Source organism: Acartia tonsa, chromosome 8 (assembly GCF_053477335.1).
Source record: "Acartia tonsa isolate MP-2025a chromosome 8, ASM5347733v1, whole genome shotgun sequence".
Taxonomy (NCBI): domain Eukaryota; kingdom Metazoa; phylum Arthropoda; class Copepoda; order Calanoida; family Acartiidae; genus Acartia; species Acartia tonsa.
The window spans coordinates 46,271,453-46,559,810 of NC_137267.1; the positions used below are offsets into that span (position 1 = coordinate 46,271,453).

General features: G+C 33.9%; 8 protein-coding genes, 1 long non-coding RNA gene and 1 other non-coding gene across 21 annotated transcripts in view; 6 read left to right on the top strand and 4 right to left on the bottom strand.

Moving 5' to 3' along the window:
• Nucleotides 1-5,159: 5,159 nt before the first annotated feature.
• On the bottom strand, nucleotides 5,160-61,316 carry LOC145327109 (uncharacterized). 7 transcript variants are annotated; one of them, XR_013882058.1, is made up of 56 exons: nucleotides 61,167-61,316; nucleotides 60,829-60,873; nucleotides 60,155-60,253; nucleotides 59,590-59,680; nucleotides 59,010-59,155; nucleotides 58,589-58,727; nucleotides 57,983-58,083; nucleotides 55,154-55,269; nucleotides 54,677-54,862; nucleotides 54,137-54,285; nucleotides 53,699-53,895; nucleotides 51,395-51,507; nucleotides 50,424-50,483; nucleotides 49,819-50,026; nucleotides 49,421-49,510; nucleotides 49,112-49,245; nucleotides 48,201-48,354; nucleotides 47,764-47,886; nucleotides 46,705-46,804; nucleotides 46,083-46,254; nucleotides 45,665-45,783; nucleotides 41,943-42,058; nucleotides 37,718-37,822; nucleotides 37,080-37,299; nucleotides 36,560-36,686; nucleotides 34,490-34,881; nucleotides 34,112-34,191; nucleotides 31,707-33,597; nucleotides 31,171-31,290; nucleotides 30,403-30,596; nucleotides 29,581-29,976; nucleotides 27,781-28,093; nucleotides 25,459-25,514; nucleotides 24,918-25,218; nucleotides 23,466-23,528; nucleotides 22,948-23,027; nucleotides 22,165-22,429; nucleotides 21,685-21,809; nucleotides 20,905-21,573; nucleotides 20,440-20,628; nucleotides 18,868-19,992; nucleotides 18,298-18,430; nucleotides 17,713-17,878; nucleotides 17,233-17,463; nucleotides 16,274-17,012; nucleotides 15,574-15,993; nucleotides 13,404-14,874; nucleotides 12,581-12,667; nucleotides 11,988-12,110; nucleotides 11,514-11,588; nucleotides 11,079-11,159; nucleotides 10,106-10,800; nucleotides 7,375-9,698; nucleotides 7,067-7,175; nucleotides 5,541-5,906; nucleotides 5,160-5,434 (listed from the first exon to the last, which is right to left on the bottom strand). XR_013882058.1 is itself a non-coding variant. In XM_080170640.1 (55 exons), exons 1-55 carry the CDS (start codon nucleotides 61,200-61,202, stop codon nucleotides 5,835-5,837), a joined length of 16,083 nt encoding a protein of 5,360 aa, XP_080026766.1. In that variant the 5' UTR covers nucleotides 61,203-61,316; the 3' UTR covers nucleotides 5,160-5,834. The 7 variants fall into 7 exon arrangements, 6 of the variants coding, with proteins under 6 accessions (XP_080026766.1, XP_080026765.1, XP_080026768.1 ...); XM_080170640.1 differs by having other exon boundaries at nucleotides 5,160-5,906; nucleotides 13,452-14,874; XM_080170639.1 differs by having other exon boundaries at nucleotides 5,160-5,906.
• On the top strand, nucleotides 52,180-53,255 carry LOC145327119 (uncharacterized). The gene is made up of 5 exons (XR_013882060.1): nucleotides 52,180-52,251; nucleotides 52,391-52,515; nucleotides 52,624-52,685; nucleotides 52,826-52,937; nucleotides 53,135-53,255. It is a non-coding gene; the product is annotated as an uncharacterized LOC145327119 (long non-coding RNA).
• Nucleotides 61,317-61,652: 336 nt separating the features above from the next.
• Nucleotides 61,653-78,858, bottom strand: Cdc50 (cell cycle control protein 50A). The gene is made up of 9 exons (XM_080170652.1): nucleotides 78,632-78,858; nucleotides 78,181-78,312; nucleotides 77,216-77,369; nucleotides 76,586-76,701; nucleotides 76,085-76,181; nucleotides 67,532-67,711; nucleotides 67,188-67,311; nucleotides 64,859-65,004; nucleotides 61,653-63,880 (listed from the first exon to the last, which is right to left on the bottom strand). The coding sequence occupies exons 1-9, from the start codon at nucleotides 78,792-78,794 to the stop codon at nucleotides 63,823-63,825; spliced, it is 1,170 nt and encodes a 389-aa protein (XP_080026778.1). The 5' UTR covers nucleotides 78,795-78,858; the 3' UTR covers nucleotides 61,653-63,822.
• On the bottom strand, nucleotides 78,831-81,272 carry LOC145327116 (mitochondrial import inner membrane translocase subunit Tim22). The gene is made up of 4 exons (XM_080170653.1): nucleotides 80,563-81,272; nucleotides 80,023-80,083; nucleotides 79,700-79,920; nucleotides 78,831-79,453 (listed from the first exon to the last, which is right to left on the bottom strand). The coding sequence occupies exons 1-4, from the start codon at nucleotides 80,624-80,626 to the stop codon at nucleotides 79,239-79,241; spliced, it is 561 nt and encodes a 186-aa protein (XP_080026779.1). The 5' UTR covers nucleotides 80,627-81,272; the 3' UTR covers nucleotides 78,831-79,238.
• Nucleotides 81,273-82,015: 743 nt separating this feature from the next.
• KLHL18 (Kelch like family member 18) lies at nucleotides 82,016-94,003 on the top strand. Of its 2 annotated transcripts, XM_080170648.1 has the most exons (20): nucleotides 82,016-82,096; nucleotides 82,697-82,745; nucleotides 82,867-82,933; nucleotides 83,290-83,368; nucleotides 83,664-83,699; nucleotides 83,926-83,986; nucleotides 84,261-84,325; nucleotides 85,081-85,150; nucleotides 85,574-85,659; nucleotides 86,915-86,966; nucleotides 87,363-87,537; nucleotides 88,422-88,486; nucleotides 88,842-88,950; nucleotides 89,805-89,929; nucleotides 90,138-90,304; nucleotides 90,757-90,871; nucleotides 91,826-91,910; nucleotides 92,593-92,756; nucleotides 93,295-93,406; nucleotides 93,864-94,003. In XM_080170648.1, exons 1-20 carry the CDS (start codon nucleotides 82,036-82,038, stop codon nucleotides 93,960-93,962), a joined length of 1,842 nt encoding a protein of 613 aa, XP_080026774.1. In that variant the 5' UTR covers nucleotides 82,016-82,035; the 3' UTR covers nucleotides 93,963-94,003. The 2 variants fall into 2 exon arrangements, with proteins under 2 accessions (XP_080026774.1, XP_080026775.1); XM_080170649.1 differs by lacking the exons at nucleotides 91,826-91,910; nucleotides 92,593-92,756; nucleotides 93,295-93,406; nucleotides 93,864-94,003 and adding an exon at nucleotides 91,613-91,722.
• Nucleotides 94,004-96,715: 2,712 nt separating this feature from the next.
• Zyx (lipoma-preferred partner zyxin) lies at nucleotides 96,716-110,830 on the top strand. The gene is made up of 19 exons (XM_080170647.1): nucleotides 96,716-96,816; nucleotides 97,266-97,311; nucleotides 97,597-97,666; nucleotides 98,196-98,292; nucleotides 100,983-101,010; nucleotides 101,376-101,435; nucleotides 101,818-102,519; nucleotides 102,915-103,031; nucleotides 104,519-104,632; nucleotides 104,992-105,084; nucleotides 105,555-105,665; nucleotides 106,078-106,140; nucleotides 106,716-106,818; nucleotides 107,669-107,751; nucleotides 108,338-108,455; nucleotides 108,793-108,846; nucleotides 109,207-109,298; nucleotides 109,587-109,669; nucleotides 110,351-110,830. Exons 1-19 carry the CDS (start codon nucleotides 96,746-96,748, stop codon nucleotides 110,484-110,486), a joined length of 2,241 nt encoding a protein of 746 aa, XP_080026773.1. The 5' UTR covers nucleotides 96,716-96,745; the 3' UTR covers nucleotides 110,487-110,830.
• A 1,525-nt stretch (nucleotides 110,831-112,355) lies between these two features.
• Sbp2 (SECIS-binding protein 2) lies at nucleotides 112,356-172,363 on the top strand. Of its 2 annotated transcripts, none has more exons than XM_080170645.1 (35): nucleotides 112,356-112,474; nucleotides 114,137-114,410; nucleotides 114,639-114,710; nucleotides 115,625-115,749; nucleotides 116,156-116,238; nucleotides 116,378-116,420; nucleotides 119,078-119,135; nucleotides 119,529-119,640; nucleotides 120,780-120,850; nucleotides 121,695-121,747; nucleotides 122,306-122,400; nucleotides 126,323-126,423; nucleotides 129,430-129,564; nucleotides 130,490-130,542; nucleotides 136,290-136,391; nucleotides 138,741-138,842; nucleotides 140,944-141,096; nucleotides 141,890-141,952; nucleotides 142,594-142,745; nucleotides 149,304-149,365; nucleotides 151,011-151,087; nucleotides 151,311-151,447; nucleotides 152,544-152,612; nucleotides 156,964-157,057; nucleotides 159,016-159,106; nucleotides 159,540-159,585; nucleotides 159,721-159,802; nucleotides 160,275-160,367; nucleotides 160,838-160,907; nucleotides 165,299-165,419; nucleotides 169,362-169,448; nucleotides 169,947-170,014; nucleotides 170,789-170,847; nucleotides 171,533-171,584; nucleotides 171,924-172,363. In XM_080170645.1, the coding sequence occupies exons 1-35, from the start codon at nucleotides 112,424-112,426 to the stop codon at nucleotides 172,097-172,099; spliced, it is 3,282 nt and encodes a 1,093-aa protein (XP_080026771.1). In that variant the 5' UTR covers nucleotides 112,356-112,423; the 3' UTR covers nucleotides 172,100-172,363. The 2 variants fall into 2 exon arrangements, with proteins under 2 accessions (XP_080026771.1, XP_080026772.1); XM_080170646.1 differs by having other exon boundaries at nucleotides 151,020-151,087.
• LOC145327326 (U5 spliceosomal RNA) lies at nucleotides 144,999-145,114 on the top strand. Its single transcript, XR_013882154.1, has one exon. It is a non-coding gene; the product is annotated as a U5 spliceosomal RNA (small nuclear RNA).
• A 29,603-nt stretch (nucleotides 172,364-201,966) lies between the features above and the next one.
• Nucleotides 201,967-288,358, top strand: part of LOC145327120 (juvenile hormone esterase-like) — a 100,228-nt gene continuing 13,836 nt past the window's right edge. The window contains exons 1-21 of one of the 2 annotated variants that reach the window (XM_080170655.1): nucleotides 201,967-202,102; nucleotides 203,370-203,424; nucleotides 219,415-219,451; nucleotides 220,288-220,389; nucleotides 228,882-228,933; nucleotides 229,312-229,358; nucleotides 230,807-230,884; nucleotides 236,433-236,473; nucleotides 237,676-237,718; nucleotides 242,255-242,325; nucleotides 257,035-257,089; nucleotides 257,721-257,798; nucleotides 267,655-267,718; nucleotides 271,229-271,303; nucleotides 272,532-272,601; nucleotides 273,495-273,556; nucleotides 274,230-274,312; nucleotides 274,481-274,574; nucleotides 275,130-275,247; nucleotides 280,211-280,310; nucleotides 282,741-282,831. In XM_080170655.1, coding sequence (XP_080026781.1) covers nucleotides 201,971-202,102; nucleotides 203,370-203,424; nucleotides 219,415-219,451; nucleotides 220,288-220,389; nucleotides 228,882-228,933; nucleotides 229,312-229,358; nucleotides 230,807-230,884; nucleotides 236,433-236,473; nucleotides 237,676-237,718; nucleotides 242,255-242,325; nucleotides 257,035-257,089; nucleotides 257,721-257,798; nucleotides 267,655-267,718; nucleotides 271,229-271,303; nucleotides 272,532-272,601; nucleotides 273,495-273,556; nucleotides 274,230-274,312; nucleotides 274,481-274,574; nucleotides 275,130-275,247; nucleotides 280,211-280,310; nucleotides 282,741-282,831 — 1,548 coding nt within the window. In that variant the 5' untranslated portion in view covers nucleotides 201,967-201,970. Of the gene's footprint in view, nucleotides 202,103-203,369; nucleotides 203,425-219,414; nucleotides 219,452-220,287; nucleotides 220,390-228,881; nucleotides 228,934-229,311; nucleotides 229,359-230,806; nucleotides 230,885-236,432; nucleotides 236,474-237,675; nucleotides 237,719-242,254; nucleotides 242,326-257,034; nucleotides 257,090-257,720; nucleotides 257,799-258,101; nucleotides 258,180-267,654; nucleotides 267,719-271,228; nucleotides 271,304-272,531; nucleotides 272,602-273,494; nucleotides 273,557-274,229; nucleotides 274,313-274,480; nucleotides 274,575-275,129; nucleotides 275,248-280,210; nucleotides 280,311-282,740; nucleotides 282,832-288,358 lie in introns of both variants that reach the window. The other variant, XM_080170656.1, reaches the window with a different exon arrangement.
• On the bottom strand, nucleotides 251,594-254,665 carry LOC145327103 (uncharacterized). Of its 3 annotated transcripts, none has more exons than XM_080170630.1 (2): nucleotides 253,142-254,665; nucleotides 251,594-253,092 (listed from the first exon to the last, which is right to left on the bottom strand). In XM_080170630.1, the coding sequence occupies exon 2, from the start codon at nucleotides 252,600-252,602 to the stop codon at nucleotides 251,748-251,750; it is 855 nt and encodes a 284-aa protein (XP_080026756.1). In that variant the 5' UTR covers nucleotides 252,603-253,092; nucleotides 253,142-254,665; the 3' UTR covers nucleotides 251,594-251,747. The 3 variants fall into 3 exon arrangements, with proteins under 3 accessions (XP_080026756.1, XP_080026755.1, XP_080026757.1); XM_080170629.1 differs by having other exon boundaries at nucleotides 251,594-253,103; XM_080170631.1 differs by having other exon boundaries at nucleotides 253,123-254,665.

The following is a 288,358-nucleotide window of genomic DNA, read 5'->3' on the forward strand; positions in this document are numbered from 1 at the left end:
ACGTCCAAGCCTTTAATTGATATCATATTTAAATATATCCTATAATAATAATCCCATTAATCTGCCTATTCTAACCAGTTTAATTGCTTAATAAATATTGTATTTTTTAGAAATACCTTTGTTATATTATTGATATTTAATTGTGTCGAAGCTACTCTATACTCGTATTCCGGTCTGTCTGTACATCCCCTCATACGTCAACTTGATGAACCGTGCAGATTTTTTGGACTTAAGCTTTTATGGGTATGAACATCTTATGGTTTCAATATCAACCCCCTACCCCCTAGCCCCCCCGGGGCTCTAAACCCCCCTAAAAATGAACCTAACCTTAATTTTCTCAGAAACCATTTGACCAATAAAGATGATTTCTTATATTTAAGCTTTTATGCTCATAAACTAACATTTAGATTAGAAGTCACCTCCCTGCCAACAACCCCTAGCCCTCCGGGGCTCAAAAAAAAACCTAGAAATGAACCTAACCTTAATTATCTCTTAAACTATTTGATCAATAGAGATGATTCCTTGAACTTAAGTTTTTATGCTTATAAACTGACTTTTAGTTTAGAAGTTACCCTCCTGCTGCCAACTCTTAGCCTTCCAGGGCTCAAATTAACCCCAAAAATGAACCTAACCTTAATTTCCTCAGAAACGATTTGACCAATAGAGATGATTTCTTAAACTTAAGCTTTTATACTTATAAACTAACATTTAGTTTAGAAGTCACCCCCCTGCCGTCAACCCCTAGCCCTCCGGGGCTAAAAAAAAACCTAAAAATAAACCTAACCTTAATTTTCTCAGAAACCATTTGATCAATAGAGATGATTTCTTAAACTTGGGCTTTTATGCTTATAAACTAACTTCTAGTTTAGAAGTAACCCCCCTATCACCAACCGCTAGCCCTCCGGGGCTTTAATCAACCCCAAAATGAACTTAACCTTAATTTTCTCAGAAACCATTTGATCAATAGAGATGATTTCTTAAACTTAAGCTATCATGCTTATAAACTAATTTTTAGTTAAGAAGTCACCTACCTGCCGCCAACCCCTAGCCCTCCGGGGCTCAAAAAAACCCTAAAAATGAACCTAACCTTAATTTTCTCTGAAACCATTTGATCAATAGAGATGATTTCTTAGACTTGAGCTTTTATGCTTATAAACTAACTTCTAGTTTAGAAGTCAACCCCCCCCCCCCCATATCACCAATTGCTAGCCCTCCGGGGCTCAAATCAACCCCAAAAATGAACCTAACCTTAATTTTCTCAGAAACCATTTGATCAATAGAGATGATTTCTTAAACTTAAGCTACCATGCTTATAAACTAATTTTTAGTTTAGAAGTTACCCCCCTGCTGCTAACACCTAGCCCCCCGGGGCTCAAATTAACCCCAAAAATGAACCTTACCTTAATTTTCTCAGAAACGATTTGATCAATAGAGATGATTTCTTAAACTTATGGTTTTATGCTTATTAAATAACTTTAAGTTCAGAAGTCACTCCCCTGCCCCCAACCCCTAGCCCTCCGGGGCTCAAAAAAAGACTAAAAATGAACCTAACCTTAATTTTCTCAGAAACCATTTAATTAACAGAGATAATTTTTCAAACTTAAGCTTTTCTGCTTATAAACTAACTTTTATTTTATAAGTTACCACATTATTAAAAGTTCAGATATTTTGGACTTAAGCTTTTATGTGTATAAGCTATTTTTTTGTTTGGCAGATATATGGTTATAAACTAACTTTTAGTTCATAGGACACCGACCCCATAGCCCCCCTGGGCTCAAAACCCCCCTAAAAAATGTACCTACTTAAACTCAAATTTCTAGTAATTTTTTTTAAATATGCAGATATGGTCTGTGAGGTTTAGCCTTTTTTTTGTTAGTTTTGACATATTATAATTGTCCTATTGATTTTAAACTTTGCATGATGATTTCTATAGCATTTAGGTATGATTTTCAAAGTGTAGCTACTCTACAATCATTAACAAAAAGTCCAGATGTCCATTTAAAACATGCTGACTTTTAACTTAATGTCACTATTTGTTGATCCTTTTTTATCATTTAAAAGCTTTTCTGGACGTTGTCATCCGTTATTTAATATTTATTTTACAACCATAGAAGCTATAGTCAAATAAATCTGCACTATTGATCAAATTGTATCTATGAAGGTTAGTCTAATTTTTAGGGGGCTTTTGAGCCACGGGGAGCTAGGGGTTTGGGGCAGGGGGGTGACTCCTAAACCATTAAAGTCTAAGTCCTAGAAATCATCTCTATTGATCAAATGGTTTCTGAGAAAATTAAGGTTAGGTTCATTTTTAGGGTTTTTGAGCCCCGGAGGGCTAGAGGTTGGCGGCAAATGGGTGACTTCTAAACTAAAAAATAGTTTATACGCATAATAGCTTAATTTTAAAAATCATCTCTATTGATCAAATGGTTTCTGAGATAATCAAGGTTCGGTTCATTTCTAGGTTTTTTTTTCAGTCCCGAAGGGCTAGGGGTTGTTGACAGGGGGGTGACTTCTAAACTAAAAGTTAGTTTATAAGCATAAAAGCTTAAGTTTAAGAAATCTCTATTGATGCAATGGTTTCTGAGAAAATTAAGGTTAGGTTCATTTTTGGGGTTAATTTGAGCCCCAGAGGGCTAGGGGTTGGGGGCAAGGGGGTAACTTCTAAACTAAAAGTCAGTTTATAAGCATATAAACTTAAGTTTAAGAAATTATCTCTATTGATCAAATGGTTTATGAGATAATTAAAGTTAGGTTCATTTTTGGGGTTAATATGAGCCCCAGAGGGTTAGGGGCAAGGGGGTAACTTCTAAACTAAAAGTCATTATATAAGCATATAAACTTAAGTTTAAGAAATCATCTCTATTGATCCAATGGTTTCTGAGAAAATTAAGGTTAGGTTCATTTTTGGGGTTAATTTGAGCCCCAGAGGGCTAGGGGTTGGTGGCAAGGAGGTAACTTCTAAACTAAATGTCAGTTTATGTTATAAGCATATAAACTTAAGTTTAAGAAATCACCTCTATTGATTAAATGGTTTCTGAGATAATTAAGGTTAGGTTCATTTCTAGGGTTTTTGAGCCGCAGAGGGCTAGGGGTTGGCAGCAGGGGGTGACTTCTAATCTAAAAGTTTGTTAATAAGAATAAAAGCTTAAGTTTGAGAAATCATCTCTATTGATCCAATGGTTTCTGAGAAAATTAAGGTTAGGTTTATTTTTAGGGTTAATTTGAGCCCCGGAGGGCTAGGGGTTGGCGGCAGGGGGGTGACTTCTAAATTAAAAGTCAGTTTATTAGCATAAAAGCTTAAGTTTAAGAAATCATCTCTATTGATCAAATGGTTTCTGACAAAATTAAGGTTAGGTTCATTTTTATGGTTAATTTGAGCCCCGGAGGGCTGGGGGTTGGCGGCAGGAGGGTAACTTCTAAACTAAAAGTCAGTTTATAAGCATAAAAGCTTAAGTTTAAGAAATCATCATTATTGATCAAATGGTTTAAGAGATAATTAAGGTTAGGTTCATTTCTAGGGTTTTTTTGAGCCCCGGAGGGCTAGGGGTTGGCAGCAGGAGGGTAACTTCTAGTCTAAAAGGTAATTTATAAGCATAAAAGCCTAAGTTTAAGAAATCATCTCCATTGGTCAAATGGTTTCTGAGAAAATTAAGATTAGGTTCATTTTTAGGGGGGTTTAGAGCCCCGGGGGGCTAGGGGGTGGGGGTTGATATTGAAACCATAAGATGTTCATACCCATAAAAGCTTAAGTCCAAAAAGTCTGCACGGTTCATCAAGTGGTTCCGGAGAAACCCCCCTCCCCCTGCATCAAAAAGTCTTCAGTTACGTCCCCCTTTGTAGGAAATTATAAAGGGATTGTTAATTGAATAATAGATTTCCATAGCGTCATGTAAAGTGAAATCACAACTTGTTTTTGATGAAATATATTGAGGTTTTTTTGTGTGATTTTAATATTACAAGATTTTTGGACCCGGCCATCTGCTAGTAAGAATATGACTGCCCCTTTTTATTCTGTTTATTTCCCTTGCCCCCACCTCCCTTCTCCCCGTCTGCTACATTCCAAACTAACATAACGAGTGTTTATTTCCCTTGCCCCCACTTCCCTTATCCCCGTCTGCAATATTCAAAACATACATAACGAGTAGCGGCATTTCATGCGCAAGTACCCAAACTCAGTCAGAAACTGCTAAATTCTTGCACATTCCCTTTAAGCCAGTACCCAAAGTCTGAGACTCCTAAAAATTGAATATTCGATCCATTGTCCCCTCCCTTACTCCCTGAAAAAGTGCCCACCCCCTTAAAAAACCTCTTTCAAGTTTCACAGGGTTTTATATTGGCCCAGTAACCCTTGCCAATGTCTACTAATGTGAAATTCCATAATCGACCCACCCTAATGGACAAACGGACATTAACACTTGTATAGTGTCTAAACTAAATAATCAGAATATAAATGTATATATAGAGTCGAGGCAAAATTGTAAGTAAATTTGTTGAAAAACTGCTTGATACAGGATAATGTTTATGGACATACTTACATTTTTAGGACTTGATTATAGAGTTGCTTTGCTTATAATATTGTACTTTGTTGTCCCAGGAATCAGTATACCAAAAATCAGATCAATCGGATTATTAGATCGCATAAAAATTTGTTGTTAAAAAAGTAAAATAATCAACATGTTTAAAACGGACGTACGGACATTCTGGTAATGATTATAGAGTTGCTACGCTTTCTAAATCGTACCTAACTACTAAAGTAATCACAATGCAAAGTTTGAAATCGATAGGACAATTCTAACCTGACTAAATTAACGAAAAAAGCTATCCGTTACAGACGTACGGACGGACCCTAATTACAGAAAAGCTTCGCTTTTAAAAAGGATATGCAAAAACTTTAAGTAAATCATGAAACCGTGAAAAATTACCGTTTACATCGGTTTAACAATAACCCACAGACATATGCACAAATCAAAGATGAACAAACGTCAAAGATATCTTCCCTAAAAATATCAGCTGTTCATCTTTAATAGCACCCGAAAAAATCACATTTTGCCATGGCGTCACGGACTGCCGAACGGACAGACTTAGTGAATAAGAGAGTAGCTTTGCTACTATGAAGAATAATGCTACGAAAAAGTAGCTTCCATCAAAAAAATTGCTAATAAAATTTTGAACAATTTATTACATTTAAAGGACAGGTAAATAAAGAATAATAATAATACTGTACAAACCATATAACAAAAACTTATTACAAATACACTATTCAATTATTCACAGATTGTAGTAATATATAATATTATTATTAGCTTACTAGAGGTAAAATACAAAACAATAACGTTAGAAAAATTAAGATTTTTTGTATAAAAATTGAATATATTGCATACTTTGTAGTTTTGGAGTTAGAATTTGTAGTAACAATTTATAATTTCTGTATATTCTGTACAAATTTAAATTATGTAGATTATTTTTCTCATATTCTTTTAAGACTAATAAATCACTATCAATATATAAAGGTAAGGCTAATATTCTATACAAAATTCTACATAATTCAAATGAATAGAAAAGACTAATTTTATCTGATTGGGAATTTCAATAAAAAAGAACAATAAAATTGATAAAATGCTAGATAATATAAACCAAGACAATGTAAAAATGTAAATAAATATTCTTATAACTATTCATGGACCAAAAAATTTAGAAATTTTTGTTCGCTTGATTTAGGTAAGGGTAAGGTTTAGAGCTCCCCCCAAAGGGCTAGAAACTAGTTAAGGTTAAGAGGAGTTTTGTGATCCACTAAGCTATGAGAGGGAAAGTACCAGGAGTACCAAAATAAATGTTTAATTCATCCATTTTCTGCAATTTTTAGCTCCGCAGTTGCAAGGAATTCTATTCGTGTCCTCGTAATCAAACTGAAAACAAAGTTTAATTAAATTTTTTACTGGCAATATTTGCCAGGGAGGGAGGAGACAATAGGCTATTTATTACAATAGTCCCCAAAGTTTTACAATAGTGTTTTCTTATTTGTTGGTGTAATAACGTTGTGTACTTTTATTGAATTAGGATTATTTGGTTTATTAAAATGAGTGTCTTAATGTTTCAACTACATTGTTATGTACATAAGGAGTAAATTTATCCATCATAATATTTGATGTACATCAATTTATCAGAAATTTATCGGAAATGACACTTTTTGAAACCAAAACTAAAAGTCAAAGGAACTCAAATAAATAAAGAGTTACAGCTCTAAGATTTAACATGGCAGTTGCTTAAAGGGGTACAATATGTAACTGTGAAGAAACGGCGGCGGAACCGCCGCTCCCGCCGAAAATGGTCGTTTACCACGTGACACATACATATAATGTATATATTTCAATACTTCAAACATGTCAATATTTTTAAAAAGTTGTAAGTGTAGGTAAAATCTTACAAGTGTCAAGTGAAAACAATAGGAAAATTTTCATTAAAATAAAGTTTATCTCAGATGATTGAAAATTGTCCAATATTGTAAGAAAAGGCGAAAAAAATTTCGGCGGGAAACGTTATTTTTCGGCGGGAGCAGCGGTTCCGCCGCCGTTTTTTCACAGTTCCATATAGTACCTCTTTAAAACAACTGCCATGCCAAATCTCAGAGCTGTAACTCTTTATTTAGTTGCAACTGCCATGCCAAATCTCAGAGCTGTAACTCTTTATTTAATTGCAACTACCATGCCAAATCTCAGAGCTGTAACTCTTTATTTAGTTGAGTTCCTTTGACTTTTAGTTTTGGTTTCAAAAAGTGTCACTTCTGCCCCCTCCCTTTAGAAACATTCTAGAAAGCTAAGAATTCATAGCTAGCTTCCTTTATTATGAAGCTCAATTGTATACTGTATAGTTATTTAAACCAACTAAAATGCTTAGGTAGTGCCTTTTAATTTTATTTTTTGTTTCTTTTCAAAATTGTGTTATTTTCTCAAAAAATAAAAATATAGACAAACTATTATATAGACAAATGGGCGTACAATAATGAGTAAGCGATAAAATATTTTTAATTAGTGGAAAAAGTAAAAAATCAGATATAACAAGTGATTACCTTATAATCATAGCTCAGTTCTTCGCCTCTATTAATTCTTCTGTTGGCAAAAATAATGATATGAGTATCAGCAAGCTCTACAGTCTCTGTTACACAATTCGGATCACAACTATAAAAATAATCATATTAGTTTTCTTCAAATTGACTCATTTGAAGGTTGTTGTGAATAGCAGAATTTTGTTTAATTGGGGAGGGGGAAATTGTCCCATAGTTTAAAACCCTGTTTTCTCCTTTACACTGATAATCTAACTGTGTAATAACATTTATGATTGTTGAACTGAAATTGCACAACCAACAAATAACTATACCTGTGGTTAATATATCTAGCAACACCACCGCTGAGCGTGGCGTCCACAACCCTGTCGTCATCAAGCCTGAACATATAGATCCCCCGGTTCTGTGCCTCGTACTTCTTCTCGCGAATGTCGGTCAGCTCGTTTCTCACCACCTCTCCAATATACTCAATCACCATCTGACCCTTCTCCAGGTCGCGAGCAGCATACAGGCCAAGACCCTGGATTCTTGACCTAGCCAGGACTACGTTTGATCGCCATTCCTGCTTTAGTTTTCTGTACTGGGATGACTTGGATTGTACAAAATTTTTGCTGTATGGCCCGACAGATTCAAGACCGATGAGGAAATCGCCGAAATCTTTGGCAATGCGCGCGTTGGGTTCTTTGGTAGCTCCGGTACTGCGCTGGAAGTTGTGAAGGCGCTTGACGTGCGTGCGTAGTTTTGGTTCAGATCTAGCACAGCCGGTAGGATTTACCGCCAGCGGCAATTCCAACAACGGGTTGCGCCCGTATTTAAAGTTATAATCAGTCAATGTCTCAACACCAGGTAGACTTTCAAGAACCTTAATAATATTAGGTTCTGTAAAGCCAAATAAATCTTCACCACTAACTTCAGCTGGGAATAGTTTAATAGTATCTTCTTTCTTGCGCAGTTCATCAATTTTCTCAATAATAGGCGCCCAAACCTTATGACACGAGGAATCTTTAAAGGTGGTGTTCTCAAATCCAGGCTCTTCAACTTCTACAACAAACTCTGGTTTATTATCATTATCAGCTATGCTACAGAAATATTTGCAACGTTTGTTAACTCGTCGCATTGACCAATAGAATCTCATGATCTTATACCCAATAGGATAGATGTTGGTTTCTGTATGAAAGCTTGGAAGTTGGTGGGGCAACAATTGTCCAACTTGAATAAAAGTCATGGCGCCAACTCGCAGCACGTTGGTCTCCATGCCTGTTGACATCACATTGGCAACTTGCCGGGGCTCGTCACGCTCAATAAACACACGGCGATACACAGCCAAAGTTGTCAGCTCATTATCCTTCTCTCCTTTGGGCTGGTGCTGGTTACAATACAATGTTTTGTTCTTGTAGAAAGTACAGCGCTCCTTAACAGCACATTGTAAGTGGTATATGTTTGTACACCGTACTTTGAAACATTTAATTGTAGCTCCATTTTGTTCGCACAGCTTACAAAATGAATTTGAGCCCTTTTTAAGTTCAGTCTCAACATTAACTAAGCCACCAGAAACGGTTTCATAAACCTCTTCCGACCACAGAGTACAATTTAAATGCACCCATTTGTCAACTTCATAGTTGAGCAGACGGGCGGGTCCGTCCGCCGCCGCATCACCACGCATGTGGCAGAACAAGCATTCACGAATGTCATCCGCTTCTCTGGGTGGCATCAGGGTTATTCCCAGCTGGAACATCATTTGGGTCAGATCTTTCTCATTCATAATCTTTGTCTTGCGCTGGTTACCCATACTCAGGGTCCAGTTTTTATAATGGGTGCCCTTGAATTGGGGACCCTTCTTTTCCTCCTTTTTGGGAGTGTCAAATGGGTCACCCTCTTCCTTATATTTGATTTGATATTCTTCAAGCTCTTTGAGGTTTGTAACCTTGTCTGGTACTTTACAGCCGGTTTTCTTTACAGAATATTTGAGATAACAGTTTTCATCACAGAAAATAAGAAATTCACTATATTCATCTCTCTCTGCTTTGGATAGGAAGGGAAGGTCTTCTGTTCGTTTCTTCACCATATCATGTTGTATCACCATCTCACACTGTCTGCAAATTTTGGAGCCTCTGTTGAGGACTGATTGTAGGTCTAGGGGCACCCCATCCTTCCCCATATCACGTTTAACACGAAACAATGCTTTCTTTGAACTTTTATCCTCCTGGATCCAATGTTTTGGTGTTTCTATTTCAAGAATTTTTGCCAGGCCTTTCAGGGCTTTGAAAATTGATTTATTTGAGCCGGCCCCAGCTAGGTTGATGGTAACTTCTTTCGTATTTTCTTGCTTTTCTTTTAAAGGTGTGGGTAGAACTCCTAAAGATCCCATCATACTTAGGAAACCCTTCTTTAACGGCTTCTCATCAATTTCGCCATTCTTCTTAATATTTTCCTTGTCAATGTTATCAAGATCACTAATGGTTATGGACTGGCTTGGCTTAGGTTTGATAGGTATGGGCCGGACAATGTCCCAGGTGGGGCTGGGCGACCTGGCCATGATGTTGGGCGGCCCAGTCAGGTTCTCCAGCTCCTCGTCCGTGTCGTCGGGGTCCAGATCGTACCAGGTCATCATCTGGTCACCCTCAGGCTCGGTTTTTACCTGGGAAAATACAAATATTAACATGTAGGAAATATCACTTATTTCACGTGTTTTATAATAGCATTAAGATATAAGAGATATTGAATGATGTATTAAAGCATTAGAAACATTTATATTAAAAGTAAGATATCCCCCAATCCCCTCCCCCTTTACTGGATGAACGAAATGACCAGTAGATTTGTCTTTCCCCTGTATTCAAGTATATTCTATATTCATCCATCAGTTTTATAGCCAGATTTTACGGTGAGAACATACAAAGGCAACAAGTAAAAAATAATTAAATATTGTCTAAATAAACCTTATTTCTATCATTTAACAACAAAGATATTAAAATCATGTTATTTGTGCGCTACTTATAGACACAATTATACTTGTTTATCTCAAAATAAATCCGTTAAAAATATTACCTTAACTTGACCATTAGTCATAGAGGAGTCTTTTTCTTGCTTAATATGAGTCTGACTTTCCTCCATTTCTTTCTTTATCCCATCATCAGTATTATTATTCTCCACACGACCAATGGCAATTTGTTTAAGATAACTTTTAGTTCTGGCACAGGTATCCGGTTCTGGGCTGGAGGAATAAAATAAATCCGGGGAAATGTACCCCTCGTGTCGGGGGTAATCCGAACGTTTTTCTGTTGTTGAAAATTCTTGGTTGTAAAATCCGCGTTGGTTTACGCTCAAAGGTGATATATAGGGCACTGGGGGTTCTACACCAAAAGGCATGGTGCAGTAGTAATCACCCTCGGATACTATACCAGAATTACCAAAAGATCCTTCAAGGGTACATTTCTGTTCCTCATTTTCTTTGCTTAAAACTTTGGCAATATCCCCGGTTCCAAAAGCAGAACAGGCATTGAAGCAATGAGATAATTTTGGTTCCACGGTAGGAATGGGCGGTAAATTTTTCATTTGATGCATAACACTGTCAATGTAATTGTCATAATCGCCCTCGTCAAGGCGGGAGCCTTTCCGCGGCTTGGCTGGCTTTTTGGCGGGTGGTCCACCCCCAGGCGGAGGTACTGTGCTTCCGCACGGCGCGTCTTGGACTGATATACGCCGCTTTTGCTGTTGTGCGGATGGTCGTCGTTTCACTGTTCCTAAAAAGTAAAATATTAAATTAAAACTTCTAACATAAATCATAATGTTAAGTAGGAGAAAAGTATATACCTATAAAGGTGGACTGATATATTTAAAGGGGATAGTGTATCCAAATAAAATTGGCAAGCATAATCATATGCATTTAGTATATATCTAATAGTAGAAATTCCGGTTTAAAAATGGATGTATAATTACATATAACTTACGTCAGATTATCAAGTACTTTAAGTAAAACTTTTTAGCTGGCTACAAATGAAACATATAATTTAGATATTACCTTTTTCACCCATAAGATCTGGTGTACAAGCGCCTCCAGTGTCCATCCTGTCACTGCCAGGTGTTGGTCCCCGACTAGAACCTATAATACAGGTAGAACTTTTAATAAATTGTGTCAAAGAACAATAGTTGTTCCTCGCATCTTATTTAAAACAGCTTTCCACGAATATTAAAATGTAAATTTAAAAGATTTTCTAGCTTTGTGGGGCCCACTAACAAAACTGTTATTTATCTTATGTTTTTTATTTTATTATAATTAATGTTTGAAACGTTTATTTACTTAACCTAAGGAACCAAACAATCAAAAGTCCTTAAAGTTGTTAAGCCAACGAACAAGAAAACGTTATTATAAAACTTTGGGGAATGTGCAGTGTAATAAACAGCCCAATGTCCCCTACCTCTCTGGGAGGAGTCAATGGACCAGTTAAAACCTTACCTGTATCCATGTCTTCTGTTTCACTGCGAGGTGTGAGGGATGGAGATGGCAGGGCTGAACTAGGTGTACAAGGGCCTGCAAATAAGTTAATACATTTATTTTATGATATTATTCAGTAAATTATAAAAGGTATATGGGTATGGAAAGTAAATCAGAAATAAGACAATGGCCGATAAATTGATGTATATCCCTAATTATGATACACAAAGTTTTCCCTTCTGTAGATTACAATTAGTGGTTGATACGTTTAGACATTCAACTTATTGAACCAACCAATTAAAATTAAAAGTCACCAATATTGTTAAGCCAATGAAAAGGCAAGTGTAAAACTTTGGGGACTAGCGTAATAAACAGCCCAATGTTTCCTCCCTCCCTAATAATCATGACCAAGTTTTGTTTGAAACATGGTAAATTGCGTTGAATTGGATGGAAAAAGGGTTGTATATTTTTTAAAGGCCAATAGAAATATAATACCTGATCCCATATTCATCTGTTGTTGAGGGGGAATGTTGAGGCGGAGTCCTCCCGTCACAGAATGTGGAGTGCTCATCCTGGTGGCTCCGGGCGGCATTCCCCCGACCATGTGCGGACGCATACCTGGGTAATAATCGTATTATAGACAGCTTTCCGCGGATATTAAAATGAAAAACTGGGATTAAATTTAAGATTTTTTGTTATAATAATCGTAGAAAATATTCTGAAATACGATGCTATATAATGGCTGAGATCCGTTTCTAATTCAGCGGATATTGATAAGTTTTGAAGCCATACCTACTAGAAATAATTTTCATAGCTATTCCTTTTGTCAATTATCAACACTTAATTATATGCTACTAAAAATTTTAATAGATCAATCATACAAATCAAGACAGGTACAAATAAAACTGATAGAGAAGTAATGGAAATAATATAAAGTAATCATGAAATATGTCTCATGAAGGATTAATGAAGTTTACCTGTTTCAGAAATCAAGCCTTTTACAATGTCTTATTTTATGCATATTGGGTTTAAAATTCATTAAGTGTCTAATTTAAAATATAAAGATTATGACTATGGTGTAATCTTACCGACTGAATTGGGAACCACTTGATTGACCATCTGCTGCATCTGTCCCATGGGACGAGTCATACCGCCAAACTGACCAACTGTGCTTGCTAAAATACAATAATATTTTTAGATTTTCTAGTACTACAGGCAGATTTTAAAGGAAATTTTACAGAACCTTCTTACATTTAGTGAAAATATGACAAAAATTCAGATTTTTAGAAGAAAATTAAGAAACTAAGTAATTAAAAACTATCATAGTTACTTATAGCATAGTACAATAAACAGCTTTTCACGGATATTGAAATGAAAATCTAAGTATTGTTAGCTCTGAGGGTCCAGGCTAACAAAACTGGAATTAATTTTATGATTTTTTTAATATTTGTGTAAAATTATCTGTAATACGATGTTACACATTTTCCGTATGGCTGAAAAACGGTTGTAATCCAGCGGATATAAATATGTTTCGAAGCCATACTGGAAAAAAAAAATTAAACTCCTAAAACTTGAAATCTGCTAGGTATAAAAGGCTAATGACCAATAAACAATATAAGTTTCTGATAGAATAAAATAATTTGTTTATAAATAGTGGAATCAAAATCAAAATAATTTCTTTTAAAAACTAGTGATGTTTTGAGCATCCGTAAAAAAGACATTTGAGTTATGGTGATTTTGTTTCCAGTTAAGGGATTGTTCTATAAAAAATATCATATACCTTTCCTATTTGATAAATAAATCGCAAGATAAATGAAGATTAACATTAAATTTTCGATATTTTTCGCAGAACAATCGGTATAAATGTTTAATTTTCAAGTTTGACTAACTTATATTCCTTACTGATCATACCTGGATGCGGGGCCCGGCCCACAATCTGTTGAGGAGGATCATAATTACCTCCCACCCCACCAACACTCGAGTTTACTCCGAGCTGTTGCATGCGTATCTGTTGTTGCTGTTGCTGCATCTGCATATGATGTTGCATACGCATTTGTTGTTGTTGATCCGCGCTGGGATGTTGCATTCTGAACTGCTGTTGGTCAGGCTGTTGGGGTCTGCCACCGCGGATGTTGCCGTGATGCTGCATTCTAAACTGCTGCTGCTGTTGGAAGACTGTCTGGCCATGTTGCTGTGGACCATTGGGCTGTTGGTTATTGCCAACTTTGTTGCCAAGTTCCCCAGGTGGGACGGGAACTTGTGCCTGTAAAAGATTTTGAATGCCACCAGGACGCATAACCTGACCTGGACCCTGTTGCATTGTGCCCGGCGGTCCTGATCCTGGAGTTGGAGCTCTTGGAGGCATTCCAGGCCTTTGTTGGTGCAACATTTGGCCGGGAGGAGGGCCTCCAGTTGTCATACCTAGGCTGCCAACTGAATTTGGCTGAACCTGGATGACACCTGCCAGTGATGTGGGTGGGACAGGCTGGTTCGGCAGCTTGGCCAGTGACAGCTTGTGAGAATTTTCTGCGATCATACCAGCCAGACCCTCAGGTGGCTGTTCTATTTGCTTATTACCCATTGAGGCACCAAGGGAAGTATTAGACATTGAACCAACAGACATAGATTTGGGTCCTGTTGACATGGACATAGATGGAGGTCCTGTTGACATGGACATAGATGGAGGTCCTGTTGACATGGACATAGATGGAGGTCCTGTCGACATTGACATGGAATGTGGCAGCTGTGATGTATTTTTGTTGATATTTTGCGGTGGACCAACATTTGTTGTTGTGCTAAATTGTGCACTTGGATTTGGCATACTCGAGGCTGTACTCTCTGTTGTGGTAGTAGACGGCTTGCTTGTGTCTGAGGAGACTTTGGGTAACTGTGAGGCTAATGTTGATAGAGTTGGCTTGTTGGATCCTTCTTTGGTTGCCGTTTCATCGCTTGGTTTATTATTACCAGGAAAAGATTCGGATTTGGGTGGCACAGATGAAGAGCTTAGCAACTGTTTAAGCAGCGCATTTTGGGTCATATTTCCTTCTGCTTTCATGTCGCCAGGATTTGATACCTGACCTTGTAAAGTAGTAGGGGAGGCAGATTTATTGCTCGCATTATTAACAGGCATTGAGATCATTCTAAGGCCGCTCAACGTGCTGGTGGTCATAAGGCTTGACGGTGTTGACGACTTTGTGTTGGATGGATTATTTGGCGCCATGGCATTTCCCCCGCCACTGTTGTTGGGTAGGTTACTAGAGATTATATTGGTTGTGTTTAGATTTACTGTTGGTAGAGATATATTAGATGATGACAGGGTTGAACTTTGGAATGGCTGTGAGCTTGTTATAGATGATCCCACCATAGATTTGCTTCCTGTCACCTAAACAAAACAAGGTTTAGTATAAACATTAGAGTAAAACACTGGAGGGGGAAGGGGTTAAAAAACTGTATTTTCCTATCCCTATGACCTTGTGCCGACTCTCAATTGGGTCTTTGACAATCAACCAATGGTGTCGGAAATATTAACACAGCCAAGAAGCAGAAAACAATTTGCTAGCAGATGAAAAAGGTCATAGGAAAAGGGGGGTGAGGTAGTTATCTGTATATACGTAAATCTATACTATAGATCTGTTGTATAACAACGCCATATTGGATTGTTTGCCTATAGCTGAAATTTAAAGAAAATTATTATGCTGAGACTAGTTCATACTAATGTTAAATGAACAAATACATAAGACTTTTCAAGAAATCTAAAGGCATTGGCTGATAAATTTTTGTACATCCCAATGATAAAACACAAAATAACCCCTTTTGTAGATTACAATTAATGGTTTAACGTCAGGACAGTCAACTTAATAAAGAAACCAATCAAAATTTAAAATTGATGAGCCAACGAACAAGAAACGTTATTATAAAACTTTGAGAACTAACGTAAAAAACGGCCCAAAGTTCCCTCCCTCCCAGGACATATCCAATTAAAAAATGGCAGATATTAAGAAATATTTTAAATTGTAGTAGCTTTCTTAGTTACTAGGTAGGATGAGTCAAACGGAAAAGATTTAAAATTTATTTTTTTTACCTGAACTTGGGTTGAGGTTGGATAGGTGGCAGGCGAGGAAACAACCTGGTTGTTGGAATCAATCTTAAAGGTATTATTTGATACAGGCGGCATTGGCGGTGGACCAGTTTTGGAAACAACTGTTGATGCATTCAGCCCCTGCAGGTGCTGAGTATTGGCCGGCTGTTGGCCTGGATAACTGGCGTTGTTAATATCCCGCGGCGGGTTGGGAAGACGCGGCAGGTTGTTCTGATTTCCGCCGCGGACGTTAAATCCGCCAGGTATGCCGATGTTGGCTTGATGTACTGAGCTTGGTGGCATTTTCTGCGGGTCCAGCGTGGCACCCACCATGGTAACGGAAGCATCGCCGCCGACTGGCGGTTTCAAGGTGGCATTACTGTTGGAAGATATTGATACACTGGTTTTTGTATTGTTAGATGCCTTAAAAAAGGATGAAATATTTACAACAAAAACTACAAATTCATTAATAAAATTACAAAATGTACAACATGACATACGTAGAAGTTGTTCATTTAGAAGCCAAAAAACTAAAATTAATGTCAATTGAATAAATTCTTAAATGGGTTTTTAATAGGTCTCACTTTAAAAATGCATTAATAGAGCTAATTCAAAACATGAACGTTAACTTTATAAGAATACATAAATATTGTAGATACCTAGCTACTACAAAATTTCTTATTTACAATAGAAAGTTTTTTACCTGAGCGACAATGTTTGGACCTCCATTGGCGGAAGATATAGAAGTTGCGCTACATGTTGACAGCGTTGAGTTGCCAGAAGCCACGGTCACCATAGCTGAGCTACTTGATGAAGTTGCACCACTCACTCCTGACGTAACAATCGGACTACCTCCTTTCAGGCCAACAAAATATCCCCAGCCGCCAAGAACACGTCCGTAGCCAGGACGTCCTATTACAGGTCCAATTGCACCACCTTTGAGGCCAAAAATATTATTGCCCCAACCATGTAATTCCTGTGGGGGTCCTGGAACACCTGGATGGTTAGGATTACCTCCTCCACCTCCCCCGGGGGGTCCTCCCTGGTGTGGTCCCATCATTCTCTGTTGATGTTGCATTTGCATCTGCTGCTGGGGATTATACCCATGCGGGGGCTGTTGTTGTTGTTGGGACATTGGATCTGGACTTGGAGAGGGATTAGGATGACCCGGTGTACCAGGCGTCATTCGACCCGGAGTTACCCGTCCAGCCGAGCCAGGCGTTAGCGGTCCTGGCCCCGGGGTGCGTGGCGTTATCGGCCGGTCGGATGTTGCAGGACTTGCCACCCCACTACCGCTTGGCCGGCGCATTTGCCCGACATTACCAGTTGATTGGGGCTGAGGACTGGGGCTACCAACATTGCCAGCGTAGGATGGTGACATTCCGCCGGTCAACGGGCGGATTGCAGAGGCTGGCATTCCGGGACGAGTCATCATCATAGGCCTAAAACAAAATTACATAAATAGGAATATGTTTAAAACTAGAACTATTATCTACCCACTCGAAATAAAAATTGAATAGGTAGATAGAACATTGAACAAAAATTGTCGAAAGAATCTGAGTAAAATAATTTGTCCTTAACTTAAAAGAAAATAAGCAGAAAACAAATGAAGATAAGAACAGGACAGAAAATGTATTTTTCTATCTAAACATGGATAAATACCTTTGTTGCATTTGTTGTTGACCAGGAATTTGATTGGGATGTGGGGGTCTCATCATTGGACCACCAGGGCCCATTCCGCCTTGCATAGGGCCTCCAGGGCCCATGCCACCTTGCATTGGGCCCCCGGGACCCATACCCGCCTGCATAGGACCTCCAGGGCCCATACCGCCTTGCATTGGACCTCCAGGGCCCATACTTCCGGGCGGCATAGACATTGTAGGTCGCATAAACCTAAAGCAAATTTAGTTTCATAAATTTTAGTAGAGAAATGAAGAAGGGCAACAAATTGAAATTATGACTTTACAAAAAAGGCTAATTGCTTTCATGGAAATTAATTCTTGATAATGCAATTAACTTATCCAACAAGAAGATCTCCATGGTTAAGTTTTAATATAGATTTTCCATAGGAAAAATCACATTTAACAAAAATGTTTTATTTGTGCAATTAAGAATAGTTATATGGGACTTGAGTTTTCTTACCTGTTGCCCATCATCATAGCCCCAGGGGGTGGGCCACCTCCTGGTCCTCCATGGTGGGGCTGACGCACTCCTCCTGGCATTCCTGGTGGGCCTCCCGTCATGCCTGGACCTCCGGGCTGTTGCTGGCCCATGGACATGTGTCCAGGAGACATGTGTGGAGTTCCACCTAAATTAAATTCTTTTGAAAAACCTTTGAATTGCAAAATAGTAAGTACATATTATATTATTTACCTAAAATCGTAAAATTCGTGTAAAAAACAAGTCCCCTTAACAAATGGTATAGGTAGGTATTTTTCAATATTACCACAAAATTATATTAATCAATTATTAATTATATTAACCCCCTGATCTTGATAATAAATGATGGTTTATTATATTACAAAAAATTCCTCATAAAATATATGTAATAACATTCATAAAAGTATGAATTTTTTATGCTGCCATTGTAGAGTTAGGGGAGGAGGTCAATGTATATTGATTATTGATGCTTCTGATAGCTATAACTAGTTATTTTAATTGGGAACTTGGCAAAATTAGATATTTCTCTAATCTTCTTAGTTTCTTCAATTTAACATAAATGTGTACCTGCTGAGCCCGGAGACATGCTATGGTGGGGTGAACTCATGTGTTGAGGTGTTGAGCCCGCAGGGGAGGACAGGCGGGGAGACATGGTGTTCACTGGCGGACGCTGCATGCCATACATACCACCACTATCATCCTGGTAAAAAGACATATTAATCTATTTGAATATAAATGGATCGTATGGCCTATTGGATAAGACAATGAATGATAAATAGATATACAATATACATTCCCAATTATGATAAAACAAAGTTACCCAGTATGAAAAAAAAAATTTTGGTTTTAAAGTATTGACACGCTCAACTAGTTTTTTTTTTAAAGTCAACCAATGAAAATGCAAGAAAAGTACCCAAAGTTTTTGATCCAACAAATAAAACAGCGTGGTTATAAATTTCTTAATTTTTATTACCAGTGCTAATTAAAGTCAAATGTACTCTCCATCCCTGTTATTATTTTAGCATGCAGTATAATGAATACATAAAAAAAATTCAGATAAATATTATTTAAAATATTGAAAAGTTACATCTCGTAGGTAGTACCTAAACAGATTAAAAATTGTCACAAAAATCTTACCATGCCATGAGTTTTTGGTGATGGAGCATGTGGATGTGGAGAGCTTGAGCTGTACTGATTACCCCCCATCATGGGGCTAGACGGCATACTTGGCTGCGGGGATTGACTGTGGTGCGGCGACATACTCGGATGCGGCGACATGTTGGGGTGCGGTGACATGTTTGGATGTGGTGACATGCTGGGATGCGGCGATTGCTGTTGAGGGTTGCTGTTGCTGCCTTGAGAGTGTAGCGGTGATGCACCTGGACCCGGAGATGGTAATGGGCTTGTGGTCGGCATCATTGGGGATGTCATACTTGGTGGCCGTTGTTGACTTCCTATACTTGGGTTAGGCGATGTTACGGAGAAGCCTTGAGGCGAAGTTACGCTAAATTGTCCACTGGGTGATGTTATGCTGTAGCTTCCAGGACTAGGCTGTGAAGAACCATGGCTCATGGGGCTGTTTTGCGGCCCGGACATATAATGTGGCGACTGGCCAGGACTAGTCATCTGTCCTGTTGGGCCTGGTGACATCATCCGACTTCCAACAGGAGGCATGCCTCCAGGTCGCTGCAGGATTACCTGCCCGCCTTGAACCATCATTGGCCGCATTTGTTGTTGCACCATAGTGCCTGGCGGCCCCGTCATTCGCATCATCATTTGTTGCGGCATTCTCTGTTGTGGATAGCCGCCTGGAACAGTCATCATGGGCCGCATACCTGGAGGGGTGGGGCCACGCTGGACCTGCACCATACCTGGTGGTCCTCCATGCCAGTGTTGTTGCACAGTACCACTAGGTCCAGGTGATAGACCGACCATACTTTGTGCCTGTTCTGTTGGTATACCCTGGGCCTCCAGAGCTTTCACCTTTCTCTGTTTATGTTCATTCATTGTCATTGTGTGCTGGCGTGATTGTTTCCGGAAATTTTCTAATGATTTTTGTAGGCCATTGGCTTCGCTTGAAACTCGATCCAATTCTGTGGCATCTTGGGGCGTCAACTCGTTGCCATTTTTGCGCAGTGTCCGTTGTTTGCTGTTCAAGGATTTGCGAAGTTTTCTAAGCTTGCTGATTTCAGTTTCATAATATTTTAGCTGCTGATTTATTTCGTTATCTTGATTGTTCAGCCAAGTCTCGTACTGCAATACCTAAACAAGATAAATTTTTACACTTAGTGTTAAAGAAGAAATATGATTCTGCAAAAAAATGGTCTAGTTAAGCAAAATTTCATACAGATAGACTAGACACACATGCATCAAACTGGCATTCTGGTAGTACCTCTATTAACTGCATTGATTATAGAACCACTGCAGAATATCTTATCAAATGATTTTGTCGAGAAATAAAGATGAAAATCAGCTAAGACATGGCAATTTGGCAAAGAAGCAATTCAATTAAAAAAATGTGGTTAAGAGACAAATTTTTTTGAGATCATTATTCTTGACTATTAAACTTTTAAGATGCTTAAAATCTCTTGAAAACAATAACTTTGTTTAAATATTAAACCAACTAGCTGAGTTAAAGTTTATAGTATTACATGAAAAATGAGCTGGATAAGCTTTCATATAGATTTTTTTTTATCAAAGTACACATACCTGTCTTTTTTCTTCATCTGTCTGCGGATTATTGGGACAGGTTGGGGCTGGGGTAGAGTTAAATGGTGGTGGAGGGGGGCGCTCTGGTATACTTGAGGTTGGGCTACCCATGTCTCCACCAATAGGGCTTGGAGCCCCGGGGGGACCGGGCTGCATCATTTGTGGGTTGCGCTGTTGTAATGTAACCTCCTATAAAATTGTACAATATTTACACATACTTAAACATAACACAAGCGTACAAGTACAATTTAGAATCAAAATAACAGTAAACTTGTATACATACAGTTATAAAAGTAAAAGCTTTAGCTAAAAAAAACATTGTGGACAAGTAATATTAAATAGCGTATTTCTAATTCTATAGGAGTTGTGCAATGCAAAAAAAGAGAATCAGAATTACATACTAACGTTTCCTGCCATTTAAGTTCAGTTTTTATGTATGAAAAAAATGAATGCTTCAAGACTAACCTGAGTGTGGCCCCATGTAGGACCCGGCATTCTCGGCCGCATAATCTGCTGTCCACCCATGGTCACCATACCTCCTTGTGCCCCGACCATCTGCATAGTTGGTTGTCCGCCCGGGCCAATAACCTGCTGCATTTGACCCGGCATCATCATACCAACCGGACGCGCTTGATAGGGACGCATTCCGCCCGGACCCATTGTCATGGCACCGATGGGACGCTGCTGCATCTGACCCGCCACCATTTGAGGCCTCATTTGTTGTTGCATGGCAATGCTACCTGGCGGCATTGGTCCTCCTGGTTGCATCATAACTCCTGGTCGCACCTGGCTAGCGCCCCCCACAGTCATCATCGGACCGGACATCTGAACAGGACCACCGGCAGTCATCATTGGACCTGTCACCTGGACGCCAGGTCCACCAGCAGTCATCATAGGACCTGTAGGTCCACCGGGTGGCCCAGCTGTCATCATAGGACCTGTAGGTCCGCCAACAGTCATCATAGGACCGCTCATTTGACCTCCAGACATCATTGGACCTGTGACAGCAACCCCACCTGGGGGCATTGAGGATGGTTGGGAACCTGGTGGACCCTGTGGGGGTCCTTGTTGATGCTGCGCCTGTTGTTCACGCTTTTCCTGCTCCAACAGGTCTTGAATAAGCAGAGGCTGATCCTATCAAAAAAATTAAATTAATAAAACGTGTTTATATATTATTCAAAATATCAATAGGTATTAAAAAAGGAGGTTAGGTATAATTTTTGTAAACTGAGAAAATAAATTTACCTTTGAAGTTTGTCCAGGGCCAGGATAGGGTGGTGGAGGGCCCCGCAGTGGACCTGGAGCGCCTGGACCACTGGGCTGTGGGCCAGTGACTCCTCCTGGATACAATGGGGGTTGCTGGGCTTGTCCTGAGTTAAAATAAATGATTAACCAAGAGATTTGTTAAACAAAAGAAAGTATTATTAGCGTTTGTCTTGTTATATTTTAAAGTTAAATATTTGTATATAATTTTGCTATACTACATGTGTTAGGTAATTCAATAATAGTTTTTTATAGCATCGTATTATAGACAGCATTTCGCGGATATTAAAATAAAAATATACCTACCTAAGATTAAAATGGTATTAATTTTTTATGATAATATTCATGGAAATTTGTCTTTCATACGATGCTATACATTTTTTTCAGTATGGTTGATAACCGGTTGTAATCCAGCATATATTTATCGGTTTCGAAGCCATACTGGAAATTTTGTTACTTTACCTTGGCTTGTGGCAGGCGGTGTTGGGGCAGACGGCGGCTGTGCCTGGCCTGAATCAGCCGCTGTAGCAGCTTCAGCCGCTTCTTTAGCATCCCCATTCTCCTCTGACTCTAAATCGTCAAGAATATTTGTCTTGGCTGTGTCATTACCATCCAAGGCATCCGCAAACTCAAGAATGTTGAAGTTATCACCAAAATCTCCGAACAGATCATCATCACCCATGCCAAGGTTTGCGTCAAGAAGGTCGTCAGATTTCTCGTCACCGCCCTGAAAATATAAAAATATTAGGAAATGTACTCAAAATAAAGTTTAGGTACAAGGTTAAGGAGACAAAAGTAAGAAAGTATCCCCCCAAGTGCCTGTGAAAATTGTATTCAAACATTTTACATTCTTTTTCTATACTTATGTAATCAAAACATTTTACTTTTTTTATAGTAGCGAAGTTACTCTATAATTTGCTTTACCTGCCCGTCGGTCAGTCCGTATCGCTATGGGGGAAAATTTGATTTTCTCTGCTGCTATTAAAGATAAAAAGCCGAAGTCTTTTGTGACATTCGCACATCTAATCTGTAAGTTAATTTGTCCGTATGTCTTTCTGTCATGCTACAAAAGATATTTTAAGTTTTTTTTTGCTTATTCTCTCTTTTTTTATTGTCATGAGGACTGAACATCTGCTCTATAACTCAGTGGACATTCAACTATTTTTTTTTGGTGCTTTGCTACTTATTGATATTGTCACCCTTGTTTTATATTGCAACTATACACAAACAAACTTCATGATCTACCTGACTTTGTGTTGTTTGTTGTTGTGCAGAATCCTGGCTTGGCGGTCTTTGTGGCCCTGCGGGGGGCGTTCCTGAGGGTCCTAAACAAAATATTAAAGTAAAAGAATGCAGGGGGCATGGGTTAAATAACTGTATGTTTTTATATTGCTGAATTTCAATTAGGTCTTTGAATGTCAGCCAATAGCATAAGTCGCTGATAAAGAGCAAAAAAGCAATTTGCCAACAGACGAAAAACGTCCCCACCATTAGAACCAGGTAATTGTCTGGGTTATACATTTATTAACAAAATTGATAGATGCAAAACTATTGTTAAAATGATGATATGTAGAGAGGGGGACGCTAATGCTAAACTAATCTACCCCATCCTATCACCACCCACCTCCCCCCCCCCCCACCCATTTTTCAAATCTATCATAGACAGAATTTAATACACAAAAATTGGAAGAGGATGAAATTTTTTCCCATTATACCACCCCTTAAAAAATAAATTTCAAAGAAATTCTTCCAGAAAATGTTACCTGGACCAACAGGCAGAGGTGACCGAAACTGATCCTGACCTTGTCCTGCCAACCCTCCAGCTTCTAATTAAAATTACAGGTTAGACTTCAAAGTAATCATTTTATAAAAGTAACAGGATCTTTCTTTGTGTATGACTCCTTCTGTAACGAAGGATCTTCATAACCGCTGAACCGATATGGTTCTCCTTTACATGAAGCTTCTCACAGGTCCTGGGAAGATTTATAACTTTTTTGGGGTAGAGAACCACCATTCCCTTAAGACAAATTTTCTCAAAAAAAATTACCCCCCCCCACAAAAAAAATATGAACCTTCTCCTAAAAAATTGTTTTTACTTTTACTTTTCTTTTTGAAACTTGAATAAAAATGGGGGGTGTAATACTTTATAATATTTCTAATTGTCTAAATAACTTTCATTAATTTAAGAAGTAAATAGGAATATTTGAAAACTTAGTATTATAAACTCTAGATTTATTTTTGAATTGTTAATCCAACAAATAAATGATATATGACAAAACAATGATATAGGATTTGTTATTACCTCAAATAAAAATCGTTATTATGGAAAAGTATATTTCCAAGTGTGTCTTAAAAGTGGTATTAGTTCAAAAGTTTAAGAATTGATAATATTGTATAAACAGGGTTAACTGTATATTACTAATCTTAAAAACCATTAGGTACTTAATCAATAGAATGAAAGTTAGTTGTGGTTAATGTTTCATTTCTTTTTCTCAGTCAATCAAAGAGAAAAGATATTTATTACATAATAAACCTTAGTTGATAAAAAAATAACAAGGATGGCAACATCCATAAGGGCGAAGCTCTGGAATAAAACGGTAGAACATACGAACAAGAATATTTGTAAAGCTTCGAAACGTAACAAAAATTCTATATAAACATGCTGCAAAATTGCGTATATGCAGGTTTTTGTTTAAGGGGATACTTACAATTTTTTGGACTTGATAAATATAATAGATGATTCGCTTAAAATATTGTACCTTGTCTTCCTAGGAATCTATATTCCTAAATTCAGAGGAATATAACGATTATATCATATAAATAGGTAAAAATCAGCAAGTTTTAAATGAACGTTTGGGTTTTCTATTACAGAGTTATGGGATTTACAAATTATAATGGACTAAAATATTACAGGAATATCCAAACTTTAAAAGGGATAGGACAATTCTAACATGCCTAAATTAACGAAAAGAGCTAGCCATTACTACGTAAGGACGGACATACACCCCATAATTGTGAAAAAGCTTTACTTAAAAAATTAGTTTGAAAAATACCAGGTAAATGAAATTATTTTGTTATAATAATTTGAGGTTATATCAGTTCACATATTCCTGTCAGTTGGAATACATGACACATTCAAGGGATAAAACACAGAATTCCGGGAGAAAAAAAAACATGTTAACAAAACAGGACAAAGCAACCGCAAAAAGAACAACCTGGAACCCAAACTTTAGTTGTAGACACCGGAGTACCCATAATACACCCTCCTCCAACACCCCCCATGACACCAGAAGTCGTTGATAGTAGTGTTCCGCCTCCAATTAAACCTCCAGACACAACAATACCCTCCATAGAAGTTGGAGGACCACCTCCAGTCAGCTCCATCCCTGCCATGCCAGGTATGGACATGCCAGCGGTACCATCTGTCAGTCCTTCACCTCCAGGCAAGGAGGATATGGGACGTTGTAGGAGGTTGCGCAGATGATTGGAGGTATCAGATTTGGAGGAAACAAGTGGCTATAAGTTTATACATGATGCATCAACAATAATATTATTATTATCTTATTTCAGCAAATCAAACAAGTAAAGTGAAAATAAAGACCCCTCTTATTTTGCTTCTGAAAGGTAAACTTTAACATGGATATTGCAAAATAAGAGATATTTATTATTACTTGGATATTACACCAGATTATCATGTACTCTAATAAAGTGAAATTCATTTGCAAAATTTTTAGATTGTTGGTATGTATCTTTTTCCTGTGATAATCTTGCTGCTAGTTGGGACACATTTGCACCACTTCCTCCAACCTCATCTAATCAGCAATCAATCAATATACATATATTTATTTGCCGCCATTTTTTCCCGCCAAACCAAATACATTCCAGCTGATGAGCAGTGTGTGCAAGTGCATGAAAAGCCGCCGCTACTACAAGTGTGATATTCGCCAAACCAGGTGAAAACAAAACGCCACAACCAAATGTGAAAAAAATGAATTTCTTATGATCAAATGGAGAAAACAAGATATTCAGAGAAGCAAAGCCTACCAAGCCATTGCATGTGAAGTGCTACTTTTACCATATGTGCAAGCCAGTTCGTCTCCAAAATCTACATTTCATTTTGTGCAGTTTCAAATAAATGAAATGAGTAAGTGTGAATCAACCATCCCTTCCAGTAGCCTCTAAGAAAAGCTTCATAAAACCTTCTAATGATCAATGTAGCCGTAAAATACCAGTGATTTGTAAGCGAAAGCAAGTTCCAAAAATTTGGTAGCAACTTAACAGTGTTCAAATCACCAGAAGTGCAAGCAAGCATCCAAGTTCCGGATCTCCATATCTGTAAGTGTGTGTGTAAGCAAAATATCACCAGATTTACCTATGCAAAGCGTTTTAAGTGCCAGAGCACCTTAAGTTTTAATTGCTAAGATCCAACGCAGATTCTTTGTTGAATACATTAACATTTGAAACATGAAAAGACGATCTGAGTTATTTATTTATCAAGACTTTTTAAACCATCCTTAATTTCATCTATTGCATTTTGTGCTAGTTTATTTTTTTGTATATGGTTGATTAAGGGCCAAGTTGACAATGAGCAAATTTACCCGCGGAAAACTGACATATTTTCGCCAACTACTTAAAAAGCATAAGACTATAAATAGATTAATGTAAGACTTTTTAAGAAGGCAAAAGTACGCCTCAACTTGTCTGCAACTAAATTTACTCATTGGTGACTGAAGTTGCACCCATCTACCTCTAAAAAATAATGAATGATGTGCCTTTCACCAAGCCTAAACCATACAAGCAGTAACAAATACATTATTATATAAAGGAATCAATATGTTTATTTGACATTTTTTAAAATTTATCAACAATGCGCTTTTATGGTTCCATAAGAGAATAGTTATTTCTCGCATCGTATTATATCCAGCTTTCTACGAATATAATACTTTGCTCACATAGTTTTTTTCGTATGGATGAGAACCGGTTCTTATCCACCGGATTCGAATGAATACGAGAAAAAATATTAAATTTCTCATTTTTCTAACTTTTATAATGATTGTCAACATGCAAATCTAACTTTTTTTTGAAGTTCATATTCTTATAATCTAATATTATAGCTTGATTAACATAATAATAATGTAATATATGTATATGTGCAAACTTTTTTTTTTTGTGTGTACATGTTCTCAGTTTAATTTGTACAAAACCATTAATTTAAAAACCTAGGTGTATATTCGTTCTTTAATTACAAAGGGAGAGGTCATTTTCTAGTAAATCCCGTAAAGGTGTGTGTTTTAAGGCCTAAAAATAGTAGTAGAACGATAAGGTGCTCTATATATTTGTATTTCCTATTGAATAGAACAATAGGGAAGAAATTTTTTTTTTTTTTTTTGATAACCGTACCTGGAATATCTGAAATTTCTATCAAACGCTTTGTTTGGCTCAAACTGACACAAATAAAAAAAAATATAATTATAATAAATCAACCTGTAAAGAATGACTTCTTCCTTTGTTTAATGGTATAGATTGTTCTTAACTTTTACCTTGTACCTATAGAAAACATTATTATTATAATTATATTTTTTTTAAATTTTTGTCAGTTTGAGCCAAACAAAGCGTTTGATAGAAATTTCGTATTTTTTTTAGATAATCCAGGTACGGTTATCAAAAAAAAAAAAAAAAATTTCCCTATTGTTCTATTCAATAGGGAATACATATATCTAGAGCACCTTATCGTTCTACTACTATTTTTAGGCCTTATAACACACACCTTTACGGGATTTACTAGAAAATGACCTCTCCCTTTGTTATGAAACTTTAAAAACGTAAGTATTACTGACAATGGTTTTGTATAAGAAAACTAATAGAGCATTTAACTTTATTGCTGTATACATGCGTTACAAGGCAGGTGCAAGTTTTGTTTTTAAACCTAAGCCACTGCTCATCTTATTTTTGTTTTAAAGTTTAGAACATTTTGAATCCTTTTTTAAAACACTGTCCCTTTTATAAAATTCATTGATCCCTAACCCCTTCATTATATTTTTTTATGCATTATATGTATAAAATGAAGAAAAAATTTACCTTTGATTTGATTTTGTCCTTGTTGTTGTGGCGATACTTGTTGCTGCATTTGCTGTTGCATATTGCTAATATTGGACTGTTGTGGCATCTGGGTGACAGCTTGTGGCATTTGTTGTGGCCTTATAGCGCCCGGAGGTAACTGTAGTGGCTGTTGCATGGGTTGGCTACCAGGCGGCGGTTGGGACTGGATCATGCTGCCAGGTTGTTGTTGTAGAGTGATGTTGCCAGATGGTCTGATTATTGTTGTTGTGCTGCCAGGCTGTTGGGATGCATTACCTGGACTTGTCGTACTGCTAGTACTCATCATATCTCCCTAGAAGCAAATTATAACATAAAAATATTGCAACACTTTCCCTAACAAAGTAAATCTTAATTATGCCAAAATAGGCAAGGGGTTAAAATCTAATTGTCAAAAAATATTTTTCATATTTCTACAATATTTAAAAGCAAGCCATTAAAATATAGCAAAACACCTTTTTTATTTGAATCAAAACCGGTTTAACAATAGCAATTTAGACTAAAAGTGATGTTTAGTTTCCTAAATTTTTCATTCTTGATATACTAAATGATATTTTCATGTTTCAAATATACTTTAATGTGCATAACTTATTTTAATTATTCATGGTGCAAAGTTAATCCAAAGCATTTATATCATTAAGTACTATGTACAATACATAAAACTAAACCAAAAAGAAAACAAAGCATTTAAAAAGCAATCCAATCTTTGAAACCACACACTCTTTAGGGGGCGTGCGCGAGGATTTGTTTCTTCTGCAAAATATTATAAGTAAAAAACACAAAATTAAGGAAGTGTTAACCCTTACAGATCGGGGGGGGGGGGGGGGGGCTCAAAGAGCCCCCCCCCTCTAGTTTTTTCAATCTCATTTTTTTTGTAGGTAAGATGGAGAGCTGTAACTTCATGACTTTTTAAGTTTAGTAATTATACGTCGACAAGAGTTGATTTTATTAGGATATCTGGTCTGTGTCGGTCGTGGTGTCCGGTCAAAGTCGGTTGGGTAGCAAAATAAATTATAAAAAATTCTAAATAAATCTTAATTTCTACATTATGACTTTTGTGTATAAGGTAGAAACCAAAAATTTTTTTGGTGAATACTTAGATATCAATGACCTTCTGAGAAAAGTGGTGTTATGACCGTTTGACCGCTCCCTGACCGACTTTATGACCGATTTTTGTCCGGCTTTTACTACAGATATAAATCATCAATATCGTGGCTTCTATCACAGCTAGAGACCTATAATTTTTTTTGGTAAATCCTTGAGCAATAATAAACAGATAAAAATATTAATTTGCGCCGCCAACCGCCGTTTTACCGCCGTAACCGCCGAAAATGGCGGTTTCCGTTATTTGCCGTTTTTCGGCGATGATCAGAAAAAGTAATTTTTTTGTTATGAAAAATAAAAGTTCGTCCTAAAATTTGGTCATCCTAGCTACAAAATTGGCCGCTCTACAGCTGTTTTAAAATTTAGCGGCTGGCCGCTAAAAAGCGGCTAAGGAGCGGTCTGACTGCTATGACTAGAAAAAGTAATTTTCTCTAAAAATACACATGAACCACCAGAAAAAATTTTACGTCTTTATCTGTACTAGGAGCCGAGATAGAGGGGGGGGCTCTGTGAGCCCCCCCCCCCCCCCCCGATCTATTAAGGTGGGAATTGGGGCCCGATCTGTAAGGGTTAAGGTACAATTTCTTCATTTCATCATGTTGCTTCCCATTGCTTGATATTTAACTAATAATCCTGCGCACGCCCTTGATTAGCACTCAATTTATTTTATTGACTAACCATCATCGATAGTGACGGCGGTGTTATGGCGCCAGCCAGAGGCGGAGGAAAGGCGGGGGATGAGGTAAATGCAGCCGGCGGCGAGAATGGATGGTGGTGAGGAGTTTTGGGAGATAAAAGGGCAACTGAATTCTCCCCCGGAGAATCGGGGATGGGCATCATAGGGTCATAATGCCCCATCATACCATCCATAGCGGGGCCTGAATGGGAAGGAGACACCCCCGCGGTATTAGGGTACATCTCGGCCGTTGTTAGCCCAATATTAAGCCCGCTCCCAAAATGTGACGGGGAAAGGGATGGCAGGGGGTAAGAGTTGGAGGAGGGAGAGGGGGACATGGAGGAAGGTGTGTGTGGGGAGGATGGGGTGCTGCAGGACCGAACGGTCAACGACTTTGACTGCAAGAACAATCATTGCCATTTAATGTTTTTAAACTAATCAGTCATCAGGGATAATCGGGGAAAGTTAGTCTACCACAGGAGTCTAATTATGGCAAAGACAAAAATACTTAAAAAGATCATATTTTTCAAATACATAGGTATAAAACAGGCTTTAATTTCAGTTTTGACCAAAGTGACCGAACTTACCCCGATCTACCCTAAGCCATAATCTGATGCAAACTAAAGAAAAAGGCATTCCAAAAAGAGAAAATTGTAAAAGTAGAAAGACTTTTTGACATTGAAGATGCACATTTTTAAGACATAAAAAGGAAATAAATAAACTTTAGGTAAGTATATAGATCCCAATTTATAATTTTTCAACATAGAATAAGAAAGAACATCCAAATAAGAAAAATTTTTAAAATTAAAAGTAAGATATCCTACCGTTGGTCTGTTGATCCTATTCGCGGTCCTGTTCTCTCTGGCCTTGGTTACATAAGGCGACCTTCGTTCATTTGGAAGGGTTTTCCAAATCTTTGTAATTTGTTTGATTCTGTCAGGCCAGTTAGGATACTCGTTCCGTAGATTTGGATGGTTGACATTGGCGTATAAAACCATAGCAATGGTGGCTTGATCACCTAAATTAAATTCAATCATGAAAAAAGTTAAAAAAAAGTTATTGAAAAAATATTAGTTTCATTTATTTTTCAGTTGGTAATCATATCTTATTCAAAGAACAAGTAAAATAAACAATTTTATTTTACTCAAATTCTCATATTCGCCTTTCTTCGTTCATCATGTAAATCTTTTCAGCAGTTTCAAGACATTAGATATTTGATAACAACGTTGAGCTAGTTCAAGTTGGTTCCTTACCCAGAGAGGGAGGGAGGGTACATTAGTTTGTTATTCTAGTCACCAAAGTTTTACATTATTATTAACGTTTTCTTATTCGTTGGCTAAACAACTTTGGGGACTTTCATTGAATTTTGATTTGTTGGCTCATTAAGTCGAATGCCCAAACGTTTCAACCAATTGTTACTATCTTCAAAAGGGATAATTTTGTATTGTCATTGGGGATGAACATGAATTTATCGGTCATTGTCTTATCCCTTAGGATCCCTGTCCCTTACCACTAACATCCCAGCTTTAGCAGACAACAAACCCTTTGATTGCAAGTTAAGAACTTGGTTTAATGTTCATAAAAAATGTTACCTAGAGGTTCATCTGCCTCCCACTTTGCAAGATGTTGTGCCTGCGCACTCTCCCGTGTAATTCCTATTCCGCCTGTCATTCTTGGTCCTGACACGCCCATCTGCACACCTCCAGGTGGACCTAACATAGCATTTAACAATAAGTTCATTCTAAAGTTTTATTTTCTATGGGTATTTTAAAATAATATTAAAACAACTTTAAGTGTCGAAACACAAAAAGTCATGGAATCGACAATCGGACACGAAACCTTTAAAAAAGAAGGTTAATGTCTTTTGAAGCATGATCGACAGAGAGACGAACAAAACAGTCATGGGAATCTTCACTTAAAATTTCAGCCATCTATCTTCTATAATAGCTGAGAAAATCACATTTCCCCCATTCCGTTACGGACTGACTGACGGTCGGACAGACAGACAATGTGAATTATAGAGTAGCCTTGCTACTAAAGACAGGATTCTTTTCAAATCAAATTTTGAATTTAACATTGATCAACTTTAAAGAATTTAAACGCAGAAAATTACAATCGTTAATATTACCTGTCACGACCATACCCCCACCGGGCTGGGGCTGTCCAACAACTGTCCTAACCACACTCCCGCCCATAGGATTCATCATCATTGGCGGCCGTTGTTGCATCATGGGCTGCTGCATGCCGCCAGTAACAGTCATAATTTGACCGCCGCTAACGGTTGCACCTGGCGGAAGTCCAGTGTACATCGGCCGTGGTCCCTGGCTCATCATCATACGAGGGCCGCCGGCCGCAGACATTGGCATTGAGCTAGACACCACCATAGGGCCGCCAGATTGGGTTAAAGACATTCTAGGGCCCATAATTACGGCGCCGGGTGGCGGATTATTCGGCGACATCATTCCGCTCATTGGCGGTTGGCCAACAATCATTCCCCCGCTGCTGACAACAGTATTCATGTGTTGTTGCATAGATACAGGTTGCATACTGCTGGACATAACACCCATAGGGCCACCGGGGCTCTGCTGTTGCACTGTCATCATTTGGCCAGAAGACACTGCATAACTTTGGGGCGGCATTCCACCCATTGGCCCTCCTCCACCCATAACAGGCGATGTCATTTGTTGTTGTATTGGACTTTGCTGTTGAACCGGTGACATCATTGGGGACTGGGACATTGGGGACATCATCGGGGATTGTGACATGGGCGACATCGCGTTGGATCCCATTTGTTGTTGGTAATGCTGCGACACAACTGGAGACATCTGTTGTGGTTGCTGTTGACCCATCATACTGTTCTGTTGTGTATTTATAGTTGGCTGTTGCGACATCATGGAGCAACTGCTAGTTATTTCAGTTTTTATATTAGCAGTGGTAGTGATTATTTGGCTTGCGCATACAGCCGCATTGTTAATTTCTTCAGCGGATGACATCAACTCCTGTTTAATCTGCAATGATCCTTGATCAGACGTTGGTATTGAATTGTCCGCATTAGGATTCTGGGATTCAAGATTTTTGAGAGTTTCATTCACATCACCAGGAAGTTCATCTCCAGGTTCATCCTTTACTTCTGTTTTAACTTTGCTTTCATCATCAGCAAATCCTTTGAAAATATCCTCCATGTCTTTAGTATCAAAGCCATCCCCCAGCATGTCTCTGAGGCCAGCAGCAAGTTCGGATTGGGTGGTGCCATCTCCGTCAGCCTCAGCATTCGCTTCCTCATCACCAACATTGTCAAGAGCACTTTCATCAATATCAATGTCGCCACCGGACATAAGATTCTTAAATAGATCATCACCAAAGAGATCAGTGGGCAGCATAAGGTCTTCACCAGTCATTTCTTCATCCTTAACATTTTTGCTGTCGGGATCATCTTTAACTTGTTGCAAGCCACTAAGTTTAAGTGCATCTAGTTCTTCTTTAGCAATTCTTGCTTTGTCCGCTGCTTCTTTGGCGGCCGCTTCAGCAGCTAGTCTTTTCTCTTCCAATTCCTGTTCTTTCTCTTTCTTTTCAGCCTCTTCTTTAGCTTTCATTTTCTCAAGCGCATCAAGGGCAGAACTGCTTAGCATAATACTTGTGCCGGAATCTTGTTTGGCAACCTTATTTACATCAGCATGCACTAGATGTTGTTCTTCATCCAACTTATCAGGACACAGGCCCATAAAATCCTTGCCAAAGAAAGAATCCTGAATATATTCTGGGTATTGCATCAGGATCTTGTTCTTTTTGGGCTTCCATACGACACGCTTTTTCTTGTCATCCTCTGGGTTTTCGCCCTTTTTGTTGGAACCTTTGGGTGTTCGTGTCTTGGCAAGGAAACCGCCAATGCCGACCTTTTTCAGGTCACGATAACGCTTCTTACGCAGGACCATAAGGCCGTTGTCTTTGACTACAATTGTAAAGCCTTCAGGAGGTTCAGGGGCACTGCCATCGGCTAATGGTCGCACTACATCACCATCCTAAATAATAAATTAAGTTCTACTGTATTGCATATTAAATTTTTTATTTTATGAAAGAAAACAATAGATTTTGAATAGGTATGAAATTGAATTATAATCTCATAAAGTTTAGCAAAAAAGCATAAGGTCTAAAGAACTATATGCTATAATCTATTGTTACTATTTACTTCGTCCCTAGCCTTTAGGGGAAGACGAAGAAGGTCAGGAAAATATAACAAAAACACCTTAGGATATTTATTAAGCCTCCCTGAAAACTAAAAATACAATCAATTCGGACCAAAAGTTTCAGAAATATTAAGCTTCAGGGAAAAAAACTTACTACTTTAATTTTAATTTAGCTTGCTAACATAGTTAGTTCATTGGTCAGTTCGTTCGTCCAGAAGGAGAAAAGTATATTGTAGGAGGGAATTGTTATTTTAGCCAACTGCAAGTTGTACTTTATTAGAGAACATGAAAATCCAAGTAATAATATATCCAACCAGTGGCATTTGTCCTGTTGATGATAAATTGTTACCTTATGATTGTGATGAATCATTGGAGGTTTATCATCTTCTTCATCTGAACCATCTCCTTCCATACTATTATCTCCAGTACCTGAATAATAAACAGTTTTACATTTTTAAACAAGGATGACTTTATATTTAAAAGCAAAGCTCTAAAACGATCGGACAAACGAACATTAACACTTTTGAAGTGTCAGTACTGAATAAGCAGAATATAAAAGTCTAAACACTCCAAAAGTGTTAATGTTCGTTTGTCCGATCGTTTTAGAGCTTCCCAATTTTTTCCTATTAGTTATAGGAATAACCATGCTAAGTTTGAAATCGATAGGAAAATTCTAACATGTTTAAATTAACGAAAATTCTTGAATTATTTAGCGGTTTTTTCTTACCTGAACCATGAGGATCCAGAGGATTCAGCGGGTTGAACATATCCGGACCCAGCCGCCGCTTACGCTTCACACGATCCTTCTCAATCGTCAACGCCTTTAAATGCTGCATGCCCCGTTCGCTCAACATAGTCCCATCCATCATATAGCTGGCGTTGTTGTAGAACCCACTGTACACCGGATGATATTCCGGGCTTTTGGGCGGCGGAGTTGGTGCCTTGGAGGCCAGGGCAGCTGCGGCGGCCGCAGCCGCTTCCCGCTCGAGTTTTGATTGCAAGGCAAGATGGGGTGGTAGTACGTCGGCGGGTCGGCAAAGCAGGCAGGAATAGCCGGCTTCGAGGCAGTGTTCCGCGTCTTCTTCGCACATTATGCTGTCGCATTCACCATGGCACCATCTAAAAACAAAAAAAGGATAAAAGCACTTTTTTAATCCTTAATAATTCTCTTTCTAGTATAGATTAAGACTTATGATTCAGATATTTCCATTTAAGTTTCAATTTTTGATTCTTATAACCAGTCCAGTGTTGCGGATCCGCATTGATGATATGCAGATCCGGATCCTCCAATTTGGTCAGTGCGGATCCGGATCCTTGACAATAAAAATAAACCAAATTTTTCAAAAAATATTTATTCTTTAATCTCGAAGTCAATGTGAGAGAGAAGAGTGTGGGAGTGAATCAGCTGATATTAACAAGGTTACCAGATATTTCAAAATTTGTAAGTGACTATTTTATATAAAGGGATAGTTCTACGAAGTGTATTTAAAGAGTTAAGGTACTTAGAGTAGTGAACTTTTATATGTCTTAGTAGAATATATTAGGCATTGGATAGATATGATTATATGTTGAAAGAAATTTTAACATTGACCAGACCAAACTTTTTTTATTTGACAATATCTAAAAAAAGTTAAAGTGATTTGCCACATAAATTACATGAGAATGGTCTATTTTTTCCCAAATATGTATAGCCAAAACACCAATATCAGAGAATCTTTTTACACATATTTCACAAGAGTTATAAAAAAATTGAACAGGGGTTCCCCTTGGGACAAGTTACTTAAAAAACATAAAAAATTACGTCCGGTTCATTATAGGACAGGTTTTCTATAGATTCTTTTTAAAAAATAAAGAAAACCGTCCAGTTTACTTACAATATACCTACACATTATCTCACGCGGAAATACCAACTAACCATACATCATATATATATATATATAAAAAGACCATTCTCATGTAATTTATGTTGCAAATCACTAACTTTTTTAGATATTGTAAAATAAAAAAAGTTCGGTCAGGTCAATGTTAAAATCTTTATCACAATCATATCTATCCAATGCCTAATATATTCTACAAAGACATATAAAAAGATCACTACTCTAAGTACTATATTAAATATTTTATTGGTCATTCTTTGTTGTATAAAAAGCTTAAAGTCCTTTTAACTAGTAAATGCTATCTAAAGTTGTATTTATGACAAAAAAGTTTTTGCCATATATAACATGCAACGAAGTTGAAAATAAAAATGAAAAACTCATTTTTTTAGGAAAATCCCTGGTCAAATCTTTTAATTTTAATCAATAACTTTATATTATGCACTACTACGTTATTTAAAATAGAAAAAACTTACAGTTCACTATTTTTTTTTAAATGCACTTCGTGAAACTATCCCTTTAGGTAGATTTTTCCATAAATTTATACCCTAGGATCCGGATCCGCATTTTTTTGCGGATCCGGATCCTTGGACTCAAAAAAATCCGGATCCGCAACCACTATTTTTGATTAAAAACAGTACATTCCCCCTACGCCATACTAGAAGAATCAACTTATTAAATAGTTATCTGAATAAAATAGAACACCTTCCTTTCTCCGGATAGATTTAGAATATAATGGGTGTTTGATATGTGATATTGAATGTCAAACAATTGCAATACGTGGAGCTTACACAAAATATATTTGTTTATTTCATATGGTTGTGTCTTATCCACAGTATTTGATAAACTTTAGTCAACATAAAAACATATTCATTTAAAAGTTCAATTTTAACTAATTTTTTACTTTCTAGCAAAGAACTTACCGTACGCATGTTGTACATTGCACAATGAGTTCATTTTCTTCATACCCCTCTTCACACAGGGGACATTGTTGTAAGGAGTGACAGAGGCCACATGTCGAATAGTTGTCATACCACTCGGAGTTAACACCTAGATTAGAAGATTTTTTCTTTTTATTTTAGAAGATTTTTTAATAGATGCAACAGATTAAAACGATCTACTACAGTGATTTTAAGTTACAATTAAACATTTAAATTCTTTAGTTGTAAAGGTTACTAGAGCAGGGATCTTAAGGGATAAGACAATGGCCGATTTATGTAGAACATCAATGATGATACATAACATTATCCCTTTAGTGGATTACAATTAGTGGTTGAAACGTTTGAACACTCAATTTAATAAACTAACCAACTAAAATTTAATGAAAGTCCCTAAAGTTGTTATGCCAACGTAAAGAAAAAAATTATTGACATTGAATTGTCCCCTATCTCCATGATTCCACACTTACAGTCTTAATAGAAAATAATTCTAAAATGATTATACCTGGCGAGTTGGACCCGCAGTACTGGCACACGCTGCACCATTTGCACTTCCATGCCCCGGCGGGCACACAATCCAGAGGCGGGTTTGTACAGTAAATATGGTAGGAGATATCACACTCGTCGCACAGGACAATATTGGCCTCGTCGCTCTTGGTACCGCACCCCTCGCAGACGGTGCAGTCCAGGCAGCGCCAACCCTTCTGAAGGATCACTTTTGTTACCTAAAAACAAAAAAGGTTTAAAAACTGGTTAATTGTTTTAAAAATTGAACTGTAGCATAAACAATACATAAGAATCTTCCAATCAATCATAAAATCAGGGATCTAAAGGGATAAGACAATGAACAATGATGTTTGTACCCAATGGTGATAGACAAAATTACCCCCTTTTGATCACTTGAATTATTTGTTGAAAAGTTGCAAGTTTAAACCAAGCCTTCAATCAAGAATTGGCAGTATTAAAAGTTTTGGATACCAGTTTAATTCAAAGTCCATTGCCCCGCCTCTACCTAGTTAAATTGCAAAGAAAATTGGAATAGTAAGGGTTTTAAACTACGTTATAATTTTTAACTTTTACTTTATTTAAACCTAATGAATACAGACTAGGTACAGAACAAAGGTACTGCAATAATTTTCCTACCTTAACATTAACACAGTGAGGATGGTAGCACTGGCCACATTGACCACAACAAATAAGACGACCTTCCAGATCATTTCCCAGGGAACCGCACATCACACAAATGTCCTGAAAAGAAAAAATTAATTTTTGAATTTGAAAATCTTTGCAGTTTGTCACAACATACCTAATTAAAAGATTTTTAAATTTTTCCTTAATGGATTTTAAAACTGTCTTGAAAAACGAAAAAATAAGCTATTAATCATTAAATTCTGATAACAATAAGAGGGGTAAAATTGCTTTTAAAAGATTCTCATAACAAAAATCATACTGTTTATTTTAGGGTTGGCAATCCGTCTAATTTTTGGACCGGATTCGAATTCTTACAGAATCCGTCCAAATATAAAACGTATTCTCCGCGGATTCCGGATTCTAGCAATATTTTAAAAGGCTTTTTAAAAAAATAAATCAAAGGATTAAATTTTACTGGGTACTGGGAAGAATCTAAAACTGCGATCTTTCATATTTTCACAGAAGTGCGATGGCTGTATTTCACCACACCATTATGAGAGTGTAGTTTAAAATGATAAATTGTAAATTAAACATGTTGAAATATAAAAATACATCTGCTATAATAAAACATAAGCAAAACATTAAACCGTTGATTTTAAATCCTAATTTTACGGAAAGGACGATTTTATACAGCTGAAGGCCCGTACTGACAAAACTGGTATTAAGGGGGGGGGGGGGGCGTAATGACATTTATTCGTAATCCGTGAGCAAAATGGTCTTAAAATTTAGCTAGACCCTTCAAACTTGGTATATAAGCCTAGTCCTATAGGTATTACATCTAAATGGCAAAAAAATCTAAAAATTTTTATTTTAAGGTTAGGTTAGGTAAGAAAAACCCTGCGGAAATGGGGTTTTTAGGCTTTTTTTGGTCTATTTTGATGCGGACACTTAACTTAAATTGTTTTTTCTTAGGGTTTTAACTTAAATACACTGTATCTATTCATATGGACTTTATTTAAGATGATTCAGCAAGTCGAGGACCGACCCCAGGGGGCTAGGTGGGTGGCCCGCAGGGGTTAAGGGCCTTTTTCCCAATACATATGTTGTAATACATCTAATTATAGGTTTTTTAGGTCAAGGAACTCAAATTTAGAGCTAAAATAAGCATTAGACTAATCTGAAGCTAGCCCCAGCGGGCTAGGTTGGTGGCCCGCAGGGGTTAAGTGCATTTTTTCCAATATATATCATGTTATATATCAAAATATAGGTTTTTTAGGTTAATAAACTCAAATTCTAAGCGAAAATTAGCATTAGACTAACCTGAGGCTAACCCCCCCGGGCTAGGTTGGTTTTATGCAGGGCTTAAGAGCATTTACCTAACCTAAACTAGAAACTTACTTATATTTTAACATGTTTTTTTATAAACTTTGTCTATTATTGAGGACTTTATTTAAGATAATCCAGCAAGTCGGGAACCGACCCCAGAGGGCTAGGTTGGTGGCCCGCGGGGGTTAAGTGCATTTTTTCCAATATATATCTTGTTATATATCAAAATATAGGTTTTTTAGGTCAAGAAACTTAAATTCGGAGCGAAAATTACCATTAGACTAACCTGAAGCTAACCCCCCCGGGCTAGGTTGGTTTTTTGCAGGGCTTAAGAGCATTTACCTAACCTAACCTAGAAACTTACTTATAATTTTACAGGTTTTTTTCTTGAATAAACTGTGTCTATTAATGAGGACTTTATTTAAAATGATCCAGCAAGTCGAGGACCGACTAATCTGAAGTTAGCCCCAGCGGGCTAGGTCGGTGGCCTGCAGGGGTTAAGTGCATTATTTTCCAAAATACATCTTGTGATATATCAAAATATAGGTTTTTAAGGTCAAGAACTCAAATTCAGAGCTAAAATAAGCATTAGAATAATCTGAAGCTAACCCCAGCAGGCTAGGTGGGTGGCCTGCAGGGGTTAAGTGCATTTTCCCTATATATATGTTGAGATACAACCAATTATAGGTTTTTTTAGGTCAAAGAACTCAAATTCAGAGCTGAAATAAGCATTAGACTAATCTGAAGCTGACACCAGCGGGCTAGGTGGGTTGCCAACAGGGCTTAAGTACATTTTACCTAACCTAACCTAAAAACTTACATCTAATATTATTTTTTTTAGGTTTTGTTTCTCAAATAAACTGTCCATTCATGTGGATCTTATTTCAGATGATCAAGCAAGTCGAAGACTGACCCCAGCGGGCTAGGTGGGTGGCCCGTAGGGGTTAAATGCATTTTTTAGAAAAAGTATGTGTTATCATACATCAAATTATAGGTTTTTTAGGTCAAGAAACTCAAATTTACAGCTAATAAAAGGATCAGACTAATCTGAAGCTAGCCCCAGCGGGCTAGGTGGATTGCCTGCAAGTCCTAAGTGCATTTTACCTAACCTAACCTGGAACCTTACTTTTTTTTAGGGTTTTTTCTGGAATAAACTGTGTCTATTTATGAGAACATTATTTAAGATGATCAAGCAAGTTGGGGACCGACCCCAGTAGGCTAGGTGGGTGGCCCGCAGGGGTTAAGTGCATTTTTAAAAAGTATGTGCTGTCATACATAAAATTATAGTTTTTTTAGGTCCAGAAATTCAAATTGAGAGCTAATAATTGAATCAGACTAATCTGAAGCTAGCCCTTGCGGGCTAGGTGGGTTGCCTGCAAGGCTTAAATGCATTTTACCAAACCTAACCTAGAATCTTACTTTTTTGAAGTTTTTTTAATTGAATAAACTGTTCATGAGAACATTATTTAAGATGATCTAGCAAGTCGGGGACTGACCCAGGCGGGCTAGGTTTTACTTAGATACAATTACACAGTGTTCAGTCCTAATCATTTAAAAGATTCTTCATACAGGAGGCTGACCCAAGGAGGTCCCCAACTTGCTGGATCATCTAAAAAAATTTCCTCATTCATAGACACAGTTCATTCAGGGAAAAAACCAAAAAAATAAGTTTCTAGGTTAGGTTAGGTAAAATGCACTTAAGCCCTGCAGAAGATCTACCTAGCCCGCGGGGGTTAGCTTCAGGTAACACTTATGCTTATTTTAGCTCTGAATTTGAGTTTCTTGACCTTAAAAACCTATATTTTGATATAAGATATATATTGGAAAATAATGCATTTAACCCCAACGGGCCACCGACCTAGCCCGCTGGGGCTAGCTTCAGATTAGTCTTATGCTAATTCTAGCTCTAAATTTGAGTTAACTGACCTAAAAAAACTTATAATTAGATGCATAACAACATATACATTGGGAAAAATGCACTTAACCCCTGCGGGCCACCAACCTAACCTGCTGGGGTCGGTTCCCGACTAGCTGGATTATCTTAAATAAAGTCCTCATTAATAGACAAAGTTTATTCAAGAAAAAACATGTAAAAATTTAAGTAAGTTTATAGGTTAGGTTATGTAAATGCTCTTAAGCCCTGCAGAAAACCAACCTAGCCCGGGGGGGTTAGCTTCAGGTTAGTCTAATGTTAATTTTTGCTCAGAATTTGAGTTTCTTGACCTAAAAAACCTATATTTTGATATATAACAAGATATATATTGGAAAAAATGAACTTAACCCCTGCGGGCCACCAACCTAGCCCGCTGGGGCTAGCTTCAGATTAGTCTAATGCTTATTTTAGCTCTGAATTTGAGTTCCTTGACCTAAAAAACCTATAATTAGATGTATCACAACATATGTATTGGGAAAAAGGCACTAACCCCTGCGGGCCACCCACCTAGCCCCCTGGGGTCGGTCCCCGACTTGCTGAATCATCTTAAATAATGTCCATATGAATATATACAGTGTATTTAAGTTAAAACCCTAAAAAAAAACAATTTAGGGTAAGTTTCCACATCAAAATCGACCAAAAAAGCCTAAAAACCCCATTTCCGCAGGGTTTTTCTTACCTAACCTAACCTTAAAATAAAATTTTTTGGATTTTTTTGCCATTTAGATGTAATACCTATAGGACTAGGCTTATATACCAAGTTTGAAGGGTCTAGCTAAATTTTAAGACCATTTTGCTCACGGATTACGAATAAATGTCATTACGCCCCCCCCCCCTTTTATCATTTTTATTTTAATGATCATGAAAATTTGTCTGCAATACGATGCTATAAATGATTTTTAGTATGGCTGATGACCGATTGTAATCCATCGGATATTAATCGGTTTCGAAGGCTTACTGGAAACTATCTTAACTGACCTGTGTTAAGATGAAGTCATCCTTGTTAGAGAAGCAGATCATCTTGTTATCCTCCTCATTATTATCTTCAGACTTTATACCTGGATCACCCTGCGGCCGCTGGAGGCCTACCATACCTGAAATTTTTTTAAAAATAATAATATGTAGGATTATATTTAAAATCCGCGAATCGAATAATACATTTAGCATATTTATATATTTAAAAACAGTTTATGAAACATCTATACATAAAACCATTTGTAATGCAAATAAACTTGGTAATATTCTTGGAAAACTGGCTAAATTTAGATTATGTAGGGGAAGGTAAAGGGGTAGTTTCACGAAATGCATTTGAACTTAATTTAGTGAACCGCATATTTTATCCTGGTTAAATGGTGAAACTACATTTATATGGCATATATTTGAAAAAATTTCAATTTTCTACCACATAGTTTTTGAAATATCAAGACTTGAAAATCGTCTTTTTAAATTGCATATATCACAAAAAGACAATTTTCAGGTCTTGATATTTTAAAAACTACGTGGTAGAAAATTGAATTCATTTTAAATATATGCTATTTAAATGTAGTTTACCTCATTAACTAAGAAAAAATATGCGGTTCACTGAATTAAGTTCAAATGCATTTCGTGAAACTACCCCTTTTCATTTATTGCTCTGGGTCAGGTTAGGTAACTTAGCGTAGGTTGAATAGTTCCGAGGCGTTTAAGACCCCGCAAATAGGAAAACCTAATACACGAGTTAATGAGCTTTGGTTAGCTACAGAAATACAGTTATAAAAATTTTGGGTTCTTTCACGTTCCATGCAAACCATGCATGTTATCAAGTATGTGAATTCTATATATGTTAAATGTAAGAAAAATGTTTTATAATCATTCGATAACTTTATAATATATTGGTTTTACTGAGTCATTTTAGTCTACTGATAATTTAAAAATTAAGTTTTTTCGTTTGATAAACTAATTTATTAAATGTAATTTTTAAATTAAAACTTTAAAAAAGAGAAGTCTAGCGGGATAATAATAAACTACATATAATTGATTTTATCAGTATTATCGTTGAAATAGCCAATCTTTGTGATAAAATCTACTCTATAAATAAGATACGTCAGTCAAACTAATTAATTGAGATAATCTGTAATTCCTTTTTTATTGACAGATTTTATTGTATATTTGTGAGTTGGTAATTAAATATGCTTATATCTAAAAAATCATAATGGAATTTTAAACTTTATGTTATTTTGAAGAAAAATAAGTAGAGACTCTACTCTATAGTCAGAGTTGATCTGTAAGCCACCACGTTTACAAGGAAAACAATACTGCCTTTGAACAGTTTTCTTTTATACTAAAAATATAGAGACAATATCTACGTACATACAGATTGCTGTTTCTGCACCTAATAGTTGATATTTAAACACAAAATTTACTAAACTTGCCATTAAGGGGGGGGGGGGGGGGGAGAAATGTGGTGAATCGTCACACGACATACCAGCAATTTTATTTTGGGTGCTACTCCCTTAGTTTTAGAGATAATTGGATGAAATCTTTTGGGCTGGGTCACTAATTACCCAAACTATTGGTATCTTTAAAAAAAACGGCGGCGAGACCGCCGCTCCCGCAGCCCGCCGCCGTTTTCCGCCGCCACCAAAAAAATTTTTTTATTGCATTTCTCGCCGAATTAGGCAATTTGGAATCATTTGAGACCATGTTATTTTTTTTCAAAAATTTTTCTCCTTACAAGCAACCCTTAGTCATTTTTTTCAAATTCTCGTTTATGAAGGTATATCTTAAATACAGTATGCTATTCCTTTAGTTTTAGAGATAATTGGATGAAATCTTTTTGATTGTGTCACTAATTACCCCAAGTTTTGGTATCTTTCAAAAAAAACGGCAGCAGCACCGCCACTCCCGCCGTTTTCCCTCCCTTAGTTTTAGAGATAATTGGATGAAATCTTTTGGGCTGGGTCACTAATTACCCCAACTATTGGTATCTATAAAAAAAACGGCGGCGGGACCGCCGCTCCCGCTGCCCGCCGCCGTTTTCAACCGCCACCGAAAAATTTTTTTTTATTGCATTTCTCGCCGATTTAGGGGGGTCATTTTTTTCAAATTCTCGTTTATCAAGGTATATCTTAAATTCAGTGCTACTCCTGTGCTTTTAAAGATATTGAAACAAAATCTTTTTAGGTAGGTCAGTAAAAAAATATTTGAAAATATTTGAATAAAAAATGGCGGCGGGACCGCCGATCCCGCCGTCCGCCGCCGCTACCAAAAAAAAAACAATTTATTGCATTTCTCGCCGAATTAGGCAATTTGGAATAATATGAGACCAAGTTATTTTTTTCAAAAATTTCCCCTTACAAGCAACCTTGCTCCCGCCATCCGCCGCCGCCGTTTTCCGCCACCGCCCAAAAAAAATTTGAAAAAATAACATGGTCTCATATGATTCAAAATTGCCTAATTCGGCGAGAAATGCAATAAAAAAAAATTTTCGTGGCGGCGGAAAACGACGGCGGGAGCGGCGGTGCTGCTGCCGTTTTTTTGAAAGATACCAAAACTTGGGGTAATTAGTGACACAATCAAAAAGATTTCATCCAATTATCTCTAAAACTAAAGGAATAGCATACTGTATTTAAGATATACCTTCCCCCCGCAGGGTTGCTTGTAAGGGGAAAAATTTTTGAAAAAAATAACATGGTCTCAAATGATTCCAAATTGCCTAATTCGGCGAGAAATGCAATAAAAAAATTTTTATGGTGGCGGCGGAAAACGGCGGCGGCCGGCGGGAGCGGCGGTCCCGCCGCTGTTTTTTTTGAAAGATACCAAAACTTGGGGTAATTAGTGACCCAGCCCAAAAGATTTCATCCAATTATCTCTAAAACTAAAGGAATAGCATACTGTATTTAAGATATACCTTCCCCCCGCAGGGTTGCTTGTAAGGGGAAAAATTTTTGAAAAAAATAACATGGTCTCAAATGATTCCAAATTGCCTAATTCGGCGAGAAATGCAATAAAATTTTTTTTTTTTTGTGGCGGCGGAAAACGGCGGCGGGCGGCGGGAGCGGCGGTCTCGCCGCCGTTTTTTTAAAGATACCAATAGTTGGGGTAATTAGTGACCCAGCCCAAAAGATTTCATCCAATTATCTCTAAAACTAAGGGAGTAGCACCCAAAATAAAATTGCTGGTATGTCGTGTGACGAGTCACCACATTTCCTCCCCCCCCTTTATATTGTTATACTTTAATGAATATCTACATCAATATTTGTATGTCTTGATTCCAGTGTTCTGGAGCCGGAGCCGGGAGCAGCAACATTTTTGGTGGAGCCAGAGCCGGATCCGGAGCCGTATTTTTCGTTAAAAACGGCTCCGGCTCCGAACTAGCTAAAAATGATTTTTTAAAGTAATATTATAATTTGGCAACAGTCTATTTCCATATAATAAACTAAAAAACTATTGTTACTTAACAAATAGACACACATCCTTCTACTTTTATATAGCTTTAATCAAATTAAAGCAAAATATTTTATATTATTTATTTTATTTTATCAAATTCAATAATGAAAAAAAATTGATATATTAGTTTTAAGGTAGGAGCCGGAGCCGGAGCTGGAGCCGGAGCCGCATCAAAATTATACGGCTCCGGCACCCTGCTTGATTCTAAACTCTTCAAGTTCTTTCAAAAATTAATAAAAATTCATAAATCAAACTTTAAAAAAGAAACTGACCTTTAAATTTTTGTGCTCTGCCACGTTTTGCTCTGACCTCAGCTAATCTTTTCTTCTTTTCAGCCACAGATGTATAAGACATACCGTCATGACAACTTGACGAAAGTTGCGCATTTTTCCTAAATGAAATTAAATATTGAATAAATGATGAAAATGTCCTTTTTTAGAATCCATCTCCTTTTATTAAAGTAGCTGGATGCCAGTCTAGTATGTAGCTTAGAATCTCGCTAACCAATAGATTGGATGATTCTCCATTACAGTCAAGCATCATTTAGGTTCCTGGAAGGTTTAAATTTTATTTCCCAAATAAAATCGCCCTTAACTAAAATTGAGTGTAGATGGTTCATCATACAACCCCTACCCCCTCGCTAAAGTGTCCCTACAGGCCTCAAGGCGTGGAAAATTAAAAAAAACTTACTTTGCCAAATTCATTGCCAGCCGTTTCTTCTTTTCCACAGCCGCCTGGTAGGCCGCTGAGCCGATATGAATGGATGGACTTGTCTTGACAGGTGTTAGGGGGGTGCTGTCCATGCTATCGTCGTCTATTGGCGTCGGGTCATCGTAGGCACGTGATATAGGTGTTGCAAAACCTAAGATTATTGTTAGATTAATACATCAAATATCAGGGAGGGAGGGGACATCGGGATTTTTATTACACTTGTCCCCAACGTTTTATGGTAATGTTTTCTTAATCGTTGGCTTAACAACTTTTGGGACTTTCATTGAATTTTGATCGGTTGGTTAATTTAGTTGTATGTCCTAACGTTTTAAATACTAGTTGTAATCTACAGAAGGGGTAATTTTATGTATAATCATTGGAGATTTACATAAACTTATATGCCACTGTCTTATCCCTTTAGATCCCTGGCTAATTAGGCTAATTAAAAGAACTATGCTATTGCTAAACTGTGACATAGTAACAGACGTTAAAAAATAAACCTATTATCAATAAATTAGAAGGTTTAATTTTAAACAAAGACAAATACATGCCCCTTCCCCCCCCCCCCCCCCCACCCACCATGATTTAAAACAAGGCATACCTGAGTTATGAACTAAACTTGGTGATTTGAGCGCTTGTGTTCCTTTACATATTTTACAAATGTAAGAAAACGAGGAATGTTCCTTTTTTCTCTCATTTATCTAAAAACAAAGTGGAATGTTAAAACGGATAAATCATAATATGTCAGGATATGTAGATTCGAATGACGACAAGCTTTTAATAACGAATTGACTGAAAAATATAATGTTATAGAAAGATACAGCCGATTAGTGTCAAAAGAATCCAAAAAAAACGTGAATGAACAAACAGCCAAAGTGAGTTTTAGAACAGAGGCAAATCCTTAAAAAACTTTTGCTCCACTAAAATCAGTGAGGCAAACTAAAAATTCAGAGGGGATAATTTTGCCTCACTAAATTTTAGTGGGGCAAAGTTTTTTTTAAGAATTCACCTCAGATGTTTAGATGTCATAAAAACATTGACCGACGGACCAGGTAAAATATATACTAGATGCTTATCATTGTTACAAGTAGGGATGGCAATCAGGATCCGGAATCCGCCCAATTTTTGGGCAAATTTTAGAATCCGAATCCAGATCCGGAATCTGTTTTTTAATAGCGGATTCCGGATTCTTAATTAGTAAGCTAAAATTACAAATACAAATAACAGTTTTTTTCAGACAAAACTTATTTAAAATGAAGCAGACATATACCTAAAAAGTATTTTATTGTTCCTTCTTAACTACAGGTATAATGGTAGCTAGCATCCAAAGTTGCGTTTTTTTGTAAGTATTTATTTTCATTTCACAGCTTTTCATGCTTCATTTTTTTTAAAAAGCCTTTTAAAATACTGCTAGAATCCGGAATCCGAATCCGGAATCCGCCACTTTTTTGACGGATTCTTTTAAGAATCCGGAATCCGAATCCGGCCCAAAAATTCGACGGATTGCCATCACTAGTTACAAGGAATCTTTACCTATCATAAATAGCATAGCAGCCGAGAAAATCACATATAGCGTTACGGACAGACTGACAAAGTTAATTATAGAAAATATTCTCAACTAAAAAGAAGCAATACTACTTTACAAAAATGGTACACTTACCCTGTCTTCCGAAGCATCAGGATCACAACTTCTGTGCACGCACTTCTTACAGCTGGAACATTGTACCATCTCAACAGAGGCGGAGTGGCGGTACGCCTTGCCACAACAAGGACATGCCAATCCCTAAACAAAAAATAATTAAAATCTATTTGTTGTGTGTGTGGTATTAAATGGATTGATTGTTAATTGGATCTTACACCAGATTTTCAAATACTCTAATAAAGTAAAACTTATAGCTTGATAAAATAACGATTCCTCCCCCATCCACCAACTTTACCCCATCCCCTCCCCTCCTATTTAACTAAATAACTAATAAATAATGTCCATTTTAGCAACCTAAAATGACAGCAAATTATTTTTCCCTTGGCAGCAATAATAGATTAAATCTTCTGAGCCACTAAAAATAAGGGTGAAGAATAAAGATATAATGAAAATACCTTATTTCTTTGTTGATAACAGCTGTCACAGACTGAATAGTTAGCATGCCACCTGCTAGACTGACCGGAACCTGGCGTCTTGCTGCCGCAGTCCGAGCAGCGGCGACACCGTTTACACTTCCAGCCGTTCTTGGGTACCGTGGCCATTTGAGGCCTAAAATAGAACAAAACATTGAAAGCACCGCCGTATTAGGTAACTATTTGAAACAAAATGACTGTCTGTTTATCTATGTATTTGTACCCCCAAAGAGTATACTAACCGCTTTCCATATTGGTTAAACTTAATAAAGGTCCTAAAAAGGTAAAGGGATAGTTGCACGAAATGCATTTGAACTTAATTTAGTGAACTGCATATTTTTTCCTGGTTAATTGGTTAAACTACATTTATATGGCATATATTTGAAAGAATTTCAATTTTTCACCACGTAGTTTTTAAATATCAAGACTTGAAAGTCGTCTTTTTGTAATATATGCAATTTAAAAAAAAACTATTTTCAAGTCTTGATACTTTAAAAACTACGTGGTAGAAAATTGAATTTCTTTCAAATATATGCCATATAAATGTAGTTTAACCCATTAACTAGGAAAAAATATGCGGTTCACTAAATTAAGTTAAAATGCATTTCGTGCAACTACCCCTTTGATCTACTTTAAATGAGAAATTTATGCACATCAACAATGATGATATACAAAATAACCCTGTATTTAATTTAAATTAAATTAAAGGTAAATAAGTTTACACACTTAATAGTTTGAAAAAAATCAAATTTCAAGAAGGTACCAAAAGTTTTTGAGCCAAAAATAATATAGTGTTCATTAAACTTTGGGTACCGGTGTAATTTACAGTCTAATGTCATCTCTGCTTGGAAATTTAAGAGCAGAGCATCGGGAAACTTATATATTATGTTTACCTGAGGCAGTAAGAATGGTAAGCCCCGTCGCAGACATCACAAAGCAGGTATCTGTCCTCGTTACCGCTGATCCGACAATTCTGGCAGGTCTTACATTTCTGGCATTGCCACCCGCCTCGAATACGCTCTGTGATCTAAAGAATGAATATATTAAAAACTTCAACATGATGTTTTGAATCTATTTTTCCTAAGGAAAATCTAAAGAAACAAAAATCCCTTAGAAATAGAATAGGAGTAAATTTAATTTTAACTAGGAGGGTAGGGGGTGGGGGCCGGGGGGAGGGAGGTAATTATTTTTTTTTGCCAAACCTTGATATGAGCTCCAGAATAGAGGTAATGTTGGCCACAGGTTGTACAGAATAACAGGTTCTCCAATTTGTTAGCTGGAATCTCAGATACCTAAATAAGCGCAATATTGTCATAAAAGTTTAACAGGAATTTTGTCCGTAAATAGATCAATATGAACTACCTAAAATCAAGTAAAAACACGAATTTGATCATTTTAAACAATAAACGTGACTAGACTGTAGGGGAGTGCAAGTTAGATGCCAGCTTATGAAGATTACCACCCTGGCGATTTTCGAGTTTTTACACAAAAACTTTCTTTATATTTAGGGTAAGATTTGGCATTCCAGACACTTATAAAACTCATTATAGAGAACCTTATTAAGAGAAAATAATCAACTCAAATTAAAATTCCACAATACCTTGCCAATTTTCCACTGATCTCCAGTATAATACAGATAGACAGCGTTGGTTGCTAGGGCCGCCACCTTCTCGTAATTCTCCACGCTCACCATCAACAAGGACGACTTCTCCATGAAAGCGCCGGATGCGACAGCGCAGGGCCAATGGAAGAACTTGTCTGAGGCTTTACATGGCACACTTGCACCGTAGTGCTTACACTGCTCACATCTTAAAAAAGTTTTTGTGAAAAAAAATGTTTAGTTATTTCTCGCATCGTATTATAAACAGCTTTCCGCGGATATAGAATGTACAATTAAGAGATTAAAACCAGTTTTTTTAGCCCCGAGAGGTGCCGAAGGCACCGGCAAAAACTGGTTTTAATCTTATGATTGTACATTTTTAAATTCGTAGAAAGCTGGATATAATACGATGCTAGACATAGTTTTTTTTCGTGTGGATGAGAACTGGTTCCTATCCACCGGATTCGAATGAATACGAGAAAGAATTTTAATTTCCTTCAATAATGATTTTAAGAAAGCATATGATAAACACTTTTTGATTTATTTGTCGTTTAAAACATTGAGTAAATAAAAATATATTTTAATTTAATTTAAAAACAACTTACTTGGTTGATAAGGCATTTAGAACAGCTTGGGAAACACATTTGAGCAATGGAGTGGCTTTGTCCTGTTTCAATCCATCAATGAGTTTTTATAAGAAAAACAAGGATTACAAAATCCAAAAAAAGCCAAGTAAAAAACTTTTTGAAACCAAAACTAAAAGTCAAAGGAACTCAACTAAAAAAAGAGTTACAGGTCTGACATTTTGCATGGCAGTTGCTTTATAGGGGTACAATATGGAAATGTGAAGAAACGGCGGCGCAACCGCCGAAAACCGCCGAGAAAAGGCAACAAAAATTACGGCGGGAAACGGCGGTTTTCGGCGGTTGCGCCGCCGTTTCTTCACAGTTCCATATTGTACCCCTATAAAGCAACTGCCATGCAAAATCTCAGACCTGTAACCCTTTTTTTAGTTGAGTTCCTTTGTTGACTCTTAGTTTTGGTTTCAAAAAGTGTCACTTTCGCCCCCCCCCCTTTATACATGTACAAACAGACAAATGGATTTATAGGACTAATTTTTATTAATCATAAAACTTAGGCATAATTTAGCATGACCAAAAGACCAGGAAGTTGTATACTGGATTCTTCTAGTTGAGGAGAATCTTTACAAATATCCTCCTATAGCTTTACTTACTTACTGACAAAGTAAACTACAGAGTAGCCTTGCAACCAAAATTATCGAATGGTTAAAGTAAAAGTTTTAATTCATATCATAAAACAATCCTTGATAAGAAAATACTCATCTAAAACACATTATAATGGATATATTATTACTTTGATCTAATAAAATGAAACTTGCAGCGAGCTAAAAATAACTATACCCTCCCTCCCGGCCCCTCTTAGTGGGTGAACGAACTGACCGATTAATGAGTTCAATTTCAGCTACCAAACTAACGACAATTTTCGACTGTCATAATATCAACGTATATTTAATATCTATTCGTATACCACATTTTATATGAACTCATTAATGCTTTCCTTTTCTGAATCTAATTTAGTTTTGCTGACACCTCCACTCCAGAGGGCACAATTAAAATGAGCATAGAACACACTGTTGTTCTCAAATACAAGGCTAACATCTACTTCCTCCTAAAATATATAAAAATAAATAAATTAAAGTGATAGTTGCATGAAGTGCATTTTAGAAAAATGATTTTAAGCATAACTTACAAATATACCATCAAAAAATAATAATTTTGTGTTACAATAAATAACAAACAATTAGACATCACTAAATTAGTCATCATGCTGTTTTTGTAAAAATAAGCCAGTTATATAAATTTAATAGGTATGTCAAAAAAAAATAAGATTTTTAAGTCTAAATATTTTTATAACTAGGTACGTGGTTGTAGTATTTATCTGTTTAGAGGCTCAGAAACTCCTCCCTATCTACGCCTATGGATTCCCCCCTCTGGCTAGAGGCGAAGACTCGAACCTGCTACTTTCTTCAACGAGAAACAAAGAAACCTAGTTGTAGTTTATATAATTAAATTGGCTTAATTTTCCTTTGAAATTTGTTTCTTCTTAAATTTAAAAGACCAATTTATTTAAGTATCAGACTAGAAAATTGTTATTTATGTATTTGGCCACGTTAAAAATTAATTTAAGATAATTAAAGCAAAACTCCATCTTTTTACACTGCGTGGTCAATCCTTAAAAAAGGTAGATTCAATAAAAAGATTTGTTTGTTAACAATTTATATGTAAGAATCTTGTAATGTTAAATTGTAAATCCATTTGAATTTTAACAGTGAAAATGAAAGGCATATTATAATTTCAGAAGTCAAGCAAACCTATTAAAATGAAACTCCAAGTACTATGAGCTTATTGCAAGGTAAAAACATTTAAAATTCTGCAATTAGATGAGAGAAAGACAGCCCATAAAATAATGAAAAGAAAACGGGGAGAGGTATAAATAGAAATTTGAAATTCAGATGTTAACAAATTTCCAATCTCATGTGAGTTAATTTAAGGATTGACGGGAAACGGTTCTGTTGATATTGCAACCTGGGACGGCCGGGAAGCTGGACTTGTGGACTTGGACCTTCGTGGGCCTCAACTAGCCATTGAGGAGCTGCTTTAACCCACAGAATACTAGGTAACTAATTTGTTGTTGGAACAAATAAGAAAAATTAATAATCATGAAGAAAAGAAACTTGTACAAGGCATATTTCTCCTCCATGCTAATGATACTTTCTTTTTTAAGGATTGGACCCAGTATTCAAGACAAACTGGTGTAGCTAGAAACGGCTCCTGCTACAATTAAAGGTACGGTTCTTCAATATAACAACATATAAGTCTAAACAAAATTGCTCCAAGAAAGATTTGAAATTCATTTATGCCCAATCCTTAAATAATTTTCCATTAAATTATTATCTGCTAGTCATCTTATGAAAGCCAATTTTTAGAACACTCTGTGGTGAAGAAAACTTGAACGCCGGCTTTGTTTGAAGAGGCTGGTTGAGGATCTCTGGTGTAACATCTGGGCCAAGTTGAACGTGGAGATAAAAACCTTGCGAAGTAAGTTATATTTAAATAAGCTCAATTCTTAAAAAGTACTTGTTGACAATTCAAAATGACTCTTATATTCAAGTGATAAATGCCTAAGAATTTCAAAGTAGAAAGCCCAAACCTTAAGAAATTAAACATATTTATTGTAACTTTTAAAAATAAAGAAACTGTTGTGTTTTTTACTTATTGGTTTATTTTTCTTTCAGGTTTGTTTTAAACCGTTGTAAACGTGTATCAACAACTTCAGACTAAATCTAAAATGGGTCTGCCAGTTTTGGGCCAACAGAACAGACCCCACTGCCTACAATAACCTGGGTAGGACAGTGGTAGAAAATTAAAATTCATTAAATATACGCCCTATAAATGTACCTAGTTTAAACAGATGAATCCGAAAAAATATGCAGTTTACGTTTAAATGCATTTTTTTGTATTTCGAATGAGAATCAGTATAAAGTTAGAGTCTTTGCCCTAATACATCTAAATTTAAAATTGTTAGACAAGAGTATTCCAATCAAGTATTTGTAGTCTAATGCATCATCCTTTAATTTATAATAGATTTGATTTACCAGTATGGCCTGGATTATATCCGCTGGATAAGAGCCAGTTCTAAGCTATACTAAAAAATCATGTACAGCATCATATTACAGACGATTTCCCAAGAATATTAGTAAATATTTTAAGATAAAAAACTGTTTTGATAGACCCGAAAAGCCAATGTTCTAGACAAAAAAATCTGTCTATAATACGATGCGATAAATAACTATTTTTACCTGATATCCAATCATTTCTAATTCATCTAGAGCGTCGCCGCCTTCTCCCGTTGTTTTCCTAATTTTCCGCTTGGCACCCGGTGAGCCGCTCCGACTGCTGGACGGGCTGCCAGACCGCTCCTTCTCCTTGGCGGCTTTACGGGCGGCGGCGAATTCTTCCAGATTAATTTCACTAGCGGTGTATCGGACCATTTCACCTGATTTAAAAAGATCATATTGGTTTTAAATATCAAAAATCTTAATTTGAATTAGCTTATTCAATTCATTCAAAGGTTGCATAAATCATCACAAGGGCCTATTATTTAAGTTATTCAACAAATATACGAAAGAACGATTAAAAAAACTATTTTGGTAGGAAAGTAGATATATATTCTTCAATACTTTCATGAAACTACCTACCTACCCAAATATTACAAAAATCAATGATTAAAACCATACCTTGTCCAAGAAAACTCTTCTCGCTAAGATTACAGAAAGCACACAGTTTGTTGGGGTAGGCCTCGGTGTAAAGTTGTTCGTCTAAACTGGCGAGGCTCGAACTGTCATCCTCGTTGTTACCAGAACTCCCACTAGAAGTTCCCGTATACCTAAATAAAATTGTAGTTAGTATCAATATCAAGTTTCCTACTTTAGTACCTAGACAAAAAACGTAGGTACTTTAGTATGTGTTAATTTCTTATGTAATGGAGATCTAAATCGGTTCAGTTTGGTTATTAAAAACTTAACTGTCAGAAAAAAAATTATACTGTTTTATGTTAGGTAAAGGATATCTTATAAAGTTTTTTCATAATTAGTAACTAAATGACAAATAAAATGTATCATCAATAACATGACTGTAAAATTAATATCACAAAAAAAACATCGATTCATTTCCATTTCAGTGATATTATATAAACTGCTTTTTATGCCAGGCTATGAGACCCCTTCAATAAAAATGGCACATTATTTCTATTAGACAGCATAAGCTAAAAAAATTACCTAGAAGCCAATTCTGAAGCTTGCTGTTGCTGCAAATAATAGAGGTAGTCTGTGCTGAAACTGCTCTTCCGGCCGCGAGAGCCGGGTCCGCCACGGGAGCCCCTGCCGCTTGTCGGCAGAACACCGCCGCCGCGGCTAAACTCACCGCTGTCCAGCCGTTTTAACTTGACTCCCATTTTACGGCCCCTGAAATTTAACAGAGTTAAGTTATTTTCAAATAAAAACATAAAGAAAATCTTATTTTGTCCTATGGTAAAAAAGAAAAGTTGTGTAGGTAAGTATCAACAAATTAACAAAATTATTCTGAATTAAAATCCAAACTTTATTCTAACAATATTAATTAACATGGAATTACTTCAATTTAAAACTAGTTATTAAATGTTAGGTAATAAGGGTAAAATCCTTTACAAAAAAAAACTCCAATAGGGTCAATACTAATCTTTCTAGTGCTCCGTGTAACAATAAAAATCTACCAACCTCGGAGAGCCAGTACTACCACCTCTACTGCCGCGACCTCGTCCCCTGCCGGATGAAGAGGCAGTGGCGGACATGGCGGCCATCATTGCCTGCGCCTGAGCATAACCACCGGCAGCCTAAATCAATCACGTTTATAAAATAATTTCATAGTCATTTGGATAAAGTTAGTTATGTATTTCATTGACTTTGGTCAACTGTACGTTAATTTAAATATCTTAGTGACTTAAAAACGATGAAAGCGAGTATCAAATATGAAGAAAAACAAAAATTAGTCTTCCATTGTCTTATTATACACTAGTAATAACGATCCTAGCCTCTAGTGAAGGACGTTTAAGGTCATAAATAGCCTAAATCTACCGCAAGGCATCAATGAAACTTCCCTGAAAAGTACAACCAATTCGGACCGCCAATTTGTGAGATATTTTGCTTTTCACAAAAACCTGTACTTCTCTAAAGAGCTAAGAGAAAACGTAACAAATCGACAATTTTGGTTAATAGTATTATTTCCAAACTTAAAACCTTAACTAGGTAAATAATCAAAATATAGAAAAAAGATTGTAAAAATCTAAAAATAAACTAAAATGTCCAATTTAAATAGATACCTGTGTCATTGTATTTGTGTATAATATTATAAATTTTCTTTATTTAACACTTTCATTAATATTTTCTCATATTTGCACATTGACTAGTATTATATTATAACCATTATTAAATCACCAGTATTTTGTATAAATGCTATTGATTTTATTATTTGTACTATAACATGTTATATTTATGTTTATTTCACATTTGCATTTGTTTATACTAACCAAGCTTGGTTTCATTCAGCTGCTTGCGATGCGACAGCTTGGCATCAAAATAAGCTGCCGTAATTTTTTCATATTTCTTAAAGCTATCTGAGATTTATACAAGAATGATAAATCTAACAATTTTAATCTAGAATTGAAAGCTTAAGTTTTGTTTATATGAAAGTTTTTCATTTATGAACTAAGATAATATTGTAATAAAAGCTGGCTTTCAGAAAAAGGCGGGAAAAAATTGTGTGGATGCACCTGTTCTATGCACAGCTGATGTGCGCAGCATGAGCGGTCAACCAATCATAGACTAATTATTGCATAGATTTTTAAACAGAAATATAATTGAAATTTTAAAATTCAAAGTAAATTAATTTTTATTAGGATATTTTAATTACCTAATCAAAATAAGATTTTAATAAATAATTCACTCTATTTGTCTGGGAAACATATGATTTTCTCGGCTGATATTTTAGTTAGACGGCAGATTTTTTAAAAGATACCTCTTACTTGAAAGCATCAAGTATACAACTAACTTTGTCTGTAAGTCTTTTGGCCAGGCTACAAAAAGACATTTCATATTTACTCTATATTTACAACTCACTCTGACCGTTTGTCCAACTATAATTTTTTTGCGCTTCTTTGTTTATAAAAAAAAACTATTTTATAATAAAATCACGCAATCTACCATGATAAAGTAAAACTTTATCGCGAAAGTAATAAAACAATAAAAAATCTTGAGTCTAAAACAAATATGATGAATACATACTTTAACACTTGGGTTCGTGATTTAACACTAAAGTACATACCAGGGATGCAGGTCACGGAACAATGGTTATTAAAATTCATTATTTATGTTGTTATGTAAATGGGTACCAGAACCAACGCAACTTTTCCAATTTAGGTAAAAAATGCCCTTTAAAAATTATAAATCTGCTACGACGACCATTAAGCTATAACTCTAAAATTAAATTAACAAACCATTTTCCTTTCATTATTTTCCTTCGTACACGCACAAAAAATTTCTTGTATGTTTAACTATGAATCATGTTATTTGTCAAAGGAGTTTTCTTATATTTATTTGGCAGGTTTTGTCAGTAAATCAAAAAATATTTTTTGTTTTGTTTAAAGTAGGGTTGGGCCGGATATCCGGTGTGGCCGGATATCCGGCCATTTTCAATATCCGGCCGGATACCGGATATTGAAACTATCCGGCCGGATATCCGGCTATAACTTTTTTTATATTTTACACCAAAAATCTCTGCTTTTTAAAATTTTATATGGCTATAATTTTCTTATTATTGAAGCTAGAAGAACATTTTTTGAATATGTTTATCTTTATGTAAATTTTATTTATGAAATCTCAAAAGTTTATTAATAAATTTTTTTTGCTACTTTAATATCTGGTAATTTAGCCGGGTATCCGGCCGGATATCCGGTAATTTGGCCGGATAACCGGATATTTGCCGGATATCCGGCATTTGAAATCAGCCGGATATCCGGTATCCGGCCAAAAAAGTATCCGGCCCAACCCTAGTTTAAAGCAATAGGTATGTCCTTTTCTTCTAATATTTGAATCAATCATAAATAAGCATGACCGAAGTCGGCCTGACGCACAAATAGAGAGATAAGCCAAAGAATGAAAAATCATCCAAACATTTTTGGGTAGAAAAGTAATTCTCCATTTAATAACTTGTATTTTTTTTGTAGAAAGAAAGGTATTGAAATTAAATTAAGCACAAAACACGGACAAGAGCTGCATTGATAGGGTTAAAGTTCTTATTTATTCACACATTGTTTTCATACAGGCCACATTAGTAAGACATAAAATAGAATAAAATAAGATGAAACGATAGATAAAAATAATGTGTCAAAATTCTTACTTGTAGCATCGCCATATTGCAGTATGCATAAATGTGTATTCACACATTGTTTTCATACAGGCCATATAAGACAAAAAATATAATAACATAAGATTAGATAAAGATAAAAAATCATAATGGAGAGGAAGGTAATAAAAAATTAAAATTCTTACTTGCAGCATGGCCATATTGCTGAGCATACTGGTGAGCGGCTGTTTACTAGAGGCTCCACTGGCTGCTGCCCAGCTGCTACTTGAACTGCTACTAGTAGCTCCTTAAAAAATAGATTTAGTTTTCAACACTTAGATTGCATATAGTGTACATTTTAATTTATAGTTATGCCGGAAGGAAAGGGGCAATGGACTGTTAATTACAATAGTCCCCTATTATTCGTTGGCTTAATAACCTTGGGGACTTTCATTGATTATTGATTGATTGGTTCATGAAGTTGAGTGTCAGGGCGTTTTATCCAATAATTGTGATCTACAGAAGGGGTAATTATGTGCATCATTTGGGATGTACATCTATTTATCGGCCATTGTTTATCCCTTTAGATACCTGGATAAATTAACACTTTTAGAAAGACTGTATTGTTGTAATTTGCATGGTATATGGAAGGATTTATTGTCTTAAATAAAAGCTTACACTTATCTTATCAACCAAAAATATTCGTTTTCTCAACTTATCAAAAAGTCTTTAAACGTACCTATTTGGTATACAATCCTCCATTATAAATCTCTTCTTAATTTTCACAGATACACACACACAAAAGCTTATACCTGAGGATGACCAAGTACTTGTGGAGCTGGATCCTGTTGGCCAGGATGATCCTGCAGTTCCTCCAGCCTGACATGTGATACTCTGGATCTTCTTCACATACTGGGCGAGGGCTAAGGCTTGACTTGTTGCTCCGGCAGCCTATAAAAGGTTAGTTTTAAATTGTGAGCTTTAAGATTTTATTTACCTACTTGATGAGTAAACCGTTCCAATCTAGATTTATTAGGTAAAAGTCTTCAAAGGTTTATGCCAATGAATAAATGTGTAGAACTATAAACTAAACAACTTTGGGTACAATTATAAACCAGGCCTGTGTTGTATTTTGGTGTCCTATTTCAAATCATCCTAACGAATTGAACCTACACAATTTTCATATTACCATCGAACTAAATATTTTCGAATATTAAATTCTAAAATAGGTACCTGTAATTGTTGAGTTAAGGCTAGCGCTTGATAGGCAGTGGTGTACTGTTCAGACAACTGGCCAAAGTACTCCTCCATCCTGGACTGGAGGTCGCTGGAGCCAGAACTCTTGCCTCCAGGACTCGAGCTTGTAGAGCTTGAAGTGCCTTGAGATAAAAGTTAATGTATTACTGTATTACTGACCCACATTTGGGAATAAACGATTTATATTTGTATGCAGGGATCTAAAGGAATAAGCCAATGGCTGATAAATTAGTGTTCATCTCCAATGATGATACACAAAATTACCCCTTCTTTAGATTACAATTACTGGTTGAAACATTTCGACACTTAATTTAATGAACCAACCAATCAAATTTCAATAAAAGTCCCCAAAGTTGTTAAGTTAACGAAAAAGAAAACATTTGGGGACTAATGTAATAAATAGCCCATTGTCCCCTCTCCCTCCCTGATTTGAATGACAATTAAATACCACCTCAATTGAACTGCTAATGTGTAATTTTGCTAAAATAAAACATTTTACGAAAAAAAAAACGGTAGTAATGGCACACCTAAAATTACTAAATATAAATTATTGTACCTTTTTCTTTATCTCCACTGCTACTAGCCCCCTCCTTTTTGATTTGAGTTGTCGAGGATGAACCACTTTCCTTTTCCTTAGAGGAACTTTCCTGAACATGAAAAAAATAAGATTAAATTTATTTCTATTTAGTACCTAATGCATTTTTAATTGTGATTTTTTTTGCATTTTTTAACAAAAGAACGTTTATAATTATCGAAAGTTCGCTGTCGAACTGCACTTATATTATTTTTATTTTGTCTTTAATATGCTTAGACATCTTCTGTATTTTTTGTAGCGAAGCTATTCTATAACTCAATTTGTCTGTAAAACAGCCTGTCCGTCCGTAACGCTATGGGAGGAAATGGAATTTACAAAGAATTTGCTTTTGAATTTTTTTAACGTCGATTCCTTTGATTAATGACCATCTGTTCTATAAGTAACTTTGTTTAATTCTTTTGATAATTTTGCGCTTCACTACTTATGGAGGATGTCGTTTATATTTGTTAAACATATATCTTAGGTATTTTTTAAAATTTCTACGTATAAGTGTTTAGATTACAATTCAAATGAAAAAAAAACTTACTTTAGTTGGTAGCGGAGGTTCCATCTCAGCAATTTCATCGATGACCTCCTCCCTAGCCTCGGTGTTCGGTTCAGGCTTCTCCTTCTCCGGATCCTCAATCTATATCAAGATGCTTATTTGTAGCGAAGCTACTCTACAATTTCAAATGTCCGTCCGTCTGTCCGTAAGACGCGAAATGGGGGAAACGTGATTTTCTCGGCTCCTATTTGATTTTTTGGTGCTTCGTTATTTTTGGATGTTATCATCCTTGTTTAATTATCAACTCACAAGTAATTACATATAAAGTTTAATTTGCATTAGAAATTGTTCCATGTACAGATATCTAAAAATCTTAGCAAGTAATGTACACATATTAGAGAATATAACTGGTAAATTGAAAAATTACAGTGGCGTGTACAGGGTTTAGCCAGGTGTGTGTGTGTACATTTAAATAGGTGAAAAAAGGAAAGGCAGGCGCACCCAATTTCAATTTACAGGGAGGTATTGCCACCCCCTTGTACACCTTCAATTCAATGGATGAAAAAGATTTAAAATCTTATTCATTTCAAGCCCTAAAATCATGAAAATCAGATGATGAACGGTTAAAATACAACATTCTTTGAGAATGTAACAGACAGGCGCAAGCTTCCTCTTGATTTTTGCCAAAAAAAAACAAGTTAAAAATAAAAACTTACCTCCATTATAGAAGGCTCAGATGAGGCAGTGGACGCGACCTCCGCCTACAAAATAAATTATGTTATTATTCAGACTTTATGTTTTTTTCCCTCAGTTTTCTACATTTTGTAGTCGCCCCCCCCCCCTTTTTAATTTAAGTTTTAAAAAGACAAAGTAAATTTTTTTGGTGGTTGGGGATCATTTTCTTTTATGGGCGATTTATCTTTCGAAGGTGGTGGTACTCTCTCCAAAAACTTTCTCTTATCTTTCCAGTAGTTAGCGAGATCCTGCGGTACACACTCACAGACAGACACAGATCCTGTTACTTTATTATAAGGCTAAAAATAAAATTATGTACCTTATCCGAATCCTTCTTATCTTTATCGTCGTCCATTTTTGCGTAGTTTTTGGTTTTGTTTTATTATTATTTTTCAAATTTTAAAGTTTTAATTTAACAAATATTCTTCTAAAGATGACCATTGTTGTTTAGTCTGAAATTAAAATCACAGATAGGAGTGAAATATATTTATCATCTTTGTCAAACTAGGTTAGATTTTTTTTTTTGGGGGGGGAGGGGGGGAATTCTTTTTTGTCAGCTGACACCCTATTACCATCTAATCCTCCCACAAAATATTATGGCTTTTGTTTATACTTTATAGTATGGCTTCGTAACCGCTGAATATCTGCTGGATAAGACCCTGTTCTTCTCAGCCATACTGAAAAATTATGTATAGCATCGTACTACAGATAATTTTCCACGAATATTAAAAATTTTCATTTTAATATCCAAAGAAAGCTGTCTATAATACGATGCGATAAATAACTATTCTCGCACCACTCCTACATTTTAAAGGGTAGATTGGGGGTTTGGGAACGGGAGGTCAGCTGACTAAATGAGAAATCTTATTTTACCTTTACAGAAAATAAGACTGGATAATAGGTAGGTAAAAAGTTAAATACAAGAACTTTAAAAAAAGCATAAAATATTTTTGGCTACTTGTTGCCGGCCATTAATTAAATATTTTTAGGTTCTATTAGAAAAATGTCATAAAATTGTTGTTTTAAAAAAAAGACAAAGCGATAAATATAATAAATCAGTGCATAAAATATAAATCTAAGATAATACATAATCAATATTTATATACATGTTAAGTCAAAACATAAAAGTCAAGTCTGGGGGAAGTCTTAAGTAAATCAAACTGTTATGCTCAGAAAGAATTTCATTTACATTTCTTTTTCATTTTTTTCTTAATTAAGCCAAATTCTAAAGCTCAAAATTGTTTAAAGATATCTAAATATAAGCAGAATATGTTATAAAAATTTATCTTGTGCAGAATATAAACCCCTGCAATAAGATTAATCCCATTATTTGTAATTTAACTATTTTCTTCTATTGAAGTAAAAAATATGAACGTATGATGTAATTTTGTCAACAATATAATATCATGCAATAGATGGGTATATTTCATCTAAAGAAATACTTGAATTTTTTGTGTTTCCAAAATCATGCTTTGTCTCGCATGAGAAAAACAAAGGTTTTAGGGCGAGCTAGTTTTTCTTTAGATAAAATATACACCTATAACATTTTGTAATATAATAAATACATTGTACACCGGTTAAAAATACTTGATAAATTAAGAGAAAAGATATTTTATATAATGGATGGATAATAAGTTCCATCACTATTATGTATCAAAGAATCTGACAAGCTAAAAACTAATTTTATAACTAGGATCATGTAAAGAAAACGAAGTTGCGGGTTTCGTCGTATTTTCACCGTAGCTTTTCTCCTATTTCTAGCCCCTTTGGGAAGCTCTAACATCGCCTAAAATAACCTACAAAAAGCTACTGTGAAAAACTTTGTTTTCTTTCCATGAACCTATAACTCTGCATATGACTAGTAGATAATAAAAAATCAAGAAAAAAAACATGCATTAAAATTAAATACTTTACAAATATTATATAGCATAGTGGACGGAGTAACTAGCTAACTTATCATTAACATTTTGATAAACAAATATCAAAAAGCGTCAAACGTAGGCCATTCTAATGTTGCCAATACAAATATGGCACAAAAGCTTAAAAAATATTCTAAATGGATTTTATCTAGAACACAGAATATGACACCCGAAAAATTATAAGATTAAAACTAGTGTTGTTAGTCTTGAGGAGCCGAAGGCCTAAGCTAACAAAAACTGGTGGGTAAATGTTTATGATTTTGCTTATAATATGTGTGGAATATACGATGCTATACATGATTTTTTAGTATGTCTAAGAACCGGTTTTAATTAAGCGGATATTAATCGGTTTCGAAGCCATACTGGAAAGCTTATCAAATGTCTAAATTTGGAGACAAACTGAGTTGTTTTGCAGCATTTATATTTTATAAGCGAAAATGGTTTTCTTCAAGTGTCTTATCACTTGTCCATGACAAAAATAGATAGGTATTTTATGAATTCAACAAGTTTTTCATTTTTGACACAAAATAACGTAATTTGGAACAATTTTCAAAAAGTTTACCTCTGCAAGTAGACTTCTTTATACAGTCATAAAATAATTCTAATATACATTATAAAATGCAATGTAGAGTTAGGTTTTTAATAGTTTTTTTTTCAAAAATAATATTAAAACATTTTTAAGATATGTTCTAAAAAAGTTTAAAATAAGCTTAACTAAGCAATTGACCATATTTTGTTTGTGCTACATATATTAGAAGAAAAAATAACCACTTTGTTTATATCCAAGTAGCATAATTATAGGTAATATTTTACAAATAAAATTGCAATGACTCGAGGGAAGTGCAGCCACTAATTTCAACCAGAAAAATATTTGATAAAATTGTGATGTTTAATCTACAATGGAATTTAGAAACAAGTTTAATTAAAAAATAATACTTATTCAATACCATTAATGGAGCAAACCCTTTGAATTTATTTTGCTCCTTTAGGATAATCATAAGTTCTTATAAGGCTGCAGTTCCCTTCTACCTGACTTTAAAATTTTTTTCGGTGGATTTATTCGTATGGTGTTCTCGGGTTGATGTTCAACATCTCTTGGGTACTTTTGCCATACCTTAAATATATTATTATCATAATAGATGTATTATATAGATACAGGATAATGGCGGATAAAATGATTTTATTGGCCCTACGACAAACGCAGGAGTCCCAAATGTCGGAGTGGACAAACGTTGGAGTGGAAACTTAACCTAACCCAACCTATTTTAGACCATCTTATAGGTTTTTTAAATGCCTAACCCCTGCGGGGGGCTTATTTGTTCAATATCTTAACCTAACCTAATCTGTAAAGAAACACTTAGAAAAATTAATATTTTAACACTCCTGCGTTTGTCTACTCCGACGTTTGGGACTCCTGCGTTTGTCCTGGAACCATTTTATTCAATGAGTTAAAAATTCATTTTGGGAACAGTTTATTATAGTAATGCATTAATTCAATGATTTATCCCCCACTATTGATTCAATGAATAAACAAACAATTCATATCATTCAGAGAGTAAGGGGACATATTAGACTTTAAATTATACTGGTACCCAAAGTTAAATAATGTTTTAAATATTGTTTGGTTGGAACAAACGAACAGTATCCAAACTAAAGAATTTCAATCTGCAGACAGGGTATTTTTTTTATCATAATTGGGGATGTACCACTGTAAACTGTACTGTACTGTACATCATGTTATTTCCCATTGTCCCATCTCTCCCTTAAGATCCCTGATAACTTTCAAGCATTGGTGTTTCACTGGCCTAACAATTATCAATTAAACGAAGGAGGGAGGGGACATTGAGCTGTTTATTACACTGGTTTCCAATGATTTATAATAACGTTTTCTTATTTGTTGGCTTAACAAATTTGAGACTTAGAATTTTTATTGGATGGGTCATTAAGTTAAGTGTGCAGTGCAGACCTTTCAATCACTAAATGTAATCTAAAGAAGGGGTAATTTTGTGTAAATTTATCGGGGAAGTACTGTACAATTACATATATTCAATGGCCATTGTCTTATCCCTTTAGATCCTTGAATTGAACATACCTAAGATGAATGAAGAGAAAGATGATACCCAACAGGAAACAAATACATCCCACAACAACATATGCAATGCCAAGGAATGGATTTCTTCCTCCCAACAGACTTGTAGTTGATATGATAACACTCTTGGTTCCTTTGAATTTCTGCACCTAAAAAAAGTAAACTTTAGAAAATCAAACCAAGAAATTTAAATAGCAAAAACTTTCATTCCTGTGAGTTTGTTAAAGTATAAAATATTTATTACGAGTAATCAGTAGATTAAAGTAAAACAATAGAGGGGGAAGGAGTTAAATTAACTGCATGTCCTCTTCCTGTGCATACTTTTGTTTTCTGGTTATACATCTACATATAAACTGCGAACCAAAAAAATAGGCAAGTCTGAATTTTCAGAATATCAGCTTTATTATTCATTTAGGATGCTTTTACTGTAAATATGAAATGTAGTGTAGATGCATCTTTTGGTTACAAGTTTACACTGTTACTTTTTTATTTATCAGCACCAATGAAGCACAAGATCTCAAAAACAGCATTTTGGGGTGAACCAAAAAAAAATGCAAATATAAAAGAAAATCAATGGGATAACTGTTTATTTTTGCACTTTCTTCACTTTTTTCATGAGCCAAATGTTATCTAGGTACATGCCCATCACAACAACTTGTCTATTAACCTATGTACCATTTTTTGTAGTCATAGCAATCTCCAATGGAGCCTACCGACAAGAAATATAACCATCTTCTAAAAACTACAGAATTTACTTTATAAATTGGAGTAATTAAAATTGCAATTTTTTTTCTTTTTTAATACTGCTTGGCTGGAAGCTGCTATGAACACAAAAATTGGACCATAGTTCAGTATATGGATTGTCATCATGGGCATGCACTTTGATAACATTTGGCTCACCATCACCCCCAGTAGGAGCATCTTAAAGGCCACCATCCTCCAAATCAAGATTTTAAAATGGATTTTTTTAGCACATCAAAAAATATTTTTGTATACTTTTAAGGGTAATTTTTATCTTTAACATGTGTTTAGCTTCATCCATAAGACTGGAGGTCAGCAGCTGTCCTCTAAAGTGATAGGGATCGAATTTCTTTTTTTTAAATATTTCTTATTTAGAAAATTCATTAATTTCTACCTTATACTATATTTCATAATAATTAATACATAAATTCCTTTAAAAATTGTTAATTTATCAGAATCAATCTTTAAAAAGAGGAGAAAAGTGCCAAAAAATCGTTTTTCCATTGCTTTGTTTTGGATTTGCATATCTTTTTGGTTCACCAGTATTTCCCCCAAATGCTGTTTTTGAGATCTTGTGCTTCATTGGTGCTGATTAATAAAAAAATAACAGTGGAAACTTGTAACCAAAAGATGGATCTACATTTCATATTTAGAGTAAATTCATCCTAAATGACTAATAAAGCTGATATTCTGAAAATTCAGACCTGCCTATTTTTTTGGTTCGCAGTTTATTTATAAAATGATTTTCAGTAATACTAGTAATAATTCCAAATGCCTGTCTTTTAAAAGGTTGACTACCTAATGGTTTTTAAAATGCAGATTTGCAGATTTCCCTTATTCATTATCATCTACTCTATAGCAGACTTTGTCCACCCAACCAGTTATTATTCTATTTATTTTTACATTTCTATGCTTAGCTTGTAGTAAATGTTAATTTTTTTCATACAAAAATAAAGTCTACTCTACTTAAATGTTTAAAATGGAGTTATCTTGACATTGCTGTGCTATTAAGAAAATAATTGTGTATGTTTCTATTGAAACAAGGATGACAACATCCATAAAAGCGAAGCACTTAAACAGTAGGACAAACGGACATTAACACTTATATAGTGTCAGAACTGAATAATCATAATATAAATGTATAAGAGTCAAAGCAAAATTGTAAGTAAAATGTGTTGAAAAACTGCTTGATTCAGGATAATGTTTATGGACATACTTACATTTCTAGGACTTGATTATAGAGTTGCTTCGCTTATTACATTATACTTTGTTGTCCCAGGAATCAATATACCAAAAATCAGATCAATCGGATGATTAGATCACATAAAAATTTGTTGTTAAAAAAGTAAAAAAATCAACATGTTCAAAATGGACGTACGGACATTTTGGTGATGATTATAGAGTTGCTACGCTTTCTAAATCGTACCTAACTATTAAAGGAATCACCATGCAAAATTTGAAATCGATAGGACAATTCTAACATGCCTAAATTAACGAAAAAAGCTATCCGTTACGGACGTACGGACGGACGGACGGACGTACGGACGGACCGACCCTAATTATAGAAAAGCTTCGCTTTTAATAAACTCACCCTAAATCTGTAGTTGATGTTAAGTCTATAGTTGATTCCGTCCACAGGGAGACCGTTCTTGAAGTTTTCATCAAACTTTGGGTGTTTCAATTCATTGTCGTGGTCTACTCTTCTGTACAGCTTTCTAAAATCAAAAGTATGTTATTCATCGCAGCGGATAGTAAAAACTTATAAGAATAACTCTAATTAAGTTGGCACCGATAGGCTAAAGGCACGGGCCAACAAAAATGGTGTTTTTATTGTTCATAAAATTGGAAACTATACATGATTTTTCATTAGGTCTCAAAATCCAGCGGAAATTAATCAGATTGAAAGTCATACAGAAAAAAATATCTTTTTCCTACCTAAAGTTTGGGAGTGCAGCTGCGCGCATCCACACAATCAGATCCTCGTTCTGGAATCCATTGTTCTCCGGCTTGACTGTGTCTAGTTCCCATGGGGCCAGGTGCCAGTCACGTGGTTTCACAGCTCCGTTGGATTCAAATACTTGCTGGAGAGTTGAACCCTCGGGAATATCTGGGTTTCTAAATATTTTATGACTTGTAAAAACATTTCTCGCCAAATTTGGCGGTTTGGAATCATCTAATACTATGTTGTTATTTTCCCCAAAACGTTTTACCTCTAAGGTCACGCATAACTCGTGTTTAAATGTTTTTTTTTGAAAAACCTTTAATTAAATCACGGAAAAGTGTATACTTCTAGGGAATGGAATTTGAACGTTTAATTTCTTTGGATTTTCTGGTTGCCAGATATGAAATCTGCGCATTTTGTATAATAAACTGTGAGAGAGCCTAAATATAGATAAACTTCAATATCAATAACAAACACCAACCTGAACTTGTTAGATTTGTCACTATCCCAAGCAATATTATATCTAGCTCACGGTTGGTTTTTTATTAAATGAAAAAGTTAGGGTACAATGTTTGGCACTTTCGATATAAGTAAATGATAATAAAAAACCCATAGAATGCGATAATAACTTCAGAAAAATCGAAGAAAATAGTTTAAATACTTAATTAACGTTTTTAAGTTTTTCTTCAAAAAGTTTAGATAAGATGCCTTTAAAAGTCGTCTATGATTTTGTCAGGGATAAAAATGTAACTTTAAAATAAGAATTACAACATATTTTTTCAATTAGTACAAAGTAAAATTTTGAACATTTTATTGATCAGTATATTTTTTAAAATGTGAAGTAGAAACCTGAATATTTTATCATGAAAATTGTGTTATGATTTGATTGTCTGCTAGATTACAAGAAAAAAGATACTGACAGTACTTGTTGGTTCTTTAAAAAAAATTAGGTAGATTACTTTCAGAACCCCTCTTTTTGCAACGTTATTTCAATAGAACAGAGCCGTAGTCTTAGTGTACTCAATATCTAGACAGCCAACCATTGTTTTAGAATTGTTCAATTTTTTTAACTTCTGATAAAAACAGAATTAATGGTATTTTTGTAAATATTATACCTCCAAGAAATGGCTATACTTCCCAATCATATGTTGTGTGATATTTAAGAGGAATTATTTTGATATAATGTCATTAAAATATTCGTTGAAAAAAGTGCTATTCTAGCTTATACTTTACATTTTAATGTGTATGATAATTCAAATAAAAGATAATGAAGATTTATATTATATTTAATTGTTATAATTATAAAGAAAAACCTGGAAACAGTAAAAAACTGACTTTATTTTATTGACGTAGGGAAAATTTTGTCAAATATTTGAATAAAAAAACAATATTAAACAAAATAAATTATTTTTAATATAGTCACAAAAAGGCTTAATGAGTTTAGGAAATATTTCATTCACTAATCATGTCATTTAAACTCTATTACACAGAATACAATGTAAAAAGATGTTCTCGTTTTAATTTTAAGTAATTTTAAATGCATTTTAATAATTTATTTTTTGAAACATCTTTTTATAAAATGTTATTGATTTTTGAAGTTATATGTTAAAATATTTTTAAATTTTGTTAACATTTTGTTTTAAATGTAGAAAATTGGTAATTCTAAACATTCAAAAAATGATTTTATTAAATTTTCATCACTTAAATTGCATGTTTGATGAAATTTTCAACTGATAATTCAAGAAAAATCGTTTAAGTTTTATTATATTTTACTTTGAAATGTTAAAAAAAATATAATTATTGTCAAAAATGTGGAAGTTATACTTTCCTCAAAAAAAGACCTAAAACATGCAAATTAACACGTGTAATGAGATTTTTTTTCTTTCAGGTTTAATTTTAAGTAATTATTGATATTTTTTGTAAAAAGGATTTTATATAAAAAGTTTTAAAACTCGAGTTATGTAGTGGTTCTAAAAAAGGTTGCGAATTTATGCAATTTTCTTGCAAAAAAAATTTTCTAGGATTTTAAAAATAGCAAAGGGTGTTATTAGACGTACTTACAGATACAATTGCAAAGTCATTTTGGCCAAACACTAAAATAAAGTTTTGACATCTGAGGGTCCAACCGTGAGCTATTAATAAGCAACACCCACTTGTTAGATTTGTCACTGTCCCAAGCAATATTATATCTAGCTATTAATAAGCAACACTCACCTGAACTTGTTAGATTTGTCACTATCCCAAGTAATATTATATCTAGCTATTAATAAGCAACACTCACCTGAACTTGTTAGATTTGTCACAGTCCAAAGAAATATCATATCTAGCTATTAATAAGCAACACTCACCTGAACTTGTTAGATTTGTCTCTATTTAAAGCAATATATCTAGCTTTTAATAAGCAACACTCACCTGAACTTGTTGTATTTGTCACTATCCAAAGCAATATTATATCTAGCTATAAAAAAAGCAACACTCACCTGAACTTGTTAGATTTGTCTCTATCCCAAGCAATATTATATCTAGCTATTAATAAGCAACACTCACCTGAACTTGTTAGATTTGTCTCTATCCCAAGCAATATTATACCTAGCTATTAATAAGCATCACTCACCTGAACTTGTTAGATTTGTCACTGTCCCAAGCAATATTATATCTAGCTATTAATAAGCAACACTCACCTGAACTTGTTAGATTTGTCACTGTCCCAAGCATACATGCAGTACTTTTCAGCTCCTCAGTTCCACTAGGTGGCCCCTCTCCTCCTTATAGGCATATATTCTCTTATAGGTCTGCTTTTATGTGTTGCAAAAAATTTTTTGGCGCTACGCGCCAAAAATCGAAAACAAAACTTTTTGGCGCTCCGCGCCAAATTAAACACTTACTAATTTTTTCCCTCTTCGCGCATTATAAATTCAGTATCAAATTTGGCCCTGGATTTTTGTGCTTGTTTTTATAGTTATCAACTTAATTCTTTTAACTCTAATAATTCTAACTCTCCCCTCCAAACACTAAATTTTAAAGTTATGAGCTTATTTTTTAAGATATCGAGCTGATTTTTTAAAGGAACCTTTTATTACATAAATGAGTTGATTAGCCAACCCATATTTCATTTTTGCACTTTACTTCTAGGGGCTTGTAAGCTCAAAACTTTGTGTCTGGGGGGTTCTTTTACCCCAAAAGCCACTAGAAGGATAGTGCGTAAATGAAATCTGTATTTACTACTTATTTCACTTATGTCAAAATAGTTTCCAATAAAAGAGGGGTCTTTTGCCCCACTAGCCCCTAGAAGGAAAGTACCAAAATTCAATTTTCAATGTTTTACAGGTAGATCCAATCATATAAGAGAGCTTACATTTATATATTTTAATCTTTAGTGAAGATTCTTATCATATATGTCCATCTACTCTATACATTATTTTGTCCGTCTGTCAGTCGGCCATACTTTAAAGACAAAAACTTTAGTGATGTGGTAATGTGATTTTCTCAACATCTTTTTTAGATAGGCACCTGAAATTTTTAGTAAATATTCCTACAATTTATGCCCATCTGTTCTATACATTTTTGGCCTATCGGTAATGCTTTAAAAGCGAAAACCTTATTATTTCAGTCAAAAAGGCATCAGTTTTCATAAAAAATATTCAAGTTTTGTTTTTGTTTTATTAGCATAGATACTCTTTAACTCACATTTATGTCTGTCCGTCCATCTGTCTGTCTGTACCTATAAGATGAAACTTGAATTTCTTGACAATTATTAAGATAGAAAAGCAATAATTTTTGTCCGTTGGTCTGTCAGTAGCGCTTTCAGATTCAATTATTGTTTTCGGGGGAAACTTTATAATCTTGGCTTTTATTCAAGCTACAAAGCTGAAATTTATATTTTGTTTGTGCATTTGTTCTACTTATGTTTTGTCCGTGTGTCACTGGTAGTGTAATTAAAGTCATGTTATCTTTACAGGGGAAATATGATTAAACTTTTAAAGATATATGGCGGATTTTTTTAAAGAAGACTCGTATGAAAAACTGGAATTAGATATTTCATTAAAATTAAGGAGGGGGGGGGGGGAGTTTGTACACTTATAGGAAATGAAAGTCAGTATAAACTCTCTTATATGAATAGATCTACATAAAAAAATTGAATTTTGGGACTTTTTAATGAAAACTTTTTCACGTAACTGAACTAAGTAGGGTAAAGCGGGGCGAACTCAGGTGTTTTTTTGGTTTTTAAAAAAAAGGGGAATAAATATCATTTTTTATTTTTCCGAACTAAAAGAAATTTGACTTTTTTAGCAAAAAAAAATTTATTTTTATCGGAAAAATTCCAGTTGAAAAAAAAGGGAAGTTTGGCAAAATTGGTGGTCGATTTTCAAACTTCTAAAAAGCTATGACATATTGATTTAATTACAGCATGCCCAAATGGTTAAAGTTGCTAAATTGCTAAATATAATAAAGAACATGCACAAAATTTTTATAAAGATCAGTCAATTTTTTCTACAAAAATATGAATTTTTCTAAAGTATGAGAAATTTTACTTTTTTGTATAGAATTTGTATAAAATTGAAAAACTGACTTCCCCCCGCTTCAGAAGAGATCGCCCCGCTTATCCCTATTTAGTTTAGTTATGTAAAAAAGTTTATATTATAAAAAACAGCTTGATACCTTTAAAAATAAGCTCAGAACTCATAATTTTATTTATTTTTTTTTTTTGGGGGGGGGGGGGGTTCCCCACTGGCTCCTAAAAGGAAAGTGCCAAATCGAAATCTTAAATAGTTACTTAGATCAATTTTGTAAAATAGTTTACATTAAATAAATCACCTTGATATTGTTAAATATCAGAACTAATATTTTCCGTTTGAAATTGCCAAAAATTAAATATTTTGTTTAAAAGTAAAGTTTGAGTAAAACTTGTTTTTGGGTAACATGAAGGGAAGTGGGTAAGAAGGGAGACAAAAAAAGGGAAGGGGGTTAAGGGGAAAGTTTTACTTAGAATTGTTTGTCATAATCACATTCCCTTTTCCCTTATGTGAAACATGTTTTCATTATAAAAATAAGCTTAATAATTTTAAAATAAGCTCAGATCTCATATTTTTAGTTTTTTTTTTTTTTTTTTTGGGGGGGGGGGGTCTTTTGCCTCACTAGCCCCTAGAAGGAAAGTCCCAAAATGGAATATGTAATGGTTACTTAGTTTAGTTATCTGAAAAAAGTTTTCATTAAAAAAATCAGCTTGATATTGTTAAAAATAAGCTCAGGAACTTATAATTTTAGTGCTTTGGTGGGTCTTTTGCCCCACTAGCCCCTGGAAGGAAAGTACCAAAATTCAATTTTTAAAGTTTTACAGGTAGATCAATCATATAAGAGAGTTTACAAAAATATTTAGGTTGATAACAATAAAAACAAGCCAAACCATCCAGAGCAAAATTTGATACTAAATTTCATTTCCTATAAGTGTACAAACTCCCGACCTCCCCTAGTTTTTATCATGGCATCAAGAATTTGAATTTTATGCTATTATAGCTATCTCATAAAGAGTTATTACAATTATAAAATAACACAATAAATACAAGGATGACAACAATTCATAAAAGCGAAGCTCTCAAATCAGAAGAAAGGACAAACAAACAATAAGTCTTGTAGAGTTAAAGAACTCTAAGTTTCAGTCTAAACAAAATTGTAAATAAATTTGTTGCAAAATTGTGCAAATATTGGATACAGTAAAAGAACATACTTTTATATTTAGGATTTGATTATAGAGTTGCCTGGCTTATACTACTTTAACCTGTTGTCCTAAGAATCATTGTTCCAATAATCATATGAATAGGATACCTAATCTTATCATACAAAAAAGTTGTTAAAATGATAAAAAAAATCAGCATGTTTTAAATGGACGTACGGACTTTCTGGTAACGATTATATAGTTCCTATGCTTTCAAAATTGTGCCCAACTTGTTATAGGAATTATCATGCAAAGTTTAAAATCGATATGAAAATTCAAACATGTCTATTTTGATAATTATATTATACAAAAAATGTTGTTAAAAAGGTAAAAAATATTTTAAATGGACGTATGGACTTTCTGGTAAAAATTTCTACGCTTTCTAAATTATACCTGACTGTTGTAAGAATCATCATACAAAGTTTGAAATCTATAGGAAAATTTTAACATGCCTAAAAGAGCTAATCGTCACGGAAGGACTGACCCTACCATAATTATAGAAAAACTTTGCTTTTAAAAACATTGAAAAAATATTACTCAAGGTGCAAATTTAGGAACAATTGTTCTTTCTAGAAAGATTGTATTTATTAAGTCTCTCAAATCAAAAGCGTAGGGGGAGGGGGGGAATCCGCTGGACATCATAAGATAAAAAAAATACTCATATTCTGATTAGAAACTTTAGATTTCGTGTATTCAAATGCAGTGTTTCGGAGCCGGAGCCGGGAGCAGCAACATTTTTGGTGGAGCCGGATCCGGAGCCGTATTTTTCGTTAAAAACGGCTCCGGCTCCGGACTAGCTAAAAATGATTTTTTAAAGTAATATTATAATTTGGTAACGGTCTATTTCCATATAATACACTGAAAAACTATTGTTACTTAACAAATAGACACACATCCTTCTACTTTTATATAGCTTTAATCAAATAAAAGCAAAATATTTTATATTATTTATTTTATTTTATCAAATTCAATAATGAACAAAAATTGATATATTAATTTTAAGTTAGGAGCCGGGGCCGCATCAAAATTATACGGCTCCGACACCCTGTTCAAATGTATGACTTTATTATATTTTGTATGAAGTGCCCTTATTTTTTTTCCCACATAGGAGTTACGTTATAAATTACCATCTGTAGTACTATCAATAGTTTTCCTTAAAATTACATTGCAAAAAGTTTAAAAATTTGAATGTTATATCTAGGGTTTGCAATCCCTCTAATTCCGGATTTTCGTATTCCAGATTGTGGATTCTAGCAATATTTTAAAATATAAATATAAAGGGCCTTTTTAAAAATAAATTAAGGGATTAAATTTTATCCGGTTTTATATATTTTAAAAGTAGCTTTTCTCCTATTTCTAGACCCTACAACGGCCATTTTATAACCCTTACTCAACCTAACCTAACTTTGTTAAAAATTAAAATATAAATTTAGATAAAAAAAAACTAAAGACGCTAATTTTAGCCTAACAATTAACATTCCGAAACCGCTTTTAAAATAACGGATTGCGGATTTGGATTCTGCATTCAAAAGTTGTCCAAAAATTAGACGGGATTCCGGATTGTCAACCCTAGTTTTGTAAATGTTACGCTGTTTTTTTCTTTGCAAAATATTAGTTTATAGAATTTGAAATAAGTTCTGTTGGCACCAAAAATGATTTACAGCTTAGATTTGTGCGCGAAGCGCGAAATTTTTTTTGCTCTTCATAATTGATTAAATTCAAGAGGATATATGACCATAAGGAGGAGAGGGGCCACCTAACGGTACTAAGGAGCTGAAAATTAAAAAAGAATCATTCATAGTATAAATGACTAAAATTAAAGAGGTTGCTCCTCTTTATTAGACGTTTGCCCCTCCTTTATAGGAGGGTAACACAAAATAGAACATAATTTTGATCATGTAATTAAGAATCATAGTGAAAAGAACTAAAATTAAAGATGTTGCTCCTCTTTTTTAGAGGTTGGCCCCTTACTTTTAGGGGGTTGCCCCCCCTTTTTAGGAAGGTAACACAATAAAAGAACATAATTTTGATTGTTTCATAAAGAATCATAGGATGAAGAACTAAAATAAGAGGTTGGCCTCTCCTTTTTAGGGTGGTATCACCAATAAAGAGAAAATAACTTCGATTGTTTATAAAGAATCATAGGTTAAAGAACTAAAATTAAAGAGGTTGCTCCTCTTTTTTAGAGGTTGGCCCCTCCTTTTTTAGGGATGGCCCCTTTTTTTAGGGGGGTGGCCCCTCCTTTTTAGAGGGGTGGCCCCTCCTTTTTGGGGTTGGCCCCTCCTTGTGAGGAGGATGGCCCCTCCTTTTACTAGGGTGGCCCTTCATAAGGAGGAAAAAAGTTGAGTTCCAGTTGGGTTCCAAGAACCCAACTACTGCATGTATGGTCCCAAGCAATATCATATCTAGCTATTATATAAGCAACACCCACCTGAACTTGTTAGATTTGTCTCTATCCCAAGCAATATTATATCTAGCTATTAATAAGCAACACTCACCTCAACTTGTTAGATTTGTCACTATCCCAAGCAATATTATATCTAGCTATTAATAAGCAACACTCACTTTTATTTGTTAGATTTGTCACTGTCCCAAGCAATATTATATCTAGCTATTAATAAGCAACACTCACCTGAACTTGTTAGATTTGTCTCTATCCCAAGCAATATTATATCTAGCTATTAATAAGCAACACTCACCTGAACTTGTTAGATTTGTCTCTATCCCAAGCAATATTATATCTAGCTATTAATAAGCAACACTCACCTGAACTTGTTAGATTTGTCTCTATCCCAAGCAATATTATATCTAGCTATTAATAAGCAACACTCACCTGAACTTGTTAGATTTGTCACTGTCCCAAGCAATATTATATCTAGACACAGGAACTGGTTTATATTCGCTTTCTGCCTCGTTGTTATGCTTGTACTCTTTATTATCAATTACAAATAAGTTTTTAAGAATAATCATTAGGTAATAGTAATCAAGATGAGCCACTTCTTTCATGAAAAGTGAATGACAAAACAAGAAATAAAAGCATGAAAAATATATAATTCTGGCGCAACATACAAGTAATAATATATCAAGGGGGGGGGGGGGGAGTTCTGACACATTTGCGTAAACCTGGTATATAGGCTTTATCTTTTATAACCTATCCTCTCAGTCCAAAGATAAAGCCTATTTACCAGGTTTACGCCCCCTTGTATTAACTGACAATTTATTTTTCTAAGTGATATTTTTTATTATAAATCAACAACTACAATAAAAGACAAAAATATTTTCTTCTATGTATTTCATATGTCGGTATTACTCTAAAATTATTATTTGTAATTTCCTAGATAAATATCATCGCTAAAAAGACTGTTAGCTATGGCTCCACAGGGTGCATAGATTTTTCCGGCATCAGTTTCATTTGGCCGCAAAAAGGGAGAACAGTCACTTCCCGCATTTCTGAATAAAAAAAGCATTTTTAATATTTTGCATATTTTTTTTATATATGTATTAGTAATCAATGCTACTATTTGATTTTATCTTAACTTAATTTAAAACTTTTACATTGCATTGTACATAATAAGCACCTATCTTAAACCTGCAATCCTATATTATAAAGCCTTTTTTTTTGTCTGTAGCAAAGGATCTCGCTATACGCTAAGCAAATATGGTTTTTCTATACATATAAGCTTCTTATAGGTCCAGGGAAGGTTTACAACTATTTTGGGAGAGGGTATCTTCAACCTCCCAAGAGAAATTGCACCTATAAAAAAATTCTCCACATTTTTTACTTTTTTAGATTTAAATTGAAAATGGGAGGGGGTCGACTCTCTCTCCAAAAGTGCTCTTATAGGCTTCTAGGGGACGTAACCGTTAGTTGTTTAATAATGAGCTAATCTTTTCAAGTGAATACCAAGATTTTTTCTATTATTTTTTGAGATCTCATGGGCACACATAAATAAGCTAAGCTTACTTGATATCTCCAAGTAGTTGAGCATCTGATCTTGACTTGACATAACGTCTGTGGTTCTGATAGAAGTTTGTTAGTCCGTAGTAAATAAACACTTTCCCCGCCCAATTATCATCTCCAAAATCGGTTGTATTCAGGTTGATAATACAATTGCAATCTAAATAAAATGGCACACATATGAAAATAAGATATTTCTATTTTATTTAAAGAGGTACTTTCTAAGTATAATATTTTCAAAATGCAGGACTAATAAGTCAGACAGATTAATTTTTTGAAGAACGTTGTTTAAGAGGTTTGAAAGTGGACAGAGTAAAAAGTATAGGTATTCCTTTATGAAAATCTAGCGGCTTCGCCCCTAGCCTCTAGGGGCTTTGCCTTAAGAGGTGATAAAAAAAATTTGGGCGAAATACGTAAAAGGACCAAGGAAATCCCCTACAAAAAAAAGGACCAAGGAAATCCCCTACAAAAAAAAATGGGGGGGATTTTTTGTTTTGGGGGGGTTGGGGATGTCCCACCCCCAAGAAAATGGCCTAAATCCACCACAGGACTAGTAGGTATATTCCCTGAAGAGTAGAATCCGATCGGTTCAGTGGTTACCGAGATCTTAAGGGAGGGACGGACGGACAGACAGACAGACGGTCGGACAGGCATCGTTCTACTTTGTATTATAGATACCTTAGATTTAACCCTGCATAGCAAAAAAATACAGAGAACTACAGAGAACGAGGGGACAATGAGCTGTTTATTACGCTAGTTCCCAAAGTTTTATAATAACGCTTTTTTATTTGTTGGCTTAACAAGTTTTGGAGACTTTAGGAAATTTGATTAGTTGATCATTAAGTTGAATGCTCGAGCGTTTTAACCACTAATTGTAATCTACAGAAGGGGTAAATCTGTGTATCATCATTGGTTCTGTACATAAATTTATTGGCTATTGTCTTATCCCTTTAGATCTCTGGAAAACTTGCCTGTCGATGGATTATTTTCAAGAATATTTCCACAAGTTTCATCAGTCGCTTGTCCATTCACCACCTTATTACAGTCAGTATAGTCGTATGAAACTTCTTTTACTACGTTAGAAAAATAAATCAAGCCAGCTCCTAAATAAATACAGAATATTTAATATACTTTGTTCAAATTATAAAACTCATACCTACTTTAATGAATATTACATTGATTGCTTTTAACTTTCTTATATTTTTAGCAAGGATAATTATGTCCATAAAAGGCACAGGAAATGAATAAGAACAGCAAACAACTAGAAGTTTTGTACAAGCAGACTAGTAAAGCTAGTAATACCATATTTTATTTTTCAAATATTGTGCAATTTTAAATAGATAAGACTCAATTTGATGAACGAAAATGCTGTATTAAATAATGGTAGGTAAAGCATTAAAAAATAATATGCATCATAATTACCAATAGGTATGAAGGCCACGCCAATGACAAAGAAAGTTGGTAGAACAGTACCAGCTGTCAGAATGGGTTGCCAGGCGGGCAGAGCCTGCTGTTTAAATTTACTCTCTTTGGGTTTTCTGCTCCTGACCTCTGTCTCATCCCCACCAGCGGCTAAGGTCGCCATTTTTCAATAATTGGTAGATTTTTAAATACAAAAAAATCTGAAATCAAATAATCACAGCTGATTGAATTTTCTACATTAAGAGGAAGTGAAAGGTCAACTAAAGAAAACCAAGTTTACTCCAACATTTAATTTTCTTTGTCAATTCATTAATGCAAATATGACTATCTAATATATTATTTCATTTTTTCTTAAAATATGCTGACGTCTAAAAAGTTGGAGCAAAACTGTTTTACTCAGCTGAAAAACCCCTCCTCTGATAAAAGACATACTTGTCAAAATTTGAATCTATAAATTTGACATCTTAAAAACATGGTAACAGATAAAATATGATACATCACTAACTAATCTGTATTGAATATTCACTTTTTCACTCATTTATTCCATATTGTGTCACCTGTATCAATTCAACTTTGTTTCACATAAAAAAAAAACACCAAATTCATTTTAATTCTGAGGATTGAACAACGAGCTTGTATGCATGAAATAATCAATGGCATAGGAAAATGCGGCAAAACCGGCGGCGCCAAACCCAGCTGCCTTAATACCCGCTCTGTAGCCAAGCATGGCGCCTGTTACACCGCCAGCGTAAACAGAATTTTTCCAATCAGATTTAGCTCTATAAGATTCAATACAACACTCGACACCCGCAAACATAAAACCTGAAAATTAAAATATAATAAGTATAGAAGTGAGGATAATCAATAAATATATATCTATATGTCCGTCCGTACACGAAAAATGTCCAAATTATATTTTGGAATTATTCCAACGATTAACTATATTATTACTGTTTGCAGTTCACTGATCTTCTTTAATACTCAAAGATAGCCTATCATTGATAGGAAAAGTGTTTATTTTTTTTCCGTTAAAATATTGGCGAATATATATACAAAGAAAAAACATACCGATTGTTGCAAATTGCTTTGCATTGCTTCCGATAGTCTGTCTCATATCTCTTAATGTTTCTCTTGTATTCATTTGAACCGCCGCCTGTGTGGGGGCTATAGAACTGTTGAAAAGACCAATGAAACCTCCAAGAGCTCCACCCACTACAAAGCTCATACAGGCACGAAATGGACAGCTCTCGGCAACTGTGGTCATAATTATCTCTTCTCGAGGCACAACTCTAATAATAATTACAATTCATAAAAATAGTAGCTATTTTTTTTCTCTAAAATAATAGGTATATTATGTTTAAATAAATTGTAAAACAAATAGAATCACTTACCCAACCCTACCCGCTGACTGTGGAACAATTAAATTTGGGTATAGTCTTTTGCTGGGACTCACTGAAAAAAAAATAAATTGAAATTATGGGTGGGTTGTTTTTTAAGCCTGCGTGACATTTAACTGCAATATAGCCTATATAACCTGAAGTATTGAAAAAAAAAATGAAAAACTACCCCCCCCCCCCCTTATGTTTTCATATGACACTGAGTGGGGAGGGTAACAGTGCTCAACAAGGTACTTTGTGCGTAAGTACCTAGCTAAATAAAAAAAATATTTGTACACAGAAAATAGTATGATAAAATATTGATAAGAAGTTTAATTTTAATAATCTGTTATCGCAAAATAAATTAAAGTTATGGCTCCTACCTTAGCGCGCTTTAACATGCGAATGTCAGAAGAATAGAAGAATTTAATGATGATTTAATAAAAATTTAGACTTATAATAAGACAGATAGATATTTTATAAAATTAGGACAATATATATATTTATTAGACAAACGGAAGGCCGGTCATTCATCCTGTAAATACAAATTGTTACCTAAGTAATTTAGAACTGCATCAAACTCTTCATTTGTAAATTTTGGTCTTTCACTTGATTCCATTTTGATTATATTTATATCCGTCTTAAAATTTCACCTTAATAATAAATTATAATAATATACACTTGTGTACTTATACAATAGCGACTTCCGCCCCCTAGCTATGGGGGCTATACGAAGGGCTGGGAAAACAGCAAAATATGCCTCAACCCATCTAAATGCTAGGTTAAATATAAACACAAATGGCATAAAACCATAAAAAGACTCAATTAAATATGAAATTCGATGGCCTAAAACCATCACTTGCCGGACTAGTGTGTGAAGCTTGCATAAAATTGGGAGAAATCGGTTGGTGTTTTAGAAATGTCAAAATTTTTAGACAAAAAAAAACAAATTACTCTATATAATCGGAAGGAATAGAATATTTAAAGAAGGCTAATAAAATTGTAGAGGGGGTGGGGGGGGGGGGGTGGAGATTTGAATGAATAAATATCTACAACTTTTCTATAAAAATGGGCGGAGATTTGAAACTCCACCCCTTTTCGAAAAACAATCTTAATCCTCCATAGTGTATATTTTCCATAAAAAGACATTCGGTAATTCACTGCAATCACAAATTTCATTTTTATTCACAATTAGTCATAAAATACACTAATTTTTTTTGATAAGAGGTCATGGTCATAGCTTTTGCCGAATTTACCAAAGTTGTTGTGTTTAGACCCCTGTTCGTTTTAGCTTTCATAGGGACAACAAACTTTTTTCAATAGCATTTCTATTTTAAAATTTTGGAACTTTCCCACAACATTAAAGCATAATTCTTTTCATAAATTTAAAAAGTACATTATTTTAGCCATATCTGTTATCAAGTTGTTAATTTATAAATTTTGTCTTAACAAAATAAAATATAACATAAAACGTTGACAACCTCTTGTGTATATTTGAAATTTATGGCTAGTGAAATATTTCTTTTAAGACAAAACTTCCCTAATTACAAGAATTGCTGTACCCAAACAAATGTAGGAACAAGATTAGGAAAAAATAATTTTAATTTCTGATCTGATTCGTTTGTTAGTATTCATAATAGAAAATAGGCCTAAATCCCGTTTTAGTTATCCTCTGTATAATTATACTTAGGGAAATTTTGTTGAGAGAAAATACGTCTATCTACTACTTGTCATAATAAAAAAGACGACATATACTTCCTTAGTAAAAATCAGCGGCATTTTGTTTTCTCATGCGCGTGACGATGTTTTCTTTTTTATTCAAAGAATCAAAACAAATAATATCAATTGGATAATGGAGACTAGTGTATCTACAACAGCCATTTAAATGATATGTTTCCATTTTTTTAATGGTTTCAACATGTTTAAGCTTTTCTAAAATAAATTCATAAGTAAACTAATATAGAATTAAAAATACTTTTAATAAAAACATTGTTAATTTCTTCAGAGGTGAACAAAAATAAAATTAAAATGGACAGCGACGACGAAAACCTCCGAATATCTGATCCCTTGCCTAGCACTAGTCATTCCCAGGAAAATATATAATTTGTACTCTACAAACTAACATTTCATTAAGACATTTTCTATGATCGATATTTAAATTCTTCAGCATCCTAGGGTTTTTTGTCGAAGGAGTCATACAGAGGATCCTAAATACAAATTTGGTAATGAGATAGCTAAAAACCATTGTAACCGTGAAAAAAGCTTTACTAAAATAGAGAACTCAGTCTGTGTAGTTGTTGTTGAGTTCTAGCTTGATGGACAAGCAAACTGAAAATCCTACGTACTTTGTATATGATATACCTATATGATTTTTAATTATAGTTCTATTGCGTAACCTATCAGTAAGTCACGTGAAAAGGATTTAAGGTTGAAAGTATAATTTCAGCTTGTAGATGGTGATGATCAAATACGACCTAGAAAAAGTTTATTTAGAAAATTTCTAATATTACCTAAGAACATACACTTTCTAGCATGATTGACACTTTTAGAAGCACATTGGTCAGCTAAATTATTAATTTTTATTAGAAATGTATCTTATAACGAACAATTCAACATAAACAAGATATTACATTGCATAAAACTGCCCTATAAGGATCATAAAAGTTTAAACTATAAATTTTGTTTCTAAAGAATGACCCGCTTGATCAATGGGATGACTTTCAAAACTCAATTTCAAGGTAAATTACTCATAACCAAGAAATATATTCGTTAAATATGTTGTATGAACAAAAAAGGAATAAAGAAAATAGGTATTTACGTCGCTAAATAAAATAGGTTAATTGTTTTTTACAATTTTAGCCCCATTGGAGAGCCAGATTTGCTGGACTTGTCTGATAGCCCAGAGTCAACAATATTCCACCACAAGGTAATGAGAAAATTGATAGATTAGATTATTGAATCTTCAATCTTCCCTCCCAGACCCAGCCAGCGGCGTGTCCATGGAGATGTTTAAGGAAAAGGAATAAAGGTGTATGATGGTCTACAAAATGGGAAGGTTATTCCAAATATTACTTGCAATTCGTATTCTCGTAATACGTAAATAAAATTAAAGAAAATTTATCCATGAGAATTTTTTCCGATTAAAAATTTAGCATCCTACAAATATTATATATCTTAAATGAAAAATAAATGAGCCACATTTTGTTGCTAAGATGTGAAGACAATTTATTTGATTTTTTTCTACATCGCCCTATCCTTGACCTATGGTATATCATGTTTTAGGAGCATCCAGCAAATGCATTTCCTGCCATGGAAGATATCAGAAGACAGGGAAAGCTTTGTGATATAAATCTTACTGTAGGTGAGTAAAAATACCCAGCTTCTACCAATAATGAAATCAATTCAGAAAAAAATCCCGAAAACTATACGTGTTTTTCAGCTGTCGTTGGGGGGCAACCCATCGTAAAAGTGACGACTTCTTTATTTGCCCCCCAAATATTATTTTAGATTTATTTCGCTTGTTGGTCATACCTTATTCCTGAAAAATACCTATCAATTAAAACAATACTTTTTATTCATACAGAAATTGTCAATAGGTAATAAAATATCATTTGTTAATTAAGGCAAAATGATACAAATCAATCGTTTTTTTTCAGGTACTCACACCTTTCAGGCTCACAGGATTGTTCTTGGTAAGTTTATTTTAAGTTCTATACTATTACAAACATGGTATCCCAAGTATAATACTTGTTTTTTTGAAATTCCTTTTACTCTCCTTAATATTTAACCTACAAATCCATTTTTATTTTACTAAGATTTTAAACTAAATTAGGTATACGTTTAACAACACTGTATGTGTATAATATATACAATAAGTATGAAAATGAAGGTCATATAGTATTTTTTTATTTTGTTTAGCTGCTACTGTTCCCTATTTTCGAGCTATGTTCACTAACGACATGAGAGAAGCTAACCAAAGGTAAAGGCTTAATTAAGTATTTAATTCGATTATCTTTCCTTTGTAAATTGATCTAAATCCACCTAACACCCTAGCATTATTATGAAACAACAAACACCATTCTACAGATGATTCTTCACAAAGGAAAAACTTTATTTATTTTGAAGAGGCCTTTTAATATTTTCTAAAAAAAAGTTTATTCCATTATGATAATTTTCATTAACCAGATGATGCAATGGAAAGTTTAATGTTTTGAATAATGATAAATATAATAATCATAATAATTTATTTATAGCGAAATTGAGATTCTAACCGTAGAGCCGTCAGCTATGGAAAGTCTCATCAACTATGCTTATACAGGTCATCAATGTTTTTTTTTTAGTCAGGGATCTCAAGGGATAAGACACGGGCCAATAAATTTATGTACGTTGTACATCAATAATGATGATACACAAAATTACTTGTTCTGTAGATTACAAAGTTGTTAAGTAAACGTACAGGGGTGTATATTCTGCACAAGATTTATTTTTTTTCCCGGCTAAAATTTTTTAAAATTTTTTTCCCCCCTAGTTTTTTCTCATTTCCCCCCCGGAAATGGAAAAATATTTAAAGAACTCTATTTTATTTATTTTATCCCTCCTACCACACATTTTTTTAGTTTTTTTCTCATCAAGGAGGGGGGGAAATGGAAATTTTTTTTTTAGTTTTCTTAATTTTTACATTTTTTTTCCCCCTCCAACCACATATTTTTTATTTCCCCCCCCCCCCCTGAGCCGGGGATCCCATGTAGAATATACAACCCTGTAAACGTATAAGCAAACACTATTTTAAAACTATAGGGACTAGTATATTAAACTGCCCAATGTCCCCTTCCTGGTTTTAGCACAACTGATCTACCATTACCGTATGTCGGTCACTGAATAAACCTTGAAAATACATATACTTTCATACTTTACAGATGAACACAAGTAAATACAATTGCAGTAGAGATGATCTATATGTTTTTTATGTTAAAAGCTTGACTATTTGCCTTGAAACTGCAACATTTCATGTATAAAATACACAAGAATTTTCTGTAGGATTTTAAGTGTTGAATTACAAAAAAACTATTTAAGGAAAAATTGTGATATCGACCAACAATGTACAGAATCTAATGATGGGAGCTTCTTTCCTACAGCTTACAAGGTATAATTTTAGTTCCGTAATTAAGGATTGTCTTTGTGTGTTTCTGTGTCTGTCTGTAGCTTAAGATCTCGCAGACTGCTGGACCGATATGGTTCTCCAATTCAGTAAAAATTCTTTTAGGTCCACCCACAGAGGGTTTATAACTGTTTTGGGGAGGGTACCTAAACCCTCCCAAAAGAATCGCTCCTGTAAGAAATATCCCTCCCGCACACCAAAAAAAGTTTCTTTTGAAAACTAAATTGAAACTGGATGGTTGACTTGCCTCCCCACTTCCCTCCATTTCCCCTAAATAGATAAAGGCCTCTAAAGGCGAACCCGCAACTTGCAAGTTTATGTATCTTATAATGAAATAACTAACGCCCTCATATGTTTTAAATCCTCAAAACTGCTTAACATTATATAAAAGGATTCATCCTTTTTTAGGGTTAGAGACGCCTGTGCTGAATTTTTACAGATGCGACTGACCCCTCAAAATGTTTTGGGCATCAGACACTTTGCTGAATCTCTGGGTAAGTTTGTTATTTTAATTTTTTCTCTACTCAGTTTCTAAATGCTTATTTTCAATTAACATATACCATACACTCTTTAATCTTTGTAAACTTTACTTACTGTTACTTACTTATTACAATTACTAAATATTTTGTGGTTTTTTCTATTAATACTGTATTGTATTTTACTCTTCTTGATAGCTGTTCCTGTTGCTAAAGGATTTAAACTGTTTTTAACCTATTTTTTAATCATATATCAAAAATATACTATGACACCAGTAGAATCAGACTGCAGAGCCCAAATTTGAATTAAGTCCCCAATAAACTTTTTTGGGGGGATTTAAAAATTAATTTTATATGTTGCTGTGATCATTTTGACGGGAGCAAAAGCAACTTTTAGTTTGGGGTTAAATTGTTTCTTACATAACAATTTTATATGATTCAGTTTATATCAATAAAATAATAAAAAAAACTCTACTCAGTTCGATGGAAATAATTTTTTTTCTAAAACAACCAATTTCAGTAAAAAATTTAACATAATACAGTAAAACACATAATGCTAAAGTTAAACCAATAAGATTTCTTGTTTCATTTCAATTATTTATAATTTCCGAAAGAGTGTTTTCACAAAGTGACTTAATTACAATGTACCTAGTTAAATAATTTTTATTTAATTAAAATGAAAAGAATGAAAACTATACACGTAAAAGATACATACTTTTCAAAAATATTTAAAAAAAATAAGTTTGAATAATCTTATTTTATATCATATTTGTATATGTGTCAAAAATAATTTTGTTGTATTGCATAAACATTTGTTGACATCATGTCATCTTGTCATCAAATTTAACCCTTTACAGCCAATTTTTATGTGTTCAAAATAGGTGAACTAACACAAACATGTTAATGTTAATTCATTGGTATATTGTAAAGATTTAACTTTTTAGTGAATTTTTATAGTAAAATCATAAGGCCTAATTTTACTCTATACCAGAATACAATATTTATGAAGCAAAACACTCTAAAAGCTACGAATTTTACCCAAATAAAAAAAAGACCTTTTGCTTTGGTCAAAATGACCACGGCAACAGTAAAAATTAATATTTAAATCCCCCCAAAAAAGTTTATTGGGGACTTAATTCAAATTTAGGCTCTGCAGTCTGATTTTACTGGTGTCATAGTATATTTTTTATATACGTTTTAAAAATAGGTTAAAAACAGTTTAAACTCACTGATAATTTTTTATGAAAGTATGTATGACAATTTTTTTCTTCAGGTTGCTTGAATCTTGTAACCGCATCAGAAAAGTACATACAGAAAAGCTTTAAGGTATTTATCTTTGATGTTTACTTATTATGTTCACATACATTTTTGTTCTAATGAAGAGAACTATAGGTTAAAAGAGAAATAACTGAAGCGGCGTCATAAAAATAACAATTGAAATATTCTCAAAACAAAAACACTCCTAAAACAGCTAATTCTATCCATTTATAGGCGTCTTGAATTTGCTTTGATTGGTCAATTCGTACACCCAGTAGGAGGGGAGGTGATGGAGTAAAGGGGATTGATGGGGAAATTTTTATTTTAGCCAGTTACAAGTTTCAATTTATCATAGTTCATGAAAAACCAGTGTAAGATCCAAGTACCTATATATAAGTCCATTTATTAATTGATGTACAGAATTTAAGATATATAACACTAAATATGTTACATTGGTTTGTTATGGCCGTAGCTGAATCTGAAGAATTTATGGGCATCAGCTTCGAGCACATAAGCGAGCTGATCAGCAGGGACGAGCTCAACATCGACACGGAGGAGATTGTGTTCACCGCTGTCATGAGGTGGATCAAATATGATGTGCTTACAAGATCTGTCTATCTTCCAAAGCTTCTAGTCAGGGTAGGTTACTATTACCTATTAATTTATTGCTATGACTGATTGGCCGCGGTGACTTCAATATTTTTCATTCTAATTTAATTTACCATACCAGCTTTAAATTATACAATCTTAGTCTTATAATCTACTTTAATTATTTTTGTTTCACTTGACATTACGGCAGAAGTATAAACTATTAACGACCTTTTATTTTTGCTCTATTGAGACTTCTCCATCGCGATTGGTAAAAGATTGCCTGCTTTTATATGGTTTTCCATCCTCTTTTACATGAGAAATAATAGTCTACATGACAACATCGCAGTCTAGAAAAAATGGATATAGGATATCCTTATACTAAAGTAACAGGATGTTTGTCTGTCTGTGTGTACCGAAGGATCTCGCTAACCGCTGAACCGATCGGGTTCTCCTTAACAGGGTAGCTTCTCATAAGTCCCGGGAAGGTTTATAACTATTTTGGGGGAGGGTACCACCACCCTCCCAAGAGATATGACAAAAAAATCGAAATTTTTTAAATTTAGGGGAGACTTCAACTTCAAATAAGGTGGTATCGTACATAAAAAATTAACTTTAACAAACAAAAACATTTAAAGTGCCACTAGAGGCCTCTAGGGGCGTAGCCGCTAGTATATGGATATATTGACAGGGGAAAATTCTTCGTCAATTTACCTTGATGATATGGACTTCATTTGTTGATCAGGTCGTTCATCAAGTGGGATAAGAGGTGATGGGGTAAAGGGATTGATGGGGGGTATAGTTATTTTAGCCATCTGCGAGCATCACTATCAGAGTACATGAAAATATGGAGCAACATCCACGTAATAATATTTCAATTGTAGTAAAATCCATGTCTTTATTTTGTGAGAACTTTTAGAAACTTACTTTTGCAGGTTCGACTTCCCTTACTGACTCCGCAGTTTCTGGCTGATAAAGTTTCTTCAGAAGAAATGATTAGGTAATTTATCTGATTTTTTAATTCTCTAAAAGTGTATTATTTTTATCTAAAAGCAAAGCTACTCTATAATAAAAATTGTCATATTTTTGGGGGGGTATTAAGGTACTTTGATAATTGAATATCTTCAAACATCATAAATCTCTTTTTTTTTCTGCTAAATGTTGTCAAAATGAGAATTAAATTTATTATAATTTAGTAATTTCTGTACATTCAATACAAATTTTTTACATGCAATTCGTGTTATATAAAGCTTAGGTATTATAATTATAATTTCATTTTATGTAATTTTCACGTGTTTTGACCGTTTTCAGTCTTGTTTCTGTAAAAAAAAATATTTCATGATATTTTTTGGTAGGTCAAGTCACCAATGCCGAGATCTATTGGATGAGGCTCGTGACTACCATCTGATGCCAGAAAGACGACCTCTACTTAACTCTTTCAAGTCAAAACCTAGAAAGTGTAAGGTAAGGAATTTACTGAATTATCAGCCTTTTTTTAAAGCGAAGCGTTTCTTTAATTAGGGTCGGTTTGTCCTTCCGTAACGTTTAGCTCTCATAGTTAATTTAGGCATGTTAGAACGATTTCAAACTTGTCATGGTGATTCCTGTGGTAGTTAAAAGAATGTTCGTACGTACATTCAAAACATGCAGATTTTTTTACTTTTTTAAAACAACTTTTTCATGATGTAATTATTGTACTCATTTGATTTTGATTCCCCATAAAGGGGGGGGGGAGTTAATGCAACCATCTCGTAATCAGTGAGCAAATGGCACTTAGAATTCGAATTTCGATCTGAACTTTTGCATGAGTAATCCCTGGTAGGTCTATTTTCCCTAAATCGAACAAAAAGTTGGAAAAGTAACGGCTGGCGGCTGAGCCGTTTAGCCGTTTTTTGCCTATTTTCAGGGCAAATCCATCATCAATTACGTAGGAATCAACTTTTTAAAACATATTTTTGGTTTAATTCATGTTAACTGATAGCAATAACCATTTTTATAACTTCTAGTATCAACAGCTAGCGTCTATAACCGTTTAAAAGCGTTTTGGAGTGGAAAAGAATATTATGTGGAGAAAGGTTTCGTGACTAATTTGCAATATAGATATCCAAAAAATGACAAAACGGCTGAGCCGCCAGCCGTTAGCCGTTACTTTTCCAACTTTTTGTTCGATTTAGGGATAATAGACCTACCAAGGATTACTCGTGCAAAATTTTAGATGGAAATTCGAATTCTAAGTGCCATTTGCTCACTGATTACGAGATGGTTGCATTAAACCCCCCCCCCCTTAATGAATTTTAAACTCCCCCTTAACTTTGTAGGACCTTGTCGGTGTTATTTACGCTGTGGGCGGACAAACAAAATCTGGAAACAGTTTGAGCACAGTGGAGGTGTATGATCCTATCACAAGAAGATGGAGGGATGCAGAGGCCATGTCTATGCACAGGTAAACATTAAATGGAGAGTGTTATTTCCCACATATTTTTAAGTACACAAATAGGTAAAAAAACATTCAATAAAAAAATCTTCAACCAGTGTTCTTCCCAAATATTTCCAATCCACTAAAACCAGATTTATGAATTAGGTGGAAAATTAACATATTGTCCATTGTCCTATCCCAGAGTTTATCCCCTAATCATGTCACAATTTTAAAGGTCTCGGGTTGGTGTGGCAGTCATGCAGAACCGCCTGTACGCCATTGGCGGCTACAACGGGCAGGAGCGGCTCAACACCGTCGAGGTGTTTGACGCGGAGTCCAAGAAGTGGAGCAAGGTGGCCTCTATGAATTGTAAACGCAGTGCTGTCGGAGCTGTAGCCCTAGGTTAGTGTTTATTCCAGCAGTTTTAGTAGCGCAGCTACTTTATAACTATTGCCAGTCAGATAGCATGAATGACCGATCATTATTGACAATATATACCTTAAGTTATATGCCTGTTTTCAACATTTAAGCAAATCAGACAAGTTTAATAAACGATAGAAATTATTTTCTTCTGAAATTTGTTGTGTCCACTTAAAATTGTTATTTCAGTGGATTTATTATTACTCAGATCTTAAACCAGATTATCATAAAGTGAAACTTGTAGCTGGCTAAAATAAAGATCATCCCCATCCGGCATCCACCCCCTTTACCCCATTCTCTCTCTTCCTACTAGATGAACAAACTGACTAATAAATGATGTTCATGTTAGCAACCTAATTTGACGAAATTTTTTTCCCTCATAATATCCACGTATTATATTGTATAGGTATCCATTGCTATTTCTAATTTTGTAGGTGATCATCTGTATGTGTGCGGCGGGTTTGATGGTATCTCTAGTCTTGACACTGTTGAACGGTACAACCCCGAGGAAAATAACTGGACCATGATGCCCACAATGACAAAACACAGGTTAATGTAATTTATTACTATCCTATTATATAAAATACCTACCTACCCAGTTTTTTTCTGTAGTTTAAGATTTCGATAATTTGTGGACCGATTGAGATCCCTATTGCATTTTATGAAGCTGCACATTAAGATAGATTAGTTACTTAGGATGGTTTTAGGCTATTTTCTTGCATTTTTTACCCCTTTGGAGCAGAGCCCCTAGATGCTAGGGGAGCAGCCGCTAGTTTGATATAGAATGACACACAAGAAGGCACCACTAGAATGGCGGTCATGCATATTAGGTGAATAAAATTGAAAAATTGCATGAATCACAAATGCAATTCTTTATAGTTTAAATAGTTAGTGTTATAATTGGAATATAAAACAAGGATGACAACGACCATAAGTAGCGAAGCTCAAAAATTATGTGTGGATATCATAAAAAAAGGAATTTGGGCAATTTAATAAAAAAAAACATTAAACAAAAAAAATCAAAATCTTGAATAGGAGTAAAGAAAGTCATGAAAACTTAAAAATCTAGGAATCGAACTAGCACCCCAATCATTAAGCAAATCTTAACAAAACTTATAAGTATGCAGAATAGGTAATATTGTGTTATCATCATTATGGATGTACGTACATCCATTTATCGGCTATTGTCTTATCCCTGCATAACTTTCTTTATATTTAGGTCAGTCGCAGGTGTTGTACAGCCGAATAGAAAGATCTATGCTCTAGGTGGACATAATTGTTTATATTTAGATCAGCTGCAGGTGTTGTCCAGCTGAAGAGAAAGATCTATGCTCTAGGTGGACATAATTGTTTATATTTAGATCAGCTGCAGGTGTTGTCCAGCTGAATATAAAGATCTATGCTCTAGGTGGACATAATTGTTTATATTTAGATCAGCTGCAGGTGTTGTCCAGCTGAATAGAAAGATCTATGCTCTAGGTGGACAAAATTGTTTATATTTAGATCAGCTGCAGGTGTTGTCCAACTGAATGGAAAGATCTATGCTCTAGGTGGACATAATGGTCTTTCCATCTTTGACAGCGTTGAGGTAACCGATATATTATTACTCCATTCCCTCCCCACCTACTGGATAAACGAACTAACCAATAAATGAGGTCCGTGTTAGTAACCTAAATTGACGACAAATTTTCTCCTGTTCACGTTTATTCTATACCTATCCATTATTAAGGTAAAAAATGTAGAATTTATTTGATATGTTTGTTTATATTTCTTTGATAGTTTTTCCCATGGCGTTCTGTAATAAAACTGTATAATACATAACTGCTCTATAATTTATTCATTTAATTAAGATACAAGTATACAGCTATTTAGTTAGTCAGGGAAATATATTGAGTAAAAAGTTTAAAAAGATATTATAAATGGTAATAACATCCCCTGAAAAGAGGGAGAGGGATTACTGGGAACAACTAAGCTATAAATCAATGCTCAGATGATCTCATTTAATTTAACCAGGAAGGAAGGGGACAAAGGGCTAATTAACACACTAATCCCCAAGTTTTTGATAACGTTTTCTTATTCGTTGATTTAACAACTTTGAGGACTTTAAGTAAATTTTGATTGGTTGATTCATTAAGTTAAGTGTTAAAACGTTACAACAAATAATTGTAATTTACACAAGAGAGAATTTTGTGTATCAATATTGAGGATGTACATAAATTTGTTGAACATAGTCTTATCCCTTTAGATCCCTGCATATTTACCCTATATAGGTATATGACACCCGTACAGAATCCTGGACAGAAACAGTGCCCATGCTGTCAAAGAGATGTAGGCTGGGTGTGGCCACGCTGAATGGAAAGATCTTTGCCTGCGGGGGCTATGACGGGTCCTCTTTCCTCAGATCTGTTGAGTGCTTCGATCCTGATACCAACAAGTAAGTCAGCTACTGGCAACTCAAGCGTACAAAAGCATGTGTGCTAGTTGTTTAGGATCTATCCGCGACTCTAGCGCATCCGAGAACGTCGTTGGGGGGAGATGATGGGTTCGAATCTCATTCTCGGCCCAAACTGCATTTTAACTAAAGACGTTACAAACTGTACCAAATGCTGCTATGTCAGATGCGGAACATAAATAGTAAGATTAGGGGTAATGCCTTGGCCTAAAACTGTAACTCATTAAAATGCACAGTTAGGACTCCATACGAATGTCTTGCAATCACAGAGTTGGTTGTCTGCAATAGTTGAAATGTTTATTGACTTCGGACCTACATTTTCACCACATGTATTATCATGTAGGTGTCATAAGTAATTCTCAGACTAATTAACTACATAATAAAGAAGCTAAAATGGTTCCTTACGTTTATAGCATTTGGGTTCATGAGCATATTTAACACATTTAGGACTTCAAAATAAGGTCGTGGAAATATAAATTCATCTTTGACCAGGCAGTTATTTAAACTAATTTTTGATTAGATGGTCTTATGTGCAAAGCATGAATGTGACCCGCAGCCGCGTTGCTTTGGTCGCCGATATGGACAAACTATGGGCCATTGGCGGCTATGATGGAATGAAGAATTTGAAAACCGTAAGTTTTATTATTTTTGTTTATAAGAATAAAATTCTTGGGCTCGGCCGCCAATCGTCAGCCGTGTGTAAGCCCCATTAAAATTGTCATATTATAACTTAAAAATTAAGCCAGATGTATAAATCTGTTTCTAAACAGACAATACATCTTTGCAAAAAATATTAGCCATACAAGTGGGTTTAAATTTGAGTCTGAGGCGCTTCTGCCGAGCCCTGGAAAAAATATTAGAAATGAAAACACATTAGGCAGGTACTTGGTTTCTGACTAAACAAATATCAATATTAAAGTAAAAATATTCATAACCTTAAAAATAAAGAGAATTCTTAGGTTAACAGAAAAGAGTCTCATTTAACGATAGTTTTTTTTTGAAGACAAACAGCTTTGCCTTTAACTTTTCCTTTAGTCATAATAATTGAGACAAATATACTGATTATCTTACATAAAATAAAATGTTTAGGTTGAGATGTATTGTCCAGAAACTGATATCTGGACCTTTGTGGCCAGCATGGAGTCTCACGAAGGCGGGGTGGGGGTTGGAGTAATCCCAATGATATAAAATTACATACAATTCAGTCACAAACGCAGAAAAAAAGAAAATGTACCCAAAGAAAGAAAAAAAAGAAATGCGAAGAATGAAAAATAAAAAATAACTGATAATACGGGCTTAAGGTATTGTAGTTAAGTTTTTTTCCCTCTTAAACCAATGTTAGTTGACTCTTTCTAATTAATATGGTAGATTTGTGATTTTCATAGTTATATGAATGTTGAACATTGTTTTTTAACCTTCATCTTCAGAAATTTAGCAAATTCATAATCATATTATTATAGTTAATATAGAAAATACTTAAGAACTTGCAAAAATTTAGATTAGTTGTATCTTAGATTAAATTGTATTAGCTTTTAAGAATAAGGATACTGATAGTTGCTTCTGATAGTCTATGGAAATAATTGAGTGTCAATTTTTTGCGTAATTCCGTAAAGTTGGGTGTTGTGTTGTAGTCTAATGCTCTTACTAAGTCAAAGTGTTCTTAATTATAACCAAATGTTTATATATGAAATGGTTCATAATCAAGAACAGTTTGACTTAATAAGAGCATTTGACTACAACTTAACACCCAACTTTACAAAATTACGCAAAAATAACCCTCTTTATTAAAAGTTAGTGAATATTTGGTTTTCTTTTTGAGATTTAAATGTAATATATAGCTATATAAGTTTTATGAAATTTATAAACTTGCAAAGTTAAAAACTCTTATGAAACTAACTTTTATGAATGCTTATGAAGATATTATATAGTTAATTATTTGAATGAATTTGTGCTATCATTAAAAATGATAACATTTTAAGTTCTAAAAAATAATGGCTGTTTGAAAACTTCAATATGAAACGAGTAGATTGTATGTCTGTAGTTCTTTCTGTCTCTTGAAATCATGGTAACAGCTTAGCCAATAAGGTTTTAGTTAATCTAGGAAGCTTAATTCTGAGAATTTTGAAATAGGGGATACCTCACCCTTGGAAAACTTACAATATTGGGGGCTTGGTTACACTTACCTCTCATTATATAAAATTAGCAGCTTCGCCCATAGCATCTAGGTGCTTTGTATTTGAAGTGCTAGGAGTTGGTAAAAATAGCCTATCACCTTCTGGGACATACATATGTGAAGCTACTTTAAATGGAGAAATCAATCAGAACAGTAGTTATCCAAATTATAAGCTACTAAAGACATAAAAACCTTACTACTTTATTTAATACTAGCGGCTACGCCCCTAGAAGCATCTAGGGGCACTTTACTTAAGGTAGGAGGAGGAAAAGTCGACCTCATCCCATTTAAAATTTGAGTTTCAAAAAGATAGAAAAAATTTTTGGGGGGGGGGAATGGGGTGAGGACACCCTCCCCCAAAATAGTTTAAAACCTTCCCAGGACCTATAAGAAGCTTCACTGTGAAGGAGAACAAAATCGGTTCAGCAGTTAGCGAGATCCTTCAGTACAGACAAAAAACGCTTACTACTTTATATAAAAGGAGCCACTAGATAATTGAGAATATACTAGATTTAAGTATGTATGTATGATCAAAATGCTTACAATTTTCAGTAGAAACCAAATTAAAATGCTTCCAGAAAAAAATTAAATTGTGTGTTATTTTTTGTAATTTTGTTGTGTATGTGTTAAAATACTTTTCTAGTATGGCTTCGAAACCGATTAATATCCGCTGGATTAGAACCGGTTCTCAGCCACAATGAAAAATCTTGTATAAAATCGTATTGCAGACAATATTCCACAAATATTAAAACAATTGAACTTCATAAAAGAAATACAGGTTTTGAGTTTATAGCCCAGGCCTCCGGTCCCTCGGGTCTAACAAAACTGGTTTTAATCTCTCAATTTTTCCTTTCAATATCCGCGGAAAGCTTTCTATAATAAGATGCGATAAATAACTATTCTAAAGATTTTGCTGTCAGATATTTAGATCTTTGAAATCTTTTTAAAAATACAAATAGATCGGTAAAAGCTTTTTAAAATGCTCAAGAAATTTTTTATTGTTTTCTCTTTGCTTTGCCTTTCTGTATAATTTAATAAAATGTGTTATGAAATTAAATTGTGTTTTTAGATTAAATGTTTTATTTTTAAAAAAACTACTTTTGCTTTTTAAAAACTCCTATTTTTATTAATTTTTGTAACAAGAATTTAATTCAACAGTTATTTTTGTACCTAACATTTATTTTTGTATTAATCGCTTTTGTTAGTTTTATTTGTATAACAAATATTAAGTTGCTACATATGTATTAAACCACCAGGGAAAAAGGATTACCTAAACATTAAATTTATCAAAAATAATATTTTCATTAACTTTAATTTCAAATTAAAGTAGTTTTTGTCTAATCCTTATTTCCTTGTCAAAAAAGTCTCAAAAAATTTGCATTTAATCCATTATAGAAATATAGATATGAAATATTAAAAAAAAAGACACAAGAATTGTCCATTTAACCTTGACATCTTTTAAAGTTTTTTTGTAGTACCCATTTACAATTAAAACATTCCATTTTCATTAAATTATCATCTTACTGTTAAAGTTTTATCAAACTATTATATTTACTGAAGATACAAGACATTAGTCTTTGAAGAAAATTTGAAATATGTTGATTGAAAATTTTTTAGGAAAAGGTACTAACTTCCTTAAACAAAGTTTTTATTTTATTAAGTTCTGACAAATGTATTATTATAAAATTTTAAATCTTTAATCTAAAAAAATCTTTGAATTTACAAACTTAGAAGTTAATGCTATTGTTAATATTTACTGGTTAATTTCAGTTGTTGATGTCTCATAAATTTTAGACAAATGGCAGGCATAGAAATAAATGCCAAAAATGTGCTCAGGAATGGTGGCCAGCTACAGAATACTATTAACAGGTTACCTTTTATATTAATTTTTTTTTTAAATCTAAGCTTTTTTTTGTAATTAGGTTAGGTCCGCCCGTCCGTAATGGATAGCTCTTTTCATTCATTTAGACATGCTAGAATAGTCATATCGATTTATACGATATAATTATCATATTCATAAGATTTTTTGGAATAATAATTTCTAGGACAACAATGTCCAATATTATAAGCGAAGCTTCTCTATAATCAAATCCTTAAAATTAAAGTATACTTTTTTTACATTATCATATATTTACCCAATTTTGCAACAAATTTATGTACAATTTTGTTTAGACTTACAAACTGATATTCTGGCTTATTAAGTTCTGACCCTCTACAAGAGTTATTTTTTGTTTTCCTTCCTTCTGATTTTGCAGATTAAAGTAATACCTAAGTAGTAAGTAGTAACCAAAGCTTAAGTTATTAAGTTATAATTTCAGAAATTTCAATTCCGTGAGCTCAAATCATATGAAGTCAAATATTCAGGTAATTTTTAATTTTCGAGATACTTTAAAGGAAGCCTGGAGGAAATAAACTGCTCTAACTACTGAAAGACTGCCACACGTAGACCAATTACCCCAAATTTGAAGCTTCAGTAACAAAAAGTTATAAGCATCTTAAAATGATATATTAGGGAGTTGAAAATCTTTAAAAATTTTCCAGCTCTCATATCAGAAATTTCCTGCAGACTTCCTTGAAATAAGTTATCTCCTTATTTTTATTTCCTATGTTATATTTGTGATTGATTGTTATTGATAAAATATATTCTAGAGCGGCAATATCGACAGTATGTCAGTAATATCACCTGGATTAAGAGGATACACACCAAGAACACAACAATGTAAGTTTTTTTTCTCATTTCAAACATAGTTGACAATATCCCTAAAATGTAGAGCTCGGCAGCTTCGCATTAGCCTCAGTGAAATCGTCTTGTTATAACTTTAGAATTATGCTGGATGTTTAAACTTGTTCCTAAACAAACAATCCATATTTTCAGAATATTTTTTGCACACAAGTTAGTTTAAATTTGAGGCTAGGCTGCTTAGCCCGACTTAAATATCTGGACAAATCCTACAAAGCAATATTAAAACTATTGAAATAGAAATATGCTTTTATTTACTTGAAATATTAACGAAAGGTCCAATAAAGATTGAAAGTGAAATTTTAAATCTACTATAGGTACTATACTTAAACTTATACATGTAAAAAAGCAAAATAATATTCTTAAACTGCTAGTAAGGTATATTTTAGGCATTTTTAATTTCCCCTTAATTTTTGTATGGTTACACGTTAACAACAACTATAAACCATCCGAATTAAGCTAAATCCATTTCAAGACACGTGACTTAACTTCCATATTGTTTTATAAGATATCCAAGGAGGAGGGGGAGGTGTTCAAACTTTACCACGGAATTCTGTGGATAATAATATGAATCATAACGTCATCTGTCAAACACTTCCATCCAGGTAAAAATTTTCAGTGTAATCACAGACAAACATATACAATGTATACACCGGTGTCCTGGATAGGAAACAGGTTTTTTTGACATACGTCTCACAAGACCTATGTAGTCATGACCGGGAGACAATGATGGTTCAGTACATGACTTTTGTTAAATCACAGCTGATCATTTTTGTGGCTTTTTTTTAAATTACTTTTATACCCAAATTTCATAGCTTTTCCTTCAAAAATCACAATTTTCTCACATTTGCAGCTTAGTTAACTTAAATTTACACAAGAAAAGTATAATAAATACAGCTGAACTAAGGACTGTGTTATCATTAATAACAAAATCTTTAAGAATCTTGAATAATCTAAGATTTGTAGTCTAGAAATGAAATAAGAGTTATTTGAAGTAAATATTTGAATTGATGTCTAAACAACTCTTGTAATTAACTTTTTTAAAAATATTTCATGTCCCTGTTGCATGCCTCATGACATATTATATTTATAAAAACAAGTTTTCTTGAAATATTAACAAGTTATCCTGCTCAATATTGGTTCCTGGCTGATTTGATGTCTTAACATCAAAGCAATATCTGCTTGGAGTATAATATATATATCCACAACCACAGTTGCCATGTTTAAAGTCCTATATTACCATATATACCAGGCTACAATTGAATATACAACCAGTCCTTGGTTCAAAAGAGCTTAGTAGAAGGTTAATATTTTTAACAAGTGGGATTATCACTTGTAAGTGTTTGACATGAACTTGGAATCCGTGTAAAGACCAGTCTATAGCTGGTCTTGATTGAGTCTCTGCCTTTTGTACACACTGCTTGTCTTTACTACTGATTAAATGTCATAGTGAGAACCATGGAAGGTTTTACATAGGTGAACCTACAGAATGATTATAGATACATATTGGATTCTAAGCTGGATGAATAATTTGCAAGATAGTGTATTCAAGATAGTGTAAGAGCAGCTAACTGACAGGAGAGAACTTGGCTCATAGCTTGAAGAAAATAATAGTAGCTTATTACTAGAGTGAATGTGAATGCTGGTTACATGATCATAACTGGATTTTATTCAAGTGTGATATTCAATGGCGACTTTAAAATCCAATTTGAAAATAAACACAGGCAAGATTTTTGTCCTAAGCAGATCAATACTACCCTTCCTAAAAGCTACCAGTAGTAAAGGGACCTAGGAAGGTGTTGAACAGGAAGACCAAAATGTAGGATTAGCAAAGCAAAAATAAAGGGCAGTTTGTCTATCAAGTGGTGTTAAATTTGGAATCATAGACCCACCTGACTTTCAATCAGCAGAGTAGGCGGAAACCATGGTGAATTTCTGAGTAATAGAGAATGAGAGGATATGAGCTCTTAGCTGAAGTAACTAAGGCAAGGGAGTCTTAAAGACCATGTAGCTAGATGCATGGCAGTCTTGGCTTTCATTCATGGAAAGATCTCTCATGACAGTAGTAAAAAGTAAGAATACTTGAAAGTTTATTCTGAATCTTGAGGTTATCCCTTTATATGGCAAAAGTCAAGCCACAAGTTCAATAGCAAACAAGTGCCATAAAGAAAGAGTCAAAAGTGTGTGAAATTGTTGATTAACAAACAAGGTCAGAATTCTAAACTGACTTCCATCAAGATTTATAGGCTGGGTGAAACATGTCAGCCGGCTAGAATAGAGGTCTGGCTATACCAGGGTGGAGAGAGGTACCCTGTTTAGTGGAAAGTATTATGAGGCATACTTGTTAAAGTTGAAGGAAAGGGACGGTAACTTTAACGTCTTTAAACAAGAAGTTTAACAAGTGGATTGATAGGAGATAATGTTTTAGTGAAAGAAATTTGAGGGCAATAACTTCATGTTGTGTAGTCAAAGGCAAAGTCAGATAGATTGAATCATGTTAAAGCCAGGTGAAAGCCTATGGAGGCTAGAAGCAGTTCTGATGTGCAAATTTATTGTTGAACATTAATTCAAAATAATTAACTCTTACTCAATTTCTAGACTACAAATCTTATTCCATTGATTCTAAAAGATCTTGTTATAGGTGATAGCACAATCTTCAGTACAGCTGTTACTTATTATACTTTTCTTGCGTAAATTTAGGCTAACTAAGCAGCAAATGTGAGAAAATTGAGATTTTTTTGGGAAAAACTATGAAATTTTGGATAAAAAAGTAATTTTCAAAAAAATCCACAAAAATGATCAGCTGTGATTTAACGAAAGTCATGTACTGAACCGTCATTGTCTCCCGGTCATGACTACATAGGTCTTGTGAGACGTATGTCAAAAAAAACCTGTTTTCTATCCAGGACACCAGTGTATATGATTATCTCGAAATATGAGTATTTATATTCAGGGAGGTAGGGGAAATTGGGTTACAGTAGTCCCCAAAGTTTTATAATAACTTTTTCTTATATGTTTGACTAAAAACTTTGGAAATTTTCAATTTTCATTAGATAGTTCTTTGAGTTCAGTGTCCAATTGTTTCTATTCCTCATTGTATTCTATAGATTGGGTAATTTTGTGTATCATCATTGGGGATGTATTATGTATATCAATTTATCGATTCTGGCATTATCTCGTATACCTGATATACAAAACCTACACATTATACATATGCTAGAAGTATTTTTATTAATAAACATTTTTTAAATATAGCTTAATTAGTTTGTTTAATTTATTAATCTATTTATTTCAGATCTTCCAGTCAGAAATTAGGAAATCAGGTGGTTCATTATTTAAATTTAATTTATTTTACCCATTTCTTTTCCAAATTTTTAATATGTTTTTATTGTCCTTATGATAAAGCAAAAGGATATCTGTGTGTAGTTGTACCTAAGGATCTCGCTAACCGCTGAACCGATATGGTTCTTCTTTACAGGGTAGCTTCTCGTAAGTCTTGGGAAGTTGAATTGCAAAAAAATCTCAAAAATAAACTAACCTCATCTAGCGACAAAAAAATATTATTTGGTAAACAGCTGATTTTAATAAAAGAAAAAAACAATTTACGTTTGAGGCCGCTAGGGGCGTAGTCGCTATTTAAGTAATATTAGTATCACACATATATTTTCTTTAATTTGAATATTTACAGTTGAGTTCAAGCCCTGTTCCTAGTTCAAGTCAACAACAACAAATGTATATTCAACAGAAGGTTAGTTCATATCATAGAATTACATGGAAAGGATATTGGACCTTAAAGTTAACAAAAGACAGACTTCTTGACTCTTTTACATATTTGTTAGAAAAGTATTAACCTGTTAAGTGTTGGGGTTTGAAACAGAGATAGAGGGGACAATGGGCTGCAGCCTGCTTATTACACTAGTCCCCAAAGTTTATATTACCGTTTATTTATATGTTGGCTTAACAGCTTTTGGGACTATAGTGATTGGTTGATTCTTTGACTTGGGTGTTTTAACGTTTTAACCACTAATTGTAATCTGCAGAAGGAGTCGTTTTGTGTATTAACATAATTTTATCGGCAATTGTCTTATCCTTTAGATCCCTGGGGTTTTGATATTATTTTATGTCTTCAGTTACAACAACAACAGCAGCAACAGATGTTATTACAACATCAGATGACGTCACAACATCAACAACAGCTGTCACAGCATCAGTTAATGACGTCACAAGCACAGCAGCCAATGACATCTCAACATCAACAACAGCTGTCACACCACCAATTGATGACGTCACAACCACAACAAATGACGTCACAACAGTTGTTGCAGCAACAAATATTATTGCGTCAGCTGAAGCCGGGTGCGACACAACCTCCATCATCACCAAGCCCCACCCTTCAGCATAATCCTCCGCAGCCGAAACTTGCGCCAAGAAATCATCAGCAACCAATGTCTATGGTGCAAAAACCGGTTTTGATGGCAGATCAACAGCTGAACAGTTATACAAGAACAACAGCAGCTGACAATGGCAGTTTGCAGCATATGCCGAACAACTACACTCAAGCATCCATGGGAAATAATCAACAAAAAATAAATGTCTCCTACCCATCCCAACAGCTACCGCAAAAGAGTCCAGCCCTGACATCAGCAGCTTTATCGCAGCTGGCAGCTGCCGAGCAGCCATCCACAATTCAGCAGCTGTCAAAGCAAGCGTTGAGTCTTCAGCAGCAGCAAGAACAGCTGCAACAAATATTAGAACAGCAACAGAGGATTAAGGATGAGGAGATAATGCTTGCAAAGCTTAATGGAGTCAGAATGGATACACAAACACCTCAGGTATTAAATTTTATTTCAGTATACGCGGAAATATGTCTATATTACAATGCGATAAATAATTATTCTTATTATACTTACCCGAATATGAAGCTGTAAGATGGACGTTTGATTATTAGATTAATAACCATAAGTTTTAAATTTTTTCTGTGACTTAATGTTCGGTTTTTCTTATGGACATAATTCAAATTGTTTCCGTTTAATCGATATATATTATTACTTGGATGTTGCATCATCCATCCCCTTTACCCCATCCCTTCCCTCATACTGGATGAATAAACTGACCAATAAATGAGATCCATATTTGCAAACTAAATTGACTAGGTATAAATTTTCCCCTGTCTATATAGTGTGGCTGTTATAGGCAGGGCATAATAGACATAATTATTCTTGTTTAGAGTGTTACAAGCCAGGGATCAGATAGAACATATATGAATGTTCAGCCTGTGGCTGTCATAGGCAGGGGAGGCAAGATACTCAATCAACCTGAAATTAATCAGAACGTTGCCGCGCAGGTATTTCATGCCAGAATTGTCCAGTGCTCGTCAGCCGCGCATATGCCTCAAATTTAAACCAACTTGTGTACAAAATTCAAAAAGATGGATTGTCTTTTTTGGAACAGGTTTAGAGATCCAGCTGAATTTTAAAGATATATAATAACAAATTCAATGAGACTTACACGCGGCGGCCAAACCCTGGAATTTTCTTATCCGTCACATTTTACAATTATTGATTTTGTTATTAAAGACTTAAAATAATCTATAGATAATTTAAACAGAATATTTAACTTCAAAAATCTTATTTCACTTTTGTATTGCCTATAGGTATATAATTCATTAGCGAGACAAAACAGAGTTACCAAATTATTATTATCTCTTTATTTACCTTTCTATTCCTTTCTATTAACGAAAATTACGGATCTTGGACAAAGTAGCTTCGGACAAAGTAGCTTCGGACAAAGTAGCTTCAGGACAAAGAAGCTTCCGTACAAAGTAGCTTCCGGACAAAGTAGCTTCCGGACAAAGTAGCTTCCGGACAAAGTAGCTTCCTAAGAAAAGTAGCCTCCACTGTTAATAAAGGTCATGGCCGCAGCGCTCGGCCCCCTGGCCTGCCTAGCCGCGGGCGCTCGGCTCCCTAGCCTATAACCTAACCTAACCTAACCAAAAAATTGTAAAAACATTATTAAAACTTATAAAAACAATATTAAAAACTGTAAAAATCTATCAACCACTTTTTGCGAAATTCTAAACCACCTATGTATTATCAGTTGATGATATTTTTCTTAAATAAATGTTCTGAGGCTAACATAGGTTAGGTTAGGTTAGGTTATAGGCTAGGGAGCCGAGCGCCCGCGGCTAGGCAGGCTAGGGGGCCGAGCGCTGCGGCCATAACCTTTATTAATATTAGAAGCTACTTTTCTTAAGTAAATGTCCTGAAGCTACTTTGTCCGGAAGCTACTTTGTCCTGAAGCTACTTTGTCCGAAGCTACTTTGTCCGAAGCTACTTTGTCCAAGATCCAAAATTACGGCTCCGGCTCTACGGCTCCCGGCTCCGGCTCCGCAACACTACCTGTGGGGCAATCACCTAACCCAATATAACCTAACCTAGCCTAAAATAACCTATCCAAAGCCATTTTAAAAATACGATGAATCGCCCCTTAAGGGGCGTTGCCACGAAAGGGACTTTTCCCGATTTACCTACTTGTTTTTTACAGATTTTACCCGCAACCTACTTAATTTCCCTTCTTCGAAAAAAAATTTACAATATTTTTTCCCGATTAATATTTGCTGGATTAGAACCGGTTTTCAGCCATACAGAAAAATCATGTATAGCATTGTATTACAGACAATTTTTATACGGATGTTAAAATAAAAATCATAAAATAAAAACCAGTTTTATTACCCCCATGACCCGGGCTAACAATCTTATTATCTTATGATTTTTAATTTTCATATCCGCGGAAAGCTGTTTATAATACTATGCGATAAATAACTATTTACAGGGTGCTGCTGGTGGCAAAAAGGTGCCAATAATTCCTAAAAGCCAGGAGGTGAAGCACAAGAAAGAACCATTGTACAGCACAATCCTACAGTACTCTAATAATGATCAGAATAAGGTGGGTAAACTCTTTTAATAATTGATAATTATTGGGATTCTAAAAAGAATTAATTAAAGGAGAAACATTATGTAAGGAAGGTTTTAATAAAGTTGAAGTACAGGCCTTACCTATCTAAATAGCAAATTACCCCCAATTTTCAGTTTTTTTTCTTAGGTGGAGGGGCCGGGGGGGGGGAGAGGAGGTTATTTTTTCCAAGGCCGATTCTTCTTTGGAGGGTTAAATTACCATTACCATGACCTATGAGAAGCTTCACCATATTGTTCAAGTTTTAAATAAGATCAATCGGTACAGATAGACAGGCTAGGTGGATAGACATCCTGTTACTTTTACACAAGGATAACAAAATATTGATTTAGATAAATGGAATGAATGTATTTGATGATGGTGTGTATGCTAACTACGCCCCTGCCTCACTATACTCAAACTATTCCAATTACAGCGAGTTAGAGGTAACATTTCATTGCTTTGAAACAGGTTGATATCTGTGGGATAAACACCGATTCTCAGCCATACTGAAAAATATTTTAATTTTTCATTTCAATATCCGCTGAAAGCTGTCTATACATATAAAAATTTCTCTCTTTGTTTTCTTTCATTATCTGTCTGTCTCCCTCTCTCTTTTCTCAATTTCTTTCACTCTTCTCTTCCTCACTTTTTTTTGTATATCTTTCACATATACCTATACAAAATGGTGCTGACAAAATTGTTGTATGGGCCCTACGCAGTACAGACTCTCTTTCTATTCTTTTTCTCTATCTCTCTTTTTCTCTGTCTCTCTTTTCCTCTCCCTCCCTCTCATTTTTCTATCTATCTATCTATCTATCTATCTTTCCCTATCTTTCTTTTTCTTTCTCTCTATCTCTCTCACTCTCTTACACAAATATACAAAATGGTGCTATATGCCAAAATTGTTGTGTAGGCCCTACGCAGCACAGACTCTCAGTGTTCAGCAGATGAGGAACCAACTGAGGGGCTGCCAAATCTGGAAACAAACAGTCCTGTCTCCTCAAGCTACAGTGAGCTTAGACAGGTATTAAAGCTAGGATTATAAACAGAATTTTTTTAGTTTAAGAATAGTTTTTTAGTATGACTTAGAAACCGATTAAAATCCACTGGATTGGAACCGGTTCGCAGCCATAAAGAAACCAAAAACATTTTTATGTCATTATTATTATACTATTAAATCTTTAAAGTATTTGACATTTGTATCAATTTGAACTATGTGTTAGGTTTGTATTGAGTTTTATTAAGAACTAGCAGCTGTGCTACTAGCATCTATGCGCTCTGTATCTCTAGGAGTAAGGAAAATAGCCTAAAACCATCCAGGGACCTATAAGAAAATTACATAAAATGAAGAATTCAATCGATTAAGTAGTTATCAAAATCAGAAGCTACAGACAAAAATCCTTACTTCTTCTTAAAATAGGATTATATTTAATTAGGCTGCACAAAGGGTTGGATTTAACGGAGATGGAAGTATATACGAACCTGTCCTTCCTCCGAAGGTAAAATTTTTGTAGATTTTTCCCAATGTTGTTAATAATGTTGTATGATAAATGTAGCTTTAATGCAGTCTAAGTATATTCAACGGAAGTTTTTATCTATCAGTATCCAGTCTACTTAGAGATATATTATTACTTGGATGTTGCACCAGATTTTCATGTACTCTAATAAAGTGATGCTCGCAGCTGGCAAATATAACGGTACCTCCAATCAACCCCCTTTACCCCTTCCCCTACCCTTCTACTAGATGAACGAACTGACCACTATATGAGATCTAGTTTAGCAAGCTAAAATGACAACAAATTTTTCCCCGTCAATATATTATAAAACGTATAATATATACTATAATCCATTACTTAATACCATGGAAGGAGTGAACATTTTACTGTAAATTACGCAAAGAATTAAAACATTTTAACCAATAATTTTGATCTACAAAAGGGATAATTTTGATTATCATCATTGGGGTTGTACATCTATTTATAGTCCATTGGAATCCCTATTTCTATTATCTTTAAAGATATTTATATTTTTAAGGTGTTGTTAATGTTATTTAAGTATTTTGATATTAATTTAGGGGATTCCTGGGCCGAATTCAATTCATTTTAAATCCTTGTCTGGAGGTTCCACTGACAGTGACTATTTTGGATCTTGTGTTAAGTGTGGTAGAAAAATTATAGGTATGGAATTATTAATCAACAAGGATGACAACATCCATAAAAGCGAAGCTTTTAATTAATAAGGAAAGCAAATATACAATAGGTAACTCTTGTGGAGTCTAAAAAAATAAAATTGCGTAAATACATAATACTGTTTGAAGACATTTAGGATTTAAATATAGAGATGCTTCGCTCACAATATTGGACCTTGTTGTTCTAGGAATCATCATTTCAAAAATCAAATCAGAGGATTAGGACGAAAAGTTATTATCTAAAAAGGTTAAAGTCAGCATGTTTTAAATGAACGTAAGGACTTTCTGGTAACGATTAAAGAGTTCCTACACTTCCTATATGAAATCTTACCTAACTGTTAATGAAAATCATCATGCAAAATTGAAATTGATTGGACATCCCTAATTTAAAATATGTCTTTGCATTTTGAATCTTTTAAATAGACTCGACGTACTAATGTATTTGGACTTGATTATAGAGATGCAGCGTTGCGGAGCCGTTTGATTTTGGTACGGCTTCAGTTCCGGCTTCGCTCCGGATTTGGCTCCGGTTTCGACCTAAAATCAAGAAAAACTCAACAATTTTTCCCCCATGTCTATTTTTGACTTTTGAAGGTTTTAAAAGTTCAATTTTTGATAAAAATGTACTTGAAAAACTTAAAAGGGGCATTTGCTCATGACAAAACAGAGTTACCAAATTACAATTTATAAAAAAATCTCTTTATTTATCTAGTCCGGAGCCGGAGCCGTTTTTAACGAAAATTACGGCTCCGGCTCCAGCAAAATATGGCGGCTCCACGGCTCCCGGCTCCGGCTCCGCAACACTGTAGAGATGATTCGCTTATAATTTCTGTTTGAAGGTGATGGATCTGGTTGCAGTGCCATGGGACGATTATATCATGTCCAATGCTTTACTTGTACAGAATGTAATATTGTTCTACAGGTAAATTGGCCATTTTACATTTTGTACTAAGAAAAGAATTTTTGTTGCTTTCCCTCAAAGTTTATGTCGAGCACCGAGCTCATCCCCTTTTAAAAAACTGTTTGGCTTTAACTTGCGGGGCTGCCCAATACCCTATATAATTAAACCTAACCTGAACTTGAGTAATAAACAAACAAAAAAACTACCCCACCCTTATTTTCAAGTATTACTAGCGGCTTTGCGCATAGCCTCTAGGGGCTTTGCCCCAAGAGGTAATAAAAAAAAAATTTAAGTACTACTGGTGCTGCCATTAGTTTTATGTGAACTAACTTCCCCATAAACAAAAAAAAATTGGGGGGGGGGGGATTTGGGGTGTCCCACCCCCAAGAAAATAGCAATAGCTTAAAATCACCACAGGACCAGTAGGTATATACCCTGAAGAGTAGAATCCGATCGGTTTAGAGGTTACTGAGATCTCAAGGGACGGACAGACAGACATCAAGCTACTTTGTATTATAGATAAATGAATGGGCTTCTGAACTTTGAGGGAATTTTTTAATCTTCCTTTTTCATATCCATGAAATCCTTAATATGTTTTCTTTTCTAGGGTTTACCATTTTATGCTGTAGAGGGTTCTCCCCTCTGTGAAGCAGATTATCTCAATACATTAGAGAAATGCTGTAAGTGTTATAAACCTATCTTGGATAGAATTCTAAGAGCGACAGGTAAATATTTCTTAAAACTCTCTTTTGCTCATAAAATGATTTCCTTGTTTCTTTTTAATCATTTATTACTTGGATGCCACACTAAATTTTCATGTACCCTGATAAAGTGATGCTCGCAGTGGGATAAGATAACTATATCCCATTCTCCCCCTTTATCCAAACCCCTCTGCTCAATCCTACTGGTTGAACGAACTGACCTATAAATGAAATCCATGAATTTATGATTGTCTAAGTCTACTAAAACTTCGCTCTTGCTTTTCTGTTTATCGTAATTATCATTATGAAAATTAATATTAGATGTGTTAAAGTGTTCTTTATAAACCACTGTTCATTTCAGGAAAGCCATATCATCCTAACTGCTTCACATGCGTAGCCTGCCATAAAAGTTTAGGTAAATTTTGTTAAGATCATACATTATGTAATTTACTTTGACCTTCAGTCTGTCAGTCATCATAAAAAATATTACATTATAAAATATAAAAATACGTGAGAAAGGTTTCGTGGTTTCAATAAATCTTTTATTGATTTCAACAAAAGCTCTTTAAATCTCCTTGTCCTTGTTGTTATCTATGATTTTTTGTGGTTATCTACATATGGATGTTTTCATCCTTGTTTAATTATTAAGAGTTTTTTTTTCTAGAAAACTTAAAACAAGATTCTTCAATTCATGGATAAGTGATTATAATTCGCAGTCGCAGTTGCTTACTTTTGAAAAATTCTAGTCTTGAAGAAATTTTTTAATTTGATTTAGACGGAATACCATTTACTGTGGACGCAACAAATCAAATCCATTGTATTGAAGACTTCCATAAACGCTTTGCTCCACGTTGTAGCGTTTGTAAGGTAAGGTGTTTAAAGACTTCAGCTTTGCTTAATACTTAAAAAGGATAAACATCATATATTTAGAATTCTTCTAGGTTAATGAATGTCACATTATAAGCCAATTCTATTATTATAAAGTAGTAAGGGATTTTTGTCTGTAGCTAAAGATTTAGAAGCGACTTCTCAATTTTATGGAAGCTCCAAGATGCTAGGATCATTGCCGCTAGTAATTTTAAAAGTGAATAAAAAAGCACTCTGTGTTAACACTAAATCTTAGTAGGACCAGATCATTAACAAAAATTTTGCTAGGACCCGATAATGCCAACACCTGGGGAGGAGGAAACTGTGAGAGTTGTTGCCCTGGACAGAAGTTTTCATATCAATTGTTACAGGTCAGTCAGACAATTATTTTGTTGGAGGGTTTAGGGCCAGAATTTTTTTCATATTTGTATATTTGGCTCTTTCCCTTAAAGTGCCTATCGAACACTGAAGTCCCTTATTTTATAAAAAAAAAAATATATGTTAATAAACAAACAAGCGAAAAATTTCTAAAGGTACCGGTATTTACGCTTATTTTCCGTAAATGTATGTGTTCCAAGACTTTAAAAAAGAAGCAGAACACTCAAACTTTGCATGGCAGTTGCTGTAATGGGTTAAAAAATGGCACTGTCCAGAAACTGCTGCGAAACCGCCTTTGCTGCTGAATACCGCTTTATCCCACCGATTTATTTTTATTTTTTCCCCCCGTTAATATTAGACAATTATAAAAAGAGAGGGGTAGGTTTCTGGTAGAATCCGTAAAGGTGTGTGTTTTAAGGCTTAAAAATAGTAGTAGAACGATGATATTCACTAAATATGTGTAGGTATTTCTTATTGAAAAAAACTATAGCATAAAAAAAATTTAAAAGTTAACATAAATTTTTATCGTTCTACTACTGTTTTTAACTTATAACACATAACCTTTACGGATTCTACCAGAAACCTACCCCTCTCTTTATTATTTTCTAGGTAAGAAAGTTATATTTGCACTTTACCTACACTTTTGACTTTTTTTCTTGATATATTTTGTTCAGATGTGTGGACTGTAACCTGTTACTGAGTAGTGACGAGGATGGACGTGGGTGTTATCCTCTGGACGATACTGTACTCTGTCGACAGTGTAATACAACAAGGATACAACGGTTAACCTCCACCATAGCACAAGATTAGATAGATACTGTACTCTGTCGACAGTGTAATACAACAAGGATACAACGGTTAACCTCCACCATAGCACAAGATTAGAGCTTGGGAAACGGCCACAACAAGCAAAAATCAAATCAATATTTCTAATTTTAAATTCAGTTTGATACCTAACTCAATTCGATTTATTTGATTTTGTCAACCTTTTTTTAAATTATATTGTTTTAGAACATTGTTAGCATTGTATTGTCGGCGACTGGCTAATAGTTACCATTAAAAAGTTTTCATGATAATAGCTTAACTATATTTTAATTTCTATTGTATATGTTTTACTTTATATTTTACAACAGTATTTTTGTGTATCTCATAAATTTAAATGAATGATAACAGAGAAAGCAATATAGATCTGATAAAAAAAAAACGCTTCCGTCTTATTTTTGCTTTAATTTTGAATCTCTTTTATATACATTTACACAAAAAATATAAATTTCTATTTATTTTTATTTTAAAGTTAGTTTGTTTTTCAACTACTTTAAAAAAAAAAATACATGAATAATTGAATTTATTTAGTTTTGGATGTTATTTTCTAGCTTATATATTTAGCTTATCCTTATATGATACCATAGTTTTTTTAATATTTTGTGCATTTATTTGAAAAGAAAAGTTTTTATCTTATCATTCCATAAGTATATTAGTGTACAAACTTTATTGTTACATCATCATGTTTGAAGTTGCTTATCTAAATATTGTTATATCATTTCATGTATTTCAGCTATTGTATAATTAGGGTTTTGTCCGTCAAGCACTCAATTAAAGCTTAGTCACATTTAATTAAACACAAATACAGTTTATTTACATTACGCAGTTTTCAATGTTTAAATGCACGAAGACTTCGTACAAACTTAAAAATCGAAAGATACCAGGGACGGAAGGGACATTGGGCTGTTTAATAAACTAGTCACAAGTTTTCTTATTCGTTGCTTAACATTTTTGGGGACCTTAATTGGATTTTGATTGGTTGGTTTATCTTGTTGAGAGGCAAAATGTTTCAACCATCAATTGTTATCTACAGAAGGGGTAATTTTGTTTATCATCATTGAAGATGTACATTAACTTACCTTTCATAGATGCTTAGATTGATACAATGTAACTGGCTAAGTCATGGAGGGAGAAGACATTGCACTGTGATTTACATTGTTGCCCAAAGTTTTATAACCACGTTATCCTATTGTTGGCTTAAAAACTTTGGGTATTTTTTTGTATTTTGATTACTATGTTTCAAAATGGCAGTGTTTATTTATAAAATAAATTTAGCGTCTATTTTTTTCCTCAAGACCCCTGTGCTAAATACAATACAATAACTTGATATGCTGTTATTTTTTGATCATTATTTACATTATCTACTGATGTTGTCAAGTTAAAAAGCTTATTTTTATGTAAATATGCATGCATGATTTGTTATTCTTGGAATATTTTATATAAAACGATGCTATACATAATTTTTCAGTGTGTCTGAGAACCTGTTCTAATCCAGCGGATATTAATCGGTTTCGAAGACCAACAGGAAAATATATTACATCTTGGGAAGTGATAGGACAATGGAAATTGGATTAACCTTCCTATTAGCATTTATCTGTAAAATTCTGTGTAAATATTAGGAGAAGAAAGTATTGTAAATTAATTGTCTATTCTCCTTTGATTATATATTTTAGCTTAAGCCATTATTTTGACGTAATTGTATGTGATATAACGTGCCTTATTGCATTTATTGAAAAGCCATATATACATTTTTTATTTTTTAAGCAGCTTGCCTGCCATAAAATTATTGTGTGATCATGAATTTACAATTACAATTGATGTAAAAAAAATCTTTATTTTTTGCTTACCATAAATATTATATTTGTATATTTTTTGCAGATTAATGATGAAAAACTGATTTGAGCGAAAAAGTAAAAATTTACACAATGGAGTTTCGACGCAGTCTTAGCCACGAAGCCCGTTCCTCTTCTAGTCAAGTGAGGCTTGCTGCTCATACCCTTAAATAAAAGTGGTAGTGCGAATGGGGCGCTTGTCCAATATTATGGTATGGAGATCGCTCTTCTATGAGTACTACTTAAAATCCTACTTTTACTGCAATACACATAGACATTCTCATCGTCGGTTCGTCAGTTTAGAATGCTTTTCCTTTTACTCCCACAAGTATAATACGAATTTGGTTGAACCCGTGGTAGCTCAACAAATACCCACGCGAAGTATTATATTGCTTTAATCTAAGAATAAATGGCTGGTTATGATGTTCGATCTATATCATATAAGTATATTAAGCACTTAAGAAGGAAGATAGTTTTATAAAGTGTATTTATATTACAAGTGAATCAGTTAAGTATGAAAATATTTACAGGATAAGTGATAATAAACATAAGTAGTGTAGGACAGAAAATGCCCTAAGTCCAAAGCATTAAATTGTGCATAGTGTTAGATCTCTAACATAAGACCTAGGCACAATTCATGCTAAGTACTGAGGGACCTAAATTTAAACTACAATGCATGCCAAAACAACTAAGTCATTACCTTTAAGCCAGAAGAACTTGATGGTTCGAGAGTCAATGAATAACTGAGATATTTTAAGAAGTGCAAGCTATAACAACAACTAATTATCAGGATCTAAGCCCTTGTCTGTTTAATAAAGTGTTTGTATGTTAAACTTGTGACGTAAATGAAGCTATGGTTGTAGGCATACATACTAGTACAGGATGGTTACATGGTTACTTTAACAATAGATATAATGTTTTTATAAGCATATAAAAATATTCAATCACATACAGTTTACCATGATTAGGCTAGTATTACCCATATAAGGTAAGAATAGACTAATAAATTCGTAAAAACATATAAAAAGTGCCTAAGGGCTAGCCAGAGTAATTGTATCTTGTGCCTGAGTTACGCGCGATAATTACCATGGCTTGTCAATCATTATTTAGATCAGAGTTTTATATAGTGTAAAATTTATAGCGAATATAAGTAAGTGGACTAGATGCGAAGCATTTCTGTAAAGGTCGTGTTCGTACGTTCAAAGAATTTTGAAATTTGGAGGTCGCATCTCCAAAAGTGACAGGATCTTTGTCTGTATGTACCTAAGGATCTCGCGAACCTCTGAATCCATATTGTTCTCCCTTTCTATGTAGCTTCTCATAGGTCTTGGGAAGGTTAATAACTATTTTGGGGGAGGGTACCCCCCTCGATTTGTTTTTGTTGGAGGGGGGAAATTTTCTTCTTTTTAAAACTAAAATAAAAATGTCGAATTAAACCTATAAAACTTCAATTATCCAAAGATGCCTTTTCTGGCGTAGCCTCTAGTAAAAAAAATGGAATATATTCTAATATGCCCACATGATTTCAGAGGGATAAAAGAAAAACCCCATATTATATAGAATTTAATAGATATCGGGTAGCCAAATTCTACAATTTTTTAATTGCGCAGTACCTATATAATAACAATATATTTGTCCATAAGTTTCTTTAAAGGGAGTTAAAGGAAATATATGATAAAAGGGAAAATTATTAATGAGTATTTACTTTCATATAACAGATTTCAACAAAATAGGTACCTACTATTTTTTAGGTTAAGTTTAAATAATTAGGTACCTATGTAAATGTGCAGCAATCATAATATTCAGTCATTTGCTGATATTCTAAAAAAGAAAGCAGCTCCAACTACAGTGAACCCCAACATTAACACTTCCCATCAAAACCTAACCTCAGATATACAAGAACACGGTTTAGCTCAGACATCAAGCCATAATAAAATCCGAAGAAAGATAGATAGACCCATAATAAAAGAAAGAAACCAAAACTCACTAGAAAAATCATTTTCAAATGCATTAAAGCTGTCTGCTAGTAAAAATGCGGGAAAAGTTAAGGATAGAAATCGCGGAAACAGTTTGATGAAAGGTGATGGATATAGTATTACTTGGATGATACACCAGATTTTCATGTTCTCTAATAAAATTAATCTCGCAGCATTTTAAAATAACGATACCCCCCATACACTCCCCTCCAACTGTATGAACGAACTGAACAATAAATGAGTTCATTGTTAGCAACTTAAAGTGACAACAATTTTATGTATCCCCTGTCATTATATCCACGTATATTCTATATCCATTTGAATTTTGAAAGGTGGTGGAGATAGTTCGTCGTCACGGAAACCAATGAATCTTGATTCAATTAATCTGAGACGGATGAGAAAAGGTGATTATTATTGGATAATAGTTATTTATCGCATCGTATTATAGACAGCTTTCCGCGGATGATTGAAATTATAAATTATAAGATTAAAACAAGTTTTGTTAGACCCCAGTGGCCAAATGCCAGGGCTAGAATTAATATTATGATTTTTATTTTAATACTCGTAGAAAACTGGCTATAATACTATACGATACATGATTTTACAGTAGGGCTTAGAATCGGTTCTAATACAGCGGATATTAATCGGTTTCGAAGCCATACTGGAAAGTAACTTTTAAGAAGGAATGTGATAACCTATAGAGGATGGGATACTCTACTAGGTCTTATTTTGGTGCATCTCTAAACCAAAGAGGACTATCCACGAACAAGAGCAAGTGATTCTAAGCATCTTCCAGCATTGACCCATAGTAATTTTTTTAGTAAATATACCAGGTTTATGTTTAATATTTGCATTATCGACTAAAAAGCTTTGACATAAACGTATATTATTGTGATTAAAAGTGTATTTAGAATAAGGGTTGGTAACTTGTAAACAGTTTAATTAATGTACTTTTGCAATTTACAACATTTGATGCTTTTCTTCAGTGTTATTTTATTTTGTCCTTTGTGAACTCAACAAAGCATTTGATCATATTGCTTTAGAAATTGCTTTACATTTTAATTTTTTTTTCATATAAAACTATGGTGAAACCTAACTATTTAGTCGATAAAGTAAATATTAAACATAAACCTAGTATATTCACTAAAAAAATACTATAGGTCAATGCTGGAAGATGCTTAGAATCACTTGCTCTGGTTCGTGAATAGTCCTCTTTTACTATCAATGTTCAATATCAGAAATGATATATGCCACTCCTACCAAAATTTTGAAAATTGGAAAAAAAGAGGATAACGCCGTTAAAGTATATTTCATTTAGAAAAAGAATCCTTAGCTACTGTTATACCCGAAAGTTTAGCAATAGAAGGCAAAGAGATGATTGTGAGTGATTTATTAATACCTCAAAACAAGGAACAGAGCAACCAGGATGAAATCTGGTCTAAGGTATTATATTTTCCAAGAGTTTTTCCACAGGAAGTAATGATTATGAATAAAATTTTCATAACAAGATCATATTTGTGTATAGATTTGTATCACCTTATTTTTAACCCCCTTATTGTTTAAAACGAGCCCTGGTGAATCGCTGAAAGATAAAAACAGGGCTTTGATGAATATTTCCATTTCTGTAGATTTTGATTTGTGGTTGAAACGTTTGTATACTCAACTTAATGAACCAAAATTCATTAAAATTCCATAAAATTGTTGATTCAACGAAAAAGAAAAAGTTACCTTCCTATTATAAAACTTTGAGGACAAGTGTAAAATATAGTCCAATGTCTCCTCCCTCCCTGGGTAAAATTAGATTTTTATTTAGTAGCAATTTAAAAAATACTATTCAAATCTTGATTAGGTTGTTAAAAGTAGAACCAAAAGAATGAAACCCAAAGAAGTTATAATCCATCCAAACAGAATTTCTGCGGATACTTTTCATAGGTATGTTTTAAAAGTTTATATTTTACTACATGGCTCATTACTAACAAACATTACAATAATTTAAAAAACCTTGGTAGACAGACGAACGACAAAACCTAATCATAAAATAGCTGCGATACTCAATAACCTTATTTTGTAGGATTGGAACGTCAAATGAAAGGGAAAACTATGTTTTAGCTCAGGTTATAGTTTTATTTTAATATATTTTTCTGAAACAATTTTATATCAAATTAGATTTATAATTATTGGGTGTACTTAAATATATATTAAATATGATGAAAAAATCTCCAAAAACTTTTTGAAAAAATCGTCCAATTTATTTTGTAATAGTTATTTATCATATTTTCGTAATATTGTGAATGCTAGAAAGGATATTAAAATTATTTCAACAATTTTGGTCATGTGATCAAAATTTGAATTTTCCTTCTACTATTGCCCCCTCTGGGGGCGAAGTAGGTGGAAATTTAAATTTTTGTCACTTGACCTTAATATTGGTGAAATAATTTTGAATGACCTTTCTTGTATAAGCAATATTAATAAAATATAATACTTGGTTTTGTCTCATTCTCTATCTTTTTCTTAAATTCAAAAAAGTCTATCAAAAAATTTACATCATCTAAGGGTGAACAATAAATATCTCTGTCTATTTTTCTCTATATTTCTTCCCCCTCCCCCCTCCCTCACTTTTCTGTCTATTTCCTTCTCTCTCTCCTCCTCTTTTGTACGTTCATTTATACAATAGAGATAACCTAGAGACAGCACAAGGGAATTTTGTTTACATTATGTATCAGCTATAAATTGTTGAATATCTTAGGTTAAAGCTTTCCTTGGGTGAAATATTTGAAGAAAATATTTCTTCCATCGTATAATGTGAAGCGTATGACACAACATATAATAAGTTAGTTATAAATAATTTAATTTCTTATAATAAAGTTATCTTTCTAAAAATTATATCATTGCAAAATTTAGTTGCAAATAATGTTGCCTATAGGGCTGTATTTCATATTCAACAAAAAGTGAACAAAGGTTTCTTTTTAAGAAAAAAATGGGGTCAGATTGACCATCTATGTCTAATGTTTATACCCACATCAAATATTAAATTATAACAATGTACAGTAGAGTGGATCAATTTTGGACATTGAATTTGTAATCAACATCTACAGTTTAAACGTCATATAAGAAACCTAAATATAAAAAATTTATTTTGTCCTTGAGGGGAAATGGGGGGAAGGTGTTTCCATGCATTAAAAATTTTAGAAGTTTATTCTGGAGGTGCAACTTTTTTTCTTTCAAAGTATTGCTTTATGCATCTTTTTGAATTTGTCTTGTTGATTAATATAAGAATATAAAATTGGTTTTAAAAAATATTCATCCAAGCATGAAAAATCTTAAATTAAATGTAAAATCTCTTGGTTTTTAAATCTATTTATGGATTTTTCTTGCTAGGATCAATAGTTTTAAAAACAGATTTTTTATTCTTATTCTACTCTTCAAGACAAAATTGGGAAGGTGCATAAAGCTATACTTTGAAAGAAAAATAATTGCCCACCCCCCCCAAAAAAAAAAAAAAAATTCTCCCCACAAGTGTCTTTCTAAAAGTTTACATGCATCAGCGAGCCTCCCCATTATTCAAAATATTTTCTTTTCATTTTTTGGTCTCTTATATGATGTTCAGACAGAAAGTGTATGTAGCACATTTAAAATTAGAAAATCATTGAAAATCAAGCCACTCTAATGTACAGCATTTATTTCTTCAATTCCACGGTACAAAATTATTCCTGTATTTAAATTTAACATATCATATAGGAAAAAATATTCTTGTATTTTAAATTAAAAATCATGTTGGAATTTTTTTTACAACTTTTAAATTTTTTAATAATGTACAGCAAATTATTTCCTTTTTATCTCATGTTTTGAAATTTATAAGATAGTTAGAATAAATTACAGAAATAATGAAAGATTTAAAGAAGAGAGCGTCAGGGGGGGGGTCGAGGGGGGTTTCCCCCCTCAGGAGAGGGGGGGTTGAGGGGGGTCTCCCCCCTCAGAAAAAGCTTGGGCTTAAATCTTCAACAAATAAAGAAAACAAAATTATTTTAAAAATTTCTTTTTTATGTTAAATATTATTATTTTTGTGACACTTGATTTTGAATGACAAAAAATGTTGAAATAAATATTACCCACTGTATGAAATGTTAAATTAGAAATCAATAATGATGTTGGAAAATTTATTCTCATTTTATACTCTGAAAAAAGGAATTGACAAAAAATAATAATTTTTATTCCAAACTTTTAAAACAGCATGCCTATTTCTTATTGGTTGACACTCGAATTAAAATAAAATAATGAATATTATTTCAAGACCAGAAATAAATTTGAAATAAATAATTTTCTTTCCCCTATATTTTTTATTCCAAAATGCCAAGAATTTATTTTGAAATAAAATAATTTTCTTTCCAATATTTTTATTCCTTTTTCTTATTGGACGTCATTTTGTGTCCAATGAGAGACTAGTGTTTAAATATTTTAAAGCTTATTACAGCATTTATTTTGAATATGATAATCGCAACATTCTCACATTAAATGTGATAAAAATCATTAGGTAGTTTCTTTCCGAAGATTGCGAAAGTATGAAATAAATAAATTTGAAATAAAAATTTTTACAAATAAATATATAGGTGCAGTAGTTAACAGTTTATTAATATGGTTATTTTTTATTTTGTATGAAAATTTTTTCCCAAATGGCAATTTTTAAGAATTATGCAGTGTTGTGCATTGTGCATTCACACATTGTTTTCATACAGGCCCTATTAGGTTCAAAATTATTTTTTTTTCTTCCCAGGATGACAGAAAGATCAAGAGTAAAAAGAAAATGGCAAAATCTCAAGATTATGACCTAGGTAAACTACTTATTTGCATACCTATAATAAGGATACCTATATAAATTTACAGGGGTGTATATTCTGCACAAATTCCCCCCCCCCCCTTCTAGTTATATCCCCCAAGGAGGGGGGAAAATGGAAAAAAGTTTCAGTGCTTTTATTTTATTCATATTTTCTCCTACATTATATATTTTTCTTAATTTTTCCAGACAAGGAGGGGAAAAATATTTTCAGGCCAGGACTGTTTATTTCTTCATTTTTCCCTCTCCTTCATATTTTTTATCCCCCCCCCCCCCCTTTAGTAGGGAATCCCTTGCAGAATTTACACCCCTGTAAATTGAACAAGAAATATCATAAAAAATCGTACCTATTATGTTTGAATTTTGATTGAAAGCTGTAATTATTGCTCAGAAATAGAATTTGTTCCCGAAGAGAGGCCAAAGTTTGACGATATTGAAATTGAATTCGTTGATCCTGGAAAAGTTGACAAGTTCACAAATAAAATATCTGCCTGTACCTACAGGTAGGATTTGTTGCATTTCCATGCAGATCTCAGAAACGGTAAATAAGATTATTAATAATGGATATTTATTACTTGGATCTTACACCAGATTTTCATGTTTTCTGATAAAGTGAAACATTCAGTGGGCCAAAATAACGATATTTCCATTCCACCCCCTTTACTTAACCCTTCCCCTCCTTCTGAATAAACGAACTGACCAAGTAATATATTCTACATCCTTTTTAATAATTCTTTTTGGATATGCACCTCTATTGAAATTGTATGATTTATACACATATTTTGATAATGTTCAAAAAGCATTAAAGAATATTTGGAATCGGATCTAGTGCAGTTAACGGTAAAATGATCCTGATTTATCTTTAATTTGGAATATCCATAACTCAATAATACACAGTTATCTTGCATTGCACACAAGTGCCCGAAAAAGACTTATTCTAGGCATTTTTCTTCAGTGAAGCTTTCATGTGCATTATTTGATCATGGATATTCCAGATTTTTATAATCATTCGTATGCCCATTGTGTGCGTGAATGACATGTACGTTCAGCCGTTTGGCAGCTAGCAACCTTTAATAAAGTGTATAGATTTTTGGAGATAATCGTTACCAGGAACATTTTACCTTGAACTGCACTAGATCCGCATATTCAATAAGCACAAATACCTATATTTTACCCTATACATGTAGAGTACCCATTCTTTAAATATCAATATTTTCAATATAGTCCAGTTACAGGAATGGAATTTAACAAACCATTCATAAAATAATTGTAATTTGTACTGTAAAAATCATAGCTACCTACCTATTCTTTAAACAGGAAATGTTTAGGGATTGAGGGGACATTTAACAGTCTCACTAAGTTTTTTCTTATTCCTTACAATTTTGGGGACTTTTTAAAATTTTGGATGGTTCAATTAGTTGATTATCCAGACAAGGGATGATTTTGTATATCATCATTTGGGATGTACTTCAATTTATCGGCTATTGTCTTATCCCTTTAGATCCCTGGAAAATATTCCTCAGAGTTGAAAATTTACGCTTTCAGTTCCAAAAATGCTTTATCTTTTTGTTCTTTCACTATCATAAATATTGCTTTCTTGTCATTGCTGCACTTTTTATTAACATTGTTTTCATAATTTTAGACAAATTGGAAAGACCGAATCAGAAAAGTATGTAATGTCTGCTGGACAGAGCAACCAGGAAAGAATAAGCGGTAGGTCATATTTATTTATGTAAAAGAATAGAGGGGGCACGAACTTTATGTAACTACCCATGGGATGGAGATTCTGTGCCTACTTTTAATTGGGTCTTTAAATATCAGCCAAGTCGCTAAAAAGAGTACAAAACATTTTGCTAGCAGACGAAAAGGTCCCCATCACTTGGGCCAGGTAATTGTCTGTGTTTTGCATCTATGATTTTACATTTATAGGTCATATTTATTTATCTCCCGATATGCATTGGGTAGGTAGATCAATACAAGATAGATAAATTAATCTTGAATCCAATTATGAAGAGTACCAGATTTTGAAAATATCAGAGTGGAATAGTTATTTCTCGTATCGTATTATAAACGGCTTTCCGCGGATGTAGAATGTACAATTATAAGATTAAAACTAGTTTTTTTAGCCCCGTGGTGCCGAAGGCACCGGCTAAAAAAACTAGTTTTAATCTTATGATTGTACATTTCTATATTCGTAGAAAACTGGATATAATACGATGCTAGACATAGTTTTTTTCGTATTCATGAGAACCGGTTCCTATCCACCGGATTCAAATGAATACGAGAAAAATTCTTATTAGCTCTACTAAACTGAGGCAAAATTTTCTTACCAGTATAAGTAAGGCTCCGAAACCAATTGACATCCCGATCCGATGATTAGAACCGGATCTAAGCAATACTAAAAAAGCTTGTATCGTTTCGTATTCCTGACAGTTTTGCACGAATAATAACAAAAAAATCCATTTTTCTTCTACAATCCGCTGAAAGCTGTTTATAATGCGATAAATAAATAATATCTTAAGTAGGACAAAAGCCATTGATTAATATCAACTTTTAGAAAGTAAGAAGATAGAGCAACCAACATTGAGAGATATTCATGATATGATAAAGGTAAAAAAAACAGGTATTATATAAAGTAGGTTTTTTTTGTCTGAATCTAAAGATCTCGGAAAATACTGTTTCGAATAGATTGAATTTTACCTAAGGGAAGAAGTACTTGAAGGGGTCACATGAATCAACAAAATGTTTGTTTAACATTAAAAAATATGTTTACTGTTATGATAAATAGACTAATATCACCTTTTTGGAAATAAATAATTAACATGGTCAGCCTTAAATAGAGACAAAAAAGACAGTTAAAATCATTTACGTATCTGATTTCTGAAATAAATGAACTAGCTAGCTTAAAATAATCACAGATTTTCAGACATACTACCAGAGAGTTTTTAATAGTCCCTAAAGATGTGTTATAGCGTTTTCTCGATCGTTGGCTTAACAACTTTATTAATTTTGATTGGTTGGTTTATTAAGTTGAGTGTCCAAACGTTTTAATCACAAATTGTAATTATTAGTGGTCCTTTTGAGTATCATCAAATGGGATGAATATTATTTTATCGGCCATTGTCTTATCCCTTTAGATCCCTGCATACTTCAAACATGTATTTGTAGGAGAAAACGAAGCGTGGAGAAGAATTGACTCCAATTGAAAGAGAAGTTCTGAGGCAGAAAAGAAGAGAAAGAAGACGTAGGGAAAAAGAAGAAAAGTAAGTTTTGTAGTGCTTTCCCTCAAAGTGTATAGCGAGCACAGAAATCCCCCTCCCATTCTTTTTTTTGGAAATAAAATGAAAATAATGAGAGGGTAGTTTCTTTCGCTTAGTGCCGGGGGGGGGGGGGGGGCACAGTGGGTTTTTGGGCTGTTTTGGGGATTTTTTAACTTTATGAGTCACAAATACCAACAAAAGCTTATTTTATCTAAAAATAAAGTTAAATTTTTTCATATACAGGTTATAGCTTATGTAATATAACATATTATATACATATTATTGTGATTTTATATAAGAAAAATGTCCCTAGAACTACTCTACTCATATGGTTAAAAGTTCGAAATTTCTGATATTATTCATATTAAAAAAAAATTATTTTAACATCGACTGAGACCTCAATTAAAACTTTTGGAGAGTTTTTAAGGTGTATATGATTAATATACATAATATATTATTCTAAGTTATCAATAAATAGTATACAGGGCTCGGCAGCTGCGCATCAGCTGTGACTAAGCCGTAAATTTAAACCCATTTTGATGCTTTAAAAGATTTTTGATAAGAGGGATTGTTATACTTGGGTCAGGTTCAAACTTTCAGTTGATATTTAAAATTGTAAATGGTTTTCCTGAGGTATACAGGCTGCCGAGCCCTGCAAACATACACCATACAAAATAGGATAAAAATGTGATGTTCTTCAAGATTTTATATGCATTCTCAATTCGATACTGATTTTAAGTAAAAATATTCTTCTATTCTTCTGGATTCCAGGGGCTTTTTATTTAAAGGGACAGCGAAGCGCTAGAAAAATAGCCTAAACCCATCCCAAGTCTTAAATTTGAGAATAAATTAGCATAAAACCAACACAGGGTTAATTTAGAGAAACCAATCGGTTCAGTATTCACTGAGATCTTAATCTTTGGAAAAAAAAATCTTACTACTTTATATTATAGGATATCTAAGAGTTTTTTTTATGTATCGTGGTATTGCTTATACAAAAAAAATTTTTTAACTTCCTTGTTGATCGTTTTCTTTTAACTATCTGCTATTACTTATCAAATATGACTTTTTAAACATTAAAAAAAATATAACATATGATATCAGTCCGTAACGCTATGGGGGAAATGTAATTTTCACAGCTAAAATATATGTGCATCTAATCTATACATTATCTTGTCCGTTTATCTGTCATGCTTCAAAAGAGTTTTTGCTTATTATCTCTCTCTTTTTATGTTAAACAACGGCTCTATAACTCAATTTGCCTTTTTTGTTTATGTCAAGTTTTTTGGTGCTTTATTACTTATGGATGTTGTCATCCTTATTATATTGTAAAATCTTTTTTAAAAGTGAAGCTTTTCTATAATTAGTGTCCGTCCGTACGTCTGTCAATCTGTTTGGAACGGATAACTTTTTTCGTTAATATAGGCATGTTAGAATTGTCTTATCAAACTTTACTTATCATACTTTGCATGGTGATTCCTGTAGTAGTTACGTACGATTTAGAATGTGTAGCAACTCTATAATCATAGCCAGAATGTCCACTTTTAACATGGCAATTTATCCTGTAATTATTAAGTTTTTCAACAAATTTACTTACATTTCTGTTCAACTTTTATACATTTATGCTCTGATTATTTATGACAATCTATAAGTGGTAATGTTCGTTTTTCCCACCGTCTCAGAGCTTCGCTTTAATGGATGTTGTCATCCTTATTATTTTCAAATTTTAATAGTTGGATGGAATATTTTAGTAATACAGTAAATGAAAGTGGATTTAGGGACTACTATAAATTTAGAAACCAAGGCCATTGAAAGGAAAGAACAATATAAATTAAGTATTTCAAACAAAGTTAAAGGACAGACAGAAAAAATAGTGGCTTAGAAATCAAATTTAATTTAAATGTTTCAGAAATACAGAAAGGAAGACATACGCACATTTATGAAAATTGAGCAGCTTTGTTACTAAAACTATTTCATAATAATCATTGTATATATGTTTTCAGTATATCCCATAATATAAAGTACTAAGCTTTTTTTGTGTGTAGCGAAGAATCTCACTCACCACTGAACCGATATGGTTCTTTAGAGGGAAGCTTCTTATAGGATGGTTTTAGGCTATTTCATTTTTATAAATAAGCCTGGGTATTGTTTTAAGCTATTTTTCTGCCCTTCTATATCCCTTCGAATACCCTAGATGCTAGGGGCGCATTACCATCAATGAGGTAAATCTTTCCCCCCCCCCCCACCCAAAAAAAAAGCTGTCTAGGATTTCTATAATTAGGGTCAGTCCGTACGTCCCTGCGTCCGTGCGTCCGTAACGTTAGCTTTTTCGTTAACTTAGGCATGTTAGAATTGTTCTATTGATTCCTGTATTAGTTCTGTACGATTTGGAAAGCGTATCAACCCTATAATCATTACCAGAATGTCAATACGTTTATGTTGATTTTTAACTTATATTATAAGTACAATATTATAAGCGAAGCATCTCTATAATCAATTCCTAACAATGTCCGTTTACCCTTAAACAGTATTTTATATTTAAGAACTTTTGCAACAAATTTAGGCAAAATTTTGACAAGACTTATTTATATATATTTTACACATTCACGCTGTTTGTCTGTCACCCCGTTTCAGAGCTTTGCTTTTATGAATTTTGTCATCCTTGTTCAAATATAAATCAACTGGTTGTCAGACCATTACCGATAGACTAAGGAATTAGTAAATTATAATCTGGATGCTTCTTAGTATGGTAATAAAGTCTTTTAAATAGCAGCCGAGAAATTCACGTTTTCCCTAATAATGTTTCTAACGGACAGATGTACCGACAGACGGACGTATCATTTACAGAAAAGCTTTGCTATTAAAAACGGAAAGGTAACCTTTAAAGATTAAATATGTGTCTTATTAAATTATATCAATTTTTAGTAGTTTGACTTCATAATGGTATTTAATTTATATTAATACAACTTCACAGTATCTATTTTCTAAGCTGGATTTCTCATTTGGGGCTACGAGGTGCCAAGAGTTATGAACTAATCTTGAATTATGAATACTTGAATTTAATCAGGGCCTAAATAACTTTTGGCACCTCGTAGCCCCAAGTGAGAAAAACCTTTAAACGTAAAAAATACATGTTATTTTAAGATGCAATATTAGGTGTTCTTGGATTTTAAATTACAGATTTATGACAACTTTTCTTATTTTTCTTTGCATTTTAAAGTAGAAACATCTGTATATATCAATGAAATATTGTTACATATCATTTAATCAGATTTTTACACCAATTTATTCTAGGAAAAAGTAGGAAAAGCAATGTATGATGATTTTAATGAAAAAATTAACTTTTTAAAAATATTTCTTTGACCACGTTCAGCAAAACGGCTGTATTTTGCCTAATTTTGTAGTATATAAAAAAATCTGTTGCATGGCAACTTTTGAATGGTAATACTAGCCCCTGGGACATTTAACTAAAAATTAAGGAAATTTAAAAAATGACCAAAAATCCCACTGTGGGGGGGGGGGGCGGGTGGTAGCTAAATCAGAAAACTACAACCTACTCCTATTTTCAACTTATTTTGAAATAAGCTTATTCTAAAATTGTGGGAAATGTGGGAAATATTAAATGTTTTGTTAAATTCCAAGTGTAACTTTATTTTTAAAAACAATGGATATATTATTACTTGGATCTTACACCAGATTTTCATGTTTTCTAATAAAGGGAAACTCACAGCGGGCTAAAATATTTATTCCCCCATCTACACTGCACCTCTTTATCCCATACCCTTTACGCATACTGGATGAACGAACTGACCAATGAACAAGTTCCATAGTAGCAACCTAAATTTTTCCTTGTCATAATATTTACGTATATTCTACACCCATTTAAAAAAAAAAAAAAAATGATGGACTTTGTAAATATTTTCAGGAGACGCCAGAGGGATGAAGAGAAGCGGCAGAAAATTTTAAACCAGCCAAAATCTCAGCACATTAGATTCATTTCTGCTGATCTTCTAAATAAAGTCAGAGGTCAGAATAGTTATTTATGGAATGGTATTATAGACATCTTTCCGCGGATATCAAATAAAAATATTAAAATTAAAACCAGTTTCGTTAGCCCCTAGAGTCGAATGCTTGTGCTAACAAAACTGGTTTTAATTTTATGATTTTGATTTAATATTCGTGGAAAATTGTCTGTAATACGATGCTATACATGGTTTTAAGCATGGCTTAGAACCAATTCTAATACAGCAGATAATAATCGGTTTTGGAGCCCTACTGGAAAAGTTTTATCATGTTATCAAGAACTAATTTTAATAAAATATACATAGATAGATTGATAATATAAAGTTAAAATATTTGGAAACACTTTAATAGTAAAAAAGGGGGGAGGCGAATGTGTCACTTTTTGAAACCAAAAGTAAAACGTGCATGATCTCAGCCCATAAAAGTGTTACAGCTCTAAAATTTGGCACAGCAGTGTAGCGGACGGCTCACCTTGGCTTTTGTGGGCTCCGTACACTAGGTCTTGTTAATTTTATCCTTTACTGTGGGCTGATCATTTTATTTTTATCAGCTTTTTTATGTTTGTAGTCTGGAAATATGAGAGCAGTTTTATACACACGGTAATCCGGTTACAAATAACCTACAATAAAAAAGATAATATTAGTTGTAGGTTATGTACATTTTACTAGAGGGTGACCAAATTGCACTTATAAAAGAAAGATAAAATGATAAAAAAAAAGAAATAAAAGCTAAAATACAATGATAAAAGCAAGTTAAAGTTAATTAATGATTTGAGAAGCCTCACTTTATTGTGATCAACAAAGAATTCACTATGGTCTGTTGCACTTACTTACATGGCTCCATCAGATTGAAGTTTGATTCCAGGTTTGAATAGTACAGATCAATATCCCCAAGTGGCGTTGTTTGGGTTGGTGAAGGTTCCTTGTTAATGATCCTTTTTTAGTAATCTTGTTCTTGTTCTCATTAGGTTTTAATTTAGCTGATCTTGTATCTCCTACAAAGAAAACAATTGTAAGAGTCATTCATGTAATAGAAAAGAGTATAATATTCTATACCTTTTTCATAGTGTGTTAAGCCGCCCCTTTACAGGCAGGGCACACTTAAGCTTGTTGTCCGCCTAAACAGAGCTTGTTTTCCGCTGCTAGGCTTGAATGTCAGCTTGGGTCTTACTGGATTTAGGGGTCTTTCCGGCTTTAGGGGTCTTTTTAGTCCATACAGGATTTCAGCTACTGATTTGAACAACCACCTAAAAAGAAATAGCATTATATAAAGCTACATCTAGTGGTTGGGTTTATAATTTAAGGTTAAGTAAATTTAAGCTCAATATTCCAATGATCTCACTTTAATGTAGGTTTGACTTAAGAATAACATTTGATATAATTTATATAAGTTCGTCTTTAATGTAGGTTTGACTTTAGAATAGCATTTGATACTCGTTCGATAAAATGTAGGTTTGACTTTAGTATAGCATTTGATATTCATTTCGATACACTGTAGTTTGACTTTAGTATAGCATTTGATGCTTGTTTCGATAACTAAATTTACCTCAAGATGGTTACAAAATTTTTAATATAAAATGATTTACCTATTATGGCCACCCTTATAATTAAATATTACTTATGGATTCATTTACTTTACTTCTGAAAATATAAAAAGAATTTAATTTGCTTTGCTTTCTTATTTTTGAGTTTAAGTGCATTTTTAACAATATATCCTATTTACAATTACATAAAAAGTTCATTTGCCAAACTGTTAATTTACGAGCTTTTTCAAGACAATTTTTCATAGAGGAACTAGTAAAGAGAAGAATTGGTTTAAGGAATAAAATGTAGACAATCCTTCAAAGAGGAACTAGTAAAGAGAAGTTGTAGATTTAAGAAATAAAATGTATATATTTATATATATTTGGGTGGCTATGTGGAGTAGATTGAAGGCATTCTGTAGACTGTATTTTGGGTTTTTCTGTCTTACACTTTCACAAGTTCTCCTCTTAGTTTTTACTCGAAGACAGTGTGCCTTATCTTCATATCTTTTCTACATGGTCTCAAAGTAAATCAGTCTCTCAACTAGCTTCGCCCCTTATCTTGAATCTTCGCCCCTTTTATTCGTCTTCAAATGCCTTATCTTCAAATTGTTACTCCATGGTTTCAGTGTTAAGCTCTTAACTGTGCCAAGGGTCTTCTAAAGAGTCACAATCAATATTTGTCCATTATAAGCAGTTGCTTTTGTGGAGAACAATTTGGAACTGTGAAGAAACGGCGGCGGAACCGCCGCTCCCGCCGAAAACCGCAGTTTCCCGCCGAATTTTGTTTGTCTTTTCTCGCCATAATAGACAATTTTCAATCATCTGAGATTAACTTTTTTTTCATAAAAATTTCGCTTATATTTTCACTTGACACTTGTTAGATTTAACACTCTTTTTTCAATATTGACATATTTGAAATATTACAATAAGTGTCACGTGAAAATATAAGGGAAATTTTTATGAGAAAAAAAGTTTATCTCAAATGATTGAGAACTGTCTAATTTGGCGAGAAAAAAAAGGCAAAAATAATTGGCGGGAAACGGCGGTTTAAGGCGGGAGCGGCGGTTTAAGGCGGGAGCGGCGGTTTAACCGCTGTTTCTTCACAGTTCCATATTGTTCTCCACAGAAGCAACTGCTGTGCCAAATTTTAGAGTTGTAACTCTTTTCTGGGCTGAGATCATGTACGTTTTACTTTTGGTTTCAAAAAGTGGCACATCCGCCTCCCCCCTTACATCATATGAAAAAAATTATAAATGATATTATCTAGGTAATCTTTTTTTATTTCATTTTTGTTTGTAATCATTTTTATATCCAAGACTGAAATCTGAAAATGAAATAGCCTAAAACCATCACAGGAAAATTAAGCTTACCTAAAATAGAGAACCCAATCGGTTGAATAGTTATTAAGATCTTAAACATCAGACAAAAAACCTTACTACTTTTTACATATATAGTAAGATAAAACATAATTGATCTTATTATAGGGATAAAAGAGCAAGAATCCACTTCAAGAACGAGCACTAAGAAAACAAATAAATCCGCAGAAAATGAGAAGAAAGGAATTAAATTTCACGACGAAGAGTATCCGGACTTGAATCAACAACAATTCAAAAGAAAAGGTCAGTTTTCAATAGATCACTACTGAGGTAATTAAATAGCGAAGCTACTTTTCAAGTATGCAGTACGTAGTTCATTGCCTCTTTATGGCGATATTCACCTTTGATTTATTAGACCATCTAGAGCAGCCAGATCATCAACCGCCTGTAATGGAATCTAATACTTCAACACCCAAAGATATTAGGTTAAGTAACATCCAACAGACAACCAACCCTTTCATTGCACAACCTTTGTCTGAAAGTCTTAACTGAGCAAGGTGATAAATTATGCCTGTTTATGGACAAAGGCATTCCCCACGTGACAGACTTTGCAGCAGTAATTTTTAACGTCCTTAGTATGACGCGGTGTGGAACAGGCGGTGTGAATTAGAACCTCCCCGACAGCCAGTAGACATGCTATTATTAACGCTCATTCCGCGAGTTGTATGCCTTTTACTCGGCCTCTTAAACACAATAGATGCTTAAATCATTCAAATAGGTAAATTAAGATAGATTTACTTTGAGCCAATTTTCCTTATTTTAATTTAAAAATCCATTGGTTTGGTAGGTAGTAGCTTACAGTTAAATAAAACATTTCTAGTTTATTTAATTGTATAGGTACAATGGATATATAATTACTTGGATCTTATTCCAGATTTTCATGTACTCTAAAGTAAACTATTAACTGGCTAAAATACCGATACCCCCTCCTTCCAACCATCATTCATTAAATTTTTATTGGTTGGTTCATGTAGAAGACTGTCAAAACTTTTCAACCAGTAATACCTTTAATCTAAGGAAGGATTAATTTTGTTGATCATAATTGGGGATGTATATACCTTTTTAAAAGATTAGATTGAAACATTGGTCTTATAAATAAAAGAATTATACAAACGTTTTGTATCTGTAAATTAGATTTGATATTGTATTTGAATTGTTTATATTTTAGTTGTATTGAGTAGAGTTATGAAAGACGAGAGGGGTAAAGTAGTTTCAGATCAGGTAAGCTAAACCAGGGATCTAAAGTAGTAGTAGTAGTAGTAGCCAATTCATCTCATCCGTGATCATCAGGTTCTGGTTCAGGTTCAGTTGGAAGTCCAAGAAATCTGGCACATGCAGTTGGGTCTGTCCAAAGGGAGGCGGGTTTTAGTTGCGTGGGTTTTGTTGGGCATTTAAATAGATGTGCTGTTGTGTGTTTAGATCTGTTGCAGTCTGGGCAGATTTTCGAAAATTGATCTGGTTTAATTTTAGCTTTGTAAGTATTAAGGAAGATGCTGTATCCAGATCTGAGTTGGGATAAAGTGCTTCTTGTTGATCTTGGTAATGACTTTTCAGCGGCATTTATTTCAGGGGGGGCACGGCCAAGGACTTTATTGACATTTCTTGAGTTTATGGTGTCTCTGACTGAGTTTGTATGTATGGTTTTTAGATGTTTTTTATATTCTTGTTCAGAGATAGGTCGTTCTGGTACAAGTCTTTTAATTTCTCGTCCAAATCTGTATTTTAGTGTTTTTTTCATGATTCTCGATGGAAGTCTGCTGTCAAGATTAATTGGTGTTGGATGGTCAGATTTTTGGGTTGCCAAAAGAAATTGTTTTGATAACATATTGCAGTGGTCATGAACGGGCATTATTTTTGCTTCAGCATGGAGATGGTCTTCACTCGTAATTCTATGGCAACCCAGGGCTGATCTTAGAGCATTATTCTGAGCTGTTTGAAGTTTATCCCAGTGTGAATCTGCCATGTTAGGTGTCCAGATTGGGCAGCAATAGTTTATTTGAGATTGTCCTATTGCTTTGTATGTGTCTAATAGAATCTCTTTATCTTTTCCCCATGTGGAACCTGAGAGTGCCTTTAATATGTTGTTCTTTTGAATCAGCTTGGTCTTAAGATTATCTGTGTGATGGCTAAAGTTAAAAAGACTGTCAAAAGTTATTCCAAGGAACTTAGGTTTTGTTTCAGTGGGAACAGGCTCATTATTGATCTTGATGGGAAGTTGAGTCCTGACTTCACCTGGGGCTGTGGTAAAGAGGGTTGCTGATGATTTAGCTGGCGAGATAAAAAGATTTCTTTTCTTGAACCATTCATCCAGAGTATTAAGATAGATGTTAAGTTCCTCACAGATAGGTTCAAGATGAGGGCCAGAATTTAATACATTAGAATCATCTGCATAACTAACAAGCTTTATTGTACCTGGTGGTGCTGGCATCTTAGACATATATAGATTGAATAAGATGGGTGAGAGAACCCCTCCTTGTGGTACCCCTTGTTTCATCTTTCTGTAGCTTGACTTTACACCTCTAAATTCTACATATGTACTGCGACCTCTGATGTATGCACATAAAAATCTTTTTATGTGATCATTAAGTTGTAGATCGTCGATGTCTTTGAGTAGCTGGGTATGGTCGACAGTATCAAATGCTTTGGAGAGGTCAATGGCAACTGATACAGTGCGGTCAACAGGTTGTTTTTTGTTTAGACCTTTTGTAATATGTTCAGAGATGTCTTGGAGTGCTGTAAGAGTTGACCTCCCCTTCCTAAATCCATGCTGGTGGTCGGCTAGGTTTAGTGATGAGCTGATCTCTGGAAGTAATATGGCTTCCAGGATTTTAGCAGCTGGAGAAAGTAGCGAGATGGGTCTGTAGCTGGAGCCTTGGTCTGCTGGTTTTCCAGGCTTGAGTAGGGGTATGATTCGTCCTACTTTCCAAATGGTTGGTATTTGTGATTGATTAACACTGATGTTAAATAGTCTGGTAAGATATTTAATACCATTGGGGCCCAGATTCTTTAGCATTATAGGGGAGATTCCATCTGGTCCAAGGGCTTTTGAATTTTTGGACTTTTTGATTGCTGCAATTGTTTGGCTTACTGTAATGTTGATTTCCTGATTTTTAGGTTTATTTTTAAGATGTCGTAGAGTTGATCTCAGTCTTTTAGAAGGTTTGGAATTTGATGTAGGTGTAAACTGAGAATTGAACAAATTAGCCATTTTCTTTGGGTTGTTGGTTATCTTATTGTCAAAATATAGACCTTGGTTGTTGGTGTTTTGTTGTTGGTTATTGAGATTTTTAATGGTCGTCCAAAGTTTTTTAGAGCCTCTGCCACAGGATTTCAGGTGTTCGGCCCATCTATTCTTTTTGTGTTCATTTATTTTCTTGTTGATGTTATCATTGAGAACATTAATGTTGGGATTTGATGGGTCATTCTTGCGGAGCTCATTTCTTTGATCAATAAGATTAGCAGCTTCAGTGGGGACAGAATTGTAGACTTTTGGTATTCTACCAGCTGGAATACTGTGTTTAGCAGCAGTCTGAAGTGTTTTTCTGAAAAATAGTTCATCTTTGTAGATATTGTTTGAAGGTGTTGCATTAGTAAAGACATTTTCAGTTGAACTGGTGAATTTGGTCCAATCTGCTTTATCAAAGTTAATATAGGTCCTTTTCCCAGATCTGCATTTTATTATGTCTGCCTGAACTGAAATTGTAATTGGAAGGTGGTCAGAATTCAGTTTTTTATCCACACACCAGGTGGTAGTTGGCATGAGATTTACAGAGGCAATGCTTAAGTCTGGGGCTGTAGAGGCATTAGCTGTTACACGGGTTGGTAGGTCTTCATTGATAATACCAAAGCTTTTGTTTGCAATTGTATCAACAATAAGGTTGCCACGTGTATCTTGACTGTCTTCAGAGTACCAGGATTCGTGGTGACCATTAAAGTCACCAAGGATGAGGGATGTGTTGTTGAGATCATCAAAAATGTTGTTGATGGGAGGTTGGTACAGTTGGTCACAACTAGCCGTTGGTGGTATATAAACATTTCTGATCATTAAATCACCTGATTTGCTTGGAATGTTTATGGTAAGTGATTCGAGGTGTTTATCACTTTCTAGATGAGCAGGATTTTTTTCTTGATGGAATGGTATACTTTCATGAACTAGAAATGCTAGTCCACCACCTTTATTGCTTCCTCTATCTTTTCTTACAAGCGAGTAGTTAGGAGTTTTTTTAACTTTTGATTTACAGGTTAACTTTGTTTCCTGTATTGCAGCTACAAGTATTTTTTCTGTCTCCAGATGGTCTAGTAATTCCTCCATTTTTCCATTCAGTCCATTGATGTTAAATTGAAGGATCTTAAAGTTGGAGTTATTTGTGGTTGGATCTGCTGTTGATGAGGGTGGGGGTGTGTGTGATGGAGGGGGTGGAGTTGATGAAGATGGTGGAGGGGTTGAAGTTGAAGGAAAGGGTGATGATGAAGATGTGTTTGAGGGTGATGTTTTTTTTGGTGAAATTTTTGGGGATGGTTGAGGCTTGGGGCAGCATGGTCCGATCCAGTTGGGGAATTGGTGTCTCTCCTTGGATGATTTTAGGCCAGAGCACTTTATATGGAGCCATTTAGAGCAGGATGTACACTGGACGCTTGTTGTGGCAAGGTCAGGGATCTAAATGTATAAGACAATGGCCGAAAATTGATGTACATTCCCAATGATGATACACAAAATTAACCCTTCTGTACAATTACATTACAGTTAGTGGTTGAAACGTTTAGACAATCAGTTTAATGAACCAACCAATTAAAATTCAATAAAAGTCCTCCAAGGTGTTAATTCAACGAATAAGAAAACGTTATCATAAAACTTTGGGGACTTGTGTTCACTGGAGTGAACCACTTACTAAGGGCCAATATTTTTAACAATTAGGTTATTTGTAAGTAGTATTTAATTTTAGACATGTTAGAATCGTTAATGGATTTATTATTACTTGGAATCTCACACAATATTATCATGTACTCTTATAAAGTAAACTTAAAGTTGGCTAAAATAACGACATCCTCCATCCATCCCCTTTACCCCATTCCGTCCCCTCTTTCTGGATGAACGAACCAACTAATAAATTATGTCAATGTTACCAAATTAAATTGACGACAATTTTCCCCCTGTCAAAATAACAACGTATATTCTATATCACTAAATCGTTTTTATTCTTTTCAAACCCTTAAAGATTCTCCTAATTCTACATAAATAAAGGAATAGTTGCATCTAAATATTTTTAAAACTACATGGTAAAAATTCAAATTCTTTCAAATAAATGCCCTATAAATGTAGTTTAAACCATTTAATAGAAAAATAGTTGGAGTTCACTAAATTTTTGTTTAAATGCATTTTGTGCAACTACCCCTTTAGTTAAACTCTCAAAACTACTCCCTTTAAACGTAATCACAAAACTCGTATGATTTGTCAATAATGAATAAACTTTCTTTTATTGAACAATAACATGTTATCATTGTTTTTTTGAGAAGTTTTATGCAAAATTTTAGAGCTTTGCTTTTATGGATGTTGTTATCCTTGATTTTTTTTATGTAGGTAATGCTGATAGTTATATAACAATATTTAAAACGAGTAAATATAAATAAAGGTTGACATGTTTACGTCTAGTTTCTGTGTAGTAAAGTAATGCAATTTTCATGGTGTTCCAGCATTTCTGCACATTTTTATTTTCTCAGTTTTTTAGATTTACAAATAGACTGTCATCAATAGTAAAATCCTTATACTAAAGTAACAGGATGTGTGTCTGTGTGTTTGTTTGTACCGAAGGATCTCGCTAACCGCTGAACCGATCGGGTTCTCCTTAACAGGGTAGCTTCTCATAGATCCCGGGAAGATTTATAACTATTTTCTTGGGGGGGTGGAACACCCCCAACCCCCCCCCCAAAAAAAAAATTTTTTTGTTTACTTTTTCTTTTAAAATCTAAAATAAGAAATTGGGTTATTATTTCGACTCTCCCCTCCTCAAGTGCCCCTAGAGGCCTCTAGGGGCGTAGCCGCTAGTTTTTAATAAAGTAAATATGCAAATACAACCAGGGATATGAAGGAATAAGACAAAGGCCGATAAATTGATGTACATCCCAAGTTTTGATACACAAAATTACCCCTTCTGTAGGTTTAAATTAGTGACTGAAACGATTGAACACTCAACTTAATGAATCCACCAATTGATTCTCTAAAGTCCGCAAAGTTGTTAAGCCAACAATATGTAAAACTTTGGGGACTAGTGCAATAAACAGCTCATTGTTATTTTGAGCACCAAACTCATACACTCGCAAATCTACAAATTTTATAGCGTTTCTTTTATCAATTTTAAACTATCGTCCTTATTTCTTTTATAGCTGTATTGAGTGAAGACTTAAGATCATTGTGAAACGGTTATTTTTTTTCAGTGAACCATAACTCCCCCCCTCTCCCTACTAATTAGGAATAAATTGAAAATAAGTGAGGGTGGCATTTTTTTTCCTATACCTAATCCCTGCGGGTGGCCCTACCCTGGTGCGCGCGGCTACCCAGTACCCTGTAGAACTTTACCTAAAGTAAACAAACGAAATAATAACCTCCCCCATTAATTTATCATAGACTTATTATCAATTTTAAGAGGAGGAGGGTTTGATATTACAAGTTCACAGACAAAACATAGATTTTGACCAAATTGTAGTAGACAGGTTCTGAATGGGAGACAGTTTTCCATGAATATTAAGATAAAAATCATAACATTAATGCCATTTTTGTTGGCTTTGGTCATCGGCCCCTTGGGGTTAACAAAACTGGTTTAGATCTTATAATTTTTTATTTTAATATCCGAGGAAAACTGTCTCTAATACGCTGCGATAAATTACTAGTACTTATCAAAATTTACATTAGGAGGGGTTGTTATTGAAAGTTCACAGATATCAAAGATATTTTGACCAAATTGTGTTTGTAGGAGACAGGTTCAGAATGGGAGACAGATTTCTCTGATGTTGAGGGGGAGGAAAACAAGGGAAGGGGGGAGGATCAGGGGTCAACACACAATCAACTTGACAATGTAAGTATTTTTAAAAGCGAAGCTTTTCTATAATTAGGGTAGGTCCGTACGTCCGCCCGTCCGTACGTCCGAGATAGTTAGCTTTTATTCGTTAATTTAGGCATGTTAGAATTGTCCTATCGATTTCAAACTTTGCAAGGTGATTCCTGTAGTAGTTAGGTACGATTTAGAAAGCGTAGCAACTCTATAATCGTTACCAGAATGTCCGTACGTCCATTTTAAACATGTTGATTTTTTTACTTTTTTAATAATAATTTTTTATGTGATAAAATCATCCGTTTGATCTGATTTTTTGATTACTGATTCCTATTACAATAAGGAACAATATTATGAGCGAAGAATCTCTATAATCAAGTATCAAAATGTCAATATGTACTTAAACAGAATTCTGTATTTAAGAAGTTTTGCAACAAATTTACGTATATTTTTGTCAAACCTTATATTTTCATATTTTGAATATTCAGTTCTGACACTCAACAAAAGTTAATGTTCGTCTGTCATGTCGTTTCAGAGCTTCGCTTTTATGGATGTTGTCATCCTTGTTTAGTAGTGAAGCTACTCTATAGCCTACTTTGTCAGTCGGTTTGCCCGCAACGCTATGGAGGGAATGAAATTTATTCGGCTGCTAATCAAGGTAGACAGATGAATTTTTATTGTGACGATTCCCTTTACCAATAAGCATCCAGTATATAAAAACATACGTGAAAGGTTTCGTAAAATTTTTATTAAAAAAAAGTTTTTATTTATGACCACTGAAAATCTGCTCTAAAAATCACTTAGTATTTCTATCTGATATTATTTTGAGCTCTACCACTTGTCAACCTTGTAAGTAATACAGGTTTACATTATATACAAGGATATGATGTCATTATGTTATTAACTAGGTATCTTGTTTGTCGATTGATTTCAAATATTCACACACAAATCAAGGTTAATTTTGATAAAGCACATGAATTCCAATGTTTTATTTTTGTGAAACTAGGCAAAAAAACCAGAAAACTTCTGCAACAAAATTACTGTTCCTTTGATGTATGATATTTCATATAGTTATGTCCCAGGGATAAAAAGGGATAAGACAATGGTCAATAATAAGTAGATTTTAATAAGTGGTTAAAACGTTTAGACACTGAACTGAATAAACCAACCAATCAAAATTCAATTAAAGCCATCAAAGTTGTTAAGCCATGAAATAAGAAAACGTTATTACAAAACTTTGGGGACTAGTCAAATAAACATCCTAATGTCCACTCCCTCCCCACTGGTTATGTCGCAATATTACAGCACATCTATGTAGTAGGTAATTCAATAATATTAAGTATATAGATAGAGAATGGTCGACTGGCGGTTACACAATTTTAATCTGAAAGTATTACAGAGGAATGGAAAGTATAATGGCAATTAAATCAACACACATATAACTCTTTCTACCCCACAATATTTACCAGCCATGAGCAGAATTTTTAAAAACGAAGCTTTTCTATAATTAGGGTGTCTGTCCGTACGTCCGTCCGTAACGGATAGCTTTTTTCGTTAATTTAGGCATGTTAGAATTGTCCTATCGATATCAAATTTTGCATGGTGATTCCTTTAGTAGTTAGGTACGATTTAGAAAGCGTAGCAACTCTATAATCATTACCAAAATTTCCGTACGTCCATTTTAAACATGTTGATTTTCTTAATTTTTTAACAACAAATTTTTATTTGATCTAATCATCCGATTGATCTGATTTTTGGTATATTGATTCCTGGGACAACAAAGTATAATGTTATAAGCGAAGCAACTCTATCATCAAGTTCTAAATATGTAAGTATGTACATAAACATTATCCTATATAAAGCAGTTTTTCAACAAATTTACTTACAATTTTGCTTTGACTCTTATACATTTATATTACTGGAAGTATATGTAATATGCAACCTGTGGAATACATGTATTTTTATAGATGAAAGTTAAAAATTGTTGAAAATGGTCTATCTAACGAAAATCAAAAGAAAATCTAACAGAAATCGTTTATACTGTTTATTTCTGAAAATCCTATTATTGTTCTGTTACCTACAGTCAAAACTGACCTTGTTATCAATTTAATAACTGCAGGATATAAGGGGACATTGAGCTGTTAATTAACTATTCCCCAAAGTTTTGAATTGGTGTTTTCTTATTCGTTGGCTTAATTTGGGAACTTTTATTGAATTTGATTGGTTGGTTTATTAAGTTTAGTGTCCAAACGTTTCAAACACTAATTGTTATCTTCACAAGGGGTCATTTTGTGTATCATCATTGGGGATGTAAATCAATTTATTGGCCATTGTCTTATCCCTTTAGATCCCTAAATAACTGTCTGTTTTCAGGATGAAGTACCAGTGTTGGTAAAGGAAAACGGTTCCCCTGATCAAGCTCCTCTATCCTACTCTTCAATACTAAAATCTGCACCTAAACCAAGACGTGTAAAGGTAAATACATGCATTAAAACTAGAGACGTTAGGAATTGTTCCTACTGCTGTTATGTCAGGCGCGTGTCATCAATAGTAAGAGTATGGGGAATTGTTTGTAACATAAACATGTGCAACTCATTATCATGCACAGTTGGGACTTCTAGAGGAAGGTCGTGTCATCAATAGTAAGAGTATGATGGCATGCCTTGGCCCATAAACGGGTGCAACTCAATAACAATGTACTGTTAGGACTTCTAGACAATCGTCGTGCAATCAAAGGGTTGGTTGTCTATCGGACGAATGGACGCTTTACAATTCAATTAATTATAAGATGCTGAGTATGTTTCATAATGCGCGTGGAGAGGTCTAGAATCCTAAGAGACACCAAGCCCCCCTAGAGGTCATCAAATATATGCATTTAATGTATTTTATAAAGCTTTGCTTCACTCACTCTGTATAATGAATTTATTAGGTAATTATTTTATCTAACACCAGATTACCATATAATCTAATAAAGTGAATCTTGTAGCTGGCTATAATAACGATCTCCGACCCATGAAACTTACTTTACCACATCCCCTTCTTCCTAATGAACGAACTGACCAATAAATGATATCCCATGATAGCAACCTAAATTGACGACAATTTTTACCCTGTCAATTCTGTCAATAATGTACATATAGTAATATGCAACGCCGTTTGATTATGGGGTTTACCTACTCAAATTCGGTTAGCTTTCACTGGCATTTTGTTATCTTTTAAGTTTCTTTTTTTTAATCTTCCAGTTATATCCCACTAATAAAAGAAAACTTTGTAGTTTTTTTAATTACATATTAATGTTTTAAACCTAAATTAGTGTCATTTATTAAAACCAAAGGGATAGTTTCACGAAGTGCATTTAAAAAAAAAATAGTGAACTGTAAGTTTTTTCTATTTTAAATAACGTAGAGGTGCATAATATAAAGTTATTGATTAAAATTAAAAGATTTGACCAGGGATTTTCCTTAAAAAATGAGTTTTTCATTTTTATTTTCAACTTCGTTGCATGTTATTGATGGCAAAAACTTTTTTGTCATAAATACAACTTTAGATAGCATTTACTAGTTAATAGAACTTCAAACTTTTTATACAACAAAATACACATAACAACAAAGAATGACCAATAAAATATTTAGTATAGTACTTAGAGTAGTGATCTTTTTATATGTCTTAGTAGAATATATTAGGCATTGGATAGATATGACTGCGATAAAGAATTTTAACATTGACCTGACCGAACTTTTTTATTTGACAATATCTCAAAAAGTTAGTGATTTGCAACATAAATTACATGAGAATGGTCTTTTTATATATATATATTTATATATGTTGTATGGTTAGTTGGTATTTCCGCGTGAGATTATGTGTATATTGTAAGTAAACCGGACGGTTTTCTTTATTTTTTTAAAAAGAATCTATAGAAAACCTGTCCTATTATGAACCGGACGTTATTTTTGATGTTTTTTAAGTAACTTGTCCCAAGGGGAACCCCTGTTCAATTTTTTTATAACTCTTGTGAAATATGTGGAAAAAGATTCTCTGATATTGGTGTTTTGGCTATACATATTTGGAAAAAAAATAGACCATTCTCATGTAATTTATGTGGCAAATCACTTTAACTTTTTTTAGATATTGTCAAATAAAAAAAAGTTTGGTCTGGTCAATGTTAAAAATTCTTTAACATATAATCATATCTATCCAATGCCTAATATATTCTACTAAGACATATAAAAGTTCACTACTCTAAGTACCTTAACTCTTTAAATACACTTCGTAGAACTATCCCTTTTTAATTATTAGATTCTAACTAACTTTTGTTTTATAGATTCCTTTTATGTTTACTTACACTGACTTATAAAATTTTTTATGTAAAAATTATATTTCTTATTCTAGTATGACATCGAAAACGCTTAATATCCACTGAATTGGAACCGGTTCTCAGCCATACTGAAAAATCATATATAGCAGCGCATTTTCCACGAATATGAAAATAAAATTCATAATATTAATACCAGTTTTTGACACAAAGAGGAAACCTGTCTATAATACGATGCGATAAACAACCATTATTGGTTTTTAGATTGAAGAATCCAAGAAGGATGGAAAGAAAGATGAAAAATGCTCTAAAAATAAGGCTGACAAAAACCAACCAGAGGATACTGCGGCCCAAGAAAAAAAGAAAGTGAAATCCAAGGACCCTGTCATCATTAACTTTATGTCTTGTGTTCAAGAGGTAAATACAATGAAAGCAGGGGTTTAAAGGGATGAGAAAATGGCTAATAAGTTGATATACATTTACAATGATAATACACAAAATTACCCCTTCTGTAGATTACTTTAGTGTTGAAACGTTTGGACACTAAATTTAAATAACTAACCAATCAAAATTGTTAAGTTGTTAAGCCAACGAATTACAAAACGGTATGATAAAACTTTGGGGACTAGTTTAATAATTTTATAAACAGTCCAAGTTATTTTCCCTCTTTCCCTGCAAAGCAAGATATATTAAAATGGATATATTATTACTAGGATCTTACACCAGATTTTCATGTACTAGTATAAAGTGAAATTGTGGTTGGCTAAAACAACTTTCCCCCCATCCACACACGTTACCTCATTCCCTCCCCTCCTACTGAATGAATGAAATGACCAATAAATGTTGTCCATTGTAGCAACCTAAATTGACGACATTTTTTCCTGTCATAATATTCACGTATATTCTATACCAATGTATATCCATTTATTTGATAAATTCATGAAATCCTAAATTATTTTTCCGTATCCCTTCGTAACCGATTAATATCCGGTGGATTAAAACCGGTTCGAAGCCATACTGAAAAATTGTGTTTGCATAGTATTACATACAGTTTTCTACGAATATAAAAATGTACAATCATATGATTAAAAACATTCTTTTTAGCCCGTGCCTTCGTACGATTGTACATTTTATATCCACTGAAAGCTGTTTATAATACGATGCGGGAATTATTATGTTAATCACTATAAGAAAAGTATTTTTTGTTTAGAAGAAAACTGTGAAGAAAGCAGCACCAGTCATAGCTGGTAAAATTGCAAATGAAAGATTAAAGGTAGTACATATATAATCTTTATATAAAAGTAACAGGATGTCTGACTACACCTTAAGATCTCGCTATCCGATATAGTTACCAGTGAAGATTCTTATTGGTCTAGGAAAGTTTTATAAATATTTTAACTGTCTTTTTAAGACTAAAATTCAAAATGGAGGAACTATGTACCTCCCCTTCCAACTTTTAAAAAAGTCCATTAGCAATTATACATATCATTAATAACATTTGTAAGTAATATCATAGTAAAGTTTTTTTTCTTTTAATGGAAAATCTGAAAAAATTCTGAATATGATATAAGTTAGAGTGAGATGAATGGGCGGTTTCCCTCAAGGAGCCCAGGCGAGAACATTACCCCCATCCCCCTATCTTGAAATGAAGAGTAAATGCGAGGGGGTTAGTTTTTCGTGTGTTTGTGTTTTACTTTAGATCGGGTTAAGTTAGGTTATGTTGGGTACAGGATAGCCCCCTGAGAAATTACACAAAATATATCCCCTATCCCCATTTCTTATTTTGAATTTATTTTAGAAATAAGGGGGGGGGGGTTGAGTGTGCTTGTCAGGCTTTTGAAGGAAATGTCTTGCGCAAAAACAGGCGCCTTATGTAAGTCATTCCGCCAATAATAAATTCACTTTTATAATCAGAAAGTTGGAAATAAGCTGGACAGTTCGGCCCCAGCTGTACGGCGCGGTAAAGAAAGGGAGGGCGGAAAGAAGCGCAGGCTGACAACTATGAAAAAGATCATCCTTGCTGAGAAGACCAGGAGGAAGCTGGAGAAGGCTGAAGCCGCTGCCAGGTACAATTTAATTATATTCAGGGAGGGAGGGGACGTTGGGCTGTGTATTACTCTGGTTTAGATATTAAGAAAAAGAAATGTATTAAATGAAATTCTGATTTAAAGTTGTATGTTAAGGGGGGGCCAGGGAAAAAAGGGAGAGGTCATTTTCTAGTAAATCCCGTAAAGGTGTGTGTTATAAGGCCTAAAAATAGTAGTAGAACGATAAGGTGCTCTAGATATATGTATTCCCTATTGAATAGAACAATAGGGAAATTTTTTTTTTTTTTTTGATAACCGTACCTGGATTATCTAAAAAAAATACGAAATTTCTATCAAACCCTTTGTTTGGCTCAAACTGACAAAAATTTTAAAAAAATATAATTATAATAATAATGTTTTCTATAGGTACAAGGTAAAGGTTAAGAACAATCTATACCATTAAACAAAGGAAGAAGTCATTCTTTACAGGTTGATTTATTATAATTATATTTTTTTTTATTTGTGTCAGTTTGAGCCAAACAAAGCGTTTGATAGAAATTTCAGATATTCCAGGTACGGTTATCAAAAAAAAAAAAAAAAAATTTCTTCCCTATTGTTCTATTCAATAGGAAATACAAATATATAGAGCACCTTATCGTTCTACTACTATTTTTAGGCCTTATAACACACACCTTTACGGGATTTACTAGAAAATGACCTCTCCCTTTGATGCTGAATTTTCATTTCCTATAACTGTACAAACTCCCCCCCCCCCCACTTATCGTCCTCTGTTAAAACCCTTCCAAATCTTTTGAAATACTTTAAAAATGTTCGAAGCTTTGTGTTTTGCTTCAAAGGTCTTAGTTATTTCAATTAAGGTTGATTTTTAAAATTTCACACATATAAAGAAGGTTTTAACCCACCCCCTCTCCAAAGCTTTAAATACCACTACTTCCCCCGCCGAGATTTTGTACATCCCTCCAAACAAAAGCTTGGATATTCATATTTCAAATTCAAGTTGACGAGACAGTTCATGTACAACAAGTAACAATACTTTTTAACCCGCGACAGTAGCCTAACACGTAGCACATCCGCTCGTCGTCGGGGAGGTGGGCCAATTCCTTCCCCCTACAAACAATGTCGTGTATCTGACATAGAAGCAGTAACAACTATTTTTAACGACCTTAATTAAGACGCGGTGTAGAGCCGAGATTTGCACAAATTACCTCCCGGCGTTATCCTCTTTGATTTGAAAATTTTGAAAATTTGAGTACTCCCCCTCCGACAACGACGAACAACTATTTTAGGTTAGGCTAGGTTTTAGGCTAGGGAGCCGAGCGCTGCGGCTAGGCAGGCAAGGGGGCCGAGCGCTGCGGCTAGGCAGGCTAGGTAGCCGAGCGCTGCGGTCAGAGTTCATAGTTCGCTGTCGGGGGGGGGGGGGGGGGGGGGAGGGTACTCAAATTTTCAAAATTGAAAAAAAATTTCTAAGACGATAATACCGGATAATTATATCACATAAAAATTGTTGTTAAAAAGTTAAAAAATCAACTTGTTTAAAATAGACTTTCGGACATTCTGGTAACGATTAAAGAGTTTCTTCTATTTCTAAATTGTACCTAACTACCACAGGAATCACCATGCAAAATTTGTAAGCGATTGGCCAATTCTAACATGCCTAAATTATCGAGAAAAAAAGCTATCCGATCCAGTCAGACGGAAGGTCCGACCCTAATTATAGAAAAGATTCGCTTTTAAAAAAAGGAAACAAAATTTTGAAAATGATCTTGAAATACCTAACATATTAACATTTAAAACTCAAATTGTCGCAATGAAAATATTTTACTTCAACAAGTTGCTTCGCTCCATGATCAAAACGATTTCATGTTAAAAGTATTTGGTCACCTCTTTTGCTTTACCTTCATTTACCGTCCCCTTTCCCTTTTTTTGTGACCATTAGCGCAAGTCAAGCACACCGATAAGGGAAGTTCACTCTCATTGGTAGATTTTCCCGTCAAGCGGCCTCTCATTGGTCCAAATTTTCTAGGCAACACATTTTAAAAATCGGAATTCTAGTTTAAAGTTTGGCCACTAGGGTATGAAATAGTTTCCGTAAAACACTAAAAATTTTGAACATACAACTTTTTTTTAGCATAATTTGTTAATATTAATGATATATTTTATATTTATAAACATTGAGGACATACTTTTGTTGAAAAAGAACATTTAAAGACTACAAAACTTTATAATTTTAAAATTACGTCTAAGTGATCATTTAAACTCTCACATTCAGGTAGCTCAAGCTTTCCACACATACCGAATAAATCTTTCGCCTTTTACTAAAGATTTCCGTGTATGGGGGGTAATAATTGAGAATTCTACTATTTCTCTGAGGCCATCCTTAGATGGCTACTTATCATTCTAAAAGTTAGCAATTGGATAGTGCATTTCAGAAAGTTAGAAGTATACTGAAAAATAAACAAGAAACAATTAGACATCATTGAATTAATCGTCATACTGTTTTTGTGAAAATAAGCCTGCTATATAAATTGCACTAGCGGCTTCGCCCCTAGCCTCTAGGGGCTTTGCCCCAAGAGGTGATAAAAAAAATTATGGCGAAAATCGTAAAGGACCATGGAAATCTCCTTCAAAAAAAAAAAAAAAAAAAAAAAAAAAATGGGGGGGGGATTTTTTGGTTTTTTGGGGGGTTTGAAGTGTCTCACCCCCCAAGAAAATAGCTTAAAACCACCACAGGACCAATAGGTAGATACTCTGAAGAGTAGAATCCGATCGGTTCAGTGGTTACCGAGATCTTAAGGGACAGACAGACAGACGGACAGACAGACATCGTTCTACTTTGTATTATAGATATATCATCACATGAATACGATTTTTTAAGTCTTTATGTTTTTTTAAATACATGGTAAAAAATTGAATTTCGTGCAATTATCCCTTTAATAAGTTAAAATTTCGCACAGGATCTCTAATGTATTATTGGCAATTGAGATTTGTGATAAAAAATAGTAAATTGTAATTCAGTCAAGGATCTGCAAAGAGAAACTTTGCTTGTTTACATTGTCGCATGTACAAACAATTAGGTGCTTTCCCCAAAAGTGCTGTAGAGCACTGAAACCACCTTCAATTTTTTTTTAAAATTAAATAAGTGGGAGGGAAAGGACAATGGTAGATTTTGTACCTACAATAGAACAAAATAGAACACGGTATGTTGGTCTGTAAGTCCGTCCGTTTGTCCCTTTTAATTAACTCTATAATTAAGTCTTTAAAATGTAAGTATATCCATAAACATTATTCTGTATCAAGCAGTTTTTCAACAAATTTACTTACAATTTTGCATCGACTCTTATACATTTATATTCTGATAATTCAGTTCTTACACTATATAAGTGTTAATGTCCGTTTGTCCTACCGTTTCAGCGCTTCGCTTTTATGCATGTTGTCATCCTTGTTGCAATAGGCACCACTCCCCTCCCTCATAAAAATAACCAAAAGTTAGATGATATGTATATTTATCTAAGTTATACAAAAATCTAAACTGAGAATGTTATCATAAATTCTATTTTATCTTGAAACCAGGGATACAAGGATAACTTTATAGGAGATAATTAAATTTCCATTTCGATGTTTAGTTTTACCAGAGACAGTATTATGGGAATGGTGGTTCATATTTGGATACAGAATTTTGCACGCCTTGAATTGAGGGAAATATTTAAAAAAAAATAGGGTTGGCAATTTGAATCCAGGATCCGTTTTTAATAGCGGATTCGTATTCTGAATTGGTAGGCTTAAATTAGCGTCTTGAGTTTTTTTTTTAACTCCCCCTTTTTGAAGGCAAAGATTATCATCATTATATATAAAATCTTTAAAAATCTGGTTCGATTCTCGGAAATGAATTATAGAGAACACCAAGAACATTAATTTTTAGGACATATGTAGCACTTAAATTTTATAATTTTTTTTAAAAAGCCCTTTAAAATATTGCTAGAATCCGGAATCCGCGGGAATCCGCCAAAAATAAGAATCCAGAATCCGCCATTTTTTGGACGGATTCTTGTAGAAATCCAAATCCGGTCCCTAATTAAAATACCACCAATTACCTGTCCCCCATATCCCTGCCTTTAGGAAACTTAAGTTTGGTTAAAGAAGCAAATAGAATGATAAAAGTTTGTTTAGAAACATTAAACAAACTAAAGATATATAACTTTTCATTAAGATGGAGTGTTTGTACAAAATACATTTTATTATAATTTCTCGTATTCATTCGAATCCGGTGGATAGGAACCTGCACCTCTGAGCTAAAAAACTGGTTTTAATCTTATACTAATCTTCTATATCCGCAGAAAGCCGTTTATAATACGATGAAAGAAATAACTATAAGTATCTACCTATTTGTTTTTGTTCTATCGTTTTATTTAAACGAGATTGGTCTATGTACATTTGGAAATTGAAGCCATCTTTAATTTAAATTACACCCTTAAAATTACCTAAAAGATAAAGCAGAAGTCATTAATATATATATGTGTAAAACAGAATTAGGACTTATTTCTAAGCACACGGACACAGCCGGCTTTTAGAACCATTTTATAGGAAATATTTTAGTAATGTTAAATGTTAATGTCGTGTGGGTGAGTTGCACTTGGACTGAACAGTCAACTTGTCAACTCAAGGCCAGACTCTTGGTCCTTCACCTCATACCCGTGGTACAGTACATTACAGACAACCAACCCTTTGATTGCACGATCTTTGTCTGGAGATCCTAACTGTGCATGGTAATGAGTTGCGCCTGTTTGGGGCCAAGGCATTCCCCCTACTCTAACTCTTTGATGTCCTGTGCCGAACAGAGCAGGTAGGTACCATTTGTAACGTCTTTGGTATGACGCGGATTCGAGTTGCATCCTTCCCATCAATTTCCTTGACACTTTAATTAGGACTTGTGGGTAATTTACACTTCAACCTTATGGGTGGAGAGTTAAGGTTTCGTGATTTTTCGGTCACGGTATTATTGCGACAATTAATGCAACCCAAGCATGAACATGACGCTGTATCAGCAATGACTGAAGCCACATCAAATCCTAGGGACTTTTCAATGCAACCTAGGATCCAAGCATGACTCCTAGTCGTTGAACTAATAAACGCCACTAATACACTAGTGAGCTACTACACAATGCTAGTCCACAAGGACTTTTCAATCAACCTATGACCTTACAGAGTTTTTCGATCACTAGTGCACCATGCCAAGGACCACCCATGCATACCTGATTTAGGGCTAAGGCTTCCCCCCTACTCTTACTCCAAATCTCTAACGCCTGAAAGAGCAGCAGTAGGTACTAATTTTTACATCTTTAGTATTGATGCGGTCTGGGGACTCGAACCCGACACCTCCCCAACAGATAAGGGGACGTTAAACCACTAAGCCATATCTGCGGGTACAAATATTTTAGTAAGTCAACAAACAAGAAAGAAAAAAAAACAATTCCTTTGCTAGTGAAAGTAAATAAATCTTTTTAAAGCTTTGGTTTAATTTAGCTTATATAATATTCTGTTATATAAATGCACAATCTTTATGAAATGATGATAAAATCAGGAATTAAGGTATAACTGAAAATAGAAGAATTATGTTATGCATCGTTTTTGCTTTCATAATTACAAGATTAAAACAGGAATTAATTTCGCGATTCTTATTTTAATATTAGTGGAAAATTTTCTCGAAAAAAATATTAAACCAGCAGAAATCATGAGAGGCTTTTATCTTTCTATTTCATCCTGGTATTCGTGAATTTTTCATAAATTTAAAAATATTTACTTTGAGTTTACTTGTATAAGAAACATAGAATATGCTAGTTTCAAGGAGAAAAATGCAATTTGCAATATCAGTTATTTTTATGATCATCTCTTACAGCCTGGAATATAGGCAGTTTTTATAGCATCTCAACAATTTATTAATACCCTTAAGTCTCCATATGTTTAAATACTGAAAATCTTGTTTAGATAGTAAATTATTTTCATCAATAATTTTCATCTAGAAATAGCCATAGATCATTTTATTTTCATAAAGGATTTACTCTGTACAGCAATTTGTAATCCGTTGTCCAATCCCTTAAGATCCCTCTCATTAAACCTTAATTTTTCTTAACATGAAATTCTTCGCTTTTGTAAATAAAAATTGGATCTAGTGCACTTTACGGTAAAATGTATGGTAATGATCATCTCCAAAAATCTTTAATGGCTGCTAACAGCCAAACGTATAGATTATTCATAAAGTTTTTAACCAACAAAAGCAGGCCTACAAATAGTCTGGAATAGCCATGGAATAGTTATCTAGCAGTGCACTTAAAAAGACTTATTTTACGCGTTTTTTCTTCAGTGAAGATTATCCTGTGCATCATTGGATCTTGGTTATTCCAGATTATTTATAGGCCTATATATGCCGCTTAACGCGGTGTGCGGCATTAGACATGTACGTGAAGCAGTTTGGCAGCTAGCAGCCTTTCATTTTATACATTTTTGTTGATAATCGTTACCAGGAACATTTCACCGTGAACTGCACTGGATCCAAAATATTTCAACCTGATTTTTATTTAGGAAAGAAAAGAATGAGAAGGATGACACGCATCTGACACAAAATGTTGAAAAAGAATTGACAGGCATTCAATGTTAACCATCTACAAAAGATAAAAGAATATATATAATCAATCTGTTCCACAAATTCAATAGACATAAAAAGGAATTCCTACAGCATTCAAACACCTTAAAATTTTTTAGGTATATAGTTTCTAGAAAGCTAACTTTATTCTAAGGAATTCAACTATTCATAGCTTACTTATTATATGTTTTGTCATACATGTGCTTTACACTATACAAGGAAATAATTTTTTAAACGATATAATTTACCTATGAAAAGCTTTATCTTAAGAAATACTACTACTTATAGCTGACTTATGTGAACGAAATGAAAAAATTATCCAAATCTGTACAGAGTTTCAACATCTTGTATGTACCTTCGCCCTTCTCCTACTGGCTGATTTAGATGTCTTTTGGTTACCTCTATTGATAAAGAAATGTATTTGATTAGAATAGGTCCTGTATTCATTTTAAAAGATGATCCTCCAATTAATATTTTTATTATGGTTATCATTTTTTCAGGAAAACCATAATAGTTATAGGTTATTTATCGTATAGTATTATAGACAGTTTTCCGTGGATATTAATCGGTTTCAAAGCCACTCTAAAAAGTTCCTATAAAGTTTATCTGAATGAAAAGTAAATATCTGAAAAAGTTTTTATAAAAAATTTATAAATAAGAATGGGATTAAAGCTACGTTTGATAAAGATATGATATTATTCAATTATATTCCTAAGTAGCATAGCTTAAAAAAGCTAACAAAAACATGGTATCTAATAAATTAAAGAGTAGAGAGCTAAAAGTGGTGAAAAAAGGGAATGGCCGTAACAATTGCGTATACAGGGATTAGCCAGTGGGTGTATTTCTTGAGATAGAGAAAAGGGGAGACAGGCTTTTCTGTCCCCCCCCCCCTCCTCTCTTGTGCTCACTTGTACAAGCAGTATCCATTGTTTGTACAACACCTTTGTTTATTTCAGAAAGAAAAAATCTTCTTATTTAAATGAATCAAGACAGTATAGAATACAAACTTTACCATTCATTCTTTCATTTTTCATTTTCCTTGTATTTCCTATATATAGATTCCCAGATTTTTTCCCCTCTAAAATAGAGAATAGTTAAATAAATGTAATAGTTATTTCTCGCATCGTATTATAAACGGCTTTCCGTGGATATAGAATGTGCAATTATAAGATTAAAACCAGTTTTTTAGCCCTGAGGTGCCGAAGGCACAGGCTAAAAAGACTGGTTTTAATCTTTTGATTGTACATTTTTATATTCGTAGAAAGCTGGATATAATACGATGCTAGACATAGTTTTTTTCGTATGGATGAGAACCGGTTTAAATGTTATTCTTATTTTTAAACAATGGAAATTTTTTTATGTCAATTCAAAACAGTAGGGATTCGAAACCGATTAACATCTGCTGTTTTAGAACCGGTCCACATCCATACTGTAAAATCATGTATAGCATCGTATTACAGACAATTTTCATGAATGTTAAAATAATTCTCATAAAATTAATACCAGTTTCGTTAGCCCGGGCCTTCGGCCCCTCGGGGCTAACAAAACTTTATATAGAGTAAATGAAAATCTGGTGCAACATCCAAGTAAAAATATATCGAATACCATCACCATCAGAATGGTTAACATTGCTATAAATATGACAGAATGTGTAGATGCTGATTCAACAGAAATAAACATCAGTGATGGCACGTTGAAGGACACGGTCCAGGAAAAGGAAGAGGTTACATTTATTTTTTTTGTTTGAAAAATAGTCATCATTTTTAAAAGCGAAGCTTTTCTATAATTAGGGTCGTTCCATCCGTCCGAGAGGAGAATCCGCCATGTTTCGGACGGATTCTTGTAGAATCCGAATCCGGTCCAAAAATTTGACGGATTGCCATCCCTAATTGTCGTTTATTGCCATTAAATTGTTGAACTACTCAATAAATAAGGTTTGGTTTTAGGCAACTCTAGATAAAGAAAACAAAGCTTCAGTTGAAACTGGAATAAAGGCTGGGAAGGAAGAAAATGAGGGAAAAGATGAGGATAAACTGAATGAGGAAAAGGCCAAGAAGAATATTCATTCTTCTAAATATAGAGAGTAAGTTCATTTTAGAAACTTTAGTTTTTAAAAGCGAAGCTTTTCTAAAACTAGGGTCGGTCCGTCCGTTTGCCAATAACGGTTAGCTCTTTTGGTCAATATAAATATGGTAGAATTGTTCCACCGATTTCAAACTTTGCATGGTGATTCATATATTCATTATGCATTTTACAAGAAAATGTTTTTTTTTTGTTGAAATCAGTGCACAGACTTTTACTATATTTCTTTAGGGGATGAGAAACGTCCTGCGCAATATTTATTTTTAGGGCAATTGTGACAACCTTCTACACCCCCACCCCCCCCCCCCCCTTCCCCACGCTCAGGCTTGGAATTTAAAAGTTATAGTAAGATAGTTTTCTCGTATTCATTCGAATCCGGTGGATAGGAACCGGTTCTCATCTAAACGAAAAAGCTATGTCTATCATCGTATTATATCCAACTTTCTACGAATATAGAAATGCACAATCATAAGATTAAAACCAGTTTTTTTAGCCCGTGCCTTCGGCAACTCGGGGCTAAAAAAACTAGTTTTAATCTTATAATTGTACATTCTATATCCGCGGAAAGCGGTTTATAATACGATGAAAGAAATAACTATTCTTTCAGCAAGTTAAAATTACTCAATATTTTAATTAAAAATGGTGAAAAAAAATTTCATAATAAAAATTAGAGAAGTTTTATAATATTAAACTGGATTAAATAATCTACAAAAAGTACATTTAAATTTTTAATACGTCATATGAGCATCCTATTTTAACTAATTAGCATTTTAGATTTACAAAATTTAAATATTTTGAGATGCGAAGCATCTCCACTTAATTCACAATCCCTATTCGTCGCTTACTATTATCCACGTTTATTCTGAACTATTTATAAGGAGTGTAACACCATGCTCCCAAGAAAAATTGTATCTAGAAAAAAATATTCAGTTCACCCCCAAAAACTAATTGAAAATGCAGTCATGGGGTCGAATTCCCTCCCCCCTCTAGTGCCCCTAGAGGCTTTGGGGGGGGGGGGGGTGGGGTGGGGTGTAGTCGCTAATTACATTTATAGGTGTAAGTTAAAATGAATTTAACATTGTTCTACTTTTTTCTAGTTACTGTGATCAAGAGCTTTCAACAGATTTAGATGCTTATGTTGTCAAACTAATGTCAGATATTATCAGGTAATATATTGTTTATCGTTTTATAGACAGCTTTACGTGGTTATCAAAATGTAAAGTTAAAAGATTAAAACCAGAACTGGATCTTTAAATCATTTTAGTGGTGAGCCGGATCAGGGTGCGCCACAGCCACTGCTAAAAAACATTGATCTTGAAAAGATTTTTGGCGCGGTGTTGCCAGATCGCTGGCCACAGTGCTTTTAAAGGTGCTTTGACTTTTGTGTCAGAACCTAAATTGGGACATAGTGCATTTCATTACCCTAGGTTAGGTAACTTCATTTCACTTTTCAACAAAATCTAAAATGCAGCCGTTTTTGAGAAAATTAGATTTGAAAATTTCAAGTTCAAAATCATCCACTAGGAGTTACCGCATAATCATTTAAAATTTTGAACAAGTATGCTTTTATAAAGTTCTTCATAAAACCACTCCTTAAGTGAGTTGCTTCATGGCCATTTTTATCAGTTGCTTTGCTAAGGTCACGAAAATTCAGCCTTGAATAAATCATATATAGAGAGGTTTTATCACAGACTTTATAAAAGCAAAGTAGTTCAGAATTTTAAATAAATAATATTTGCTTTTCTTGTCATGATTATGCCGTAATTCCTGGTGGATGAAATTTTCAAATCTAATTTTCTCAAAAACGGCTGCATTTTAGATTTTGTTGAAAAGTGAAATGAAGATACCTAACCTAGGGTAATGAAATGCACCATGTCCCAACTTAGGTTCTGACACAAAAGTCAAAGCACCTTCATACGCACTGTGGGGCGACACTTAATAAAATAACGATCCGCGCAGGTACAACTTTATAACTTTAGCCGTGTCAGTACAATATTTTATACATAAGTTTTATATAAAATATCATACTGACACAGCTAAAGTTATAAAGTTATAGGGTAAGGCGAAGTCAGTTATTTTTGACACACTTTCATTAAATGACATTTTTCTCCATGTTCTAATCGACTGACAGAAAAAAACATTAAATCAAATTTGTTCCTTATTAAATTGCCTACTATAAAGCATAAACAAAATTTTGTGAGATGGATTTTTAGGGTACTTATTGGGTCTTAAATTCGATTTTTTTTGGGTCGGAAAAAGAATAAGTTGTACAAAAACTGGTTAGAGCTAGAGCTTAGACGTCTTTAGGGGACTTAATAAGCATCTAAATGGGCTATCCATTTCCGTTTAAAACTTTAAAAAAGCTTGTATAGTTTTTTCACAGATTGACCTTTTCTGAAGCGGGGCGAACTCGGTTTTGGCATTTTTATACTAACTTTTTTAATTTTATAAAAAAAGTGAAATTTTCGAGAGAAAAAAGTCAAATTTTGCGTACGTCGGAAATTTTTTTTTCGGTATAAAAAATTGACCTATCTTCATAAAAAACTTTGTGCATGCTCTTTATTACATTTAGCAACTTTTACCTTTAGGGCATGCTGTAACAAAATCAATACGTCATCGATTTTTTGAAGCTTGAAAATGCTATACCGACTTCGCCTTGAGGCGGGACGAAGTCTGTGCCGTTTTTTAGATCAATTTTGATAAACTTCCCAAAGTCCTAGGATAACGTCCTTTTAGGACCTGTTAGACTTTTCCAAGATCTTTCTAATGGTCTTGGTCCCATTTAAAAATAATAATTTTTACCCCTATTTTTTTTTCAAAAAACCGAAAAAACACCAGAGTTCGCCCCGCCTTACCCTATATTGTTTTATAATAAAACATTATATAATTTATTTTAAAAATAATTATAAAAATGTTTTCACGAGAGTTTAACATTAAAATATTAAAACTAAATGAAAAAAATATTAATTAATGAAATATGGCTCACCCCGATCAGGCGCGGTGGCTACACCAAACGAGTGTAACTGGTGCGCCACTTGGTGGGCCGGATCGCCTATGCCATTTTGATTTAAAGATTGATATAAGGTGCGCCAATCTGGACCACCTCTGGCGCACCCCGATCCGGCCCACCAATAAATGATTTAAAGATCCAGCTCAGTTTTGTTACACCCGTGGTCCCGAAGGTTGTAGTAATAATTTTATGTTTTTTTTTTTATTTTAATAGTTGTGAGAAATTGTCTGTAATTCGATGCTATACATGATTTTTTAGTAACAATCATAAATGATTAAACTAGTAATCACTTTATTCTAGTGTTGGAGTATTAAATAATTTATTTTTAGTATGTTGCAGAAATTTTGTCCTAAAAGTTCTTTTAAATTTTATTATCTATTTTGAACCAGGGAAAAGGGAATGTGATTCTGTCATACAATTCTAAAGGAATTTTTATCCCCCTCTTTTTATTCACTCCCCTTCAGTTACACAAAAAACAGGTTATACGCCAAATTTACCCCAACAAAATGTTAAATTTTGCGGCAATTTCAATTGGAATCAATTGGCTGAATACCAGCGCCTTATTTCAAACTATTTTAAGCATAGAAGTTTACTTCAAAACATTAAGTGAGATTGTGAAAAGGTTGTAAAAGATTAATTTTTTTTACTTTGTCAATATCTTTCAATACTTTCAAACACTACAAACTTATCATACAATTAATTCTATTAAATTTTTATTTCTCAATAATGCCTGAAAACAATATTTTCCTAGCGCTTTTATGTATATAGTTATTTCTCGCATCGTATTATAAACGGCATTCCGCGGATATAGAATGTACAATTATAAGATTAAAACTAGTTTTTTTAGCCCCGAGGTGCCGATTGCACCGGCTAAAAAAACTTGTTTTAATCTTATGATTGTACATTTTTATATTCGTAGAAAGCTGGATATAATACGATGCTAGACATAGTTTTTTCGTATGGATGAGAACCGGTTCCTATCCACCGGATTCGAATGAATACGAGAAAAGGATTTCGTAGATTTTTCCCGTAATTGATTTGCCAAACTTTTCAGTATCATCTGCAAACTTTTTTTTTTCTTTTACAAAATATATTTGGGATCATGTAAAGAAAAAGAAGTAGCGGGTTTCGTCGTATTTTTACAGTAGCTTTTGGCAGGTTATTATTGGTTAGGTAAATATTAGTGATTACCCTGAAGGGGCTATAAATAGGAGAAAAGTTATTGTGAAAATACTATGAAACTCTCTACTTCGTTTTCTTTCCATGATCCTATATTACTTTCTTTTCTGCAGTTGTTATACTATTTGTATTTTCGTACTGATGCACATGGACAGTAGTCTTTGTTAATTAGTTCCTGAATAAGGAGGGAGGGATTGTACATTGGACTCTGAATTATATTAGTACCCACAGTTTTAGAACCACGTTTTCTTATTCGTCGTCACCTAAAACATTGATTGTCATCCTTATTTATTTATGACAGAAAAGTGTTTTATTTTCTTTACATCTACATGAGATATACACATGAAAATCGTCTACATCCTCAGCCCCGTCTTTTTTTTAAAGCTTCGTCACCGTTGGATGTTATCATATTTGTTTTTTCCCTTTTAAAGCAGATTAGAAGATACTTATTTATGTAAGATTGGGTTAACTAATATTCTTGGAGTTTTCCAGGGAGGGAGGGGACATTGGGCTATTACACTAGTCCCCAGAGTTTTATAATAACGTATTTTTATTCGTTTGTGTTACAACTTTGGGTTCTTAGAATTAATTTTGATTGGTTGGTCCAAACGTTTCAACCACTAATTGTAATCTAAAGAAGAAGTAATTTTGCGTATTATCATTGGGTATTTCCAAAACTTTATCGGGCATTGTCTTATCCCTCAATGTCCCTGATAATTTCCACAAAGTAATCTTTGAGTTTGGGTACGCAGAAAGGAAATCACTTCAAACTCATTTTCTTAAAACTATTAGAATATCTTTGTATCATTTAAACTTTAATTCATATTTTCTATATATCAGGCAATGGGATTTATATGCTGCAAAATTGACCCTGCTAAAATATTTTTCCATTTTTTCCCCTTCCTTGCTGGAAAAATTTAGGAGGGGAAAAAAATGCAAAATTTAGCAGGAGTGGAAAAATGGATCTTGTGTAGAATATGAACCCATGCTATATATTTTGCGACTGCGCTCCTGAAATCTAGGGAAAAGACAGCAGTAAAATAGCCTAAAACCATACAAGGACACATGTCAATGTTCCCTAATATGGAGAACTCAACCGGTGCAGTGGTTAAAAAAAACGTACTTCTTAAGAACAAAGTGTTTATTTTCGTATCTTAAAATTTATTTAGTATTGACACACAAAAACCTATTTTGTAAGATATGTTTCTTTAATGACATTTTTGCATTTTAGTATTTATTTGCTGTCTTTGCGTATTTAATCCACTATTCTGTTGCTGCACTAGATATTAAACAAATTAGTCCTTGTTTACAATTCTGTTCTATTTTAGATTTCAAGACAAGGCGTTTGTTAAGGACCCTGTGCGAGCCAAAATGAGGAAACGTTATTCAGTTGGACTTAGAGAAACTATCAAATATTTAAAGGTATAAATTCATTGTAATTAAATGATGAAGAAAACGAATACATGATAGTCAGCAATGTTTACAATCTGTAAAATATAAGATATCTGTAAGTTATCGGGTTCGTTAAAGTTTAGTTGTACCTTTAAGAAATGTTTAGTATAGATCATGGCTTGATCTTAAGGCTAAGGACTGGAATATTCTCTTATTTACCAAGAGATTATCTTGAGCTACTAGTGTAATTATATCAAACAAGGATGACAACATCCATAAAAGCGAAGCACTGAAACGGTAGGACAAACGGACATTAACACTTGTATAGTGTAAGAACTGAATAATCATAATATAAATGTATAAGAGTCAAAGCAAAATTGTAAGTAAATTTGTTGAAAAACTGCTTGATTCAGGATAATGTTTATGGACATACTTACATTTTTAGGACTTGATTATAGAGTTGCTTCGCTTATTACATTATACTTTTTTGTCCCAGGAATCAATATACCAAAAATCAGATCAATCGGATGATTAGATCACATAAAAATTTGTTGTTAAAAAAGTAAAAAAATCAACATGTTTAAAATGGACGTACGGACAATTTGGTGATGATTATAGAGTTGCTACGCTTTCTAAATCGTACCTAACTATTAAAGAAATCGATAGGACAATTCTAACATGCCTAAATTAACGAAAAAAAGCTATCCGTTACGGACGGACGGACCGACCCTAATAATAGAAAAGCTTCGCTTTTAATAAAATTATTTTCACTTTTTGGTATTTTTATAACTTTTGGTAGATTACAAAGGGAATAGTACCTTTCGCAAAATTCCGTAAGATTGACTTCTCCTCTTTGGAGAAGCTTCACTAAGGTTCTGGGATGGTTTTAGGCTTCTTTATTTTTAGATTTCATTCTTGGGGTAGTTTTTCTGACAATTCTATACCTCTCTAATTACAGATTTCTAGATCAACCGCTATGTACAGGGTGCGCCACATAAATCCGGACTTTTTCTTATTTTTAAACAAATAAACATAAAATCGTAAATTTTAAAGATTTTATTGAATTTTAAAGACTGGGAAGCAACCTAGGTATATGACTATAAGATTATTTAATAAAATCGCTGCCAGCCTCAATCACCGCCTCTACCCGCCCCCTGAACCGCCCGCCGACCCTGGTCACCATGTCCCTGTTCAAGCAGACGAAGTTCTCAATGATAGGAGCAATGAGAGAGGTCTTTTTGGTATGGGCGCGTCTATTGGTTCATGCTTTAATGGCGCTCCAGGCCCAAAAGTCCATTGGACTAAGGTAGGGGCTGCTGGGAGGCCACATCTCCTTAAGGAGTGAGTAACAGCAGGATCCAAATTAATCTATCTTTAAAGCTACCCTTTGACACGGCGGCTCTCATTTGGGCCACAGTTAAGCTAGAACAACGTTTTATACTTTTTAAAAAATGGCACGAAGATTAAGATAGGGTTATCAGCGCAATACATAGTCTAAAACGAGTTTCAAGGTTCCATATGGGCCCCTGAAGTCAAGAATCGAGAAATTTTCAAGATTTTTGACGTTTTTGACATCTTAAAATCTACCACGATCCACTTTGTCGGAGTACTACAGCCAAGTCAGCTGGGATAGAAAACTCTAGTCTTTTCTAGTGTTTTCACTAGGTATCTGATAGTATCTCCAGCAAGTTTAATTAGACCATCTCACCTACAGATGGGCTGAGGTCAGATTTAGTAGGCCCAAGTCATAAATCCACGGTAATTTATCTGCGCAATTCGAATCTGCCTTGTTGAACATATGCGCGGCCAGCTCGGCGTACACGTCCTCCACCGTTCAAAGATTTTCATGGGCAACAAGGTCATTACCTAGGCTTTTTATAGTGGGGTCAAACGTCCTGATTGGTAAAGTAGTTTTGGCGCTATGGCCGTTTAAAAAAAGTCCAGATTTATGTGGTGCACCCTGTATTATATAAAATTTTTTAACATAGGTTAAAAAGGTAGTTTGTGTTCTACTAGCGACAGATATTGAAAGAATAACCAGTCATGGTGGTTTGGATACTTCCATTGATATTATTAAAGGTAAAACTAATAATACAGGAAAGTTTGTCTAGAAATAGATGGAGCACAATTTATTATTTAAAATATGAGCACTTAAAGATAAAAACTGAAAATCACTTAGCAAGTCCTTAGAATTACAACTCCAAGGGGGGGGGGGGGGGATGCATCTCCAACAAATTATGTACATTATTATCTAACATTTGTACATACACATTTTTTTTTGTAATTATGTGTTTCTATTTTGATTCAAAGAAAAGAAACACATTTTGCCTTAAAAAAACACATAAAAATCTAAAAATTGTGTCTAATTAACTTCTACCCCTTACTGATTTTACTGAAAAAATGACTTAAAGTCAATACGAAATACTTCTAATTTAATATTTCTTTGGACATTAAACTAACATCTTTATATAATATTTAGCAATAATTGTTTTGATTAGAATTATTTTTTTAGAATTATGTGATAGTCAAAATGTACCAGTTGTTTATACTATGTCAAGGTTTCAATTTTATTATTTTCATTTTTCTAAAAAGGATTTTTTAAAGTTTCAAGACATTAATTGTACACTTTAGTGGTTTCTAAATTAAAGTCTAAATTTTATAGTAGAAATCGTCCCTAAAATATTTGTATTAAGATGGAAGCTTGGAAGATCATGCATAAGAAAGACTCCAGTTAGCAGCGTGGCTATTCTTAAAAATGGTTATAGTGGCTCTGAAGTAAGTATAACAGTTAGTAGTGTGGCTATTTTTAGAAATGGTTATAGTGGCTCTGAAGTAAGTATAACAGTTTGTAGTGTGGCTATTCTTAGAAATGGTTATAGTGGCTCTGAAGTAAGTATAACAGTTAGTAGGGTGGCTATTCTTAGAAATGGTTATAGTGGCTCTGAAGTAAGTATAACAGTTTGTAGTGTGGCTATTCTTAAAAATGGTTATAGTGGCTCTGAAGTAAGTATAACAGTTAGTAGAGTGGCTATTCTTAGAAATGGTTTTAGTGGCTCTGAAGTAAGTTAAACTTTTAGTTGAATAGCTTTATATTCAAATTAATAATAGTGTGTTTATTCTGCACAAGATTAATTTTTTTCTTTGATTCAAAAAATATTTAATTTCCTTTCTAATATCAACTAGTCCTTTCCTTTTTTATTCATAAATATGTTTAAATTACAATAATGATTGAAAATATTGTGTTTAGGAAAATTATAATCTAATGTTGGACCTACAGAAACAATTGAAAGAAAGTTATGCTGCCAGATTACAAATTGAAATTCAGAGTCTACAGACCAAGGTATACAAACTAAATATAAATAAGCTTTTTCTAACTTCAATGAATGCTAAAGGTTCGAGTCTTGGACACACTTAGTTATAGTGGTGATAAAAAAATTGCTAATGATTCCAGTAACATTTAGGTTCTATTAGAAAGCGTGGCAACTCTATAATCGTTACCAGAAAGTCCTACCTTCAATTTAAAACATGCTCATTTTCCACTTTTTTGAGAACAATTTTTGTATGATATAATTATGCTATTCATCGGTTTTTGGAGCAATGATTCTTAGCACAACAAGGTACAGTATTTTAATCGAAGCATCTCTATAATCAATTCCTAGAAATGTCCTAGAATCCCGTATTTACTCAATTTTGCAACAAGCTTATGTACATATTGTTAATACTTTTATATAAATATTAAGTTTTCACACTTTTGATTTCAGAGCTTCGCTCTTATGGAATCATGGATGTTGTCATCCTTGTATTTTTTAGAAACTGCGCTATGTTCCTGGCATGGATTTTGTACCTGGTCGCCCGGCATCTTCATTAAAATACTCTCCAGGTAATGTATTTATTATAACTTGGATGTTACACCAGATTATCATGTACCCTAATAAATTTGTTTTACCTGAGTTGGATTCTACAAGAAATTTGGGTCATTTTTTGAGGCAGAATGAGTTTAATGAAAAATCCTCCAAAATCGCATAAAAAATCTACAAAAATGAAATAAAATTATAAAAGGGTTATTAACATAAGATTTTATTTAATTTTTGCAGATTTTTATGTTAGATAGATTTAGATAGATTTATTATTCCACTAGTTACATATAATATAATAATAAAGCACATTAGGATTTAATAATGAATTACAATTAACATATACAGTATTATATATTAAAATATAACTAGGAAGATTCATGGCACTACACTGTATCTTGGTACGTTGTAGATTTACCCACGACTTGGTTCTGTTTTTCAGGTTGGGGATTGGGTGAAGGCGGCAGAAGGACAAGACAGGCTGAAAGGCCAAAAGTCATGTTTAAATGTGTTATATTTTTAAAATTTAGTAGCCTTCATTCCTGCCTATCCCCCTTCGCCCTGAAAATGATTATATTATAACATATATTATTACATATATGGATACTTATGAAAGAAAAAAACTTCCGGTAAGCAGGTTTATGGTTCATATTGTTACAAATTTTTTTGTTATTTAATACAGTAGTTGTTTATTTTCGTTTTATGTTTACTTTGCAAACTAGCTGTAAATGGTTAAATCACATACATTGTCAGTTGGGTTATTTTGTCATTTTATGTCATGTCACAGTAGTTTCATTTTATTATTCTTTGTCTTTGTATATTTTTTGCTCTTGTTGTAATTTCATAGTACTTTTTTAAATTTTTTTTTTTTTGGTGGTGAGTTTTCAGGTTTGTATATGTTTGTGTTTTTATTGGTGGTTTTGTTTTGTTTTTCTGTCACTGAGTGTTTGAGTTTTCTCTGTCTGCGTTATGAGCTGTGTGTCACAGTTTTGATTCCAGAGCGAGCTGTTGATCTAAAATAAAGAAATTGATTTTTGATTTTTAGTAATTAGGAGTGTCCTTTTAAGTACTTGTTTATATTTAATTAATATATTAACTGTTCATGAATCAGATTGTAATTTTATAACTTAAAACTCAGCAATTAGCAGTTTTAATTTTATTTTTGACGAATCAATGAATATTTCTAAGAATTAAGTCAGCAGATTTTTTTTTCTTCTTAAAAGTATGAATTTTAACTTAGTAGTTTCGATTTATTATACTCTAGTATTAAGTAGTTTTTAAGGTTTTTAAATTTGCGCTCCATACTAGAGTGTGTTAGGTTTTTATTTTGTGTAGTTACCTTTTTTTAATTTTTTTTTTAGTGTGTTAGGATTTTATTTGTGTAGTAACCTTTTCTTATTTTTTTAAAGTCAGTGTAAGTGTTTTTTTGTATTAGTAACATAGTTAGTGTTAAATTGCTTACCTTTCACAAATACAGTGAGTTGTGTGGGAATGAGATGTTTTCATTCTGAAGCTCTCAGCACAACTGAGAGCTCTCAGCACAACTGAGATTTTTATGTGTTTTTGGATGATTTTTAAAAAAGATAATTTTGCATCACTAAGCTACCATAATTTTTTTAAAGAATCTACCTCAGGTCGCCCAGCATCTTCATTAAATATTGGTGGTTTTAATATTTCAAACGAGAATAAGCTTTTCACATACACAGCCTATTATATCAAGTAGTAAGGTTTCTTTGTTTGATATTTTAAAGTTGGTATGTTTTTCAACCTATTTTTAAAAAAATACACTATTCTAAGACATGAAGATATATTTCGATTTTAGCAATCATTTTCAATTCATATTGTCTAAAAAGAATATAGGTATGAGACATTAGATAACAGCAAATATGATCAAAGATATTAAACATACATTTATATAGAACAATGACACAAATTATTTTGAATCTTAGGTTTCACCATAAAATACAGATGACAACTGAAAAAGTTTGAAAAAAAAGATTAAAACATTAGTTTTTTGAAAAGGAGGAGTAGGGAATAATTCTTGGCATTGTTTGAGTTATGGGGCGGGGCATGGTTTTTATTGAAGGAATTTTTGGATGGTTAGGAAATAGGCGGAGTTTTAGATAGGTGAGTTTGGTTGAAGGTGGAGAAAGAAAAAAACTGGGAGGAGTGGGGGGGGGGGGGGTTGGAAAAAGGTTGTGGATTTATTTTGTCCTTGGTTGTTCATGGGTGGAGATTTGGATTTTGAAATCTGTTAAAAAAATGGAAGGAGTTATCCTTGAGATGGGAAAAATGTTGATCTTTATGGTTTCCTGCTTTGTTTGGGTTTTAGGATGGAGGAAGATTTGATGTTCTTTTGAAATAACCAAAAAAGTGAAAAAATGTGTACATTGCTTATGATCTCAATAACTACTAAACTGATTGAGTTCTTCTTTTTGGGAAATCTTCATTTAGGCTGTTTTGTTTTTAGATTCATTTCTTGGAATGGTTTTAGGCTATTTTTATTCTCATTATATACCTCTTTAAATACCAAACCCCTTGATACTAGAGATAACACTGTTAGAGGACTAGAGAACAATTCTCGGCAGCCTTTTGTAAGCCGCGCGTAAGCCTAAAATTAAAAACCCGTTTGTATGAGTTAAATAATTTAGTAAATAACCAACTTGTCATATTAAAAATAGGTTTAGACGTCTTGCTAATTTTTTCAAAGTTCGATTTCCCTGAGGGCTTAAACGTTATTTTTTAAGGTTTCGTGATTTTCTTGGAGTTTTTGGCATAAAGATATTCTCTCATTTTTTTCTTTATTATGAGAACTGAACATGTGCTCTATAAATCACTTTGTCTGTTTGTCCACTCCATGAATATTTGTTCTCCGCTATTTATTGATTTTGTCATCCTTGTTTTCATTTTTAGCTACACATTAAAATGAATTTTATTGTTGTTATCCTGTTTATAATTTGTGAATTCCGAGTTCTGGTTTCTATTTCTGGATTCGGATTAAGTTGCATTGGTTTACTGGGATATAGGGATAGGAAAATGGATAGAAAATTATTTTTTTGGATCATGGAAGGAAAACGAAGTTGCGGGTTTCGTCGTATTTTCACAGTAGGTTTTGATGGGTTATTTAGGTTAGGTGAGGTTAAGCAAATGTTAATGATTGCCCCGCAGGGTTATGAATTTGGCCTCGCAGGGTTAGAGCCCCCCGCAGAGGCTAGTAATAGGAGAAAACCTAATGTGAAAATACGACGAAATCCGCAACTTCGTTTTCTTTCCATGATCCATTTTTTTTGTTTAGGTTAAGTTCTTGGGCTAAGGTTTAAAGCAACCATATTGTTAATTTTTTATTTATGAAAGTTCTAAATTTTGATAAAAAACCTTCCCGACAGCAAGCCGGCACCTTACCAAGTACGGTAATGCCGCGGGTCTATTTTGGTTTGTTACATGAGTTAAGTCATTCTTTGATGTTTGGTCATTTACCATTGTACTGTCCCTTTATCCAGGTAGGGAGGGGACATTTGGCTATTTATTGCACTAGTCCCCAAAGTTTATAATAACTTTTTCTTATTCGTTGGTTCATCAACTTTGGAGAATTTTATTGAATTTTGATTGGTTGGTTTGTTTGGTGTCCTACCACTAATAGTAATCAACAGAAATTTATTATTGTTCCTTTATCTCTGAAAGGTTTACCAAATCAATCTGGATTTAATTTACAATAGAAATGAGTTTTTACATTTTTGTAGTAGATGTTTCATTTTTTTTTGTTAAACCATAATTTAACAAGATTAATTTAATACAATAATGATTTAAATATAAAAGGGAACAATTACCTTTGATACAGTATAAATAAGAAATATAAACTCATTAAATATAATAGGTAATTTCTAGCAAAGTGCCCTTTCGAGGATAGAAACCCCAGTTTGTTACTTTAGGTCATGTATGGTTTAGGATATATTGATAACTGGTTAGCCTTGCAGCGTTAGTGCTCTCTGTAATGTTTAGGAATCTGAAGAAAAACTACTTTTCTCGTATTTATTTTAATCCGGTGGATAAGAACCGGTTCTTATCCATACGAAAAAACTATGTCTAGCATCGTATTATATCCAGCTTTCTACGAATATAAAAATGTACAATCAAAAGATTAAAACTAGTTTTTTTAGCCGGTGCATTCGGCACCTCGTGGCTAAAAAAAACTAGTTTTAATCTTATAATTGTACATTCTATATCCGCGGAAAGCCGTTTATAATACGATGCGAGAAATAACTATTCCCTCCCTCTTATTTTCAGTATTTTTTTTTAATTAAGGATGGCATTTGTTTAATGTTCGATAGACACATTTATGGCAAGCACCGTGTGTGTTATCTTACCTATTGTTAACTTTAATATTTTTGTATTGCCATGAAAATTTAAAATAATCTAGGTGTAGAATTTGTTCCCAAGTCTGAGTTGAATTATCAAGTTGTGGATGCCAGCAAGAAAAAGAAAAAGAATGGCGGGAAACAAAATAATCAGAACCAAAACTTTCATAATCAACGAGATAGGTTTGTTTATTCTTTGTTAACTAAGATGACAACATCCATAAAAGCGAAGCTCTTAACGGAAGGACAAAGGAACATTTGCACTTGTAGAGGGTTAGAACTTAAAAAGAAAATTAATAGGTATCTAAGTCTAAACTGAATTTTACATTACTTTGTTGCATAATTGCGTATATATAGGAAACAGTAAAAGGACATACTTTCATTTTTAGGATTTAATAATAAATATTGTGTCTTCACACTTTTCCTCAACAGTTTAGCGGATTTATGACCAACACGCAACAAGCGGTCAATGGATCCTATAAATAGACATATTTGCAAAATCAAAACTGGTTTTAGCTAAATTGTATCTGCTCCTTCTTCCGGATTATAGAATTTTTAAGAATTTGACTAAAAATGTATGATGATTTGACTTTAAAATAGCCTTTGATGTAAAATGTATATTACCTCTAACACATGAAAGCAGTAGTTGTTTTAAAAACTTTTTTTGTAGATTAATTATAACTCATGAAATTGTCGACGGCGGTACCTTCTGGTTTTAATTAATGCTTTTTTTTCTTCAAATTACCTTGAAATTTTAAACTTAGAAAGTAAAAACAGTAATGAAAAATCAACATATCATTTAACTAAACAATTATGACAACATCCATAAAAGCGAAGCACTGAAACTGTAGGACAAACGGACATTAACACTTATATAGTATCAGAACTGAATAATCAGAATATAAATGTATAAGAGTCGAAGCAAAATTGTAAGTAAATTTGTTGAAAACTGCTTTACTTTCTAAATCGTACCTAATTACTAAAGGAATCACCATGCAAAGTTTGAAATCGATATGACATCTCTAACATGCCTAAATTAACGAAAAAAGCTATCCGTTTGTGAAGGACGTACGGACGGACCGACCCTAATTATAGAAAAGCTTCGCTTTTAAAAATACTGACAGAATTGATTTACAACATATTTACTGTTATTAAAAGCGAAGCTTTTCTATAATTAGGGTCGGTCCGTCCGTACGTCCGTCTGTCCGTCAGTAAAAGTTAGATTTGAAGGTGGAAATGTTAGCTTTTTTAGTGGAACGGTTAGCTTTTTCCGTTAATTTAGAATTTTCCTGTAGTATTTAGGTACAACTTAGTTATTCCTGTAGTATTTAGGTACAACTTAGAGAAAGTGTAGCTACTCTAAAATCGTTACCAGAATTTCCGAACGCCCAATTTAAACTGTTGATTTTAAAAAAATTTAAACAACATATTTTTATGTGATAAAATTATCCGATTGAACTGAATTTTGGGATACTTATTCCTAGGACAACAAAGTACAATGTTATAGGCGATGCATCTCTTTATCAAGTCCTAAAAATGTAATTATGTCCTTAAACATTAATTTGTATTTAAACCGTTTATAAAAAAATTTACTCATAATTTTGTTTAGACTTTAATAAATTTATATTCTGATTATTCAGTTCTGAAACTTTACAATTAATAATGTTCGTTTGTCCTACGGTTTCATAGCTTGGTTTTATGGATGTTTTCATCCTTGTTTATATAGAAACAATAAGCAATTTAACACTCGAATTTTGTATGAAAGACACAATAGTATAAGTTATCAAACACATAAACAATAGATTGTTGAAGAAATTAGGCATTTAATTGATTATATCAAAGGAAAGTTATTAATAAGTATAGCTAGTCTAATTAGTTAAAAACTGAATAGTTCTTATACATTAAATAGTTTTACTATTAAGTAAATTTGTTGCAAAATACAACATACTGTTTAAGGACATTCCTACATTTTTAGGACTTTATTATAGATGTGCCTCGTTTATAACGTTGTACCTTGTTGTAGTATTTATTACAAAAAGGTTTAAAACTTATTGTAGAATTGCTATGCTTTCTAAATCGTACCTTACTACTAAAGGAATAACCATGCCAAGTATGAAATCAATAGGACAATTATAAAAGGCCTAAATTAATGATAAGAGCTATCCGTTATAGACAGACAGACCAATCCTTAATAAAGAAAATCTTTACTATTAAAATCAAGCATCAGAAAAAGTCTTGTTTTTTTAAATTATAATTATAGATCCACAACGACCAAAATCTTTGACCTATGTAGATTATGATCACATTTGAAAAAGGTTTTGCCATGTCTTAAATAAGATACAAAATTAAATAAAAATTGTTTTCAATTGCTAAATAATCTTTAATACACCAGACATTAATTTGATGTTAAATTAAAATATACTATATATATCTCTATATAAAAAAAGCGATTGTGCCCCTAGCATCTAGTTGGTCTGTTTTCTAAGGGGTAAGGCATAAAAATCATCCAGAGACTTGAATCTAAAAATCAAATAGCCTGAACCCATCCTGGGTCCTATGTACGTGAAGCTTTCCTAGAGTGTAGAACTAAATCAGCTATCGAAATCTTAAGCTACAGATAAAATACATACTGTTTACATACAAAACATATCAGATGATCATTATCAAATTTTTGTCAACTTTAATGCAATTAAAATCAAAAAGCATATACTTTACCTGGAACTATTAAGTAATAAAATAGTAAATGAAGTGTATTCAAGTATATCTTTTAAAGTAATGTTTTTAAATGAACCTTTCGTGTCATATATTAACCTACTTACTGTTTCATTATATCAAAAGTTTATCCATATAAAATTTAAAATGGTTTAGAACAGAAAAGATAGACTTTTGTGTAATAAACGGCTAAGTATCTAATCAATTAGGATTAGTGCTTTTTATATCACTAATAATGCATAAAATAACCACTGTTATACATCCTAAATATGCAGTGTTGAAGTGTTAAAAATATTGTTTTAAAGCCTCAACAAATATGACAAAATATATATTTACAAGCTTTAAACTATAAGATGATTTTTGATTAAAGGTTATTTTAAAGTCAAATAATCACATATTTTTATTAAAAATCTTTGAAATACTATAGACACGAAGAAGGAGCAGATACAATTTAGTTAAAACCAGTTTTGATTCAGCAAATGTGTATATTTATAAGATCCATCGACCGCTTGATGCGTGTTGGTTTTAAATCCGCTAAACTGTTGAGGAAAAGCGTGTCTTGTTGTCCTAGGAATCATTATTTCAAAAAATCTGAGGAAATGGAAAATTTAGTCTTATAAGATGTTGTGGGTATAGTCCCTTTCGTGGCAACCGATTTTTCGAATTTTCCAAACCACTATTATAAGGTTATTTTAGGTTAGGTTAGGTTGTATTGGGTTATGTGATGGCCCCGCAGGGTTAGAGGCCCCCGCAGGGGCAAGAAATAGGAGAAAAGCTACTGTGAAAAAAAACGAAGAATCGCCCCTTAAGGAGCGTTGCCACGAAAGGGACTATACCAGAAGTTGTTATTTACAGAAGACGGTGGGGAGGATAAATCGACCCTTCACTTAATAGCGGTTAGCGAGATCTTTGGCTCCAGACAAACACACTGACCGACATCATGTTACTTTCATATAAGGATTAATGCAACAAAGATGGAACTAACAGTTAGTAGCGCAGTAAAGAGAAACAATTCCTATATCAAACTCTATTAAAAAGTCTCAAAAATTGAATAAGTCAGCAATTTCGCAAAATTTAGGCCTTAAACTGGCATGATTATTATTGCTCCATTAGGTTGTGCATCTAGCATCTACAGAGTTTCCTTAGTAATATAGCTTAAAACTTTACCTGTTATATTGGTGTTATAACAAAAATAAATTAACATACATTTTAAAATCGTATAATAGACAGCTTACCGTGGATATTAAAATTAAAAATTTCGTTATTTTAATATTCGTTGAAGATTGTTTGTTATACGATGCTGTACATGATTTTTCAGTAGGGGTTAAAAATAATTCTGATCCAGCGGATATTAATTTATTTCGAAGCCTTTTATTGTTTTACACTATAAACAATAACAGTATAATATTTCAGGTATGGTTGGAAAGGCTGGCAAAGTTCTGGACAATTTGGAACCTCTGATCCTATGAATGCTTTCTACGCTCAACAGCCTTACCATGGGTAATTTTGATCATTATTGTTAAATATTTAATATCCTTTTGATCAAGAACACCCAAGAGAAAGGGTGAACATTTTGGGTTGCTGTGTAATTACTAATTATATGCTATAAATACAAGGTAGAGACTCAGAGAGGGGACATTGGGCTGTTATTTACACTAGTCTCCAAAGTTTTATAATAACGTTTTCTTATTCGCTGGTTCAACAATTTGGGGACTTTTATTAAATTTTGAATGGTAGATTTATTAAGTTGGGTGTCCAAACGTTTCTACCACTAATAGTAATTTACAGAAGGGATAATTTTGTCCATCATCATTGGGATTTACATCAATTTATCTGCTAACAAATCTGGTATTAATTGTATGATTTTCATTTTAATGTTTGTGGAAAATTGTGTGTAATACGCTGCTATACATGATTTTTTAGTATGGCTTGGAACCGGTTGTAATCCAGCGGATATTAATCAGTTTCGAAGCTAGGCTTTTAATTTGTTTTATTTAGGTATGAATTTTATAATAGTGAAAATATGTGGAACCCTAATCAATACATGTATGAGAGTTATAATAAAGGTAAGTTTTAATTATAATTAAGTGGTCAGTCTTCTTCACTGTACATTAAGATCTTCCTAACCCTAACCGATTAAGTTCTCCCTTTTCCCGGGATGGTTTTAGGCTTTTTTTTATCTCTAGGCTATTATTAAAAGCGAAGCTTTTCTATAGTTAGGTCACAGACAGTTAGCTCTTTTCGTTAATTTAAACAGGTTAGAATTGTCCTATCGAATTCAAACTTTGCATGATTGAATTATCTGATTGGTCTGAATAATCAAGGCCTAGTAATGTAAGTATGTCTTTAACAATATCCTGTCTTTCAGCAGTTTTCCAGCAGATTTACTTACAATTTTGTTTTGTTCGACTTTTATATATTTATAATCTGATTATTTAGTTCAGACACTATACATGTTCGTTTGTCCTACTGTTCCAGAGCTTCGCTTTTATGGATGTTGTCATCCTTGTTTTTACAGAAGTATTCTACAAACCTTTTTTTCACATTAAGTAACTCATAATAACTCAACTTTACCAATGGATTTATTATTACTTGGATCTTACACTAGATTATCATGTACTCTAATAAAGTGAAACTTGTAGCTTGCTAAAATAACTATACCCCATCCACCCCCTTTACCCCAGCCCCTCTCTTCCTACTGGATGAATGAATTGACCAAAAAATAAGTTACATGTTAGCAACCTAGATTGACGTTAATTTTTCCCTGTCATAAAATTCACGTATATTCTATATTCATTAATTTACCATTTATAGATGGCAAGTTAATAATTAAATTTTAGGATTTGGATATGAGGCATATGAAGGAGGCTACACTTATGATAATTCTAATATAAACAAGGCAAAACATTCAATATTTCAATCGTGTAACAATTTTTAAGGAAAGATTTCATTTCATTGGGCTGTAAAAAAAACATAATATTTATTCATCTCGTATCATACCTAGACAGTTTTCTGCGGATAAGGAAATGAAAAATTATAGTAGTTACTAATTCAAATTTTTTGATGTAACTAGTTTTTAGTTTTAACCAGAAAATCCTTATACTAAAGTAACAGGATGTCTGTCTGTTTGTCTGTGTGTTTGTACAGAAGGATCTCGCTAACCGCTGAACTGATCGGGTTCTCCTTAACAGGGTAGCTTCTCATAGGTCCCGGGAAGGTTTATAACTTTTTTAAGGGAGGGTACCACCACCCCCACCCCCCAAGAGAAATCGCCCCTAGAAAGAAAATCCCCCCCCTCAAAAAAAAAATTTTAAATTTTTTTAACCAAAATTTTTGATTATACATAAAATTCGACTCCCCTTTCCTCAAGTGCCCCTAGAGGCCTCTAGGGGGCGTAGCCGCTAGTTATATATATAACAGCACTATACGTGAATATTCAGTATGGAAAGGAACTGGTTCTAATCCAACGGAAATAAGTCGAATTCGAAGCTTAATTAGAAATACTTTACTTCAAGAAATATTTACTTGAATCATATTTTTGTTTGAAATCAAGTTTCATCAGTTGAATGTTTTTGCTGAATTAGAACTTTGACGCAGCTAGTTCAGTTTACAGCAATAGTCCCACCAAAAGACAAGGTAGGTTTTTTATAAATGGTCGATAAATTGAATTATTGGTTGATAAGTTAGAACACTGTCAGTTGGAACCAACCAATTAAGATTCTCTAAAAGTACCCAAAGTTTTAAAGCCAATAAATAAGAGAAAGTGTATATGATAAAACTTATGGTACCACTTATATATACAGTCCAATGTCCCATGCCTCCCGAGGAAATAGTAACATTTTGTCAAGATTTAATTAATTTCATTGTTATGAGAACCGAACATCTGCTCTAGAACTCACTTTGTCTCTTTGTCCATTTCATGATTTTTTTGTGCTTCGTTACTTATGGTTGTTGTCATCCTTGTTTATCTTTTAGATCCAATTGAAACAACAACATACAACGCCAACCTTACTTCAAATGCAATCCCAACACCAACAACCCAAACCGAAAATTGTCCACAACAAGAACAACAAAGTTCCACAGCAACCGGGTTTATCAACAGCAGTGGGTTAGCTGATTGGAATAAACTATTGCAAATCCTCAAAGAATAATTCAATATGTATGTAAAATTATTCAAATTATATTGTAAGAAATTTAATCTAATATTGTAAAATTAATGGATATATTATTACTTGGATGTTACACCAGATTCTCAAGTTCTGCAGCAGGCTAATAAAACAATCCCACCCCGTTTACACCATCACCTACCCTCCTACTGGATTTATGAAATGACCATGTTAGCAAGCTAAGTTGACAATTTTTCTCCTGGCATAGTATCCACTTGTATTCTATATCCATTGCAAAATTTCTAAAAATTATCCATTGAAAAAAATGCGATATTGGGTTTGTTTAAATATCCATTAAATTAGGTTTTTTCAAGAATTTCAAGCGTGGGAAAATTTTTCGAATGTGGGAACCATTTTTACTTTATTTAATTGGTTCATATGAATTTTATTTAAATTCATTATATCTCTCGACCATTTAATACCTTGGGATTTAAATATTCATTTATGCTAAATTTAGTTAGCTTAAATAACTCATTTTCTCCTTGTGTACTTTACACGTGAATGATAATATTAACTAGTGTAAACAAAAAATGCTTGCAACATATTTTATTTTTATCTGATCAAGCATTTTTAAACAAAAAAAGCGTAATTTGATAACATCAATATTTAAACGCATTTATATCAAGTTGAAGTAAATTTTTTTCAAATTATCGCGTAGTTAAAAGAAATATATGTATAGTATATGCCTGTATAGCATCGTTTTTTTGGACAGTTTTCCGCTGACAAGAAAAAAACATTTCATCAGGGTATTGCAAGATTTTCTCAAATTTCCACTTATTCTATATGATCATTGTCATGGATTACTTCTTTAAAAGCTTGGCTTTTTAATCCTTTTCATTTAGAATATTTATTTTATAAAATGAAATAACATGCAAAGTAAGTAAAGTTATGATTTATGTTTTTGTAACATGTTAGTAGGTTATAATAGTACATTTTGAATTAATTTAATACATTGAATGTCAGTGTTGGATGTACATTTGACATGTGTTTTGATTAGGCTGATGTATTTTTGCCAATCATGGATGATATGTTAGATTAAGTTTGCTAGGAATTTCAATATTATTTATTGTCATTTATTCAATCAGTTTGCCATAAATACATTAATTCTTTTTGAATTGATTTTAACAGTTATAAATCTATCACAACCATATCATTTATAAAATAGTAACTGCTGCTGCTTTTTGAATTGCACTGACAAAAATACATCAACTGTACTTTTGCTAGATGTGTAAGTGGCAGCCCCCAAGTATTACATTGTACTTTTTAATAAATTGTTTAAGTGTGAATGACAGACAGACGGATAATGTTAAGGGTTATTACTTGGTTATCAACAATCAACTTCAAATTTTGCATAAAAATATATTTTTGCAAAGTCATGGCAATTTATTTGTCAAAGTAGATTAAGCCGCTACTCTAATAATATTCAGCAGCCTACTTCAATTTTATTTTATCTAAATTTTTTGTACATTTTTCACGTTTTTAAACAAGAATGATATGATACATGCAGGTGGGAGGGGAAATTGGTCTATTTTTTTACTCTAGTCCTCAAAGTTTTATGATAACGTTTTCTGATTACTTGGCCCAACATCTTTGGGAACTTTTTTTCTCGAATTTTGATTGTTTGGTTCATTAACTCGAGTGTCCGAACGTTTCAACCACGAATTGTAATCTACATATGATTTTGTGTAAGGGGATGTACATCAATTTATCGGCCATTGTCTTATCCCTTTAAATCCCTAATTAAAGGTACATAGCATATTTACAACCAGTTAAAATGTTGTTTTTTTTCATTCAAAATATAAAAACATCCGGCAAAAATACAGTCATACTTAAATAATGACCATAAACTTATACATCTAACAATGTCATTTATGCATCTAATATTGTCAAATATACTTCTATTTTTGTCAAATTTACATCTAAACTTTTAAATGCGTTATAAATACATCCTGTACATCTATTCGTAAATTTTAGTTTTAACTGATAATTAGCGATGCCTAATAAACTTAATAGTAGACATTTATTATTAATACACAATTAGGATTCAATGTGAAGAATCTTCATTATAAATTAACAAAGCTATTAACGCTGGAATAATCTTATAAATTGTCATTTTACCATCAGCGGAAAGCTGTCTATAATACGATGCGATAAATAACTTTAAAAATAGCACTGTATAGTGTATACGTACTATTTGCCAAAAATGTACACAATGCTTTAAAGCGTAGTATGAAAGCAATAAAATTTATTCTTATCATCATTTTAATCTATTAAAAAAAAACGTGTTTTAGCAAAGCCTTTATGTTTTGCAATAAAAATACAAGTTGTTCATTTTAATATACACAAGTGGCAAGGTTCTAGCCGCAAGGGACAATTTGTTTAGATGTTTAAGGGATCTTACTGCACATATTTGATACTTCTAAAAATGGAAAAAAATAATTTTTAAATTTATTCTTAAAATGAAATTGAGGAATTTTTGTTGTCTTTTTAACAGAGATCGGCAGCCGCGCGTCAGCCGCTTGTAAGCCTCAGGGTAATCAACCTTTTACAATTTTAAAAACCAGCTAGAAGTCTATACCTGACCTAGATATGGCAATCCCTTTTTAAAATAAAGGGGGAGGTAGGTTGTGCTAAAAATCCGTGAAGGTGTAAGTTTTAAGGCTGAAAAACAGTGGTAGAATGATAATATTCAATAAATATGTGCTTTCCTTATTGAAAAGAACTATAGACAAAAATATTAGTTAAAAATATTTAGTGAATATTATCGTTCTACTACTGTTTTAAACTCACACCTTTACGAAATTTTAGCACAACCTGCCTCCCCCTAAACATAAATTTGAGGATTAAATCGCGTCTTATGAGCGGCTGACGAGCCCTGCTTTTTAGTTACTTTGTAAATTCATTGTCTGTCTACCTTGAAGTTTGAATTAAATTTTGGTAAAAAGAAAATAGAATAAGTAAAAGATGTTTATATAATTTATCAAATACTAGTAGCTACGCCCCTAGCAGAGACGTCCATATTTTATTTTGATATTGGTAAAAAGAGGTTTTACATATTTAGGGGGGGAGGTGGGTGGGTAATCTAAAGTATTTTTTAAAATTTTGAGTTGGGTACAATGGGGCTAATACAAATTTTCAAAATTGAAAAAATATTTCTAATAGGATATTTCCCAACTTTTGTGACTTTTATTGAATTTTGTCAGGTTGTTCACTAGGTTGAGAGTCCAAACATTTGTAATTGTAATCTACAGAATGCGTAATTTTGTGTATAATGATTTGGGAGTATATCAATTTAGCGGCTATTGTCCTCTTCTTTTAGATTAATAGTTGCGTTAAAAAAATTATTTAACCTAGTTTTTGATTTAAGTCCGAGTGCCTTAACTGTATTGTGTATTTTGTTAAAAAATCTTTTTTTGTAATATTTTATATGCATAAATTTTGAATATTGATAAAATTAAATTATTTTGTGATGTAAAGAGTGTCTATTTTTGTTACTTATATAATAATAATAAATTTTTTGAATATTTTTCCATTTTAGTTTTGCAAGATTTAATAGTTTTCTTTTCTAGTTTTAATTTAAAGTAGGTTAGGTTGTTATCAAAGAAATAAAACACACTGATAATCGAAGAGAAGAAATCAAGAATATAGTCCAATACTTTAAATTTGTAGTTAAAAGAAATTGTTTTTTTACATCCAAGTATAGATTAAAGAACATCGAACATACTTGGAAATTGGCGTCAATTTAGGTTGTTAACATGGAATTAATTTATTGGTCAGTTCGTTCATCCAGTAGGAGAAGATGGTATAAATAGGTCGTATTATTACAGCATCAAAACAAAACCTTACTCGATTCTTATTTGCCTGTCTAATCCTTTCGTATATACTAGCGGCTTCGCCCCTAGCCTCTAGGGGCTTTGCCCCAAGAGATGATAAAACAAAGTTAAGGTGAAATTCGTAAAAAAAATAAGAATGTCTAAAATAATGATATCTCCTACAAAAAAAGGACCAAGGATATCTCCTACAAAAAAGGGGGGGTAATTTTTTGTTTTTTGGGGGGTTGGGGGTGTCCCACCCCTCAAGAAAATAGCCTAAACCCACCACAGGGCCAGTAGGTATATTCCCTGAAGAGTAGAATCCGATCGGTTCAGTGGTTACCGAGATCTTAAGCTTCAGACGGACGGACGGACAGACATCAAGCTACTTTGTATTATAGATATGTGGGAACACCCTCTTTGTCTCATGGTAACAGCTAAAAAAAGTTTATACATATTACACATAGCTCAATTTAGGATCAACTGAAATTTGTTCCCTAATTTCCGAAGTTGTACAACAGATAACCCAACTATTGCAAAAGCTATTTCAGCTACTCCAAGCAAAGGGAAAAGCGACATAATATATAAACGATTTATACATTATACATTCAAAATTTAAATTTTTCTAATTTTGATTTTTTATGGAAGTTTGAAGCTTTTTTAGCTAGTAGTAAATATTGAGATAGGACGCGGAAGCTAGGTACACTTTCGGAAACTAAAATTCAGTACATCTGTGTATTGTATTGTAAAATGTAAAGGCTTGTTCAAATTTAAAACATTAGATATAGTATATCTAGATGGTCAAACTGGCTAAAAATCCGTCAAACTTCTAGCAGATAAACACCTTTATGTATTTTTGTTGTTGTAAAAGATACATTGAAGTAACGCAGGCGCCGAAATTTTTCGACTATGTAAATTCTTGAAAACTAAATTTATCCTAAGAAATTCAACTATTCATAGTCGACTTATTATACATGTATGTTTTTGTAATGCATATGCTTCACATAAAAAGAGAGAATAAATTTATACGATATGATTTACCCAAGCAAAGCTTTATCCTAAGAAATGCGACTTTTTATAACTGACTCATTATGCATACGAGATAAAAAAAATTACTCTCTTTTGTGCCAAAATCGGTAAACATTCCAAACAATCAGATGGCCGGATCCTATTGGCTGATTTAAAGAGTGTGTCTCTAGATTATCTCTTTTTTAAAACTAAGAATGCTTCAACAATAAAATTGTGGGCATAAAATACAGAAAAGTTTATTAACATTACCTGCCAATACGAAAAAGTCAGATAAAAGTATTAAAGATTTTCTTTAACTAAATATTATTAGTCATCTAATGTTATTTCAAGGTTCAAGAACCAAATGTAAATAAATAATGCCTGTTATTGGGCCAATGCATTGTTTCTATATTACTAGTACTACAGTAAAACCCACGAAAAAGTATCTTTTAGGGTTTAGAGCCTTTATTTCTTAAGGTATCATCAAAAGTAGCACATACATTTCATTCATCAAAAAATTATGAAAAACAAAAAAGTCTTTTTATAAAGAGCTTTTTTAGAAACTTTGACCTTAAAAATCTCCTTTGATACATACTTGAAATTAATTTTTTTCTATATCTGGTGTAAAATTGTATAGAGAACAAGAACTATGCTATTTTGATGATATGTTAAGAAATAAAGGTTGTAAACCCTAAAAGATACTTTTACGTGGGTCTTACTGTATATTAGACGTCACGCTTCTGACAAGGAATCAGAAAAAAAGAATGAGCATACTCAAAAGTCAAACAAGCGTCTTGAATTTTTTCCCGTTAATTACGGGGTGTGCTCAAACCAGAACTTATCTGAAACTACAGGATGCTTTACCAAAAAAGGCTAAAGTTTTTGGGTGAAAAAGAACCAATATTTGAAGATTTTTTGCTTTTAGAAATATCTTTGTGTAGAAAAAACCTGCTGTTCTGTTTTGACCCCAGCCATTGACAGTACACATAAAATATAAAAATGTAGATTTATAACAGATGAACATAAAATAGAATGATTATAAAAGGTCAATATAGTTAAAATACCTACTTTTCAATAATTAAGTCGTAGAATCTTTCAATTTAACCAATTTCTCTATTTAACAAGGATGACAACATCCACAAAAGCGAAGCTCAGAAACGGTAGGACAAAAGGGCAATAACATGTGTAGAGTGTCAGAACTGAATAATCAGAATTTAAATGTATAAGAATCGAAGCCATATTGTAAGTCAATTTGTTGAAAAATAACTTGATGCAGGAGAATTTTATTTACATACTTACATTTTTAGGACTTGATTATAGAGTTGCTTCGCTTATAATATTGTACTTTGTTGTCCCAGAAATCAGTATACCAAAAATCAGATCAATCAGAAGATTAGATCATATAAAAATTTGTTGTTAAAAAAGTTAAAAAATCAACATGTTGAAAATGGATGTACGGACATTCTGGTAACAATTATAGAGTTGCTATGCTTTCTAAATTGTACCTAACTTCTACAGGGATCACCATGCAATATTTGAAATGGATAGGACAAGTCTAAAGTGCCTAAATTAGTAAAAAAAAGCTATCTGTCACTGAAATACGTACAAACCCTAATTAAAGATAAGATTCGCATTTAAAAACCTTTTTTCTAAAATATTTCTACAACCCCCTCCCCTTGCATAATTTTGAGATTTAATACGCTACCCTTATTTGATTATTAGTAAAGAGTTCTGTTTCTACTTTTACAATTTTCATGTTATGACCAGGGCCATTTTTGTATTAGACTGTAAAGAAGGGAGTGAGGATGGATATACAGGATGCATCACTTAAAACCGGACTTTTTTAAAACGGCCATAGAGACAAAACTACTTGACCATTCAGGATGTTTAACCCCACTATAAAAAGCTTAGGTAATGACCTTTTTACCCATAAAAATCTTTGAATGATGGGGGACGTGTACTCCAAGCTGGACGTGCATATGTTCATCAAGGCAGATTCAATATGCGCCCATAGTTTACACTGGATTCTTGACTTGGGCCCTCTAAATATGAGCTCAGCCCATTTGTAGGTGAGATAAACTTATAAAACTTGCTAGAGAAACTGTTAGATACATAAAGAAGACACTAGAAAAGACTCTATCCCAGTTGGCTTTGCCGTAGTACTCTAGCAAAGTGAAACAAGATGGAAAACATCTAAAATATTGAAAATTTCTTGGTTCTCAACTTCAGGGTCGCATATGGAACCTTGAAATTCGTTTTAGACTTTAAATTGCGCTGATAACCCTAGCTTATTGCAATGCCATTTCCAAAAAGGTATATAATGTCCTTCTAACTCAACTATAGCCCAAATGAAAGCTGCCGTGTTAAAGGGCAGCTTGAAAGATGGGTGATTTTGGAACCAGTTGGCGTGTGGAGGCAGTGATTGATCCTGGTGGCGTATTTATTAAATGATCTAATAGTCATATACCTAGTTTGCTTTCCATTTTTTAAAATTCAATAAAATCTTTAAAACTGACAATTTTATTTTCATTTGTTCACAAATTAGAAAAAGTCCGGTTTTATGTAGTGCACCCTGCAGAATTTACGTTGATATTTTGATAGAGGAAAATTTGCCGTCAATTTAGATTAATTATAAGGACCTCATTTATTGTTCAGTTCGGTCATATAGTAGGAGGGCAGGGGATGGGTTAAAGGGGTTGAAAGGAAGTTTTGTTATTTTAGCTTGCTACAAGTTTCTCTTTGTTAGAGCACAGACTAATCTGGTGTAAGATACAAGTAATAATATATCCATTTTTGTGTTTGCCTGTAGAGAAGAAAGTGGGGATGTAAATATAACGTAGTAAGATTTCTAAGTAATTCTATTATGCAGACACAGGGATTAGACTAGTAGGCGAATATTGGCGCCATCCCTCTTCCCTTTCACCTTTCCCTCCATCAGCAGTGGGGGCGTTTGTTCACATCCCTCCTTGTAATGCTGCGTAGAAGTTCTGTACAATATGGATATTTCATAGAATAAGAAGCTACTCTTGAGTTCCATTGAATTTGAATCTAATAGTGCGTCGTCGTTCGACATTTCATAATTTTGTTTGAATATATATATTTTTGGTACTTTATGGCCCAACGAGCACTAAACCTCAGAAAATTAGTTAAAAATAAGGAGGGGGGGGGGGGGTCCACATCCATACCTGCGGTGCCCTAACTCTGTGTGAAGGCCCAGTACCTAATATATCCGAACCCTTCCTGAACTATAAGAAACAAACAAACGAAAAACTACCCCCACCACTTCCCCATTTTAAATTTTTCATAAATAAGGGGTGCTTATGTGCTCGACAAGGCTCTTTGAGGGAAACTGCCTGCTGTTTAAATTTTTTTATGCCATCATAAGATTTGCAATAAATTAAGTATGGGTGTGAAAAATATCTTAAATTCTTGATTAATTTACCTTACAATTTTAAAACAAGGGGCGTGCCTGAAGGGGTGTCAACATCTCAATTTAAAAAAAATTACTCTCATGTTAATAATATATTCACCCCGCCCCCACACAAATAATAGTTTTGACTCCGAATTATACCTTATTTCACCCTATTATACTTTTGATTTGAGGATATTAAGTAGGGGGAGTTGAATCTCCCACCTCCCTCTACATTTAAAAGAAATGATTAAGCTTCACTCTGCTTTGATTCTGTTTTGTTCATATAAAGATTATTCTATCTTACACCCCCTAATAGCTTTTACCTTTGCAAAAAAAACTGTACATGCCACCATTACATGTGTCTATCTACATTAGTATAAAATTCCAACTACTTGAACAATATTGTTGGCTAGACTGTACTGCAATGCAACTAATATTGGTGATCACTCCTACAATTTACTGATATGCACTATTGAAAACTTTGTACACTAAACTTGGTAATTTGTCTTGTAAGTGTTAACCCTGAAAATGGCTTATACAAGGGTAGAATGGGTTTTACTTTAACTGTCCAATAAACCTAAGATGGTACATTTTGAGTCGTTGAACATAAACCTAGATCATTCAAAGCCACCCTCAGCGCTAGCCACCCTAAGCCCCCACCAGCTGCAGCGACCCTTACCAAGTAGATATTTATCAACTATAGCCTATGTAATACTCAGTTTGATTAAACCACCCTTAGCCACAGCCACCTTTCCCCTTCCTTAGCCCCTTCCTTGAATTCTGCCACATCCACTAAGTTTTTAACAGTAAAACACTTTCAACTAAGATATGTAAAGTGTGTTACTTTATTTTATGTTTTATTATTGTTTAGCCACAACTTGGTCAAAAATGCTCACAAATCAGACCTTTTTCGACCAAAGATACTCAAATGGTTCCTTTACAAGCCCAATCAATCAGTTTTAAGATATCTTTATATTTCAAGAAAAATTTATGAAAATACTAAAAACAGCAAATTTGGGTGTTACCTTTTATATGCACAGATACCATAAAATCAACAGAAAAAATACTTATTTTTACTTTTCTGTCATTTTTAAAGTTTGATTCTGTTAAATTGGCTATTCTTGAAGGGATTTATGCATTGAAATAAAGTGTGTTACTTTTTTATATGTTTCATCATTATTTTGCCACAACTCAGTCAAAAATGCTTACAAAACATACCTTTTTCAACCTAAAGTACTCAAATAGTTCCTTTACAAGCCCTATTAATCAGTTTTGAAATATCTCCATATTTCAAGGAAAATTGATAAAAAAGGCAAATTTGGGTGTTACCTTTTTATATGCTCAGATACCATAAAATCAATAAAAAAATACATATTTATACTTTTCTCTCGTTTTTAAAGTTTGCTTCTGTTAAAGTAAATATTCTTGAAGGGATTTATGCATTGATTTATACAGAAACATAATATTGGGTGGAAATAAATTGTATCCAAAAGTATTCTTTTTGGAAAATAAAAAATTTATCCTCCATCGCCCTAGAGGACAGCTGCTGACCTCTAGTGTTCATGGTTTTGTCAAATACATGTTAAAGAAAAAATTTAGCCAAAAAAGTACATAAAAAAGTATTTTAATGTGTTAGAAAATTAAATAGTTTAACTTCAAATTTGGGGATGCTGACCTTAAAGATGCGCTTACTGGTGCTGATGGTGACCCGGAAGGCATTGAAGTACATGAGCATTATGACAACACAACTATTGATCTATGTTTTGATTTTTATATTCCTAGCAGCCTCCAATCAAGAGAAATCCCTAAATGATTTTTTTATTCTCAAATTCATAAGGTAAATACTGTGATTTTGAAAAGTTCTTGTTATATTTTTTCATTGGAGGCTGCTAGGAATTTAAAAATCAGAACATAGATCAATAGTTGTGTTGCCATAATGCTCATGTACTTCAATGCCTTCCGGGTCACCATCACCACCAGTAAGAGCATCTTTAAGGTCAGCATCCCCAAATTTGAAGTTAAACAATTTAATTTTCTAACACATTAAGATACTTTTTTATGTACTTTTTTGGCTATTTTTTTTCTTTAACATGTTCTTGACAAAACCATGAGCACTAGAGGTCAACAGCTGTCCTCTAGGGCAATGGGGGTTGAATTTCTTATTTTCCAAAAAAAAAATCTTTTGAAGATCATTTATTTCCACCAAATATTATGTTTCTGTAAAATCAATGCATAAATCCCTTCAAGAATATTTACTTTAACAGAATCAAACTTTAAAAATGAGAGAAAAGTATAAATAAGTATTTTTTTATTGATTTTATGGTATCTGAGCATATAAAAAGGTAACACACAAATTTGCCTTTTTTGTCAATTTTCCTTGAAATATGGAGATATCTCAAAACTGATTGATGGGGCTTGTAAAGGAAGTATTTGAGCATCTTAGGTCGAAAAAGGTCTATTTTGTTAGCATTTTTGACTGAGTTGTGGCCAAATATTGATGAAACATATAAAAAAGTAACACACTTTATACTGAAACATAATATTGGTCAGAAATTAATGTATTTCAAAGAAAGAAAATTTTAAAAATAAGAAATTCGACCTCTATCATTTCAGAGGAAAGCTGCCAACCTCCAGTTGACAGGATATAGTTTAATACTTGTTAGCAATAATAATTAGCCTAAAAAGTAAAACAAAAAGTTTTTTAATATGGTAAAAAAATGATAATCTAAATCTTAATTTTGGAGATGATGATCTGAAGGACACTCTTACTGGTGGTGATGATGACCCAGATCGTATCCAAGTACATGAGCATTATGACAACTCATCTATTGAACTATGGTCCAATTTTTGTATTTGTAGCAGCCTCCATTTAAAAGTTGTAACAAGAAATATAACCATCTTTTAAAAACTACTATATTTACCTTATGAATTGGAGAATTTAAAAACCATAATTGTATGCTTTGGGATTTCTCTTGATTGGAGAATGCTACAAATACAAAAATCAGACCATAGTTTAATAGATACGTTGTCATAATGCTCATGTATTTGGATACCATCTGGGTCATCATCACCAACAGCAAGAGCGTCTTTAAGATCATCATCCCCAAAATTAAGATGTAGATTATCATTTTTTTACCATATTAAAAAAATTTTTGTTTTACTTTTTGGGCTAATTATTATTGCTAACAAGTATTTAACTACATCCTGTCAACTGGAGGTTGGCAGCTGTCCTCTGAAGTGATAGAGGTCGAATTTTTTATTTTCCAAAATTTCTTTCTTTGAAATACATTAATTTCTGTCCAATATTATGTTTCAGTATAATCAATGCATAAATCCCTTCAAGAATAGCCAATTTAACAGAATTAAACTTTAAAAATGACAGAAAAGTAAAAAAAAGTTTTTCTGTTGATTTTATGGTATCTGTGCATATAAAAGGTAACACCCAAATTTGCCGTTTTTTAGTATTTTCATCAATTTTCCTTGAAATATAAAGATATCTTAAAACTGATTGATTGGGCTTGTAAAGGAACCATTTCAGCATCTTTGGTCGAAAAAGGTCTGATTTGTGAGCATTTTTGACCAAGTTGTGGCCAAATAATAATAAAACATAAAAAAAGGTAACACACTTTATTGTAAGATAACATTTAATTTTAAGCATGAAACAAATAGGGGCTTGTCTGTTTTGTACAGTATGTAACAATCTAATACTGAAGTCTATATGGATTTATTTTTTTTACTAAATTAGAATATGACAAATAAATTTCAAAAACCCTTGAGTTACAGTACAATTAAATCAAAATACATGCCATGTTATATGCAAATATTAAAAGATTATTAACTTAAAGTTAAAAATAATTTGTTATTGCACAGAAGATTCTTTCTTTCTTACAAAAGAGCAGGGCTGCTTCACAAAGAAAAATAATTTGTATTCTTTATTTGTCACCAAAACTGAAGTAAATACCAATACTATCTTGACTAACAATATTTGAAAATTTTGTAAGTTTTTATTGTAAAAATGTATTCAGTTACAAGCAACCTAACTTTCTACTGAAAACAAGCATTTAATTTGGCTTCATGGTGATGTAATTTTATTTCAAATTTTATCAAGACGTTTGGAAAACTTTCAAAATTTAAAATGCCTATAACTTTTTTGTTATTGAAGCTGGAGGTTTCAACTTTTGGGTATTGGGTCAACTTTTGGCAATGTTTCAGCAGTTAGAGCAGTGTATTTCTTGCAGGCTTCATTTAAATAGTTTAAGTAATGATAAATTGCCAAAATATTTCATTCTTTCTGTTTTGCAATCCAATTGCAAAGAGGCATTATCAATAAATTCCCAACTAATTAGATAGATCTCCTTGGTTAATATGATCTCTTGAAATGTCACTTTTAATTTGAATGAGAGTCTGTAAAACGTACTAGCAAATATTTTGCAGTTATACATTTATATTATTATAAATTTGATATGAAGTTTTACTCTAAGCAAATTCCAATGAGTTGAAAATATTAAGGGAAAGAAATAAGTTTGTTTATTTACAAACATAAAACACATCAGTCCAACTAACCAAAACAACTTCTTAATTAAATAATTTTTAGTAGCAAACAAAATATAAAACAAGGATGACAATGTCCATAAGAAGCAAAGCACAAAATATTAGAAGATGATTATGAAACAATCAGAAAATCAAGGTAATCATATAGAGTAGATGCTAATAATTTAGATGAATTGTCTGAAATAATTATATACTGCCAAAATGCTATCTGCCCTTTTATTTACAATTAAAAATCATTAAAACAGCTAGAACCTAAGGGACTGATGGTCATACGTATGGATGGACAGACATTTTGAATTATAGAGTAGATTCGCAACAAGTACCAGTTGCAGATTGGACCCCATCACACAGGGTTGAGCCCAAAAACAATTATCTAGGACGGGTTTTTACTTATTTGAGTCGAGGAAAGCTAAATAGAGTGTACAATACAATATTTTTTAGTGAAGTGCATGTGTTGTGGCCAAATATTTTGGTAGTTAGGCCAAGATTTAATTCTATTTAGGGGATTTAAGTTGTCAATTAAAGGCAATAGAAATGCTTACATAAAAGTACAATTTTATGGAAACAAGGATGTCTAAGTAAGTTAAAAGCTAAGTTAATCAACACTATTCTTACTGTCTACTGTCCAACTGGAGCTCTTGTAACTTTTACAGAACCTAACCTAACATAAACATTAAAATGTTCAAATGTTGTCCTAATGCAATGTAAGGATAACCGCTAATATATTTTCTCGTATTCATTTGAATCCGGTGGATAGGAACCGGTTCTCATGAATACGAAAAAACTATGTCTAGCATCGTATTATATCCAGTTTTCTACGAATATAGAAATGTACAATCATAAGATTAAAACTAGTTTTTTTTAGCCGGTGCCTTCGGCACCACGGGGCTAAAAAAACTAGTTTTAATCTTATAATTGTACATTCTATATCCGCGGAAAGCCGTTTATAATACGATACGAGAAATAACTATTCTCGTATTCATTCGAATCCGGTGGATAGGAACCGGTTCTCATCCATACGAAAAAAACTATGTCTAGCATCGTATTATATACAACTTTCTACGAATATAAAAATGTACAATCATAAGATTAAATCTCATAAGTGTACATTCTATATCCGCGGAAAGCCGTTTATAATACGATGCGAGAAATAACTATTTCCATCACCTAAAAAAAAGAATAAGATTTTTAGAGAAAAGTTATTCATAAAAAAAACTTTGGAAGCAAGTAACCTTGTTGGTTTAAATAAAATGAAAATCTTTTTCAGAACATAACTGCCATAAAAATAAATTAATTTATTTCAGCCTTAAAATATGCTCCAAAGCTGCTTACATAATCGTGTATAGTTGATAGTATATTTTGTCAGGGAGGAATGGAGGGGACATTGGGCTGTTTATTATACTATTCCCCAAAGTTTTCAACCAATATTTTCTAATTCATTGGCATGACATCTATAGAGAATTTTATTGAATTTTGATTGGTGGATTCATCAAGTTGAATATCTAAACGTTTTAATTACTAATAGCAATCTACAGAAGGGGCAAATTTGTGTGGTGATGTGCATTAATTTTTGGCCATTGTCTTATCCCTTAAGATCCCTGATTTTTTTGTAGGGCAGAAAAAACAAGCACGTGCACTGCACACACACACATAGTTGTGAATAGCGCAGCTACTCTGCAATTAAAATACAAACCATCAATTTAGCTGCATATCATGAGTACTAGTTTTCTATTTAATGGGAATTTATCTCAAGTTTGGGAGGGGGGGGGGGGCTTAACTTCAACCCATGGACAAATGAGAAACTTTCTGAAAACCACCGTATACGAAATCTTAGCGTACATATACATACATGAGAGACATCCTGTTACTTTACCAAAGACAAGTAGAGTATATGATACTAGCGGCTTCGCCCATAGCCTCTAGGGGCTTTGCACTAAGAGGTGATCAGAAAATTTTTTTGGTGAAATTCGTAAAAGGACCAAGGAAATCTTCAGCAAAAAAAAAATGAGGGGGATTTTTTTGTTTTAATTTTAAATAATTAAAAAAAATTGAGGTTTTTTTTTCTTCATTTTTGTGGTGGTTGGGGGTGTCCCACCCATAAGGAAAAAGGATAAGAGGATGAATACTCACCCCTTTTTCATGGTAAAATACTACTTCCCCATCCCTAAATTTAGAAGCAGACGAAAATCAAAAGCCGCCCAGGGCTCTTTGTAAGTCAATCATAAATAATAATGTGAATAAAAAGGAAAGCAATATTTAGCAAACAGCCGTGGGCGGTCAGAATCAGCTGAATGTTCATTATGAAAAAAAATTTCCTCCTTTTTAGAAATAAAAGGATTATTCTTTCATGAACAAATTTTTTTAAATGAAAATAAAATTCTATGTAATTTTTAATTAGAACATTAAAACGAAAATATCTAATCTAATATTCTTGCCCTAAATATGGAAATAGTAAAAAGTAAAAAAATATTTTTTTTAATAATTTTTAATCCTCCCATTTGAAAAGTAGTGGAATAGCAATAAATTTTAGCGCGGCAACAGCGCTGAGTAGGCCTCTAGGCCCACTGCCTATTTTCGTCTTCTAGTTGCTTCGATTCCTCTCTTTTATTTTTTTCTCTATGGTCCCACCCCACAAAAAAATAGCCTAAAACCACCACAGGACCAGTAGTTATATTCCCTGAAGAGTAGAATCCGATCGGTTCAGTGGTTACCGAGATCTTGAGGGACGGACAGACATCAAGCTACTTTGTATTATAGATTAAAAGATGAATGCTAGATTATTTAAGAATTTGTGTTTATTTTTACTTAAATCCACTTTTTCACACTTTCAAGAAATAATTTTCTGTCTATATCATATATCATTTATATTAATTCGTTAGTTAGTTTCTATCAAATACTAAAATTATGCTACTTTGTATTTTAACTAGCGGTTACGCTCCTAGCATCTAGGAACTCTCTATTCGGAGGAGTAAGGAAAAAAAGCTTACTACTATATAAAATAGGATGTTCTCGTCATTAACTAATCCTATCTATAATACAAAGTAGCTTGATGTCTGTCCGTCCATCTGCCTGTCCCCTAAGATCTCGGTAACCACTTAACCGATCGGACTCTACTCTTCAGGGTATATACCTATTGGTCCTGTGGTGGCTTTAAGTTATTTTCTTTGGGGGTGGGACATCCCCAACCCCCCAAAACAAAAAAAATCCCTCCCATTTTTTTTTGTTTATGGGGAAGTTAGTTCACAGCACCAGTAGTACTTAATTTTTATTTTTTATTTTATTTTTTTTAATTACCTCTCGGGGCAAAGCCCCTAGAGGCTAGGGGCGAAACCGTTAGTCCTATTATATAGAGTAGTGAGTTTTTTTGTTTGAAGCTTAAGATCTCAATAACTACTGACTATTTTAAGTAAGGTTCACATGAGTCCTGTGATGGATTTAGGCTATTTTGTTTGAGATTTAATTCTAGGGAAGGTTTTAAGCTATTTTCTAGTCTCTATTTGCCCCTTTCAAAAAAAGTCCTTAGATACAAGTGGCCTAACCCCTATAAGTGTTAGAAACCATCGAATAAGTTCTGATAATTTAGGATTCATCATTAACTTAATATTTTTGGCGACTTTATAGTATTTGAAACTAGAGAAAGCCTATGATGCATTAAATATGCGTACATACTTTGGGGTGAACTGAAATTAGTTTCCGAATGTGAACACATTTTCCTAGGTGTTTCCCAATCCTATCTCAATATTTGCTACTAGCTAAAAAACCTTCAAACTTCCAAAAAAAAATCTAAATTTGAAAAATTAAAACTTTGAATGTATAATGTATAAATCGTTAATACATTCAAATTTTTTTTTTTTTTTTGAAGTTTGAAGGTTTTTTAGCTAGTAGCAAATATTGAGATAGGATTGGGAAACACCTAGGAAAATGTGTTCACATTCGGAAACTAATTTCAGTTCATCTACTTTGGTTTTATAGTTTACGTTGAACCAAAAAAGTAATCATTCACTCCTCCCCCCCCCCTCCCACCCCCCTCCACTCCCTTTTTTGTATTGTATTTTGTACAAATGGAAAAAGAATTTTCTCGTATTCATTCGAATCCAGTGGATAGGAACCGGTTCTCATCCATTCGAAAAAACTATGTCTAGCATCGTATTATATTCCAGCTTTCTACGAATATAAAAAATGTACAGTCATAAGATTAAAACCAGTTTTTTAGCCGGTGCCTTTGGCACCTCGGGGCTAAAAAATCTAGTTTTAATCTTATAATTGTACATTCTATATCCGCGGAAAGCCGTTTATAATACGAGGCGAGAAATAACTATACTAGGATATATTTACAGGGGAAAATTTGTCGTCTATTTAGCTTGATAATATGGACCTCATTTATTGGTCAGTTTGTTCATCCAGTAGGAGGGGAGGGAATGGAACATTATTAGCCAGCTGCGAGCACCGCTTTATCAGAGTACATGGTGCAACATCCAATTAATAAAATATCCATTTTTGTACACACTTTCTCTCTCTCTCTCTTTCTCCTCTCTCTACATTCTTTCTCTCTTTCTTTTTCATTGTGTATCTCTTACAGACTTACAAATGACGTGGTTCTTAAATTACAAGAAATAGTAAATCATAAAACCATCCAGGGACTTATAAAAAGCTTCCATTAAATGGAGAACTCAATCGGTATAGTAGTTATCGAAATCTTAAGCTACAGACAAAAACTTACTACTTTATATAACAGGATATGGTCCTCCATCAATATATATTTTTATATTACTTGGGCGCTTCGCCACAAGAAATGATGGTGCTACCTCCCCCAAAATTATTTTAAAAAGCAGACCTCATGGTTCCAATTCTTCATTCAGACTGACGGACAGACGAACATGTATAGAGAATATACGTTACTAAAAATAATTCTTAAAACTTTTTTATGTTGCTATCAGTGCGCCACACCTAAATCCATGAGCGCTTCAAGTCTATGAAATCCATGCCTTCCATGCCTTGTTGGATATTTATTCAGGGAGGGAGGGGACATGGGGCTGTTTATTACACAAGTCCCCAAAGTTTTATGAATATGTTTTCTTTAATGTTTAGCTTAACAACCTTGGGGGTGTTATTGAATTTTTATTGGTTGGTTTGTTAAGTCAAGTGTCCAAACGTCTCAACCACTAATTGTAATCTACAGAAGGGGTAATTTTGTGTATCTTCATTGGATATATACATCAATTTATCAACCATTGTCTTATCCCTTTAGATCCCTGAAATTTTTTCCATGTCTTATTAAAGAAACTTTGTCCCTAGTAGTAGTTTTTTAGTTTAAACTTTAGTTGTAAACAAACATCAAGCCTAGTTATACACGATATAAATAGTGTGCAGTAATCTGTCTATAGTTAACTATTCGGGGTTATAAGTAGTTTATTATTAATTGTTAGTAGTATATTGATCTCTATTTGTAAAACTATAGATTTATTTATAGTTATTTATCGCATTGTATTATAGACAGCTTGCTTCGGATATTAAAATATAAAATCATTGGTACTGAAAATGAAAAGTTATAAGTTTTGTTAGCCCCGTGAAATTGAAGGCTAGGACTAACAAAACTGGTATTAATTTCATAATTTTATTTTCCTTTTCGTGGAAAATTGTCTTTAATACGATGCTATTTATAATTTTTAAGTATTAATCGGTTTCAAAACGATACGGGAGAAAAGATTCTGAAGTGGTTTAATAACCTCTATCAACTTTTTTTATTTGTTCTAGAGAGGCCTTGAAAAGTCATAAATATAACTTTAGCTATGAATAAAAAATTCGTAATTCACTGACATAGAAAAGTTGCTAGCAGCGGCGTCACTAGCTTCTAAGAGCTCTGCATTTAAGAGGGTAAGAAGGGGGTATAAAAATAGCCTAAAACAATCTTAAGGCTTAAATCTAAAATTTAAATACCCTAAAACCATTCTGAAGTTTCACTAAAAAGGAGATGTCATTAAGTTTAGTGGTTACTAAAATCTTCAGACAAAAAAAAACATACTAAACATATTAGGATTAATATGTTTTAAGTATGTTGCTTTAAATTTTAAAATATTAAGAAGCTGAACAATTCTTTTTAGTAATGATTTGTATATTTGTGTCAAGTAAGATCTCAAAAAGAGATAGCCCGACCGGTCAACAACTTTTAGAAGAGCTTAGTATTAATCCTAGGGAGGTTTAATGCTGTTTTGCTAACACATATGCCCAAAGAAAATTTTTTTACAATTTAAAAAAAATAAAGTTAAACATCTATAAAAGCGAAGCTCTAAAATATTAAGGAAGGCAAAACGAACAATAACTCTTGTACAGTGTTAGAACTTAATAAGCTGAAGTCTAAACAAAATTGTAAATAAATTTGTTGCAAAATAATATTCACTTTAATTAAGATTAATCAACGCTTAACCCCGACCATAGTATTATGTAATAGAGAATAAAGTTTTAGCAGGGAGGGAGGGGACATTGGGATGTTTCTCCAAGAGACCCCAAAGTTTTAAATTATCGTTTCCTTATTCGTTGGCTTAATAACTTTGGGGACTTTTAAACCAGTTTTGTTGGTTTATCAAGTGTCTAAAAGTTTCAACCAGTAATTGTAACCTTCAGAAGGGAAAATTTTGTGCATCATCATTGGGGATGTACATGAGTTTATCAGCCAATGTCTTATCCTGAGTTTTAGTCTGGAGGATTAGTTTGTTAGTTTGTGTCGTTGCATTCATTAAATTCCAATCATATAGTCTCATTTTATATGTTCAATAGCTTTAACAAGGATGACAACATCCATAAAAGTGAAGCTCTGTAATGGTAGGACAAACGAACATTGACACTTGTATAGTGTCAGAACTGAAAACGCAGAATATAAATGTATAAGTCTAAACAAAATTTTAAGTAAATTTGTTTGTGACATTGCATTCATTAATTTCTAATTGTATTGTCGCATTTTATTTATACAATAGCTTAAAAATTAATTTCCTTCTTTAATTTTTTCTTCTTCAGAACTCTCTAACCACCGCACCGATTAACTCTTTCATTTTAGGGAAGAATCTCGCTAACTGCTCAACTGCTATGGTTCTCATTTACAATGAAGCTTCTTATAGATCCTATTATCTTCAGGGGCTGCTATTCAGCCAATTAATCCATTTGAAATTGCCGAAAATTGAATATTTTGTTGGAGTAAAATTGGAGTAAAACTTGAAAAGTAAAAAAGAAATGGGTAAGAAGGGAAGAAAAAAGGAAAGGGGGTTGAGGGGAAATTTTTGTCAGAATCACATCCCCTTTTCCTTTTCCTAATAATTTTTTTCTTAAATCAGCCTGAGTATAGATTTAGGCTATTTTCTGCACTTACAAATCCCTTCGAATATAGAGCCCCTATATTCTAATAGTGCAGCCACTAGTATTATATAAAGTAGCAGGTTTTCTTTTTGTCTGAAGCTTAATATTTTATTAACTACTGAACTAATTGAGTTTTATTCATTAGGAAAGCTTCTTTTAGGTCCCGGGATGGTTTTAGGCTGATTTATTTTTATATCTAGCCTTGGGATGGTTTTATATATTTTTTATTGCAACCCTTCTACCCATACAAATATAAGGCCTCTGGATACTAGGGGCGCAACCGCTAGTATAGTATAATTTATGGCGTTGCTACAAAAGACCAACTATACATAAGACCAACGCCAACAAAAGACCAACGCCTACAAAAGACCAACTCTACAAAAGACCAACGCCTACAAAAGACCAACATTCAAAAAATCGTAATGCTAGAAGTTCATAGCCGCAGAGCTCGGCCCCCTAGCCTACCTAGCCGCCAGCGCTCGTCCCCCTTGCCTATAACCTAACCTAACCTAACCTATATGTATGAATGTTTAATGTACATTAATTTATTTATAGTTTAAAATATCGTGGATTTTACAAAAAGTGGTTGGTAGATTATTTTCAAATTTTTAATATTTTTTACAAAATTTAGGTAAGGTTAGGTTAGGTTATAGGCAAGGGGGCCGAGCGCCCGCGGCTAGGCAGGCCAGGGGGCCGAGCGCTGCGGCCATGTATTGATTATGTAATACATTATTAATAAATTTAATGTTTACATAACAATATATAGGTGTTGGTCTTTTGTAGGCGTTGGTCTTTTGTAGAGTTGGTCTTTTGTAGGCGTTGGTCTTTTGTAGAGTTGGTCTTTTGTAGCAACGCCTAATTTATTGCTCTTACATAATATGTATATTAAATTTTATGTGTGTAAAAATAATGATGTCATCGTAAACAATGACATTATATATTATAAAACAAGGATGACAATATCCTGAAATTTTTGAAATAAATCTAAATAGCATCTGAGACAATCTCATTTCGAGAATTGCCATGTGTAGTAGGGTCATACAGACTGATTAACAGACAGAAACGAACACGTATAGAGTAGCTTCGCTACTTTAAAAATCTTATAAATCACATTTTACTTTGATCAAAAAGAGTTTAGGATTTTTTGAGATTTAATGAATATATTATTCAGTGAGGTGGGGGACATTGGTCTGTTCTATGATAGCGTTTCTACAGAAGGGTTAATTTTGTGTATCACCATTGAGGATGTACATCAATTTATCTACCATTTTCTCATCCCTTTAGATCCCTGGTATATATCACTAAAAATTGCCTACAAATTATCAATTTTACACTTATTAAATAATTTTTAAAAGCATTTGTTGCAAATTTTTGACAGATTTTGCAAAAAAAGAAGATTATGTAAAATTTGAAAGACGCAATGAGTTGATAAAAATACCTGATCTGTTTATAATTTTTGTCTATCTACTGCGGCCCTAACATAGTTTTAATGAAGGACAAAAAGTACCTTAAACCCATCCCAAGATTAAAATAAACAAGGATGACAACATCCATAAGTAGCGAAGCACAAAAATTGTGGATGGGAATACGTAGAAGTAGATTTAAAGTGTATTTATTAAAATCAAGAATAGATTTGTTGGAGAAAATAAACACGAAACCTTGTTTTATTTTGTATGATGAAGACGGTTAAAGTAAATTACATACTAGATGCACATAACAATGGAAAAAATATGTTGAAACTGTTAATGCAAAAAAGTTTTAAAATTGGACCAAAAATACCAAAGATATGGGGAAATATGTCAAACATATAAAAATAGCCAAAAACCTGCTAAAAGTCAGTTTGGCCGCCATTGTTTCTTTTCTTAAAACGCCAGAAATTTAATATCTTTCACTGAAAAATTTTTGAAAATTGGACCATAAACACCAAAGATATGGGTAAAAATGTGAAAAATATGAAAAATAGCCCAAAACCTGCAAAAAGGCAGTCTGACTGTCATTGTTGTTTTCTTCAAACGACAGGAAACTTATTTTGATATCTTTAACTGAAAAAATTTTGAAAATCGGACCATAAACACCAAAGATATGGGGAAAATGTGAAAAATATTAAAATAGCCAAAAACCTGCAAAAGGGAATTTTAACTGTCATTGTTGTTTTCTTCAAATGACGGGAAATTTAATTTTGATATCTTCAACTGAAAACTAAATCAGCAGTTATTGAAATCTAAGCTGAAGACAAATAAGAGAAAGCCCATATTGTCCTGTTGTGACGTCATAAATTTGGGATAAGAGAAGTTAAGGGGGGAAGAAAATCTCTTCAAAGGAGATGGGAGAAATGGGGTTTTCCTTTTCCTTTTTACTTTCCCTTTCCAGAAATTTATGACGTCACAACAGGATAATATGGGCTTTGTCACAATTAACCGTAGTACTACTGCTGCTATGTCAGGTGCGCGACATAAATGGTTTAAATTAACATTTCTGATTAAAGAATTGGTTGTCTAAAAGGCGTTTTAATCATGAACATCATTAAGCAAGAGTTGGTTCAAGAGATGCACCTAATAAGATCGCGTCCTCATAAGACCTTTGAAACAGCTTAATCGAAGGTTTTACAAGTTTTTCAATGATTTAGGACAGGTTTTGATCTATTTTACTTAAAACATGAAACTGGCCAAAGAAAATAATTTACCCCCAAAGATAAGTTATTGTTGGGGCGATTCCCCCAAGTGCTGGAACTTTAGAAGCGAAGAAACTAGCATTTCATGTTGATAGTTTTAAATCGTTTAAAATTACGCTCCTTAAATTATTTCCAGTATAGATTCGAAACTGATTAATATCCGCTGGATTAGATTCGGTTCTCAGCAATACTGAAAAATCATTTATAGCATCGTATTACAGACAATTTTCCACGAATGTAAAAATTATACAATATTTGTTAGCCCGATTCTTCGGCCCTAGGGGCTAACAAAATTGGTTCTGATCTTATGATTTTACATTTTAATATCCGCGGAAATCTGTCTATAATACGATGCGATAAACAACTATTTTCATTGCAATAAAAAAGTACTTTTTAACACAAATACAAATAGGCAAGGCAAGGAATTCAATGTTTCTTGATGCATAAATACCAGGGGTAAAGTAATATGTTGATTTTTCCAGTATGGCTTCAAAACCGATTAATATCCTCTGGATTAGAACCGGTTCTCAGCCATACTGAAAAATCATGTATAGCATTGTATTACAGACAATTTTCCACGTATTTTTTAGAATATAAAGTATATAAAGTTAATACCAGGTTTGTTAGCCCAGGCCTAAGGTCCCTCTGGGCTAACAAAACTTATAACTTTTTTTTTTAATATCCGCAGAAAGTTGTAAATTATATAAGTCCCAAAAGTTTTTAAGCCAACGAATAAGAAAACGTTATTATAAAACTTTGAGAACTAGAGTAAAAGCAGCCAAACTGCGTTTTTCTTAAATATAAAACGACTGCTCGCAAGCAAAAAAGATGATTTAAAAATTGGCGGCTGCAGCTTGCACAACTATTAGAGAGCGGCTGCTGTTTAGCATTTTAAAGCCGCACGGCTGCAAGGCCTTATTTTATAGAATTTGTGCGTAAGTGTGAAAAAAACGACTTACATTACATATCTCTGTTTTGTATGTGAAAAATTATTAAATAATGTTGTAAAATGCATCCAGTTAACGAGTATCATTAATCACAAAGTCCAATCATGGCTCTAGGAGCTAGCCCGCAAAGCAACAAAAAATATTTTCAATATTTATACTTAGTTACACTATTAGAGTAAAACACTAGAGGGAGAAAGGGTTAAATAACTGTATCTCCCCATCGCAACCGCCTTGTGCAACCTTTCTATTGGGTCATTGAAAATCAACCAATGGTGTCGCTTATATTAACATAGCCAAGTAGCAGAAAATAATTTAGAAGCAGACGAAAAAGGTCTTTTAAAAAGGAAGGGAGGTATTTTCAATATTTATACTTTGTCACACTAACTAAATTGAAACTTGCAGCTGGTAAAATGAATTTCCCTCTCCCATTTACCTTATCCCCTCCTCTCTTACTGGATTAACAAACTGACCAATAAACGAGTTTCATGTTAGCAAGCTAAATTTAAGACAATTTTTCCCTGTCATAGTATCCACATATATTCTACATCCATTGTTACACTCAAGTATTATTATTTGTTTTTAAAGCGAAGCTTTTCTATAATTAGGGTCGGTCCGTCCGTCCGTCCGAGATAGTTAGATTTTATTCGTTAATTTAGGCATGTTAGAATTGTCCTATCGATTTCAAACTTTGCATGGTGATTCCTGTAGTAGTTAGGTACGATTTAGAAACCGTAGCAACTCTATAATCTTTACCAGAATGTCCGTACGTCCATTTTAAACATGTTGATTTTTTTACTTTTTTAATAACAATTTTTTATGTGATAAAATCATCCGATTGATCTGATTCTTTTATTACTGATTCCTATTGCAATAAGGTACAATATTATGAGCGAAGCATCTCTATAGTCAAGTATTAAAAAAGTCAGTATGTCATTAAACAGAATTCTGTATTTAAGAAGTTTTGCAACAAATTTACGTATAATTTTGTCAAACCTTATATTTTCATATTTTGTATATTCAGTTCTGACACTCAACAAAAGTAAATGTTCGTCTGTCATATCGGTTCAAAGCTTCGCTTTTGTGGATGTTGTCATCCTTGTTTTTACTATACTGTAAATAGCATGGCTACTGTACAATAAATAGTTGGTTTGTCGGTACTTGTGACGGTTTGAGGTCATCGATAGTATCGTAGCTTAAGTTATTGAATCAAAGCACGTGCAGAGTGTTGCTGGCATTACTTTATTAAATCAAGAGGGATGATATAGGCACTTTTGCACCTGGTAAGCACTGATAACCCATACCCCCTTTTTATTGAAATAAATTGAAAATAAGGGCATAGGGGTCAGTTTTTGGTTTGTTTATTACTTTAGGTCAGGTTAGACTGGATTATGTTGGGTACTGGGTAGCCCCACAGGGTTTGGTCATTGCAGATATGGAACCCGCAAGGGTTAGGCATAGAAATTTTGTTTTCTTTTAAACAAACTTTGCTGCTTTTTAGAATTAAGAAGTTTGTTAATATTAATTGAAGATAATAATAAACAAACAATTAGATCATTGCATAAAAAAAAGAATCTAATATTTTTTAAAGATCAATAAATTTAAAAGTACTAGTTGCTTCTCCCCTAGCCTGTAGGGGCTTCAAATTAATCAAGGTAACTAACCACCCCTCTCATTAGTTTTATATTATAATATTTTTATGGGTGGATCATTTTGTCTTATTATATGCGAACATATTGCCAGCGTTACAATTCTTTGTAAGTGTACTAGCGGCTTCGCCCCTAGCCTCTAGGGGCTTTGCCCCAAGAGTTTTGATCAAACTAATTTGTCCCACCCCCCAAGAATATAGTTATAAACCTTCCCAGGACCTATGAGAAGCTACCCTGTAAAGGAGAACCCGATCTGTTCAGCGGCTAGCGAGATCCTTTACTACAAACAAACAAACTGACAGACAGACAGACTGACAGATCGTTCTACTTTGTATTATAGATGAAAAACAAGGATGATAACATCCATTAGTAGCGAAGCTTACAAACGTTGGATGGACATCCAGAAAAAATGAACTATACATTAGCATCTTAAAAAAGTAAACATTAGAATCACGAAACCTTTTAACATTTATAACGTGAAATTCTATGTATCGATCTAGCACCCCAATCAATAAGCAAATCTTAAAGAAACTTTGTGGGTAAATGTAAAATGTGAAGTCATTTAATCCCTGAAAATTACAGCTGCCTATATGTAATGAGAGTAAAAAAAAATCATGAAAACTTGAAAATCTAAGAATCGAACTAGCACCCCAACCAATAATTAAATCTCAATGAAACTTTTTAGAAGTGTGCAGATTTTGAACTCATTTAATCCCTGAAAATTTCAACCGTCTATCTTTCAGAGGTGTCGAGAAAATCATTAAAACTTAAAAATGTAGGAATCGTTCTATCCCCAAATCAATTGACGGTACTACGTCAAACCCTAGATACGTCAAACAGTAGATGCGACAAACGCTAGACAGACAAACAGTAGACAGACAAACCCTAGACATGACATACGCTAGATACAACAAACGCTAGAATGCGACAAACGCTAGAATATGACAAACGCTAGATTTTTTCTAAAGGCGACAAACAATAGATACGACAAACGCTAGAATTAATCCTTATAAAAAAGTAAAAGGATGTTTGTTTGTCTATACCGAAAGATCTCGCTAAATGCTGAACCGATCGGATTCTCCTTAACAGGGAAGCTGGTCCTGGGAAGGATTATAACTATTTTGGGGGAGGGTACCACCACCCTCCCCTGATATTTCAACCCTAGAAAAAATTACCCCCCCCCCAAAAAAAAAAAAATAATATTTTAAAATATACTAAACTAAAAAATGAGGTTGGGGGGGAGGTAGAAAGTTTTATAAGAAGGTTTTCTTATTCGTTGGCTAACCAACTTTTGGTACTTTAATGGATTTGATTGGATGGTTTAATAAGTTGAGTGATCAAATGTTTTAACCACTAATTTTATGCTATAGGGGATGTAAATTTTCGGCCATTATCTTATCCCTTTAGATCCCTGCATTGATAGTAATATAAATTTAGTATTTATGGACGAAAAAATCTTTGAATATTTTTTTAAGTTTAAATTCTAGCGTATGTCGCTTCTAGTGTTTGTCGCACTTTAAAAATTCTATCGTTTGTCGCGAAATTGAAAATTCTACTGTTTGTCGTAGTCTAGTGTTTGACGCATCTATTGTTTGTCTATCTAGCATTTGACGCATCTACTGTTTGTCTGTCTAGCGTTTGTCGCATCTACTGTTTGACGTATCTAGTGTTTGACGTAGTACCCAATTGACGAATCTTAATGAAACTTGGTGAAAATATGTACAATAATTACTTATTTAATCCCTGAAAATTTCAAGCGTTTATCTTAAATAGGAGCCGAGAAAATGACGTTTCCCCCAAAACGTTTCAGGCTGACGGACAGACGGACATTTCAAATTATAGAGTAGCTTCGCTATTAAAAATCACAATATCTTTCCATGTAACAATTGAGCTAATACACCCCCGCCTCTCCCTAAGCTAACTTTTTTGTTGTAAAACATAAACATAAGGGGGGGGGGGGGGTTGTATGGTCCACAAATACTTAATGGGAATTACCCGAGAAAGAAGTTAAAAGATAAGAATTTGTCTCATTATCACTATTTGGAATTATTGTTTAGTTTGTAAAACCACTTGCATTTGTGAAGTCAATTTTTTAAAAGCGAAGCTTTTCTGGATTGATTAAAGGCGAAGCTTTTCTATAATTAGGGTCGGTCCGTCGGTAACGGTTTGCTCCTTTTGTTGATTTAGACTTGTTAGTTCTTTCGATATTAAATGTATGCCGATTCCTATAACAATTAAGTACGATTTAGTAACAAGTTTATGATCAATTTTGTTTAGACTTACAAGTTAATGTTATGCGTATTCTGACACTCTACAAGACTTATTGTTCGTTTGTCCTTCCTTCTGACGTAAGAGCTTCCCTTATATGGATGTTGTCATCATTGTTTGTGTTTTTAGCGAGGCTGCTCTATGACTCTCTGTTTTTAAATATTCATAGTATATTAAAAAACCGCAAAATAGCAAAAATATAATCATAGAATTAACGAGATAAGAAAAGTAAATCCATCTCTTTTTTAGGGGTTTTCTTTCCCACTTCTCCTCTCCTCCTTCCTTTTTAGATGTATTTTTATGACGTTACACATGACACTTTCCGTATAACCATCATAGATCATTTGATTGAGGATTTATTGCGCCAAACTTTATGTAGACGAACCCCAAACTGTCCCAGTTTTGAGCAAGACGATTCCTGTGACGTCATATAAAAAGGGAAGGGGGAAGGAAATATCTTCCCTTTTCTCCCATCTCTTTTGAAGAGATTTTCTTCCCCCCTTCCCTTTTTCTTTCCCGAAACGTATATGGAGTAACTGGAATCGTCTTGCTCAAAACTGGGACAGTTTGGGGTTTGTCTTTATGTAGATTACTAGCATTTAGCTTTGAATATGTGCTTTTACTTAAACCTTTTCATGGCCACAGGAAACCCTTTCCGATCCTTAATTTCAATTTTGAAAAAATCATTTGTGGTCCAGATGCAATGTAAGAAAATCCGCCAATGATTTTAATATTGAATAGTTAATTCTAATACTAGATTATTTTATGGTTAGCCACAAAGTACACAAAATTTCAAGTCATTATATAGCAAGGGATTAAAGGGCATTAATGTTTTGAAAATTAAATTTCACCACATTCCCTTAGTTTCTTAGATATATATGCTAAACTGAAATATATGAAGGCAGTTTTTTTTCTTTCTATGTTTGCTTACTACTTTAGGTCAGGTTAGGTTTGGTTATATTGGATACCGGGTGGCCCTACAGGGTTAGGGCATCGCAGGTATAGGTATTGCAAGGGGTTATACATAGAAAAAAGGGAAGGGCCTGGTCAGTGTTTTTTGCACTTTTGTTAAGATCTCCAAACTAAAGAAAAAAAATACAAAACTAGATATCATTATGTTGTTATAAGAATAAAAAAGATTTACAGGGTGAACTTTTTTTGTCTTCCAGAAAACAGTCATTTAATTAAAGGTTTATTTTTTCATAAATTATAGGGAATCTCTTTTTTTCTCTTTAGAAGCCATATCCTTTGTAATTCTGAACTAACACAAGATTAATAATTAATCATAATTTGTTTATAAATAGAGCAAACTAATAAATCAAAGTTTTTTTAATTTTTACAAATATTTTCCTTATTTTAAATAAGATGTATTGGTTTGTTTTTGTTTCATTTTCAACCTAAGTAATTCATTTTCAGTAGTAGTAACTACAATATAATAAAGGGAAAGTCCGTAAGTCAGTGCAATAGCTACAGAGACGCCCAAGCTTATGAAAGGGGTAAAATAATTGGTTTATAGGAGATAATCATTTTTTTAAATTAAAAGGAGGTGTAAAATAAGGGTTTTTAAATTTTGAGGGAGATAATCACCCTTTCAATCCCCACCTTGGACGTAAAAGCACAAAGATAAATTTTGAGTGCCGAATTTTAATCTGTCGAACCAAAATTCCTATCTGCCCCTTCTTGCAAGATATTATTTTTTCAAAACTTCAATTCAATTTTTTGTATGGTAGAAAGTATTTCTTATGACAGTCAATGATAACATTAAATTTTATTATGGGGGGGGGGGGCAAACTGCTTTATAAAGGTTGCGCTATTGAAATGTTATGGTTCAAACAAAACGACATACAGATACACATTATTTGAGTTTGCCGCAAATTTGACCCAATTATGTGTCTCAGTGTAAAAAAAATTATATTTACAATTTTTTTATATCACCCAAAATATACAGGGTGTTTCAAGAGAAATGTCTTTTTGAAATCTTAATTAATAATTATGCATAGAAACTAACACAATTATACAAAATGCTTTATATATTTGGTAAACCTATTCTGGGACATTTATGTTTCAAATATTTAAAAATGAGTTTTTCAACAAATTATGAAGATTTATGGATTTAAAGGTTGTGCAAAAATATTTATGGATATTAAATTTCAAAAATAATTATAAATAAAAACATTTCAATTTAGAAGATAAAATGTTCTGGTACATATTAGCAGGACTTCCTATTCTTCTGTTATTACGACGAGTTCTAAGAAAGAAGGCATTAGGATCCCTTGCTAACAGGCCATCACTAGAACACCCTATTGTTACAACTAAAAATGGACAGGTATGTTACTTAATATCTCAGATATAGTCCCTTACGTGACAACTCCTCTTAAGGGGCGTTTCGTCGTATTTTTACAGTAGCTTTTGGTAAGTTATTTTAGGTCAGGTGATTGCCCCGCATGGTTAAACAATTTGCCCCGCAGTGGCTACAAATAGAAGGAAATCTACTGTGAAAATACGATGTAACGCCCCTTAAGAGGCGTTGCCACGAAAGGGACTGTATCCAAAATCTCTATTAAAAGTCGGAGTCTCTTGTGTTTTTCTCTATAGTTGTCCCATGTCTCTTAAAGCATTACCGACTAACCGACAGACCTTAGCTGGATCTTTAAATCATTTTAGTGGTGAGCCAGATCGGGGTGAGCCAAATTTCATCCAATCACAGCGCGGCATTTCATAAAATGCTGTGCTCTCATTGATGGAAAGTTGGCTACCCCGATCTGGCTCACCACTAAAATGATTAAAAGATCCAGCTCTAGTAACTTATAAACTAGATCCTCATTGGTAGAGAGAATCTTCACAAAAAATGAAGATTTCTATCTTCAAAACCAAATGTCCCCATTAATGTAGCTGACGGACAGACAGACATTTGGAATTAAAGAGTAGATTCACTACCTAAAAAAGTGGACTTTTGATCACTTCTTATTAAAGTTCATTTCAAGAATGCACTATTACTATAGTTTGTTTTTAATTGAAAATTAATTAAAGATAAAATGTGATATTTATACAGCTGATAAAATAATAAGGCATTTTGTAATTAAATAAATGAATTTTAAAACTTAGAACTAGAGCTAGGCTGCTTGAATTTGGCATTAATAAGCCTCTGAGAAATTGGCCTTTTATAATCAGTGTCTAATTTGGAAATCCTTTGGGATGCTTTGAAAAGTTTTTGAAGAAAGGGATTGACACATTTGGTCAGGTTTAGACTTCCAGCTGATTTTTAAAATTGTAAAAGGTTGATTTTCCCGAGGCTAAGGAGTAGCTGCCGAGCCCTTGAGATATTAGAATGGAAATTATTCTGTTATCAAAAGTTATATAAACACTTTCTCTTATTCATATGATACTTTTTTATTGGTTGGTTCAAACTACCAGTGTCTAAATTGTTCAACCAATAGTTTCAACCCAAAAAAGGGGTAATTATATTTATTGTCATTGGGGATGTAAATCAAAGTAATGTCAATTGTCTAATCCCCTGAGATTACTGGTCCAACACCAAAATGTAGATAGAAATCTCTACTTAAAACGGGATAAAGGAATGTTTGTTGTTTTAGGTTTCTGGAGAATGGCTGAGAAGTTCCAAAGGCAGACCTTATGCATCTTTTAAAGGTATGTATTAAATTTTATAAGGGGGGAGGATAGTTAAAACCCCTTAAAATGTCAAAAGAAGCTATGTTAATGGTTGGAAAATATGCCGGAGGAGACTAAAAATGAATACGAAATTGAACTTTTAATAAAATAAAGGAACAATATTTTAAAAACAATGCTATAATACATTTCATTATTACAGTTATATAATTCTATTTGCATGCATAAGAATTTAGTATACATTATTTATATTTTTATTTGTACTATGGAAACTAGATATTTATAAGTTTAACAAGGACTATTATGTTCATACGTAAGAAAAACAAAAACATCCTATTACTTTATTATAGGGATAAGTAGAGTTGAACCGTACTTTTTAAAATAAATGGCCTAAAACCACCCTATTATATCAATCTAACCAATTGCAATGTGAGGCTTCCTAGAAATGTAAAACTTCTATCCAGTAGAAGAAATTTTAAGCTACAGACAAAAAAAACATTACTACTTTATCATTACTTTAAAAAGAAAGCTAAAGATTATTTCCCTTTTAAGATTAACGGAAAAAACCCTAGTTAAATGACACAAAATTGAATTTCTAACTTTACAATTTACCGCTAAAACAATCCAATTACGTGTCTTCTTTGCCAAAAGACATCCAATAATAAGCTAGTATTTGACAAGGAGACACATGATTAGTTGATTTTAGCGGTGAATTCAAAAATTTAAACATAAAATTTTTGCAATCTACAATAAAAATTAGCTTGATGTCTGTCCGTCCCTTAAGATCTCGGTAACCACTGAACCGATCGGATTCTACTCTTCAGGGTATTTTCCTATTGGTCCTGTGGTGATTGTAAGCTATTTTCTTGGGGGGAGGGGATGGGATACCCCTACGCCCCAAAAACAAAAAAAATCCCCACCCATTGAACCTAGTAATAGTGTCTAACTTTTTTTCCTTGTGACGTAACAAAAATCGAAGGATGAGAGGGGAGGTGGGAAAGGAAACCCCTAAAAAAAAGATGGATTTTTGTTACGTCACAAAGATAAAAAGTTAGACACTATTACTAGGTTCCACCCATTTTTTTGTTTATGGGGAAGTTAGTTCACATAAAACTACTTGCAGCACCAGTAGTACTTAATTTTTTTTATTATTTTTTTTATACCCCCTGGGGGAAAAAACGCCCCTAGAGGCTAGGGGCGAAGCCGCTAATAGTTATATGTAGAGTAGCTGTGGAACTAAAACTTTTCATATAAAAATGAATAATAAATTTTATTTAAACATTTAAAAATTGTACATTTTTATCTCATAAATTTATTCTTTTTATAAGCAAAGCTTTTCTATAATTACGTTTGGTCTGTTAATTTAGGCATGTTAGAATTGTCCTATCGATTTCAAACATTTTGATTATGTGATTAAACACTTTGAATGATAATTCCTGTAGTAGTTAGGTACAATTTAAAAAGCGTAGCAACTCTATAATCGTTACCAGAATTTCCATACGTCCATTTACATCATGCTGATTTTTTTTCACTTTTTTAACAACATATTTTTATACGATCTAATTATCCGATTGATCTGAATTTTGGTATACTGATTCCTAGGACAACAAAGTACAATATTATAAGCGAAGTAATTTTATAATCAAGTCTTAGAAATGTAAGTATTTCCTTAAACATTATTGCAAAAGAAATTTTTCAACAAATTTACTTACAATTTTGCTTCGACTCTTAAACATTTATATTATTCAGTTATGACACTATACAATTCCCTTTTGTCCTACCGTTTCAGAGCTTCGCTTTTTATGGATATTGTAATCCTTGTTATTTAAGTTTCTGTAGACAATGAAAAAAAAAAAAATACTTTTGCTGCGCGTTTAATAACCCGTTTTAATTCTGGTTGAAAAGAGGAAGATTCTAATTGAAAATAATTGATAAGCTTTGTTGCACAAGAAAACTGTATTCAACTTAAAATCCGCACTGCATGAGCTTATGGAGGGAGAGAACATCACGCTATTTATTACACTAGTAACTAAAGTTTTATAATATTATTTTCTTAATATTAAGCTTAACAACTTTTGGAGACTTTTATTGAAGAATGATTGGCTGGTTCAATAAGTTGAGTGTCCAAACGATTCAACCACTAATTGAAATCTACAGAAGTGGTAATTTTGTGTATCATCATTTGGCATGTACATAGATTAAGCTGTCATTGTCATATCTCTTTAGATCCCTGGCATTAGCTGCATTCTAGTAAAACTGGAGTAAAAATTCAATAATATGCTGTGTTGTCAGGGTGTTTATATTTTCTGTAGAATAATCTCTAGCAATAAAATAGCCAACACACAAAATTTATCATTTGGAGATCTAGATAAGTTACAATCAAACTAAACATTTGGTATTTATGTATCGATAAGGCTGCCATTGTCATATCTCTTAAGATCCTTGGCATTAGCTGCATTCTAGTAAAACTGGAGTAAAAATTCAATAATATGCTGTGTTGTCAGGGTGTTTATATTTTCTGTAGCATAATCTCTAGCAATAAAATAGCCAAGACACAAAATTTATCATTTGGAGATCTAGATAAATAATTCTGAAAAAAGTTACAATCAAACCCAGCTGTAACCAACAACTGTATTAATTTGATAAAATATCTCGTAATGTCAGCTGAACCAACCAAATTATTTTTAATTTTTAATTTTTATGAATTAAGTTTTTGGTTATTCCTTTTAATGCATTAAATGCCTTATCCCTCTTAAATGAAAATTGAAAAGTAATTATATGTTATGAACAACGCAAATAGGGAGGGAGGGAATATTAGACTGTAAATTATACTAGTACCCAAATTTTTATACCTAATATCTTTCTCTCCTACGTTGGCATAAGCAATTGATTAAAATTTATATTTCAAAAAACGGTAATTGACAGTAAACAATCAAAAAAATTAATATTCAAGTTTTTTTTCCAGTATGGCTTCGAAACCGATTAATGGATTAGAACCAGTTGAAAAATCCAGTATAGCATCGCATTACATAAATTTTCCACGAATATTAAAAAAAATCATAAAATTATTACCAGTTTTGTTAGCCATAGATTTCGGCCCATCAGAGCTGACAAAACAGGAAGCTGTCTATAATACGATACGATAAATAACTATTATCATATCGAATTTTGTAGTTTATTGTGTTACGACACCTGTCGTTGAAACTGTAAGAATTTAGAGAATTTAATTGAATTGTTTAGCTCAGCTCAATTCCTACATTTAATTTACTAAATACACTCAGGGATCTAAAGGGATAAGACAATGGCCAAAAAATAGATATGCATCCCTTATAATGATACACAAATTTATCCCTTCTGTAAACAAACAATTAGTGGTTGAAACGTTTAGACACTCAATTTATTGAACCACCCAATTAAAATTTAATGAAAATACCCAAAATTGTTGAGCAAACGAATAAGAAAACGTTATTTTACTACTTTGAGTACCAGTGGAAAAAACAGCCCAATGTCCCCTCCCCCCTCGTGTCATTCCTACATTTAATTTACTAAATACTAAGCAGAGTTGTACCTGCATAGCGAAACTTATGCATAATTCGGATTTAGTGCACTTCTGGTAGCGGCCAAACGGCTGAACGTACATGTTTTGACCACACATTGTTATCAGCGTCATAAGAAGGCCACTAGATAATCTGGAATAGTAAAGATTCATTGATGCACAGGGAAAGCCTTTTTGCTGAAAACACGCGCTTTTTCGCGCATATATGTGCGCTGCGAGATAACTTTACAATTTGAGAAATGGCTATTCCAGATTATTAGTCGGTTAAGATTTTGTGCAAAAAGTAATATGTATATACAATGCAGGGTGGGCAACATAAAAACCTGACTTTTTCTAATTTCTAAACAAATAAAAAGGAGGGTACATCTCCTTAGGGACCTGAGTTTCCACAGGAATTCACCCATCTTTCTAACAACCCTTGGACATGGCGGCTCTCATTTGGGCCACAGTTGAGCTACAAACTGTACCCAGCTTTGCTAAAATAATTCCTTGTTGTATTTAAAATGACATCTAATATTTTTCCTGTTTACAACATTTTTAACATTTTTAATATCTAGAAAGGAAGGGAAGAAGACATAGGGCTTTTTATTATACTAGTCCCTAAAGTTTTATGATACTGTTTTCTTATTCGTTGACTTAACACCTTTGGGGACTTTTAATGAATTTTGATTGGTTGGTTTAAACGTCTCAACCACTAATTGTAATCTACAGAAGTATTATCAATTTATCTACCATTGTTTTTCCCCTTATACAGACCCCTGATATTTAGCTATTTTTTAGATGAGCTTAATATTAAACGAATTCTGAGGTCTTAAAGGACTACAGACGTACAAACAATAAACTACCCAAAACTGTGAATTGTATTTACAGTCAAACAAAAAAAAGTAATTTTGATAAATTGTAAAATATTTGATTTTTCAGTATGGCTTCGAAACCAAACAATATCCGCAGGATTAGAACCAGTTCTCAGCAATACTGAAAAATTATGCATAGCATCGTATTACAGACAATTTTCCACGAATACTAAACTAAAAATAATAATATTATAAATGGTATTAGTCTTAAAATTTTTCATTTAACTATTCGCGGAAAGATTGCTATAACACGATGTTGTAAATAACTATTAACCTCTAAGAAAATGGGAATTTGGAATTTATAAAAAAAATTTGGACGGGGGTAAGAAAGGAAAGCCTATTCCATGACAATTAATTATTTATTTAACTATAATTCGCAACATTCTGTTGCCTTTATGGCCAAATTAGAAAATTGGAATTTCTATTTTTTTCTTTTTAAAAAGCAACATTCTGTTATTCTTTACCCTAAAGTAATATTTTTAGAAAATTGGGATTTCTAAATCAAAATTTTGAAGTAGGTGGCAAGAGAGGGCAATATATGTGTCATGTGATTTTATAAAACTACTTAATTTACTGGAGGGGGGGGGGGAGTTGTAAGTTGACCCTGCCCCTACCAATGAATTTTGTTTGGTGATTTTTCTTGGTAGGGTGAAGGTACCCAAAATAGTTATAAACCTTTATTGAACCTATAAGAAGCTTTACATAACCATAAAGGGCCATTTAGTGAGATCTTAAGCTACGGACAACACAGATAGAAATCCTAGAAACTTTTATATTGTTATTTCTCAAAATGTATTTAATATTGATTATTAAAACAAGGACGTAAACGAACAATAGATGAGAAACTTAACATAGTAAAATATTTTTGAAGAAACCCTTGGAAAATTTCTAAAGGGATAAGGTATTGGCCGGTGAATTGATCTACATCCCCAATAATGATTTATATAATTACCACTCCTGTAAATTTCTATTTGTAGTTGAAACGTTTGATTATTCAATTTAATGATCCAACCAATCAAATTCACTAATAGTCCCCAAAGTTGCTGAGCCAACGTTATTATAAAAGTTTGGGGACTAGTGCAATAAACATCCCAATATCCCCTCCCTCCCTGAGCTTACCTACACAACAATCTGAAGACGTGCTGGCTGTATATTGATATTAATGATTTGACTGTCCGTGCCTATGTATAGACTATAGGTAGTATTATGCATTAGGTGGGTCTATAATATCCTAAGATTAATTTTCTATTGTTTATATACACTGTACACTAGAAATTTCATATCCATAGAGGCGAAGCAATCATTAAATTTATTTTTTATTTTTTCCAACCTTCAATATGATTATAGGGATAGAGTCCCTTTTGTGGCAATGCACATTAAGGGGCGATTCTTCGTATTTTTCACACTAGTGGGGCAATCACCTAACCCAATATGACCTAACCTAACCTAAAATAACCTATAAAAAGCCATTTTAAAAATACGACGAATCGCCCCTTGAGGGTCGTTGCCACGCAAGGGACTATTCCCGATTATAGTTTTAATTTTAACATAAATTCAAAATTAAAAAAAATTCTTTATGGTCCCAAAGACCTCTAAACCAGTGGTCTACAAATGGTACAAACGTAATAAATTACTATGATCTCTAAATATTATTTTCTTAATCAAGATTTAATAAAACCCCCCTAAAGTTTTAAAGCCAACAAATGACAAAGGATCTATTAAACTTTAGGAACTTGTATATTTGAAATGAAGACAATATTATCCTTATGTAAAAGTAAAAGGATGTCTGTCTGTATGTCTGTCTGTTTCTAACGTAATATCTCGCAAAGCTTCTTATAGGTCCAGAGTGCTTATTAAGCTATACAAAATACAAATTGGAAAGAATTTTAATGAATGTAATAGATTTGAAATCTGCATAAAATTTTAAGTATTTTTTATAAAATTCGTTTTTTACATAATTTATTATTTAAAAGCGCAAATCCAATTTAAGTTAATAAATTTTGACCAATAGGATAGGTGGATTGGAAACTACCTGCGCTCTAATTGGTTGAATGATGTACGTCACTTAAGCTTCTCCAATCAGGGCGCAGATAGTTTTCAATCCACCAATCACAGATGTCAAAATCATTTAACTTAATTTGTATTTGCGCTTATAGATAAAGAATTATACAGAAAACAAATTTTATAAAAATTCCTTAAAATTTTTATGCAGATTTCAAATCTATTATATTCATTAAAATTCTTTCAAATTTTTATAGCTTAGTGCTTATATCTTCAAAAGAGATATCGCTTCTGGAAAAAAGTACACTCAATTTTTTTTTATATTAACTTTCTGAAACCAAAATGGAAAGTGGTGGTCGCCTTTCCACTTCTCTCAGTACCCCCTAGAGGCCTCTATGGGCATAGCCGCTAGTAAAACATACAATAATGCATTAAATTTTTATTAAAATATTTATAACGGGAATAACTGATGAAGTTATAGAATAACTTTGCTCTTAAGGAAAATTTTATAAGGCAAGTACAGGCAACCTACAGAGAGATGAATGATTCGGATATTTAAAAAAGCCTTATCACAACTACATAGAAAAAGAGGTTAAGATAGAAAGCAAGTGAGGTATGGCATTTAAAAATGCTGTATCACAACTCCATAGAACAAAGGGAAAAGATAGAGAGTTAGTTAGGTATGGTATTTAAAAATCCTGTATCACAACTACATAGAAAAAGAGGTTAAGATAGAAAGCAAGTGAGGTATGGTATTTAAAAATGCTGTATCATAACTACATAGAAAAAGGGGTTAAGATAGAGAGTTAGTTAGGTATGGTATTTAAAAATGCTGTATCACAACTACATAGAAAATGGGGTTAAGATAGAAAGCAAGTGAGGTATGGTATTTAAAAATGCAGTATCATAACTACATAGAAAATGGGATTAAGATAGAGAGTTAGTTAGGTATGGTATTTAAAAATGCCATATCAGAACTACAGAGAAAAAGAGGTTAAGATAAAGAATTAGTGAGGGATGATATTTAAAAATTCTTTATATGAAATCCATAGAATAAGTGGCTAAGATAGAGAGTCGGTGTGGTATGGTATTTAAAACAACTCCATAGAAAAAGGGGTTAAGATAGAGAGTAAAAGAGGTAACATGTTAAATCAAAATTCCATAGAAAAATGGATTAAGGTAGACATAGAAGTAAAAGACACTAGAAAACATGAAATAATATAGAATTTATACCTAAAAAAATATCAGAGAATGGAAGATTACAAAAAAGCTACATAAATTATTTATACAGAATTTGTATAGTATAGTAAGAGAGGTATTATATATAAAATGTTAAATCACAATTCCATAGAAAATGGTTTAAGATAGACATAGAAGTAAAACACACTAGAAAACATAGAATAATATAGAATTTATACTTAAAAAAATATCAGAGAATTGAAGATTACAAAAAAGCTACATAAATTGTTTATACAGATTTGTATAGTATGACATAACAATTTTTTTATGCATGTTTCATGCATATTGCTCCGCCTGAAATTTATTCTATGAACATTCTTAATTATTCTGTGGAGTAAAAGTACACACACACACACACACACACACTCTGTAGGTTGCTTAGGGGAGGAAACACGAAGAAATTAATCACATTGGTCAATATAAAAACAATTTCATCCACAAAAACACATGTTCAAAGTAATAAGTAAAATAACCTCCCTTAAAAAACAAGCACTACTTCAATAATTTTTATTAAAAGCAAAGCTTTTCTATGATTAAGGTTGGTCGGTTCGTCCGTCCGTAATGTATAGCTTTTTTCGTAAATTTAGGCATGTTAGAATTTTCCTATCAATTTCAAACTTTGCATGGTGATTCCTGTAGTAGTTAGATACGATTTAGAAAGCTTAGCAACTCTATAACCGTTACCATAATGTCCGTACGTCCATTTTAAACATGTTGATTTTTTAACTTTTAAAATACTGTTTCCTGGGACAACAAAGTACAATGTTATGCACAAAGCATCTCTATAGTCAAGTCGTAAAAATGTAAGTATGTCCTTAAACCTTATCATGTATTTATGCAGTTTTACAACAACTTAATTATGTTTTAACTTTTATACATTTATATTCTGATTATTCAGTTCTGACACTCTATAAGTGTTAATATTCGTTTGTCCTACATGTTTCAGAGCTTCGCTTTTATGGATGTTGTCATCCTTGTTAAATGATAATTTTGCTGAAGAAATAACTTTTTAGTAATAGTATCCATTGATGCATTTTTTAAGCATTTTTATTATAGAATATTAAACCCTCCACCTTGTTTGTTGATAAAATCAAATCTATATTTGATTTCATCTGTACTTTATAAAGTCTATACAGAGATGCTTTTCTATATATAGACTAAGACTGTTGTTGGTTTATAGATGTATAATCCAAACAACTTCCTGGCCAAAGTGGCAGAGACCCTTTTCGTCAGCAAGCAAATTTCTTTCTGTTCTCTTATAGGGTCTTTACTGTGGTTATATTTCTAACGCTATTAGTTGATTTCAGAATTACATATGGCTCATGCCCCCTCTATTCTTTTACTATGATCTTGAATATGTGCAGATTTGATTCAAGTTATTTAGCTTTCTTTTTATCAATGTTGTCATACTTGTTTGGATTGGCGCCGGAAAAATGATTGTTTAAAAAAGCCATTGGTAATACATTTATTGAAAAATGTATGTGCTTTAGCGTCAGCGCCGCGCCCCTATCATTTAGAGTAAAGGTCATTGAAATAACTTAGAACCATTACAAGATTAAAATTCATAACTAGAATAGTCTAAAACCATCCAGGAATCTATGCAAAGCTTCCATAAAATGAGATAAAATGGTTAGCAAGATTTTGATAGATATATGTCCAGGAAAGGTTTTAAACTATTTTGAGGAACGTTACCTCCAACCTACCAAGAGAATCCACCCCTGTTTTTACCCCTCCTCAAATCTAAAGAAAATCCAGAGATTTTAAAGCACCATCTAAGATATGACTTGTGTCTTTTTTTCTATATAAAGGAACTCTCAGTTATATTCAGTTTTACTAACAGTAAAATACTCAAATCTAATATACACGATCTCTCATTCCTTGGCTCAACAAACTTAGAGAACTTAAGTTTGTACAGTACGTTTTAAAGTACTAGGTATTTTTTAAATTAATTATTCTGACGACTTTTCTATTTTTTCCCAAGAAATGAATTAAATACTTAATTAAGAACATGAGTTAGTTACATGAATGGATTTTTGTGGAATAAACGTTTTTTAGTCGCGAATCTACTCTATAATAAGAAATGTCCATTTTTAAATCCTTCCTCTGAAATAATATGGTTTCCTTTTAGTTAGGGTTGTTATAGGTCAAAATACGGATTATAATTTGAAGGTTTGGGGGGCGAGTACTTACACCCTTCAACGAGAAATCGCCCATACAAAAATATACCCCCCACCATGAAAAATGTTTACTTTTTTCTTTTAAAAAGTGAATAGTCGATTAGTTCCCATCCTTCCCTTAAGGGTCTCAGGGGGGGGGGGGGGGGGGCTAGTAGATGATATTTGGTAATACACACAGTTTCATAATGTTTACCTAACTGCAAATGGTATAGTAGGGGACATTTAAAAATGTATAAATAAATGGATATATCTATATATATATATATATACGCGGTTATTATGACAGGGTAAAAATTGTGTAAATTTAGGTTGCTAACATGGGAATCATTTATTGGTCAGTAAGTTCATCCAGTAAGAGGGGAGGTGATAGAAGAAAGTGGTGGATGGGGGATATATTATTATTTTTTCCCGCTGCGAGCTTCACTTTATTAGAAAATATGAAAATATGGTGTAACATCCAAGTAATAATATATCCATTTATAAATAATTCATTTGTACAGAAGTAATTATGTGAAATCAAGCGAAGATTCGACTGTCTGTACAATTTTCAAATAATGACAATATCCATAAGAGTAAAGCTCTCACAAAAAAAATTATCTCATAATAAAATTTGACATAAAAAAGTAAAAAAATGATCATCTAAATGTTTTAATTAAATCTACAGACTGTCTGGTAATAAGAGTTGCTATGCGTTCTAAATTGTAATTTTTAGTCAAGTTTAAAATCAATGCGATATTTCTAACAAGCTTAAATTAACGGATGGAAGGGCACTCAGCTCAAAATTATATAAAAGCTATAAAAGTATAATTGTGGTCAAAAGTAGAACTCACTAGCCATCACAAATATACACAGACATAAAAACTAAAAAACAAGGATGACAACATCCATAAGTAGCGAAGCACAAAAAATCGTATGTACAAGTAGATTTAAAGTGAATTAAAAAAATAATCAAGAATAGATTTATTGGAGAAAATAAACATGAAACCTTGTTTTATTTTGTATGATGACGACGGTCAAAGTAAATTACATTAAAGATGCCCATAAAAATGAGAAAAATTATTTTGATACTGATATCCCCAAAAAGTTAGAAAGTTGGACCAAAAACACCAAAGATATGGAGAAATATGAAAAACATATAAAAATAGCCAAAAACCTGCTAAAAGTCAGTCTGACCTACGTGTGTTTTCTTACAACGACAGGAAATTTAATTTTGATATCTATAACTGAAAAAATCTTGAAAATCGGACCATAAACACCAAAGATATAGAGAAAAATCTGAAAATATAAAAATAGCCTAAAACCTGCTAAAAAGTGGTCTGACCGCCATTGATGTTTTATATTTAATTGTGCTCCTTAATGATGGAAATGTTGTCAAAAAGTTTCAGCCTTCTTTCTTTTATAGGAGCTGAGTAAATCTTATTTCCCCCATAGCGTTACGGACTGACTGACGGACAAAGTGAATTATAGAGTAGCTTCGCAACTTATAGTGCTTATAAAAAAGAGGATCAATTAAAGAAAAACTGTTGACAAAAGTATCCCGAATGACGTCATATTAGAATAACCTATCATTTATCCCACTCAACCCCTTTCCTTTTTTTCTCCCCTTCTTATCCACTTCCCTTTCAGTTACTTCAAAAAATAAGTTTTACTCCAACTTTACTCCGACAAAATATTTAATTTTCGGCAATTTCAAATGTAATTAATTGGCTGAATAGCAGCCCATGGGTTTCACAAAAGTTTATATTGCTTTATATCCAACACAAATATAATTTGAAGTAATTTTTTTAAGAAACAAGGATGACAACATCCATAAGTAGCAAAGCATAAACAATTAAATAAGAATTTAGATATTAGTTGACAAAAGCATGTATATTAGGAAAAAATCACAAAACCTTTTCAACATTTGTTTTTAATTTCTTAATATTTATTTATATTTCAGTACTATGACTAACAGACTGACGGTCAAAGTAAATTACATACTGGATGCTCAGAACAACGGAAAATTTAATTTTACTATTTTTATCTACAAAAATTTAAAAAAAACGGACAATAAACAACAAAGATATGAGGAAAAATGTGAAAAATATAAAAATAGCCAAAAACCTGCAAAAAGGCAGTCTGACCGCCATTGATGTTTTCTTGAAACGACAGGAAATTTAATTTTGATATCTATATCTGAAAAACTTTGGAAATTAGGCCATAAACACCAAAGGTATGGAGAAAAATGTGAAAAATACAAAAATTGCCTAAAACCTGCTTAAAGGCAGTCTGACCGTCATAGTTGTTTTCTTGAAACGACAGGAAATTTAATTTTGATTCTATAACTGACAAAATTTTGGAAATCAAACCATAAACACCAAAGATATGGAGAAAAATGTGAAAAATATAAAAATAGCCTAAAACCTGCTAAAAAGCGGTCCTATCGCCATTGATGTTTTATAGTTAATTGTGCTCCTTGATAATGGGAATGATGTCAAAAAATTTCAGCCTTTTATCTTTTATAGGAGCCGAGAAAATCACGTTTCCCCAAACTAAGACGGACAGACGGACAGACGGACATTTCAAATTATAGAGTAGCTTCGCTACTAAAAAAACAGACAGGTCGTAACGTTTGATTATTAATGTTGACATCCTTGTTTCATAAATATATTAGCTTGTGCGCATGGTACTATATATATGGCATTGGTTGGTTTATCGTGTGTAAAGAATCACGTATGCTGAACGGATGATTGTTGTTTTACCATCAATAATTATTGATTTCCAATGTACTTTGAAAGTACGTGGTGCTTTTTCAATCTCCAGAAAGTAAATAATTTCATGGATTTTTACAAAAGTTATGGTGGATTTATTCCAGTATGTTCTCGAAACCGATTAATATCCGCTGGATTACAAACGGTCTAGAAACATACTGTAAAATCATTCATAGCATCGTATTACAGACAATTTTCCATGAAAATTAAAATAAAAATCATAAAATTAATACCAGATTTTTATCCCAGGTATTATAATGTTTCATTTCAATATCCGCGGAAATCTGTCCATAATACGATGCGATAAATAACCACAAAAATCTTAATTTCAAATGTAAATAAGTGGAACCCTCTAGGGACAGCTTACCTATAGTCTGCAAGGGGCGAAGCCACTGATATGTACAAGGAAAATGTTTAGAAAGTTTTTTTATACACTCGATAGCATATATGTTACAAAATGATGATATTTGATATTGCGATTGTTTCTTTTTCAAAGTTATCATCTTAAAAGTTTAATTAAAAGCGAAGTTCAATCAAAATATTGATGTTGCTCTTTAAAAAAAATGCGGATGTTACCATAGCATCTGGGAAAAAGACATTATAAAACCAAAACAACCCCAAGACTTAATAAACAAGGATGAAAACATCCATATAAGCGAAGATCTGAAATGGAAGGACAAACGGACATTAACACCTGTATAGTGTCAGAACTGAATAAGCAGAAAGTAAATGTAAAAGAGTCAAAGCAAAATTGTAGGTAAATTTGTTGAAATTCTGCTTGATACAGGATAATGTTTATGAACATACTTACATTTTTAAGACTTGATTATAGAGTTGCTTAGTTTATAATATTGTACTTTGATGTCCTAGGAATCAAAATACCAAAAATAAGATCAATCGGATAATTAGATCACATAAAAATTAGTTGTTTAAAATGAACGTACAGACATTCTGGTAGTGATTATAAAGTTGCTACGGTTTCTAAATCGTACCTAACTACTACAGGAATCACCATACAAAGTTTGAAATTTATAGGACAACTCTAACATGCCTAAATTAACGAAAAAAAGCTATCCGTTCCGGACGTACGGAAGGACGGACCGACCCTAATTATAGAAAAGCTTCGCTTCAAATAAAATTAAACTATACCCCAGAGAACTCATTCGGTTAATTAGTAACATTCTGCTTTATATGGTACTATGTACCTTTAGGAAAGACCAGGAAAAACTACCCCAAGACATTTATACAGCTTCTCTGAAAATTATAAATATTTAGACCCACATTTCCGAGATCTTTAGCTTCAGATAAACAAACTTACTATTTTATGATGAACACTGTTGTCCTTGTTGAAAAAAACAAAATGCGCGCTTGAGCTTATCTTTCCTACTTGTTTTAAAATCTTTGATTGTATTATTTATGGCAACTCATTGATTGGCGCCAAGAGAATAAGCCACAGTGGGTTGGTAATGGAAATTTAAAACAAAATAAAAAATGGTTTGCCGTTTCTTTGACGCAGGGAGGGATGGTACATTGGGCTATTTTACACCAGTCCCCAAAGTTTTATAGTAACGTTTTCTTATTCTTTGGCTTAACAACTTTGGGGAATTTTGATTGGTTGGTCTATCAAGTTTTTGTGTCTAAACGTTTCAATTATTTATTGTAATCTACAGAAGGGTTAATTTTGTGCATCATCATTGGGCCATTGTCTTATCCCTTTAGATCACTGCTTTGACGTCATAAACTGCAAAAAATATGTGCAACAAAATTTAACTGTTCTAAAACGCAAAGCATCTCTAAAAATCTTCTCTGTACATCTTATTGACACCATGGAAACTGTCCCGATTTTGTATAACTTTTGCGGAACATGTTCCAGTTACGTCATATTTTTCGTTCCCGAAACTATATGACGTAACTGGAACATGTTCCGCAAAAGTTATACAAAATCGGGACAGTTTCCATGGTGTCCATCTTATTTCTTTAATAAATTTTGTACTTTTGAGAAACTAATTTTGTTACTGTGTAGATACATGTTTTGTACTTTTAGTTTTCATTAATCATCACATTTTTTTCTCATTTTCTTTCTTTCTCTTTCGCTCTCTCTTTTTCTCTTTCTCTATTTCATTTTTTGGTTTCGTTTTGTCCTTTTAGATCTATCAATTTTAAATTTTTTTTTATCTCTCATGATTGCCTTTACTAGACCCTATATATAATACTACTGGCTTCACTCCCTAAGAAAATAGCTAAAAACCACCGCAGGACCAGTAGCTATATTCCAAGAAGAGTGAAGCCCAATCAATTTAGCAGTTACGGAGATTTTAAGCTACAGACGGACAGACATACATCGTCCCATTTGTATTTTTTGACAACGCAAGTTTATACCCCTCTCTATGTCTGTATTTTGATAACGTTTTTCTCGTATTCATTCGAATCCGGTGGATAGGAACCGGTTCTCATCCATACGAAAAAACTATGTCTAGCATCGTATTATATCCAGCTTTCTACGAATATAAAAATGTACAATCATAAGATTAAAACCAGTTTTTTTAGCCGGTGCCTTCGGCACCTCGGGGCTAAAAAAACTGGTTTTAATCTCATGATTGTACATTCTATATCCGCGGAAAGCCGTTTAATATACGATGCGAGAAATAACTATTCTTATTTGTCGGCTTAACAACTTTGGGGACTTTCCATGAATTTAGATTTTACCTTGACGTTGGATGTTCCAAATTTTAAATTATCTAAATCTTGTACCAAATAAGCAATGAAAATACATTTAATTCAGTTGTAATATGAAGGACAGTAATTTTTTTGGTTTTATTATAGATTAAATCCTTCTTTTCTTGTTCATTTTTGAAAGCGAAGCTTTTCTATAATTAGGGTCGGTCCGTCCGTCCGTAACGGATAGCTTTTTTCGTTAATTTAGGCATGTTAGAAATGTCTTATCGATTTCAAATTTTTCATGGCGATTCCTTTAGTTATTAGGTACGATTTAGAAAGCGTAGCAACTCTATAATCATTACCAAAATGTCTGTACGTCTATTTTAAACATGTTGATTTTTTTACTTTTTTAACAATAAATTTTTATGTGATCTAATCATCCGATTGATTTAATTTTTGATATGTTGATTCCTGGGACAACAAAGTATAATGTTATTAGCGAAGCAACTCTATAATCAAATCCTAAAAATGTAAGTATGTCCATAAACATAATTCTGTATAAAGCAGTTTTTCAACAAATTTACTTACAACTTTGCTTCGACTCTTATACATTTATATTCTGATTATTCAGTTCTCACACTATATAAGTGTTAATGTCCGTTTGTCCTACTGTTTCAGTTCTTCGCTTTTATGGATGTTGTCATCCTTGTTCGGTTTCTCATTTTCAAAAAAAAATTTTTGTGTGAGGTAGACAAACTAAAACTTTATTTTTTTAGGAATCCCGTATGCCAAGCCTCCTTCAGGTAAACTCAGGTAAAGATTTAGTTTTACCATTATTTCTCAGGGATCTAAAGGGATAAGACAATGGCCGATAAATTGATGTAATTCTTAATGATGATACACAAAGTTAACCTTTCTGTAGATTACAATTAGTGGTTTAGAAATTTATAAATTCAACTTAATGAACCAACCAATCAAGTTTAAATGAATGTCCCCAAAATTGTTAAGCAAACGAATAAGAAAACGCTATTATTAAGCTTTGGGGACTAGTGTAATAAACAGCCCAATGTCCCCTTCCTCTCTGATCATTTCTGCATATTACCATATCAACAAAGTGTATCATATTCACAAACAGACAGAATTGCAAATAGTTACAAAAAGATTTTAGTGTCGTAATTATTTGCGCTGTTGATTATTTGGAATAATATGGTCTTCCAGTTTAATAAAAATAATAAGGTTTATATCTAATCTATCCAAAAACCGTTTACAAACTTAAAAAGATAAATTTATCTTTTGTGTCCAATGAGTCACTAATTAGAATGTTTTTTGTTTTGTTTTGACAGCAATTTTTGTGATATAAGTTTAATATTAATCTGATATTTGAATAATAATTTCTAGGTCGATTAGGCAATATGTTATAAGGGAAGCATCTTCATAATCAAGTTTAAAACTGTAATTATGTCCGTAAAATCATCCTGTATTTAAGAAATTTTTGGATAAATTGTAATGCAATTTGAGTAAACTTGAAGTTCGTTTGTCTATTATTTGGCTTCGCTTTTTGGATGTTTAATACTTAAAAACGGTATATTAAAGTATTTCTTTTTTACGTGTTAATTTAAAAAAAAAGTTATGAGATTTTTTTTTTGTAGATTTATGCGTCCTGAGCCGGTGGATAATTGGACTGGTGTAAAGAAATGTACAAAATCTGCTGAGTTCTGTCAAATCAACGTTTTTCAATCTGGTAATCCAAGGTACAGTTACTAAATTTAAAGCTTTCCCTCAAAGTGAATGTTCAGCTTCAGTTCCCCCCCCCCCCTACCCATTCCCACATTTGAAAATAAATTGAAATAAGGGTAGTTTTTTCTCTATTCCTTACCCTTACCCTGCGGTGCCTTTATCTGCAGTGACCTAATCCTAGCACTAAATTTAATCTCACCTAACATGGCCTAAAGTATACACAAGGATGACAACATCCATAAAAGCGAAGCTCTGAAACGATATGACAAACGAACATTAACTTTTGTTGAGTGTCAGAACTGAATATACAAAATATGAAAATGTAAGGTTTGACAAAATTATACGTAAATTTGTTGCAAAACTTCTTAAATACAGAATTCTGTTTAATAACATACTGACATTATAATACTTGATTATAGAAATGCTTCGCTCATAATATTGTACCTTATTGTAACAGGAATCAGTAATAAAAAAATCAGATCAATCGGATGATTTTGTCACATAAAAAATTGTTATTAAAAAAGTAAAAAATCATCATGTTTAAAATGGACGTACGGACATTCTGGTAATGGTTATAGAGTTGCTACGCTTTCTAAATCGTACCTAACTACTACAGAAATCACCATGCAAAGTTTGAAATCGATAGGACAATTCTAACATGCCTAAATTAACGAATAAAAGCTAATTATCTCGGACGGCCGGATGGACGTACGGACGGACGGACCGACCCTAATTATAGAAAAGCTTCGCTTTTAACAAATATTTAGACGAAAAACTATCTCCCCCAGTATTTTCAATTAATTTTAAAAATGAGGGATGTTTTTTTGTGCGCAACGGGGCATTATTAGGGAAAATTCTTATGTAACCAGTGAGGCCGATGGTCGGACCAACTAAACAGAGATTAATTTTAAGATTTTTATCCTAATTCTCGTGGTAAATTAGCTATAATACGGTATGTACTAGAACCGGTTTTAATCCAGCGAAAATAATTTGGATTCGAAGCCACAAATAAAAGTCGATTTAAAACATAAAACTTATAAAATCTTTAATTTTTCTATTGCTATTTTCAAAATTTGTCAGTTAATAAATTTATTTAGAAATATGACCTATTCTAAAGTAACAAAACTTGAAGAAGAAACAAGGATGACAACATCCATAAAATCGAAGCTCTAACAATTACAAGGAAGAACAAACACACAATAACTCTTGTAGAGTTTCAAAACTTAAATTGTTATCAAAATTATCATGCAAAATTTAAAATTATTAGGACAATTCAAACAAGTCCAAATTAACGGACTCACGGACGTACAGACGTATCGACCCTAATTATAGAAAAGTTTTGCTTAAAAATATATTTGAAACTAATCATTGTTGACGTTTTGCAACGTTGGCAAACATTTTTACAAAGATAAGAAGTATCAGAAACAGGCATGGGGATAAGACAGTGGCCGATAAATTTATATATATCCCCAATGATGATATACACAAAATTACCCCTTCTGTAGATTACAATTAGTTGTTGAAATTCTTGGACACTGAACTTAATGAACCAACCAATCAAAATTCATTAATTAGTTGTTGAAATTCTTGGACATTGAACCAACCAATCAAAATTCATTAAAAGTCCCACAAGTTGTTAAGCCAATGAATAAGAAAAAGTTATTATAAAACTTTGGGGACTAGTTCAATAAACAATTCAATTTCCCCTCCTTCCCTATGAATCATCAGAAACAGGCATGGGGATTCCAAGAACGATTAGGTCCAAACTATTATTTTTTAATACGAAGGGAGAATATAGATAACAGGGGTGTGCAGGGACGTCGAAGCTTTTTATTTTGCTAGTGATAAATTAGGGGTTTAAAAGGTTTTGAGGGGGGTAATCTAATGTATTTTTAAAAATTATCAGGGGGTAAAATAGGTGGTTTCAATTCAAAATTTGAGGGGATAAACACCCCTTTATCCCCAACCTTGGACGTCTATGTAAGAAGGAATAAAGTATCGCTGAATCGGCTATAATAGCAAGATGACCAAATTTTATTTTGTACAAAGAGAAGGGTAGGTTTCTGGTAAAATCCGTAAAGGTTATGTGTTATAACTTAAAAACAGTAGTAGAACGATAAAAATATATGTTAACTTTTTAATTTTTTTTGTCTATAGTTCTTTTCAGTAAGAAATACACATATTTAGTGAATATTATCGTTCTACTGCTATTTTTAAGCCTTAAAACACACACTTTTACGGATTCTACCAGAGAACTGCCCCTCTCTTTATCAAAAATTTTGAGAAAAGTGTTCATTTATAGAAGAGTTATTGACATATAATTTTATCAAATGAAAAAGTCAACGAAAGACGAAAATGTTCGAAATCAAATTGTATCTATATATTAGCAGTTTATGAGATATTTTTTTTACAAGAAATGTAGTTTTACATAATCATCATTGTCCCTGAAAAGTAAAAAATAAAGATACTTTTTATATTTTTCTTATCTTTTTGTTGACAAATATGCAGAAAGATATCAGAAAACATGGAATTCAAAAGTTTATAATGACTTCAACATTTGTTAGTCATAATAATCTTTCTCGAATTCATTCGAATCCGGTGGATAGGAACCGGTTCTCATCCATAAGAAAAAACTATGTCTAGCATCGTATTATATCCAGTTTTCTACGAATATAAAAATGTACAATCATAAGATTAAAACCAGTTTTTTAGCCCGTTCCTTTGGTACCTCGGGGCTAAAAAAAACTGGTTTTAATCTTATAATTGTACATTCTATATCCGCGGAAAGCCATTTATAATACGATGCGAGAAATAACTATTCCAAATCCCATTATTTTTTGCTGGATTAAAGCCAGAGATGGGTTTTTGAAAGAAGAATGCCGCATTTTATTATGAAATTATTATGAAAATGCCTCGTAGGATTTAAACATAGTATACAACTATTTATTTAATTATTTCGCTTTTGTTGGTACAGAGCTGGATCTTTAAAAGCGTAGCCGTTGCCGTAGTCGTGGTCAGAGTTACAGCCACCAACCTAATAGCGATCTTTAAATCATATTAACCACACGTTGCCGTGGCCACAAAAAAAAAATGCGATCTTTAAATCATATTGGCAACGCATGGTCGTAGTCGTAGCGTGGTTAACCACGCTAAAAGTGACCACAGTCCGTTAGTGTGGCTAAAGCGTTGCTAAAGCCACAGCCATGACTACGGCCACGGCTACAGCCACGCCAACGGCTACACATTTAAAGATCCAGCTCAGCTTTTATAGAAGAAAAAGAATAATCTTTTTGCTGTAAATTAATTAATGCATCTTTTTAGAGCTTTATTAGACATTATACAATTGGCTGAAATAATAATTTTAAAATTTTAAATTCCTAAGTTGTATACTCTGTTTAAATCCTACGAGGCATTTTCATAATAAAACGCGGCATTCTTCTTTCAAAAACCCATCTCTGTTCTTGGCCAAATTAAAAAGTTATGTATCGTATTACATTCTAGAGAATTTTCCACGTAAATAAAATAAAATTTGATAGAGTTAACACCTGTTTTGTTGTCCGGGACCAACTAATTAATCCATTTCTTTTATTTGCTTATCCATGGAAAACTGTAATAATATGGGATAAATGTATTTTTTTCACGAATCGAAACCACCTGGAGGCAATATAACAATAAGAAATTTATCTTCGTATTCGCAGACAACTTTTTATGTAACTATTAGGCCCAATTAAGGTTAACCATTTCTCATAAAGATTTGTTTTCTATATGTTTTACTAGGGGATACGTCCATAGAGGCCTCTTAAGGGCACTTGAGGCGGAGGGTGAGGGGAGAAGTCAGGCCCCCTTTTAGATTTTAATTTCAATATTAATATTAAAAAGTAAAAAATGATTTTGGGGATTATTTTTTCTATGGGTGATTTTTCTATACCCCTCCCCAAGTTAGTTATAGACCTTATTTGCTATAGTGTTATTTTCATAAAATAAAACTCTTTGCAGTTATGAAACTATAATCATCCAGGGATCTAAAGGCATAGGACAATGGCCGTCTAATTGATGTGCATCATCATCATCATCGCCATTTATCTCTTCTTTCCAGAGCATAGGCCACGCACAATGGTTCTCCATTTATCTTTGAATTGGGCCTCAGTGCATACCCAATGTTAATACGCAAAATTACCCCTACTGTAGATTACAATTAGTGGTTGAAACGTATGGACACTCAATTTAATAAAGCAGACAATGAAAATTCATTAAAAGTCTCAAAAGTTGTTAAGCCAACGAATTATAAAACGTTATTTAAAACTTTAAAATGTAAAAGACTCAAATTTAGATATTACATAATTTGTCTGTCTGTCTGTGAATATATAAAAATGACAGACAAACTGACATATTGACATGATCATGTTGTACTTTAGATCAAGTACAATCTTGTTCATGAAATAGATTTTGCGAATTGAACATGAATGTAGAAAATGCGTACAGGCAGGGAATATTCAAAATCCTAAAAAAGTGGGGCTATTTGATTTGCGTTTGCCAAATGTTTGGAAATAGAAAAAAAATGTTTAATGTAATTGAAGGATGATAACTGTTTTAAGGATTTGAAACATCAGTGGTTGATTTTATTACTGATATTTTATCATATTATAGACATCTTTCCAGAGATATTAAAATAAAAATTTGTCTGTATATATGATTTTTTGGTATGGCTAAGAACCACTTCTAATCCAGCAGATATTGATCGGTTATGAAGCCATACTGGAAAATAAAATAATTAAATTCAAAAATGTAAATGAATATATTTATTGGTTACTACAGGCTAATCAACTTTTATTTTTTTGGCGGATATGGGGATAGGATAATTGACGATAACAATAAGATTTGTTTATTAAAATAATTCTCTGGTCACACCCCTAACATAGTAACTGCTTGCATTATGAATTTCACCTTTAAAAAAAACTTCGGGGGTGGAAAGGTACAAAAACATACAAGTGATAGTTATACAGTAGTTACACTCCTAAAATACATTCTTGTTAAGAATGAACTTTAAAAATGCATAGTAACAATAATATTTATTTTTTTTAGAAAAAATGAAAATCCGTAATCTAATATTGACATAATTGAAGCTAAACAAACAAGAATTATTTTTGCCACAATTTGAGAATAAAAACGTCTTCTATCCAAGGAGGGAGGATATATTGGGCGGATTATTACACTAGTCTTCAAAATTTATAATAACATTTTCCTATTCGTTGGCTTAACAACTCTGGGGACTTTTTAAATTTTGATTGGTTTATTAATTAAGTTGAGTGTCCAAACATTTTAACCTCTGATTCATTTCTTTAGAAGAGGTAATTTTTTGTTTCAGTTTTGGGGATATATATTAATTAAATTGCCATAATCTTATAATTTTAAATCCTTGTCTTTTATCACATGTTTTGCAAATTGCATTCATTGTATAATGGGTTAATATGGACAATGATGTCCAAATTAGGGTAGAAAAAAAACAAATTATTATAAGATTTAAATTTATTTAGAATTATGAGATTTTTGAAAACTCATGGTCAAATATTGTTATTGGGCTACAAACAATGCCACAAAATACCATGCACTTAAAAATTTGATTACTTTTATTAAATCTTGATTGGATGGTACAAACTAACAGTGTCTTAACTTTTATAACAATAATGGTTATCTATAGATGAGTGGTAATTTTGTATATCATCACACCAGCTTTTTGTTCTCTAGGTGTCTTAATACTTAATATCTGGTCGAGATTCCGTTGTGTGCAGGGATTAAAGGGAATAAGGCAATGGCCAATAAATTGATGTACATCCGCAAGCATGATATATAAATTTACCCCTTGGTTAAAACATTTGGAAACTCAACTTAATTAACCAACCAATCAAAATTCAATAAAAGTTGTCAAGCCTATGAATAAGAAAACATTATTATAAGACTTTGGGGACTAGTTTAATGAACAGCCTAATGTCCCCACTATTGGATTACCCTGTATAATATGATTTACTGACATGCCTTAACTATGCAGTAACCTTGCTATAACAATTAATCATTGTGGTTAAAATTATATGTTTATTTTAATTTTATAACAATTTATTAAGCATTTTTCCTCAAATTTTTTTTTCAAAGTCAAATTTTCTTATAATTTTAAAAATAATTTTCCCTTTTACCTTGATTTATTTTTTAAAATTTTTAAAGTCTCAATATGTTTATGTAAAATTTTGAATATGCGGGTTTATTAAATTTAAAACACACTTTGCTTATTTTACGTAATTCAGCAACTTTATACAAACAAGGATGACAACATTTATTATAACATTAACTCTTGTACAGTGTCAGACCTTACTAAGCAGAATAATAATGTGTAAGTCTAAACATAATTGTACAGAATATTGTTAACGCTTATAGAGCTTTCTAAATCATACCTAACTTTTATAGGAATCATCATGCAAATTTTGAATTAACAAGATCGAAGAGCTAACCATCACCTAACCGTTACGGACGGACGGAATGACCCTAATTAAAGAATAACTTCTCTTTAAACAAGAATGAAAACTATCTAACGGAGAAGTTTTTTCAATTTAAAAGTAGAACAGTCAAGCTTCTGGGGGCTTATTATTCCAAAAATTAAAAAAAGTCTGACTTAAATTACCATTGGAAAAAGTTCTTGATTGGAAATGGACCCACGAACCTTTTGAATAAATTATAGAATATCTTTGCTTTAAATTGAAGAATTAACATGTAACTTCAAAATTACATAGGACTTTAATGTTTTTGATTTAATATATATTTTGCGAGCAGACACTAACTAACTAATAGCTTTGCGCTTATGTAAATGGAAAATATACAAAATTTATGAGATACAATTTAAGAATTTTTCTACCATCAAATGGAAATGATACTCGGAATATAAATAATGTATACTCTTATTGTTCAAATTGATATGCATGCTATAAAGTTTTAAATAAAAAAGAATGAGATTAACCTAATAGATTAACCAATAAATGTATAAGAATAGATATATAACTACCTGGATCTATTTGGGGACTATTTCGTCTGCTAGCGAATTGGTTTCTATTCTTTTGTAGTGACTTTGATGTGTTAATATTTTCGACGCTATTGGCTGATATTCAGAGACCCAGATGAAAGTCGACACAGGATTCATGACGTTGGGGCATACAGGTTTTTTAACCGATTCCCCTCTACTGTTTCTTTTTAATGATTAACCAATCTACTGCATAGATCTGCATATCTATATTTAACCATTTTAATGTGTAATAGCAGTTGGCTACGCCCTTAGAGGCCTCTGGGTAGAGTAGGATAGAACCCCCCCCCCCCCACCCCTACTTTAAATTCAGTTTAAGAAATAAAAGTAAAAAAAGTTTCTATGGGCGGTTTTTTTGGAGGGTTGTGGTACTCCCCCCCCCCCCTCCCTCAAATAGTTCTAAGTCTTTATATGATCTATGAAAAGCTAAATTGTAAAGGAGAACCATATCGGTTAGCGAGATCCTTCTGCACATACACACCTACAGACATCTTGATACTGATAAGGATACTGATAAGGATTATATGATTCCATACATCTTTTTTAACCTTGAAACTATTTTAGTATTAAAAAAGTTTTTTTTTCAAGTCTATATTGATAAAGTCTATACAGAGATATTGGTGTTTAAATTTCAATTTTACCCCCACAATTCAGTATACTAGCGGATTCGCACCTAGCCTCTAGAGGCTTTGCCCCATAAGGTAGTTTAAAAAAAAAATTAAAAAAAAAGAATTCGGGTGCCCCGAACCATACTCCCCCCCAATTTTTTTTTGAGGGGGGGGGGAATTTCATTTTTTTGGGGGTTGGGGGTGTCCCAGCCCCCAAGAAAATAGCCTAAAACCACCACAGGACCAATAGGTATATACCCTAAGAGTAGAATCCGATCGGTTCAATGGTTACCGAGATCTTAAGCTTCAGACGGACAGACATCAAGCTACTTTGTATTATAGATATATTTTTTCATTCGGTGGCTTCCAAAACTTATGGAACTTTTAATAAATCTTAATTGGTTGGTACAAGTTTGTGCTCATAGACAAAACAATTTGTAGATTTAAATAAAAGTAGCAGAAGATTCAAATAATTTTGAATAAAAGCTTTCAGTACCAGAGCTGGATCTTTAAATCATTTTAGTGGTGAGTCAGATCGGGGTGAGCCAACTTTCCACCAATGAGAGCACAGCATTTTATGAAATGCCGCGCTGTGATTGGCTGAAATTCGGCTCACCCCGATCTGGCTCACCACTAAAATGATTTAAAGATCCAGCTCAGTATAATTTTCAAGCAAATACCACCTCAATACAGCTCCACCCCCCCCCCTTCCTGATGATCATAGACAGGTGCTTGATGTGCAGCTGTTCTACAACTAGGATATGATAGGATATTAGTCTGTCTGTCAAGTATATTGCCTCACTACATATTTACTTAACTGTTGTTGTTTGTCTAGGACTGGCCAAGAGGATGCCTTGGTCCTCAATGTAAACTCTCCAAATATTCAGGTAAAAACATGTTTTGAGTCTGAGTCATATTTAGGTGGGACCATCTCAAAACTTAAATTCTAAAATAATTTAGCCTTCAAACTATACCAGGACTTATGAAAAGCTTACCTAAAATGGTTGGCAATATCTTACCATTTAAAAAATACTCTACTTCTTTTTATGAAGTTAGTGCCCCAAGAGGGGAGAAAAGATGGGTTCCTTTTTTCGGGGGGGGGGGGGGGGGGGTTTACCACAAGAAAATCTAACCACCGGGCTCACAGGCTGACAGATGTACAGAATGACAGTCAGATGATACAATTAAAATTCTGCCATGCTGACTTTTTCAGCTTTTTGCAACGGAAGCTTTGACCCCATATAATTAAATAATTTTATGTTTAGGGAAAATTGCCAGTCATGGTTTTTATTCACGGTGGAGCCTTTTCAAGGTATGTTTTAATTTAACTTAAATTAAATGCTTATAAAGGGAATAAGGGAAGTATATGTATTCCAGTTTTAAAACCGATTGGATGCTGTCTAAAATGGTGCAAAAAATGGGGACAAATTTCAAATTGATTTGACGGGGCTGTTTATTTACGTCACAAGTGAGAAGAAAGAAAAGGGAAGGAGGAAAGAAACCCCCTAGAAAAGAGATGGGGGTATGACGTCACACGCCAAAACAATTTGAAATTTGTCCCCATTTTTTGCACCATTTTAGACAGCATCAACCGATTGATATACATTGAAGCTTAGCCAAACTGAAAAAATATGTATCGTGTCGTATTACAGAAATTTTCAATTAAAAAATAATTAAGATTTAGAACAGTTTTGTTAGGATGGGCCTTCGGAAACTTGCGAAAAACTTTCTATGTTACAAAGCGAAAAATAACAATTTATAACAATTTAATCACGAAACCTTAATTTGCAAAATAATATACATACAGTTACTCTTTTATTTAAAATATGAACATATGATTGTATGTAAGATTTCAATATGTGACTATTAATTTTAGCATCGCAGTTACTCTATAATAAGGGTATGTCATCCGTGCCATGTATACTTGTAACTCAAATTTCCTCTTATTTTTGTTTGTTTTATAGCTTAAGACTGCTTAGTGCTCATTAGGATATATAAGTTGGAAGGAATTTTAATGTTAGGAGAGATTTAAAATCTGAAAGCTTAAGTGTCGTACATCATTCACCCAATTAGAGCGCAGGTAGTTTCTAATCTACCTATCCTATTGGTCAAAATAAATTAACTTAAATTGTATTTCCGCTTTTAGATAAAGAATTATACGAAAAACGAATTTCATAAAAAATCCTTAAAATTTGATGCAGATTCCAACTTATACATCTTACTGCTCAGTGCTCATGCTGCTCTGCACATGAACAAATTTTCCATTATGGCTTCGAAACTGATTTATATCTGGTTGATTAGAACCAATTCTCAACCTTACTAAAAAATCATCGTTTTACAGACAATTATTGACGAATACTGAAATGAATAATCTTAGAATAAGTACAAGTTTTGTTAGCCCTTGCCTTCGGCTAATGTGGGCTAACAAAACTGGTTATAATCACATAACTTTTGTTTTAAAACCTGCGAAAAGCGATAATAGTTATTTCTCGCATTGTATTACAAACAGCTGTCCATGGATATAGAATGTACATTTATAAGATTAAAACCAGTTTTTTAGCCCCGAGGTGCCGAAGGCACTGGCGAAAAAAAACTGGTCTTAATCTTATGATTGTACATTTTTATATTCGTAGAAAGCTGGATTTAATACGATGCTAGACATAGTTTTTTCGTATGGATGAGAACCGGTTCTTATCCACCGGATTCGAATGAATACGAGAAATAACAATTCCTTGTTTACAAATTTATTAATTATTTTAGTGGATCCTGCTCAACAAAGCTGTACGGAGCAGAATATTTCATGAATAAAGATGTTGTTCTTGTGGCAATTAATTACAGGTAAATACATTTTCCAGTAAAGCTTCGAAATTCGCTGTATAAGAACCTTTTCAGGAATACTGTAATTTCATATATAGCATCGTACTGTAGGAAAAAAAAACCAGTTTTGTTTCCCGGGCCTTCTTAACCTTATAATTTTCATTTTAATATCCGCGGAAGGCTGTCTATAATACGATGCGATAAATAACTATTAATATTCCTAAAGCATAGACGTACTAAGGGAGGGGGGGGGGGGGGGTCAATAAAGTGGTTATCACCTTCAAACTTTGAAACCCCTTATTTTACCCCCTTTAAAAATTTAAAGAAATACATTAGAATAAACCCCTGAAAAGAACCTAGTAATAGTGTCGGACTGATTATGACGTAAAAAAAATTAGCCAATGAGAGGACATTATTGACCAATGGTAAAATTTATAGTGGCCTCTCATTGGCTAATTTTCTTTTTTACGTCATAATCAGTCCGACACTATTACTAGGTTCCCCTGAAAACTTTGAAATCCATCATTTTACCCCCTCAAAAAGCACTCCTTGCGCTCAGTTTTCAGGAAAATTAGTTCTTATAAAAGATAAAATGTGTGTTGATAATATATCAAATAAATTAAACTTTGATAGAATCTCAGAAGGTTTCCCTAAAAGTTCCTAGTAGAGCAAAAAGCGCTCTCCTCATTTTGAAGTAGTTAGTCTTTCATGTGTTTGTATTTCACTTTAAGTCAAGTAAGGTTAGTAACTTGTAAGTCTCAAAAGTTGGACCAAATGGACATTAAACAGTCTTTAGAGACTCAAAAATCACAAATGTTACCTAATTCAAAAAAATTAATACTGACCTATATTTCAGTTCATTTACACATCTCCAAGAAAAAGAAATGAATACATAAATTGATTCAAAAAAATCTTTCTATTCTTAGTAAATTCGTAGAATTTTTCCCTTTTGGCTGAAAAATACTTGGTAGAATCTTTTCAATTATAAAATCCCACCCCCAAACCCCCTTCTGGTACATGAATCTATATATAATTACTTGGATGTTGCATCAGATTTCCATTACTCTAATAAAATGATACTCGCAGCTGTCTAAAATAATGATACTTCATATCCAACCCCCTTACTCCATCCCTTTCCCCTCCTACTGGTTGAACGAACTAACCAATAAATGATTTTAATATTCGCAACCTAAATGACGACAATTTTTCCCCTGTCAATATATCCATTGGTATATGATATTAAAAAAGAAGTCAATGGGTTTATGAACAAAAAAAAACTTTTGACCAGGTTTTCTTTATGTCTAGCCTGTTTTGCCTATCCCTAACCTTACTATGTATATAACTTACCTTAACCTAACCTACATTAAACAACTATGACAAAAACATTAATAATCATGAATATTAGGGGGGGGGGGGGATAATGTGTGGTTCACTTTGTGCTTGTACGGGTATTGCCGAAATATAAAACTTAGATTCGAGTATCTTGTTTCTGGTTTCAATATTATGTTGGGGTTTCTTAACAAAGTTTTTAAAAATAGCATCGATCATAAAAAAAATCAGCATGTGACGTCATAAAAATGAGGGAGATGAGAGGAGAAGTGAGAAAGAAAACCCCTAAAAAAGAGATGGATAATCCTTCACTTTTATGACGTCACATGCTGATTTTTTAATCGACTGTCTCCAGGTATGGAGAATACCTTGGTTCAAAACAGGCGCAACTTTTACCATGCAAAGTTAGGACATTTAGATAAGGGTCGGGCAATATAGTTGGTTGTTGCTGTATTAATAGAGAGAGGATAATGACAGTTAAATTTATATTAAACTGTATATTATCACTATTCAGTATTAGAACTTCTGCTATATTATCAAAGATTTGGTTGTCTGATAGGTGTTTTTTTTCACAACACTTCCCAAAAAATAAATAGAAAATTATGAGATCTAGGAAAAATTGTTGTAATTTTGTTAAAACGCTCATCTCTTTAATAGGAAAAAACAAAAGCACTTCTTTTTTCTCTCAATTTTCTTTTTACAAAAAGTTTTTTTTTCATTGAAATTAACTTATATTTCTAGACTATATGTTTTCATGTTACTTTTTACTTTTTTAGAACAGACCATGGCTATATGTCTGTAGGTCTTGTGTCTTTAATGCTCAATGTTTCATATTCCAGTTATCTCCAAGGTCTCTAGGTGGTTGAGTTAAATTCGACCCATACCATTTAAAAATTTAGTTTTGAATAAATATTTTAAAAAAGATTTGGGGGTCGAGAAAGTTTTTTTTTTAAAGGTGATTTCTCTTTGGAGGGTGGTGGTACCATACCCCAAAATAATTACACACTTTCCCAGGACCTTCGAAAAGCTACACTGTAAAGACAGGGATAAAGGATGGGAAACGTAGGAAAATATTATTTCAGGCCTATTTCAAGCCTAGGCCTATTTCTAGCCTAATAAACCAGTTTTGGGATGGCGCAGTGCTTCGTATAAAACGCTAATAAAAAAGCTGTGTGTGTGTGTGTAGATAAAGTATAGAATCAAATTCAGGTAGCTAGTTTAAAGTAAAAAACATAACCTTTTATAAACCTATATATTAATGGCTTTTGTTAAAATGAAGTTTTTTCTTTCCCAAAATTTTTTTATCTTTACTTTGGTAATTTGAATTGTCTGAAAGCTATCGTTGGGTTTCCCTCAGACAGATTTTAGTTTGTATTATTTGCATTTTTATTAATGAATAAAAATTTTATTTGAAAATACCATTGCTAATTAAAATTCAAATAAATAAATTAATATGCACTTGGGTAACATTCTATCAAGTATTCTTTGGATACTATCATTTAGTGATATATTTGTACTGTGTTGTATTGTGTATTGTACATATATTAGGGTTTAGGTGTTGTATCAATTCCGTATTAAATTTTTAAAATTCAAAATACAACATCTAATTTATAAACTACCAAATGAAAATTCGTAGCTACCTCCTTTCCAAAAAATAATCCCGTTATTTTTGTTTTTTCTGTATGGCCCTTTTTTAATATTTAACTCTAAGCAGATTTAATAATTAAGCTAATGTGATCTAACACCATTTATATTTATTTTTTAGTAGCAGACGAAATCATTATTTTTTCTAGAATTGTCTGCTTCAAAAATTTTCGCCAATTGGTGATTGGTTGTTAAAAACAGGCCGATTCTTATTGGTTTAGAGCGATAGTTACTTGGGAGCGTCCGCCAGTTTGATAGTAATTTGTAATAGTTGCAATATCACTTTAGAATCTAGGCCGGGACCTAATTAATGGCCAGGTTTCCTATCCCTTATCCCTGTGTAAAGAGAACCATATTGTTTCTGTGGTTAGCGAGATCCTTCAATACCCACTCACAGACACAGATCCTGTTACTTTTATATATAAATATATATTTATAAGGATTTCTATTTTACTGTAGATCCTAAAAAACGAAAAATGTTAAAATTTTGATTTTTATTTTTATATTTTCATAATTTATCTTTCTTCAACATATGTTACAACACTTCCTAGTTCAACGTGACAGGGAGGGAGGGCACATTAGAATGTAAATTAACTAGATCAAAGAAGTCTTCATCCAAAATTTTCATCTTAAAAAAGTGAGTTATAGAGTAGCTTCATAATAGCGGAAATCATTGCACACTAACAATTCATATTTTGCCAATATACAAAAAACAATTGCATCAAATTTCTTAGTTATTATTACTCAGCTAAAATCTAAAGAAAATTCAAATTTTGCATTAAAAATAGAGTAAAAGCAAATCTGCTAAATTCATTTAGCAAAATGGCCACATTTATTGAATAATTTAATGAAATTATGTTAATTGTATAAGAACTCTTCAACTATCACTATAAAAAGTTAATGCTTTAATAATGAAATTTCAAGTATAGCTTTAAAACCCATTAATATCCGGTGGATTAGAATCAGTTCTCAGCCATTTTGAAAAATCACGTATAGCATTAAGACAATTCTCTACGAATATTGAAATAGAAATTATAAAATCAATATAAGTTTTGTTAGCTTTCGGCCTTCGGAGATAATAAAATTGGGTTATATATTATAATTTTTCATTTCTCCGCGGAAAGCTGTCTATAATATAATGCAATATATAACTATCATTCACCAAAATACTTTTTTTTGCATAAGGTCTATTAGATATTATTTTATTTTATTTCCGTATTTCTTGTTGCAATAAAAAAATCAATTTGTTTTGTGGTTTTAAGAAAACATAAATGACGAAGAAAGAGAGAAAGAATGTATTCTATTAACTTTAATGAAAGTCAGAGGTTTAAAAATACAATATGATACACATTTCTTGTCCTCTAGAATTAAGGTTTATTAAAGAAAAATCAACAAGAACGACAACATACATATTTTGATAAGATATTAAGAAATGCCAACCATAAGTACTTCCAGAGGTTAAGAAAAAGGCACTAGTCCCTAAAGGTTTAAATAATGTTTTTTTTTGTTGGCTTACAAACTTTGGGGATGCTTATTAATTTTTCATTGGTTAGTTCGTTAAATTGTGTATCACTAAATGTAATCTACAGAAGGGTAAATTTGTATATCATCATTGAAGATGAACATAATTTAATCGACCCTATTAGTAGGGAGTTATTACTAGAATTTTCAGAAGCTTATTTATTAGTACAAAGATCCCATGTTGACCGGTTCCCAGTAGCGGGAAAATGTACAGGTTTCCTGGTACTTTGTAGTAGTGTCAAAACATTTAAACTAATAGTTTGCATCTACAAAGGGAGTAATTTTGTTTCTCGTATTCATTCGAATCCGGTGGATAGGAACCGGTTCTCATCGATACGAAAAAACTATGTATATCATCGTATTATATCCAGCTTTCTACGAATATAAAAACGTACAATCATAAGATTAAAACCAGTTTTTTTAGCCGGTGCCTCCGGCACCTCGGGGCTAAAAAAACTAGTTTTAATCTCATAATTGTACATTCTATATCCGCGGAAAGCCGTTTATAATACGATGCGATAAATAACTAATATCATTATTGAGGATCAATATTAATTTATCGTCAAGTGTCGTATACCTTAAAATCCTAGTAAAAACAAGAGGTAAAAAATCTAACTATAATCATTAATATGTCGTGTTGATTTTTTCCTTCATATTTATACCTTGAATAAGATAACATTATAGAAAATTCTTTTAACTATTTTTAATTATTTTGAAATTCTATCATTTAAGCTTCTCTAAAGATTTATTTTTGCAATGACAATATAATAATAAATATTCCGACATTATTTATCAAATCTTTGACATAATGTCATTCTTTCATAAGTCAAAATATTTCAAGAATAAAAAAAAATTGATTGAAGATTTTTTTTGCAAAATTCATTGTTGCATATTATAATGGATATATAATTTGTAACGACTTGTGGTGTTAAAATTACCGACACTGTTGGCTGATATTCAAATACCAAATTGAAAGGCGACACAGGGTTCCCACCCCGTAAACATACAGGTATTTAACCCCTGTTCAATCTATTCTTTTACTTTAATCTTGAAATTAATTAATTTTCTTTTTCAGGTTGGCTGTTTTGGGTTTCCTTTACCTGGATGGAGAGAAAGGTAGGAATTAGCCAGGGATAAGGGACCAGGATTCTGACAAACAATTCTAAAAGAACCTTTTCTCCACGACCCACTTCCTTTTGCCCCCTCCCCTTTATACCCAATTCCCTTTCACTTACAGAACAAAATAAGTTTTACCCCAACATTTTGCCAATAAAATATGCAAATTTTCTTTTATTGCAAATGGAATTAATTTGCTTGAATTAGCAAATATGATTTAAGCTATTTAGGTTAGGTATTCTATTTAAGCAATGATGACAACAAGTATTTTGAAAATAGTGGATGGACAAACGACAAAAGAAATTTATTTAGAAGATGTTTAGTAGCGATTAAAAAAAAGAGAGAGAATATGTGATTTTGGAAAAATATAAATCTCAAAACCTGTCCAGAAAAACATTTCAACGGACCAAATAGATTGTTTACTTGACTCGACTGACTGACAGACAGATAGAGTGAACTATAGAGTAGCTTTGCTACAAAAAATTATCAGAATAAAACTTTTAGAATATACGGGAATAAATTAAAAATGTTTGCGATAAACTTTTTTTTGGAGGAGGTATGACTTTTCTGGTAGGAATATCCATTTTTTGAGAATCTCTGCTTGGTGGTTAAGTACTTCTGGCATGAAAGCAAAGTCATTTAAGTTTATAGTAAAATATTATTGTTTTAACTTGAAGTTCTTAAATGTTAAACACTAATATTATTCTTTTAAAAGATAAACATAGAATTCCACCAAAACAGAATAGAATTGCATCTTGTTTAGCAATGGATATAGGATGTACGTGGATATATTGACAGGGAAAAATTTGTCGTCAAATTAGCTTGCTAATATGAACCTCATTTATTGATCAGTTCGCTCATACAGTAGGAGGAAAGGCGATGGGATGAAGGTGGTGCATTCGGGTATATCATTTTAACCAACTGCTAGCATCACTTTTTTCAGAATACATAAAAATCTGGATTAATATCCAAATAATAATATATATCGATTTGTTAAACAAACCAGCCATTAGATATATTTAGTACTTCGTTTATTAGTTAGGTAAGGTTAGATTAGGTTATATTGGGTAAGGGGATTTCTGCAGTGTTAAAAGCTTTCATGCCCCTTACTTTCATTTTATTTTAAAGAAAGGGTTCAGTGCTTGATACAAACTTTGTGGAAAATTACCTTCTGAATTACATTTTTAATGTCATTATTTTAGTGTGTGGCAACCAGGGGATGCGAGATCAAGTCCTAGCTCTGAGGTAAGCTTTTGTTCTACAATAGAAATATTCGTGGATAATATATTTCGTCGATTTTTATAGCTAACATGGACATCACTTATTGGTCAGTTCCAAGTAATAATATACATATTAAACTAGATATGTTAGAGTTGAAAGTTTAGAAAAAATATATTTTTAGCATATGTTTACTTTTTAAACTTATTTTATTTATATTTTTAACAAAGCTTTCAAGCGAATACAAGCGTTTGTCCGATTGCAAGAACTGATTAACTTTGCTGGTTGCTCCTATTGATCATAATGTCATAAGAAATTAATCTTGCTTTTTTCTTGACTTCAATTTTGATTTATTCTATTATAAAGAAACTAATGGCTACGTCCCTAGAGGCATCTAGTGGAACGTAAAAGTTTTTTTTTAAAAAGAACGTGTACTAACTTTTTTGTTTTAACCCATTCGTGAGAAGCTCTCAAAGTTCAAAGTTTTGATTTACCGGAGTTCAACAAAACAATTTTTTTCTATACTTACTCAACAGAATTTAAAAAGTAAGGTGTCAAATTAAAGATCTTACTATTTTTGTTGCTTTTTAGTACCTTAATACCAACTTGATTTAAAAAAACTTAAATTAATTTAAAAAATAAGTGGTCTACAAAAAACTGATTGCATATCTAAATTCTATTGATTATTTTACATCTACTACTTACTAAAAGCACTGACTAGCTATTTTTTAAAAATCACAAAAGTTAGGACACGTTCTTTATGTTAAGATTAGCTGTTTACAAAAATTATTTTCTCGGCCGCTTAATGGGTTATAATTATTCCCAGGACTTTATCGGTTCAGCCGTTAGCTAGATCCTTCGGTTCAGACAGACAAACATCCTGTTGCCTTATTATGGGATGGTTCAGTGGCGTGCGTTAGAGGGGTGTCAATAACCTCGTTTAAAGCGAAGCTTTTCTATAATTAGGGTCGGTCCGTCCGGAACGGATAGCCTTTTCGTTAATTTAGGCATGTTAGAATTGAATCGATTTCAAACTTTGCATGGTGATTCCTGTAGAAGTTAGGCACGATTTAGAAAGCGTAGCAACACTATAATTATTACCAGAATGCCCGTACGTCCATTTTTAACATGTTGATTTTTTTTTACTTTTTTAATTTTTATTTGATCTGTTTTTGGTATACTGATTCCTGGGACAACAAAGTAAAATATTAGAAGCGAAGCAACTCTATAATCAAGTCCTAAAAATGTAATTATGACCATAAACAGTATCCTGTATTAAGCAGTTTTTCAACAAATTTACTTACAATATGCTTCGACTCGTATACATTTATATTCTGATAATTCAGTTCTAACACTATACAAGTGTTAATGTCCGAATGTCCTACCTTTTCAGTGTTTCGCCTTTATGGATGTTGTCATCCTTGTTAAAATTTAAATTATGAATGTTTGCCTTTCCCTTTTTTCACCCCTTGGACATACATGCAAATTAATTTCCTTACACCCTTTTTTTGTGGGGAGAGAGGTTTTTTTTCAGCCCCTAAGAAAATTGGTCAAAACCAAGACAGACTTGCCTAAAAAGACGGACGGACGGTCAGACAAGGTTAAATAATATAAAACATAAACAAAGTACAAAAGAAAATATGATTCATAAAAAATTGATTGTTTGTGAATGATGTTATTTTATTTGAGAAAACAATAAAAATATTTTAGAAAATATCATTTTAGGTCAACTTTTTCTTACAAGAAAAGATCTTTATTTTTGTAAATGTAGAAACTTTTAAAAAATTCTTTGTTTTAAATTAAAAGAGATGTAAAATTTTAGTGATTTATTAGTAGTACCAAACAAAAAAAGAAAATAGTTATTAAGTTATTAGCATCGATTAAGAAAAGTTTTCCGCGGATTTTAAAATGAAAAATTACTTTATTAACACTTGTTTTGTCCGCCCCGAGGGTACGAAGACTCTGGCCGATAAAACTGGTATAAATCTTATGTTTTTTATTTAATATTCGTAGAAAACTGTCTCTTGCTAAGCTAAACATGACCTTTTCATTATCGCTGAGAACCGGTTCTAATCCAGCGGATATTAATCAGTTTTGAAGCCATTCTGCAAAAGAGTTCAAAGATGGGTTTTGTTTTAAAAGAAGATTTATATCCAAAGGAAACTATCAAAATTTGTTGGGGTGGAAAATAAGAAAATAAAATTACTTCTCTATAATAACAAATAAAAGTGCAATCATTGCAAAAATAAATAGCAAATTGATAAGCCATTTTTATCAGGAATCTAAAGGGATAAGACAATTGCTGATAAATTGCTGTACATCTCCAATGATGTTACACAAAATTACCTCTTCTGTAGATTATAATTAGAGGTTGAATTATTTGAACACTCAAATTATTGATCCAACAAATAAAATTTTCTATAAAAATCTCCAAAGTTTTCAGCCAACGAATAAGAAAATCTTATTAATAAACTTTGGGAACTAGTGTAATAAACAACCCAATGCCACCCTCCCTCCTTGCATTTTTATACCTATTCATTTTATTTTTAGGTAAAATATTTCATGAATAATAGTAACTTTACAAAGTGTCTCAAAAAACATCTATTGACGTCATAAAAATGAAGGATTATCCATATCTTTTTTAGGGGTTTTCTTTCCTTCTTCTACATCTCATCATCTACATCATTATAACGTGGCTGATTTTTAGACATTTTATAAAGCTACTAAATAATATAATTTATTTTAATACTAATAGTGTAGCTATAATAAAAATCAGTATAATTTCAATGGATATAGAATACGTGATTATAAAGACAGGGGACACTTTATGGTAATTTTTTGTTGCTACAATGGTCCTCATTTATTGGTCCGTACGTTCCTCCAGTAGGAGAGGAGTGTATAGGGGGTAACGTTAGTTTAAACCAGCTGCGATAATCGCTTTATTAGAGTACATGAAAATCTGGTGCAACATCCAAGTAATAATATATCTATTATAATTTCAGATGGATAAAGGATAATATTGACACTAGTAAAATGTAGGTTTTTTAGCCACAAAGAGGAATACTCTGAAAATTCGAACTGATATCATTTATTTATACCTAAATAGAGAGCCCCACGTCTTTATTTAAATCATAAGTGCATAGCCTAAAGAATAAATTGCATTTGAACTTGAGTATATTTTTTCTTTAAAAAAAAGCTGTAAAAATGTGTTTTTAACCTAACAAATTCATAAAAAAAATCCGCAAGTCAAAATATGAAAAATCCGGGAAGCTTATTAGTAATAAAATTCAATCTTAGTTTTATTTTTTTCATAATAACAAACATGTTACATTTTGCAATAGATCATTTAAAAGATCCAATATAATTTGTGTTGCTTGTGTATTGAAAGAAAAGGCAAGAATTGCCAAGATTAAGAGAAAAATGAAACGTTGTTTGTTCTTGTAAATCTGGTGCAAATGAAGAAACCAACAGGTCTTTGTAATACTTGTAAAACATATGTATAAAACATATTTGTATTTATGAATTATAAATTCAAAGTGATGTGTCTATCAAAAGCAAAACTGTTTTAAAAATAGTGTCGGTCTGTTCGCTCGTCCATATAGTTTTTTCCCTGTTAACTTAGGCATGTTAGAATTGTCTTATTGATTTCAAACTTTGCATGGCGATTCCTTTAGTAGTTAAGTATTTATTTAGAAAACGTAGCAACTGTATAATCGTTACCAGAATGTCCGTACTCAGTTTTTCAACAAGTTTACTCCAATTTTGTTTTGACATTTAAAATATTTGCATTTAATGTGTCATATGTAAATGTTAGTTTGTCCTAGTGACCTATTCCAGTATGAGAATCTGAATTGCTATAAAAATAATTTTTGAAATCTTTATATACTTTGAAATTTATTTTAAATCTTGAATGCCATCTTAGTTAATTAAATGTATTTCTATACAAGAAACAAATATTATTGTGGATTTAAAAGAACTTCATATAAAATAAATGAATAAAACTTGTTGAAATGATGTTAGATTTTTGGAAAATAGAGGGTTTTATAAGGTATCAAATATAAAAATATGAAAAAAATTAGGCTATGCACTTATGATTTAAATAAAGACGTGGGGCTCTCTATTTAGGTATAAATAAATGATAACAGGTCGAATATTCAGAGTATTCATCTTTTTGGCTAAAAAACCTACATTTTACTAGTGTTGAGAGGTTTGGTGGAGATAGTATCCATGTAATAATATATCCATTATAATTTCAGATGGATAAAGGATAATATTGAGAGGTTTGGTGGAGATAGTATCCATGTAATAATATATCCATTAGATGCTGTGAGTATTGGTTTAAAAAATATGACGTAACAAAAAAAATTAGCCAATGAGAGTCCACTACGCATGCCGCCATTGGTCAATAACGGCCTCTCATTGGCTAATTTTTTTTGTTACGTCATATTTTTTAAACCAATACTCACAGCATCTATCCATTATAATTTCAGATGGATAAAGGATAATATTGAGAGGTTTGGTGGAGATAGTATCCATGTAATAATATATCCATTATAATTTCAGATGGATAAAGGATAATATTGAGAGGTTTGGTGGAGATAGCAACAACATCACAATTTTCGGAGAATCCGCAGGTAATGATTTGAAAAAGATTTCAGTTGCTTCCCAGGGATCTATAAAGATAATGGTCTATAAATTTATGTACATATTAATCCCCTAACACCCCCCTTTAATTAGGGACAGATGTTTTAAAAATCGGGTGTGGGGGGGGGGGGGTAGTTAATACTCTAACCCTGCTGGGCTTACTAGTACCTACAAAAACATAACCTTACCTGACCTAAAGTCCCTCATCAAATTATGACGTCATACGATAAAATAACCAATAAAAAGCCAGCATATTTTTTACCATTGGTCAATTACAGTGTATTCTAGCCTCTCATTGGCTATTCTATTGTATGACGTCATAATGCGATGAGGGACTTTAATCATCTTCTTGACTGTCCTAAAGTAATAAACAAACAAACAAGTCACTCTGAGGTACAATTATAAAGCAGCTATGCTTCTAAAAGAAGTAGACATATTCTAGTAAGATGAAAAGTAATTTTATTGTATACAATATTTCAGGGATCTTAAAGGATAAGACAATAGCCGTTAAATTAATGTACATACCCAATGATAATACTAAAATTGTCCCTTAAGTAGAGTACAATTAGTGGTTGAAACGTTTGGACACTGAACTAAATTAACGAACCAATCAAAATTCGATAATAGTCCCCAAGTTTAATAAGCCAACCACTAAGAAAACGTTATTTTAAGACGTTGGGGACTAGTGTAATAAACAACCTAATGTCCCCTCCCTTCCTGAGAATATTTGCTAATATGATTATGTACATGAAAAGCTTTTGTGTCCTACTTCTTTTTTCTTATTCAATTTAGGTTGAAAAATTGTAGTGTTAGTAGCAAAGCTACTCTATAGGTCGATATGTGTATTCGTCGTCCGTCTGTATTAAACGATTAGAGGAACACGTAAATTTCTCATCTTCTACTAAAGATAGGCGGCTGAATTTTTTTTGGTGAAGATTCCCCATACCAATGAGAATCCAGAATGTAATTTACTTGGTCTGTCAATCTGTTTGTCATGCTACAGAAGACTAATACATATTTTATGCATAAAGGTTTTGTGATTTTTTACATATTTTTTTATGATCATGAATATCTGCTCTATAACTCAATTTGTCTGTTTGTCTATTCGTAATATTTTGTGCTTCGGTACTTTTGGAAGTTGGAATCCTTGTTTTCTTTTCTTTTCAATGATATAAAACAAGAACAATAGGGTTTACAAGTAGCTCAGCTGAAATTAATATATAAACAATAATTTTTGTATTGCTGATGGAACTATAATACAAAGTAGATTGATGTCTGTCTGTCCGTCCGTCCGTCTGTCCCTTAAGATCTCGGTAACCACTGAACCAATTGGATTCTACTCTTCATGGATATATATGATGGTCCTCTGGTGGTTTTAGTCTATTTTCTTGAGGGGGAGGGGGACCCCCTCAACCCCCATAAAACAAAAAAATCACTCTTCCACGCTTTTTTTTGCTGATGCATGTAATGAAGGCATTAGTGCTGCACCACCACTTTTTTTAAATTACCTCTTGGGGCAAAGCCCAAATAGGCTTAGGGCGAAGCCGCTATTATATGTATGAAGCAACATTATTACTGATTATAAAGTTAAGTTGTGTCTGATGTGAAAATGCACTTGATTTATAAAAACTAAAGGCTTTGCACCGGAGAATATATCCTTATAATAAAGTAACAACCACTGAACCTATATGGTTTTCCTTTACAATTTAGCTTCACATAGGTCCTGGGAAGGTTTAAAACTATTTTTGGGGAGGGTACCACCACCCTCCCAAGATAAATCGCTAATATCTTAAAGTGCCGCAAGGCAGGGCTAGTGTATGACTTAATGGACTTTCCTTCGATCAAAGGTGTTAAATTTTTTCTTTTTCAAAACTACAATTACAAGTTGGGGTCAACTCATCCTAGATCCGCTACTAGTGTCCAAAGGAATATATAATGATATGATGGCTATATAGTACCTACACGCCTTGAAAATATGTTTGTAAGGATAGAAGGATGACAGGATAATTCATAGTCTGATTTTATACAATCCATATTCTAAATAAAGAATTTTTTCCTCCGTTTTTACAAATACTTTCAAAATGTACAAAAAAAATAATTTTGTGCTTTCCTTGAGGTTTCTAGCGAGCAATAAACCTATCCCCTTAATTCAAAAGCGAAGCTTTTCTAAAATAAGGGTCGGTCCGTCCGTACGTTCGTCCAAGACAGATAGCTTTTTTCGTTAATTTAGGCATGTTAGAATTGTCCTATTAATTTTAAACTTTGCATGGTGATTTCTGTGGTACGATTTAGAAAGCGTAGCAACTCTATAATCATTACCAGAATATCCGTACGTCCATTTTAAACATGTTGATTTTTTACTTTTTAACAACAAATTTTTAAGTGATCTAATTATCCTATTGTTCAGATTTTTGGTATATTGATTCCTGGGGCAACAAAGTACAACATTATAAGCAAAGCAACTGTATAATCAAGTCTTAAAAATGTTAGTATGTCCGTAAACATTATCCTGTATCAAGAAGTTTTTTGACAAATTTACTCACAATTTTGCTTTGACTCTTACTTTTTTTATATTCTGATTATTCATTATGTCACTATACAATTGTTAATATCCGTTTGTCCTACCGTTTCAGAGCTTCGCTTTTATGAATGTTGTCATCCTTGTTAAAATAAAATTTATATATGGCGATGCGGTAGACTTAAAATCCTCGGAAGCACTGTCCCCTTGGAGATCTATACATGCAGTAGTACCTTGTCTTCTGAACTTAAGAAATAAAAAAACACCAAAAACTGCCCCATCACAACCTTTATTTTCAGTTTTTTTATTTCAAAATAAGAAGGTTTTTTTTTGCTCAACTAGGTAATACTTTAACCCTTAACGGTCGGGGGGGGGGGGGGGGGGGGCGTTGAACGCCCCCCCCCTATCCGGTTTTTTCTATCTCATTTTCTGTGTGTGAAAGATAAAGAGCCCAAACTGCTTGACTTTTTAAGTATGGGTATGACACATAACTGAGAGTTGGAATTTTTTGAATATCTCCATCCTGGCGGGCACAGGATGCCAGCAAACCTGGCAGGGTCATCCAGGTAAAGAACAAAAATTTGTTTTTGATTTAAACAAAGCATTTTATCTTACCAAAATACTAAAATATCCTCTAGTAGTACATCCTCATATTAAATACAGGTGTTCAAGTCAATTTCAGGTTCCAGGTATGATCCTGCAGGTCCTGATCCTCCAGGTCTCCAGAAATCTTTAAAATGCTCCTGTGGCCGCAATTTTTGACTTAGAGACTTCAAATTTTAAACTTAAGCTTTTCTTACATGTCTACATAATGTATTAAAATTTCATAAAGATCCGCCGCCGTTTTCCCGCCGACCGCCGACTGCGGCGGCTGGCAGCTGCCAAGTACAGCTGCGGCTGCTGAAACTTATGTTTTGATATTTCAAATATAAAATTTAAATAAAATAAACATTTTCTGCAAAAAAAATTTGCTTCTAGCTTTAAAAATAAAAAAATTACAGCCGTTTGAAATTTTTAAGTAAAAAAGGACCTAAAAACAAAGGTTGTTAAATAAAGGGTGAAGGAAGCGGAAATTGACCTTGACTTACTTAAGGTCGGAAATTCACCATAACACAGGGGACTTGCACAAAAAATTTTAGCCCTCTAGCTCTAATAGGAACTGAGATAATGAGGGGGGCATTGAACGCCCCCCCCCCCGACTGATTAAGGTGCGGCAAGGGGCCCGACTGTTAAGGGTTAAGGGGTATTGCCGAGATTTTCAAAATAAAAGTTAATTTTTGAAAAAATTGTTATGTTTAGTTGTTGTTGTACATCATACTTTTTAATAGGGTTGGGCCGGATACTTTTTTGGCTGGATACCGGATACCGGATGTCCGGCTGATTTCTAATGCCGGATATCCGGTTCCGGCCGGATATCTGGCCAACGCTCGATATCCGGCAAATTACCGGATATCCGGCCGGATAACTGGATATCCGGCGTCAAAAAACAGCCGGATATTCTGTAACTGGATAGTCTTAATATCCGGTATCCAGCCGGATATTGAAAAATAACCGGATAACCGATTAAACCGGATATCCGGCCCAACCCTACTTTTTAATACTGGCATACATACTCCGCCTACTGTGTACCTGTCACCGTGTTGAATGTATGAAAGTTTGATACATATTGTATGCAGGGAGGGAGTGGACATTGGGCTGTTTATTACACTAGTCCCTAAAGTTTTATTATAAAGTTTTCTTATTCGTTGACTCAACAACTGTAGGGACTTTTTTAAAAATTTTGATTGGTTGATTTATCGAGTTGTGTCCAAACGTTTTAACCACTAATTGTAAGTTAAAGAAGAGGTAATTTTGCGTATTATCAATGGGGATATCAATTTATCGGCCATTGTCTTATCCCTTTAGTTCCCTGTATTGTATGTATGTATTTATTCAAATTCTAATCTTAGATAGCTAAATCTTTTTATGCTTATTCTATACAAATATACAACGTATATACACATTTTCAAAGAATCTAAATGTTGCATTTTAGTACTTTATTCAACGTAGAAAGTGAACAAGAACGACTTAGTTCAATTGTGAGGGAGGAAACATTTGGCTTTTTATTATACTGGTCCCTAAAGTTTTATAATAACGTTTTTTCATTCGTTTGCTTGACAACTTTAGGGACTTTATTGAATTTTGATTAGTTGGTCAATTAAGTTAGGTGTCCAAACGTTTCAACCACTAATTGTAATATACAGAAGGGGTAATTTTGTATTGGATCATTGGGGATTTTTGTTAATTCATTGGCTATTGTCCTATCCCTTTAGGTCCCTGCATTTTGGTATTTTATTCAACGTAGAAAGTGAACAAGGATGACAACAACTCATAAGAAGCGCAGCACAACACGATTAGTGGATTGACAAACAGACAAAATGAATTATATAGACGATGTGCAGTTGATAAATATGCAATAAATCATAGAAATCACGAAATCAAAAATAAAGTGTAAAGAGGATAATTATATAAAATGAAATTTTATTTGAAGATGAAGAGAGTCTGTCAAAAAGCAGTATGTGATGTCATAAAAATGCGGTATTATCCATCTCTTTTTTATAGGTTTTGTTTCCCACTTCTCCTCTCCTAATCCCTCATTTTTATGACGTCAGAATTTTTTTGAGGGACATTCTTTGTCTTTTATTTTTTATAAAAGCCAAAAATCAGCATATTTAAAATGGACATACAGACATTCCATATATTTATTATAGAGGAGTTATGCTTTCTAAATTTGCTTGCAAAGTTTGAATTTGATAGTACACTTCAAACAAGGCTAATTCAACAATAAGAGCTATCCGTTAAGGACGGACAGGAAGATTTTAAATGTAGAAAAGCTTTGCTTTTATTAAAATGAAAAAAGGTGAGCATCAGTTTAAAATGTCCATTAAAAGCTTCAGTAAGGTCAAATGTATATAAAAAACACTTTATGAATTAGGGTTTGACCGGATATCCGGATAACGCCTGATATCAGGCAAATTACCAAATACCGGCTGCTGCAGCTGGCAGCTGCCAAGAACGGCTGCCGCCGCCAAAAATGATGTATTGAGATTTCTAATATAAAATTTTCAAATAAATAAACATTTTCTAAAAACAAAAATTATCTTCAAAAATAAGAAAATTACAGCCATTTAAAATTTAAAAAGTTGTTATTTTTGTGTTATTAGTTTCAATATCCGGTATCCGGCCGGTCAAACTGGATATCCGGCCCAAGCCTAGTACTAATGGAATCATTCAATTCACCTATGTCAAGTTTATAATCGCTTATTTATTTATAAGTTCAGACAATTTACTTTTTAAATTTTTTTCTTTGGATTTTTCTATTATTTTCTTTTATATTTCTAATGTGAAAAAATGAAATATTGTTTTATTATTCACTAGCGGCTACGCCCCCTAGAAGCCTCTAGGGGCACTTAAGGTAGGAGAGGAGGAAAAGCCGACCTCATCCCATTTTAAATTTGAGTTTCAAAAGAGTTAAAAAATATTTTTTTGGAGTGGAGGGGGTTAAAGACACCCTCCTCAAAAATAAAACCTTCCCGGGACCTATAAGAAGCTTCACTGTAAAGGAGAACAATATAGGTTCAGCGGTTAGCGAGATCCTTCGGGATATTTTCTTTTATATTTCTAATGTGATTATTATTCATTGTAAAAAAATAGATATAGAATATACGTGGATGTTATGACAGGGGAAAAATTGTCGTAAAATTAGGTTGCTAATGTGGTATCTGCCTAGGGTAAATGGCAGATACCAGAGTTCGAATAAAGACTACGGCAGTGTGAACAGACGTGGACACCTTACTATAGAGAAGCTACGCTTCTCTAGCATTCACTAGACAAGAATCAACATCTATTTCAGTTGTCACTTTATTGAAGGTGTAAAGGATACTAAAGCTATATACAACAAACAATAACTACATGGATAGGAATAAATGATCATAACATAAAAGCATTATAATACATATACAATAGTCAGTTTGGGCAATCATGATTCCCCATCCCTGGAAAGGGTGGGGGGGATTAAGAATACAGTTAACCATAATATAAATACATATGGATTAGGAATAAAGATGGTTAAAGATAAATTATACAGTAAAACATAGATAATTGCAATGGTTAGGTAGATGGCTATCCCTGTCTGGGGCAGGCAGGATAGCCCATGGAGCAGCACAATAGGTAGATAAGCATAGAGGGGTTGAGTGGTAGGTCTGGGTACTAAAGAGGGAAGGTTTGATGATTACTTGTGACAACAACAGTCTGTGTGGGGGCAGGTTTAGATCCTTTATCCTCAGGGTTGAGGTGGTGCTGATAACTTGGTGGTTGAAGGGGAAGGTTCCGGTGCTTAAGATGGGAGAGGGAGGGGTAACACCCCTCCCTCCATTTGCAGGACAACTGAGAGATAAAATCAGTACCGTTATCTGACATCTTTTCAGGTGGCTTCATAATTGTAGAATAACAGGATTTAACTAGGTGCGTAGCATCACTATAATGTCTTGGTTTCTGCATGGTCCAGAGCTGCCGCATACCACAACTCTCCCCTCGGAAGGCTGGAGGGGTTGCCTGCACCGCCAGACTTCCGACAGTGGTTGCGGCCTTCAGTTTGTTGTCCTTGTGGAATGGGTCCGCCAGGATACCAGTTGCTGGACGGTGGTGGACTCCAGCCCTCCCCAGGTCTAACGGAATCGGCTATATCTGCTGGAGTAGCTGGTCCTGTTGGATCTTCTGGCCGTTGGATGTTTACCTCTGAGGCCACCCTGGCAACCTCCAGGGGTGGCACAGCACATGAGGGGGCTTGGACCAACAGCCGCCTGGTGTACACCTCTGCAGGTTTCTCCACTGGGCTGGTGGTCTCCATCGTGTTGGTCACCTTGCTGCTGGCAGGCTGGCTACTGGATGCAGGCGCAGTTTCTTCGCCCTCGGGGCTGGTCAGGTTCATTCGGCTTCCAGGGTCTCTGTCAACGCGGGCAGGTGGTGGTTGGCATACTGTAGGAGCGTTGCCTCCTTCAGGCTCATTCTGGACATTGGCAGGGTGGTGCATGGCAATCCGACCTGCGGGGTAGGGAAAGGTAACAGTCCACCCTTTATGCCGGAGGCTGTCTTGGATCTGCAAGGGTGGCTTCGCTCTAGTTGGCTGGGAGACAGGCCCATCCACGGACACTGCTGCTAGTGGACTGGAGGCACAAGGCTCCGGATTTCCTCCCCTAGCCTGAAGGGGTCCAGGCACATTGTCTCCATCTTGGGTAGACATAATTGTTGGGGATCCTCTACTTCTATGGTTAGGCTCGGCACTTGGCGCATCTAGTTGTGTTACTCCCCAGGCAGCGGTCAAAGCTTCTTCAGTTTGGCTGGTAATGGCTGATACCCTGGCTCCTGGGGCAGATGCAGGGGGCGCAGGCAAGTTTGGCCCAGCCCAAACTTCCTGGTACACCAGTGCAATACAATTACCCTGGCTTGGTTGAGGGAGGTAGACAGCTGGATGCAGTTGGTGGTGAGGGACAGCTGGACTCTCCCTGCTGGCTGGGGGCTCTGGCTGGCTGGGGGTGACGGGTGTCACCCCTTCCTCTGGGGCTGCGGGCTCATTCCGGGGTCCAGGTATCTCGGTGGCGGCGACGGTTGTCGCCCCAGGCACCAGTGTGGGGGCGCTGGATAGCACCCCCCAGTCTTCACAGGGGTCCAGGTCTCTCGGTGGCGGCGACGGTTGTCGCCCCAGGCACCAGCGTGGGGCGCTGGATAGCACCCCCCAGTCTTCACAGGTGGCGGCGACGGTTGTCGCCCCAGACATCAGCTTGGTGGTGCAGGGAAGCACCTCTCGTTCCTTCCAGGTGGCGACGCCGGTTGGCGTCCCATACATCGACTCAGACTCGCTGGCTAGCGCCTCTTGCCTCTCCCACTCGGCGGCCGCCAGGGCCTCCCCGTACACCGTCCCGGTGGCGCTGGGTAGCGCCCCTCGGCTCTTGCTGGGGGTGACAGGGGTTACGGACACCGGTCCCCTGTGGTTGCGGCTGAGGTCCAGGCCAACCCGGTTGGGTTCAGCCGCTCCTCCCAGCACGTTGATCCTGGCCACCATGGTCCCAATCTGAGACACAGACTCCTGGGTAGCCGCGGCCCCAGCGGCGGCAGCTAGTTGGGGTGACGGCTGGGCATCTCCCTCCAGGTGGACCTGGGTGGCAGACTGGTTGCATGCAGGTTGTTGGGCGGCCTGGTGTTTCTTCGTTGCCCGGTCCCAACCGGTTCTACACTTGGCGGCTGTGTGGCCGTTGAAGCGGCAGCGCCCCTTCGTCCAGCTGGGTCCCATCAGGCCGGCTTCCCCAGGGTGTATCAACCTGCCAGGTCTCTCCTCCTCCAGTTGGGGCACCAGCTGACAAACAGGGTCTCCCCTACTAGGGGTCAGGCGGTGCTGGGCTGCTTGTGGTGGCTCCTTGGTTACATTCAGCCTCCTCCCCATACACACAGGTTCCTTCCATCCAACAGCGGCTCTCCTCCCCTGGGTGGCGAGGCCAGCCTCGGCCTTAGCTTCTGCAGGTGCTTCTCCACATGAGGGATCCTGCCTCTGGGTATGCCAGGTGGTTGGTAGCAAAGGCTGTTGATGGTGCCAGTCGGAAAGGGGGCTATGATCTCTGGGGGGTACCTGTGGCCAGTGTGTGGACAGGTACCCACAGGTGGACCAGCAAGGCCCAGAAGATGCCATACTGATGGTAGCCTGAACTGTATTCCGGACTGTCAGCAGACTGTTGGTAGCCACCTGAGTTGGGCCAGAGTTGCCAGCTAGTATTGCGTCCCTGCCAGGCTCCGTCAGCGGCTGGTGGGGAGCCCCTGCGGTGGTTCTGGTTTTGGCAAGGGGTGGCCTTCTTATTGACTTTCCTAGTTGGAGCTCTTCAGCAGCATGGGGGAACTTGGCTGGGACATGTGCAGTGGTTCAACAGAGTAGCGGCATCTGGTCTTGGAATGTGGGGGGACAGCCTCACTGCTGCTGGTCAACCCTGCTCTCTCCGTGCTGGGTAAAGTCTTCCACTGCAGCAGGTCACCAGTCCCCATCCTTAGGCCGGTCCCCAGTCGTTCCATGCCTGGGGGCTCCCAGGGAGGCTTGGGTGGCGGCTCCCCCACCCCCAGGTACGCGTCGGGCATCTGGGTGAAGAGCCTATTCCCCTGGGACAGCTCCCCATCCTCCAGATTGGTGAGGCCAGTGCCAGGGAGGACCTTTCCACCCCAGAAACAGGTGGTACTGGCCCTAGGGCTGGGCCCCTTTGAAATCTCAGTTCTGGTAGTAGTGTCCATCTTGGGGCTGGCCACTAAGTCTCTGAAGCTTGTCACCTTCTCATTAGGCTCAGTTGCATCGTTCAACACCCCCAGGAGGACACCTACAGGTTCAGCAACCCCCAGTCCAGTATTGCTATTTCTCGTACGTTGAGCACCAACTGAACAGGAGCTGTGCAGCGGACATTCAGTCACCCTTCCAGACAAGGGCATCTCAGGGACCAGGGGTCTGTGACCTGGCATGTGTTTGATGTTCACTGTACTCGACACAGTAGGCCAAAGTAATAACAGAAGCAGTATCTTGTAGATATAGGAGCAGAGTAGAGTAGCCGCACCGCAAGGAGGTTCGAGCCGGCTCACCCCTAGTATAAATACTATAGCTGTGTAATTAGGGTGGTAGTCCACGTAGCCGTAGGCTCGGTCCTCCTGGCTCAAGAGTTTCTGTGGCTGGCGCGCCCCCATGATAAGTAGTAGGGGGTTGGTCTGTTGGTGCCAGCGTCTTGTTTAACTGTTGAGCCTGAGTTGTTCTCCTTTCCAGTATAGCTCTTGATTTCTGTGGCAACCAGCGGATCTTAGCTTAAAGGTAACAGGGAATATGTTAGGTATCACAGATGTCTCTAGGAGCGTATCCGCTAGTGGATATATGGATAGGTAGGTTATCTATATATATACATGGCTACACGCCCATATATATATATATACGTGTATAGGAATATCCCCAGAGCTAGATAGCTTTTCCTCCTTGCTTCAAAAAATCACGCTTCCTCTGTATATAGTTCACAACTATGAAGGTCGATGGTCCAGGTACACACCACCACTGCCCAGTGTGGGGCAGCAAGTCAGGCTATGTCCACAGGGTGGGCGTACTTTCGTTCAGTTATCATATCAGTTTCCAGTGTTGTTTGGTGAGGTTAGTATTCACTTACTTGTACCCATGATACAAAAAAACAACCTTATTTATCACTTGGGTATTTATATATACATATATTTGTTTCACTAACCATTCAGCTTTGAAGTAGGGTTGGCAGGCTAGGAAGATGTTGAGGGTCTGAGCGGGTTTAAGGAACTGGTTTAGTTTTCCTTATCACACTGTAGACAGGGAGGGAGGAGCTTGCAAGTTTTTCTCCTAAAAAAATATCTCTGATGTATGCTATAGAATGGCCCCTCTCCTGTGTGGGTGTGTGTGTGTGTGTGTGTGTGTGCGTGGAATCTCCTGTCCTTGTAACGCGCGTCCGCGCCGTCAAATCCGCGCACACGGGGAAAACGCGCTCTCACCCCTCAACTCGCTCTCTCATTGGTCCGCTTCGTCCGTTGGATTTATGATATTTTCCGCACTCTGTTGCGCTATCCGTGAATGGCGCTCTGTGTGTCCGATCGCTAGCCCCACACTACAGACGGACTTAGTCTAGTGTGGGTAGGAAGGGGGAAGCGCGTGAGGGGACGGGGGTAACTCCGTCCGTTCCCCCTGTGAGGGAGGGGGGTAACTGTGTGCTGGTGTAATAGGGCCTTTTCTTCTTAATCCTAGGTTTATCTATTATATCACCCTGATTGTATTTGCCTTCAATGGAGAGGGGCCCCTCCCCTTCCCTTGGAATAAGGGGTGTATTGTTGTTGTTGTGCTGTGGGCTTGAGATTGTTTTGATTGTATATCAGGGTCTTTATTATGTTACATCTAGCTTCTATTTCTGTCCTTATCACAATTGCATAACAGATTTGTTTACCAACTCTGTTCTATTTTTAGCTGTTATCACAATACACAATAATCCAAGCCTGTTCTATTCTTAGATTTATCACAACACAACAATTTGTTTGCCAAGCTTTGCTCATAAATCTATTGTTTGGCCATCACACTAGGGTGGTAATCCCTGAAAATGTGATATAATATCTGTTTTCTAGATGGGTGGCTGCGTTGTAGCCTCTCAGGATACTCGGGGTTGACGTAGTTTTTCTCTGTTCTGGTGCACTACACTCGTATGTTAGCTCGCAGCTTGCAGCTATGTGGCATGTTTCAGCCTATCGGCGGCAGGGAATGTCCCGTCCTGCTAGCGCCGCTTGCAGCTATGTGGCGTGTTTCAGCCTATCGGCGGCAGGGAATGTCCCGTCCTGCTAGCGCCGCTTATCCAAATCCAGCTGATGGCGGCAGGGAATGTCCCGTCCTGCTAGCGCCACTGGTTCGGATCCTGCTATCTCTTGCAGTAAAATTGGCCTATTTTCAGCCGTTTACACTTATTTGGCTTGTTTCAGCCGGTCCGCAGGCCTGTTTCAGCCCTTTTGGCGCTCAATTCTCCGTTAGATATCAGCGCTGCTCGCGGTTATTCATCAAATTTCGCTGTCTCGCTTCCACAACTGCCGGATGCAGAGTTAAACTTTGCTGTCCAGGGTGGGTAATTCAGGTTGCTTGCGTCAGTTTTGCCAGATTCACTGCTGGGAGTACCTTAGCCTCAGATGCGCGTCTGCTCTACACTTGTGGTTCGCCGTAATCTCACACAGCTGTCACCAAAGTTGTGGTATCTGCCTAGGGTAAATGGCAGATACCAGAGTTCGAATAAAGACTACGGCAGTGTGAACAGACGTGGACACCTTACTATAGAGAAGCTACGCTTCTCTAGCATTCACTAGACAAGAATCAACATCTATTTCAGTTGTCACTTTATTGAAGGTGTAAAGGATACTAAAGCTATATACAACAAACAATAACTACATGGATAGGAATAAATGATCATAACATAAAAGCATTATAATACATATACAATAGTCAGTTTGGGCAATCATGATTCCCCATCCCTGGAAAGGGTGGGGGGGATTAAGAATACAGTTAACCATAATATAAATACATATGGATTAGGAATAAAGATGGTTAAAGATAAATTATACAGTAAAACATAGATAATTGCAATGGTTAGGTAGATGGCTATCCCTGTCTGGGGCAGGCAGGATAGCCCATGGAGCAGCACAATAGGTAGATAAGCATAGAGGGGTTGAGTGGTAGGTCTGGGTACTAAAGAGGGAAGGTTTGATGATTACTTGTGACAACAACAGTCTGTGTGGGGGCAGGTTTAGATCCTTTATCCTCAGGGTTGAGGTGGTGCTGATAACTTGGTGGTTGAAGGGGAAGGTTCCGGTGCTTAAGATGGGAGAGGGAGGGGTAACACCCCTCCCTCCATTTGCAGGACAACTGAGAGATAAAATCAGTACCGTTATCTGACATCTTTTCAGGTGGCTTCATAATTGTAGAATAACAGGATTTAACTAGGTGCGTAGCATCACTATAATGTCTTGGTTTCTGCATGGTCCAGAGCTGCCGCATACCACACTAACATGAACATTGAACATCACTTATTTGTCAGATCGTTCATTCAGTAGAAAGGGTAGGGGGACGGGGTAAAGAGGGCGGTTTTTTAGCCAGCTACAAGTTTCATTTTATTATTAACATCTAAGTAATAATATATCGATTTTTATCAAATATTAAAAAGATTTCTGACCAAAGCAATGCTATAACAAGCTAATACCAGTTAATACGGATAAGAACGAAATAGTTAATTGTTATACAGTAAGAGTAAAATTTTAGGTCAATTGTTTTTTAAAAGTTATTCAGGTTAAAATCAATTAAAAAGAAATCCGCAAATATTAATGAAACATAACATAGTCTATTTTCCCAGAGATATAAAGGTAGAAGACAATTACTGATAACTTAATGTAAATCCCCAATGATGATATACAAAATTATCCATTCTGTATATTACAATTAGTGGTGGCTTAATTGAATGAACGAATAAATCAAAATTCATTTAAAGTTCCCAAAGTATGTACTTAAGCCAAACGAATAAGAAAATGTTATTATAAAACTTTGGGGACTAGTGTAATAATGAGCCCAATGTCCCCTTACTTCCTGCAATTTTCCAAACTTACTCAGAAATTGGCGACGTACGCATATTTTCGCTGTAGCTGCGCTACTAAAAATGAAATATGATGAACATAACATTTTTTCATGCTATTTAGTTTGAAATAAAACCTTTGTTATAAGATTTATGGACATCAGGAATTCAGAAAATAATAATTCTTATAGCGTAGCTACTCTTTAAGTATATTTGAAGTCAGTACGTCAACACACAAGTATACAACTAACTCGTGAGGGTAAAGGCACACTCTAAATTTATGAAATGTATTTAATTTTACCCCAAAGTGTGTTGTTCCAAAATTTTTGTTGTTGATGTTTTATTGCTTCGCGCAATCGTTCAAAGCCTTTAGTTTTTAAAAATCAGGTTATTTTTTACATTTCTCATCCACGATGTAAGTTTTATCCGCCGCCCCCCCCCCCCCCCCCCCCCCACCATATCAAACATTTATGTGATGGGTTATTTTACCCTACTTTTGATACTTTGCACAGAAAAAAAATATTGAAAGTCTTAATTGGAACTGAGTTTTGGTTATTTATTATTGAATCTAATAAAATATTGTTAGCTTTTAATATCTGTGCTATCTATTTCTATGTTGTTTTTGTTATTAAAATATTAAGTTTTGTCAGCATAAATGTAAAAATCCAACAAACAATCTTTAAAAATTACTTGGTTTTAAAGAATCAATAGTGTTACAGCCGAGCCTGTATTCTTTTTCACACAGTAATTGAGGTTAAAGGGAAAAAGATTTTCATCGCTGGCCATATCTTAGCACCTTACCTTTCAATTTAGCTATCATTATAATAAATGAGTATTTGTATAAACTAGACAACTACTGGTTCATGTGGTAGGAACAGTAAATTGCTCTTTTGTAGAGACTTGGTTGTGTAGAAGTATATGGCGCTATTGGCTGATATTCAAGGACTCTGCCTCAGCCCAGTGAACAGAGTCACATGAAGCTCGTGTCCCCTCTATTCTTTAATTTAATATTCATTTAGGTGGCATGAGCGTTATGAACCATATTGTATCTCCTATGTCTGCCGGACTATTCAAGTAAGTCCAATTATTGATGTAAAAGCAACAGGATGTGTGTGTCTGTCTTTGTGTTTGTACCTAACTGGAGAACTGATATTGATAGCCTTTTCATTGAATATATTCTTTGGGACGGGAACCTACTCCTTTAAAAGATAATCTGTCCTAGGGTCCTTCCCTCCAATTTTCAAATTCATTTCTTTTAAATATAAATTTTAGACGGTTGGGCAAAGTCCCCCTCCACATATTTAAAGTGCCACGAAACGAGAGGACATTAAGGGCGTAGCTTCTTGTCATTAATTATACTAATAGAGATGGTCAATTTTTTAAATTTAATTTCTTCTGTGGTGAAAATATATACTCTTTCACACTCTAAAACTAGCCTAAAACCTGCTCAGGTTCTGTCCCTATTATGTAATACCAGCGGTTACGCCTCTAGCATCTAGATGATCTGATTTCAAGGGGGCAGAGAAAAATAGCTTACAACTAACCCTAGACTTAAATCTGAAAATGAAATAGCTAATTACCATTACAGGAGCTAAATGAAGCTTCCCTAAAATAGATATTCCAATCAGTAATTAGGATCCTTAACTTCAGACAAAAAAAACCTTACTACTTTATAGGATTCTGGTTAATGTTGTTTTTGTTTCAGTGCCGCTATAGTGCAGAGTGGTTCACCCAAATCTCCCTACTGTTGCCTCAACAAGCATCCTGCCTATTATGCCTACAAGTAAGTTTATTTCGTGTATGTGTGTCCATGTTCTAGTGCCGCTATAGTCTAGAGTGGTTCACCCAAATCTCCCTACTGTTGTCTCAACAAGCATCCTGCCTATTATGCCTACAAGTAAGTTTATTTTGTATGTGTGTGTGAGTGTATGTGTCCATATTCTAGTGCCGGTATAGTCCAGAGTGGTTCACCCAAATCTCCCTACTGTGTCTCAACAAGCATCCTGCCTATTATGCCTACAAGTAAGTTTATTTTGTGTGTGTGTGTGTGTTTGTAGATGTGTTTGTGTGTGTGGCCATATTCTAGTGCCGCTATAGTGCAGAGTGGTTCACCCAAATCTCCCTACTGTTGCCTTAACAAACATCCTGCCTATTTTGCCTACAAGTAAGTTTATTTTGTGTGTATGTGTGTGTGTGTCCATATTCTAGTGCTGCTATAGTGCAGAGTGGCTCACCCAAATCCTCATACTGTTGCCTCAACAAGCATCCTGACTATTATGCCTACAAGTAAGTTCTTTTGTGTGTGTGTGTGTGTCAAGTCACGTGACCTGAAGAACTTCAAATGTTTTTCTATTTAGAAAGAATTTCCCTTTAAAAATATTAAATAATTAAGCTACTCAATAATTCACTTTGTCTTTCAGTCTGTAGCACTATGTGGAAAATATGATTACTCGGCTGCTATTTAATTTAGACAGCTAAATTTCTGTATGAGCATCCATTTCAAAATTCACTTAATCCGTCTGTCGATTGGTCATGCTAAAAAAATTTATTTGTAAAATCACATTTTCTATTTGTTTATTTATCATTTTTTCTTCTTCTTGGTAGAATTTTCTCATTTTTGATTGAACACTGAAAATCTGCTCTATTTCTCACTTTACCCATTTGTCCACCAATGATTTTTCATCACTTAACCAATTATGATATCCATTAGGGGACATTCGACTGTAAATTATACTAGTACCCAAAGTTTTTGGTTGTCCTGAAAATGTTGGGTAGTTTTATTACATCTTGGTTGGTTGGTTACAATTAGCAGTATCCAAACTTTTCAAACTATAGTCCACATTCAGGGTAATTTTATTTATAATCAATCATTGGGGATGCAACACTATTTATTGACTATTGTCTTATCCCTTTAGATACCTACTCTTACACAATAATTCAGCATATCTATAATACAAAGTAGTCTGTCTGTCTGTTTGTTTGTTTGTTTGTTTGTCTGTTTGTTTGTAGCGAAGGATCTCGCTAACCGCTGAACCCTTAACCCCCCCCCCCAAAAAAAAAATGAAAAATACCCCCAACAATTTTTTCTTTCTTTTTAAAACTAAAATTAAAATAGTGGGGCCGACTAACCCCCCCTCCAAAAAAAAACAAAAATAAATTCCCCCTCTCAAATTTAAAAAAATCTAAAATACGAAAAATTAGTTTGATCGAACCTCTTGGGGCGAAGCCGCTAGTAATAAATAATGGATCATATTAGAAATATGTTGTATTATATTATGATATCAACCCTTAGGGACTTTATGCTTTTTATTACTTACATACAAATTACTAATAAATACATTATCATATTAGGTATTCTAGCGAATAAGTAGACCATTTTTTTGACAAAAATATGGCAATAGCAAATTTAGAAAATTGATAATCTATTTTTAGGAAAAAAATCACTTTGTTTATATATGAACTATATGAACCCTACCTGAAATAAAGAACCCAATCAGTTCAGAAGTTAATGAGATCTTCAAGTTCAGACAACAATCCCTTATTACCTATATATAATAGGATACGATAAGGCTATTTTCTATATTGTTTTGGTATGTATTGTAAATAAATAACATAATCTGATATTTTCTTTAAGCAGCTTATTTTTTTTGTAGTTTGGATTGATATAACAATATATTATCGCAGAAATTTCAGTGACAGGACAATTGCCTATAAATTTATATTTCCCTCAAATATTTATGTGTGAAATTTTATCTTTGATGCCTTGTATATTATTATTATTTAGAGTAAAACACTAGAGCGATAAAGGGTTAAATAACTGTATCTCCCCATCGCAATCGTCTTGTGCAACTGTGGTATTCGGCAACCGTGAGCCATGCCTATGGCACCCCTGATCTGGGGTTCGGTGGAGGGTCAAAGGAGGTGACCAAGCCCCAGGATGGCTCCAGGATGACCCTCAGCCGGCCCCAGCCGAGTACCGCAAGCTGATGCTGAGCAATCTGCCGGAGTTTAGAGGGCCGCCCAAGCAATCCTGGTCGGCACATATCCGCAGACTTGAGATGTCATGGGCGGCTTACCGCGTGCCACCTCATGATTCCCTCAACCGCCGCAACGCCCTACTACTGTCACTGGTAGGGCAAGCGGCGGAAATGGCGTCCCATCTGTTTGGCGAGGCAGGCCAAGCCTTGACCTACGAACAGGTCAAGACCGAGTGTGAATTGCTATTTCGCCCTGCTTTTGAATCCCAAACGCTTAAACAAGCGTTTAGGGATTACAAGCAACACTCGACAGAACCTATACAAGCGTACATATCAACTAAGTGCGCCTTGTATAGGGACGCCTACAACCATGAGGATCTTGAGTTGTTGGTGGACGAATTAAATCGTGGAATTCGTAACGCCAATGTAAAAGCCTCATGATGAACCATGAAATTACGAGTGTACCTGAGTACACTCGTAAGGCCATGTTCACCGTGACCATGGTTACTAAGCAGCTGAAGGAAGGTGTGTGCTTAGTGGACTCGACCGACGGGCTGACTGGATCTGCCTGCATCCAGTTGCCCCAATATGACGAGTCGGAGCCAATGGAGATTGGCTCCTTGGCTCCGGGTCTCCACCAGATGGGGAAGGTCGCTCCAGATGACAAGGTTCCAGGCCGCTGCTACCGCTGCCAGGGGAGAGGCCACCGAGCTCGAGACTGCCCAACGCCTGTGGAAGTTAGCCTAGAGGAGAGACGCACCCAGCCACGCCGTGACCGTTCTGCCAAGTGTGAGCGTTGCCACTATGACGGTCACACGGCGGCCGATTGTAGAGCTGACTGGGCCCAGGTAGCCAGCCGCAGGCGCACCGCCGACAAGGGTGCCCCTCCAGGGAAGCCCAGCAGAGTGGCCCATATGGAAGGGAGCGCGCCCCCAGCACCACCACAGCAAGCAGCCGCCCCCAGAGCTGCGGACCGAGCCGATGGGATGCCGCAGTTTGGGACTGTCCCAGCTAGGATCAACGTACTGGGCGGCGCGGCTGAACCCAACCGGGTTGGCCTAGGCTTCAGTCTTAACCATCTGGGGCCAGAGCTGATACAGCCCAACAACATAGCCGAGCCAGAGGTGCTGAGGCCCCAGCCTTTTAGCCTCAACATGATGGAACCTGCCCGACTGAGCCTACCCAGCAAGAGTGGAGGGGCGCTGCCCAGCGTCCCTGAGACGGTGTATGAGGAGGTCCTGGCAGCCGCCGAACGAGAGAGGCAGGAGGTGCTAGCCAGCACCTCTGCATCGATGTATGGGACGCCACCCGGCGTCGCCACCTGGGATGATGGGGGGGTGCTATCCAGCGCCTCCCACCTGGTGCCTGGGGCGACAACCGTCGCCGCCACCGAGATACCTGGATCCTGGAACGAGCCAGCCTCCAACCTGATGTCTGGGGCGACAACCGTCGCCGCCACCGAGAGACCTGAGTCCTGGAACGAGCCAGCGGTCCCAGAGGAAGGGGTGACACCCGTCACCCCCAGTCAGCCAGCGCCACCAGCCTGCAGGGAGAGCCCAGCTACATGCCAGCCAGCGCCACCAGCCTGCAGGGAGAGCCCAGCTACATGCCATCCAGAGCCCCCTGCCAGCCAAGGGAACCCAGCTGCTCAACATCAGGATAAGTTGAATTTGTTAAATGTGTTGTATCCAAAATATTGTAAACACCCAGCCTTGCCTGTGCCCCCTGCACCTGAGGCTGGGGAGATTGAAATTTGGGAAAATAAGGACTTGCCTGTGCCACATGCACCTGAGTTCCTAGGGCAGGGGAGGGCAGTGAGTAAGGGCGAGCCTGTGCCACATGCACTTCAGCCCCATGCCACTGGGCATGCTTTGGACAAGGGAAGGGAGCACTTAGGGCTAGGGGAGCCGACACCCAGGCAAGTGCCAGTCGCTTGCCAGTCTGTCATTGGGGAGGGTATCGGGGTGCCTCGGCCGCATACAGATAACGCTCAATGGAAACTTGTATCTAGCCAGGAGCAGCCCAGCCGTGTCCAGTCCCAAGAAGCAGCCGTGACCAGAGCTGAAGATCCCCAGCCGCGTGTACGAGGAAGATGGTTACCTGGAAGCCTCTCCCATTGGTGGATGGTCCTGTGGGGCCTCCTGCTGGCAGCCGTGTGGCCTACAACCAGCTACGTCCTGGTGGGGTGGGACTGTGCCAGCCCCACCCATGTCACGTCTTACAATAAAGAAAAGATGTGTAACACGGAGCCCCTACACCAGGAGGTGCCCCTGGGCCATGAAGTGCACGTCCTGCAGCAAGTCAAGGTGAGGGAAACCACTGGGTACAGCTGTCAGCTCACCGTGTCCCAGTGGACATTCAGGTGTGGGGTATGGGGTCACCTCAAGGTGACCTCGGTCCCCACCCTCATGAGGCCAACCAAGATAGACCCAGAAGCGTGCCGAGACCTGGCCAGGAACCGAGTCTACACGTTGCCAGGCAAGACCCAGCCACTGACGCTCCAGCTGAACCACCCCCTGTTCTTCACCATCGACATGGTGGGCGCCCTCGTCAACAGCCCCGAGGGGGTGGGTTGCGAGGGGGAGGACGTCCACTTTGAGGGCCAGCTATACCGCAACGAATTAGTGCTCCAGGAGCGGCGGCTGCTGGTCAAGGAGGAGACCTATGTGGTGGAGGATGGACGGGTGGAGTCCCAGTCTGACCACCTGACCCTAGAGTGTCCCCATTCTGAGCTGTCCTGCATCACTGGGGAAGCAACCTACGTGTGGGACCACCTGGGAAGAGATTGCCCCTTGAGGCTGATCCGCAGCCTCCAGCCCAGCCTGGTGATGGATGCATATCTGGTTGACCATCAGGCCCAGTTTTTCATCAACATGACCAACCCCACCTCGATTGTGAACTGCGACTTCGAGGCCCATGCCACAAACCATCCAGCGTTGTTCGTGGCAGCTGACCCAGCCGCGGCTGCGCTGCCCAGAGTGTCGGCCAGGGATGTTGACGTTCCCCTTCAAGCACAGATACATGCAGGTTATATTGGGTTTACCCTGGAAACGCGCATGAAAAGCACCGCAGCAGAAGAAGTAGCGGCCAACTGCTGGAAGCTCCAGCAACTAGACCCGGCCCACCCGGTGCGTGTCCAGGGGAGCACGTTCTCGGTACTGAGGGGAGACATCCTGCTGCAGCTGACCTGCCAACGTCACAAGTACGTTGTCCGCGAACACAAGGAGTGTTGGGACAAAGTGCCAGTAGAGCCCACAGGTTTTGTAGACGCTGTGACACGGGTATACAGTGAACACGCCACCAAGATTCCCTGCTCCTCCACCTACCCCCTGACTGTGCACGCGGAGGAAGGCTGGATAGAGTTAACCCCTGCTCCCAAGAAGAGGCCACCCCCGCTGGATACGCCTAAGCAGTTGTTGACAGAACCCTTAGATGACTTCAGTTCAGGTGGCTTGTATTCGCAGGCTGAGTTGAACGACTGGCAACAACTGCTGGCGTTCCCAGCATACAAGAGTGCCATGCTGACCGGCCTATCCTATGGCTCCTGCGTTCAGCAAGGCAGCTGTTCGGCCACAGGAGACCATGGGATAGTGTCCTACAACATTGACCGACTGGCGGAGGAAGGAGAGGCAGCCCTGGATGTCTGGGCAGGATTTAGACAAGCCATCCACGAGTGGGGAGATGGCGCAGCCATACTGTGTTTGCTGTTGTTGATCCTCAAACTGCTGGGGGACCTAACCATCATTTCCCTGGCAGCAGCACAGGGAGGAGTCCGGGCAGCCCTGAATGCGATATCACAAGTGTTCCTGTACCATCCAGCTTTATATAGGAAAGCGCTGGCTAGAGCCAGGCTCAACCATGCCAAGTCCCGGGACTTTTCAGTGGACTGGGATGCCATTCCCATCGGCAGGGAAGCAGCCGAGGAAATGGTGTCTATGAAATCAACTGACAGCGGGCATGACCGCCCAGGTAGGCCAGGACCGCCCTCTGGCAGACCCCGCGGCCCCTCAGGAGGACAGGCCGCTGCTCAGACGATCAACCTGGCAGCCAGTGCCCCAGCCGCTGCCAACAACAACCAGCAGGCCCCACTGCTGACTGTTCCAGCAACAACTGTGCCACCAGCAAACCTGATACCTGCCGGCGCTGACCAACGTGTCCAACCCAAGTCAGCCTCTGCCTTCTATCCCACATTGGGAGCCCATCAACCCTAAGAAGATACTCACCACTAGGATTCCATTGAATCATTATCGTTTGTATATATTTTAGCCCTAAGGAGCGGACCGAAGGCCTCAACCACTGTCGGAAGTCTGGTAGGGAAACCACCTCCCAGCCTTCCGAGGGGAGAGTTGTGGTATTCGGCAACCGTGAGCCATGCCTATGGCACCCCTGATCTGGGGTTCGGTGGAGGGTCAATGGCCCTCCCCCGAGTCCTGGGGAAGGGGTCTAGTGACCCCCTCCCTACGCTTAGAATTAATGATTGAATCTGTCATGTTTATTATGGTTAACTGTATTCTTAATTCTCCCCCACCCTTTCCAGGGATGGGGGAATCATTATTGCCCAAACTGACCATTGTATATGTATTATTTATGCTTTTATGTTATGATTACTTATTCCTATCCATGTAATTATTGTTTGTTGTATATAGCTTCAGTATCTTTTAAACCTTCAATAAAGTGACAACTGAAAATAGATGTTGATCATTATCTAGTGAAAGCTAGAGAAGCGTAGCTTCTCTATAGTAAGGTGTCCACGTCTGTCACACTGCCGTAATCTAATTGAACTCCGGTGTCTGCCATTTATCCTCGGCGGATACCACACAACCTTGCTATTGGGTCATTGAAAATCAACCAATTGTATCGCTTATATTAACAGAGCTAAGTAGCAGAAAATTATTTAGAAGCAGACGAAAGAGGTCTTTGAAATATGAAGGGAAGTAGTTGTCTGTATATATACATCTATACTATAGATCTGTTGTATATTATGTGAAAGGAAATGCTGTAGAAATATTTTTTCAGCAACTGCCCCCTCCCTTCTAACGATGATTACCACTGCACTGGTTATATAATAAACGCGGATATTATGACAAGGGAAAAAATGTCATCAATTTAGGTTGCTAACATGAACATCACTTGTTGGTCAGTTCGTACATCCAGTAGGTGAGGAGGGGATGGGGTTAAGGTTTAGATAGGGGTATCTTTTTTTAGCCATCTAAAAGTTTCATTTATTAGAGTTCATGATAATTTGGTGTAATATCCAAGCAATAATAAATCCATTTGATTACCATATGTATTTTTATTCAGGGAGGGAGGGGACATTGGGCAGTTCATTACACTCGTCCCCATATTTTTACAGTAAAGTTATTTTATTCGTTAACTTACAACTTTGGGGACTTTTATTGATTTTGATTGTCTGGATTGTAAAGTTGAATGTTAAAACGTTTCAAACACTAATTGTAATCTACAGAAGGGGTAATGTGTGTATCCTCATTGGAGATGTACATCGGCCATTGTCTTATCCCTATAGATACCTGATTTCTTTTCCTAAGAAATTACCCAAATTTGTTTCTGGAATTTCTTTCATATTTCCAGTGATAAAAAGATTGGACAATAGACGATAAATTAATAATTCCTTTATTCCGTAATCAATTATGATGTCTAATAAATAAAAGTGGGGAAAAGGGTTAACCTATTAAATAGATTAGTAAGCTTTTTATCGTCTGTTGCGAAGGATTGCTAACCGCTAAACTGATATGGTTCTCCTTTATAGTGGAGCTGCTTATAGTTCCAGTTAATATTTTGGGGTAGAGTATCTCCTCACTCCCAATGTTTTTTTTACTTTTTAAAAATTAAATAGCTTAAAACCATAGAGGCTTCCATAAAATAGAGAACTTATTCTATTTATTAGTTATCAAAATCTTAAACTGTTTTTAACCTATTTTTAAAACGTATATAAAAAATATATTATGACACCAGTAGAATGAGACTGCAGAGCCTAAATTTGAATTAAGTCCCCAATAAACTTTTTTGGGGGGATTTAAATATTAATTTTTACTGTTGCCGTGATCATTTTGACCGAAGCAAAAGGTCTTTTTTTTATTTGGGTAAAATTCGTAGCTTTTAGAGTGTTTTGCTTCATAAATATTGTATTCTGGTATAGAGTAAAATTAGGCCTTCTGATTTTACTATAAAAATTCACTAAAAAGTTAATTCTTTATAATATATCAACGAATTAACATTAACATGTTTGTGTTCTCTCACTTATTTTAAAAACATAAAAAATGGCTGTAAAGGGTTAAATGACAACAAATGTTTATGCAATACAACAAATTTATTTTTGTCACATATACAAATGTGTTATAAAATAAGATTATTCAAACTTATCTTTTAAAATAATTTTAAAAAGTATGTATCTTTTATGTGTATGGTTTTCATTCTTTTAATTTTAATTAAATAAAAAATATTTAACTACATTGGAAATACGTCACTTTGTGAAAACACTCTTTTTTTGAATTGTAAAGAATTATATAAAACAAGACTTCTTATTGGTTAGATTTTAGAATTATGTGTTTTATTGTAAATGTTAGATGTTTCAATGAAATTAATTGTTTTGGAAAAAAAAATTATTTCCAATGAACAGAGTAATGTTTTTTTATTGTATCAATATAAAGTGAATTATATAAAAATGTTCTGTAAGCCACAATATTACCCGAAGTAAAAAAAAAGCTTTTGCTTCGGTCAAAATGATTACAGCAACACTAAAAATTAATTTTTAAATCCCCCCAAAAAAGTTTATTGGGGACTTAATTCAAATTTGGGCTCTGCAGTCTGATTCTATAGGTGTCCTAGTATATTTTTGACCCCCCATTCAAAAATAGGTTAAAAACAGTTTAAGCTACAGACAAAAAACCCTTACTACTTTACATAATAGAATAAAAATTAAATTGATAATGAGGATGGGTGGTCTACTCCATCCCCTCACCTTATTTGCCAATAGATGCTTCTAGGGGCGTAGCCGCTAGTCATTTTTAAAAGTAACAAGATGTTTGTCTGTCTCTGTGTCTGTGTGTAACATACGATCTTGCTAACCGCTGGATCGATATGGATCTACTGTACCGCAAAGCTTCTCATCGACATACCTACTTTAAAACTTTCAAAAAAAATATTTTAAAACTTAAATTTTAAGTGTATGGTCGACTTACCTCCCTCCCTTTTATCAAGAGGCCTCTAGGGGCGTAGCAGCTTGTAAATTACCTAAAGCAATTGAATGTCCTCTTTTATCCTGAAAATTTCAATGACAGGATATATTTGAATTTCGATAGAATTCTTCAAAGTATTTGATATTTATTTCAATGAAATAAATATGTTCATAGAACCTAAAAAATATCTGTAAATATTAGTCATGTACGCTGTTTTTTTTTACTATTTATTAGGTTAGGTTACATTGGGTACTGATTTGCCGTTCAGTGTTAGGGACCCCCCACCCCCCCGTTGAAATTAGAGTATAAAAAAACTACACCCCCAACCTTTATTTTCAATTTATTTCAAAACAAGGGGGGGGGGGTTATCATTGCTCAACTGGCCACATATAAGGTATTGACAAAAAAAGGCTAATTGTGAATCTTATAATCAATTATTCAATTACTGAGTGTATATTATTTCTAGGATTGCTGAACATTTGGGAATTGATAGGAATCTTCCTGTTGAACAAATCATTGAGAAGTTACAGGTATAAACAGACCAAACTGCGTCATACGAAAAATGGACCACATTGCGTCATACTAGAGACGTTAATATGTTGCCAATGTCAAAGTAGTGGGGGGTAAAGCTTGAATACCTATGAAAAATGACGTCATACTGGCCTACCATTGGCCAATTAAAATAAATACTGGCATGTCATTGGTTAATTTAGTATGTGTATTGGCCTATCATTGGTCATTTGTATTGTATGACGTAATTTTACATAGACAATATAAAGAGCTTCGGGATGCTTTAGTGAAAACTGGTGAAATTCCTGCCGTGGCACAGTTACAATCAAAGGTTTTTTTGTATGTAAGGTGATACACAATCTATTACCCAATGTGTTTGGACAGAAAATAAAGGTACTAAGAAAGAGAGGTAATGTCTGATTGAGCCAATAGGCGAATCGCATTGGTACATACATTTAACCTCATTGGTTGAAATTGTGTACACATTTTGTTACGAACACATGTTTTTTTTCCTTTCATACATAGATAAAAGTCAGCTTTAAACAGTATATTTTCTTAGTAGAAAGCTTTGCGGAATCAGAATTAATTGCCCAAAAATTTCGTCTTCAATTTGAAGATGTGGATTCTTAAAAAAAAGTTAGGCTGGCTACTCGCTGGTGAGGCAAAATTATTTTTGAGAAAAATCCTCCAAAATCGAATTAAAAAATTTACAAAATTTAATAAAATCGTAAAAGGGTTATTAACATATGATTTTGTTTAATTTTTGTAGATTTTTAATGTGCTTTTGGATGATTTTTGACAAAAATAATTTTGCCTCACTATCGAGTAGCGAGTCATTTTTTAAGAATCCACATCAGCTTGAGTCGAAAGTAAACAATACTTTTGTCTGCTAGAAATGTTTTTTCTTAGATTTGACGAAAAAAGGGTTCAGAATATGCTTCTATTCTTATATTTCTATTGGACAGAAAAGGCTACATTGCTCCCCTTAGTTAGTCATCGTTGCTGGACGTTACAGTTTCATTGACAGCAACGTCGTCTTACGTGTTAGATAGTGATAAGACAATGTAAAAAAGGATGACAACATCCATAAAAGCAAAGCTCTGAAACGGTATGACAGACTCGAACATTAACTATTAAAGAGTGTCAGAAATGAATTTACAAAATAAAAAATATAAAAGTTTTGACAAAATTATACGTATATTTCTTGCAAAACTTCTTAAATACGGAATTCTGTTTAAGGATATACTGACATTTTAAAGACTTGATTATAGAGATGATTTGCTTGTAATATTGTACCTTATTGTAATAGGAATCAGTACTCCAAAATCAAATAAATCGGATGCTTATATCACACGAAAATTGTTGTTGAAAAAAGTTAAAAATCAACAGGTTTAATATGGACATACGGACATTCTAGTAACGATTGTAGAGTTGCTAAGCTTCTTAAATCGTACCTATCTACTGCAGGAATCATCAAGCAAAGTTTGAAATCGATAAGACAATTCTAGTTTGCCTAAATTAACGAAAAAAGCTTTTCGTTACGTACAGACGGACGGACGGATCAACCCCTATAATAGAAAAGCTTCGCTTTTAAAAACATTTTAACTACTTGCTAATAAAGAAAATCTTACCTTGAAAAGATTGGACACGGCCAACCAATCAAGCTTTAATCAAAGTAACTAAAGTGTTTAAGCCTACGAATGAGAAAATGTGATCATAACACTTTGAATGATTTACTGGAAATTTTTTTGACAACATAATTTTTAACTCTAAACAGTGAAATGCTTTGGCCATAAACAGTCGTTGGGGAAAAAAGAGCAATAAAGTCCTGATAAAATAAAAAAGTTACATTTGAAGAAACTAATTTTCAAACTCTTTGAACTTTATCAAAAGATGTAAATTTATAATTGTAAATTAACAAATTTAAAATTCTTAATGGAAAATGTAAACTTTAGGTTATAAGATACAAAAGGCTAAATAGTACAATCTTAATATAATTTAACAGGATAAAAATTTGAATGTCAATTCCAAAAGATTTTTTTTTCTTCGGGTCACAGAAAGTTTAAAATTTCTAATTAGTTTTGAACTTTGAAGGAGTATTGCAGCCACCAATTTTAAGTTTAAAAAATTATTAGTGGCTATATAATATACTAGCGGCAACGCCCCTAGAGGCCTTTGTGGGAGATTTTTTTCTAGAAGAGATTTCTCTTGGGAGAGTGGTGATACCCTCACTCAAAATACTTATAAATCTTCCCAGGACTTATGAGAAGGAGATTCATTACGGTTCAGCGTTTACCTGCCCTGGATTAAAATAAAATTAAAATAATTCTAATTTTCAAAGAAAACTTTTCAGTTGCAAAATCGTCACTTTGCCTGGCAAAATTAATTTTTCTTTTAAGTTTCCATGGACTAGGGATTTGATGAAATAAATTCCAACCTGTTCAAAATAAATGTCAATATGGAACAAGTTGATAAATATAAAATTATTAGTGAAAATCTCCCTACTCCGTGTAAATCTATTTTATAAACATTTTGTACTATTTATAATTTAAAAAGAAAAGTTTAAAAATTGCAAATTTGCAATTTTAGAAAAAAAGATACATTTTATTGCATTCTTTTTCTCTTTTGTAAAAAAATACTTTGGATCAATATCCAAAATGTTAGAGTTGCTCTTTTCAGTTAGGCTTTCTTTGCATATGTCTTCATAAGATTTAAAGTTTTTTTTGGGAGACAGCATAAATTGCATAAATGAGAGGCCTGTATTAGTCAATTTAATGTATACTGGCCTATTATTGGTCATTTTATTGTGTGACCTAATTTTTTTGAGACACTGTACGCTGTCTCTCTTTTTTGTACCTTCCACTTAGTAGCTAGTATGGAACAAGGATGACAACATCCATAAAAGCAAAGCTCTGAAACGGTTGGACAAACGAACATTAACACTTGAGTCAAGTGTCAGAACTGAATAATCAGAATATAAATGTATTAAAATCGAACGAAACAAAATTGTAAGTAGATCTGTTTAAAAACTGCTTAAATACAGGATATTGTTTAATGACATTTACATTTTTAGGACTTGATTATAAAGATGCTTCGCTTAGTACAATTTACTTTGTTGTCCTTGGAATCAGTATTCCAAAAATCAGACCAATCGGATAATTTTATCACATAAAAAATTATTGTTAAAAAAGTTAAAAAGCAATATGTTAAAATGGACATACGGACTTTCTGGTAACGATTATAGAGTTGCTTTGCTTTTGAAGTCGTACCTAACTCATATAGGAATCACTATGCAAAGTTTGAAATCAATAGGACAATTCTAACATGCCTAAATTAACGAAAAGCTATCCGTTACGGACGGAAGGACGGGCGGACGTACGGATAGCTTTTAAAAATGTTGATTGAAAAGGGTATAATATAAATATGATATGATATAGCATATTCAAAATTGAAAGCGGCTAAAATTTTATTGTTTCACATAGTAATAATTTTAAAATATGGGTTTTAAACGACACTTTTTTTTATTTTAGAAAATGGACCCATTTGAGATTCAAGAAAAGGTTGGAGTTCTGGAAGAATTTGTAAGGGCTCCTGTTTATTGTAAGGTAGGCACGACCGACAGTTCAATCTGGCTCCTGTTTATTGTAAGGTAGGCACGACCGACTGTTCAATCTGGACTCATAAAGAAGAACAACTGTAATTACTCTCTTCTCTTAATATGCAGGATGATTAACCCGTTACCAAAAATCCAAATATATATGAAGACAAGGATAACAACATCCATAAGTAGCGAAGCACAAAAAATCATGGATGGGAATACGTACAAGTAGATTTAAAGTGTATTTAATAAAATCAAGAATATATTTATTGGAGAAAATAAACACATATTTTGTATACTGATGACGGTCAAAGTAAATTATATAAAAGATGCTCATAACAATGGAAAAAAAATATTTTGATACTGATATCCCAATTTGAACCAAAAACACCATAGCTATGGGGACTTAAGTAAAACATATAAAAACCGCCATGGTTGTTTTCTTTAAACGACAGGAAATTTAATTTTGATATCTATAACTAAAAGAAAATTTTGGAAATCAGACCATAAACACCTAAGGTATGGAGAAAAATGTGAAAAATACAGTTATAGCCTAAAACCTGCTTAAAGGCAGTCTAACCGTCATAGTTGTTTTCTTTAAATGACAGGAAATTTAATGTTAATATCTATAATTGAAAAAAATTTGGAAATCGGACCATAAACACCAAAGATATGGAGAAAAATGTGAAAAATACAAAAATAGCCTAAAACCTGCTAAAAAGCGTTCCGACCGCCATTGATGTTTTATAATTAATTGTGCTCCTTAATAATGGGAATGTTGTCAAAAAATTTCAGCCTTTTATCTTTTATAGGAGCCGAGAAAATCACGTTTCCCCCACTTCGTGACTGACGGACGGACAGACGGACGGACATTTCGAATTATAGAGTAGCTTCGCTACTAATAAAAAAGATTATTAAATTGCTTTTGATATTACTTTTTGCTTCATCTTAAATATTAAAATAAATAAAATAACATGGTAAGGATTATATTAAAATGTTTTTCATGTATGGCTTCGAAACCGCTTAATATCAGCAGAATTAGAACCGGTTCTCTACCATATCAAAAATCATGTATTAGGGCTAAAAAAACTGGTTACAATCTTATAATTTTTTTATTTTAATATCTGCGGAAAGCTGTCTACAATACGATGCAATAAATAACTATTCACACAACCTTTTTCTGATTTGAGTTTCAATAATTAATGAATAATCTGAATATTTTTGTATATCTCTAGCCTATTCTTGATGGTGGTTTGGTTGAGGATCCATTTATGCCTGAAGAACCCATGGAGCTTATCAAAAAAGGTAAAACTATATCTATCCAGGGAGGGAGGCGCTGTTTATTACACTAGTCCCCATAGTATTATAATAACGTTTTCTTATTTAATGGCTTAACAACTTTGGGGACTTTTATGGAGTGTTCAAACGTTTCAACCACCAATTGAAATGAACATAGATTTATCGCCCATTGTCTTATCCCTTTAGATCCTTGATATCTGCCCACAATTTCTAAAGTCTAACGATCGGTTAAACGTTAACAAAATATACCGAGAATGTACGAAATGTTTAAAAGTGCAAGGGCTAATAGCAAAAACAACGATGAAAACATCTATAAAAACGAAGCTCTGAAACGGCATGACAGACGAACATTGACTCTTTTAGAGTGTCAGAACTGAATTTACAAAATATAAATTTATAAGTTTTGAGAAAAACATATAATCATAAACTTGTTGCAAAACTTAAATACAGAGTTCTGTTTAAGGACATACTGACATTTTTAGGATTTGATAATAGAGATTCTTCGCTTAAAATATTGTACCTTGTTGTAATAGGAATTAGTACTCCAAAAAGCAGATCAATCGGATGATTATATCACATGAAAATTGTTGTTTAAAAAGTTCAAAATCAACATTTTGGTAACGATTATAGAGTTGCTAGCTTTCTACATCGTACCTATCTACTACAGGAATAATCATACAAATATTTGAAATCGATAGGTTAATTCTAATATGCCTAAACTAACGAAAAAAGCCATCCGTTACGGACGGGCGGACATACAGACCGACCCAAATTATAGAAAAAGCTTCGCTTTTAATAATCGCATTGATTTCCTAAGAGCACAATAAACAGTGTATCTAGAACCCATTAGTAGTAACTAAAGTATGTTTGAATGGCACTAAAACTATATTTATGTTTAGGCAAGTTTAACAAAGTACCAGTTATAATGGGAGCCAATGAAAATGAAGGACTTTTAATCAAGGTAACAATATTTTTGTAGCGGAGCTACTATACAAGTACTTATTCTTATTTAAAGAAAGTTTTTTTTAACTTTTTTAGGAGGGTAGATCCACCTCCCAAGAAAACTCTCTTCCTGTTCTTTTTCTATTTAACAAGGATGGCAACATCCATAAAGCGAAGCTCTAAAACGGTAAAACAAAACAACATTAACTGTTGTAGAGTTTTGTAAAACTGAAAAAAAAGATTATAATGTATGTACATATGTATGTAAGTTTAAACAAAATTGTACGTAAATTTGTTGCAAAACTGTTTAATACAGTATACTGTTTAAAGGGCATACTTACATTTTAGGACTTGATTATGGAGATGCTTCGCATAAAAAATTTTACTTTGTTGTTCTAGGAATCATTATTCCAAAAATAAAATGTACAGGATAATTATATCACATACAAAATTGATGTAAAAAAAACTTTAAATAAACGTACGGACATTTTGGTAACGTTTATAGATTTGCTAAGCTTCCTAAATCGTATCATACTCTTTTAGGAATCATCATGCAAAGTTTAAAATCGACAAGACAATTCTAACATGTCTAAATTAACGGAAAAAGTTAAGCGTTACAGATGTACTTACGGATGGACCGACCCTAATTATATAAATTATATAAAATTGGAATATTGTTAATTGTATTTTAGGCATTTTATGAAAAAGATGGAGTCAAATTTGAAGAAGCTTGGAACAATTTTGAAACTGTTGGACCTCTGGCATTTTTTGCCACGTAAGTTCTATCCATCTATCAATATATCCTTTATGTCTATCTATCTATCTATCTATCTATCTATCTATCTATCTATCTATCTATCTATCTATCTATCTATCTATCTATCTATCTATCTATCTATCTATCTATCTATCTATCTATCTATCTATCTATCTATCTATGTAGAGAGAAGAGTGAAGTACAAGATGAAGAAGTGAAACTATGTATGGAGTATAGAAAGAAACATTTTGGAAACACTGGTTTCTGCACAGATAAACAAAGGAATTAAAATATTTTATATTTCTTTATGTTTATTTATTTTAACTTTGATTTTTCCATAATCCTAACATATAAAGTAGTAAGTTTTTTTTTGTCTGTAGGGAATGATCTCGCTAACCGCTGAACCGATTTAGTCCTTTTTACAGTGAAACTTCTTATTGGCCCCGAGATGGTTTTAGGCTATTTCATTTTTATATAGAGTCTGGGTATGGTTTTTAGCTATTTTTCTGCCCTTTCATATCCATTCGAATAAAGAGCCCCTTGATGCTACAGGCGCAGTCGCTTGTTGATTATAAATTTACCATGATGAGGGAAAGCCTAAAAGGAGAAAGGGAAAGAAAATAGAAGTTACATACAGACTTACCTACTGATATTACCAGGGACTTGAAGGGATAAGACAATTGACGATAAATTGATGTACATCCACAATAATAATTACAGTTTTTAAACTATTAAATGATAAACTTAGTTTATTAAACTCCCTCCCTTGGCAATGCTGGTAATTTGAATCTTAGCTTTGCTTATGAAGTGTTTAAAATAAAAATATTTCATTTACAGCACAGACAAATTTATTGAAATGTACGGAGATTTCCTGTTTGTAGCTCCCTGCTACCTGGCAGCTTGTGAGATGTCACAGCATGTACCTGTGTTTCTGTACTCTTATAATTATCCAGGTATGTTTGACAGTTTGAATTTTGTCTATTTTTAAAGTATTATCGAGGTTTGGTGATTTAACGTTTTACTATAATTGTTTGTCAGAATAGCATTCCCTAGTCCATGGTAATTATCCTGGTATGTACTCATAATATTTAATTTTCCAAGATTTAATTCAAAAGAAGCAATTCTTTTGAAAATATAAAAAGTTACAAGTTATGTTACTGTGTGTGCTAATCTAAAATAAAAGAGATAGAATCCTTGAAATTGACTATTAAATCATTATTTAACCACCCCCTTTTCTTTACTTTCTTCAATAGCTAAATACCTTCCCCTGTGGGAATTTCATTTCAAAAGACAAATAAATCATAGAGTATATATATTTTATACTTTTTTATATTTTTTTATATTTTCAATTATTTTTCTTCTTTTTAAATTTCTTTTCTTCTTTTAAATTTTGTTTTATCAAATTCAAAAAGATTGTGAAACCTCCTTCTCCTGTAGGGGCGATGCCCTAAAAAGGCTAATGGCAAAGAAATTTTAAAAAAAATGATATTATAAATCAATATAAAAAGTTACAGAGAGTTATAAAATGTTATAGAGTTATAAAATGTTATAAAGAGTTATAAAATGTTATAAAGAGTTATAAAATGTTATAAAGAGTTATAAAATGTTATAAAGAGTTATAAAATGTTATAAAGAGTTATAAAATGTTATAAAGAGTTATAAAATGTTATAAAATAAAGAAAATATCTAAAAAAAATGTAAACAAAATTTTTAAAATTCCCCCCTGGACTTTTAGAAAATAAAGCCCCTAGAGGCTAGGGGCGAAGCCGCTAGTATATAGTTATAGCAGCCCTAATATACATTTGTTTCAAAGAATTCCAATTTCCCTTACACCAAGGATGTCTAAGCATTTTATTTTTTTGTTTGAGGGAGGAAGGGAAATTAACATATTTCAGATCACCATAATACATCGAATACACAAATAAGAGAAATAATCGCCTTCCTGATATGTAGGTTTACTGAGTCTTTTATTTGCAGATAGTTTTTGAGAATCTTAAAGAAGGTTTATGTCAGTTTGACTTTCTCGAGACCTTTGATAGCCACTTGGTGGTTCTTTCAGCTGGTTATCTAAACAAGAGAGCATTACTGATAAGCATAGCGTTATTAATTGCAGTTTATTTTCCAAAAATATAAAAATTTGCTATAAATGGGGATTTCTAAGTGACCTAATGGAAATTTGAGAAATTTTTCTTGTAAGATAAGTAGAAGAGCTTCCAGGGAGGGCGGGGAGATTGAGCTGTTTATTATAATAGTCTCCAATGTTTTATAATAAAGTTTTCTTATTCGTTGGCGCAACAACTTTTGGGACAATTATTAAATTTTGATTGGTTTGGTTATCATCATAAATGTCCAAACGTCTTAACCACTAATTGTAATTTACAAATGGATAATTTTGTCTATGATTATGATTGGGGATGTACACCAATTTATCTACCATTGTCTTATCCCTATAGATCCCTGCGAAGCTTGAGAGTTAGTAAATATTTCCCTGCGGATAGATAAACTAGCCCTGTACTACAGTCCAGCGGGAATAAGAAATCCAAGAAATAATTGCTAGTAGTGCAGCAACTCTTTGTATGTATGTATGTCTGGCCGCCAACTAACATTAGCAAATCAATTACTTTTCGTAATTGTTAGTATGTTTTTACTTGTCAAAATTAAGAATTAACATATATATATCAAATAAAAATCAATTTTAAATCTAAATGCTATTAAAAAGAACAAGATAATAGGAATGTTACCCAATTTTTCCATTTAATCATAAAAAAGGTTTAGATGATAGCAAGCATATTACAGTGTGTTTTTTTTATGAGAACTTTTTTGAAAGCAATTTTACCCCACTTATAGTTATCAGAATTTAATGATTAATGGCTTATTTTGCTTGTTTTTTAAGGCAATTAATAGAACAACAAAAAAATATTTTAGTTTTTATTTAAAAAGTACAATAAAATCTAAAATTCAAAACTTAGGTGTCAACATCTAAAAATGGTTTTAGCGCATTTTTCTTATGCTCAAATAATCAACCTTTTGCAAGGCCAAGAATGGCTGCTAAACACTTCAAAGTTGAGATATAGAGCTAAAAATGTATACAGATACTATTAGGGACATGTACTATAACATATCAAAATTTGAAGGTCATATCTCAACCAGGGAGGGAGTACTGGCCCCCAAAAGTCGACTATAGAAAATCCATTTTTTAAAGAAAAATGCGCTAAAACCATTTTTATATGTTGACACCTAAGTTTTGAAATTTAGATTTTACTCTACTTTTTAAATAAAAACTGAAATATTTTTTTGTTGTTCTATTAATTGCCTTAAAAAACAAAGAAAATAAGCCATTAATCATTAAATTCTGATAACTATTAGTGGGGTAAGATTGCTTTCAAAAAAGTTCTCATAAAAAAACACACTGTATATAGGGTGTTTCCAGAAAAAAAGATTTTTTTAAAACTTAATTATGCATAGAAAATAAATGCTTTATATATTTGCAAAACCTGTTTCGGTACATTTATGTTTCAAATTGTTAAAATGAATATTTCAACAAATTATGCGTTAAAAACCGGTTTTTGCAAAGGTCTTATGTTTGAAGATTTATGAATTTAAAGCTTGTGCAAAAAAATGCACACATATTTAAAATTGAAATTGCGCAGCTTGTATTAATAGTACAATAATATGCATATCATTAATCGTCATAAACTCCAGATTTTGGAAACATAATTATAATTTTTGTAATATTTGTAGTTTAGGATCTATATTGTTAAAAAATGTGAGAAAAAGGTTGACAAGTTTAAAGTAAGTTGGAACATTTTAACACGTAGCTCCTATACTACACGTAGCACAGGAATGGTTTTATATATCCAAAAACTTGACCTACATGCACTTAACCAATACTTGCTGCATGACTTATTACTTAAGACTTGTATTTTAAATTTTTAGAATGCTTTTCTATGCTTATGGTTTTATTTAGCTAGCTAGGCAAATATAAAATATATAACCCATATTTTCTCACAATACAATGCTTCTTGAATTTATCTTAAAAATCATTCATTCTATTGAGCAAAAAATGAAAATTTTTGCAAGATTTTTAAAAAGTTTACATATTTTAAGATTCAAAATTTGCAACATAAATTAGACTTGCTTTAGAATAGAATAAGAATTGGAATGGATATAGAATATACGTGGGCATATTGACAGGAGAAAATTTGTCGTCAATTTTGGTTGCTAACATGTACCTCATTTATTAGTCAGGTTGTTCATCCATTAGAAGAGGAGGGGATAAAGGGACTGGATCTTTAATTTAGCTACCTGCAATATAACTTTCATAGAGTAAATGAAAATCTGTTGGAACATCCAAGTAATAATATATCGAATAGAATATGTTTAAATACGGAAAAAAAATAATTTGTTTTATTAGAACCATATTTTTTTCTTGGAATTGGTTTAAAGTTTATTATGTTACGCAACTCTAACTTTGTCTGCGGGTGCTAATATATTTGGGTTTTCTAATAAACTTTTTGTCAATACGTCTGGTTGGTAATTTTCTAGTTAAAGTGCTTTTACCCCTTTCTCTTAAAAAAATATTGAGGGCATGGCAACATATAAGAACAGACACCAACTTTTTTTTTATAAAGAGGCATTTATGAGTACTGATTATAGTAAAATGTTCATAAAGGGAATTTCAATCAATTCTTTGAATACACGACCTTTGTCAGAAAGTCCTAACTGTGCATAGTAATGCATTGCGCTAGTTGAAGGATCAAGTACTTAACACCTACTCTCACTATTAGTGTCACGTGCCAGACTTAGCAGTAGTGGGTAACATTTTTTACGTCTAAAAGCATATAATTTTTACCCCTTATTTGTTATTTTTTGTTTAAGATTTTAAGAAAGCGTTCAATTTAGATTAGGAGATAATTGTTTATTTTTTCTAAAAATGGATTTATTGTTACTAGGATCTTACACCAGATTATCAAGTACTCCAATAAAGTGAATCTTGTAGTTAGCTAAAATTTTAATCTCCCATCCACCCCCTTTACCCTATATTTTCCCTCCAACTGGATGAACGAACTGACCAATGAGTTATGTCCATGTTAGCATCCTAAATTCACGACAATTTTTCTCCTGTCATAATATCCACGTAAATTTTATACCCAATGCTAGAGTTAAAAGAAATCATATATGTAATTGTCCCGTCTTAATATATTTTTTTGGTATTTGCAGAAAATTAAAAATGTCTTACTCGGTTTTACTTGTATATGGTCAAACAATTTTTTCAGAAATTAATTTGTCAGCTAATCCTTATAATAAAGAATCTGTGTAAGTCTGTCTGTACCAAAGTATCTCACTAACCGCTGAACCGATATAGTTCTCTTTTACAATGTAACTTGTTATAGGTCCATGGAAAATTTTGGGTATTGTATTTTAAAACTAAAATAAAAGAATTGAATTGCCAAATTCAATCCTTCCCCCCTCAAGTGCCCCTAGAGGCCTCTCAGGGCTTAGCTGCTAGTCAATAGGAAGCTTAATTACGGTTGAATGGCAGCTGACGGGCACAAAGAAGATAAAGTATAGAATTGAAAAACCTTAAATTTAATTTACGAAATTCACTTCAATATAATGTTGTTTAAGGTTTTGCACATAGTATAAAGTTTTAATCCATTGTGTATTTGAGAAAGGTGGTTGGATGCAAGTCGTTCTGGCTTTTAGTAAACGTTTTAAAAAGGCATTTATTTAAATAATATATCTGAATAATTTCTAAAATCATGCAATTTTACTAAAAGCCAGAACTACTTTTTGGTGTTTTAAAAGTTCCAATTTTATTTCAGGCTAGCCAGGCAGAATCTTCTACCTGGATTCTATTCTATACTTTATCTTCTTTGGACAGGCACTGGTAATTCCTAACAAGTTTCTTTTTAGGAACCTTGAGTCTGTACCCTGTGGTGGCCCTGACCCCAGCTAAACTTGGTCTTCACTTCTTCTTAAAGTTCACATTTGGACTCGACCTTATGACCTCCAGGTAATATATATATCATAATCAATTGTTTAATCATGTATTGAAGTTTATTCTTTCCCCCTGTATGTCTTTTAATCTATTATATTTCCATAATTTTAACCATTGCAACTTTTATTTTTTTTTTTTTTTTAAGAGATAAATAATATAGCAATGAACAATAAATGATTTCCACTGATTTCCCATTGAATGATTTAGAGAGTATGTATCTAGATTATATCTATTGTGAAAATAAATGAAGAATGTAATTATTTTCACCTAGATAGTTATTTATGGCATCGTGTTATAGACAGCTTTCCGCGGATATTAAAATAAAAATGATTAAAACCAGTTTATTAGCCCCGAAGGGCCAAAGTCCCGAACTAACAAAACTTGTATTAATTTTATGATGTTTATTTTAATAGAAGTGTAATGTAGACAGACTGACACTAATTAAATGATAGAGTAGATTCGGGTACTTAATTCAAATATCAAATATATCTTTTTAAGTATTTATTTAACTAAGATTAAATGAAGTTTTGATTAAATATGGTTATTATATTTATGAGTAAATATGAATACTTTATTAGCAAATATTAAATATACTTAAATGATTAAAACTATTGATTAATTATGCTGGAAAGCTTCTGAAGTAGTAGGATGTCTGTTTGTGTGTAGAAACACCAAAGCAGCAGGATGACTGTCTGTCTAATTAATACAAAAGTATTAATTAGCTGTATAACTTTGAAGGCGTTGAAGAGGTGGGATATTTGTCTGTATTAAACTCGTTGAAGTAATAGGATGTCTTTATGTAGCTGAATTGGCCTAAAGAAGGCTCGACTCCAAACCAGAAATGTTCTGTATATGGACTCTCAATTACAACTAAATCTAATAAATATTCTCTTAACTTTTTCCTGAGTAATTGAGAGTAAATGAATATGTTTCTCCGTTTAAGCCAAAAACTTAAACTTGTCTGAAACTTAATTATACTACAGAAGTGGAAAATTGTCTGTAATACGATGCTATACATAAATTATCAGTATTCTAGTGAGTCGGTTCTAATCCTGCGGATATTAATCGGTTTAGAAGCCATACTGGAAACTTGATTCCAATTAAAATAGAAGGAAAATAATATGGTAGTAATTGTAAATTTAGAGACAATAACGACATATTTTCTTTCTCCAACTAATTGAGAGTTATATAATCCAATGGATATAGAATATACGTGGATATTATGACAGGAAAAAAAAATGCGTAAATTTAAGTTGCTAACAGGGACTTCAATTATTGGTCAGTTCGTTTATTCAGTAGGGTGGAAGGGGATAGAGTAAAAACGTTGGATTATGGGGGGGGGGGTTGCTCTTTTAGACAGCTACAAGTTTCACTTTATGAGAATATATGATAATCTGATGAAAGGCAAACATATATACAGACCGACCCTAATTAAATATTTTAAAAAAATATTAACATATCTAGTATTGGAGTGTGTCACTGAGATGAGTTGTTTGGGATGTTTAAGCCAAGTATAATTCCTACCCAGATTTTTCAGAATGGCTGAGAACCAGTTCTAATCCAGTGGATATTAATCGGGTTTAAGCAATACTGGATTACTTATTATAGTATGAAATTATGCCATGTATTATCTATCAAAAAATGTTGGAATATTATTATACAACGCCGCCAATCAATAACTAATGAGACACCAGTAAAATTATATTGTAAGACATTTTCTCGTATTCATTCGAATCCGGTGGATAGGAACCGGTTCTCATCCATACGAAAAAACTATGTCTAGCATCGTATTATATCCAGTTTTCTACGAATATAGAAATGTACAATCATAAGATTAAAACCAGTTTTTTTAGCCGGTGCCTCCGGCACCTCGGGGCTAAAAAAACTAGTTTTAATCTTATAATTGTACATTCTATATCCGCGGAAAGCCGTTTATAATACGATACGAGAAATAACTATTCTCGTATTCATTCAAATCCGGTGGGTAGGAACCGGTTCTCATCCATGCGAAAAAACTATGTCTAGCATCGTATTATAACCAGCTTTCTACGAATATAAAAATGTACAATCATAATTGTACTTTCTATATCCACGGAAAGCTGTTTATAATACGATGCGAGAAATAACTATTTCAGTATAAAAAATGGATACATTACTTCATACATTCTCCTATTTAATACGATAATAGTTATTTCTCGCATCGTATTATAAACGGCTTTCCGCGGATATAGAATGTACAATTATAAGATTAAAACCAGTTTTTTAGCCCCTAGGTGCCGTAGGCACGTGCTAAAAAAAACTGGTTTTAATCTTATGATTGTACATTTTTATATTCGTAGAAAGCTGGATATAATATGATGCTAGACATAGCTTTTTCGTATGGATGAGAACCGGTTCCTATCCACCGGATTCGAATGAATACGAGAAAAATATTTACAAATTTAGTACTGGAGTATGTCACGGAGATGAGTTGTTTGTGATGTTTAAGCCAAGTATAATTCCTACCCAGTACATCAAGTCACCAGAAGAACAGGGGGTAAGTAATCCTTATAATAAAGTAACAGGATGTCTGTTTGTGATGTTTAAGCCAAGTATAATTCCAACACAGTACATCAAGTCACCAGAAGAACAGGGGGTAAGTTATCCTTATAATAAAGTAACAGGATGTTTGTTTGTGATGTTTAAACCAAGTATAATTCCTACCCAGTACATCAAGTCACCAGAAGAACAGGGGGTAAGTTATCCTTATAATAAAGTAACAGGATGTTTGTTTGTGATGTTTAAACCAAGTATAATTCCTACCCAGTACATCAAGTCACCAGAAGAACAGGGGGTAAGTTATCCTTATAATAAAGTAACAGGATGTTTGTTTGTGATGTTTAAACCAAGTATAATTCCTACCCAGTACATCAAGTCACAAGAAGAACAGGGGGTGAGTAATCCTTATAATAAAGTAACAGGATGCTTGTTTGTGATGTTTAAACCAAGTATAATTCCTACACAGTACATCAAGTCACCAGAAGAACAGGGGGTAAGTAATCCTTATAATAAAGTAACAGGATGTCTGTTTTTGATGTTTAAGCCAAGTATAATTCCTACCCAGTACATCAAGTCACCAGAAGAACAGGGGGTAAGTAATCCTTATAATAAAGTAACAGGATGTCTGTTTTTGATGTTTAAGCCAAATATAATTCCTACCCAGTACATCAAGTCTCCAGAAGAACAGGGGGTAAGTAATCCTTATAATAAAGTAACAGGATGTCTGTTTGTGATGTTTAAGCCAAGTATAATTCCTACCCAGTACATCAAGTCACCAGAAGAACAGAGGGTAAGTAATCTGTATAATAAAGTAACAGGATGTCTGTTTGTGATGTTTAAACCAAGTATAATTCCTATATAGTACATCAAGTCACCAGAAGAACAGGGGGTAAGTAATCCTTATCATAAAGTAACAGGATGTTTGTTTGTGATGTTTAAGCCAAGTATAATTCCTTGGTTCATAAAAAGGCGCCTTCACACTTTAAGACTCAACAAAAATGTTGTACAATCAAAAGGTTGGTTAATCCAAATATTAGTTTTTTTATCCACTTCAGGTTATAGAGAATAATAATTGTTTAAACCTATTTAGAAAATTACAGTCAGACAGATGGACAGATATATTATGGGGCAAATATATTAGGTAGAGCAAAATATAAAACTAAACAAGAAGTATTTGTTTCTTAGAACTCTTAAACTTAGCCGTTTTCCCAGTAAAATTTTGTCTCTCTTTATCCTGTATTTTAATTTAGTCTATAATGAAAATAATTTCTTTAAACTCAATTTCTTTCTTCTTCATTTTGTTAAACAATCCTATTATATAAAAGAGTGAGTTTTTTGTCTGAACAGATTAGGTTTTCTATTTTAGGTAAGCTTCTCGTAGGACCTAGGATGGTTTTAGATTATTTTATGTTTTTATTTAAGTCTTGGATTTAGGCTATTATTATGTCCTTTTTTAGGAGCATATTTTTGTTTTGGTTTTCTGTCTTTCATCTGTCTGTCAGGGATATAAAGGGATAAGACATTGTACAACAAAAATCCCTTTTGTAGATTAGAATTATTAATTGAACTTACCATTCACAATTTAATGAAAATACCCAAAGTTTTAGAGCCAATGAATAAGAATTGTTTAAAACTTTGGGTACCAGAGTATTTTGTAGTTTAATATCCTCTCCCCCTTCTCTTTCTCTTTATCTCTTTCTCTTTATACAGCTTTATTGTCATTAGACGGTATCGTTCTTGCTTGAAATTTCAACCAACTTTTTTTTTTATCCTAATTTAACATATTCGCCATATAATTCTGGTTAAGATGAAAGAGTATATAATATTAGGGAGGGACAATGGGCTGTTTATCACACTAATCCCCAAAGTTTTATGATAATATTTTCTTATTCGTTGACTGATAAACTTTTCAGAACTTTTATTGAATTTTGATTGGTTAGTTCATTAAATTGAGTGTCCACACGTTTCAGCCACAAATTGTAATCTATAGATGGGGTTATTTTGTGTATATTCATTGAGAATGTACAACAGTTTATGAGTCATTGTCTTATCCCTGTAGGTAGATCCCTGATATAATGTTCCAATTAGATCATTAACAGGGCAATTTCATTCACTTTGATATGAGCAAAGCCTTTGATAGTGTTCTCTCTACCAAATCATGTCAATATTATACACATAAGTTTAGAGGGCGTAATTGGGAAAAGTAACATTATTTATACAAGTTTGTTTTAAAACAAAAATATCTAAGACTAGCGGCTAGGCCTCTAGAACATATGGGGACCCATTATAGAAATAAGAAGGGGGGTAGGGATGAGTTGACCCTCCGCTCTTGATTAAAGTTAGGGACTTCGCCGCAAGAGGTAAGTTAAAAAAAAATGAGGGGGATATTTTTTTTTTGGGGGGGTGGGGTTTGGGGTGTCCCACCCCCCAAAAAATAGCCTAAAACCACCATAGGACCAATAGGTATATTCCCTGAAGAGTAGAACCCGATCGGTTCAGTGGTTACCGAGATCTTGAGAGACAGACAGACGGACTGACAGACACCATTCTACTTTGTGTTATAGATATTGGGCGATATCTATAAGAAGGATGAAACCTTCTCTGCCCTTATTAGAAGTATCACTGTAAAGGAGAACCATATCTGTTCTTCGATTATCTGATTTAATTCAATCATAGATAAGATGCGAAATAAATAATTTTAAACTTATGTATAAATGTAATAGAAAATTTTAAAACTATAAGTTTCAAAAGTAACTGCAGTAAAACTTTTATTTTGATTAACAGCGAACTTTTTATTTTAGTAATAAATGTATTACATAAGTCAAAAGTTTCAAAATTAAAAAAAATATGTCTAAAGCCTATCTAAAGTTTTTAGGAGCGAATATGAATTAGATGTACTTTTAGTCAATTTTATTAAATATTTCTTTGAAGAACAAACGTTAAATTGTCTTATCTGGCCTTAATCATCTAAATCTTAATCTTCTAAATACATAATACCTACAAGCTTTTTATTCAATTTTTAGAGAATTTTTAAAATTTTCTATGACAAAGAATTCAGCTTAGGACAATCGAAAATGTACACTTGTAGAGTGTCAGAATTTGAATATCAGTCTATAAGTCTAAACAAAATTGTATATTGTTTGCATAATTGCAAAAATACTGTACACTGTTTACGGACATACTTACATTTTTAGGAATTAATTATAGAGATGCTTAGATATTTTACTCAAACAGAATAAGTTTTAACTAAATTTTAACGTCAGAAAAATACACGAAAAGAAAGTTTTAAAGATTTTTTCTTACTCCATCCAATTTGTAAGTAGATTTTTATGTTATATATGCACTTCTTATTTAATTTGGTAATGTTGTGGATTTCATTTGAATTTTATATGGCATGGGAAAAACGTACTTTGATTAATATTGAGATTTGATAATTTATTGGTGGTATTATTTAAGTATAATGATGAAACAATCTGTATTATATTGTAACTGAAGATTGCTTAATGCATGAAACATAATGTTTTACAAATAAACTTTTATTCATTCTATGTGGACTATGTATTATATTATTCTATATATTTTTTATCGTTCTACAATTCCCATATTTTAATTATTTTAATGCTAAAACAGATGTATCCTATTATTCTATATCTTTTTCTTGTTCTAAAGTTATCTTATTTTTATTCATTATTAAAGATATTGCTGTTTTCACTATGTAGCTTTTAGGAACACGTCCTTAATGGAATTTTAATCATTCTAAAAATTGGCTTTAAAAAGAAAAGTAAAAAATATTGCTGAGTGGGATTAATTCTTCCAAAATAGTTCAAATTAACCTCCCGAGACGCTTCACTGTAAGAAAGAGGACCATATCGGTTCAGGCAAACATTCTGATCCTTATACTTATATGTATATAATTATTATTTGTTCCTTGTATACAGTGTATTGTTGTTGATGTCTCCAACTATTGTATGAATAGACTAAGTTTTGATGGCCACCATCTTGTGACATATCCTATTATACACACATGTCAAAAACAGAGAGGGAGGAGACATTGTGCTGTTTATTATACTAGTTCCCAAAGTTTTTTTGAGGTCTCCAACTCTTGTATGAGTAGAGTGTAAGTTGTGATGCCCTCCATCTTGCGACATATCCTTTTATACACACATGTAAAAACCAGGAAGAGAGGTGACATTGTGCTATTTATTATACTAGTCCCTAAAGTTTTTTTTTTGTTGATGTCTCCAACTCTTGTATTATGCACACATGTCAAAACTAGGGAGGGAGGAGACATTGGGCTGTTTATTATACTAGTTCCCAAAGTTTTTTTTTGTTGAGGTCTCCAACTATTTTATGAGTAGAGTAAGCTCTGATGGCCACCATCTTGTGACATATCCTATTATACACACATGTCAAAAACAGGGAGGTAGGAGACATTGTCTGTTTATTATTCTAGTACCCAAAGTTTTTTTTTTGTTGAGGTCTCCAACTATTGTATGAGTAGAGTAAGTTTTGAGTCCACCATCTTGTGACATATTCTATTATACACACATGTCAAAAATTGCCAAGGAGGGGACATTGGGCTGTTTATTATACTAGTTCTTAAAGTTTCTTTTTGATGAGGTCTCCAACTATTGTATGAGTAGAGTGTAAGTTGTGATGGCCACCATCTTGTGACATATCCTATTATACACACATGTCAAAACCAGGGAAGGGAGGAGACATTGTGCTGTTTATTATACTGGTCCCCAAAGTTTAATGATAACATTTTTCTATTCTTTGGCTTTACAACGTTGGGGACTTAAATTGACTTTTGATTGGTTGGTTCATTAAGTTGAGTGTCCAAACTTTTCTACCGCTAATTGAAATATGCAGAAGGGGTTATTTTGTGTATGTATCATCGTGAGAGATGTATGTCAATTTATTGGCCATTGACTTATCCCTTTAGATTCCTGTGTCAACACTAAATATGCGAATCGCACATTCGAGTAAATTTGTTTCTCGTATTCATTCGAATCTGGTGGATAGGAACCGGTTCTCATCCATACTAAAAAACTATGTCTAGCATCGTTTTAAAACCAGCTTTATACGAATACAAAAAAACTGGTTTCAAACTTATAATTGTACATTCTATATCCGCGGAAAGCTGTTTATAATACGATGCAAGAAATAACTATTATGGTTGCAATCCAATTCTCAATTACCCAAATGACACTAAGTTTTGATCAATCAGCAACTTCTTCAGGAAAAGAAAAAATCCTCCAACTTTTGAGACGAATCAACAAAGTGATTTGTGCGCACAGTATATAAACAGTATATAAAGTTTAAATTGACTATAACAGTTAGGGAGTTGAATCCATTTTTATAGAAGCAGAAATATAATCTATGATTATGGTTTGGACCCTCTAAAACTGTAATCTACCCTTCCACTTTCCCCTCTCTTGGTGAAGATATCTTCAACGCCGATACGATTTTTGAAATATAAGATTCCACTTTTGTCTCTCTTGTTGAAGATATCTTCACCAAGA

Coding starts and splice junctions, on each gene's coding strand:
- Zyx (XM_080170647.1), top strand. CDS start 96,746: ATGGCAGGCATAGAAATAAATGCCAAAAATGTGCTCAGGAATGGTGGC. Junction 106,819..107,668: donor GTGTGGTAGAAAAATTATAG/GTATGGAATTAT, acceptor TTCTGTTTGAAG/GTGATGGATCTGGTTGCAGT. Junction 109,299..109,586: donor CACGTTGTAGCGTTTGTAAG/GTAAGGTGTTTA, acceptor AAATTTTGCTAG/GACCCGATAATGCCAACACC.
- Cdc50 (XM_080170652.1), bottom strand. CDS start 78,794: ATGGCGACCTTAGCCGCTGGTGGGGATGAGACAGAGGTCAGGAGCAGA. Junction 77,370..78,180: donor TGAAAATAATCCATCGACAG/GCAAGTTTTCCA, acceptor CATTTTATTTAG/ATTGCAATTGTATTATCAAC. Junction 63,881..64,858: donor TTTCTCTTCATTCATCTTAG/GTATGTTCAATT, acceptor AATATATTTAAG/GTATGGCAAAAGTACCCAAG.
- LOC145327109 (XM_080170639.1), bottom strand. CDS start 61,202: ATGGACGACGATAAAGATAAGAAGGATTCGGATAAG. Junction 50,027..50,423: donor CTAAATGCCTTATCAACCAA/GTAAGTTGTTTT, acceptor AACTTTTTTAAG/ATGTGAGCAGTGTAAGCACT. Junction 10,801..11,078: donor AGATCTTATGGGTGAAAAAG/GTAATATCTAAA, acceptor TTTACTTTTTAG/GAACAGTGAAACGACGACCA.
- LOC145327116 (XM_080170653.1), bottom strand. CDS start 80,626: ATGGAATCAAGTGAAAGACCAAAATTTACAAATGAAGAGTTTGATGCA. Junction 79,921..80,022: donor CAGTCAGCGGGTAGGGTTGG/GTAAGTGATTCT, acceptor AATTATTATTAG/AGTTGTGCCTCGAGAAGAGA. Junction 79,454..79,699: donor AAAGCAATTTGCAACAATCG/GTATGTTTTTTC, acceptor TTTAATTTTCAG/GTTTTATGTTTGCGGGTGTC.
- KLHL18 (XM_080170648.1), top strand. CDS start 82,036: ATGGACAGCGACGACGAAAACCTCCGAATATCTGATCCCTTGCCTAGC. Junction 82,097..82,696: donor GCCTAGCACTAGTCATTCCC/AGGAAAATATAT, acceptor TTTTGTTTCTAA/AGAATGACCCGCTTGATCAA. Junction 88,951..89,804: donor CAAAACCTAGAAAGTGTAAG/GTAAGGAATTTA, acceptor TTAACTTTGTAG/GACCTTGTCGGTGTTATTTA.
- Sbp2 (XM_080170645.1), top strand. CDS start 112,424: ATGGAGTTTCGACGCAGTCTTAGCCACGAAGCCCGTTCCTCTTCTAGT. Junction 152,613..156,963: donor CTAATGTCAGATATTATCAG/GTAATATATTGT, acceptor GTTCTATTTTAG/ATTTCAAGACAAGGCGTTTG. Junction 165,420..169,361: donor TTTCATAATCAACGAGATAG/GTTTGTTTATTC, acceptor ATAATATTTCAG/GTATGGTTGGAAAGGCTGGC.
- LOC145327103 (XM_080170630.1), bottom strand. CDS start 252,602: ATGGGGGCGCGCCAGCCACAGAAACTCTTGAGCCAGGAGGACCGAGCC.